Source organism: Notechis scutatus, chromosome 1 (genome assembly GCF_049901735.1).
Source record: "Notechis scutatus isolate UNSWTSFEM ecotype Mainland chromosome 1, rNotScu1.2, whole genome shotgun sequence".
Classification (NCBI taxonomy): domain Eukaryota; kingdom Metazoa; phylum Chordata; class Lepidosauria; order Squamata; family Elapidae; genus Notechis; species Notechis scutatus.
The window spans coordinates 283,416,279-283,704,636 of NC_142009.1; the positions used below are offsets into that span (position 1 = coordinate 283,416,279).

A 288,358-nucleotide genomic window follows, 5' to 3' on the forward strand; every position below is an offset into this window, starting at 1 on the left:
GGATGCAATGGGGATGGATGAGGGACAGATTGTTCCTGACAGAAGATTGATTTTGAACAAAAACTAAATTTAGTTCTATAGTTGTGTTACTCATGCCTGTCAAAAGGAGTGGAATGATATGTCATAAGGAGTGAAATCTCAATTCCTAACTGTCCCCAATCCATCCAAGGGATGTGTATGGATACACCAGAGAGATAAAATTGATGCCAGAGATGAAGAGTGATCCAAACGTTATTCAGATCACCAAGTCAAGTGGTCAGTCCTCCTTCAGGTAGATTGCAGCTAAAAAAGCAAAAAAAGAAGACCCTGGCCTGTTGTATCTCTTCAATTATCTTGGAAAGAGGTGTGGTGGTTCAGGGCTTAATGATGCTGGAGATGATCTCTGCTCTAGGGGTTCAAGCCCTGGTACTGTGTGGCAAGGTGTGCTCCTGTCATTTGCCTCAGCTTCTGCATTCCTAGCAGTTCAAAAGCATGATCTAAACAAGTAGATAAATAGGTACCACTTTGGTGGGTAGATGAGCTGTTCCTTTGTATAGGCAGTCAGATTTCTGCCAGCTCTGAATTGTCCTGGTTATGACCAGGGGTAGGATTCAAAATTTTTAACAACCGGTTCTGTGGGCATGGCTTAGGTGGTGGGCGTGGCTTGGTGGTCATGTTATTGGCTGGGTGTGGCCAACTTAATATCACTCACATCGAGGCACGCATCTCCTCACCTGGCCTCTCGTGACTGTGGGGATGCTGCAACAGTCGTAAGTGTGAAAAATGGTCATAAGTAACTTTTTTCAGTGCCATTGTAACATTGAACTCCACACAAGCAAAGTACCAGCAAAGGAAGGAAAAAAACTCCAGAGAAGTTCCTGAAACAGGAGGTCTAGTCCTGCCAAGAATTTTATTTTAAGTAATTTTATTTTAAGTATTTTATTTATTATTATTATATATATATATATATATATATATATATATATATATATATATATATATATATATATATATATATATATATATATATGTGTGTGTGTGTGTGTGTGTGTGTGTTTTCTTAAGTTTTCGCGGGTACTTACATGTATGGTGTTCGGCTTGGTTCGGGTATTCTCCCACGTCATTGTAGTTCTTTTAAAGTTGTAGCAACGTTTCAGCAGAATCTCATCTGCCATCATCAGGCTTCTGTATTATATATATATATATATATATGGATCTTTGGTTATTCAGGTTTTCTCCCGTGTAAGATTCAAAGTATCTAGGCAACGTTTCGGCGAGGTCCCACTCGCCATCTTCAGGCTGGTGCTTTCGGCTTAGTGCCAGTGCAAGCAGTGTGTGACCGGAGCTGCCATCTCTCTATATATACAAGTGGTGGGGGATGGTGTGCTGGGCTGGTTGGCTGTGCTGCAGCCTCTTGATTGGTTGATGGAGTTGATGTTGGTATAATGGGCTGTGTAATGGCCTTTTGTTGTAGAGATATCCTGGATCTTGTGCTGTCATCTCCTGGGTCGTTAGCCTCTTGTGTTTTAACGGCTTGGGTAATGGGTTGTGTGATGGGCTTGTGAGTTCTTTTGTTGTGGTATCCTGGGTCTTGCGTTGTAATCTCCTGGGTCGTTTGTGTTTTGATCTCTTTTCGATTAGCCTCCTGTGTAGTAACAGCTTGGGTAATGGGTTGTGTGATGACCTTGTGAGATTTATTGCTGTGGTATCCTTGGTCTTGTGCTGTGATATCCTGGGTCATTTGCTGTGTTGTGACTTCTTGAGTTCTTGAGGTGTAATTTCTTGAGTTTTCTGATGTGATGTCCTGAGCGGGTGGCTGTGATGTAGCATTTTGGGTTTTTTAATATGGCTTTGAGTTTGGGGTCTGGGTCTGTGTTCGTTTGGCTTCGAGTTCGTGGTCGTGCCACATCTTCATGGTGGGGGTCAGTTCGCTTCATGTATGGTTCAGAGGAGTTTGAAGTGGGTAGTGATGCAGCTGCAGTGCGGCTTCTGGTCTGTGGTCGTGTCTCATCTTCTGTGTGGGTGTGAGTCTGATTTTTACGTGGAAGTGTGGTGGTGGCATCTTGTGTGGCCCTCATGGGTGTGGGTCTGGTGTCATTTATCATGTTGGGTACTCGTCTGTTCATGAGGGCGGGTTTCCAAATGGCTGGTAAGCGGGAGGTGTCATCTCTTTTATTCATGCTGTGTGGGCGTTTTTCTATCTCTATGGCTTCTCTGATTATTCTGCTGCTGTGGTGTTCAGTTTTGGCGATAGTTCTGGTATTTTTAAAGTCAATCTCATGTCCTGTGGCTTTGAGGTGTTGGACCAGGGTCCAACACCTGGACCAGGGTCCAACACCTGGTCCAACACCTCAAAGCCACAGGACATGAGATTGACTTTACCAGCCATTTGGAAACCCGCCCTCATGAACAGACGAGTACCCAACATGATAAATGACACCAGACCCACACCCATGAGGGCCACACAAGATGCCACCACCACACTTCCACGTAAAAATCAGACTCACACCCACACAGAAGATGAGACACGACCACAGACCAGAAGCCGCATTGCAGCTGCATCACTACCCACTTCAAACTCCTCTGAACCATACATGAAGCGAACTGACGCCCACCATGAAGATGTGGCACGACCACAAACTCGAAGCCAAACGAACACAGACCCAGACCCCAAACTCAAAGCCATATTAAAAACCCAAAATGCTACATCACAGCCACCCGCTCAGGACATCACATCAGAAAACTCAAGAAATTACACCTCAAGAACTCAAGAAGTCACAACACAGCAAATGACCCAGGATATCACAGCACAAGACCAAGGATACCACAGCAATAAATCTCACAAGGCCATCACACAACCCATTACCCAAGCTGTTACTACACAGGAGGCTAATCGAAAAGAGATCAAAACACAAACGACCCAGGAGATTACAACGCAAGACCCAGGATACCACAACAAAAGAACTCACAAGCCCATCACACAACCCATTACCCAAGCCGTTAAAACACAAGAGGCTAACGACCCAGGAGATGACAGCACAAGATCCAGGATATCTCTACAACAAAAGGCCATTACACAGCCCATTATACCAACATCAACTCCATCAACCAATCAAGAGGCTGCAGCACAGCCAACCAGCCCAGCACACCATCCCCAACCACTTGTATATATAGAGAGATGGCAGCTCCGGTCACACACTGCTTGCACTGGCACTAAGCCGAAAGCACCAGCCTGAAGATGGCGAGTGGGACCTCGCCGAAACGTTGCCTAGATACTTTGAATATTACGTGGGAGAAAACCCGAATAACCAAAGATCCACATACAAATACCCGCGAGAACCTCAGAAAACATATATGGCATTCGGCTTTGTTTGGGTATTTTCCCACGTCATTGTAGTTGTTCTTTTAAAGTTGTAGCAACGTTTCAGCAGAATCTCATCTGCCATCATCAGGCTTCTGTATAGTGTTCGTCTGTGAGTCAGACTTTTACAGTGGTTTCAGATTTAAATTTGGGGCAGCCTATTGCTGTGCCAGAATGGTTTTTTCTTCATCCTGATTGGTTGGGAGTCTTGGTTTGTGTTTATTGGTCTTGGAGTTTGCTGTGTTCTGCTTGATTGGTGTTTCTAATATCTTCTGTCTGTTTTTTGGCTCTTTTTGTATCTTGATTGGCTGGCAGCATTGTGTTACTTTATTGGAGGCCTTTAGTGCAGCTTGGCTTCGGGTAAATGGACGGCTATCATTAGTTAGGAAGCTGGGTTTCATCTGGGTGCCTGGTTCGGGTGTGTTTGAGCTGGAGGTATCAGGGGGGATCTGTTTGTGCCCAGGTGTTTGCCTGGCTTGTGGTGTGGAGATTTTTTTGTTTGTGAGTGCAGGCTTCCAAATGATTGACAGCCTGGTGGAATCATCTCTTCTATTTATGCTTTCTGGTCTTTTTTCAATCTCTATGGCTTCTCTGATGATTCTGTGGCTAGGGTTTTCTATAGTGGCTAGGGTTTTGGTGCCATTGAAGTTGATGCTATGACCTGTGGCTTCCCTGTGTTGGACTAGTGAGGAAGTGTGTTCCAGCTTTTTGACTGCATTTTTGTGTTCATCCAGGTGGGTACTTATTGTTCTATTGGTCTGTCCAATGTATGTGGCTGGGCATGATGCACAGGGGACTTCGTATATGCCTTGGTTTTCCAGGTCAATTTTATCTTTGGGGTTGCTAAGGATGGCTGCTATTTTTCTGTCTGTTTTGAAGGCAGTCTTGATGTGATGTCTGTGTAGTACCTTACTAATTTTGTCTGTAGTACCTCTTATGTAGGGCAGGACAGCTGTTCCATAGGTCTGTTCATCTTCTGGGTCTCTATTATGTCTCAGTGTGTTTTTGTGGATCAAGCTGGTGATTTTGCTTTTGTGGAAGCCATTGGCTGTCAGTACTTTAGTCAGGGTGCATAGTTCAGTCTTAATGTGTGTCTTGTCTGCCAGGCATTTGGTTCTGGTAATTATATATATATATATATATATATATATATATATATATATATATATATATATATATATATATATATATATATACACACACACACACACACACACACACACACACACACACACACACACACACACACACACATATATATATATATATATATATATATATATATATATATATATATATATATATATATATATATATTCTCTTTAAGAACTTAGTGCGTATTTTAAGAATGTACCAAGCAGAATTCGACTGGAAGTTATGTGTTATATTGAATGTTATAATTGTAAAGGCATAAATTGAAGTTTAAATAAGAGTTGAATGGATAAAAAAAATAAAAGATACAAAGGTGTCATACTCTAATTAGTAACTACAGGGAAATTTTTGTTTAATGAGAAAAGAAAATATTAAATTGAAACAGGACAGACAAAAGTATAAATATAATGACTAGAAAGATATTGAAATTTAGAAAAAGATATATATATATAATTGAATTTAGAAAGGAATGAAATAATTAAAAGTAAGATTGAGAAAACTAAGGGAAGGGAAAAATTATTGAGAAAATGTTAAAATAGTAATAAGATATGGAATAGAACACAAAGATGAATATGAAATTGAGTTTGTATGGAGAAGTGATAACCCGGGACCATGCTATTCTCAAAAAAAGATATTTTATTTGTATTATGTTTTGTGAAAACCCAAATAAATTTTGTATTAAAAAAAAGAAGATAAATCATCAGGAAGAAACTACATTTCCTCTGAGTTACTTGAATTAATATTGATTGGAGGATTTAAAGCACTAACAGCCTTTTTACCGCCATCAACTTTTCTTTGGTGATTCCAAAGGAGCATACTCTATTAGTTTTTTCATTCATTCATTCATTCATTCATTCATTCATTCATTCATTCATTTATTCACTGATTCATTCATTCATTCACTCACTTACTCATTCATTCATTCACTCACTCACTTACTCATTCATTCATTCATTCATTCATTCAAGGCCAGACCCATTATATTCAAAAGATCTTGTCTATGCACTGAATGAATGAAACCAATAACATCTTGTAGATCAGAGGTGTCAAACTCACGTAATCATGGCATCATCACATGATATATCACAACTCTTTTCCCATTCACTAAACCAGCCATGGGTGTGGCAAGTGCATGATACATCCGGTCCATAGGCTGCGTGTTTGACACCCCTGTTGTAGATAAATAGTGAATCAGAGTTGCATATTGGGTCCTTTTTATTTAGCCATTATTTAAAATCTGTAATCAAGACATTTGAAAACCCAAATTTCTATCCTCTGCATCTAACTAACCAGTACTCAAATTACTTACTAGTCCTTCTTTCCTGCACTAGTCTCTCTCTCCATAGTAAATGGCTAGAGTTTATCATCTTCCAGTTTAAACTTTTCTAATAGAAGTCCAATTTATGTTTTAAGTCTTCCAGAGGAATACCAATAGCTTCTATATTAGATAAAAACCTGGGCTTATAACCTTGAATCTAAATTTATGAGGGTAAATTTTGTGATTCCTTGTTTTGTTCCAAATATGTACTAAAATCATCTTATTTGTCTAGAAGTTTGAACAAAGTATATGCATTTATTGGCTAAACTGTTATATTGCCTTGCAGGCTTACTTCCCCCTCCCCTGCCACCTGATCAACATCATTCCAGGTGCATAAACTCTCTGGAAACAAAATCAAAGGAATATGGCTTTTCATCATCCCCTTTGCAATTCATTGGAAGAATGTACTGAGTATTTGGGAGACCATTTTGAAACTATGTCAACAAAATGGCTTCATGTTTTGTTGTTGCTAATTTTATGAAAATCACTGCCAAAATATCTTGGTTTTTTTCAGTCACCTTTCCAAGGCACCATTATGTGTTTTTTTCCCAACCTTACTACATATTCTACTTTTCTGCAATTACCCCAAGCAGATTTTTCAAGTGTTCCATATTCAGAATGGCAAAGTACTTGTCTTTTCATATCTATGAAATCAATGGCACATGTTCCTTTTATTGGCAATGTTCCTTTTATTCCTGACATCTAATAATAGTATCTATTTTAAGAAATTGCCTATAAAGTTGAACATTTTAATGACATTTTTTCTGATACAAATACAGTCTCTACTTAATATAGTGTGCTTTTCTTTTTTTCTGGAACCATGATTATTACAAAGCAAACTGCACATTGGGAATATAAATGTTAAAGCATAAGTTTAAGGACAATTCTGCTGCAGTATTTTATAGTATAATGTACCATTTTTTAATTTTTTAAAATGTTGTTATATTGTTTTGTTTAAAATATTGCCTTTTTACATCCTTAGTCTTGGCCTGGAATAAAATATCTATCTGTTCAAGCCATGAGGTTTTCCAAGCTTATTAATATGCCTTCCCCCACTTGTTTACCTGTTAGAAGTATAAGCAGCAACGAAATAGAAACAGAAAAGTTGAATTGTTCCATATCTCTAAATGTGATGGTATAATCTGAATTTTCCAGGTGTCCTATAATTTATCATCTAACATTCAAAAAATGAATTTCCGAAATCAGTGTGTGATCAATTATGAATAAGGAAACAAAATTAAGTTAGTGGCTCTAAGCTATTAGGGTTATACATCAAAATGAAAGGAATGCATTGTTCTACTAAGCCTCCACCAGCAATAGAATATTGCTTTTCATAGATTGCATGTTGCAAAGATGTTACAGTTTATAAGTATATTCGAATTTCTGTACCATTATAACTATTTCACTTATACTTTTTTTATTTACAGAATGTTTTTGAGCATGCTTATTTGTTGTAATTTAATGTATAGAATTCTGTAGGTAGACTGCTGCTACTATTCTATGCTTAGCATCACCACTCTTTTCAATTGCTTTGCTGATTATTTTGTCCAGATCAGATTATGATGTTCAAAATTATGAAAATATTCATGAAAATAGAATAGTCCATGCTATGGCTACCATTCATTCATCCATATTTTTTTAATCCATATCTTCACCATATGTGTGATTGGTCTGTCATTGTATATAGCCTATTTCTGAAATACTGGTATTAGACTACTGCCAGGACCTATTGCAGTATCTCTTATTAATAGTCATCTTATTTAAAATTATAGCCTGATTTTTATATTCTGTGGTTTGAGGACTGACAATACATATGAAAACCTACTAAGAGTTGCCTGAACACCTGATGGGTGGCAAATAAATTTGAAAAATAAATAAATTTGATAATTAAATAAGGCTTGAAATAACAACACAGAACAACTGATAGTATAAGGCAAAGAGGTTTGGTGTTGGATTTTGGTCCTTTTGAAGATTTTTATGCCTGACCTCTGAGAGTCAGGCATGCCTTCTCACAGAAAACATAGAGTCTATTGTTGGTACATATTTAGCACATAGCTTCTTACTGTCATTTTAGTTTATAGCATATCCACATTGAGTCATTACTTTTAGAGCTGTAAAGGTTTCCTGGAAGTAACCCAAGCAATGACGAGAAGCATAGGTGATTTTGAAAATGACCTTCATGATCATTCTTGAGGGTGGTACCTTCCAACATCTCTTTTATTGCTCTTTATATAATTCATTTGGCATGGGAGTCTGCTTTTAACATGCCAATGCCAATAACTCATTTTCTAAACTATTTTTCTGGCCTTTAAATGTATAACTCACATGGTAGCTAACATATGCAGATCTTGAGCTTGTTTTATGGCTTCTATTGAAAATGTACATATTCAAAAGAAGTTATAGTTTGGCTTACTAATAAGGATTTGGGGTCTACCAAAACATGTATTATTTTTAAAATAGAAGCTGTTAATTAATTTCTAAATATTTAAGTTTTCATGCTCAAATTTGTGATGGAATAATTTTTAAAATTAAAACATGGGGCATAATCCAGACAAATTTAGTTTCTTTCTTGGTTTTGATGGGATTAAATATAACGTGCTTTTGTGTGGATCACTGCAGCTAGTCCTGATTCCCCAAGAGATGGCTCTCTAACCTTTGTTTAAAATCCAATTCTGTGGCTATTAATCACATGTGGGGGGGGGAAACTATTTATAGGTCTATGTTGTGGTTCGCCGGCAGCAAGTGTGGACAGCTGAGGTCTCGGAGAGTGAGGACTCAGATGAGGGGTCTGCATGTGATGTAGGGATAGGGCCAGGACCATCAAGGAGTGGAATGCTGCCTTCGGAGTTTGTGGAGGCTGGCAGCAGTGATGAAGAAGTGCCCGAGGAGCCTGTGCCCAGTGCGTGCACACGCAGGGCTGCTCAAAGGAAAGAGCAGTTGCAGCTGCAGCAGCACGGGTGACTCAGGAGTAAGGCTGCAAAGTAATGGCCACTCCCTTAAGAGATAAAAGCCAGCTGAGAAACCGGAGTTCTTTGCAGGAAGCAAATAAGTTTTTGCACTCAAGCTTGTGGACGTTCGGAATATCTTGGTTGGTGTTTGGAGACCCTTTATGTTTGAAATATTTCTTAGTAACTGCCAAGTAAATTTCATGGCAGCCTTACACAACTTTGGCAAGGCTCGTTCTTATCAGAGACAATTAGTTTGAAACAGCCTTTTAACCATGAAGGAATGGAATCAGTAAAAGGTTTTGCTGTTACCTCTGTTTTGTATTTGTTTCCTTGGAACAAGGTTGGGGTCAGAACAGTGTATTATGCAACTGGCACTCAATGGAAACAGAGGGGTAAATTGTAATTAAAAGAATATTATATTTGACTGCATAATAGTTCTATAGATTCATACTATATTTGCATTTGGATGGATCTACCATTCATTTATTTTCCATTATACTGAAGTGCTCTAGACTATACTATTTTACTGTACAATTTATAGCTAACTTTCTAACTTCTTTCCCTTCACTATTCTCCAATTATTCATTTAAAATGGGTTCCCCTGAAATGCTAAAGGAATTGAAATGCTCTGCCTGCATTTGTGCTAAATGAATTCATCATGATTATTGCTACTAAAACGAATATCAAAGAAATTAATCATCATTAAATAGATATTGAAAAGTGTTCATCCAATCCTCCAAACTTTGGCCTCAATCCAGCTAAATCTAAGCATATTTAAATCTCATCAACTTTCAGATAAAGTGAAGCACATGCTTAATTTATCCATTAAAAATCAATAATTTTAAATGTGTTTCAAGTATTTTTGACTTGTGTTTTCTCTATACACTGGGATGCACTAAAAAGCAGGTGATGGAGATAACAAAAAATAGATCTGCAAATGATATAAATAGCAATAAAAGTAAAGCTAAAAGTATAGTAAAGATAGTAAGATGATTAAATCAATAATAAAAAACAATAAATATTTTTGTCATGTGTATGCTATTATGAAAAACAAAATAAGTATACAACAAGAACAAAATGGTTAGATCATGTTTTGGATGAGTGGGGTTAAATATGGTTTGATGGATATGCGCATGGGATTTTTATTCCTGAGCAAGAAAAGGGTTAACCCTTTTGACTGAAATCAGCTGAGATTTCAAACAGTCAGTATAGTATAATTTGAAAAGAGACTCTATTGCAACTGGTGAAACAAAATGTACATTTAAGATGTTGGAAAAAGTGAGACATCATAGAAAGGAAAAAGTAGAGGGTAGCGGGGATAACTAATATTTGGAGGTTTAATAGGAAAAATTTGGAAAGGAAGCAAGTTAAGAACAATACTATTATATTAATTACTTAAAACATGAAACATAATTAATTACAATTATATGGGCAAATATCTTTGGACATATTATCCCGAATAATTGACACCTTTGTCTATTCAATAATGTTTAGCTTTCTCACTAAGCTTATCCCACTATTTCAAATTAGTTCACATCAGCTTCAGGATTGGCATAGAGTTGTTGTTTAGTTTGAAACTCCAGGAAAGCTATAGTTCAATGCATCTCTTGGCAGAGCCTATCATGATTTGTTCCTGCCCAGTCTGATGGCAAAGTTCCAATATTGGATAAGAATCAACCTAGTATGGGAGGCAAAGGGGTGTGGAGTTGAGACCAAATGCATAATTGTTAGGATGGAGTTCATTCTGCTCTTGGAGATTCAATGTAATCATTACCTTTGGGGTGCTCTCCCAGGATTCATTGAATTGTAGCTTAAGCATAGATGTATATACTTTAGTCGGTGAAGATAAGCCAACAATAATTTTTTTCTTCCGTTATTGAATTTCCAAGTGCAATTTTCAAGAAATCTTGTGTAACTAAGCTTTTGTTTGCTTCATTTTTGCTTTGTTTTGTTGGGAGTTTGTGTGCAAAAGAGAAACAATATGCTTTGGACTACCCACAGATACATTTATATGCATGTTAGATACTGGAGGAAAATTTCTTCTGTTAGATATTGGAAGAAAATGTTTGCTTTGCACAGAAACATGGATATATTTTGTTCTTTCCTGAGAAATTAATGATAGAACTCAGAAGGAACTTTCATGTCATTTATTCACATATATTTATAAAGTGTGTAACCAATCTCTATATGCCCTACATTCTCCTTTGGGGCCTCCTAACACTAATGACATGGAAATATTTCCTTGGAAACAAGTCTCACTATTACCTATTAATTTCACCTTCATATAATTAATGTCTCTGGAAAATGTGCAGGAACATTTCTCCGTTACTTGGATGGCATTATAAACAACATCAGCTCATGTTAGAAACAAACAAGCAGTCTTTGACTTGAGGCTAGTGCAACTCCACCAGTCACTGTAGGAGAAGAACAAGTTCCTGCTGCTCCGTCAGCACTGGAAGTGAAGTCTAAGTCTCTTCCACCAGGAACCATTTTGTGAGAATGGTCACTCTTTAGGGATTGAAAGTCAGCATGCTCTTAGTATTCAAGAATTTCACTGCTTACAAAGCAGAATTCCAGCACTTTTATCAGCAACTTCATAAAAAACACCCACGTTTAAAATACTCAGGGCTGTTGTAAATGTAGCCTCACAAACCCACAGTTGGATGCTGCAGTCCCTGATGATATAATGCTAATAAATGTTAACTTCGTTGAACTGAATACAAGAGTCAGGTTTGCAAGTATACTCCGTGTATACAATCTGACTGCATGAGACAGCTGTAAAGGCCTCAAGAGACATCTTACTGCAGTAAGAAGTGGAGGCAAATGTAAGTGAAAACTTGCATTGCCATAGCAACTCAATTGAGCAATCTATTTCACTACCAAAAAATATAGCATCATAATGTTTACATGAGTGAGGGGATAAGGAAGCAAAAAAATCTACCAGGGTTTAAATGGTTAGCAATCAGCCTTATTCAATCAGAGGCACAAATTAAATTACCAGTCCCCCCCCCCCATTGTCATCTATCAAGTGAATTAAAATTGTAATTCTTCTTCTTCATCATCGTCATCACCACCACCACCATCTCTCTTTCTCTCTCTCTCTCTCACACACACACAGAGCCATTTTTTAGTTCACCTTTCAGTGTTTCTTTTTCACAAATCTTTACGTCTAGCTGTTTCATCATTGCTGCTTTCTATAAACGGTCTGGTTTTGTAATAATAATACTCTGTTTCTCCAACAATATGGCCTCCCCCAATAGGAAGTCCCAGCATGTTTTATAGGCATGAAATGAAATTAAGCTCCTCCCCCCAAATTAAGGCCTATATTAAAACATGCGAAATGGGGGGAATGGTGGGGGGGGCTTGCTGTTAGGAAGTACTTTTGTTGCACACCCGGATATGGTGCTGCCTGCGTTGACCCCGATACGAAGTGCCCCACCAACGCCAAGGTCAACATCCAAGCCATCGCTGCCCGCCTGCCCGAAGATGCAAGGGGGGGGGGGAATTAAGTCATTCCCGAAAAGACGGCCTAGCCATTTTTTCGGGGCTAAAAAAAAAATAAGACCCGGCCTTATTATATGAGAAACATGGTAATGATAATGATAATTTATTAAAATGGCATGCAACCAAACTCTTCATTTCATCTGCTGTTGAACAATTTGATTGTTGTGGTGGACAAGTTCTCAACAATTTTCTCCAATATTGCAGTTTGAAAGCATCGATTTTTCTTCATTCAACTTTTCAGAAGGTTCAGCTTCTGAAGGTTCAGCTTTTCACAGACCTTTTCACAGAACTGTTACCATCTCTTCTATTGTATGTGCTTTTCCCCTCATGCGTGGGCACTATTTTCATAAGGGAAAATTTAATATTTTGCCTACATTTTTCATAGCAGCAGACGTCTCTTTATTTCATGGCTATAGTCACCATCCTTATGAAAAACTTCATAACAAAATACAAAAAACAAAACAAAACTAGAAACTATCTACATACCTTATATTTTAATCAAATGTCAAACAGATTTCTAAATCTACTTTAAGGGGAAAATATTATCTGACTCTATAAAATATAAAGTTTATGTCAGAGAAAAATGCATTCAGACATTATTTTTGTTTAAGAGTAGTATTGCCTTTTCAAAAAAATTTAAATTTAACCCTTAATAATATCAATCTACTAGGTTTCTAATTTCTCAAAATAATTTTCTTAGTAACACCTCAGGGACAATATAACCAGTACTCTTAAAAATAGTCAAATTCCAAAGTTTTGGGACATTATTTAACATAAAGATTTATACATCACTATAATCTCTCTCTATTTTAAAATATTATTCAAACCTGAAATTATATCTATCAACATATCTATGAGCCCTCAACTTTTAAATATCATTAACAGAAAAAATATGATGTCCAACCTTTCAAAAATAATTCTTTGGGGGATATTGAATGAACATGAAATGAATTGTTTTAATTATAAATCCTCTGAAGCAAATTTAACATTTTAAGAATTGCAACCATTGAAGTTTTTTATTAGGTGTTCAAATTATTTTAATCCATGAGCTGTAAATGTCATTAATGTTGATTTAAAAATAATAATTTTGTTTATTTTTCTATAATTCTTACAAAAAGAATGTGAGTTTAATTTCAGATATAATTCCACAAAATGCATTAACACCTCAGGTTTCTCAATTGCAGCCAAAGCATCTAGTCTATGTTGAGATGCTTTAATAGAAAAATAATACTGTTTCCACTTTGATACTGTTTTAACTTTGACTCTGCCTATTTGTACTGGGTTAGTTTTGCCTGTTGATATAATATTGAGATGGATGGATGGATAAATGGAGATAAATGAAGATAAATGGTAGCTAGATAGCTAGATAGCTAGATAGACAGACAGACAGACAGACAGACAGACAGACAGACAGACAGACAGACAGACAGACAAATAGGTTAGACAGCATCACCACCAGATGTATTCGTAACTGGCTGACCAATCGCACTCAATGGAACTGCATCTACATGGAAGGAAGTATTCAGAGGCTCTGTTTTAGGCCCAGTATTCTTCAACATCTTCATCAATGATTTGGATGAAGGGATAGATGGGGAACTCATCAAATTTGCAGACAGCACCAAGCTAGCAGGGGTAGCCTACATTCCAGATGATAGGCTTAAGATACAGAGGGATCTTGACTGACTTGAACATTGGATGTTTGCTAACAAAATGAAATTCAACAGTGAAAAAAGTAAGGTTCTACATTTAGGCAAGAAAAACAAAATGCACAGTTAGTATATGTGGTACCTTGCTCAATAGTAGTAACTGTGAGAGGGATCTTGGAGTCCTAGTGGACAATCATTTAAATATGAGCCAGCAGTGTGCAGCAGCTGCCAAAAAAGCCAACACAGTTCTAGGCTGCATAAACAGAGAGATAGACAAGATCACGTGAAGTGTTAATAGCACTTTATAATGCCTTGGACAGGCCACACTTGGAATACTGCATCCAGTTTTGGTCACCACGATGTAAAAAAGATGTAGAGATTCAAGAAAGATTGCAGAAAAGAGCAACAAAGATAATTAGGGGACTGGAGGCTAAAACATATGAAGAATGGTTGCAGGAACAGGGTATATCTAGTTTGATGAAAAGAAGGAATAGGGGTGACATGATAGCAGTGTTCCAATATCTCAGGGGCTGCCACACAGAAGAGGGACTCAAGCTTTTCTCCAAAGCACCTGAGGGTAGGACAAGAAGCAATGGGTGGAAACTAATCAAGGAGAGAAGCAACTTAGAACTAAGGAGAAATTTCCTGACAGTTAGAACAATTAATCAGTGGAACAACTTGTCTCCAGAAGTTGTGAATGCTTCAACACTGGAAGTTTTTAAGAAGAAGATTGGATAACCATTTGTCTGAAGTGATGTAGGGTTTCCTGCCTAAACAGGGGGTTGAACTAGAAGACCTCCAAGGTCCCTTCCAACTCTTCTCTTCTCTTCTCTTCTCTTCTCTTCTCTTCTCTTCTCTTCTCTTCTCTTCTCTTCTCTTCTCTTCTCTTCTCTTCTCTTCTAGTTAGACAGAGACACAGAACAGATTGTTTTTTCATCTTCAACAAGAGATTCTTTAGGAGAAAAGATCCAGTTTCTGTTTCCTCTAGTTGACTCTTTCTCATAATATACTTGGTATATAAATTAAATAATTACAAAAGGTGAGTGTGTATAACCTTGGTATATTCCTTTCCCAAATTTTATTCATTTGGTTGCTAACCATTTCTTCTTGACAAGCATAAAAACCCTTAAATTAAAGGGATGAGAAAGTCCAAAACACATATCTGTCTAAGGATTATTCAGAATTATTGCTTTCTACATAATCAAGGGCCTTTGTACAATACAATAAAGAAAGCAAAAATTGACCCTTTTAGAAAAAAACTCACTTGCTTTTCCACTATCTATTGTATGTCATCAAAATGCTCCTGAGTGTCCTATCTAGAACCTGTCTCTTTTTCTTTTTTTATAGTTTTGAGGCATAATCATGGGAGATCTCTAAAGGGGAAATATCCTGTAAAGGAATTTGTGCTACTGTATTTCAGACAGTGACTCAGTGAGATGGACCTATTGTCTCACTTTCACTTTCTTTAATCTTAGTTTAGAAAAAGAACACATCATTCCTTTCCAAAGTGTTTCTTGGCTGCACTCACTCTGTCACTAGGATTTCTCATACGCTTAGGTAGGATTGTAGAAAACCCGTTTTTTATCTACTGTTTTGCAGTCACCTTTGCTTTTGCTTCTGTGAAATGACAGGGACCAGTCCCCTGGGCCTCACTAATGCAGTTCAAGGAAGGGTTATTTGAGTCTGCTTCCAATGCTTTACCCTGGTGTCCTGCTAGAATGTGTAAATTTAAGGCATGTTCCAACTGCTTTAAAATGATCTGCATGTAATCCACTGCACATAACACTGCCATCATAAGAAATAGTTGAATGCTTGCTTTACTGAAAGGTTTATAGCACAGCAAGAGGTAATCACATTAGCTGCTTTTATCATTTAGATTGTACACTGCATTAACATAATGCAATTTTATAGCTTAAAGAAATATTAAACAGAAATGAAGCCAAGCAATGCCTTGCTAATAGATTTACAATATCTCTCATCCCTGCTCAGCTGCACTGCCTTATAATCAGCCCAAATATTTTTCCCAGTCTTGGGCGGGGAAAGTTTCTTGCAAATTTAGGGGAAAAAGAGACTTAGTTACCTTTCCATATGTTCTTTAAACTTCTGTTATGAGCCACTTTATAAATATTCCCACATTGTGACAACTGCATTTGCACACTTATTATGTACATACACAGACAAAGGTTATTGCCAACATAATTCTTGGTAATATCATAGTCACTTCTCTAAAAGAAGTCACAGAATTCATAATTGGTAGATGAATTAATTATCTAATTTTCCTTTAAAAATAGAATTTCAGAGAGCTTTACTTGTATGCATAGTGCTACACATTTTTCCATGCTCCATGTGTATAATACGTTTGTTTTTCTTTTCTATTCATGTATTGTACATGTACAGCCGCAGCTCTGAAATAAAAAAGAAAAATGTAACATTTTGTTCTGCAGAAGAGTTGACAGGTTTCTTTTTGCTTCCACTTTTTCTCATTTTCAAATATTACCAGTTTTGCCAGCAGTTATATTTATGATGCTTCTTGAACATAAATGCAGTTATTGGTTGAACATCACATAACCTCATTCCTTTCTTCTCTGTTCTTTAAAATTAAGGATTAAAAACGCCTGAACATAAGAAGAGTTTCTGTTTAATAATGGATATTGTCAATTCTTTCTTACAAGATGAACCCCTTCTTCTATTCCAGAGGGTTAGGAAGCGTCTGGAAGTGTCAGGTAGATGAATTGTTGATACTCAGAAGGGAAACCAGGGACCTCTCATTATAAGTAGTAATTATACACTGGGGTACTTGGATCCAAACCAATGTTTCATGATTATTGTTTCAGAATCCATATTGTTTCAATCCCAATGACCAAAGGCACATTTGGTCCCCATGTTGTTCTCTTTCCAGAGCCAAGCTAAAACATTTATTTTTTTCCTGGCATTTCTGAGTACATATTTGGAATTACCAGAATAAAATGTTTTTTTGTCTTGTATGTACTTTATTACTTTTCTCTTCCCTGATCCTCCAGGTGCTGTTTATCAATGAATCACATTTAAAGCAAGCAAGCAAACAAACAACATACAGTTTCATTGTTTTTTGGAAGAATATTTTTACATAAATAGGTTGCAATAAAATATGTACATGAATAAACATGCAAACAAATGAAATCCAGAATTAGAAACCTTAGAATTAAATGCTGGATCCTGAAGTTGTTCTTATAATGCTTTTTTGTGAGCTATGGATTGTCCACCTCAAATCTAGATATTGTAATTAATACCATTTTTCCATTCTCTTGACATCTTCAAAGCTGAGTCTTTGATTCCTGTTGAAGTCACATACATTTGCCTTTTCCTATGGCAGGAGACCATACTGTCCACCTAAGGCTCATTGTATATAAGTTTTAGTTATTATTTTAGTGGGATTATTTTTATTATGCCAGTCTGTTATCTGTTTAATTTTAATTATGAAAAGTTAAGAATTATTATTACTATTATTGATACTCTCACCAGTTCTTTGCTACTACTATTATTGAATCTTTCAAAGTAATACAATATATTTCAAAAGCTATTCAAAAGTATGTTTGCTAACGCCAATTACAGCAAATGAGGAAATATTTCTTTGCAAGTGATCAATTTTTTTATGCTGAAGAATGCTGATAGAATTCAAATAGACCTGGATTTGTTTGGTTTCTTCTGTGGGAAAAAAAAAGGTTATTTCTTCTTGTTAGTGAAACACTTTTAAGGTAACTGTGAAAATATTTGCATGAAGTATGGAGAGAAAAGCAGAAGGTCTTCAGGTAATTTGAATGATACCAAAATGGTAAAATGCATGTGGTGATGCAAGTTCTCCCAGGTCCTGCTGTACTGCCTTACTGTGGCAAAGATATGATTACTAGAAGTCAAAATAACTTGATGGCACATAATCAATCAAGGAATGATTCAAGCTCTGCCTATTCCTACTGGGGTTGCAGTATCCCACAGAAATACATAAGATGCATGTGTTGTGAGGTTGCAAAGCACATTTTGTCACTTGTTCCCTTTCGTAGATTTGTTCCCCGTGTGGATCTCCATGGATATACAAGTGCATAACTAGTGACTTTCTGGTTTATTGTAGATTATCAAATCTTAATATTTGAATTGCTTTGCTGTCCATAGTTCTAGAAATACGAAGCTCAGAATTAAGAGTCAAGGAAGAATTTTAACATTCTTGTCTGTTTGTCTCAGTCATCCAGGTCATGGTTGTCCCAAAGCTGCTTTTTTTTTCAAGAGGCAACTGGACTGAGAAGCTAAACGTCTTCAAAGAAAACCCAGAAAGTCCAGTTGTCTCTCGAAAAAAAAAAGCACCTTTGAGACATTCTTGCTTTCTACTAGGTAGAAATCTAAAGTGAGAGGTAGAGTTTATCAGAACTGTTATATTTGGTACTTTTCATTTAACAGGGAAATAATAATGGTTTACATTTAATTTATCTTTGGAATATGAATTTGATTTAGCTGATCAAAATGTTTATCTTGCTTTTGAAGCAGCAAGCTTTTTTTTTCTTTTTAGAATCTCAAGAGTCAATGAAATTAAAAGTGTTGATTATCAATTAAGTTTTCTTTATATATTATGTAAAAATCCCAGATGGACCCAATTAGAAAAAAAAAATCTTCTGTTTTTTTTTTAAATATTTGTAATTTTAAAAGAGGGTTTACTGCATGTATTTTGGTGTTGGCTATAATTTATTGAAAGAGCTATAAGTAACAATCCAGCAAAACAGAATATACACATGTAAAATTAAAGCCAACAGAGCAGAAACCAAACTTTAATAGAAAATGCTACACTCAATTTTTTTAAAAAATATATAAAACACCTTGCTTGATCAATGCTGTGTGTTTTCTATTAGACTAGAAATAAAATTATAAGGATACAAGTAAAAACTGTTCTGGTGCTATTGGCATTATGAACCAATGCCTGCTGTTTCACTGGCACAGCAGCCAAGACCACTGCCAGAGGCAACAACACTGGTGCAACAGAAGCAAAACAGTTTATGAGAGAACCTACTGTGACTGACAATCAGCCTGATAGGTGGGATTTGGCTGATCAGACACCCTAGGATATGACTTTTACTTCATTGGATAGTCTTTGTATTTTTCACTCTTGCCAATAGGAGCTTTTATAACTTAGCACAGTATTTTCCTTTGGAATCAGTTCCCAAAATATACAGGCACTACAACATTAATTGTGCACTATCAATAAATTCATTTGCCAATAAGCAAATGCTGTTGATGTGCTTTTTATCTATTAATGAAGAACATAATAAAATGCAATAGAGTACTTACTCTAACTAATGGAAATAATTGCATAATGTGGACAATATAACGAGGCTGGAGCGGTATCACAACTGCAGCACAAACACCATCCATGGTTTTGCTGGTGGAGAAGCCATTGGCCACACCCAAGCTCCCACAAAGCTTTGTGGCTAAGCAAGTTGGTACTCTTGGGTGTCATAGAGTCAAGGATAGAATTCTTCAGGCATGAATTATCCCACTAAAAGTCCTGCAGTGTTCTCTTTAGCCTACCATGAAGCAGGAACAGTGCAACCCTGCATGCTGACATTCTCTCCAAAGTGCAGGAGTAATGGAGTAGCATAACTACAGCCCCCAAAGAGATTTCAGCCTTGTGCTTGATCTGATGTATATTTGAGTTGTCTCCCCCCACCAAAAAAAAAAAAATAGTTCATTTGAACTGCCAAGGAATATGCGTGGTTTTGCTTGAGTTAGCAACAGAGAGGCCTCAAGGTAGAATAGAATAGAATGAGGTGTAAGGGAATTTGGAGGTCTTCTAGTCCTGCCCCCTGCTCAATCAGGAGAACCTATACCATTTCAGATAAGTGATTGTTCATTCTCTTCTTAAAAACCTCCAGTGACAGAGTGCCCACGATTTCTGAAGGCAAGCTGTTCCACTGGTTAATTGTCCTCACTGTTTGGAAGTTTCTCTTTAATTCCAGGTTGATTCCCTTTTTGATTAGTTTCCAACCATTGTTTCTTGTCCTGCCCTCTGGTGCTTTGGAGAATAATTTGCTTTCTGAGGTACTCTGAGGGTTGTACCCTATAATTTCCCCCAAAAGGGGAAACTTGTCCTGTATCAATCCAAATTGTCAAAACATAAAAGCTGATAAAAACAAAGGAAGAGTTGGAGGTTTGGAGATAGAGTAATATGGCTGTTTGGAAGTTCAACAGGATAACAGATAATCAGAGTTGGAAGGGACCTTGTAGGTCATCTAGTCCAACCCCCCACCCAAGCGGGAGACCCTACACCATTTCTGACAAATGGCAGTCCAATCTCTTCTTGAAAGTCTCAAGTGATGGCGCTCCCACAATTTCCGAGGGCAAGCTGTTCCATTGGTTGATTTTTCTCACTGTCAGAAAGTTTTTCCTTATTTGCAGGTTAAATCTCTCCTTGTTCAGTTTCCATCTATTATTCCTTGTCTGGCCTACAGATGCTTTAGAAAATAGCTTGATCCCTTCCTCTCTGTGGCAGCCCCTCAAATATTGGAATACTGCTATCATGTCTCCCCTAGTCCTTCTCAGGAGACAAAGGCCAACAGCACCCACCCAGCAGAATGCCAGTAGTAGTACTAACATCTGCCTTGAAAGATCCACAACAGATATTAAACATCTAGAATCCAACCCAGATTCTAGATGAACACTGAAAAAGGTAGAAATCAAATTGAATCCCTCAGCAGGCAGTTGATAATCCTCATTACTGAATATTCATATATCCTGGCAGGTGAGGTAATAGTTGAGAAAAGTGAGAAAAGTAGAAAAGATTAAGAAAGACCATCAATATTAAACAAAAAATGCCTGTGGTCTCCAAGAGGAATTTATCACTCGTGTAATGGACTGGAAATGGCTGGAAAAAGGTGCTACTGGAAGAAGGTCTGTATGTGTCTGCATAAATTTGCAGAGAGTTTAGCTGTAAATATTTTGTGAATTTGCACTGACATTGGTAGTTTATCTACAGTAGCCATATAACAAATATCACAGCTGAAACATAAGTTATCTTGTACTACTAGTTATGTACAAAAATATGAAATGGATTAATGGCCTGGAGATCTGGGTTGTTATTGATGTGATTACAGATAATTCGGAAAATAGGAAATTGCCATTTCAATGTCAATAGTCCACCAGAGTCATTATTCATTATTTGTGATAGCAATATACCATTGGTGATTACACTTTTGGGATACACCACAAGATAGAGCTTTGGTTGTACTGCAGGGATGCAGCTTATATTTATTAACAAGTGAGGGCAGACTAGTTGTTCTATCTACAAACTTAAATGTGTTATTAGCTCTATTCATTCCGATTTGGCTTGAGGATAGATAATTAAAATGTGTTAATTATTCTAGACGATACAGTAGCTACTTCCAAAGATTAGTAATTGGTATGGAATTGGAGCATACATAACTAGATGCTGAGTCAGAATATCTATCAAAGCCAATGTGAGTAAGGTAATATCTTCACTAATATTTGGGGTCCTGATTATCTACTTTCAGTGATTTACTTGACTTAGATTAGGTTGCATGAGCCCTGGTAGTACAGTGGTTAGAATTCACTACCGCAGGCTAACCGTGCCCACATCTTGGGGTTTGATCCTGATGGGGCTTGAGGTTAACTCAGGCTTCCATCCTTCCGAGGTCAGTAAAATGAGGACCCAGATTATTGGGGGCAATATGCTGACATTGTAAACCACTCAGAGAGAGCTGTAAAGCACTGTGAAACAGTATATAAGTGCTATTGCTAAGAACTATAACACAGTTGGTACAGCACTATGGAGTAATATGTAAGTCTTAGTGTTATTGCTATTGCATCCTAACATATTGTTATGAATTTCCTACAATATCTATCTATCATCTATCTATCTATCTATCTATCTATCTATCTATCTATCTATCTATCTATCTATCTATCTATCTATCATCTACCTATCTCAAAGCTATTTTCTGAAAGATTTTTGCTTTCTTGTGTGCAATTTTTAGGGTTTCTTAAATTTTTATTAATGTGCATTTGTGTGTGTGTGAGAGAGAGACTTGTTAAGGAACAGATTGGGGAAGAAAGGAAGGAAGGAGATTAATCAGTTTTAAATATCTAAGGAAGACCCATTAAAAGTCCCTAAGGTGTCTAGAGGGAGGAAATGTGCTCAAGAGCACAGGATTTCTCTGTGGCCCTCCTCATACTTGGCATTCTCTTCCCCAGATGATTCCAAAAGTGCCTACCTATAGTTATGTTAAAAAAAATAATTCATTTTTTATTTCACTGAGCCTTAAATCCTATTTGATGGTTAAGCAAAGCATATCTTGCTAGAATATCTGTTTACATTTTTACTTTAATATAACCTGACTGGAGTTTTTTTTTTTTTTTTAAATTGGGCAGGCTAGAATGTATACTAATGAACAAAGATGGAATAAGATTTATTTCTCTCCTTGATGTAACAGTTATGAATAAGTGCTTTAATGTTCTTACTAAACTTTAAACTGTAATAAATGAAAATATATCTGAATACTCATGTTTAACAGCCAAAGTAACCAGTTGCAATGTTTTATAATGATTTAATGGGCAAATATATTGCATAGAAAGAGGACAAGTACAGATCTACATAATACAGTATTACTTTTAGATTTACAGTGATTCTTCATGGCTTTATAGGGAACCTTCCTATACCTACTTGGAAACAGTAGAGAAAAATGAAAAGTTACAATGTGCTTTACTATTAAGACTTTTCAATATATATTCAAATTTATACTCAGACAACTTCAGCTCTAAATATATCTACTGTAGATCTCTGTTTGAATATTTAGAATGTAGCCAATTAGAAATGCATGACAGTTATAGATGTATAGATAAAACGATAATTTAAAGACTAGCAGTGTTCTGGTTTCAAAACAAGACTTATCTATGTCAGTTCAAATACTCCAAAGGATATTTGAGAACTCTTTAGAGGGATAGAGAGCTCTTTAAATATTCTTTAATGCTGCCAACATACTCTTCCAACTTATTTGCTTCTCATCAATACAAGCTGCTAAATTATTAATTCTTAGAAATCTACAAGTAAAGATGCATGTATTCATTTTAAAGTATGCATTAATATTTTATTACTCTTTTATGTAGTTTAGGATTTCCACCTAGATTCCATTAAATGTTTTAAGAACTGCTTTCAGATCTACATGCCATTATTGTGTACGTAGTTATATACATTTTCTTTCATGTTCCAAAAGTGAACTCTGCTGTTTGGATCAGTTATTATTCTCTTTGTTTTTCGCAAAAAAGTGATTTACAGTTCAGTTACACAGGGTGCTTAAAGTGCACAGTGTATAAAGTAATTGAAGAGATAATGAAGTATAATATTAAGAGGTGAAATCATCTCCTGAGAGGAAAGTGGTATTGCAGAAATCTCTTAGTTCAGCAAGTTGTCAAAAAGAGAAGGCAGTAGTGGCCTTTGGCAGGAGTTTACCTAAGCTAATGAATAGAAAGAAGAAAGAGCTTATACTTTATTAAGCTGACATGAAATCAATCACATTTGATCAAGAAATGTGTCAGATTCCAATTCAAGGATCAGATATTAATGTAGACCAAATAAAAAAGAGATGCTTTCCACTGCAGAAAGGGAGGGACGGAGGAGGGAGGGAAGGAAGGATAGAAGGAAGGGCCATAGACAATGTTTATTTTTGCCTTTAACAGATGTATTTTTATAAATATTATTGTTATTACTATTACTATACATGCCTTATTTAGGGTATGAAATTTAATAGGTTTGACAAGAGCTTCATAGGCTTCCATTTTTGAAAAACAAATACATTGGCTACCAAAAATCCCTTTCAGTTCCTAGTTATTTTAATGGTTGTTTGTTTCCTTTCAAAGACACTTCAAGGGCAACAACTCCTTGTGAATTATTATTTATTCCATTCAGATATTTGAGGGGTTGTGTGTGATGATACTTGCCATGCTAGAAACTTATGAATAATGAAAAAGTGGCAAATCAGGGATATAATTATAATTATTGCTTAGCTACCACAGCTAAGAGCCAGAAACGACTAGCACGTAAGTGCCAGGGGTACCTTTACCTTTATTGTTTAGCTACCACAACTGGGACTGGGAATTCCATCGGTAAGCACTGCGATCACTAAGTGGAAAGGCAAAAATCATATGATAGTTTATAACATCACTTTCAATTTGGTCATTAATAATGGCAAGTAACAATTTTACTTTGGCTTTCTTGCCTCAAGCCAGTTACAAAGCACACAAATAATGATACGTGATTGTGGGATGCTATGATGTCATATATGGACACAAAGCTGAATAATAATTTCAATGAGGCAATAGGTAAGTGAGGACTCCTTTTATTAAAGGAAATCAATTATTAAAGGAGATGTATCAGGCAGAATAAATAACATGAAGCCAAAAGTCAGACATATGTTATTTGTATTGAAAGCAAGTTGTGAATTAAGAACAAATATATATTCCTGATTGTTTAAATTTTATTAGACTTATCGTAGTTTAATTAGAATTACTATTGTGTAGCAATCTACGCGCCAAATGAAGAACAAGGGAAATTTTTTAAAGATCTTCATCAAAAAATAATAGGTTTCGAAAAAAGGAATATTTGCATGATAGGCGACTTCAACTCCATTGCTGATCATCAAAAAGACCATAGTAATGCGAATAAGAACAAGAAAGGGAAAAGAGAATTTTCTATGCCCTGTAAGGACATGTTGAAAGAGCTAAACTTAATAGATTTATGGAGAAAACTAAACCCAGAAAAGAAACAGTTTACATATTATTCTAATCCACACAAAATTTGGACCAGAATAGATATGGCCTGGATGGATGGGGAATTGGCTAATGAAAAGAATTACTATTGTGCATAGTTCTTTTGCACCTTTTCATTGTGCACATTGAACCATATGAAAGAGAAATTGTTAGTGATTTTATTTCTTTAATCAAAGAAAGGAAATAGATGAAATTTTCATGGGATCAGGACAGGGCCAGATAATTTTAAGTATAAAGGTAAATGATGGTAGTATGTGATTCTACTGTTCTGCTTTTATTGTCTAATCACCTCTCCATATTTCAAGTATACCCAAAAGAACACATTAGAAAGGAATTTCTCCCACTGTTTTATTTCCCCAGATTGTTAAACAGGTGCAATATTTTTGCTTCTGGGTGTTAGCAGAGTTTTTCTTAGATGCATATAGGTCTTAAGGTAAGGAGAATCTGACCTTAAGTCACAACTTGCTCACTGTGAGGTTCACAAAGCTTTCTCAGAAAATCTGAGGGATTTTACTAACTCAAGTCTTTCTTGGCTTTCTCTCCTACAAGTCATGGGAATAATTTCAGCCAGATCTCTTTTGTTATTCCAAAGGCTTACTTCCTATTGCTGGCAAAAATAAATCAGTAAAATAAAATGGAACCAAAAAGATCCAGCAAGACATAAATATCTTTCCATCATCCTTCTTTTTCACCAGTCTGCAGTCTGCTTCTTTTTCACCAGTCCTAGGAGACTTAATTGGTTGGACTGCTCTGTTATAACAGTGCTCAAACCACAGCAAAGAACTGCTTTTTCTTGAATACCACCTGTATCGTGGTTTTGCTTTAGTCAGGAATTCAGATGTAATCAATATGAATTTACTTTGGCACTTGATATATAGGAAGATTTATGAAGGTCACTTACCTTGAGCAGGCCAATCTGGGCTGATGCCTTACTGGCTTAACAACAAGGCCTTTTCACTAATTCTCTTCTCTTCCACTGGCAGAACTTTTGCAGCAGCTAATCTGCATCTTGTTCATTGCCTTACATACTGAAAATGGCCCCTTCCAACACTGCTCTTAAATAAAACAATCCACCCCAATTCCTAACTAAAGGGGAATTTGATTCTTGGGATTTATATTATTTTCATTTTAGGTTGTAATGGATGCCCCAGTGGAGGAACTGGGTTCATGTTTTGCAGATGAAGCTACATAATCCAGGATGCATAAAATACTTTAAATATTGCATCTTCACTGATGAAATAAAACGAACAATAAACTTTAAATTTACAAACAGCTCCTTTGGAAAAGTTGATTAAATATTTGCAAATACAGTATAATTATGTTAGTTAGATTTACCATTGCATTAAGCTATAATGTTATTTGCTTTGGGCTTTGTGAAATATGTGACTCAGCCATTATGATTTGTAAACTTGGAGGAGATGAAATAAGATGTGGTGATGTAGAACATTTCTATTATATCTCTTTTTGTGGGAAGATCACTTCTTTGGGACCTTGGGATTAGAAGACAGAGCCACTAATTTCTGCAGAGAAAATGAACCAATGGAGATGGCCCACCCCAGGTGCCTAATGCACTTAAGGTGGACTTACATATGATCCTTGGAGAATTTCCCAGAGCTTTGGAACAGTTGTATTTGGTCCATAGATGATCTTTATAATACAGATGTGACTAAGGCATTAGATGGGCTCACACCTAATTGGCCCCATTCAATGCCTGAGTTACCTCTGTTTCCTTATCTATATTCTGAGAAGCTCTAGAAAATGAAATGGACAAAGACATGCTATTAACAATACTAGCAGCAAATGAGGAGGTAACATGACCAAACACATTATCAGATGCTTATACAGAAGTTCAAGTTGACATCATTGCCAGAAGGATAACAAAGCTCAATTACTTCTTCTTGTTAAATCTGCAGAGTGCCAACCAGTTGAACTAACCTGGGGGTTATTTTAGGGAAAAATGGGCTGGAAGAATTGCCTAGTATGAATTGTAATAATTTGGCCAGTGGTTGTTTTATATATTTGCTCCAATTTGGAAGGCAGATAAATAGTATTCAGCAATAGTACTTTGCAGTGTTATTGGCATGTTTTTGATACCAGGTCCTCAAGAAAATGGACAATGTCAACTCTTCCTTATGCAACCTTGCTCCTCACTCCATCTAGCTTGTTAAGAAGGCTGGTGTTGGGACAAGGAGTTGGTTCTTGCTGTAATCAATGCCTCCTTAAAAGAATAAGATATGGTATCTGTTTTGAAATAGGTTCTGGTTCATTACTTCCTTAAGTCTCATATGGATTCAACATCTTGGATAAATTCTACCTCATAGCTTACCTCTTCATTTGGAGCAAGTTATAGATAAGAGGGTGAGTGGCTTTTTTAGAGGATTCAAGAAGCAGATTATCAGTATTCTTGACAGTCAGGTTTGCAGCCATTTCCAGACAGACATATTGAGAATAAGCACTCACATTCTTGTGACTCCTTGCTTGAATTATTGTAATTTGTTGTACATGGGACTGAACTTGAAGACAACCCAGAAATATCATTGTGAAATACAGAGCTATCCGTGTACCAATAGAAGAAAAATCTCTGTAGTTTAGGATTGAACTATGGAGTTCTTAATACTCTCTGTGCTTGGTTAATTGATTACAGATTTTTCATTACCTACCTAGGTAACATCACCAGAGTTAGTAATGTGAGGTTTGCTCCCTCTTTATATAGTAGCTTATCCTGCTAGTGTTGGTGGGTTTGTGGTTTTCTCCTCTGTAATTCCTTGATTAGCACATTTTCTGCTTGATTGTTTGTCTGATTGTCTCATCAGACAAGACAATTTGCAGCTAACAGGGAACAAACTCCATCCATACTAGCATTGATAATGTTACTGAGTTAGATAATAAAATGTCTACAACCAACAAAGCTCAGAAAGCATCTAGGACTCCACAGATATCCATGTACTTAAAACTTTGTTTCATTACAACACTGTCTTGTTTTTCTGTTATTACCAACACTGGCTATTGGTTGTTTCTAAGTGTAATTCAATGTGATTATGTAAGCAATAGGCTATAAAGTCTTATGTGGATTGTTTATTATGGGATTGCCTATTTACCATACAGAGCCCCTCTAAGATAGGGTTAAGAAGTTTAATAAATAAATAAATAAATAAATAAATAAATAAATAAAATTCATTCATTCATTCATTCATATATGTATGGGCTTTTCTTCTGTAAAATCACCTGGCCCCTGAAACAAGTTGGTTTTTCCAGGAGCCATTGGAGATTTTAGCCAAATTATATACTGTAGAGCTCCAGATGATTAGATCGAAGTTATTTTCTGTTTGTTTCTCTTCTTGTTATGTAGTTATTGTATTTATCATTTATTCATTGTGCACTGTTTAGAGCCTGATAGAATTAAGTATATCATGTACATTTGACACAACTATTCAGTTCAAGACTTTTCTAATACACAGTAACACAGTATCACTGGGAGTAACAGACATTTCCGAGGAATGAATTTGGTTGCTATGTGTATAAAATCAAAGGAAGTTGTCCATCAAGTTTTCCAGGGTAAGTACTGGTATGATATCAGTCCTCACCTGTCTACATGGATTGTAAATGCCTCCTTTTCTTCAGGATTGGTTGATTTCACCCATTCTATGTTTAGAAGAGACTGCATTATCAAGGGACACAGAAAATATTCACATACAGTTGTGTGACTATAGTAAATTTTTCACATAAAACAGAGGCAGCAAAAAGATATGATGTGGTTTAAGTTAAAAATAAGTATTTTAGTTCTAGAGTAACCATGTCCACTATATCTAGGATTAGATTCATTTGGTTCATTGCACAATGGTTGAGTTTCATAGCCATTGCAATGGATATGCTGAAACTTAAGAGTGCTCAAATTTCATGAAAAGTCTTCACATTTCATAAAAAAAAAGGAAAGTGCTTCAAGATCCTTATATTGACTTTCATTATCTATTCCAACTAGCTAATCTTTCATAATTTTTATGCTACTGACTCCAACATTTCCCAATATTGGGGACCAAAATTTTCCATAATTCCTTCCCTTCTCCATCCCCCACCATATTGAAAAATCTGAGAAGCTGATTTTGTGTGCAATGTATCCTTTACAGAGTGGATCTAATGGTGACAGAAGTGAGGTAGCATAGGATTTCCATATCTGTATTCATATCTATATCTTCATTAATAAGTATGCCATATGTTAATTATACTTCATTATTCACTGTTACCAGTCATCTATATATGCTGTCTAATTTTTATCTGATTACAAATACTCCTGATTTTGAAATGCATGGCTAACTGGATATTAGAAATAAATCAATTTTCTAATTTTTTTACTAATCCAAAGGACCACATTTATATTTATTTATAAACTTTTTTTGCCAATGTTAACATTGCAGCATTTTGAAGGCAATTTACAGGATTAATAAAAAAAGAAAACAAAAATAATTGAAACATGTTTATTAATTAAAACTTCCCATTGGATAACATTTCATTGATCTATGGGACTTGCCCAGGAAAACCATTTTAGAAATTCTCAGCCAAGACAGTAACAGATGATTCACAAAATGGATTGGCATACTTATATGGAAAAGGACAATTTGCTAATTAGGCATTAGCTTTCCAAAACATTTCACATTTCAACTAAATGTAAAATTTTTTGATCAAGTGTCAATGAAGTATAAAATATTTTGCATGTTTATCCTGAAAGGCTTAATATTTAAGTAAGCTAATACATCGCATCACAAATATCATTCCATCAACATTTCACATTGTTAAAATAGTGTGCAAAATAGGTTAAATAAATAAATTATTCCAAGCATGGATGTGGATAATACTTTAATATAGGTGTGATATGAATTCTTTTAACATGATTTAATACATATTCACTGATTTGATTTTGTCGCTTTCAGTGGCAACATGATAATCTAATTAGCCATGCCATGTTATACAAAACATTTCCCTAAGGATTTATCTATTTTGAAATGTCAGGAGAGTTTTGGTTGATGTTATAAGAACAAGTCTCACTGACCTGATTAACTTTTAAGAACATTTACTGTTGAATCAAAACTCATAAGTTTAAGCCAGTTATTGACAGTTCTTTTCTCTTCCAGTTGGAGGTGAAAGAAAATAAGACCTATTAAGAACTCTGAAAAAAAGAAATCATTCAAAAATGATCAAAATATGACTATATTGTATAAGTCTATACCATCTTACTGCATAAATACAGTCTGTTAAAACAAGCTCCTGTACACGTTGTAATAAAAGCAAAAAATGGGAAAACATCAATGTAGGATATTTTCAGGATAAACGGACTCCTGTCAAGGTATCAATTCATTCAGTAACAGTAAAGGAAGTAGAAAAAAAACCTAAATTTATTCAGTTTGGCTTGTATCTTGTCTGGTGCTTCAAGGTAGAAATTTGCTATACATATTGTAGCAATAACATTTCTCTTCTGATGTTATTAAAGATATGGACATCAGACATTTTGGCTATTCATTCTAATCTAAATCCTGATCTAGAAGATTAATGCCAAATTATTCAAATTGTACTTCCATGTGGGGATGGGGGAATGTGAATATGCTGAAGTATTATTAAGAGAGATTGTGTTTTAAATAGTTCTGAGCAATAGCACGTACTTGTCTACCGCTTCATGGTGCTTTCAGCCCTTTCTAAGTAGTTTACAGAGTCAGCATAAGGCCACCAACAATTTGGGGTCTTCATTTTACTGACCTCAGAGGGATGCAAGGCTGAGTGAACTTTGAACTGGTCAGAACTGAACTCTGGCAATGAGCAGTGAGTTAGTCTGCAATACTGCATTCTAACCACTGTACCACCATAATTCATTACAATGATGTGACTTTCCAGATTTTCAATGATACATTTTTCTCCCAATATTAATGCTTATCTATATACTTCTAAAACTCTCATTTGTGTAACCTTTAACTGGTCAAAGCAGTGCATCGTAAGGAAAAATATCTTCAACCAAGGTATCTCAAATGGGCCAACTTACAGAACATCAGGTTCCATGACTTCCAAGGGAATAACATTTGGGAGAATTTTGATTGTTTCAGGGTTGCCGTGCTGTAGCTGCTTCAGTGCCACCTCTTTACAGCCATAGTTAGCCAACTTAGCTCGTTTTGAATGTCCCCTGATAGTTTCCCACAAGTTCATGAGAATGCTACTCCCTTTACACTAGGAGCAGCAGTGAAGCATGCATGCATATGTGCAGGCATGATTTTCAATGCTCAATGCAGGCTTCCAACAAGAAAACGTAATGGACAAGCTGACAAGAAATCAGAAATCACTCCAGTTCCCACTGGTTTTATTTCTGCCCATGGTCATCTGTTTGGGTATGGAAATATATCTGAAATAATGACCCAATGGGCCATAGGTTGTCTAATTATATTTTATAAATGAATTATAAACTTGATAATCTGTTTGGTCATTCACAAATAATATAATTTGAATTTATGATACTTGTTTTTCATAAATGTCTTGCAATTTAAATTTTGCAACAGCTAAAGAATGCAGAGGAGATGCTTCCCAAATCAGAAGAGGGTATCTCAGAAAAGCACCCAGCTGCTTTATTTTCAGTTGGTTTTATGTGAGAAGTAATTTCACCACAGAAAGTGAATAAATATTGTAAAATATATAGTAAGTAAAACATAGGAGAAAATACCTATTACTTTTGATTAAATGGAAGCCCAATTGCTGAAAAACATCAAAAAAGGTCTCTCCAAACTAACCAAGAATGTATAAGAATTTTTTTTTTAATCTTTAGCTTGCAATATCATAAAGTAATACTAACAAGTAAGTTGATTCCACTTCTGAGTTCTTCATAACATTATGAATCAATGTGAATCAATGCCAGTTCAGTAACACTGATAACACTAAATAAAATTGATATGGATAGACTTTAAGTTGACCATTAATAAACAAATGGAGTAGACAAAAGAAAAATTTCAAAGGAGAAACAATGGCAGACTTTGAAGTTAGCTTTGCTTTTAGAAAAGCCATCAACTGGGGCAAAAAGTAGAGTCAGTCAGTGAATGAATTGACTTCCTGAACTCCTCTCTAGATTAAGGAGAATTGAGATTATCCAAAATGTTCTGTACAGATACTCCCCATGATAAAACTGTAGAACAGTAGTCTCCGGTATGTTTTAGAACCCTGGAAGCTGAGAGTTATCATTGTTGAATCTTTGGGCCTAGTTGCCATTCCTGATGCTCAATTTAAAAAAAATGTAACAAAAATTTTATTTACCCAGATCAAAGTTTTTATCCACATAGTCTGACAATTCAAAGTTTGAAAACTTTTTTATTAGGTTAACTTGCACTCACAACACCATTCCAGCTGAGTGAAAGCTGATGAAGAGATTTTTGGTTGAAAGTTTAGAGAACGTGTTAAGTTACTAAAAATGTTTGTACTTGAAGGGGGAAGCCATTTCTTTTCACATTTTTTTCTCCTGTTTCTTCACATATATATGAAGAAACAGAAGAGAAAAAAAAATCCTTTTATCATTTGTCTCTGCACTTTTCACTTTTTCTCTTTTACATGTTGGTTAGTTTATATTAATTTTTTATCTTTATATGTTTCTGATCAAATAGGAAAAAATCTGATTTGGTGGATACTTTTTTCCTCCACACTATTCAATCAATAAAGAAAGAAAACAGTATATATCAAAAATAAATTCTGAGAGGAGACACTTCTTTTCAAGCAGAATGGGACATTGGGGCATTTTATATGAATATGAGATTCTGTCCATTGAACTGAAGATTGAAAACCAAGTGCTATAGATACTAAAGAAATTTCCAGATGGTGATTTATATTATCAATCAGAATCATTCCACCATCAATATAGTGAAATATCACTAACAAAGACAGATTTTACTTTGTTGCTAGACAAATAATGCCCCATTGTGTCATCATTTCAGAGATATTTTCTTACATAAACAGAGAAACAGAATAATGAGTGGGCAAAAAAGCAGCGGAAACAGGAGCAAACTTCCAACTGTTTGCCAACTTCCCTATTGAGTTTTGTTCTGGGAAGCTGGCATGGAACATAGAAAACCTTACCAACCTCCCTGCCTTCTTCCTGCTAGCTTCTTCATTTATTTTGATTGTGAGAAGCTTGCAGGGAGAAAGTCATCAGGAAGTTGCAAATCCAAGGCCACCAGGCAAATAGGTGGTTGCTGCCAAGTGGAGTGAGTGAATGAGTGGGTGCAAAGGATTGCTAGTCAGGAAGGGTATGTGGACGTGCATGAGAGGTGCCACCTGAGTTGGGAACCAGACACCACATAGGTTGGGGAAGCTGTATAGGTTGATGATGTGAATCAAGAAGGGCCGCACATGAGTGGGCAATAAATGCTGTGCAGGTTGCATAGGGTATGGGGGAGGTGATGCAGAATAAGATGTGCAGGAGCAGCTGTGGTGGTCAGGGAGGGTTTGTGGGGCAACAAGAGTTGGAAAGAGTACCCGGAAGTGCTTACAAGTGTGCAAAAGATGCCATGCAGGTCAGGGATGGTGCATTGGAGATAGCATGGGTTAGGAGGGCTTCATGACTATTCACAAGAAATGCTGCATTGAGGAAAGCAGATGGGGGTTGGCATGAGTTGGGAGTGGTGCTTGGGGTTATGCAAAAGGTACCACATAGATCAGGGAAGGTGCAAACTCAGGTTGGGAAAGCTACATGTGGGGATAGCATGTGCTGGAAAAAGTGCATGGGGCTTCTTTCCTTCCTGTTCCTCCTTCTCTCCTTTCTCAGGAGGCAGTCAAGGGACTACTACTGGATTGGGGAGGGAGGGAGAGATTGTAAAACTCTGAAGAACTTTGAAAATGAGGATTATGCGGCTGCAGTAGCAGTCCAACCACAGCAGAATTTTGAAGCAGCCACAACTTCCCTAAATATTATAGCTTTGGGGCGGTCACGGCTTCCAGAATTTGAAGGCCTTTGAAGTATCTTGGTTCAAAAATGGTTGTTGTATGATTTACTATTTTGCTCAGTCAAAGGATATAGAATGAGAGTTTAGGGGCTAAGGAAATAATACTTGTTTAAACATTTAAATTCTAACATTTGTCCTTGCCTAGAAAATGCTATATGTTATTTATCTTATAAATATTCCAAAAGAAGTAAAATGTTGTAATTATGTTGAATTAAAATTATTATAACAAAGACAAAATACATTGTCACTGCAGATATATGCTCATATAATAAGATGGACATTAACATTTAAAAATTGTTATTAATATGATCAGTTATGCTCAATCAAATGTCAATGTAAAATAATAAAATATTTTAAGTTTTAATTTATAATATAATAATAAAATACTATAAAATAACATTATTATAAAAGCAACTGTGGTGATCCCACTGATGGCTTGCACATTGTGTGCCATACCATTCTGTGGATAGCACAGAAAATCTGTTCATTGACAAAATTTTCATATTAATTACAAAAGACCACATTGCTTGGATCCACACATACAGAAACAGTGTGAGATCCTAGTTTCTTGGGGAAAATGTGATGCAAATGAAGGCCAATGCCAGATAAAGAATTGGCAGCTGTGATTTCACACAGTTGTGCATATAATAATATTAAGAACAATTACACCAACATCTGACTGACTGTGCAACCAAACTTTAACAATAGCTTACATCCTGCAGCAATACATTTCATATTATTAAATAACATCTGTCTATCCCAGGTATTTGTGAAGGACTTGACAAGTGGACAAATCCAGTCTAAACATCTGGCTGACATATGCAACCAACCATAATAGTAGAATAATAACATAATTCTACAATGCTCTTAAGAAACCAGGATTCATATAGGCTGACTGAGACCAGGCATTCTCTGGCAAAATATCCTTTAAACTGATTAGTCACTAAGAATGCCCTTTCATATAACAGACTTCAAAATTCCTGGCCAAATGCATCTTCTTTATATTTCTGCAAAATTTGTCTAGAGACAAGAGTTCCCTGATGAACTCATCCATCTTCCTTCTGTCTACAGTACAATGTTATGACAGTGAAATTGCATTTATTCATTACAATGGCTGTTTTACAGGTTTTTTGAAAATATATTCAGATTTTTTCAAATTAGAAAACATTGAGTAAATTATTAAAATAGGTCAAACAGAATATATATCTGAAAGAGGAATAGAGAAGGCACAAGAACACCACATATCACAATAAATTATATATTTACTAATCCCAAAGTGAACATTCAGAATCTGCAAGACCAACATGTAGACATCTGTTGAATATTTTAAACTGAAATGTAAACTGTTAACTGCAGATGCTCCTTACAGAATTTAAACATCATCTCATGAATAACTCAGGTCACATTTGAATCAGTTTTGAAGACAGAATACATTCTTGTAGTTCATTAGATTGTCTGTGAATTCATATAAGCCCAATTGTATTCTTTCTTCATCATATCTCTTCTATATGGATAATTAATAGTTTATTTGTTGGAATAATATTTTAGCAGTATGAGATTGTGATGACCAGTGGCATTAAAACATGCCACTCAGTGTGCTTCTTTCCTTTTCTCCACTGCTTTTTCCAAGTGCTTGGACAGTACTTTGTGTCAAGTCATTCTGATTTTGTTTCAATTAGTATGGTTTATGTACCCATTTTTATTTTTGTCAAATTATTATGTGACCTCTAAATACACTTGTTAAAAAAGCCCATATAGCACAGACATAAATACAGTATCTCAGTGAATTTATGAGAGGAATCAAAGCCAAATGTAGTCATATTAACCAACAACACCCACTGATGTAAAAAAAATACCATTAATGCCATCATAACAACTCTGTTAGGGATGGAATACTTTTGCTTCTTCCAAAGATATACACTAAAGCAAAAAAGGCCAATTTTTTGATTATACTTGAAAGTGTGACATGGAAGAACAGATTAACTGAAGAAAAGAAATAATATAAGGACAATTCTTTAGGAAGCTGCTCTATGCGAATCCGATTAAAAGGAATGGGCCTCATGCAAAAGTACTACAATACTTTAATATTGTATTATTCATTTCAACTGTACTTATATAGAAAAAAATCTCAACTATATTGATCACATCCCATTCTGAAGGGGAAATTCTCAGTTAGTTTCAAACTAATATATATTAAGCAAAGTTCCGAGTTATTTTAATAGGATCTGCATGGATAGGAATGGAGAAAATAGATTCCATTCCTATCAATGTATTAATTCAAGTAGAAATTGGACAACTGGAACATTTCTTCCCATATCCTTGTACATTGACAGAAGCATCAAAATTACCTTTACTCCATCTGTGGTAACAATTTTAAAGTAGCTGTTTCTAAACAAAACTTATTATAACAATTATAAAGCAATGGATTATAAAAACTATTTTTGGTTGAAAAAGTATCTTTCCTTTCAACTTTGTAAAAGTTTTATTTTTTTCTGGAAAATAATCATCTGTCATTTAATAGTTACATTCAAGGAAACCCTAATATACATTAAAACCATTTGGTAAAATTATTTACAGATAAGAATGATTGAAATGCAACTAACATTTGTAAAAATAAGTATAATGAATTTCAATTTCAATGGGAAAAAGGAAAATAAAGGATTTGCATTTAACATGAATAATGGTTAAAGCTATAACTAAGTTATGGATGTAACCATCACTCATGTTGAAGTTTATTATAGCTATCTATTATTTATTTATTATAGTTTCTCAATTGGCAGTTCATTTCAGGAGCACTAAGGATCATATTTCAAATCTTTCAAAGTACTTTCCTGTCAATTCACTTGGTAGGACTGAACCAGTGATGTATAATCATCAGATCATGTGGGTTTTTGAAAAGGTGACATAATTGTGTGTTTACATTCAGCTCCTCAAAATTACCAGGCCTTGCTGGAATCACTGATTGTGCACTAATAGGTAATAAAATTATACATCCCAAGATTAAACAAATTGAATCATAAATATACTTAGGATTACTTTCTAGTTAGAATAGTAAAGATGTTGTGGAGAATTCTTGCAGAATTATGGGATGATTCAGCTTGATCCGGACTATCTTCAGGTGTCCAAACTTCTAGAGGATGAAAATCAGAACCACTAAACTTTCTTCTCATTTTAAATATAGTCTGAACTGATTCAATTGGACTGCATTATCGAATTTAATGATATTAATTATTCTTTTTTTGTTTAAAAAAAGAGAACAAAAACCAATTGTTTTGCTCCTGGGGAATCAACTGCCTTTTTTGAATCAATTTCTTATGCCAAATAACTGACTAAAGCTGTCTTTGTAAGCAATTTATTATTTTTATAAATTATAAAAAAGCACAATTTAAATTCACAAGCCTTATTAAAATTGTTCCATCTTAGGTCTCTCTCTCTCTCTGTATGTATATATCTACATACATACATACATACATACATACATACATACATACATACATACATACATACATGAATCTTTGGTTATTCGGGTTTTCTCCCGTGTAAAATTGGAAGTATCTAGGCGACGTTTCGATGAAGTCTCATTCATCATCTTCAGGCTTGTGTCTTCAGCTTTGTGCTTCTCAGAGTAATGTGAACTTGCAGCTGCTTCTTCCTTTTAACTGCTAGTGGGGGTGTGACTTGATTGGGTGGGGGCTTGGCTGTGTTCTGATTGGGTGGGGGTGTGTTCTCATTGGTTGGGGGTTTGGCTGTGTTCTGATTGGTTGGGGGGTTGGCTGTGTTTTGATTGGCTGGGGGTGTGTTCTGTTCAGGTGGGGGCTTGGTTGTGCTCAGGTTAGTCTTAGTTGCTGGGGGATTTGAGCTGGTGAGCTGTGATCCTGTTGTTTGGCTTCGTGTTCGTGCCACATTTTCATGGTGGGCGTCCGTTCGCTTCATGTATGGGTCAGAGGGGTTTGAAGCGGGTAGTGATGCAGCTGCGGTACGGCTTCTGGTCCGTGGTCGTGTCTCATCATCTGTGTGGGTGTGAGTCTGCTTTCTACGTGGAAGTATGGTGGTAGCATCTTGTGTGGCCCTCGTGGGTGTGGGTCTGGTGTCATTCTTCATGTTAGGTACTCGTTTGTTAATGAGGGCAGGTTTCCAAATGGCTGGTAGGAGGGAGGTATCATCTCATTTGTTCATGCTGTGTGGATGTTTTTCTATCTCTATGGCTTCTCTGATTATTCTGTTGTTGAAGTGTTCAGTTTTGGCGATAGTTCTGGTATTTTTAAAGTCAATCTCATGTCCTGTGGCTTTGAGGTGTTGGACCAGGGAAGAGGTCGGTTCTTTTTTGATTGAGTTCTTGTGTTTTTCAATGCGTGCACTTATTCTTCTATTGGTTTGACCGATGTATGTGGTGGGGCAGGCGGTGCAAGGGATTTCGTATACTCCTTGGTTTTCTAACTCGATTTTGTCTTTAGGGTTTCTTAGGATGGTGGATATTTTTCTGTTTGTGCAGAATGCTGTTTTAATGTTGTGTTTTTGGAGGATCTTGCTGATTTTGTCTGTGGTGCCTTTTATATATGGGAGGAGGGCTTTGCCATTCTCTTGTTCTCTATCTTGGATTTTGGTTGGGGTTTCTTTTTGGATTAGGTGGGTAATCTTCTTTCTTTGGAATCTATTGGCTGTTAGTACGTTAGTGAGAGTGTGTAGTTTGGTTTTTAGGTGTTGTTCGTCGGCTAAGCATTTTGTTCTGGAGATGAGTGTCTCGGCTATGGAATTGATCTGTGCTGGTGTGAGAGTGCGTGTAGATAGTGGTTTGTATGTGTTTTCTTCTGGTAGATGGTGTGTCCCAGGGAGCCATTGAATTTTTTGTATACTAAGACATCTAGGAAGGGAAGTTGATTGTTAGCTTCTGTTTCCATGGTGAATTGTATTTTGGGGTGTAGGCTGTTGAGGTGTGTGAGGAAGTTGTTCAGTTTTTCTTTCCCCTGTGGCCAGATTATGAAGGTGTCATCTACGTATCTGAGCCAGAGTTTGGGTTTGTGATCATTTTTCTAGAGCTTGTGTTTCAAAGTGTTCCATGTAGAGGTTTACGATGACAGGTGAGAGGGGTGATCCCATGGGTGCTCCTTCTATTTGTTTGTATTTTTGTCCATTGTAGGTGAAGTATGTATTGGATAGGCAGTGGTTGGTCAGATCTAGGATGTGCTTGGGGGGGTTGTATTTGTTTTGGATGGCTGTCAAGGCTTCTTTTATAGGCACTTGGGTGAAGAGGGATATGACATCGAAGCTCACTAATAGGTCGCTGGGCTGTGAGTTTTGTTTCTTTATGATCTCAATGAATTGGAATGAGTTTCTTACGTGTGAGTTGATGGATTCTGCATAGGGCTGTAGTTGTTTGGCGAGAAATTTGGCTAGGTTTTGTAGAGGTGAGCCTATGGAGCTGACTATTGGTCAAAGTGGGGTTCCTTTGTGTATCTTGGGGAGACCATAAAGCTAAGGGCATCTGGATGATTTCTCTCTGGGTATGATTCTTTGCTGGATTTCTTCACTGATGGGGGAGGCTTTTATTTTGGATCTGGTGGTTTTTTCTAGGTAGGTGGTGGGGTCTGTGTTTTGGGGTTTGTATGTGGGGTCTTGGAGTAGGTTGGTTAACTTGGTTTGGTAGACCAGAAGCTGTACCGCAGCTGCATCACTGCCCGCTTCAAACCCCTCCAAATGAAGCGAACAGACGCCCACCATGAAAATGTGGCACGACCACGAACGCTAGCCAAACAACAGGATCACAGCTCACCAGCTCAAATCCCCCAGCAACTAAGACTAACCTGAGCACAACCAAGCCCCCATCTGAACAGAACACACCCCAAGCCAATCAAAACACAGCCAACCCCCCAACCAATGAGAACACACCCCCACCCAATCAGAACACAGCCCACTCAATCAAGTCACACCCCCACTAGCAGTTAAAAGGAAGAAGCAGCTTCAAGCTCACATTACTCTGAGAAGCACAAAGCTGAAGACACAAGCCTGAAAATGATGAATGAGACTTCATCGAAACGTCGCCTAGATACTTCCAATTTTACATGGGAGAAAACCCGAATAACCACATACAAATACCTGCGAAAACCTCGGAAAACAAATACACACACACACACACACACACACACACACACATACATATACATATATATCACCATTTACTAATTACATTATTAAAACCAGCAAATAATGGTCTTTGATATTATTTCATTTCACTGACATTTACTAACATTTTTCTCATTCAGAAATATTAAAACAGTACATTCAACGACTTACACATATCCGCTAACAATATTCTTTATATAATTTTGCATTAGAATCGAGCAAATTCACTGGCCTGAGAACATCTGTTAGAATGGAATAACAAAGAAGAAGCATGGACCCTTAAAGTGAGCATGGCATATTGCAATTTGCAGATCTTTTTTATAAATAGCATTAACCTTTTCAGTTTTTTTTAATTGTACATATATGAGATCAAAATAAATCAACTTAAATTTTATAAATTTTAAAAAGAAGTTTCCAGCTAATAAGCAACAGATATATCATCCAGACATAAATCTAGTTTTAATTTTTTTGATTTCTGTGATAAAATGACTTTCTTCGCTGCTGGAAAAGTGCAATAAAAATAGTGAAAGAGACCTATTTTCTTCTCTTTCCATGATGATTACAATACTTGGCTTACATGTAAATAATAGAAGCTGGAAAACTGGCATAATGTTTGATAATTTGTCATTTATTTTAGGCCGTATTTTCGTAATAACTTTGCCTACATATCCCGTATTACCCAATTTAGTTAAGGGATTTTACTGAGTTAATTTCTATTTCTTATGTTTACTATACACTTTCCCTATTCACCATCTCTTAAATCAGGATAGAATTGGGGCAACTGGATGGAGCTGAGTGTTTAGTGGTTGGATGCCCTTCTTGACACAGAGTTCACAGCAGATATTTTGTTTCTTTGCACCCTAGGAGAAACATCTGCTGCTACCTAGGCTTGAATTCTCAACCTTCCAAGTGGGAGGCGAGCATCTTCACCACTAGATCACCATGCAGCTCCTATTCACCATTCTTATTATAAATTCTGCTAACACTCTTAAGAAAGCCAGTTAAGTGTAGAGGTTTAAAGAGGCAGGCTAGAAGTCGGAAGACCACATGCTGTACTCCTAGCTGGGTGAAGCTAGCTGGGTGACTTTGAGCTAGTCACTCTCTCATAGCCTTAGGAAGCAGACAATGGGAAGTCACTACTTGTCCAGCAAGTTGATAGGAATTAGGAATAATTTGACTGCATTAAAAACAGATATATATTTTTTTAAAAAAAAAACAACTTCTGAACATTTTCTTTCTTTCAGAAAAGTTCCTTTTGAAACAGGCCATTCAGAAACAAATACCTGAAGGATTGAAGCTTTTTAATGTAGAAATGAAAATCAAGAGAAATCAGTTTCTAGAATAAAACAGTCTGGCATGCATGAAATCTTACACCACTTGCCAACTCAACAGTGATTACAAGCACCCTTTTATTAAGATAAATTTAGAACGTACACTTTGTGATGACTAAATGACATAAGTCTTTGGCATCAGACTAGACATAATTTTCTTGAACCTGGCTTTTCCATTCCTTCTACCAGCAGCCCGAGAACCTTCCGCTAATGTGGGATAGGAAACTCTTCTGCATGGATTAGAACTGGGGATTAAGGAGACACTGCTCTTAAACAATGTTCCTCTTGCTATCTGTCTGAATTCAAGATGACTTTTCCTTTTTTCTCCTTTTATTCAACAACTGTTTATTATTATTATTAAAGTTATTTGCCACCTAATTTGTCATAGGGCTACCTCAGATTTATTTCAACACTTGTATTCAATGAAAAATTTTAGGCTGTGGGACTGCTAGGAGAAAGAAGATTGCACCCTATAGTTCTTCATTTTTTCATTTAAAAATAATTTTACTTGTTACAGTTACCTTTACATTACTATCCTTGAAGTTTTAGATCTCTTGATATTAAAGGGCACATAAGACATCTGGACTCCAGTCTGAAGGTCTTTGTACAGGGATTGTTTCAGTTATACATGTGATAATGTTGTATCCATGTTGAATATTTATTTCAGAACAGAAGATGTTCCTTACATGAAGCATAATGAATGTGAAGTAGCATTCATTCTGTTGAATAACAACAAATGATCTTTGAGTGAAAATCTCGCCCAATGATCTGCTTATTTAGATCTGCCAAAAGTTGTACAATTTAAAATGAGAAAACAGAAAATGATTCAAGAAAAATTCTTGTTTTCCAATTCTGTTTGGGCATTTGCATTTTCTAGTATGTCACATGTTTTCATTGCCTTAATTGCATGGCGGTGTTACTCTAAATATTGTTTACAATTAATTTTTAAAAAGAGCTAACAATTAGATAATGAACTATAAACATGTTCTTCTTTAAAGCGGATGAGAAACTCACTCATTGACATGTAAGATGCAGTATAGTCTTTGTCACTCATATAATTACACGCGTGATGTTACAGGATCTCAGGAAAGACTATTCCTTATAACTGCTGACTATGCAAAATCTCTTTGGGAGGTTATAAATATGATATATCTGTTCAGTTATATACTGAGCAGATTTCATGACATCTGTGTATCTTTGTAAGATTAGGCTGTTCATTTAGAATAGCAACCATTAGATTACTTAGAATGCTTTTTTCCTGTGCAAAAAAGGAAAAAAAGAAAAGAAAAAAAAGAGAACAGTTAATACAAGCAACATCAGTATGAAATATTTTAATATATGTAGTTTCATACAAATGATCACTGTTTAAAAGTGCCACAAGGTCCTGCTGCCATCATACACATTTAATTTTTTTTCTTCTCAAGCAAATGGCAAATATTAACCTTAGTTGCATTTTATAACATAAACATGGTTTAAAATTGCAACACTTCAACATTGCATGTTAAAGAAGAAATACAATGATTATTAGTATCATGATATAGAAAAATAGCAAGATTATTTATAGTAATATTTTACTACAAACAGGGATTATATTGCACAATGCCCTCTTGACACTGAGTGTAATTTTAATTTACAGTACTTGTTTTGTTTTCTATGGTTTATTACCTTCTGGTTAGATATCTCTGCAGACTTTGCATCATGTTACAAACCATGTGCAATTATAACCTATTACTGGAATATCCAAATAATTTACTCTAATTATTTTCAGCAATGGGAAAACATGTGATAGAAAATGTGAGCGTATTTTTGTTACCCTAGATTTCCAATGAAGTAGAATACTTCCTCATGCTGTATTCCAGAGCAACTCCGTTCAATTGAAATGTTGAAGAATAATACATATTTTGATTCCTTTAAGCAGATATGAACATATACCATATTTCAATATTCATTTTATGAGAGAGGTACTGTGATTCTTGGCTCATATAAATCCTAAAAAATATTGTAGGCACTTTCCTACATGACCTTCCCCTTTAATTACAGTAGCATATCTGTAAGCTATAAAATGTGCATCCAAGATTAATTTTCCTAATTTACAGAATGGGAAAGGAAGCCATTTTTAAAAAGGGTATTACATGCACATGTTGGAACACCAGCATCCAAGAGATAAAGAATTACAATGAATCACTAGTTTCTCCCATAAAACTGAAAAGTGAAAACAAGTATTATATACTCATATTACAAATTCTATATAATTTAAATAAAAAATAAACATGTATGTATTTATAAAACAATACAAATAGTCATTTCTCCAGAATTCTCTCAAAATAGATTGCTATGTTTCAGATTCATTTAAATTTATTAAAATGTCTAGACATTAACATTTAACATCATCTAGAGTTCCCCATTGTAACAGGAGGACACCTGTCTTTTTAATACTATGATATAAAGTTATTTATTTAAAAAATACACATGGCTGGATACTTCTCTATTTCTAAATACTGAAATTAATGAATATTTTTATACCAATAATTCTGGAACATGGTCTTTTTTTTTTTTTTTGCTTAACTATTTTGATCTGTGTTTTTAGTATGCAGTAATCTCATATTATGATACTGGATTTTTGTAGTATGTGGCCAGGCTTGGGAAATGTATGACTTTTGATGTTTAATACTTTAGGTACCATGAATTTTGAATGAGCTGAATGTTAGATGCTCTGCTGAGAATCTTTAAATGTTGATAATACTTACCAATTGTTTAAATGGATCTGACATACAACTGCAGCTAACTATGCATATTAATGCTATGAAGCAAACAAGTAGATTCAAGGAGGAAAACTTTTAGATAATTAAGGCTAAACTGACTTTCCTCCTTGTGAAGAATTAAACAAAACATGCAGTTTATCACAAATATGGAATTATATGCACCAAATGCATTCAGTTAAAACTGTTTTTGCCCATTTGAACCACCAGACACTGTAAGTGAACAATACTTTTTGTATTAACAAAGCTTTTCTTCAAGCATGTTTGTCTCAGATTTATTAGGTTCTTGATTTTGTAGATACTCTAAATTAGGCAAAACCTTAAGGGGAATGCTCATTACAAAGTGTGTAATAATTGTCAGAATATGTGCAATAATTTGTGTGACCCATCATGAAAATGCCCAATGAAACTGTGACATAGGGATTACATTCACTGTTAAATTACTAAAATCTACCAATTGTAATGCTTCAAGACTGTTTATTTTTTCCAATAGAAAAATAAATCTCATACATTTGAACTGGTACACAAAACTGGGATAAAATTTATCAGATTTCTTGATAGCACCATTTACACATTCTTTAAAGTAAACATTAATATGCACTTTCTTAGAAAGCGATATAAATATATAGATATATAAATACAGGACTTGCTAACCTCTGTTAACCATCTGAATGTGATGGAATAATCTATCTCTACTGTGCAGGTAGGCTTGTGCATGGTGGTGTGGCAATATTTTAAAAGTTTGTTACAGATGTGATGGGAAGCTGGAAGGAGTCGAATAAGCAGAAAAAAGAGCTTAGATCTACTGTAAGCAATGAGTCGGAATGAGCCGTTAAAGGTTAGAATTTATCTTTGTTTCTGATCATTCAATGAGAAAAATGACTTCCACGGAAATATATAGATTTAAACTGTTTGTAGAAAGGGGTGAAGTGGTGGTGGTGGGTGGAATAGGATTGAAAGTCCTACAGGTAATAGCAATAACTGGAAGTGCAGACGAAATAGGTCTTCAGTGCAAAGAGGAAGGCAGCCATTTAAAAAGTCTAAGTGCAATGTTGTGGTGCTGAAAGAAAAGCTCCAGGTGATAAAAGAAAAACAAAACAAAACAAAATTAAAAAAAACTGCAATGCAACTTCAAGCAGTAATTTGTGGTGCTGAAAGGACAGCTCCCAGCGTTGAGGAAAAGATCTTGGATCTAGAATGAGGTGTCCAATCTGTATGATAAACAGCACACTGTGTCTCAGAGCGCCTATTCAATCTCAGTAAGTAAATGAAATATTGATTGAAAGTGACCCTGAAACAGAATGCATTAAAAAGACATAGAAAGCTGCAGAACTGAGGTAATTCTTATTCAGTGTGTTCACCAGCCTCCCTATAGTAAAACAAATCTATAAATAGGTGCATTTTATAAGATGTTTGGCCCTTGTATCATTAGTTTTCTCCATTTTAAATCACTTTAGTGGAACAGCCTTTGCTGTACACATGATGAGCTTTGAAACCATATACTAATTGCTTTGCAATAAGTTAAATCTTTTTACAAATCAATACTATATGACCTATAAATTTCAAAATATATTTTTAAACAGCATGAAGCTGGCTTACAGATAATTCATGCAAACCCTTGTTATTACTATCACACTTAAAAGATTAATAATTTCAATTTAGCAATAGAGTTTAACCGACACATATATAATAAAATATATGCATTGGTGGTGGGCCACAAAAGCTCCAGATTGTCAATTATACTTTTAAAGTTCAACTATGTGCATTTTGTCAACATCAAAAGCTAAAAAAATACACAGTGTATTTTTCTTTAAAGGATGATCTCAATTTAACATTAATTCCAGATGAAATGTATGGTTTCCACAGTGGACTAATAGAATTTTGATATAACAAGTTGAAAGTCTTCTAAGACTAAATAAAACATTTTAAAGACCCAACATTTGAAATGCTTCTATTATACAACCTAATACATTTTATTTTTCATCCCCTTTACCAGTTTAAACTAGGATAGGGCCCCAATAATTGCCTTGCCAGCATCCATGCTGACTCTGAGACAGCATGGACAAATTTACATAGATATTATTCACTGTTAATGTATTATAAATGGTCTGAGACTTGTGACATGCAAGGAAAAAATGAGACGGGAGACAAGTGATGCTACATGATGAACTAAGCACATTTATAATGATAAAATGAGTAAATATAATAGCGGCAATGCTAACCACTGATTTCACGAGATACACTATTTGTCAAAACTTACACAGCTACAGAGTATCGACGATAAATAGTCATTACCAAGTAACACAGTTTACTACAGCTTTTCTCTTTCATTTTAAACAAGCATATCATTCCCTTTTTAATAATTCTCTAAATAAATATTTAGAGACCGAGAACTAAATGAAATAACAATCCTATGTTAAAAACTAAAATGAAAATAAAAATGACTCTACTCTTACAGTTTGACAGAAATGAGTTATTAATAGTGAAGGAGTGGGGGGAATGGGGAAGGGAAGGATCAGGGAATTATTTCAAGTTCTCAATGTCCAAAAGTAAATTGCACAGTAAATCAATATGAAATGAAGAGTCCATATAGTTCAATGAACAAAAGGGAAAGTTCATGAGGACAAAGATCACAGTTCAGAGAGAGGCTGGACGAAATTCAGACATGGAGCATCACACTCATTGTTCTTTAATTGGTTGCACAGAAAGGAGCAGCTGGGATGCCATTTAGCTTGCTAGGATGGACGTAATCAATGGGTTGAAGTTGAGATGGAAGTAATTCTCTTTTGAAATTCAGTTGCTCAGCCAGATGATCCAGAGGTAGCCAGCATTTTATTTTTGTCCATTGAATTTAAGACTGCATGCACAGCATGAGGACGTGCTTGGTTATGGATGCCCCTATGAGTGGCCTTGAGTGGGCAAACTCAGAGGTTAACAGATGGTGGGTCAATGGCCTGGGCAGTTGGCACTCAGGAGAGGTACAGAAGAGGGTGACAGTTGTAGGGTCTTGGAAACAAAGACTTAGTCTGAAATGATCTGTCAAAAAGCCTGACAATGGTAGGCCACACTACCTCTCAAGATAAACTGCCTCTTCTAAATAAGCATGCAGGAAATACTGTCTGATTGGTGACATAAAAATGTTCCACAAAACATGCAAATTACTGAGTATCAGAAACTGCATTGGCTGCTAGCGCCATGCTGCAAAGACTCCATCATGGGAGCAAAACAGCTAAATCACAGATAGCTTCACAGTAAAATCTACATTCACAATACTAATAGGTTTCTAGTGTTAACAAATTATACACAATTATAAGCTCTTAAAATGCAACATACTTCTCAAGCAGTTGCAGATAATGAAACATTATCAGCTATCAATAATTTGTTGGCACTTCCACTTTTTTGTTTATAAAATTTCCAATACACTGTACCACAGTTATGTGTCTAAACAGTGAGGATGTTAATGGAGTAATGACTGTTCTACTGGCCAGGCAATGGGATCAGTAGTGATTTCAGTGCTTAAAAACAAATGTACAAACCTCAGGTAGAGGTGGGACTCCATGTGAGAACTTTTGTTGAACTTACAAATGGTGAAGAATGGGCCATGGCCAGCATGCAGCATTATTTCCATTGTCTAGTTCAGATGGAGAACAGGTGCTTTTTATTGATCTGTAAACTTACCAATATAATTTTCCACAGTTTTAACCTTTTAAATATTTTACAGTGCTTTTATGCAACTATATTGCTTTTTGATAATTTTAAATTTTAAAACTTAGTTTCAAAATATTTTTTTCCTACTTCACTGTGCCCTAAGCAGGAAGTAAGACTGTCATGACAGTGCTTTGGCCTCACTCCATTTTAGGTCACTGACCCCACCATACCCACCCTAACAGTAGTTAATTTAGTGTTAACTAGAACTAATACTGAAAACTTTACGCATTTCCCTCTCTACATTCAATCATTAAACTACAATAATGCTGGTAAAATGGCAGGCTTAAATCTTACACTAGAAACACTTCTGACAAATATACACAAGCAAAGTATAGAGAACAAAACAGGTCAAGAAATTTTTTTTTCTATGAAACATCTGGTAAAACACATTATATTTACATATACACATTGTCAACATAGTCGCATTCATTTGCATAATTATATATTAATAACAGAAAAAAACTTCACTTCTGCAAAGTACAGTACATCCTTCTTGAAAATAAGGTAAGGAGGGGTTTAAAACAATCTCACGTTTAGCATGATCAACCCACTTTCTGTGGATTGGCAGCCCGAACTCCTTGCTCATACGTGATCCGTTGTGTTATTAAATACTGTGCGGCCTGGGTTGCAGCTGGTGTTCCAGTAATAGTTACCTTCCGATTCCTTGTGCCAGGAACGAATTCTCCTTTTTTGGAGATCTGTATCCTTGCACCAGTCAACTCTTGGTATTCTACTAATGTTTTCCCTCCTTTTCCAAGTATTGCACCAACTAAGTTTTCTGGCACTGCTATTTCAACTACATCCTTTGAGCCATCTGTGGATTTCTCTGTTCCTAGAATGGCGCTGGCAGCTAGAGGAGAAGCAGCTCCAAAATATCCATTGGTTGCAGCAGTAGCAGCAGCCAGGCTACCTAATGCAAATGTCCCCGCCGCACCACCAGCTGTACTGCCACTGGCTGAGGCTTCACTCGCATAGGTGGCCAACAAATTGGCTGCTGCTGCTGCTGGATTGGCACTGGCAGCTGCTGCAGCCAAAGCCCCAGTAGCTGCTGCCTGACTTAGGCCTAACCCTAAAGTATTGAGATTATATCCATAGCTGGCTAAGGTGTTAAGTGCAGAGGTGATGGCCACCAGGTCATTGCCTGTGAAGCCAGATAAAACTGCTGGAAAGGCTGCAACTCCAGCAAGGTTTGCATGTCCTAAGAGCCCTGCCGCAGCTGCAGCTGTTGGTAGTACTTCAGCAGTGTTTGCATAAGGAGATCCCGTTGGATTGGAATTGGCCACTGGACCTGTAACATTAGCATAACTGATATTGAGACAGCTGCCACTCTGTGGATCCTCTTGTATCTTCTGGATGATAAGTTCAACGGCTTTTCGGTTTTGTTCAGGTTCTCCGCTTACAGTAACAACCCTCTCTTGTAAGTTGATCCCATCAGGTTTCTGGGAAAGCTGTACCCAAGCCCCTGACTGCTCCATTATAGCCTTGACTGTAGCACCTCCCTTCCCTATTATCAGACCTGCTGTGCTGTTGGGAACTATTATCTTTACCTGTAATTAAAAAAAATATATATGAATAATACTTTTTTGCACATACAACATAATCAAAATCTGTATTGCCCCTAATAAATGGAAAAACTCAAAAGATTGTTATTTTCTTACAAATATAAGTTTGAATTAAGAATCAAGCTCATATTTGTAAGTATTTATATGAATACCATTACATAAAATGGTATATGTTTTGAAAAATCTAGTTATTGCAGGAAAAACAGAATTCTTAGAGCTCATTTAACAGTGAAATACTTAGACAAATAGAAATTATCTTGTAAAATAAACAAACTTATTTTATAATACTTTTGTTCATGTTAATCAAATACTCAATAACAGATCACCTTCTAATAAAACTATACATAACTCAACAGCATTTCTGTAAACAAATACTTCAGTGAATTAGCAAGCCTTTCAATGGAAGAAAAAGTAATTGGACATGTATCTATTCTAATTGATTTTAAGTTCATTGTTTTTATGGTCATTATTTATTTATAAAATGATTATTCTGGTATTTTCCAACAAAAAGTCCCTACTTGATAGTTATCCTTTATTCTCAATAAACTGCACAAATAATCTAGGATCAGAAAGAATAAGGAAATGTGGGGATTTGTGTCAAATTTCAGGGAAAATAGAAATAGGCAATTTCTCATTTTTTCTTAGCTAATGATTTAAACTAAAAACATTTAATTATTGATATTGAAATAGCTTCAAATGGCTAAAAAAATCCAGATTGTTGTACAATTACATTTCAGTAAGAAAAGTGTGATATCTGTATGGCACTTATATTTACCTACCAATATCCCACTATAATCAGAATAAAGTATGCGTGTATGTTTTTTTAATTCAACATGTTACTTGGGCTTGAGCCAAACAAACATTTCCCAATAGAAGAATGTTATTGAAGGCAATTCCTATAATGTAGAAAATTTCTCTGCCAAATCTAATCTATGATTGCATTTGTTCAATTCCTAATCAACTGCATAGAATTTAGTGTTAAAATTAACTGGGCTAGAATACTTACGCAGCATATTGTATATCAATACACAACCATTACCTAAGATGTAGCTCAATACAAGCTGAAATTGTATGCAAATCATAAAATGGATCGTAATCTCTTATGACTAAGTTTCCCTTGAAAACAATAACACTTGAATTAATCAAGAACAAATCATTCTTTTCATTTGTAAATGTGACTTAGCTCACTACATTGATCTAAACTAAGATTATATTACAGTGACTATCTTCCATTTTAATACATGTTTCCTATATCTTTTTAGCATGTTTTATGGATATCTCATCCTCAACAGAATAATAATTTATGAAGCTTGTATGCTACCCGACTTTCAATAACTCTTGACATCATGGAAATATTAAGATGTTATTTTTCATAGTTAAGCTTGGGATACATATTAATCTAGACAGAACAAATCACATTTATTAAATGATGTCTGCACATGTTTCCATTTTTAAAGTGTCACCGAAACTGGTCACAGTAGTCTCAAGATACTAGACTATGCTTCTAATAGCAACACAGTTGCATTGGAGACCGGTGTGGATGAATTTAATTGCTATTTCCCCACCATTTTACACCATGTAATGTGTAGTCTCCATATATAACATCTTAATATGAACTTGATTTCTCTATTCTTTCACCTGTTTTGACACCTGATAATCATCAGTTCATTTGAGCCAAAGTTGCACAATGGTGGGCAAAGACCTGCCAAAATTGCTAATAAACTTTAACATAACAGAATAAAATAATTAAATGCATGATTGACAAAAAGTTACACCAATTATATTTAATATTTGATATTAAGTGAAAATGTAAATGTAAACGTAAAATAAAACCAACGTAATGGTTGGACTTTTTTCCTGTTAATGTCAGAGTTCCCTATCTATTCAGATTACGTTCTGTAGTTAGCTCAAAAGAAGTTGCATAACAAAGGTGTATTCTTTCTCCTAAAAATGTTTGCTAGATAATATTAAAAAAGAAATTCAAATTAGTAAATATAATTGTAGCCTCTTCAGGAGCCAAATATAGACATATTTGATAGGAATACGAATCCCTTGAGGTAGCGAATTACATGTTTTGTATGCAAAACTTTCTATCCAATTTCTCACAGCATTAAGATGGATTTGACTAACAAGGTGGGGATACTGCAGAAGCTACAAAACCAGCAGGAGAAAGAAAGGAAGGGAGGGAGGTCTTTTTTTTTTGCAATTCATTAAGCAGCTTTTTACTTCCGAAATTTATGATAAACAGTGAAAAATGACAGAGCTTTCAAACTGTAGAAAGCTTTTTCCAACTGTGAAAAACAAATGTGCCTTTTACTGCCTACACATATGAAACAGTACTATCATTCAAATCCATGCAAAAAGTTAGATTTCATACATTTAAGTAGAAATAATAAAAACAATGAATCAAAACTGTATTCCATTGCCATCTCTGTATGCCATAAAAAGAGAGTGAAGGGGGCATCTCATTTAGAATAATTGGATATCTACTTGAAAAGAAATAAACCTTGAGCATGACTTGCACATTTTCATGTTTTTTTCTTGCACATTTTAGACTTTTGCTCCCAAAATACATATACAAACACTTTTTGTGTATAAGCATATTTTGACTAGTGAAAGCACACTATATTGATGCATAGTTTTAATATAATCTGTATCTTCCATTTGTTTTTATTCCATGGTCTAAAGGCACTTTGTACTTCACACATTAATGTTTCATAACTTTCAAATTACATTTGCAAAAGCAACTGATGAATTCTGAATTGCTTCATTTATGTGCTTCAATTCTTTATAATAATAAATGTGGCTGCCTGCACATTGAAATATACAATAAGGCTGTGCAATATTTTGGTTTTTATACCAAAAAAGCACTTCACAGATGAAAATGAAGAACTTGCCTACAACTTATTAAAGTAGCCACACAATTACTTGGGAATATATGGAAGCTGGCAGAAGCAGGTATAAAATTTTAAGGAAAGATGGGCTACTCTGAGGAACTCCAGAAAAGGATTACATCTGTACTCTCATGTGTGCTAACATTCACTTTTGAAATTGAATCTAAAGTACTGAAGCCCAATATGTAATATATAAAATTAATTCACATATTTGGTAATATAAAATGTGATCACATATGGGAAATTATTATATAATATACCCAAACATTACTTAAGTATAAACGCATTCAGTATAATTTAAGTATTTCAAAATCCTAGAATTAAAATATGATGTTAGCATAATTTTCTATCAAAATACCCATGTTATGAGAATATCTTTTTATTATTTCAAAATTAGTAGAAAGTTGTGGGGCAGTTGGCTATATCAGACATCAGTTCTTGGAAGTTTAAACTCTACTCTATGAGAGGTAAGATGTGGTTCTATTTATTTTATGTGACGGCAAGCTGTGTTACACTACTGACTGAAGCTGACACTTTTCCCTATAGGCTTAATGCCACTGACATAAGAGGACAGATTTCAAAGTGGGTAGAAACAAGCAGTTTACAACAAGCTCTCTCTCTTAGGACTTCCCCCTTACTTACTATCTCTGGGCTATAAGCTAGCAAAGGCCACAATGAGGGAACATTTGTTTGACATAGATGGTCAAACAGTTGCTGGTAATGCCACTCGTTTATCGATTGGCTAGTTTTTGTAAGAGAAACTTGCTTTTTTTTCCTTCCTAAACTGCATTATTAAGAAGGATACTTCTTAATAATTTTGGTTATGTATATTTTTGGTTTATTTTTTTCTTCTTTATGGATAACCAGGACAAGATTGGTACATTCAGTATAAGACTGGTGAAAATATTTAGGCCAAACTGGTAGCATATTTTAAGACACTGAATAGTTAAGAGCAGAATGTCTAAATGTCATTGTTTGCCATCTGAACAATACATGAAAGAGGGCGTTCTACATGAAGAGATGATGCAATTTTAGTTGCTAAAGTAATTTTTAGTATAAGTGGATGCTCAAAACCATATTTAATCCATTTTTTAAAAAGAACATCATTTTACTTTGAAATCAGCAATAATCTGTTGTCATTCTCCCAATGAATGCGTTAACAGCCTTTTCTCGGAACTACTGAATGTCTTAAAAATAATAAAGAAAAGTTTTTAGAAAATGATGCCTGTCATGATTTTAAAAAAAAACTTGATTCTCTAGCGAACTCAATCTATTAATTTTATTACTGCTTTGTGGCAGCGGTGGTGGCACAATCTATTTGTAAAAGTTATGCTCTATTTCAACCAAAAGTAAATTAGTTGAACAGCAATTTCATCATAGAATTATATGGCCTATATTCATTCCAGCAAATGATTTAAAATGGTTCTCTTTGACTATCAAAGTTTTTGATGAATAAAACATTAAAACCTGAAAAGTTGTTTATAGATACATTTTGTTTTTTTGTTTTTTAAAGAACTACATTGTGAAGTGTTTTTTCACTACTTAAAATTACTCTATTTGTGATCCAACTAGATCATATATAGCAGGGGCCTCCAAAGTTGGCAACTTTTAGACTTGTGGAATTCTGGAAATTTTAAGGCTTAGAGTTGTCAAATTTGGAGACCCCTGATCTAGCTTAGATTACCAAAAGCAGAACAGAAAATGGTCTTGAACCTTTTTTGAAAAATAGAAATTAAAAGACAGCATGAATAGTTATTTAGTTAAAGTGAAATGAGCATGCTTATTCATCTGTCCAGTAAGAGAACTACAGTTTTTATTAATTAAATGGTTCATAAATTTTATGTTATTATAAATGAATGCAAACATCTTAAAGGTTCTTCCCTGTGAGTTAAGGGAATACACATAAATTAAAGGAATATTTTATATGTCCTACTCCTTTAAGTCTAGTTTATTTCTGAGAAAATACACATCACTATTAGGGTTTCTAATATCAGGTTGCTTGGAAAAGTTTAGTTGTTTGGAGATTGAATGCTATTTGATCTTCCCTCCTTCCTTCCTTCCTTCCTTCCATCCCCTCCCCTCCCCTCCCCCCTTTGTCCATGGATCCTCCGGGAGAAGCCAAAATTGAGCATATCACATCACAACCATTCCCTTCCATCCTTGTCTTTACAATTTGCCCAATTGCTAATGTTTTTGCAAAGTATCTGCATTAGCAAATATGACCTTAATTTCTCTTGTTAGCTTCATGATGGCTTCAGAAATATCTACTCACAATTGTTAATGGACAGAAGCCATAGTTGCCACGTCTCCCCCCCAAAAAAAAAAAAAAAAAAACCAAATTGGAAAAGAGCTTGTTGGGTAGATAAGTGATTTATTAAGGAAAAGGTTGTCAATGAATACTCTAAAATATTTTCCACATTTTTAGAGAATGGAAAAGTCAATACCATTTTTCCATAGGAAAAAAATGAGACAAATTATTTATTAGTAATAGCTAAAGAAAATGCATATGCATCTTTCCTGTCTTAATTAACCAAGCAACATAAAAGTATGTTTTTGTAGGTTTTAGATTTAAGAATGAAAGATACATAACATTTATTGCTTAGGAAAGTATTGCTGTTTTCAGGAAACTTGAAAGGAAGTGAATTAACAATGATTTTACCACAGCATAAGAATTAAAGGAATTTAATTTGCTTTAATTTTAAAAGTATTTAAACTGCGTTTTCTCCTAAATTTATCTCCTCACAATACTCAATATCAAAGACAGAAAAAAAATACTGGACCTCAAAGGTAGGTGCCAATTTGAGCCAATAATTTATAGATCCAGTGCCCTCATGATATGTTTAGAAACCAGGCACACAAAAACAACTGTGACATTTTTTGGCCTTACTTGCATCCCTCTAGCAGATGTCTAGCAAGGCAATGGAGATGAACATTTTGGAGACTATAATATCAAAATAATCTTTTTAAAAAAGTAAGGTGTCCTGTGCCCATACACTATTTTTAAAATATGCATATTTGAAAATATATTTCCATTGTGATTCTAAGCTCTTCAATAAAGGCTTTTAAAATGAGTAATATATATTTAACTTTTGTTATTATTTATTGTTACTCTATGGTTAATCTGATAAATCAATTTCTTACTTTTATACACACACACACACACACAAACAAACAATCTGAATTTCTGAGTCACTAGTACAATCTTTTTAAATATGAAATAAATATATATTTTTTTATTCGACTTGTTTATATAAGATTTCTTTATTACATTGTTAGCATCAACAGTTCACTTCCTTTCCACTATTTTCATTTGGAGGGGGGAGGGTATTATTTCCCATCCCACTTCAGTAAATAACTGTAAGGTTGTTTAATAATAATTTCTCTAGATAAATAATCTAGAAAATGACAATTCAGGATTTTTTCTAAATTAATTTTATTTTAAAAATTACCATTTCACAAACAACATTTCAAAAATTCTAGTCTCTCTCTCTCTATACTGTGTTTTTCACAAAATAAAATAAAGGCAATACAGCAGTTTAGCAGAAAATGTGTCCCTTCAGGGATAAAGTGATACAAATAATATTCTACAGAATAATTGCTGGTTGCTACTCTGTCACTGACCCAATATAACAGTGAAGCCTATGGGAATGAAAGTCAAGAGAAGTGGATGAAAAAGAATAAGGAAGTTGTAAAAGGCTATTCTGAGTATTCCAATAGTAGGCAGATCTTAAAATAAGCTGATTCAGAGCTTATCAGAGGCTCATTCCCCTCTCTTCAGATTTTCATCAATTGAAAAGATTAATGAACTCTGTATTTTCTCTTTAAAATTTATTCTTACACTTTGATATACTATTGCTTATCTCTATTTGTTTTCTGTATCAGTAATTGAAAATATATAGTGATGAGTTTTCCCTCTCTCTTTTTCAGTAGTAAACAGCATCACTTTTATGTTAATAGTATAATATATTTACCCACAAAACAGTGTCTATGTGGTTTGTTGAATTTCAGCAGAATATAAGGATATAGTATTTTATGTAAATAAACAATATAGAAGAGCAAATGTGTGTGCCATGAGGATGGTTCTGTAATATAGTTGCAATATTGACAGTTTCTTCTTCAGCTGCAATTGAAAAGGGCCTTGGATGGGTTGGATGAAGCTTTCGATACGAAAGGCCCAAATGTTGCACTTTCTAACATAGTGCGCTTGCAGCTGTTTTAGACAAATGAGTAATAATTTATAATTAACTTCGACATAATGGCTATGATTGTTGATCAAAATGCTACCCTTTTTCAATGTGCATGTAATGCATATTAAAAAAAAAAGATAGGATTCTGATCTCTCAATCATCCACATATATTTTGAAGTGATTGACTTGAGGTACGAGATGACCAGGCTGAACCGAAGAGAGAGATCAATTGTGTCATCAATTTTGAGTCACTTTGTACCCAGAAGAGATCTAAGTCCATCCCACCTTGAATTCCCCATTGACTCTGATCTACCGCCTATTTGGTTAGAAGTTCAGATTCTCGTAGAGAGCATAAGCTTGCAATACAACTTTGTATTCTTTTGGGCTGCCTAGACTTCCTGATTTTCTTGTGTTTGACAGACTCCATAAGCATGTCACAATCTCCCTTTCTCCATATACCATCATTGGAAATTACACGGTATGAAATTTCCTGAAAGCAGCAGGAAGAAGGTAGACAAAAAGAATTTATGAATCTTTTCCAGCTACATTCCCCATATGCAGTCATTACCATCAACAGTTGGTAAGATATATATTTTATAGTTGCTACTATTTATTTAAGAAGTGATTTGTAAACTGCATTGCGAAGGTTTACATCCCAGAACGTGGTATATAAAAATTGTAATAGTAAATATAATGTATTGTCTAAAAAAATATTATATTACTGAGGAAGAGCGACCATTTACTGTAGAGAAATTGGACATCTTTGGTTTAGTTTTACATTAAACATAGGAATGAACAACTGAAAATCACTGATGTTTCACTTACAAATAAGTTTTTTTAAAAAATATGTCTCATTTTCTAATATAGTTTGACAACAATGTATTTATCAATGTTAAAAAAGAAACATCCTTATTTTAAATTTAATAGGATGTATTACATTTGGTTTCCTAATTCTATATTTAATAGTATGGGACTTGATATATCAAATACAAATAGCCTCCAAATCTTGATTAATATGAAATAATATTTAACATGATTAAATATTAACTACTTAATTATTCATTCTATATTACCTGGAACACAACATGCTGAAATTGCTGCTTTGATATGCCACCAAACGAAAACATTGTAACCATTAAATATAGTGCAGCGTTGCAAGGATAGTTATTTCTATGAAGAATAATTATTAATATTGTCAAGACATGATTAATCTCATTTCTTGGATTCATGTTTTTTAAGTTCAATTTTAATTTCAATTAATTGCAAATTTCATTGCAATTTTTGCTCAAGTGTTTCCCCTACTTGCTCAATATTCTTTCCAATAAAGGAGAATATTTGTAGCTCATGGTTGAAATGAGAGGTCCTTGGTGCTCTCTGAGCTTGGTTGTTTTCTTGCAGAAGTTTCATTACCCAAACTAGATAACATCATCAGTACTATTACTAGTGTGTATGATGTTACAGTACTAGCTAGTACTATCACTGACTAGAAAGCACCAAAGACCCCTCAGTATTCTTGCTTTTCCATTCTCTGTTAACATTATTATATATTTTGACCTCTAGATTAATTCTTTTTCTCATTGATTACACTCTTTTTTCATAACTTATCTTTTTTCCATCTTTTTTCTCACATACTTTTCACTACACTATACTTATCATCTCTTCATATAACACAATAAAACTTGCCATCATAATGCAAGTATGTGAAGAAACCTTAATCTAGTGCATTGCTATGTCTGGCTTCTATTAAAAGAAGAATAGGAATAGTTAACAAAAAGAAATTTAACAGCCAATTTCTAGATGAACTGGGTTCTTGGTAGCTCAGGATGTTTCCTGGGGTCTTGGTAGCTCAGGATGTTTTCTTTATGGGTTTTTCCTGTCCACAAAGGATAACAATTGTCAAGTGATCTGATATCTTAAGATATCACTTTTCTTTCTTTTATTTCCTCAATTCCCATTTCTTCTGCTATTCCTGGGGCATGAAGTTGGATGAGGTGAGAACATAAAGTTTAAGCTGCAATTATTTAAAGACAAAAATAATTAAATCTTAATTAATGTAAGCACTTAAGATAAAATAAGACAATTTATGGAGATTGAAATAGAGCAGAATTATTCTTGAAAGCAAAGTCAAAAGATCATAACATGAAGACATTTTAGCCTTATAAGTGAAGTAGGTATTATCTAGGTATTATTTATATAGAGGAACAAATAATCATTTCATTCTCTAAATTAATACCCATAAAACATTTTAGTTCTGTTGGCTTAGATTTTTACTGTGTTGTTACACTATACCAGATTTTAGGATTTATGTAATTCCAAAAACATTGATACAGAAGTTAAAAAAAACACTAAATGGCAGTCATAAAATCTTTCTCTCTCATGTAAAATATAGAAAAACTCTAAATGGTGTTCATAAGTGTATTTGTACTTCTCTTTTTTATAACCATGATTGGTAAAATTTGTGCTTAGTTAAAGCCTTTTGTTTATTTGTTTTCTTCATACTATATATAGAAGGACTTGGTAGATCTACTGAGAGAGCCAGATACGTAATGGCAGATAAGAGATATTCTAACAGTAAAGAATGTTTTGAAGAAGATATGGTTCTGATATCATTTGCACTTGTATGAAGTTATTATCTGCTCCAATAGTGTGCGCATTAGCCAACTGAGCCTTATTTCATTTATTCGTTGCACATCATTAATTATGAGCAATTTAAAGATTTCCTAACATCAGGGCTGCTAATATCTTTTTCTTGGCAGATTCTCAGACACAAGAAGCATGCAATTAGATGTGTTAAATCCCATGTTATTAATACTTATAAACGAACAGCTGAATAATTTATTAAAATGTAAGTCAGAACTTTCCAAGTTTCTTTCTATGCTGATTTATTTATTTTATTAATTATTGTATTAATATAAGAAAGCTGCAACTGTGAGGCTGCTAAGTTTATATGGCTGATTGGAGCAGTTGGAATTCTGAGAATCTTCTGCATACTTTGTCACAAAATTAGGATGTTAGGAGGTTTATATTCACAAGAGTTACAATGAAGAATACAACATTAATTGATCAAATTGATATGATTGTTTGTGGCCTTACAACCACTTTGCTGCTTTCCATTCAAAGTAGGCAGAGTGAAGGCACAGAATACAGATAGTCACAAACACATGAACACAGCTGGGGTTGGAATTTCTGTCACTAACGATTCAGTTGTAAAGTGAGATGCCATGTGACTGCATCACTTGACTAGTCGTGCTCAAGAATTGCAGCTCATCAATCAAGTACCCAAACCAATGCAAATCACTCTGGGTTTGGTGCCTCCTAAAACAGAACCTCACTAAGGTTAGAGATTGTCTCCAAGTCCCCCCATAGGACTATTTCCCCCCTCTCTGCCCTTTTGTCTGTCCTACATTCTTCAGGGGCAGCAGAATTAATAATTTGGCTCTGTGGCTGCTTGCCACGTTTTTGGAAGCTGCAGCAATCTCAGCCCCAGTCCCAGCCACAGTCATTCTTGCAATATAGGGATACTCCCTTGCAGTACCCTGGCACTCCAAGACCCCAGCTGACCTGTACTTCACTGTCCCAGTGGTCCTTTGCTATCTTATTAATTCTGCTGCTGATGAGGTGTGCCCAGCCTGGCTGCTGAGCCAAAATGGGATTGGACTTCACATTGTTGGGAAAAACAAGCAAAAAACCTTCCATTGTTGCAGCATTCAAGATAGTTAAATATAATTTAGATAGCATATCTGTTAGGTGCATCAATAGCTGATCTGAAATTCATATTCAAAGTGTGTTCATCATTAGCTCCTCAGTAAACTACAATGATATTAAGTGGGAATGATGAAAGCTTTGCCTTAGATTCAGCAATGACTTGCATTAAGAAGTGGGGAAAATGCAAACATGCAAATAACACACAAAGGGATGGGATAGCTAATATTCTAAAATAGAAAATAATCTTGATAGGTTATGGCAGAGGACTGAAAGTAATAGAATAAAAGCACAGATAAATATATGCTTCTACAGTTAGGAAAAACATTAAATGAACTGGGCTTGGTAATAGTATGTGTGAAAAGCTTTGAATTGTGATTAATTACAAGCTTAATATGAGTCAGCAGCATGATGGGCCTGCAAAAAAAAAAAAGCATTTCTAATTTATAATGCATCAATTGAAATATAATTTCAAAATGACAGGGAGAAATTGTTTCACTTTATTCCCCTTTAATCAGAGAAAGTCAACAAATTTGATAAGAGAAGTAAAAAGAAATCCATTGAAGACAGATTGGAAAAACTGGGTATGTTATTGATGCCATGGGTGGTGATAGTGGTGATGGTATTGGGCAATATATCAACATTGATAACAATATATGATTGTGTATTTTTTGTTCCAGAGGACAGGACACAGAACAATGGATTTAACTATAAGTAGGCAGATTGGGTTTTAGGAAAATTTCTTAATAATAACAGCAGTTTAATAGTAACTGCATATATTAAGGGAAGAGGTATCTTCGATTCACTAAAAATTATTAGGAAGATGGTGAACTATCTATGAAAAATGCTTTCATTTCCTGAACTGATCAAGGGTCTTTTGGTCCCTACAAACTCTATCCCAAAATGTTTTCAGCACACTGTTTTATTATGGAGTGATCTGGCATTAAATAACAATTTGTTGTTGTTAGTTGCGAAGTCGTGTCTAACCCATCGCGACCCCATGGACAATGTTCCCCAGGCCTTCCTGTCCTCTACCATCTTCTGGAGTCCATTTAAGCTTACACCTACTGCTTCAGTGACTCCATCCAGCCACCTTATTCTCTGTCGTCCTCTTCTTCTATTTCCCTCAATCTTTCCCAGCATTAAGCTCTTCTCCAATGAGTCCTTCTTTCTCATCAGATGGCCAAAGTATTTGAGCTTCATTAAATAACAATACCATCAGATTTGTTGATTCATTATAAGGGTTAATACTAGAGCTTTGAAGTTTATATGCATACATTCAGAAAAAAATACAAGAATACACTACCCATGCATTGAATCATTATTTGATAGAGTTTACTGATAGAAAAAAATGAGGCCGCTTATTCAGATGACATTTGAAATGAATTAAACAAAGTCATTAATAATAAATCCACCAAGGGCTAAGCTTTTATGATAACAGTATAGTGAGTTTTCAGATTCAAAGGCAGCAAGGCATATTAATATCGAAAATAGAAAAGATATATTATATTTAGATTATACTTATGAGCTTTCTTTATAAATTAGATGTGGCACTGTACAAAACAGTACTTAGTTTTTTTAAAAAATAAGAATTACTACATCTCTGCGGAATAACTTTTACTGTATGTTTTGTTTATTATTTTTAAAAATCTATTTTCATGTTAAGAATTCAAGCTTCATCCATAATCTGAAAATAAATTTTGCCAGTTAGCCTTGATAAAGGAAGAAAAGCAACAATTTAAACAAGAATTAGAAGAAAATGTCAGGCTTGTAACTATGTCACATAATAGATATAAATCACTTCTAAACAGGTTATTAGACAGTTAAACATGCCTCCCAAAACTTAAAAGCCTCAAGCACAAAGGCCAATCAAGATGACAATTCCTATCCTAATACAAAATATCTCAAGTGGGCAAGTTCAGATTTATCTACAGGTATTTATTTATATCTTGCCTTTATTGTTTGTATAAATAACTCAAGGCAGTGAACATAACTAATATTAATATGATACCTTCCTTTTATATTTTTATGATAATTTTTTAAAAGAATATAACAGGGAAGAAAGACCTCAAGGGTAAAAATACTATATTCAATTTAAAATTTTTCACCTATACTTAGAAGTAGCAGCAACCTACACCATTTCATCTTTGGGGAAAATATGTAGATCTAGCTCTGTATAAATATATTTTCTTTGTCTGTGAAAGAGCTTTGCAATTCTTAAAACAGATTTCTTAAAGTATAGTTTATTAATACCTATTATAACAACCTTGACAAAAAATGGTTGTAATTGGTGGTAAAGTAGTAAAGTGAACATATAGGCATGGCATTTAGTTGGAATAACATTTAGTTATTCCAACAAAACATTATAAATATCCTTTCCTAATATGAAATTGATATCCATCAAAGTAAAGCTTATGCATTGTCGCTTCCCACTATGTTAGTAGGATAGATATGAGAGGGGACTGCATTCTTCATTTGTATTCTTATCTAATTATCAGCAGTATTTGGCAAGAGGTCAAGTCTACTTTCATAGAAGTGATTATGTTACATTGTTTCAGTATAGTTGCTAATTTCCAACCCCCAGCCCCTAGAATGTGTCCCAAGCATAAACTAGTCATCACTGATGATTGAATAGTTTCCACTTGGAGAGATTCAGGTAGGTCTGTGAATAGTTATATCTGTTAGTATATTTACATAGTACTTAAATCAACATAAGAGGGTTTGCAAAAACTAACCAACTGGACATATTTTTATAACACAATGGAATGAAAGTGCTACATTTCTTGTCTGACTAAATCAAAAGATGAATATTTGTTTTTCTATTTCTATCAAATTGGTTATTTTCAAGTTAAATTTAGTTCCATTATTTGTTTAATCAATAATTATCTCGGAATGGACATTTATTATGTACAAAAATGTACTATGTATTTTTAATATTGTAACTCTACTAAACCTGATTTGTGAATCAGTGTAATAAAAAACAAATGTGTGTGTATGCATTTTCTGGAAGTACATATTTGTGCCATGTATGTATGTATGTATGTATGTATGTATGTATGTACACACACACACACACACACACACACTGTAGGAAATTGTAGCATTTATTTGTAATAGAATGGAATAGAATAGAATAGAATTATAGAATAGAATAGAATTATTTATTTGGCAAGTGTGATTGGACACACAAGGAATTTGTCTTGGTGCATATGCTTTCCATGTACATAAAAGATACATTGGTCATTTGAAATCAACTACTATTCCAAAACCTTTTTTGTAAATATCAAGTATCAAGCCAGGTAACTCCATCTATCTGGTTTTTGTTACATAAACATATTTGTATTTGTCTGTTTTAAGATATTTTTTATCATATCTCAAGATGATATTGAATTGTTAAATTCAATTCATAAAATTTCCCAACCTCAAGTTACCTGTTATTTAAATTTTTTTCCAGTCTACACATAAGTAAGGAAAGAAGATGAAACAAGAAAAAGAGGGAGTGACCAAGGAAGTTGTGTATTCTGAACACAGTATGTTCATATCATACAGTGACAAAAAATATCATGTGAAATTCTGACATATATTCATCAGCATTGTACCATCACGGGAAAACATAATCGGCATTTCAATATTTTACCTTTATTCAAGCAGTATATAAAGGTGCTGTACTTACACCAAAAAAACTTTATGAAAATTGACCTTGTAATCATTAATTCAATAGAAAATTTATTTAATTTAATTAATTCAATTTCCTTCTGTGGAAAAAGTAAGTACACCCTTGGCTTTAATACCTTGCATTGTCCCCTTGGCAGAAACAACTCATAATAGGTATTTCTTACAATTGTCTACCAGTCTCTTTGACATTTATTTGGAAAAAAATGTTCCCACTCATGCAGATTTTTTTCAGTTATACTATGTTTGAGGGGGTTCATTCATGCAATCCATTTCAAACCACTTCACAGCATCTCAATTGAATTTAGATCTGGGTTTTGATTTGGCTATTCCAGATCCTTACATTTCTTTTTTATTCATTCTTGATGGATTTACTGGAATATTTAGGGGTATTTTCATGTAACAAAGTCCATTTAATTAAGCTTTAATTTAATAATGGTCTAACATTATCCCCATCACTTTCTGTTACAATGAAGAATTCATAGTGGCTTCTATGATGGTGACTGTTCAGCAAAGCAGCTCCAAATCATAACATTCTCTTGATGAAATGCTGTATTTTTTTTAAGTATGTCTTCTGGTAATGTGGTGTAATAACTTTATCTTTGCCATGTACATCCAGAGAAGCTTGTTCCAGAAATCCCACTTTTTGCCTTGGTGTTCATGAGCAAACTTCACTTTTGCCCTACTGTTCTTTCTACACAGAGGTTTCCTTTTAGCACCTCCCACATAGACTTAGCTTGTGAAATTTCTTTCTAATGGTAGATTCCTGCACTTTCACAGTGGTGAGAGCTACCTTTAAGTCATATTATGATATTCTGGGCTCTTTCAATATCTTACACTCTGTTCATTGACTGAACTTGTTGTGTCGGCCTGACCAGGACCAGTTGGCAGTAATTTGAAAACTTTTCCACTTGTAGATGATCTTCTGGACAGTGGAATAATTAAATGTCTGAGATTTAAATAAGAAAGATTCTTTCCAGATCCTCTCTAAAGATGTTCTAATCATTTGCACCTTTTCTGATTCTAATTCTTACTTTAGATATTTCAGATAGTGATAAATGTAAGGGTATTGTTATTTTTTCCACATGCAAAATTTGCATTCATGTTTATTCAAAATGATACTTTTTATACTACCTTTATCAACATTGTTAAAATGAATGAACGTTGAAATAAGTTGAAAAAGTAAAAAAAAAGCTTTTATGGTTTATCGAATTTTCACGGACAATCTCTTTCTGCTAATCTATGTGGAAAAAAATACCCTGCAAAGAACTTCTAGATGGCTAGAAAATGATATACCCTCTCAATAGTGAAACATAGTTTGTGGAATTACATTTAGAAAGTCTTGTCTGCTACCCATAATGAACTTTTTAAAATGTCACTGATATAGTAGAATTTTGTAGCACATTTACTATGTTGTATTTTTAATGCTTTGAGGTAAATTTGTGATACAACTAGGTATTAGGTACAGTAAAAAATAAATATTTTAAATTTTAAAATGAGATACTACCCTTTCCATAAGTAAAAGGTTGCTATGACAAAGTTGAATCACATTTCAGTCTCTCATATGGATAGCTACCTATTTGCCGTTGCTATGACACAATTAAAGATATATGGAATTATTCCATTATTTAGTCATATTGCTAACGATGTATTTAAAATTGCACAATTTGATGAATGGAACAAAATAATTGAAGGATGCCATCTGCCTTTCCCATTCTACAATATGAAAACTATGAAGATTGGGATGGATCTTAGAGATGATATAGAAGCATCCTTGAGGGATGGGATAGTTCCCAAGTGATCTATAGAAGGCATGTATTACTGTGTTTCTCATATTTTTTTAAAAAAAACTTAGATGATTTTATGGAAAAGAAACGTGTGCTTGATACTATTACCTTCAAAAAGGAAGAGGGTGGCAAGCAGTAAGATAGATAGTCTCAATTACAGTGGCAATTGATACATTGTTGGAAGACTTGTTGGAATACTTTCCCCAGCACCTTATTAAAATTAATCACAATAGCATCTTCTTCATCATCCTGCAGAAGGAAGTAGTAGTAGTAGTAGTAGTAATGAACCCTGAGGGCTCTTTAATGCTCTCTGAGCTTGTTGTTTTCTTATAGACATTTCATTACCCAAACCAGGTAACATCATCAGTGCTACTGATCATCATCACTAGCACTGATGGTTTTATCTAGTTTGGGTAATGAAACGACTGCAAGAAAACAACCAAGAGAGAGTTCACCAGAGAGTACCAAAGACCTCTCACTTCAACCCTGAGCTACATTAAAATGAACCTTCCAGTTTCAGCTAAAATAATGTCCTTAGCATTTAGAAAATGTAATGGATGCTCTAAATATAGCCTGATTTCCTAAACCATTGTAAAAGCTTAACCAATTTCAAGAGAAAAAAACCTCATCCCTGCATCCCTTCTTTCTTCAAAGAAACAAACAATTATTACTGCAGACATTTTTTTAAAAAATAAAGAGTGTTCTGGGGAAGGAAAGGACTGGCAAGCTGAGTTTTCTCTGCCTCAGATATTAATCTAAATCAGAGAAGCATTTGGATAAATTTTTGCCTCTTTTGAGATGAAGTTATAATCTCAGAATTGTATTATGTCTAGATTTAAGTAAAATGTGTTTTATTCTAAATGTTCTTTCTCTGATATAGAATTAAGTTGCAGTATGTACTCAATCACCTCTAATGTCATGATTTTCCCACTGCTGGTGTTTTAAATATGTCTACTACATTCCTTATTGTGGAACTGAGACATATTTTAATGATCTAGAATATTAAATCAAGATTATCTGAGGCCTAGAAATGTTCAGCAGTGGCATCATGTTTCAGAACTTTTAATATACAACTAGAATACTCTACTGATTTCAGAAAAGCTATACCATGTAGAATTAGAAAAATTCAAAATCATTTGAAGTACATAACTAAACACATATTTTTTTCCACTTTATGGTATAGAAATACCACTTTTCCCTGTTTCTGATGAAATTAAAAAAAACCTAGATCTTTCACCCACCATATCTCTTTCTACTTATGCACTTGATATGTTTTAGTAATACTCCTTTGATTTTGTATTCTGGTCTCCTTAATTCCACTAAGACAATCCGTTTCTCAGGATATGGGCACAATATATCTTCTGATGTATTATAGTCAGACACATGCAATTCACCTCACTTACATAATGGATTAAAATATCAATATTAATTTTATCTGAGAAAATAAATGATAAAGAAGCAGGATTTTGGGGGATGGGGCAGGAAGGTTGCCTTCAATGCCAATATTGATTCCTGATGACTCCTGCTGGATTTTTGTGGTGTGGTATATCTAGATATGATTTGTCATTGCTTTCTACCTAGGACTAAGACAGAGTCACTGGTCCAAAGTCACTGTGCTAGACTAGACTAGAACTCACAGTTTCCAGCCTGATACCTTAATCTATATACCAAATTGGCTTTCAGTGAAGGAGGACCATTGTAATATAAGTTATTCACAATTCCTATCTTGCTATGTGGAGATAACAAAGGCATGATTATAAACAAGAAATCCACTACAAGTTTTGAAGTCTAACTTAATGTCCTCATAGTGAAAGAAGTATAAGATATAATCAATCTTTACTAAGGGTTTTAATAAAGGAACCTCAAAAACTCTTTTTATGTAATTTAAAATTAGTGATTTAAAATTCCTAGGTGATTATATCCTTTGTTATAACAAAGAAAAAGTATAATGTACAAATATAATAATTCGTCATTATAGTTGTGCTTTCAAAGCTACAACTTTAAAAGCACAACTATAATGATGTGGGAAAATACCCGAACAAATCTGAATACCATACATGTAAGTACGCGCGAAAACTTAAGAAAACATATATATTCCTGATGATAAGTTTTCGCGGGTATTTATATGTATGGTATTCAGCCTTGTTCGGGTATTTTCCCGCGTCATTATAGTTGTGCTTTTAAAGTTGTAGCAATGTTTCGGTAGAATCTCATCTGCCATCATCAGGCTTCTGTATTATGTTCGTCTGTGATTCAGACTTTCACAGCCGTTTCAGTTTTAAATTTGGGGCTAGCCTACTGCTGTGCCAGTATGGTTTTTTCTTCATCCTGATTGGTTGGGAGTCTTGGTCTGTGTTTATTGGTCTTGGAATTTGCTATGTTCTGCTTGATTGGTGTTTCTAATATCTTCTGTTTGTTTTGTGGCTTTTTTTGTCTTGATTGGGTTGCAACATTGTGTTCCTGTATTGGAGGCTTTTAGTGCAGCTTGGCACCGAGTAAATAGACGGCTATCATTTATTAGGAAGCTAGGTTTCATCTGGGTGCCTGGTTGGGGTGTGTTTGAGCTGGAGGTATCAGGGGGGATCTGTTTGTGCCCAGGTGTTTGCCTGGTTTGTGGTGTGGAAATTTTTTTGTTTGTGAGTGCAGGCTTCCAAATAATTAACACATGAAAGCAACAGGTCATAGCATCGACTTAGCACCAAAACTCTAGCCACTATAGAAAACCCCAGCTACAGAATTATCAGAGAAGCCATAGAGATTGAAAAAAGACATGAAAGCATGAATAGAAGAGATGATTCCACCAGACTGTCAATTATTTGGAAGCCTGCACTCACAAACAAGAGCTGGAGGTATCAGGGGGAGTCTGTTTGTGCCCAGGTATTTGGCTGGTTTGTGGTGTGGGGATTTTTTTGTTTCGGCAGAATCTCATCTGCCATCATCAGGCTTCTGTATAGTGTTCATCTGTGACTCAGGCTTTTACAGTGGTTTCAGATTTGAATTTGGGGCAGCCTATTGCTGTGCCAGAATGGTTTTTTCTTCATCCTGATTGGTTGAGAGTCTTGGTCTGTGTTTATTGGTCTTGGAGTTTGCTGTGTTTTGCTTGATTGGTGTTTCTAATACCTTCTGTCTGTTTTTTGGCTCTTTTTGTATCTTGATTGGCTGGCAACATTGTGTTACTTTATTAGAGGCCTTTAGTGCAGCTTGGCTCCGGGTAAATGGACGGCTATCATTAGTTAGGAAGCTAGGTTTCATCTGGGTGCCTGGTTGGGGTGTGTTTGAACAAAGCTGAATGCCATACATGTAAGTATAACATATATATATATATATATATATATATATATATATATATATATATATATATATATATATATATATATATATATATATTTTCTTAAGTTTTCAGGTACTTACATGTATGGTGTTCGGCTTGGTTCGGGTATTTTCCCACGTCATTGTAGTTCTTTTAAAGTTGTAGCAACGTTTCAGCAGAATCTCATCTGCCATCATCAGGCTTCTGTATAGTGTTCGTCTATGAGTCAAACGGCTGTGAAAATCTGACTTACAGACGAACACTATACAGAAGCCTGATGATGGCAGATGAGATTCTGCCAAAACGTTGCTACAACTTTAAAAGCACAACTATAATGACGTGGGAAAATACCCAAACAAAGCACAACTATAATGATGTGGGAAAATACCCGAACAAAGCTGAATACCATACATATAAATACCTGCGAAAACTTAAGAATATATATATATGTATGTATATATATATATATATACACACACACATATATACACACATACACATACATACATACACATATACATATATATATATACATATATATACATACAGTTTTCTATAACTATATATATATATAGTTTTCTTAAGTTTTCGCGGGTACTTACATGTATGGCATTCAGCTTTGTTCGGGTATTTTCCCACGTCATTGTAGTTGTGTTTTTAAAGTTGTAGCAACGTTTCGGCAGAATCTCATCTGCCATCATCAGGCTTCTGTATACATATACATATACATATACATATACATATTTGTTTTCTTAAGTTTTCGCGGGTACTTACAAGTATGGTATTCAGCTTTGTTTGGGTATTTTCCCACGTCATTATAGTTGTGCTTTTAAAGTTGTAGATTCTGCCGAAACATTGCTACAACTTTAAAAGCACAACTATAAGGACGTGGGAAAATACCCAAACAAAGCTGAATACCATACATACATACATACATACATACATACCCATATACACGTAAACATACACACACACACACACACACACACAAACATATATTTTAAGTATTTCTGAAAAGCTGTAACCTGTAATCTGAACACAGTTTTTATGCTTACGCTCTGCACATATTCTGCTAGAAAGAAGTTCCCTGAAGAAAGTTCCCTGGTGAACAACCCAGATTGGATCCTGTAACCTTATCCTGGGACACGTATATTTGCCTTCATTCTTAAATATTTTGTAAATTTTGCCAATTATTGATTTAATAAATTTTACTGTTATTTATTATACATACACAGTTGCTATGGCTTAATGTCATGACTCACAATTCTACAATAGATAAATTGATATAAATAATAATTTAAAAGTGCTAAGCATTACAAAATCAGTTGTTTAGATTGGCAGGCAGTTCCTTACCAAGGGTAATTGGGATCAAGAACTCCATCACTAAACAACACAGTTATAAAAGAGAACATCATGGGACTGCACTTACTGAAGACTGCAGTTCAAAGGCCTAGTTGCTGTTATGTGAATCCCATGTGGTTGTAGTGTCCTACAGTCATTTGATAATCCATTTGCAACCTCCTGCTGGCTTCCTCATTAACTTTTGCTTGTTGGACATCAGCAATAAAGGTGGAAATGGGGGATGCTTTAATGTCATTTCTGCAAACTAACTGCCAAAGAGTTTGAATTATGATTACATGACTGTGGGGACATTGTAAAGGCTGCAACTATGAGGACCAGTCCTAAGTACTCCTTAGCACTACTGTTAGTTCAAATGGTTGATGAATGAGTGGAAGTTAAATAAGGACTACCTATATATTCCATCTTTCAAATTAAAAACAAGACTCCTGGGGCACTAGTAGCAACAAAAGAAAAAAAAAAACCTAATTATTCTTTTGAAGTACAATTTAAAACATAACTAAAAGGACATAAATAGTACAATATTAATGAAAACATTTTAGTTAAAGAAGTGTGTTCTCAAAACCACTCTACGAGTAAGGAGAGGTAGACCAAACACATTTCTAAAGATGATATTCTACAGTTTAGGAGTGATAAGGGAAAGACTTTCTGTAAATCTGAAGAAGTATCTTCAGGAGTTCACCTCTAGAAAGTTTCATAAAAACAGACATAATCCTTCTTGCAGAGAGATCTTAAATCTATAATTATAAAAGCTAAAAGTACACTTTAATTTGTGCCCTGAAAAAAAGACTTTCAACCAGTACATATCTTTCCAATTAGTTATAATATTTTTCTAATATTCCATTTCTTAGCAACACAGAAATTCCTATTGTAGAAAAGAGTGCATAGCAGAAATCTAGTTCTGATGTAACAAGGCATGGATAACTGTTGCCAGCTCAGACTAGCTGAAGAATGAATCCAGCTGACACCTAAACATAATTTGTCACTGTTGGCATCTAGAAACCCAGACACAGGTTAGGATTAAGAATTCCCAGGACAGAGATATGTTATTTCAGGGAAACAGAATTCCTTTCAGAAAACAAACAAACAAACAAAAAAACCTTATACTAACAGTACTTCTATCTTGCTTGGATTTAATTTCAGTTAATTCACCCTCAACGAACCCTAGGGATTGTTTAACAGTATTAAATGTGGAGTTAGACACCAGGGAACCATAGAAATACATCACAAGTTGGATATAAAGGACAAGGAATAGAACAGTATCTATTCTATTGCCCACATTTATTTAAGTTCTCTCTTAAAAAGCAGTTTTATTGCACTTATCTTACTTTTCCATTTGCATAAGTAGAAAAGCAAATACAGATTTAATTTCACTTTCCTCATTTAAGCTTCTACTGTAAGAAACACAATAGACCTTCCAATCTTCCATATTATAAAAATCTGGAATCACAGATTCCAGAATAGACCTTATTTAGCAAAAGAAGCAAATATAATCTACTTTAAATAAAGATAAATATTAATTATAAGACCTACAATAAAAGATATCACAACTTCACAGTTGAAATTTTTACATCACCTTTTACTTTAATAGTAAATACAAAACACGTTTTTTGAGGGTGTCAAAAACCTTTTAAAATTTGAGACCTTAAATTTGCTTTTTTTAAAGTGAGGTTTTTTTTTCATCCTCCCAGCCTCATTGTATACATAGTTTTTACTACTACAAAAATAACTCTATATAAGGTATACTCTTTATTATTATCAAGTACCAAATCTCCTTGAAAAACACATAAAGCCCTAGAAGTTTCATGTTGCATTTTATTTATACTGCTTCAGAGATATTTAACATCTCTAATATGACCCAAAAAGTTGCTGCTCAGAAGAAATAAAATATGAATATATGCAATGAAATTGCAACCTCATAAGATTCACATGCCATGTTGATAAAATGAATTTGAGTTATTTATTAGGTTAAAATGATATTATTTGAGCAACAGCATTAAATATTCATGATTATGGGTGCAAATGAATAAATAAAACCTCAACCCACCGTATCTTTTTCTCCAGTTTGCAAGCCACTTGTGAAAAATATGGTGTAGATGGTAGAATGATACTATACCTGATTAGCTCTGGAGGTGGTCATGGGATCAGATGGAGAGGACTTGGTGGTAGTTGGGGATGATGGCAATGTCTGGGAACAAAGCAGTTCAGGAGCAAATCAACCTCAACAAGCCTTAGACCAAACAGTCAAAAAAAATAAATAAACAAATGTAATGTAATATAAAATTAAATAGAAAAAGCCTGAAAAACTAAATTTTATCTTCCTCATTGGAACTTAATGGAATTTAATGCCAATCAAGCAATAAGTAATGCATGTAAGTATGCATGCATACACATGTAAAACAAATTAATGGCTTAAAATTAAGATGGTAAACTCACAAAATAAAAAAATACACTGCTACTATGAATATTTCTCCAATAATAGTTTCTTAGGACTAAAGAGTAGTAAATAAAAATTCCAACAAGTTCAATGAGCAGATGTACCACCAATTCTGTTACCATATACTTGGAAAAGTAATGATTGCATTCTGATATATTATATTTTTGTCACAATACTACATCTTTTGTCTTACACAATTAAAATATAAATTTAGATATATTATATAATAAATGCATTATATAATATGTATACATTGAAATCAAATTTCAGTAACACTAGAATTAGTGCTTAAAATGAATTTATGTCAATTTTAATCTTAAACTATTTAAAATCATATAATGAACAAGAATTGATTTCACATAGTACTTTCTAATATGGGAAAGTCTCAGTTACCAATCTAACATAACTCTAATGAGAAAGCCAGAAATCAACTTTCAAGATAAGTTTTTTTAAATGTTGTTTTTAATGTAAGATATTTTCTGTATATTTTAAGCTTTTCAACATATTAGAAATAACAACAACAAAATAGATTTAACATCAAATAATATAGTAAATAATATTTATAAATTTATCAACATACCCAAACTGTAAGTATCTGTTTCTCTGGTTATTGTTATGTAAAAGTTTTTCTTGGTTTATGCAAATGTTATTCTGTAGCATATAGAGAAGCTCTTAGCTTGACCCATGTCACTTTAAAAAAATCCAGTTACAATAAAAAAAGTTGTAAACAGTTCAGTTTATGGTACAATAAAAAGGTATAAATTACTTTAGAGATAAAGATCACAATTAAAACAATCAACTGTCAGCGCTATAACATTTCTACTTCTTAAAATCAGTACAGAGACTGGGGAAGAGGAAACACTGACAGGAAATCTATTACTATGGACTAGAATAACAATTGGAAAGCTCTTTCTCTTTAAAAGAAAAGTTATACTATATACAGAAGTGCTAAAGAGATATTTATATTTTTTTGAAAATCTCTAGGGAATATGTTCCCAAAGACACTTTATGGTTTATTTCACTTAATAATTCAGGTATGAAGCACTCTGATAATGTTCAACATGGTAATTTTACAAAAATTAATAACTATTCCTATCTCAATGCTAAAGAAAATAACTAAACTTCGATAAATTTAGTTTGATAAATTTAAATAAATTTAAATTTGATAAATTTCAGCACTGTTAATTATGAAGAACAAAAACAAACAAAATAACTGTGTTTTTTAAATATATATAACAGGGTAAACATTACCAAAAACATATAAGACCTGATAAAATTTCCACAATAATCACAATTCCATAAATACATAAACAGTACAACTTTTGTAGTAAAATAACAAAGATTCTTCTAGTGGATATGCACTCTACTGTCCTGTTCTAGTGTCCTTTTCTGCACAGATGCTATAAGAGATTATAACCAGGAGAAACAGGTAAAAAGTGATGGTTCGAAAACTTGATGGAAATTTATTTCTCCACATAGCAAATAAAAATGGCAGATAATGAATTGAGAAAGCAAAGCTTTAGAGTGAAAAAAAGTCTGAGGAGATCTGTATATATGTTACGGTAAAGGAGAAAAGACATATTAATGCTACTGATAAAAATTTAGTGCTACTTCCATGTATTGTCATTATTGTCATCCCCTCCCCAATTTTGGCAACTGAATGTATACCACACCAATGGTCAATTTCCATCTTTCTCCTTTCATAACATTTGTTGGAAGAGCAACAAAATGGGGGGAAATGATAACAAATAAGAGATGTTAAGATATCTTACAGAACAGAGATGCCAGAAGGAAGAAGGAAGATAACAACATTTGGAGGAAATACAGTTATGAACAGAATATTCATTCACCAGCAAACAATAACATTGTATTGCAACTAAATTTCACATATTGATATTAACTATTTTTTTCAATATACTCCTAGTTTCATTTATTACTGTACTGTAGTACTTTCCACTGTACAAGTGCTTTTTTTAATTTTAAAATTATATTTCCTTACTTTAACTTAAAATGAGATCCAATATATTAAGAATGATATATTAAAGATGGAGCCAGAATTTGTTCAGCTACACTATCTATCATACCTAATTATTGGCTACCCTCAGTGAGGCTGATGGAGTTTGAGTCAAACAGCATTTGGAGGTCACAGGTTTCTTATATCCCAGTTAGCGTACAGTATGTCTTTAATAGGAACACCATCTATACTATAATACTCAAATTGCACCTGTTTTTCATAAAATGATAGTCTTATTAATACAACCTTAATTCACAGGACCATTTGTTCCATTCCATTAAGTTGATATATGTTTGAATAGGTAATAAGCTATATCTTTTCCTTCCTTTTATTAGCCTGTTTTCATGTAACATTGCAACAAAACAGGGAAATCAAGGACATAAGGAAAGAGAAAAGCACTGAACTAGAAGAATATTGAAGTCTATTTTCTCCAATAATTTCAGGTTTAAAATAAGGTAGGATTTGATGGCCATCTTTTTTTTTCTAAAACAGTGCTGCTTCTAATACATTTATGTATTTGATTCCACTATCTTCCATTAACTGTCTTGTCAGTTAATGTTTCTTAGTTTATCTGTAATCACACATTTACACCTCCTTATTTCTAACTTTATTACTAGATGAACACAAGGAAAGTAGACTGTCTGAAATGGAGTTATTACAATAACTCCAAATAAATATTTAAGGTAAGAGAATCAAGACAACCTCTTCTTCTGAAAACACTAATAAAGCAAAGTGACTACAGATGCACACTCATACAGAAATAGCCAAGGACAGCTTTCAAAGCAATACATGATCCCTGTAAAGGGACATGGCTGCTTTAATGATCTCAAGGAATATTCTTCAATCATAAAAATATGCTTTCCAAATAATGTATTTTGAATATTCTACACAATTCTAATATATAATGCCCACTGTTAATCAGCTCTTTCTTATGGCAAACTATTGCCTTAAATATGCTGGAATATGATAGTACAATAACTGAGCACAAAATGATTTCATGGGTGGATAAAGTTGTCTTAAAAACATAATATCAAAATATAGATGTTGCTTACTGAAAAGTAGCATGTCATAAATAAATAAATGTTGGTTTATCTCCTGTTGCTGAAAGAGGAAACAGCAAAAATGAATACTAAACATTTGGAATCATGTAAGATAAATATGATAATAATGCTTCACACCAAGCTACTAATATATCTTTCATTAAATAATAAGGAAGAGTGTCTAAATATCCACAAAACTGTAATTAAAAAAATGCAAAATATGCCATCCATTTTTCACCATTAAAACATATGGATAATCCTTGGTTATAAGAATAAATAAAAACTTTATCATGAGTTACAATGGAATTAGAATACAAATATCATTATTATTGGATGAAATTACCTTAACATTAGGATAACAATCTGACTTAAAAAATGCTCAGTTTTACATATTTTAATATCATGAAATTTATAGCCACAATATTTTTGAAGTAACATCATATTTTAGATATATCATATATCAAATTAAATAATTATATAAGAGAGAAAAAAAAGGATTTTAAAGAACTGGTCACCTACTTTTATGGAGTCTTATATTTCATTAAATGATTAATTGGGAATACTTTTAATTGATTAGAAATAATATATTACCTAATTAATCATTGAAACATATCAATTCTACTTAAAACCCAAGCTATTATAGTAGCAGAACAAATAAGATGTTAACATTTAGCTTAATTACTTTAATTCTACAAAAACATCAATGGTATGATTAGATTTTACTTGTATTTAGGTAGTGGCAATAAACCATAAATATGCTTACATTATTAAAAGATAATTCAGGTCAAAGGCCAAGGCATTATGCACTTTCCAGCTATAACCCTAAGTCAAAACCTATGCCATTCTTGATGCAGTGGCTGTAGGGATGGCCCAATAAAGAGCAGCAGAATTAAGATCAAATGAATTAAGATCATATATCCACTGCATAAAATATTCCACTGATAATCACATATTATTAAAAAAAATATTAAGATATAAAAATAGCTTACCTGAAAGCATTGTTCTTCAAGAGTGGTCCATTAATAAACCATATTTATGGTTTATTGCCACTACCTAAATACAAGTCTTTTCTAAAAGGTAAAAAAAACTGTTAGGGTTAAAAAAAAGAAACCCATGTTTTTTTCTTGTCAACAGATTGTGTTACTTATAGGAATATTCAACTGAAGTAACACTAGTTAAGACAGAACAAGAAGAGGACTAGTTTTTTTCTCCAAGAAACAATTTTTTTTATTAAGTCATAATTGTAGGTGACACCAGGATAATGCTCAATGAAGAATGTGAAAAATGCAATATTAGGCATCAAACAGCCATTTGAATGTGCAAGCCGATGGCAAATTTGCTTTTTTTGATTAAGAGTTTAACACATTTTAGTTCTGTAGTTATTCAATTAGATAACTCCATAAATGCTAACTATTTGGGTACTAATTCATTGACAATAAAAAATTTAAAATATATAAAGACCTGAATAATATACAATAAAACTAGTTGCAATAAGATGAAAAGAATATATGGAAGTTTTTTTCACTACTTTCAAACTAATTCACAACCAAGACTTTTCTGGATTCCTTCCTGAAACTAAGCTGCAGAGGGATTACCGTGTGTGTCTGTGTGTGTGTGCACGCGCACACGCACACACACATACACACACACACGTGTACATGCCCGCACATGTCCACATATGAATATATATACACACATATAAAAATGTCTGCCTGCCTACCTACTTTCACAAAAGGAGAGGGAAGTCTGAAGAACTGGATTACTAGAAAGTTACCTAAATAGATTATGGGAAATTTTCAAATGATATTGCAGCTCAACGTAGGCTTTGTCATTCTCACTATAGATATGCTTCAGAAGGGTTCAACTTTGGCAGTTTTGATGAGATGTAGTTTTATGGCAATAGTTACCATCTAAAAGTTTTACTCTCAGAACCTCTGTTGAATGACATATTTAGAACTGACAATTTTTGCTTCAGTTTTTAAAGAATAAATGTGAATACAATTGGGGAAAGGAATTTAATTCTGATATTTGGCCAATTAAGTGGTAAGTAATTGCTTAGAGGAAAAACATTTGAACAAAAATTACATCAGATTAAATCTTCCTCTTTTAATTAAGTAAATAGTTAACTAGAAATAAAGCAACTACTAAGGAAGAATTCAGCTCTTCCCTCTTCCTTTCTCTCTGTGTATGTGTACATGCATATATATGTTGTTTAATTAAGAGAACTTTGCTCAAACTTAACTCTTTTTTTCTGAAGAAGGAAACTGCAGAAGAAAAATAAAAGCAGCTGAGTTTATTCTCCATACTCATGTTAGTTAGTCCACAGTAAAAAGTATAACAATTTATTATATGATTTCTGTTGGGATTTGAAAATTAAGTTGGAATTGCTTTTATGTCTGTAATTTGTTTTTAGAACCGAGAGAATGACATGCAAAAAAAATATCTAAAATTTAATTTAAAACTTAATTTAACCATGCCACTAAATTATAGAGTTTGGTCTTAAAGCTTGAGGTCTTAAATATTAGACTATAACTCTTAACAACTTCATATAAGAAAGCTAGTAGTAGGGGATTATAGAAGTTGTAGTCCAATACATAGGGGACCGTGCTGGGGAGTTATTTATTTATAAGTTTTGATAATCTTTAAAACAAAAGCTTGATTAATGAACTGCAATTCTACCCATTAAATTACTAGAATAAATAGAATTAGAGAACTGATCTTTATCAAAATATTAGATTTTTTAAAATTAAATGTTTTAACAAGCATGTAATGATTTATTGTGGGAATGAGGAAGACATCTGCTTGCATGCTTCCTACATTGTGCATCATAATTTATCTTGTTTTAAATCTCTTTAAAAGAATCCCATTTTCTTCCTTCTGCTAATTTCTTAATTGGTTCTTGCCTACCTTAAAATAAATTTACCAAAACCTATTTAACTGACCAGTATAAGCAAGCAAATACATGCACATGTGTCCATGCATATAGGCAATGCCTTTTGGATATTTCAGAACAGTTTTTTTAAGTAACCTGTTATCATGGCTCCATGCCCTCTGTTTAGATACTTCAACTTATCCTCTTCTTCCCCCAACACCCAAAAGCTGTTAATACGAGAACCTTTATTTTATATTTGTACAGATGGTCAGTTACTGTAGACACAGAAACCCAGATCCACACATGCTGGCTCAGTGTTGTAACTCAGACCTCTTCCATCAGCCACTTTGCAGAATCTTGTCAGCTTCAGTCCTCACAACTATTTTATAGCTATTTGGTAAGGAGATATTTTAAATATATTCTCCCTCAGAAAAACAAAAATAAGAGGATGCATATTGTTTATATGGAAATTCCTTATTAATGCTAGACTTCCTTACAAATAATTTTAATCTATTCATTTGATATTTTTATTTCTCATAACTTCCTTCTTAATTGTGCCTGACCAAGCAAATTTCTCCTAGAGCTAGGTAATTTTTCCTTTTGAAATGCATAGATCCATTCCATCTAAAAATATCTAGCGTTAGTCAAGTGTTGGTTAAGAAACTAAGATATTAATCAATAGCAGTATTACTTAACAGAACCTTGAATCTAGATAATGGAAATCCCCTAAGGCCTGGTTTAGACTTCTGGGCTGAAACACAACGAATTATCAAAAGACAGTAAAATATAGAATGATGTATGTTAATAAAATATACCTCAAATGGAAACATGGAAGAATGTTGGCAGCAAGTCAAGGGTAGCTATGCTTATAAAAAAGGAACAGCAGAGTAAGTATGACAGAATAGTATCAAACAGTAACAAAACAAGCAAGAATAAGGAACAAGCAAGGAGGAAAGGAAGAAATATCTAATTGACTAAAAGAAAATGAAAACCATAAATTTAACTCATGAAAGGCAGCTGTTCTCAGGATGGGGCAAAGCACTCATCAGACAAAAGTACAAACTGTAAGTATCAATCATTTCTAGACTATAGATTTTTCACAGATAGGAACAAAAGAGTTATATGCTAAGATAGGTATCTGGATGGAAATGTTGGAAGAAAGCCTAACAGTATGGGCTCTAGCAAACCTATTCTCCAAAATGTATATTTCTTCCAACGAGTCACTATCCAGTTAAGTCTTCAATCACTGAATTTTGGTGTACTGAATATTGGCTCAGGATTTATATTGTCAGTAAGTATGTGTTGCCTTGAGTTCTATTGCCAGGTAGAAAAGTAGAGCACTGGCAGTAGAACATAAATTTACAGGTAGAGAGTGAGGGAAACCAGGGTAAAAGAACTGGGATTTTCGAAAGACACCTTTTCAGAGAGACCTCAAATCTAATGGTGCTCCTGCACAGGACAGCATTGTAATTCAGGTATTTTGTAAATAGAAAATGTAAAAAAAAAAAAAAAAGTCCTGTGAGTGGCTTAAGGAAGAAAATGAAACATTTCTTCTTCAACAATTTCAAAACAAGTAAGACCATTGAAAAGTGATTGTTGAAGTATTTTCTTGCCATTTACTAACTTGCTTGATGCTTCCCAATTTAGTACTATGCCAGTTGTTGTTTTAAAAATAATGGTTAAGAAAAAACAAAAACAACCCTAAAAAAACTAAATTAAAAAGTAAACAACAAAATCACACTATATTGCATATAAAGAAAATGTGGAGAAGGGGGAGGGTCAGTTTTTAAATAAATGATTAAATTTTGACCAGATGATTGATAGATAGATAGATAGATAGATAGATAGATAGATAGATAGATAGACAGACAGACAGATAGATAGATAGATAGATAAGATTGCAAAGCCAGGTGATTATAGAAAAAATAATTCATCACTGGCTTTACAGAAAATTAGACTAGCAGGAAAATAGCAAGAGAATTAAGTCAAGGGCAAACAAGTGGCAAGGGAGCAGTGGAGCAAATAGGCAATTGAGGTAGAGCAATCAATAGCTCTATCAGGAGCTGCTTATACCCTGAATCTGCCTATCCAAGAAAAGGCATAAAAATTCTGTCAGACTTTTGCTCCAACAAATGGTGCTTTTTCAGTTTGCAAGTTATGCTGACAAAAATGACAAAAAAGATACTGAATAATAAAGAGACTTCTTTGTGGTGTTTATTAGTAGTGCTTTATGCAAATTATCCTAAGTAAAAAGCTATCATTTCTATGTAGAATTGAATATAATAATATGCATATACTTTCACACACAAAAATTATGTTTAATAATAAATGCTTATTGCTTTTTATAAATACTTTGTACATTAGCCTAAAGAAAGCTAGAAATGATTTAAAAAACTACTTTATATAGAGGGGAAAAATTTGCATTTGGAAAATGCTTGTATTGCTAGACCTTTTAGCAATGGAATTGAAAAGTGACTATAAAATTAATTCACTTTTAAGGGTATCTGTTTTGGCAGTGGCATATTCATTGAATCCGTTTTAGCTACCTTTTAGCAAAGCTATGTTTTTATTCTCTATGTTTTAATTTTTGATAGATACTGAAAGAAAAAAAGTCTCTATATATTTATAACCAGGTTTCCCTCTATATACTTATGGAATGTAACAATACAATGAACATATAAATCGTTTTTGAATTATCAGCTCTGTACTTAATAAATATTTTTGAGACTTCCACATATTAAAGCCATTTGAACATTTAAGAAAAAAAACTTTTTAAAATTGTTATAAAATATTTTAATTATTAGAAAATTCACAATATTTATTATGACAAAGATATATTTTTTAATCTGAGATAAACTGTAACCAATCTATAGGTGTCTTCCTTCCTATTATTAAGTCTTCTTTGGAAAGGAAGGTAAACAGAAATAATTCACCAGTTATCTGAATCAAATAGATTTCATTATTTAAAATGGTAAAGTATGATGAAATTCTAATTTACCTTTCAGTATATGTATGGAATATGAGGCAAAAGGTTAATTTCTTAGTTAAGTAATGCCAATTTTTCTTATTTAAGAGCATTTGTAATCCAATAATATAAGGTACTATTATATAACCCTCTTATTTTTATTAAGTAGTTATGATTTAATAAAGACCTATTTTCTCTCTGTTCTTAAAAAGAAAACTGCAAGTATGTACTAGCTGAAATGTTTAAGATTATGACTTTATATATAATTAATATAAATGTCTGCCACGTTGAGCTCATCTCTTGGGTAATGGTTTACATTTTGGCAATAATAATATTTCTTTAGAAGCCAACAAATAACATATGGAATCTTCCTTCCTATGCTGATATTTCCCAGTAAATAGTATTAAGATGGGTACTGTATGGGATGTTGGACATAGCATACAGCTTTCATGTTTGGGAGCCATTTAACATCTATCTTTCATGAATTTATCAAGCTTTAAAAAAATAAATCTAAACTGACTCATTATTGTGACTTATAATAATAAGTCCTGCATATACCTTAACAATCAGATACATTAAAATTTATGTATTTATGATAACCGTATGCTTTCCCACAACTAGAATTATCATTATCATAAGATGACATCGTTCTACTACCAGTATTATGAAAAAAAAAACACTCCTTATTCAGTTTTCTCAACACCATGTATATATATTTTTTCCCAAGTACTCAAGTCTTTCTAATCTAAAATCCACTTTAATTGCAATAGATATAATTTTGTAGAACATGTAGGACAAGCCTATTTTTAAAATCATGTCATCATTCAGTTCTGTTTCCTGACAAGTAAAAGTTAAATATATAAAAGTGGCTGAAATTGCCAGGAGGCATGAGGAGAAAAAATATAATTTGACACAGCTTGCTCTTGCAATAATCCCCCAAAACATCTTTACAACAGTATAGAACTAAGGATAAAGAGAGGTTTTATTTTTCCTTATGCATCTGATTATCTCCAACAGTAGAAAATGATATGATATGGGTAATATATTCTATGACATGAGTTCAGTTGAATATAATAATTTTGGAAAAATCAGTTCATCAATTTCAAATGTAATGGATTATTAATGGAGATAAGAAAATAGTAGACTATATATATATGTATATAAAATGAAAGGCTTAAATTGTTGACTCCAGTAATGCAGATTTTAAACATACTACAGAATAGGATTCAAATTATTTCATAAAAAAAATCAGAAAGGAATAGTACTCATGAAAATTGTTGGACAAAGTATACAAGTTTTTAAAGTAGAATGATACTTTATCCCAGTGGTGGGATGCAACCGGTTTAATTACTGGTTTGGTGAGCACGCACAGCATTAAAAACCACCCATTTTAAGCTTAAAAACTTACCTTCTATGTCAGCGCTGGTGAGTAAAACAGCTGACGCGTGGCAATACGCTGGGCCGCGCGAATCAGCTGAGCTAAAAACAGGAACTCTAGGATAGGAAAGGGCAGGGGCGAGTGGGCGGGGCCAACTGCTACCCGGAACTACTGGTTCATTAGAACTGATGCGAACCGATAGAATCCCACCACTGCTTTATCCTTACTTATGCTTAAACAAAACAATAAAACAGTTTTACAGATAGCTAACTTATAAACTGATTTAAAAATAGCTACACCTGGAAAATGTTGAAAGAATAAAAAACATTTTTCTAGCTTTACATCTAGTATGTAATTGTTACAAATAGCAAAACACAAAAGGTAGCATATATATTTAAAATTATTACATCTAATCAAATTTTGAAAAATACCAGAAGCAAAAACAGTGCTTCAAAAATGTTTTACTTTAAGCTTACATTTAAATCTTTTTTGTAATGTTCAGTTGAGAAGATAAATTCAAATTTGAGTGACCTTAATTAATCTGTAAAGTTAATATTTCAAGTAATTCCATTTGTTACCTAGACTGCTGCAAGTGTTCTTTTGAACTGTAAGAAATATTACTGCTGATATCATAATGTTAATATAACCAATATAAACCACAGGTTAATCACTCGTTCTACAATAAGAGTGTCTTGCCTCCTTTTTAATTGCCTAATACCTTCTAAATCAGGGGGTGGGAATTTTATTTCTATGTTTGTGGTATCTGAAAGTTGGGATTAAGTAACATAATTGCCCCTTAAATATTCCAGAGTTGTAAAATAGCTAATTTACTCTTTTAACCCTTAACTTTAAACTTTTAAAAATATGAAAAAAGATCTACGTATGTGGGAATGTAGTTTGGAAAGGGTTATGAAAAACTACTTTGGGAATAATAAATAAGCTGCTTGGAGGGGAAGGTCTGTATATGTCTCTTGCCGTCCTAACAGTTCTCAGTTCTAATGATTTTCAAGCAAATAATTCATAATTATATTTCATAATAAGTAGCATCTTCCTTATATACACAAACTTGTTATAAAACTTACTTTAATTTGATTGCAATACTAGAATACAGTTGGGACAGATAAGCATTAACCACCTATATTTATGTGTATATGCATATGCTTGTATTTCTCTATGCGGCTTTCTAGACCTTTCTAAGCGTCAGTCATGGAGATTGTTGTCACTTATACAACACTTCACAGTGGGGAATGGTGGTAAGGTAAGTACTGAATTAAGTGATAAATCTGTCCTCATCCTTGTGATCATAGCATCATTAGTTATCTCACTAACAGCAACTTAAGGCAGTAGCCAGACCTTGCAGAGACAAATGCTTTTATAATTTGCTCCATCAAATCTGTGCTTGTCCTGAGATGCCTGGCAAAGTTTTAAGAACTGGCTTAGTTAATCAACAGGATTAAGAATTTTTTTATTTTTTTATTTTTTCAGAAAAGTCCAGTTTTGCTTCAACACCTAACAATCATCTCCACCATATTCAAGAAAGGGTATAGTTATTCCTTGCCACCTCCTTTCATGGAGCACAAAACTCAGCCTGTTTTATTTTATGTTTTACTCCATATAGCCATTATCACAGCAATTTTCTTCACATCCCTGAAACAAAAAAAGTTATATGCACTTAGAAAAATGAATTGAAAAACCTTTGCAATGGTTTCTGTGAAATTTGGTGAACTATGTAAGAGATAAGTTTCCCTATAATTTCACTCCATTTGGGCAAAAAAGAAAAAAAAAATAGAGCTGCTATCTTTTTCCTAGGCTAAATGGTGGAAATTCAACTTTGCCTTTCCAAATTTATGAGATTAACTGCAGCACAAATTCTAAAATTACTGATCTGTGCTCTTTCTCTCTCCCTCCCTCCCTCCCTTCTTCTCTCTCTCTCTCTCTCAGCATAAATATGAGTGCACTTATTCTTCTTACATGGTAGTAATTCTGTAGGATTTCCAGTTGATGTCGAAGTCAGGAGATGAATGTCAGAATGGAAAGAATGAAATAAGAGTTTCAAAATCAGAAATGCTGAAAAGTTGCAAAGTATATTTACTATGGTTGCTTTACTTGTAAATTGCTTAGGCTTTTTTGCGATATCCAACACCTGCTTATTCTTCTCTCTCTCTCAAAAAAAAACCCCAACTCACTTGTTTGATGCGGTCCGGATTGACGGTTGTCTGAGGCTGCAGAATACTAACTGGTTCTGTCTTGGCCACATTTTGAGGCATTTCTCGTATCTTTTCAGCAATGAAGCCATGCACAGCATTTAGTGCTTCCACTGTTCCCTGGATCAAACACACCCGCTCTGTCGTACCTTCAGAAACAAATAAAATACATTTTGTTGTCTTGCTTTTAAAATATTAGGTATGTGCAGGAACTAATCAAACCATAGCCTGTCAGTTTAACTAATTTGAACAAAATAAACAATTCATGAAAAGATCATACTGTGATGCACAATGGCTAGGATATGAGAACTTAATGCAAAAAGATGAAGAATGGGCATTTTTTTTCTTTTTGAATTTTCGTGGAGGGATGAGTGAATTAATGTGGATATAGTTAGATAAATATTACCCAATGCTGTGTTGTGTACCAGTTACACCTCTTCCTAGACAGGGAGGCCTATTTGGTCACTCGTGCCCTGGTCATCTCCCAATTGGACTATTGCAATGTGAGCCATACTAGGTGCCCAAAGAAGGGCACATGTAACACCTTTGTTCTGCAAAATGCTCTGGGTGCCACTTTGCTTCCAGGTCCAATTCAAGGAGTTAGTCAACATTTATAGGGCCAGGCTATCTAAAGAACTGGCTTTGCCCTACCACATCAGCCCATCCCATTCGTTCAGGTAGGGCAGGTATGCTGCAGATCCCACCGGCCAAAGAATTTTGACTGGTGACACCTAAGAGGATGGCCTTCTCTGCTAGTGCCCCTGCACTGTGGAGCACTTTGTCCTCAGAGGGGAGGAAACCCCCCAATCTCTTGGCCTTGCTCAAAGGGGTCAAAATCTGGCTATGCAGCCTTGCATGAGGAACAGAGAGGTCCACATAAATGTGGGGCTGTCTGGTCCTATAGGAACACTTCTTTGCTTGTAGTAACAACTGCTAACAACCCATTTTGGAATTTTTGAAATGTTATTTTTTTAATTTAAAAACTTTTTATCTTAAATTAATTCTGATGTTAATATTAATTTTATTGATGAAATTGTGCACCACTCAGAGCCCCTCTCTATGGGAGATGGATAGTTTATAGTTAATAGTTACATGTGTGTGTGTGTGTGTGTGTGTATGTGTGTGTGTACTATCTCTCTCTCTCTCTCTGAAATGAAATAAAGGTACCAAGAACTATTTAAGGTTACACTGAGTAGTTCGCTTTGTTCAGCAGGATGGCTTCTCTTCATGTACAATACATGCAGATTGGCCTGCCTTGACAAACTCTGTGAGAAACTTCTGATCTTCTATGTAGTGTGATATGCCTCCATGAAATGAATCAATCTGCAGAACCTTAAAATGTTTCTTGTGATATGCTAACTTATTTGTAATAAGCAGTGGTGGGATTCAATTTTTTTTACTACCAGTTCTGTGGGCGTGGCTTGGTGGATGTGGCATGGGAAGGATTCTATAAAATCTCCAGTCAGAGGTGGTATTTGCCAGTTTTCCTAACTACTCAAAATTTCAGCTACCGGTTCTCCAGAACTGGTCAGAACCTGCTGAATACCACCTCTGGTTATAAGCCCTGACTCTAAGGAATATAAAGGACTATTTTATATTAAAAACAATGTCAGTTAGGCTAAGAGACAGAAGAAACTTGTCCAAAAGCATCTAAACTACAATTTCAAATACTGAAACACAGTGATCTAAACTTTAAGTTCCAGTCTGGAATCTACAGTGTTATATATTTATTTCCTATTCTATGCTATTTTATATATACAGTATATATACACTAATCCATAGGATTCTATAAACCCATTATTTCCTGGTACAATATTTACTTTGTCATTTTTTGTGTGTGTTATTCCCTTTGAGCTTTTTAAGAATACAAAGGAAAATTTCCTTATAGGCTGGGACATTACTCAAGGCCCTATGAACTTTTTATAAGTGTGGTATGGTACATTGTTCACATCTTTCTAGAAAATATTGCATTTCATCCTAAAAATTATGCTGTTTATTTTTAAGATTCTTGATGCTTTTTTATGTATTTGATTTTAATCCCACCTTTATGACTTTATAAGTAATTCAGGATGGTGAACATATTTAATTCCTTCCTCCCTTTTTTTTTCCATCAATCCTGTAAGTTTAGTTGAAAAACAATGACTGTCCCCTAATCACTCAGATGGTTTTCATATCTAAGGCAGAACTAGAATTCAATCTCCTTGTTTCTAGGCCAGCCCCATAACGACTACATCATACTGAGACTCCTTTGAATATCCTTTAGAATTTTAAGATTCCACTGAATTTTTCCTATTTAAAAATAATATTTGTTTAACTATATTTGCCAAAAGTGTTAATGTTTGAAATAGATACATTTCACTGAATCCATAAACATTTCCCAAATTCTATTATCCCAGACTTAGAATTTTCATGTTTCTATACCAAGTAGTAATGAAAAGCTGGAATAAACATAGACGAAACTAACATAACCTAGCAGAGGGCTACAAATATTTACCTAGCTGCAAGAACAATCAACTTCAATGATACTTACTACAAAAGCATGTATAAGCTTCTTATTGAGGAAATCAGATTTCCAGTTTTTCTCTGTGTGGGAGCAAATGATTTTATAATGATTTAATTTTATTTTAATAAAGAGAAGTCTCTTTCATTTTTATTAAAGTGAAGTTCAACTTGACTCCTCTTGGCCAATTCTATGATTTCTAGGAAACAGTAAGGCTGATGTGAGTCCTCCAAGTAAACCAGACAGGAAATACAACTAGATAAACTAATACTATAAAATCTAGCACATCTGGAAGTACAAGTTCCTGCCACCAGTTTTAACCTCCTGAACACCTAGGGTAGGTTCTATGTTTCTTCCTCTGACTGTTAATCCATTGGGGCTCCTTCTTCTCTTGCCCAATTGTTTCCTAGGCAACATCTCTTCCCTTCATTTCCCAAGGTCATCCATACATTACATTACAATTGGTCACACTGAAAATTTATTTGAAGAAACAAAATAATTCCAGGATTGGTTTCAGTGAGATGGAAACATTAGCTACTAAGGTAAATTTTGGTTATTGAAATGAGGGTTTTTTGAGAGGGAGGAGCGGGTATATTATCTTATGTTTTGATGAATAATTTTAAATGCAGAGTCAGATTCCTGTTAGGTAAATGAATATATTCTTTGGTTACAGTGTGTTCTTTGGTTGAGGGTGTATTCAGGAGAAAAAAAAATCTTAGAAATGAAAATTTAACACCTACCTTTTTAGCAATCCCCAACAAAATTAATTTAAAATTCATGGAATGATATTGAAAAGAGTACATCTTGTATTTTATCATGAAAAAAAATTTCATAGCATACTTTTAAAATAAGTTTCTCTCCTAATTTGAAGTACAGTATTTACAAAACCATTACAATATTAAGATTAACATATTCTCAATGATGAAAAGTACTATGGACATTGTACTTTGGAAGGTTTTAATCATTCGAAAATCACTGTAAATAGTGAATATCAATTGTTAGTGGTTGCTCTATGAGAAGAAAAATAATATGAAAAGAAATAGAAAAATAAAACACCCTAATTCTGAAGGATAGGACTATTGCATGCAGATTTATGAAGAATTTATAAATAAAATTCCTGCCTCTAGAAACAAATATATATATATATATATATATGAACATTATATTATTATTATTATTTTATTTATAGCATTTAAAATATTTTAATGTTCTTTCAGTGAAAATGTCTCAGAGAAGGAGTTATAATTATGACCCCAAACAAAAGATCAAGAATGAAAAGAGAAAATTTTCTATTTAAATTTCATATAAACAAATCTGCTAGCATCATTCTAGGATTAGATCCATTAACAATAATCTGGAAGCTCTCAATCTAATGAAATAATTGTTTTCATTTACATAGACATCTCCAATTTAAACTGTAAAGAAGATGGGAAGAGGGATATTATTCCAATTATATAATTTATATACTTTTTATAATTTATAAAAAAGAACAACTTTCTTATAAAATGGCAATCTATTATATCAATAAAATAAATTGATATAAGATACAGTCAACATACAAGAATACATAAATGTTTCAGTGAATATTCCTAGATTGATGCTAGTTGTGTTTATTCCACAATTTATTTGATAAACCACACTGATAAAACAAATGTTCTTCTTTATCATATTAAATTACTTTCATTTTGTAAAATTATATATCATAATATATGATTTAATAACTGAAAATACACCACTAATTATGGATATATAGGTAAATATATTATTTTCTGTACTATAAAATGTTACCTATAGGAAGAGAGACTTGAATTATAAAATCTGTGTTGACTGAAATAGAACAATATGTAATTTTAAATAGAATTATTTCTTGAAAGATGTGGTTTCAACAATCTCTACTAAACCATGAGATATATGTTTGTGTGTATGTGTGTGTATACACATGTGTGTGTGTAATTGTTATCTATTTAAAAAAAATGCACCATTATTCTAGAAGATATTTTGCAGAAAACACTATTTTGATATATAAATTAACTTGATCTAAGGATGCAATCTTCTTGTGGTTTATTTTTCTTTCTCTCTTTCTTGTTATCTTTGCTCTCTGAAAGTACTCTTTTGGTGTAGAACTCCTGTGGTTCCTGCATTAAGTGCTCTATTTCAGAACAAGTGCACTAGGGAGTATTTACATGAAGTATTAATTTCCTACTATATGATAAGTAGCATTGTGGATTGATCAATGTAGCTAATGCAAGTTCTCTTTCTTGATCAGCAGACAAAACATTCATATAAAACAGATATCAGTTTACATAGACGATATTGGAAACAAACATAAACAGCACTTAAACTGATGAACACTATCAACAGTATCAAAACAACAGAAATGAAACAGCCCAAGAAGAAATTTCACTAAGCTTGCATTCAAACCAAACTTTTCTGCACTGCAAAGTTTCAGATTAGAATTCTGAATTCTAGGTTTTATTTAATAACAAAAATACAACATAAAATATACTCACATTATAATGCAATATGGTAAATGTGAACCTAAAGGTATTTCTCCCCATCTGCAGAATGCAGTATAATGTGGACTCTTCATACCTCAGGCCCACAACTTACATCCATGAGGTACCACTATTCCTGGTATACCAAAGGTGCCTGCCAGATTAGTTGATCATCCTATTTTTTTCCACAATTCTTTTGATATATTTTTTTAGCGTTTGGCATGTGTTAGCCAGGGATCACTGGAGTGGTTGGCTGCCTCTGTGAAAGGAATTTTTTGGGGTGGTGTTATCTTTATCCGCTGGATGCCTGACGCTGGCTCCTTTCTTGTCCCTATACTGGCTCCTTTCTGTCCCTATGTCCCTATATTGTTCGCTCACGGGAATTGATTAGAATTAGAATAACTTTATTGTCATTGTACAAGTACAACGAAACTGTGGATGCACCCCAGCAACTGTTCGCAATACAATAAAACCAAAGCACTTAAAAATGAAGAGGTACACAGCCTAGCATCTTACTACATCAGCCACTGCGGCCCCCAAATGTGGTATTAATTGACAATGAAGGATTAATTGAAATAAGAGAACTAATTTGGGTGCAAAGCAAAGAATCAGCGACAAGCATAATTCCTATTTCCAACAATGGCCTTGGCTTTTACAAACTCCACAGGCATTCTATTACTGAAGCCTAGTGCTTTGTTTAGATTCAGGTGGTAGAAAGAATACTGGGAAAACAAACAAAAGAGGCAAATTAAAACAGCTTCAGTTTATATCCTAATAAATGAGACACTTGTGACTATCCTAACTGATTACAAATCACAAACTTCATGACCATCATGGCAACTGCTTTGTCTAGCAATAATATTCTCTTAATGTACATAATCCAAACTGATTGGTGATCCTTCCCAAACATGGGTATTTTATTTTATTTACTCTAAAGAAGGGCAAGTACAGGTAATTCTCGATTTACAACATTTAAAGTTACAGTGGCACTGAAAAAAGTAACTTATGTTCAGTCCTCGTTGGTCAAATTTATATATCTTTTCTACCAGTGCTTTGTAATAGACTTTATTAAATGCTTTACTGAGATCAAAATACACTACATCCACAGCATTCCCTTAATCTAAGAAACAACTCTGTCATAAAAGATACATTTCTGGTTTGACATTAATTATGGACAAACTATACTATCTATGGATAAAACTAATTTTAATTTATATGCTGCTCAGCAAAAGTTCTGCCAGTTTATGGAATAGCAGATAATACTAAATCAATGATTTCTTAGGTCCCATTCTTTTTCTCCCTAATAGTAAAAACGTCTTCTTCATCAATCTTCCAGCATTCCATGAACTAGACTAGATATCTTCACTGATAGGAAAGAGTGACATTTGCTCTCTAATTATATACAGTAGCTTGCCTGACAGTGTTGGTGGGAGTTTTTACAGTGGTAATTCTTGATCAGGCTTTTGTTTACTCCTTGATCGTTTGTGTGGGGTTAGCCTGGTCTTAATAGCTGCTATTTGGGTGCTGATTACTAGTGAGGTGATGTTCATATCATTTTGATTCTTTTTTAGTTTTTTATTGTTTCCTTTCAATGATGTGGAAATATTATTATCTATATTGTTGATGGCTGATAATTGTACATAAACATAAAGGAAAGCCTGCTCCCCTCTAGCAATGAAGTTATTACTTAGTCTGACAATGAAATATTTAGTAACAAAAGGTCTGCAAGTAAGACATTCCAAGATCACCAAGAATTCTATGGTTCAGCACTGAATTATCTGTATTCCCTTCTGGTCATTTAGTATTTAGCATTGTATTGTAATTTAGCATTATGGTAGCACCAACCATTAAGAACAAAATGGAATATATGACACATGGAGAGATGTGTAACTGAAAACATATGAAAGCAAAATTCAGAAGCTGAAAAACAGTGGTTTCGATTCTGCAATATATAGTATATGTGAATGTTTTGTAGTTTTAGTTTTACTGGAGATGCCTTTGGTGATATTTTTGAAACCCGACCCCCTTTCTTACTTTCCTAAATGTATACAAATGAATGCTTTTTTACATGTACGGCAGGGGTCCCCAACCGCCGGTCCGCGGACCGGTACCGGGCCGCGGAACAAGCCTTACCGGGCCGCTGGTTGCTGGGCGCCGCCATCTTTTTGGTAAAAAAGCAATTTTTCGTCAAAAAGATGGCGGCGCTAGCGTTGGTGAGCTTTTCCGGTAGAAAGCCATTTCTACCGAAAAGCTCACCAGAAGCGCGGCGCCGCATTTTGACGAAAATCACTCCGTGACGTCACCGGAAGTGATTTTTCGTCAAAAAGATGGCGGCGCCCAGCTGACGCGGAACCGGGCATGGCGCCCAGCTGACGCCGGAACCGGGCCGCGGCGTCGAAAAGGTTGGGGATCCCTGATGTACGGTATATGTGTAAAAAATATTCAGACTTATCATTATAGCAGCAAGGATAATCTTTGCCCAAAACTGGAAATCAACAATGATACCCACAGACCTGGCAATAACTAATAAAATCCACCAATGTGCAGAAATGGTTAGATTAACCATGTTACTAAAAAATAAGGAAGAGGGGGAGTTTTTTACAATTTGGAATATAAGGTACAAATGGTTGTATAAAAAGGAAGTAAAGATAAATGTATATATAACTATGTATATATGTCAAGTAATATAATTAAATAAATATTGTATTATAATTGTATTATGATGATAACATAAAAAGTAAGGATTTAAGAAATAAGTTATAGATTTACTTGTAACAAGTGACTTTAATTGACACTAATAGAAATGTACACTACTATGAAAACGTTGCAAAAATGTGAGAACATGTTTCTCTTTCTTTAAATATTTTTTTTTTGAAACTTTCAATAAACATTATTAAAAAAGGGGGGGGGAGGCTTTTTTTTAAAGGTAAAATTAGTCTGAAACTTTTTTTGCTTATTTGTTTTACTGCTTTACATATCTTGCATTCTCAAATGTCATATTATTTCTAATTTAACATTTGTATGTACAATTAATACTATAGACTAACTTGTAGATGAAGCTTCTCATAGAATATAATTTTCAGCAACATGTGTAACTAAAATATATAATTCAAAGTTGGCAATTTCTTGTCAATTTAAAAGCTTTTGGCCTTCTATTAATGTCCCAATGTAACTGCTAAGGCATTTACAGTTTTGAGCTGTTAAAACCCTCACCATAAAAATAGGAATGACTAATTTTCTCAAATATTTTAAAATGTATTTAAAAATTAAATATAGTACTTATTTTAAAATAAATATATATATATATATATATATATATATATATATATATATATATATATATATATATATATATATATATATATATATATATATATATATATATAATATATAATATATAATATATAATATATAATATATATATAATATATATATGTTTTCTGAGGTTTTTGCGGGTATTTGTATGTGGATCTTTGGTTATTTGGGTTTTCTCTCACGTAAAATTTGAAGTATCTAGGCGATGTTCCGATGAAGTCTCATTCATCATCTTCAGGCTTGTGTCTTCGGCTTTGTGCTTCTCGGAGTAAGATACTTCCAATTTTATGCGGGAGAAAACCCGAATAACCAAAGATCCACACACCCACACACGCACACACACACACACACACACACATATATGGTATTCAGCTTTGTTCGGGTATTTTCCCACGTCATTATAGTTGTGCTTTTAAAGTTGTAGCAATGTTTCAGCAGAATCTCATCTGCCATCATCATGCTTCTGTATTGTGTTCGTCTGTGAGTCACACTTTTACAGTTGTTTCAATTTTAAATTTGGGGCTAGCCTTCTGCTGTGCCAGAATGGTTTTTTCTTCATCCTGATTGGTTGGGAGTCTTGGTCTGTGTTTATTGGTCTTGGAGTTTGCTGTGTTCTGCTTGATTGGTGTGTCTAATATCTTCTGTCTGTTTTGTAGCTTTTTCTGTCTTGATTGGCTGGCAACATTGTGTTTCCTGTATTGAAGGCTTTTAGTGCGGCTTGGCTCCGAGTAAACGGATGGCTATCATTTATTAGGAAGCTAGGTTTCATCTGGGTGCCTGGTTGGGGTGTGTTTGAGCTGGAGGTATCAGGGGGAGTCTGTTTGTGCCCAGGTGTTTGCCTGGCTTGTGGTGTAGAGATTTTTTTGTTTGAGAGTGCAGGCTTCCAGATAATTGACAGTCTGGTGGAGTCATCTCTTCTATTCATGCTTTCAGGTCTTTTTTCAATCTCTATGGCTTCTCTGATAATTCTGTAGCTGGGGTTTTCTATAGTGGCTACGGTTTTGGTGCCATTGAAGTCAATGCTATGACCTGTGGCTTTCATGCGTTGGACTAGTGAGGAAGTGTGTTCCAGCTTTTTTACTGCATTTTTGTGTTCATCCAGGCGGGTACTTATATGGCAGGGCATGATGCACAGGGGACTTCATATATGCCTTGGTTTTCCAGGTCAATTTTATCTTTGGGGTTTCTTAGGATGGCTGCTATTTTTCCGTCTGTTTTGAAGGCAGTCTTGATGTGATGCCTGTGTAGTATCTTGCTGATTTTGTCTGTAGTACCTCTTATGTAGGGCAGGACAGCTGTTCCATAGGTCTGTTCATCTTCTAGGTCTCCATTATGTCTCAGTGTGTTTTTGTGGATCAAGCTGGTGATTTTGCTTTTGTGGAAGCCGTTGGCTGTCAGTACTTTAGTCAGGGTGCAAAAAAAAACAGATGGCACACTAGGACACACCATATACCACAAGAAAACACACTCCAACCGCTACCTCAATGCCCAATCCCACCACCACCCAGCACAGATAAACTCCGTGGCCAAAACACTAATCGCCACAACCAAACGCCTGGCAGACAAGACACACATAAAGAATGAACTATGCATCCTCACTAAAGTACTGACAGCCAATCACTGGCTTGATCCCCCAAAACACACTGAGACATAATGGAGGCTAACACAATACAGAAGCCTGATGATGGCAGATGAGATTCTGCCGAAACGTTGCTACAACTTTAAAAGCACAACTATAATGACGTGGGAAAATACCCGAACAAAGCTGAATACCATATATAGATAGACAGACAGACAGATAGACAGACAGATAGATATAGATATATGTATATATGTATATATATAAATATAAAAATATGTACTACATTTAATTTTAAATACATTTTAAAACCTTTGAGAAAGTTAATATACACACATACCTACATACACACACACACACACACACACACACACACACAAAACGCATAAAAGTTTTAGCCTTGAGGAAATTCCATGTTGGGCAATCAAATCATATGTACATTTATCAGAACATTAATCCAATTAATTTTAGGTGTTGTTTGACTACAATTCTCAAAACTGGCTATGCTTATTTGACTTAAAAACTTGAATCCAATAAGGTTGTTATGGTTAAAACTATTCCCATTTTAGAACTTAAAAAGCTTTGAATACCTTTTCAAGAGCTAAGGAATAGAGCCAGAGTTTTCAATAAAGAAAAATAATTTAAAAGTTCCAAATTTCTCTCCTTTTATCAGGTTATAGCTGATAAATAACACTACCATTTTATCAAAATTGTTCATAACCAAAAAATAGACATACAATGTTTTTTATGGGTAGGTGATACTTCAAGAGAACCTTTTAAAATAATAGTAAGCCCTGTACCTAACGTACAGGTAAGAATCTTCCTGGAGAGTTCAAAATCTTTAAAGGACAGAGAATGGAAAATCTTCATTGCTATCTTAGTGCCTTTGTGAATGTGAGAGAGGAAAAATAATTTGTTAGACTAGTTAAAGGGTAAACATATAAATACGTTTTTAAAATATGAGGATGAAATCGTTATGAAAAGTCATCAAAGGTCTGTCTTCATTGTTCAGCTGTTATTACAAACTGAAACCTCAAATGCCTCCTACAACAAAAGAAAAATTAGGAATTGATAAATAAGAACTTAGGAGTACAGAGAATTTGGGAAGAAACAACATGTTATTAAGTTGAGAAATAAGCACATAAGGCTTAATATATGAACTGTTCCATAAGCTAGAACTACTGTCATAAATATTTATACTGATATGATAAAACAAATAAACATTATGTTTTGTTAAGTTGTAAAGCAGAGTAAATATGTACAATTATAGTAACACAAATGCTTATTTGCTGGTGTATCAAGGCTAAGAATCAGGCCACAGAATATATATGTTAATAATCTAAAGAGTAAAAAGTGAATGAAGAATGAAATAATGAAACACTAGTGAAATTCTTCTTTAATGCAAAGTAAATTAAAATTGGTTAAGTAGTTTGCTGAATATTTTTCTTAACAGAAATTCTTTGTGTGAAAAAAGTAAAATAAAATCCACACACACACTTCAATTAGCATAAGGTTTTATGCAAACTGTTAAATAACTTGAGCATAAACTCTCAACATATATTCCTGAGAGAAATTCCTTTTAAATGAAGTCTTTCTGCAAATTCAAAAACCAATGGATTTTTTTTCATTATTGTAACTCTGAATCTCTTCCTATAAGTAAGTTTCTTAAGTAAGAGAAAGATATAAAGAAAAGATACAAACTATAAAAATAGGTTTAAACTATAGTACAGGATTCATTGTTTGTTTTTGCTTCATCCATTTCGGATTCTAAAAACTGAACCTAAAAAAAATCTGCATCAACAGCTATGACAAGAAAACAAAATAATTATTACACTACTTAACTAAATGGACCTATAAATAATAAAAGCAAAATATAACATTAATTTTTCCTGCAAAAAAGTTAAGAATTAACAGCCAAAATATAATATACTGTATTAAGTAATATAAATTTACCAATAATGCCTCTTATACATATAATTATAAGAAAACGTATATCTATAATTAAATAGATGGTTACTGTTTTCCTTAAGAATGCTTAAGGACATGCTTAAATGGTTTCAAATGTTGAAGGATGAGGCACTTATCATTTATCTTACTATTCAAATTCACAAATGCACCTTCAGATTATAACAGCAAAATAGTGCAGTATTCCCCGATTTTCAGTCTGAAATCAATCCATGAGATATTCAAAATATGAAGAGCCCCCTGCATATATTCATTTTAAGGAATGCAACCCAAAGCCATGCAGAGATTTAAAACTCATCTTAAGTTGTTAAGTGAGCCAGCTGTAACATTCTATTTGTACCGATACACTTAAACATACATATCTGTTCTCTGTACATACATACTGAACAGTGGTGGTTTCAAACTTTTTTACCACCTGTTCTCTGGGCGTGGCTTGGTGGGCGCATTTTACGTGCCAAACGCACGCTTCCCGTGCATGCAGAGGGTTTGCTACTAACCTTCTCCTACAATCCTGCACTCTCTGTGTCTTCAACAGCTGACACATGGTAATCTGCTGTGCTGCACGAAGCAACTGAGCTTCAAAACCATGAAATAAAGGTCAGAATAGAGCCAGGGCGGATGGGAGGGCCAAGCAGCTGATCGTTGGAGCGAACTGGTTCACTCACAGATGATTCTCAGAGCTACCAGTTTGGCTGAACTGGGCCGAACTGGTAAAATACCACCACTGATACTGAAAGTAATTTAAGAAAACAAGCATACTGTTCTACACAAAGACCTAGGAGATGAAAGAACAACATATTAATTTGTCAGAAATGTATTGTCAGCTTTGGAAGCCATATTAGCACCAGATGCTTCCACGCTGCCATATTCTTGAGCCTGAGAAAATGGGAGTGGGGAATTTCTTGAGTGTATTTGGTTAGACATAATAACATTCTTCTTCTAAGTCAAGGTCATGTTATTCTGCACCTGGTTGAGAAGACATCTCAAGTTGGGATGGATGGTGATTGGGGCATGTGATACAATGATGGATGCAGAGGGTGGATTTATATATTTTTTTTTACTTATTGCAAGGAAACCTGGAACTTTCAGATTTGGGATTTCCCACATGTGCCAGTTCACTACCCAAATAAAAAAAGACCTTTTGAGAGAATGTCTGCCTCTGAGTTATTTGTTGGAGTGGAGGTTTTCTGGAATGCTGACATATATTTAATTTAATTTGCCATTTAGATGCCATCAAGATAAAAAAAAATCTATGTGTATTAAACCAGTGGATGATGAAACTATTGCATGATAAATTTGAAGTAATTTTCAAAACTATAGTTATAGTTAAAAATAAGAAAGTTGTTATCCATTTCCATCCATTCCCTGTAATTTTGGGTCTCCACATCCATCATTTTTGGGGAGGAGGGGGTTCACTTTGTTTCCTTCTCTTTTGAGTTCTGAGGGCAAGATATCTAATAGCTTGAATGAAAACTGTATTTTAATAATCAAAATTATTTAGTAAGAAAACACATTAATGTTTCACATATTCCAAATGCTATCTTGAAATTGTAATTTATCACAACCTGCACATGAATCGGTTGGGTGCTAGAAAGGAAAAAAGCAATTAAGTTACATCAGGATTTCTTGATCATGGATGTAAATGGTTGAATTCTATGTTCTGTATTGGTTAGATTTCATCTCAAGTATTGAATCCATTTCCAGGCATAACATCTTAAAATTTAGAGAAACTGAAATGCTTTGCATAAAGGCAGTGTCAATAACTACATCTCAGTAACTAATCAAAGAAAGATTGAGGAAATTGAGTATACTTCACCTTGAGAAAGAACAACTTATCGGGTAGATAAGATATGATAGTACTTTTCAAGTCTCTAAAAAGCCGTCATGTAGAACATAGAATCACAGAACTGAAAGAGACCTTGGAGGTCTTCTAGTACAATCCTCTACCCAAGGCAGGAGCCTCATATCATTCCAGTCAAATAATTGTCACATCCATTTTTGAAAATCTCCACTGATGGAGTGCCCACAACTCCTGGAGGCAAGCTGTTCCACTGATTACTTTTACTGTCAGAAAATTTCTCTTTACTTCTAGGTCGGATCTCTCTTCAACTTTCCACCCATTACATTTTGTCCTGCCCTCTGGTGCTTTGGAGAATAAGTCAATGTCCGCTTCTCTATGATAGCCCCTCAATTACTGGAAGACAGTTATCACATTCCCCTAACCCTTCTCTTCAATAGGGTAGACATACCTAGCTCCCTCAACCATTCATTGTATGATTTAGTCTCCAGAACCTTTATCATCCTTGTTGCTTTTCTCTGCACACTTTCTAGGGTCTCAGCATGTTTTTTGTATTGTGGTCACCAGAACTGTATGAACCCAGAAGATAGTCAGAAACTATTTTCTTGCGCAGAGTAAATAAGCCAGAAAAATGTTCTTAAATCACACAAAAGAAATTTCTAACAAAATATTAGCAAAAAAAAATATTATAGTGGTAAAACCAATTTTGCAGTAGAACTGCTTAATCCTTAATCCTGGATGTATTCAGATGCTGTTGGAGATGTTTTATATTGCATTATTGTATAAGTAGGGGAGAGCAATTTTGGAGATGAGGTCAAGGCACTAGACTAGAAACTATGAGACCATGTGTTCTAGTTCTAACTAACACAGAAAACCAGCTGGGTGGCCTTGGACTACTCACTCTCTCAATCATAGGAAGAAGTCAGTGGCAAAACACTTCTAAAAAAAACTAGTCGAGGAAAGCTAATCGATGATTTAAAAGTGTCTTCCTAACCCTGTCAATCTAATTCATGATTGTTAACTTATAAAGGTTTTAAGCAGATATCAAATCTAACAATTCAAAAGTATGCAAATGTAAGTAGATAAATAGGTACCACTTTGGTGGGAAAATGTTCCATGTGACTCAGCATATAGTCATGCCAGCCACATGAACATGGAATTGTCTCTGGATAACGCTGGTTCCCTCAGCTAGGAAACAGAAATGAGCACTGCCTCCAAGAGTCGGACATGACTTGACAGGGGAAATCTTTACTTTTTTATCTGTTTTATTATTTTTAAATAATTTATTCAAGGTTTAAACTGTTTTGCCAAGAATAAATAGTTATAGATATTAATCAGTTATATAAAATATAAAAAGCAGCTTAACCTATAAATATGCATTATATTTATATTTCACATAAAATTCAGAATTCAGTAGAAATGCCATAATTCAGATGTCCATACTTCAAATTCAAATTTCAGCTCAACTCCACTTTCTCTTCTGAAGTGTAATATTATTCTACTTAAGCTTCACTAAATGTATTCTTCTGACAATTATATATTTAAATCTGATTAAACTGGAAGATCTAGTCACCATACATGTACACATTCAGACTTAAACATAGTTCTCACTTTTCAGGAGTTGCGATTTGCAATTATATAATACCTAGCTGCTGCAGTATATTTCTTTTTAATCTAATTAAAATATCTTGTTTTTGGATTAAGCATATAGCAATAACATACAATTAAATTTCATGTAGTTAAGAAGCTGGTATAGTGGCATTATATATTCCAATAGCTAAATGAAGTGCAGAATATAAATAAGTATTTGCAGTGACTGAACTATTAGCTGACTCCCCCTTCTCTATCATTTCTGTCATCCGTGAACAGTAACATCTGCTCTTGAGGATTGAGGGGAAGAAAAAATGAGACAACCTGATGGTCTTCTTTTTCCTTCCTGATTTATTTATAATATTCATTTATTTATAAATAAAACAGATTTTCTACTCTCTGAAGAACTGTTCACTACATTGGGCTTGCATTCCTGAGACCTAATTGGTATAGTAAGAAACAGTAGTTTCACTACACTCAAAGCTCCATGACGGAAATGCATTTTAAATTGTTACAATGCCGTCTATCTCCTGGAATTTTCCCAAATTCATGTTCATTGTGACAATGACACTATCTAACCATCTCATCCTCTGCTGTCCCCTTCTCTTTTTGGCCTTCAATCTTTCCCAACAACAGGGTCTTTCCCAATGAGTCCCATCTTCTCATTAGATAGGCTTCTTTTTTTCTTTTTTCTTTCCCAGCTTTATGAATTAATCCTGGGAAAGGTAATTCCCAGGGAAATAAGATTTTTGTATAGTGCATCTAAAATGTAAATTGAGCTTTGCTACTTGTATCTTGAGTGAGCACTTTAGATTTATTTGCTCTGCGATTCATATATTTATTTTCTTGACTATTCATAATTTCAAATGAATCCTACTCAATATCAACGTTCAAAAGTGTCAATACCTTTTCTATCCTGCTTGTTCAAAGCAGAACTTTCACTTCCATAGATTATCATAAGGAAAAAGATCTGCATGAGTCTGATCTTTCTGGTAGGGACATAGTATTTGTTTTTATTTATATCCCATATTTATTATTTTTTACAAACTATTCAAGATGGCAAACATATCCAACACATCTTCCACTTCCCATTTTCCTCACAACAACCTTGCAAGGTGAGTTAGAAAGGGCATGACTTGCCCAAGGTCACCTAGCTGGCTTTCATGGCTAAGGCGGCACTTGAACTCACAGCCTCCCACCTTCTACTAGTGATGCCTTAATCACTAGATCAAACTGGCTCAAACTTGGAAATTCTTTTCCAAGGCTTTCATTGGCAATCTACCAAATGGTAGTTCTAGGCATATTTCCTGATTGTTAGTTTCCTTACGGTTGACAGTTAACTGTTGAAAAAGCTGAATTAATACAGTTCAGCTTAACTTTGACAGTTAACTGTTGAAAAAGCTGAATTAATCTAACACTTGTCTATTTTCATGCTGAATTCTAAGCTGGTTGTTGTCATTAATTTAGTTTTCTTTATTTTTAATCATAATGCGTGGCAGAGCAACCCCTCAGGTCAGATCTAAGGCCAGGTGGAGGAAACAACACTGTCCATGGCCTGGGTTCACTGCTTGATTGTTGTCATGCCCCTGTCGGAATCTGATTCCAAGCGGGAGGCTGAGAAGCTTGTGTTGACCTGGGGCGTGGCACAAAAGCAACAAAGCCACAAAAGTAGGTAAAGTCCCTTTAGTACCTCCAACTTGGCCCCAATGTCCAGTTATCATTGGCTGGAGAAAAAACTGTCCCAAGAACAGTTTTTAAAGGGAAGAAATTCAGTCCAAACCCAAAGTACATATAAATTATAAATAAAAACCAACACAAACCATGCTGCAGCAATTAATGAGACAGGGCAGGATAAAGAATTGCAGATTTCAAAAGATAATGAAACACACACAGTTGGGAGGATGCCAGTACCCAGATAAGACTTGACAGACCAAAATAATTCACACTTTGCTTCCAGCAAGGTGCTGTGCGCAAATGCCCTTTTAAAATCCTGTTTTCACACCTGCAGCTAATGAAGGAAATCAGGGCCCTTTTCTCCTCCGTAACCCATGTAACTCACGTTGCTCCCTTTTCCGTTTCACCCTGCGTGCCCTAGGATGAAGAGGGGGTGGCCCTGGGTCTTCCTCTGAATGCCCAGCTGGACTGTGGCCTTCCCCAGTTTTTTCCACAGCCACCGGAGCCACACTCCCACTCCCTGTCAGCTGCTCCACCACCTCCTCGGAATCAGATTCCACTAGGGGCATTACATAGCTGACAGGGAGTGGGACTATGGCTCCTTTGGCTGTGGAAGAAACTGGGGAAGGGCAAAGTCCGGCTGGGCAGAGCAGGGGATAGGTAGAGCAAGGCAGAAGGAATTCATAGGAAGACTCAGGGTCACCCCCTTTTCATCCTAGGGCACACAGGGAGGAATGGAGAAGGGAGCAATGTGAGTTATGTGACTTACAGGGGAGGAAAGAGCCCTGATTCCCTTCATTAGCTGCAGCTGGGAACACAGTATTTAAAAAAGGAAGCTACACACAGCAAAGTTGTTGGAAGCAAATCGTGAGTTATCTGTTATTGTCGAGGCTTATCTGGGTTCCTGGCATCTTCCCAACTGTGTGTGTTTTGCAGGCCTTTCAAGTCTACAATTCCTTATCCAGCCCTGTCAAGTTAATTTCTGCAGCACGGTTTGTGTGGATTTTTTTTTTACCAATTTTTTTTTATTTCAATCTACATACGCACAACAATACATTAACAGTGTGGCATCAATATATCATACATTTTAGTATAGGAAAAATTAATAATATCAATAATATCTCTCAATGCATATATTTAATATTAATTCATAATCCTTCAATGCTTATTTTCAACCTTTCAAAACTCTCTCCAAATGCCTACCACCATATCAGTTGAACATACCTAGTAATTCCATTATTCAATTTTCTCCCTGCTTTTATTTTATTTTTTTAAATAAAAAAAATTATCATTTGGCAAGCAGTGTGGTTCCAGGTTTCACATCTCAATACAAACATGACCATAGTTACCTGTTCATTATATTTGTTTAGTTTCATATTGCATCATCCTTATTTGTTAAATATTAAGCTTATCTTATCCAATTCCAATTCATGTTATATTAATATATTCTCATATCTTATTTTACAATGTTATCTAAAATTCTAATCTAATTTCTGTTGTCATTTCTCATATTACTTTTTTCTGTCACATTTGTCATTTTATCAATCCTTATCTGTAAATACAATTGTCCCCTCTGGTTAATAATTTGAGCTAACCACCTTCATTCTACCTTAATATCCATCTCCACATCTAGTATATAACACAAATATACATATTTTTCTCAGATTCCACATTATATTTTCTCAAACACCTTATGAATCATCTATACATTACAAAATACTATTTTCAATATATTCTTATACATCACAACATATTACCTTGCGGAATCTCCTTCCTTATCCTTTTTTTTCCCACCCATTCTCTCTCACTCTTTGGACAATGTACTTTTATTCATCCTTGTTTGTTTCCTATTCCTCTTTGTTTTCTGGTCCTTTCTCTTAATTCCCTTATTTCCATTCTTATTCCCCTCCATTTCTCATTCCAGTTATTAAACTTTTCTCTCTCCTTCTTTTGATTTTTCTTTTGCCCATTCCTTTTTCTGCTTTTTCCCTCTCCCTTTATCCATTTTCCAAACCATTCTCCCTTTTATCATCCCACCAGACCACAAATTTTTAATTCTAATTCCTTCTCCCCCCCCCCCCGCTTAAATAATTGTTGTTCATTTTGTCCTTCAATGTTGATTTCTTCTTTATAGAACTCCTCCCCCTCGGGTTTATTTTGTTCTTGTGTATGCTGAGTCTGTATGCTGAGTTCTAATTTCTGTAGTACATAATTGCACATTTCAAGTTTAATTTTTATCATGTAAAAATTTAACATGTATGTGTGGATTTTTATTTACAGTTTGTATGTACTATGTTTTCAGACCGAATTTCCTCCACATAAAGACTGTTCTTGGGAGAATTTTTTCTCCAGTCGAAGATAACCTGGACATTGGGGGCAAAGTTGGAGGTATTAAAGGGACTCTTCTTGCTTATTTGACTGTGCTGTCTTGTGCCATGCCCTGGGTCATCATACTCATGGGCACAGGCCTTATTGTTTGAGAGCAGGAACAAAGCCTTCAACCAAACAGGTCAAACACAAGGCTGAGATCTGGCCTGCAAGGCTACCCTAGAGACAGTGTTATGCCCCAGAGACAGTCCATCCCCAAGACGCAGCTGGGAGTCCACAACCCATGCAATACAGGTGGTTCAAGCCCTGGGACCGCTGGGCTGACTCTCCAAGCAGCAGAGGCACCCAATCAGGCCTGCCAGATATCCGGGCAGCCACCTGCTCCATCCCAGCCATGGCAGCCATGGGCAAAGACAAATTGTGGAGTTGCGGAGAGGCAGCCTAGTTAGTCACTGCCAGGCTGCAGCCCCTGTGTGCTTAGCCCATTCTCTCAAACCTCATCCTCCAGAGAGCCCACCACCTGCCATTCCCACCCCCAAGGGCCCCAGCAATGGGAAGGGAGCAGGCTCGCTGGAGGATGAGGCAGTGTGTGCAGGGGGGCAAAGCATGGCAATGATGGCGACCTCTGTCTGTCTTTGTTCATCCAATGGATCAGCCACAGCACCTCCCGTGGTCTCGCCTTCTGCCTTTCCTTTCTATCCACCTCAGCCTTGCCTGATCCCCCACAGCCCCCACCCCATGAGTGATGTCAAACTGGCCATGCCCATCCTGGCCATGCCTATCCATTGGGCCGGGACCAGCCAGCTACACTCACCTGCCCCCCCAAGGGCAGCCACAATGCTGATGTGGTTCTCAATGAAATTGTGTTTCACATCCGAGTTAGAGTGAAATATTTTAGAAAAATATAGTTAAAAATTGATAGTTAAAATAAAATCTCAAAAACAAGTATTTTGTTATAAAAACTGTTGAAATGATATTGTAAAAATGAAATGAGCAGGAATTTCAATTCAAAACCAAGAACAAATAATAATTAACTTGTAAACCAGAGTCCACATTTTATCATTAAGTCTTACTTTCCCCCATAGGAGCTCCACTTTAGGTGGGGCTGAAACAAGAAATTAAAAATTCAAGTCTTAAAATTAATCAAGTATTTTCTTTCTCATAGTGGTTAATCTTTAGCCATTTTTCTTCTATAGACATGTTGCTCAAACTGAAGTTAATACTGAGTTTGCCAGTATTAATAGTCCTTGATGAAACTGCCTGAATTTATCAAATTGTCTTTTAAAAGTAGTAGGCATCACCACCCTATGTAGTAATAAATCCATAGGTTAATTATGTGTTTATTAGGGTAAGAATCCATAGGTTAATTATGTGTTCATTAGGGTCAGAAGTAAAATTAAGTATGGGATACTATTCCTCTCTCTCCCATTTTCCTCTTTCTCTTATCTCTACTCCAAGCACCAGCTGCAAGAAAAAGACAGATAACTCTTAGCAGAGGTCTCAGCTTGAATAGGACTTCTATGATGGTTATATAATTAGCCTAAAGGATTCATTAATGAAACCTTCTTTCCTCCCATACTTGTTTCTTTTATCTGAAAATTGGCTTGTGGTAAACCAAAATATTTTTAAACTCCCAATTAGTAAATAATTCATGTTATTCAAAATCAATTCATATCCTGGATGAGGGGCCACAGTTTATGCTGCTCTCTCTTTCTACACAATCAGATCCAGATCTCTTTCTCGTCTTTTGTAATCTCCAATTCCCATTCTTTTCCAGATGAGTAAACTTACAGCTGCTGCTTCATTCAGAGAGGGAGTAAAATTCTCTGTTGCTCTTACTAATCTTTGTGTATGGCTATGAACCAGGCTCCAAAGGAAATAAACTGGTCAGTATCAGCACCAACTCTGGAGAAGCAAGGAAAAAAGAAAACCATAGCAAAAACAAAGTTATAAGATGGGTAAGTGGGAGAAAAATAAATTCAGTTCTTCACCAACTTGGATTAAAATGTGAGCTATAAAAGAAGTCAATTACTTTTCACTAAATGAATTTTTTGAAGAACCGGCTATAACTCTATAAATTGGCAATTGGATTAGCAATATTTGGCCTAGAGAATCATATTTTTCATTGTTCAGAGGGAATTAAAATTATTAAATGGCTTCCAAAAGTAATAGAATTGAATTAATAACCAACATTTCAGTGGAATGCCATCAAAAATAAGAATTTATAGATCCATCTGATTTGACACAAAATATTACATTCTAATTATATGCCTGCAGCAAGTGATGCTATGTTATTCTCTATAATTTATGGAAGGAGGTATTTGTGGAACTGGATATTACTTCATTAAAAATTGTCATTACTTGAAGTGACGCATATAAATAAAAGAGAGGTAGAAGCTAAAACACAGAGACAGTTAATTAAGTTATGGGTTGATTCAATTTTTCAGAAAGAGAAGATACTACTTTTATGAAGAAAGTAACATGTACATTAGCTATAAAAGTAGGTAGTTGTCAGGTCTTCTCTTTTCCAAATACTATCTCATCTCCAAAGTCTTATGCCCACTTACAAGATTCCTTTAGTTTAACAGTCTATGGAGATTTTCAGTCATCCAGGTCATGGTTGTCTCAAAAGTGCTTTTTCTTTGAAAGAATATTAATCCTTCCATTCCCTACCATCCAGTCAGAGCTGAAGAAGCTTCTTGGATGAGAAACAAAACATCTTTAAAGAAAAGCAAGCCCAGTTGCCTCTTGAAAAAGCACCTTTGGGACTTCAGTTTAACTGAAGATTGTGTCAGTCCACAATCTACTTTAATGGCAGTTCCTTTCCAGGATCCAGGGCAGAAGACTTTCCTTAAATTGTTATTTGATGTTTTAAATTAGAAATGCAGGGACCAGGCACTTCTTCATACATAGCAAATTTCCCAACTGAATTATGCTTCCTTATAAAAATAGAAAATAGGGATATAATTTAATTAATCTGCACAAAATAAAATTAAAAGTTACAGAAGATATACATTTCTACTTTGTAACTTTCTGCTTATAGATGTTGAATCAAAATTACAATATAAGTTGAGGTGGCAGATAGGTAAAGATATTACTTTAAAAAAGACACAATGTAATGGTCATTAAAATTTTATGTTGTAATTTGAATATGATGTAACATATTTGCATTTTCCCCTTAAAATGTACTATATTTCTTATATTTCTTTTTAAATGTTTATAATACAATGCATGAAAATAGAGTATCTGATAATTAAACATGGCATTCATATTAAATTTTCTTCCTCTAAATCTATTATAACACTACCCAATTCTTGAAGAGGTATTAAGTTCTCTGTTTTTCAACAAACCTCCATTTGCTCTTTTATCAAACTCAAGACAATAGTTTATCATCTTCCTTAAATGGCAAATCTGACTTGGGAAACTAAGGGGGAAATTATTTTTTAAAAACACAAATGGTAAGATGAACTTGAGCCATCAAAATGGTTTTGCAGAAAAAATATACTACACCAGGAGAGCCTTGGAAATTAGACATAGGTACTTTAAGATCAATAACATTTATTCAAAAATGAAAGAATCTGACAATGGGAGTCTAACACAGGATTAGAATGATTTTTTTAAAAAAATTATCAGTACTTCCACAGAAACTCAAAGTCTGGAATAAACTACTTAATTGGCTTGTTTATCAGAGTAACAGAGCCAGTGTGGTCTAGTGGTTAAAGTGTCAGGCTAGATACAAGAGACCATAACTTCCAGTCCTGTCTTGGGCACAAAGACAGCTGGATGACTTTGGGCCAGACACTTTATCTCAGCTTAGGAAGGAAATAATGGTAAACCACATGAAAAAAAAAAATTGCGAAAACAACTGCAGAGACCTGTTAAGGAAGTCACTGGGAATTAGATATGACTAAACAGGAAAAAAATAAAATCTATAGAAATGACTATTTGTATATGTGTGGGGATATGAGAATTGAACACGTCCTCCTTTGCTGTGATCTCATGGTATGCAAACTTTATTTCCAACTGTTTTTCTGTTATTGAATTATATCAAGAAGTTGTACTTTATCTAAACAGCTACATGAAAAGTAGTTTTGATACTATGAAAAGTAAAAGCGTCAAAAGTTCAGTCATCATCCTTAATTATCTATAGTTTTGACAATTGCCACTTCTGGTTAGGTTCTACAAGTGGACTTTACCCAGCTGCATGAGAAAGGTAATGAGAGGATTGTTTTATTCATATCAGAAATGCTGATACTGAAAGAAATCATTTAACCATTGAAGTGGCAACAATCCTTCCCTACATCTGGGTACATCTACATACATGTAGATTTACACTTCAAATGTGCTGTTGTTGCCTTTGGGTGACGTTACTATTATGAGGTAAGGAAAAAAATCATATTTCTAAGTAGCTTTAGACTGATAGTCATAAATTGGATTACAAGTCAAAATATTAACTGTGACAGCCCTTGCTTTTACAAGATATTTCAGTGGTATACAATGTGAAAAACCTAACTTAAAAAAAAATATTAATTCCAAAACATATAGCTGGTACTCATGTATTCCTAACAGGCTATAAAATGGTACAATTAGAAGTCATTATATTTATATTTGATCACATATGCAAAATAATACAAACACCATAACTATGATTTATGCAGCACTATCTTCTGCTAAACTGTTAATTATCACACTTAGTGGAAATCACAATCAGGGTTAAAGATAACCCTTTAAAGCCTTAGATGGGACTTCCATATATTTACAAATTCTTTCATATGTAATTGTTAATGTACCAAGAGAGAGACACTTTTAAATAACTAAAGAGTAATCAACTTAACTACAACTTTAATATATTTTAAATTTTAATAAAATAAATTCATCAATTTGTTTTTCCAATATGGTCTGCACTTTACCACTCAAGGTCAAGAGCAGTAAAAGAAATTTTACTGCTTTTACTCAGCAAAAAATAAGTTTTACACTCTTACTGAACACTGTTTCAGATGGTTTTCAGAGGGATGGGTTTTTCACTTCCTGTCACTAGGGACAATATAGAAGTAAATCCCAGCAAAGAACAAAATTCAGCTATTTCACACTTCATGCCTAATTTGTTCCTTATATCACTGACTCTTTCAATTTCTACATTTTGGCAGGATTAGTTTGGCCACCATTGTTTGTATTTAAATGTTCATAGAAGAATTGTTCATATAGATTACCAATACATTCGTGAATATATCATGACACTGATCATCATCATAATCTCAATAGCTTCAAGTTACCTTAGTCAGTTATTGACTAATAGGCATGCTTAACTCCAGACACAAACAGAAAACCCAGCCCCAACTGTAAATTTGCTTATCACTCTTCAATAGGAAGGTCATAGGGATTCTTGACTAAATAAATAATGGTTACATGCTTTCCCAAAAAATTATCTTAGATTTCATTTTTATTTTAATCTTGCTAGTGCAATATTCACCAAAATATTGCAGAAAACTATTTTTGAACAACATATTGCTTTATCAATTATAGTTTACACAGCCAGATTATTTTGTTTATGTAAGTATGTGTATATCTGATTGTAGAGCCCACTTTTGTCTATTCTGATTTGAGCATGTTGTTCTTTTGATCAGTTTAGTTATCATTCTTTTTTATTTAAAGGTTCATAGCAGAATTGTTCATATTAATTAATTAAGTAAATACTTAAGAATAGGCATATATATTTGAAATATAGAAATGTACTGTAAAATAAAGAAGTTATTTGTTGGGTGTCAGCTTTTTAAGTAAAAAAAATAAAAATTCAAGCTGAAATCATTTTTTCCAATTTCCACTTTTATTTTCTTCTTTTTGAAATAAGTTTTCCTTCCAATTTTTAGCTGGATGACATTTTAAACAATTTGCCTAGTAATCAATTCCATTATGGATATACATAGTCTGTTTTGCCATTGCTGCATATTCACAGAAATTAAGGGATAGCTGAATTACAGTCAGAATTCATGTCTGAAAGGAGTGTAACCTCTTTTCAGACTTACTCCTTAAATAATCTCTTCTAATGTTCGAGATTTATAACGAGCTTAAAAAACTATATGTGAATAGTAAGTCTAATGAAGTACATCTGAAAGTATAAGTTCAGGGAAGTGCAACCTTTTGTTTTGGTGAACTAAAACAATATTCACAGTCCAAGAATAAACAAAGGGGACTGATGGATTAAAGTACTATGTAGTTATGCAGTTGTATAATCAAGAACTACCCCATAATGGCTAGATTCCTCTTTTTTTTTCTAAACTGTAATAGAATTTCCCAATAACTTTGTTGAAAACCAGCCTGTCAATGTCCTTATTTACAGTTATAAAGTAATACACAAATTAGATTTCTGTACACAGTGTGCATAGTGTATAAAACCTCCATTTTATAGCTTACTATTTTGTCTGTTATTTTTCATTTACTACTGCTGCTATCTTTTCACACTGGGAAATCAATTGGTAATAAAAAAAAACTGCAAGAGAACTCTTGATAACTATCTCATTACTAATTTGGATTGGTTGAAAAATTGTACTGTTCAGCAAGGTACACCTCTAGTTGTACTGGGACTGAAAAGTCAGGGAAAATTTATTCAAGCTTTAATTCAATAATCCTACTCAATTCTTATACTATGTACCTTTTATAGTGCTTGTATCCATGAAGGCTAAGGTCCTGAAAGAGGAAAATATATCTTTTTTCCCTTGCCAAGATTCCTAAGTTTCTCTCCATTTCATAGAATAGCTGTAAAATATCCTTCATATAATAAAGATAATTATTACTGTAACTACTACTTCTAATGCATATTTCAATTGTTTACAAATGCTCAAAAACTATTTGCTATTATTTTTAAAGAGGGAAACAGTGTATGTATTTATAAGAACACTGATAAAGTAGTCAAATATTCTATTTTTAAAAAATTCCAAAAAATCTGAAAGAAAAATTAATTCTGAGATACGTTATCTGTATGATTTCATCCACTACTCTGAGAGTTTCATAAATTATGGTCATGCTTAAAGACAAAGTGTGAATAAAAACAAAAATAAATTCTGAGATATGTTATCTATATGATTTCATTCATTAATCTGAGGGTTTCATAAATTATGGTCATGTTTAAGACAAAGTGTGGATTATTATTTTACTGCAGAAATTATTTACAATTACTCCTAACAATCATCTTGTACCCAATATAAGAATACTGCTTTCCTCGTATATACGTTAAAAGATTTTAAAGTCTATGTTTTTTGTCCCACATGGTAGCCATGCTTTTTTTTTTTTTTTTTACTTTGCTTATTGGCAAATAGATTACTCTTCTCTCACTTTACAAATTCAGTGTGAGTGAATCACAGTTAAATGGATATAGAAGTACCTTATAATTTTAGTACTATTTAGAGCAGTTAAGCAGCAATCTAATATTGCTATTATTCTCTTTAAATGCTTATTAATTAAAAATGTAATGTATCTATAAATATTTACCTTTGAATAGTTTATCTGACTAATCTGAAATTTATATTTGCTGCAGGTCAAGGAATCTTCACAAGAATGGAAATTGGAAAACCCATTAATTATCCATTATTTCTCCTACCCTATGTTGATCTTCTGCAGAGCAGTAAGAATTAAACGTGGTAGAAAATTTGGTAAATACACTATTGAAGTCCTAAAAGACACTAAGACTGCAGATAGTTTCAATTTAGTCTACATACTTTCATAGAGGTTCTATTTAATGCAAGGACTCAAAGTCTCCTGATTTCATTCACTAATTTTGGATGTCACTATTAAAATAATTACACACAGATGAAATATTTCAGTTAACAATAAATCCAAACTTTTTATCATTATCATTTTCCCTCACCATTAAAAAATAGCAAATTCTGTAAACCCATAACAGAAATCTTTGTTCAATTAAAATTCTTTTAAAAATATTCCGTGTAGTTTATATATATATATAGATACGCTAAAGTTTAATAATTCACAGTAATGTTTTACCACATTTTCTATATTCTGACTGACATTTTTAATAGGATTGTTTGTATTAACTTTGTCTATTGTAGACAAGTTTTATGTATTATACAACACTATATTTGAACATATAATAGACTCAATATACTATCCAACTGTCTAAAAAAATATTTCCAGGATTTTGCATACATACTCCAAATCAGAATGCAGCATTACAGAAAATGCCCACCCACCAACACATACATAAAAAAAGTTAAATTGATTATACTTTGAAACCAAACAGGATTTGTGGTTTTACCCAGTTGTGTATATTGCAATTTTTAAACAACTATATTATGTATGGGGAAATTAGATACATACTGTGCTGCTAAAATATTTATCTCGTGAACAAAGTCTAGTCAGATTCTTTACAAAATTATAAAACAATTTTTACTTTATGAATCATAGTGGAGCCAAAACTTTACCCTTATCTTAAAGCATTTAAAAATTCCATGCAGTTTTGAAAAGGTTGCAAAATTGTTGCTTTATCAATTTTTTTGCACATACTTTCCAAATAAGGTTCCATGTGCCCCTCCAACCTTTTCTACAAAATGCTGTTATTCTACCTTACAAAGGCATATTTGCAATATTATTCACAAAACAGTCTCTAACTTTCCCTTTAAATCATTGGCATAACTTTGTTCAGAAAAGAGATTAACTGCCCGGTAACTATATTTACAGTGTAAGAAAACAAATTATACTCTAATACATTCAACATAACTTTCTCTGATATTAAATAGTTGACCTTGAAATATGATCACTAAATACAGTATAGGTAGTCCTCACCTAGTGACCTTTCGAAGTTACAACCCCCCCCTCAAAAAAACACCCTACTTATGACCCAGGCAACCCAACAAGACAGACACAGATTTCAGAGAATAATTAGGACTGCAGAAAAAACAATTACTACAAACCTGTCTTCAATTGAGGACCTGTATACTGCACGACTCAAAAAGAAGGCTGTAAAAATATTTACAGACCCCTCACATCTTAAGACATAAACTGCTTTAACTCCTACCCTCAAAATGCTATAGAGCACTGCACACCAGAACAACTAGACACAAGAACACTTTTTTCCTGAATGCCATCACTCTGCTAAACAAATAATTCCCTCAACACTGTCAACTATTAAGTCTGCATTACTATTACTATTAATCCTCCCATCCTTCCTTTCACCCATCTCCTCCCATTTATGACTGTATGACTAACCTTGTTGCTTGTATCCTAATGATTTTTATTGAATGTTTCCTAGTATGATTTGATTGCTTATTGTACCCTATGACTATTATTGTGTTGTACCTTATGATTCTTGACTCTTGACAATGCATCTTTCTTTTATGTACACTGAGAGCATTTGCACCAAGACAAATTCCTTGTGTGTCCAATTGCACTTGGCCAATAAAGTATAAAGTAAAGTAAGTAAGTAAAATGTTAACATACTTGCAAAATGGCAAATAGATGTAGTCTGTTGCATTTAAAGTCAACTTAAGTTGCTCTCCATTAAGTTTCTTTGATTTAACCAAGTTTTTTTTTTGTCAGTTGAGTATGAGAAGGCTTGTGTTTTTACTGATTCCCTTGACATCTTCCCTACATTGTTGAGAGGTATTCTCTTAAAATAGTAGGGCAGATGGTTGTATGGAAAGAGATGACCAAAAACAATCTTTCTCTATTCCACTGATTAAAAAAAAAACAACCTCTGCTAAATTAAAGGACACAGTCTGCTACAGATTAAGTATTCTGTCTCCAGAAAACTCTTCGAAACTTAATAATGAAAGAAAAAAATTAGACATTTAAAATTTCCATTAATTTTAGTGAGAGTAAGTAAATTGCACATTTAAGCACTTCACTTTAGTTAGCCCTAAAGTCAACTATGAGTAACGCATACATATACAATGCACCATTTAAAAATAATAAATTCTAGTTTTAAGAGCTTGAGTTTTCATTCAACCATAAACACTTGTTTGACAGCTATGAACATCTATAACCACTAACAAACAGGAAAATTGAGCAATATACTCTCTAATGCTATTAATTTAAACCAGTGGTAGAATTCAAATTTTTTTACTACCGGTTCTGTGGGCGTGGCTTGGTGGGCATGGCAGCGGAACGGTACTGTAAAATCTCCAGTCAGAGGTAGTATTTACTGGTTCTCTAAACAACTCAAAATTTCTGCTACTGGTTCTCCAGAACTGGTCAGAACCTGCTGAATACCACCTCTGATTTAAACCTAATAAAAACTGTTTGTTAGACAGAAAAGATAGAACTAAATAAAATGACATCCAAGTTTGGTTGGGCAAGCGGCCATGTATTAAAATGAAACTATTACAAGAGAACAGGAGTAGAGGCGGTCTTGGATTACCAGAATGGGAGCTCTATTATCAGGCAGCAGAGTTGAGTTGGATCAAGGATTGGGTTAAATTAAGAGACAAGAGAATCTTAACATTAGAAGGACATGACCTCCTGATAGGTTGGCATGCATTTTTGTGGGAAAACAAAAGTAATGTGCATACCTATTTTAAGCAACATTTAATAAGAGACTCATTGATCACAACCTGGAAAAAAATCAAAGGCAAGCACTATATGGAAATCCCACAATGGCTGTCAACCATGGAAGCCATAATCCATCTAAATAGATTAGACCTAAGGAAAATGGTAAGCTATGAAGAACTATTAGATAGTCAAGGGAAATTAAAATCAAATCAAGAACTAAAGGAAAATGGAATCATAACTGATTGGTGGCCATATTTGCAAATTCAAAATAAATATATATATATATAAAGATTTTGGCTTTGACAAAGGGCAGAACCAATTAGATAAAATATTAATGGGACTGGAACAAAAACATAACTAAAATATACAAATATTTATTAGATTTCAAAATGGAAGAGGAAACAGTCAAAGGCACAATGACTGTATGGGCACAGAATTTTGGGATACACTATAGAATTAAGAGGAATGGGAGAAAATATGGAATGTAAATTATAAGTTAACGGTATCCGCAGCATACAAATAAAATATGTACAAAATGTTTTATAGATGGTATTTAGCTCCAACGAGATTGGCAAAAATTTATCCCAACATGAGTCCCAAATGTTGGAAATGTAAAAAAGTTGACGGTACATTTTATCACATGTGGTGGTTATGCCCCGAGACCAGGACATACTGGATCCAAATCAAAAATTGGTTACAAGAGATCACTGGGTATCAGATTGAGCTCAGACCGGAAACCTTCCTCTTAGGAATCATCAAAGATAGATTACTGAAAGAAGTAAAATACTTATTGTTACACATTACAACAGCTGCCAGAATAGCCTTTGCGCAGGTATGAAAAACCCCAAATACTCCTAATGAAGAACTAATAATACATAAAGTAACAGAAAGTGCTGAGATGAACATGTTAACAATGAAACTGAAAGAAAAAGATGGCTCTGAATTATTTTTATCTGGAACAATTGGTATAAATGGTTAACAAACAGAACTAAGAAGTGAGACAAAAAGCCTAACTGAAATAATCCTTAAGAAAGTAAAACAAAAGTTTGTAAATATAAAGATATAAGAATAGTAATCATAGTATATTAGACAAATGTAATATAATGTATTATGATATTTAAACCAAAAACCTGTACAGATGCCAAGAACGCTGTTGATACCATTATGTTTTACAATGTAATAAAAGAAACTCAATAAAAATATATTTAAAAAAAATAAATTGTGTGTTAGAGTTAACAATTGCTTTCCAGCAAAACAGATCTTATAACTGTTGGCTTTTCTAACTCATGCAAATAGAGGACATGTTTTACTAATGTTTGTAATTTGAATTTAGCCCAACTATCTACTGTTAAATTTCAGCTGTGTTCCAATGAAAGATAATTTAAAAATTGGGCAATTTACCTAGTCAATAATACTATTGTAAAAATGGAAAAGTTGGTTGTTTGAAAGCTTTTCTCCTCTTTCTGAGGATCCTAGCTTGAGAAATGCTTCTAGCCCAAACGAAGGCTGAGCTAAAAACTGGGGACACTAAGGAGGAGTCTCAAGTAGGAGTGTCCACAGAAATCAGCTCAGCCTATCGGATGACAGATGGAGCACTTCCCATGCCTGGATGCTCGGAACAGCTCTCAGGAGAACATGTAATACAATCAATGTGTTTAGGAAGAAACAGTGAAACCCTGTTTTAAATGTCACATACTTCTATGTCTACTTGGCAACTAAAAAGGAAAAACCATGTACTTTAGGATGAACAAAGTAAAATGCATTTAAACTGCATTTAGCCAGAGTTTCTGGGGAAAGAATTTATAAGAAGTTGCACTCAACTATTAACTGTAAAGATTCCTCAATACAAGTTGAACTATAGTGATTACATAGAATTACCTATGGGGTTTGCTAGGCAATAATATGGAAATGATTTGCCCAGAAGTGTGTTTATTTTAAGATTAGTGGAGAGAACTATAAGATTACTCTCAACTTATTGAAGTTATTCAGGTATGTCATCAGAAAGATTGTCACTACACTCGTGAGTTATTTCTTAGGGACATAGATGTTGAAATGCAAGCATAGCATCTTGGTTTAATCATTGCAAAATTGTGAATAATAATAAAATATAGTTTTTATTTAAAATCTAAATTTAAATTTCTAAATTTTTTTTGAAAAAAACAAGCCAAATCAGTAAATAGATATAACAATTGTATGTCTCTGTGTATAATTAAACTATTTTTTAAATTCAAGTTATACAAATATATTGGTCGACAGGTATACTAAAGGAGGTGTTATACCTAAATGTTTGATTAGAAAATTAACTGGATGTGTTAAGATTTAAATAAATTGGGTGTACTAAAATATAATATCCCCTATGCCATACATCTTGCAGAAATGTTGTTGGTGAGTTTGCAATACTTAAAGCAGGTATCCTTAAAGCCATGCATTTTGTGAAAATGTTAGTGCTTAGTTTTCCTTCATATATTCAGCATAATTCTTTATTTTCTTTTTGTTAATAGATGTCACTAAAAGTTGGAAACAATCTTCTCATGAGTGGTCATCAATGACTTTCATCATCCATTAGATCCACTATTCTAATGCCTGCAAGATGATTTCAATATTCCATATGCTTATGGCTTCCACCTGCAAAATGCAGTTGGTTGACAAGTGTGAAATATTTTCCCTACCCTTTCTATTTCTGCCACCTTAACAAAAATAAAACGGCTGCCATTAAGTTGATAGCTGTAAATTTATCATTCTAAATAGGAACTCAAAATGATCCATAGGATATCCCTGTTATCTGAACCAAAAAAGTATTTTAAATAGAGTTCAATGAAAGTATGCAAGAACTGAAAGTAAGCTTATTTTCAATTACTATTAAATTGAAGTGAAATACCATGAAAGAAAAACTATTCGTCCATGAGTTCATTTATAAAATAGCCAAATAGCAGAACACAATTTTATTATTATGATTATACTATTTTCAAATTGAAAATTAATGCTCATATCTTATTAAATAAGAATTATACTGTTATACCTTTATTTGCATATTAGTGCCTTAAATATTTCAAACAAAAAATATAAATTTTAATTATATACAATAATGTAATGACTCTGAACAAAATCCAAAGTGTAAGTATAAAGAAAAAGAAAGTGATAAAAATGTTTCTATCCTAATAGCAAGTATAATCTCCATGAGGCTTAAATAAGCTCATAAAACTTGCCCAAAAAGAGCTTACAATCTATTTACATAGACAGATATGACAAAATAAAGCATACTAACACTTTAATCTTACATAGAGATTATTTAATAAGCATGCCAATGCATACATTTAATATTTTATAAACCATCCCTCACTTAATCTGCCTGAATTAAGCAGATATATAGAACTTTTTTTTCTTCAGATTTAAGATTACAAAATTAGGCTACAATTCTATAGTCACTTTCCTAAAAGGAAATGCTACTGAATTCCATGCAACTTATTTTTGAAAAAGATTGCACTGTTAAAAATATTTAAGACAACCTTTCTATTATCCTTCTGAATATAATTATATTTTTTCAATTTATCTGTTTAATTGTCATTAATTAAAAGGCGACTATAGGTAACCTAATCTTGAGTATAGATGTAACATCAATCATAATTAATTGCAATGTTTTACCCAACATTTCTCAGTCAAACAAAAATTGTCTAGAGTATTTGATTTTGCTTAACACAGGCAGAAATGACCCAAAGCGCAAGTGGCTAAGATCTAATTAATTAAAGTAGTAGAATCCAGCTCTTACAGAAGGCAGAAACAGAATATCCAGAAACTTTTAGAATCCAATATTAATTTCAGAAACTATTTAAAGCAGAAATTGTATTTATTTCCAATTGTTTACTTTTTAATGTCTATAGGGTTTGGGCATAACAATAAATAGCAATCTTGTTATATATATAAAAAAGAATCATTCAACTCAGAGAGAAATTATCACTAGTCAATATTTTTGGAGTCTACTTGAAAAACACACTACCCAACAGTTATTTTTTATGAAACAGTCTGTAGTTACCAAGAAAAAGAAAACAGTACATCATTTTGAAGGCAGCAATGTGTAAGTTATTCTTATTCTGTTTTTTTAAGACTATAAAAATATATCCTCAGGTCTATATCAGTTTTCAAATTAAATAGTTTTAAGCAGGTTAACAAAATTGGAAATATTGTTACAACTATATATGTGGATTCAAAATACACATAGTACATACAGTTATTTTTGTTTCAATTTATCCTGAAATATAAACCTCTTTTAAGATATTTGGTGCTTATAAATAACAATGATCATACAATTACTATTATCAAGATCATATCGCTACGTCCAGGTTAATTGTAATGTAAAGCAACTACAAAGAAATGTCATTTGTTCTTGTATTTGCAGACTATTTTGACTAATAATTAAAAATAAAAACTTTTTTTTTAATGTAGGGTTGACAGTTCTTTCAACGTCCCAGAAAACGTAGTAGTTGGCAGGATCGCGTCAGCTCCAATGTGCTCCTGAAAAATATAAAATACCAGTGTCCACTGGATCAGTGGGTCCTTGGCACTTTGGAACTATTCATGAAAAGATTTTGATTATGTTTAAGCTTAGAATGAAAAGTCTTGTTAAAGGCTGAGAATTTCCCCAGATGTAGCATCTGATATGTTGCAAACATTTAATATTATGAATTAAGTAATTATTCAAAATGGTTATATTCATGTTAATGTCAAATATATGAATGCAAGTTATTCTAAAGAGGAGTTTACACACACAAGTACAAAATAAATTAATATATACATACACACTGAAAGTTTTAATAATGGATATTAACATTTCAGTCTAGTGAAAATAGCACTGGCATATTTGGCTAAGTTCAGAAATGTTCTAGGAAACATGAAAAATAAAAAGTTATGAGAGCTATTTTAAAATAAATGGTGAAATAGTTCTGGTTCTAGTGCATTCAGAATTAATGTTATATATAATGTTGTCTGCAACTCCCTGTGACAAAAATGAACACTATTAAAATAAGTAATTAATGAAGAACAATTACAAAAATCAAATAGGTAGTTTGATATTTATACCTATTTATAATCTTATATTTGGTCTAATGTAATCACCGTTTGTGACATACCCAGCTGACTTCCAACAAGTAGTCAATGGGAAAAGTGGACTCACTTAACAATTCACTTAACTACAGTGATTCACTTAACAAGCGTGGCAAAAGGTATGGCTCACTTAACAACCACCTTACTTGGGCTGTGATTGTGCAGTGGTTAGAATGCAATACTGCAGGCTACTTCTGCTGACTGCCGATTGCAATCAGTTCAGCAGTTCAAATCTCACCAGGTTCAAGGTTGATTCAGCCTTCCATCCTTCCGAGGTCAGTAAAATGAGGACCCAGATTGTTGGGGGCACAATATGCTGACTCTGTAAACTGCTTAGAGAAGGCTGTAAAAGCACTGTGAAGCAGTATATAAGTCTAAGTGTAATTGCAATTACTTATTGATGAGAAATCTGGTTCCCACTGTAATCATAAGTCAAGGACTATCTACGAATTACTGTCAGAATTGGGTCATACACAATTTACCACAAATTTGAATTCTTCTAATAATCATCTATACATAGAGATTATTTGAAAACAGGAGGGACAAGAAAGTAATCTTGGTGTGCCAGTATATACAGCATATTAAGATTCTCTTAGTGTGATTTATTGATGAGGTATAATTACACCAATGAAGTTTATTACCATAAACAGATTTACTTCAACATTTATTCTTTTTATGAGGTAGTCTACTGATCTATTATATGTTCCAAGAAAAAAAGACCAAATAAAATCCTAATATAGATATAGGTAAAATTTAACCAACATCCTGCACTGTTTCATAAATATGTGCATGCATATTTGATAATGGTGATAAAAATATGAATAAGGAATATCATTCATCTAATTGCTCTCATACAATCTAAATCTTTTTTTAAGGAACAATGAAAAGCAATAGCTTTAATTCACAGAGAAATATTATTTTATCTAAAATTATGAATCCACATATAAAACTGAGAATAGTTTTAAAATATTGATTTTTAAAAATTACTTGATTGTGCTACTGGGCCAGATCTAAATGTACTATCTTATGTGTAGAGAATCTTCTAGGAGCATAATGACATATTTTAATCTAGCTCATGTTACATATTCAGTTAAATTTAATATTTTTATATCTTTCCTGTAAAATATAGAATTGTAATAAGGACACACATGATTACAGTGATCAAGATTGCTGTGAGTAACACCCATTCGACATATGTAACATGCTTCAATTAAACCACAAAAGGTACAAGTATCTTACATTTGAGGAATAAAAAGAAATCTAAAGGTATTAGATGAATATTAAGACTGTGACACAATTAGTCATATATAGTACAGTTACTATAGGCATATAACAAAAATATGACTGGATCCTGGGTTCTTTTCTCCAAAATGAAGATACATTGGCCATCCAGAGATGGGTCTTCAGTCCAAGTTTAAAGCTAGAAGGAAAGAAATAGCCAATTTTCACTTATGTCCTCTCTGTCTGCAGTCTAATTATTTTCCAATTCTTTACAGCAAAATTGAAGTGTTCAAGAGAAAAGACCCTGAGTTAATTAGTCACTTTTTTTCTAATTTGTAGTATTAAAGGATAAATAAATTCTGATATAAAGAATCTAATTCTGTCCTATGTTGTTTTCCTGTTCTTTGCTTTTTTTCTACCATCTAGCAAATATTCTCTTTGCCAGTTTCCACAATATGATTATTTATTTCCTGCAGCACTCCAAAATATCTTCTAGATTTAGAAATCTTTCCAAACATTCTTGGATAGGGTAAGACATCAGATGTACCAGAAGAAAAATATTATTTACAGTATAAAATTTGAAATCTGCAAAATCAGCTTGATTTTGAAAAAGTAATTCCTTATCATAGTGATAGTGATCCTGAGACAAACCAAAAAACTTCAGGTATAAGCAAAGAGCAAAAACCACAAGGCTCACCCAAGATAAGAAGGTCATCTCAGCTGCCTAGCTAAGGCAAATATATTAGACAACAGTGATATAGTAAGATTACAGAGGCAGATAATAATTTCAAAAGAAATCCTGTCAGTTTTCACAATATAATCTTGAACATATAATTACTATTTTCAAGGTGAACATCAGGAATCACTTCAAAGTCCTAAACCTCACTGATACAATCAGAGGAATTATGGAACAATAAGTAATTAAGAATGAATGTGAAAAGAAACTGGAAAAATGGAATAAAGCATACTGGATGTCAGAACAAACCATGGGAAATGCCAAGAAGAGATGAGAAGTCAAGGGAGGGGGAGACAACCACCTCAGGAAAGAATTTAGAGACAGTACTACTGCAATATCTATAAAAATATTTAAGATGGAAATACACATGGAAAAACAAGAAAAGCATTTTAAAAGATCACTGAACTCAGAAAGAGATTCCATTCTTAACGTTGTGGCCTGCCAGCGGCCAGTGGAGCTGGCGGCAGACTTGGACAGTGAGGAGGTTTGGGAGGAACATGGGGCAGTCCTGGAGTCTGGGGAAGGCTCTGACGAGTGCTCTATGTTGAAGGCATGGGGACAGGGCCATCTGACAGTTATCAGCTGCCTTCGAGTTGGAGATCAGTGGGGCAGAAGAACAGCTGGAGTATGTTTCCAGTGTACACATGTGCAGAGTTTCCAGGATAAGGAACAGTTAAGGAACAAGGATCGACTCAGGAGTAAAGGCTCAGGTGGACGGTGAATGGCCCCTCCCATAGGGAATAAAGAGGAGTAAAATGGGAGTGGTGTTTGCAGGAGACAATTAGTTTAATTCATTAGAGTGAAGATATGATCCTGACTTCCTGCCAAGTAATTGCTGCTACAGTGTGGCATTTGAAATATATTGACCTGGCAACCCTCCAAGCCTGATGAAGGTCTGTAGTTGTGAAATCTCATAAAAGACTGTTTGCCGGTACTTTGCTGAAGAGAAAATCACTTTAACCTAAATAAAAGGGGTTTTATTAGGACGAGGAGTCTGCTACATGATCTTGGGAAGCCTAGGTCAGAACACTTAAATTGGCTTTAAGAGATAGTAACTGATTCAAAGAAGCTCAAAGAAAAGTTGAAAGAGTATACTGAAACAACTGTGCCAGCCCTGGTATTGTTGTGGTTTGCCAGCAGCCTGCAAAGCTGGCAGCAGAGTTGGACAGCGGGGAGGAACATGGGCCAATCCTGGGGCCTGGGGAGGGCTCGGAGGAGGGATCTGCATCCGACATCGAGATGGGGCCAGAGCCATCTGAGAGTTATGTGCTGACTCCGAAGCCTCCAGAATCTGACATTAGCAAGGCAGAGGAACAGGGGGAGCCTGTTCTCAGGGCGTGCTTGCGCAGAGCTGCCAGAAGGTAATAACAGTTAAGACAAAAGGGGCAACTCAGGAGTAAAGCTTGGAGATAATTGGCCCCTCCTATAAGACATAAAGGAGGAGCAAAGAGACATGAGCTTTTGCAGGAAGCAACTTTGTTCGTTCTGGTTGGTTTAAAATCTGAAGTTTCGTGTTCACTTTATGCTCCATTTGGCCTTGTACAGCTAATTGGCAATTTAGTCATTAGCAGCATTTCAAGGGAGATAAAGGTGGGTGCTTATCAGCCTTATCCCAAAAGACTGTAGCAGACTTCTGTTGGACTATTCATAAACTGTTTGGGACTCATTACAGGCTGTGAATGCATATAATTCATAGCCGTTGAAATAAAAACAAGGTTTTTGGGAACAGCATGTGATTGTTATTGTCTCAGGAAGCCTTGGTCAGAAAAGGTATTCCCTATGAAACTGTATGGATGTGAACAATTTAGTGAAGAGGTAAAATAGAAAGAATATTAATACCTTTGAACGTTAATGTTGGAGAAGACTACAATATTGTGAACAGTCTAGATAATAAACCAATGGACTACTGAACAAATTAACCCAGAGTTCTCACCTGAGACATAAATTACCAGGCTCATATTATCCTATTTTAAGCTCATTTTAAACCCTGGAAAAGGCTGCAATTCTGGGAAAGATGGAAGGAAAGAGAAGAAGAAACAAGTAAGAATAGACTCAATTAGAATGACAACAGGTGCAATGTTCTATGTTGAAAGACTAAGTTAGGGACACATCACTATGGAGAAATTTATCAATGCAGTCACCAGTAATTGAAATAATTTGATGATACGGAATCAATCAATCAATCAATCAATCAATCAAAATCTTAAGAATTTCAGGGAGTAGACTATGTTGGGTTTATTTTTAAGTTGTAATTTTATAACTTAAAAATATTTTTTTTTCAATATATTTATGCATCTTGTGTATGAATTTGCACATGATTGTCATAAAAGAACATATTTCTTTAATATAATTTTCTCTTTGATACACCTACATGTTCTGTTAACATAATCTCATAGTATCTACCATTGTACTTCTGCACTATGCTGATTAATTTATCTGAACATTCTCTAGCATATTAAATTGAAGTGTTTGATATTTTTCTGTCAATCATGTTTCGTATCTTTTTTGCTCATAAGGTAATATAATACTTAAATTGTTATTATTGATCTTGTTTGGTTTCATCAGTTCATTATTACTAGCTATTTTTAGGTTCATTTTAGGAACACAATATATTTTAATTAGATAAAATATCAAAAGTACTATCATTTTTTCTTAGTAGGATTTGTACAAGTTTTATTCACCAAGCAATACACAATATTTAGACATTAACCAGCTAATGTGAACTACACTCATTTCAATATTAAAGTTATGTTTATATATATTTTCTCCAACAATTTATCAAGTATGACTCCTCTAGAATACAAAATTTGTGTTTCCCAGTTACAAAATTCACAACATACAAAATTCACACTGTGTTAAATTTCTGACTACCAAACTATTTTTAGATTTTGAAATATATTTAAAAAACATAAATATGATTAGACAACAGTTTACATCCTTCATAATTTCCTTCCTATGTTCATCACCACTCATTAGTGTTGCTTTGTTAGTCTTTAGTCTTTACTTATCATGCTTTGTACAAAAGCTAAAACATGAATCACTCCCTGAATTTATGAATTAGGTATCAGTGAAATTAAGCAATGTTGCTGGATTTCAAACAAATATCATTAATTAAATAATTCTTTTTAAAAAAAAATATTCTAGAAAAAAACATTTATTTGACATACGTTTAAAACAGACAAATCAATATATATATATATATATATATATATATATATATATATATATATATATATATATATATATATATATATATATATATATATATATATATATATTCTTAAGTTTTCATGGATACTTACATGTATGGTATTCAGCTTTGTTTGGGTATTTTCCCACGTCATTATAGTTGTGCTTTTAAAGTTGTAGCAACGTTTCGGCAGAATCTCATCTGCCATCATCAGGCTTCTGTATTGTGTTCGTGTGTATGTATGTATGTATGTATACACATACATACATACATACATACATACATATACATATACACATTTTACAGCGTATATTGAGCAATGGTTAATTTTTTTTTCTTTATCTTTATCATTGACGTGATCTGCCTTGTTACAATAACTCCTTCGTTCTTTTAATGTTTTAATTTCTCTATATAGTTTATAATTAAATGCACATCTTCTTTCATTTCCATAATTTATCCAAATATCAAATATTACCTTTTCTTTAACTAATCATACCAAATGTTCCATATTTCATAATAGTCACTATCTTGTTTATTTTTTAACAATTTGGTTAGGCTATCCATCTCAGCACATTCATGTATTTTTTTAATTACCATATCCTCTGAAGGAATGAAAGACAGTTTCCAGTTTTGTGAGTAGGTTATTCTGGCCGCAGTTATAATGTGCAAAATTAAATATTGATATTTGTTCTCCATGTTTAAATCTATTATACTTAGCAGAAAGGTTTCGGGTTCAAGTTTTAAATTTTGTTTTGTTATATTTAAAATCCAATTTCTAATATTCCTCCAAAACTTCTGAGCACATAGGCAAGTCCACCACATGTGAAAATATGTTCCTTGTACGTAGTTACATTTCCAACAGTTGGGTGGTAGGTTGGGAAACATCTTAGCCAGTCTCGCAGGAGGTAGGTGCCAGCGATGAACCATTTTGTATAAGTTTTCTTTATACGAGACCGACATGGTTAATTTGTAATTTGTTTGCCAGATGTGTTCCCACGTATCTAATTCAATACTATGACCCACGTTTTTAGCCCAAATTATCATAGATTCTGTGACTATTTCTTCTTTTAATTTGTAATCCAAAAGATATTTATATGTTTTACTAATTGTTTTCTTTTCCTCTCCTAGCCATATTTTATCTAATTCTTGTGGGATCATATGAAAGCCAAATTGTTCTCTGTCTTTTTTATAATGGGTTTGTATTTGTGCAAAGGGCCACCATGCTATCTCCTTTCCTTGAATTTGTATTTGGTTCCTATTTTTAAGCTCTCCAGTATCATATAGTAAATCTTTATAATCCAATAGATTTGGATATGTGACTGCTTCCAATGTAGATAGCCACAATGGAACCTTTGGGTAGTGTTTTTTTTTTTAAAATCTTTCCCCAGATATTGAACAACACATTTCTTACATGGTGCCTTTGGAAATATGAATGTTGTTTAGATTTTCCATCCCACATGAAGGCGTGCCAGCCAAGTTGGAGATCAAAACCTTCTAATACTAATAACCTTCTATTTTCTAATTTAACCCAATCCTTAAGCCAGTTTACTATAGCAGCATCATAATATAATTCAAAATCTGGAAGGTCAAATAAATAATATAGTTCTAAAGACACACAAAATGTGCTAGAAATAAAATGTTAGTCCTAGAGGTTTAATAAAAACTATAATCATAATCCCAAGCTTGTCATCATTGAACTTGCATGTTTGGATACTATGAGCTTATTAAACAATTTTACTACAGAAGAGAAAACTCTCCCAAATTCATACTGAATTACTTTTCAAATTATTTTGTTTTGTGGATATTTTTATATATTTGCTTTAATTAAAACCTTGCATGCATGGAATGCATGGAATGTATTCTTCTTCCAAACTGTTAGGAAGATAAACAAGGATTAGTAAGAGTTCTCTGCCTGCTATACACAACTGTCTCTGTGCTTTTCAGAGGTTGGTGATAAAAAATTTATGGATTTAAGGAATGAGAACTCTCAAATAATCATTTTCTGGTTCACAGAAATCACAGGAAAAATAGCTTGCTTTTTAAATTCAAGTTTTTGATTATTTTGGAATGTTAGACATTCCATAAGACCTCCTCAATCGTCCCAACACACTGAGAAAATATCAGACCAGAGTGCAAGAAAATAAATCCTGTTATACAAACACAAAATTTAATATATATTTTGTGGCACTTCAAATTAACTATGTATTTTAATTATATGCTCACTGATTTAAACAGAATATATTGTTAATTTTAAAAGCAATGCAAAACTTTTAATCTTTCTCATCCATCAGAGAAGGAAGACTTCATTATTTTTAAGAGCACAATTCAGGGGAGGGGGATAAGGAGATGGGAAAACAATATTAAAAATACTATAAAGGTGTTTCCATGATGGTAAACATGTCTTCCCTTCTATATCCTGAATTTATGATGCAGACATAGATTATAGGAATAAAAGTTACTTCCCATATTATATCAAAATAAAATCAAGCCGGTACTTATCACTCCCTTTTCAAAAAAAAAAAAAAAAGGGAGGGGGGTGATAGGGTATTGTTTTAGAAGTAAAACTGTCTTAAAGGTGTTTTTTTCAAAAGGTAACTGGACTTCCTTTATTTTTCTTTGAAGACATTTTGCTTCTCATCCAAGAAGCTTCCTCAGCTCTGAAACTGAAATGAAACTTTTTTTAACGAATCAGTTCAACATAATCATTATCTTCTACAAGCCTTATACATCTTTGCAAATAATTGGAAGCCAAGCATGCATACTGTGTATTCATGGGAATAAATAAATCTAGCTCTGAAATATCTGAACTTGCCTTTAATACATAGAAGCAGTATTTCTACCTATGTATTATGAATCAACCTAGCAGTCCGAAAGCATGTAAAAATGCAAGCTGTAAAACAGGGACCACTTTGGTGGGAAGGTAACAGCATTCCATGTGCCTTCGGCGTTTAGTCATGCTGGTCACATGACCATGGAGATGTCTTCGGACAGCCGGAAACGACTAGCACGTACGTGCGAGGGGAACTTTTACATTTAAATATATTTTGAGACAAAGTCTATATACAATTAATTGCAAATTATATCTTAATGCAGTTCAGTAAATTGTCAAATTATTATAAAATTTATAAAAAGATTATACAATTGCATTCAACAAAACATGTACTCCTTACATGTTTTGATTACTGACTTGAAACTTTAACTTGGCAACAATGACTCTCTTTTGCTATTTGAACCATTAAAGATTTCATACAAATAAATCCTTTTCCCCTTATCTTTATACATATGTCAACTCAGCAAAAAATATGTATGCTAAGTAGAGAGAAGTTCAGGGATACAATAATAATATTCTTTATGGAGTGAAAAAGATTCTTATTAGAACCACAGATATGGAAGAGGCTTATAGCCATTGAATGAAATCCACTGTTCTGTAAAATATTATACATTAAATATTAGTTTAACTATATTTAGTCCCAGACAAACCATCAACAAAATGCATCACCCAAAGGAAAATATAGAATAAAAAATCAAATTAAAAAATTAACAGAGTTAAAGAACAAAACACCTTCACAATTATCTTTGAAAACTAATTAATCTTATACATAGTGTAAAGGGAAATCTGCACACGTGCATGATTAATAATTTGTCTCCAATGTAAAAGATGCTGTACAAAACCTAGTCACACTGCCAGGTATTTTTGCAGATGCATAAGCAAAAAGAGTTTGTCCACATTGGTATACATTGATGTAACTGGGGTCAGGGTGAGGGATAAAGTTGAACACCAAACTATATAAAACAGGCAGCATAATAAGACTTTGAGGCATCCACTTAATGCCCTAGCTCTCTAACTACTATATCTGAAGAGTTTCTCTGCTCATTGTATTTGTCCAATTCATAACACATATTAGATTACTGGATACAAAAAGTCAATGAAAAATTGGCTCATTGGGAGAAAAGGGGAGATAAGGTTGCCAGAATATTTCATCATGCTAAAGCTATAGTTATAAATCATACTTTCAAGAACGAAAACTACTAAACACAATACAGGTAGTCCTCAATTTACAACCGGTTGTTTGATCCCAAATCTGTTGCTGTAGTCCACTGAAGCACTTTTTTCCCATGCATGGAAGGAAGCTGAACTTGGTAGGTAGCTCTTTCATTCTATCCACTTAACCTAGGAGATTACTTAACAATTGCAACCAGGTATGCCAGAATTATAGTGGTTGAGTAAAGCACTGACTTGGACATCTCACTTAACAATGCTTTACTTAATCACTATGATTCTGGTCCCAATTGGGACCATAAGTCAAGGGCTACCATTATGATTAGAGACAAGGGATTTAATGAGAGTTTTTGTTAATTCACTTATGGAGGCATCTAATCATCGTGTTATTTTACCTGATCTTGTCAGGGCCAGCCCAAGAATGACACAGAACAATCCAATCAAAGTTCAGTTTTTTATTTGCTCACATTAATAGACAAAACTCTTGCCAGATTAAATCTTCACTTTTCTTACCCTAACAGATATATCCTGGGAGATTCTAGAGAGTAGCTATCCTATCCCTATCCTATCCAGCTCCAGCTTGTTTTGTTCCTTGTCTTGGTCCCCTGATTGGATTGTACTTGCTTTTTCCAGGGAAACTGTTGCTCTACTGTAGTCCATTACCCCATCTATCTGTCCATAGATATATGATGCATTACAAATTTTGGGAGGGAAGTTATTTGTACACATAGAGCCAAAAGAACAGCACCTATGAACATAAGGGATGTATTGGATGACTTGAAGAACCTTACCGTTTACAAAAGGTCAAAAATTCTAGAGTTAATATTGTGACTAAAGTGGAATGCAAATTGATAAATTATTTTTAGAGAACAATTTAGTTGACGAAAACCCTAAGCAATCATTTGAAAAATTGAATGTGTTCATTAGGCATAGAATATGGGGAAGGCAAGAATTTGAATATCAAGCAGATGTGATAATGGAACTGATAGATTGATAAAAGAGCAAAGAAAAAGCATAAAGAAACAAACTCTCATTGTTACAGGACAGTTATTCAGTTATTTTATAGATCACAAAGAGAAGCTAATTTTAAATGTCCTCAAGGATAGAAAAGTAAATTGCTCAGAAAAATCAATGAAGGTATTTGATATTTTGAATATACTGAATTTGAATGCTAATGAATACCCCATTCTACAAGCATAAAACAAAACAGCAACAATTTAACTTAACATTCTAACTTATACTAAAAATAATCCTAATGCAAGATGAAATATGAAATCAGATATCGTATGTCAAGTCAGAATACATGGTCCAGCAAGGGTAAACATAAATATGGAAGAGCTTCAAAATGTATATAGTCTAATTTCATGCTAATACATGAAGACCACCGCTTTTCAGGTCAGCCCGTAAGTACCTGTAACATTAAAATTATCTTAGAATGTTGTACAAATAGGATTAGGTTCATACTGCAACTTGGACTGAAATAATGTGACACAATCTATTTAGATTCCTAGAATATGGAAGAAGAAAATTGAAGAAAAATATTTTCCCATTTTCTTTTTCTCTTTTCCACTCCAAAAAATGGGGAGGAAAATGTAATACAACAAATTAACAGGGGAAGGGCATTGGTGCTTACCTGACACACCCATTCTCTGGGAGCTGTCACGAGCATCCAGGTCAGGGAAGTGCTTCCATCTGTCATCCAATAGGCTGAGCCATTATCTCCTGGAAGAAACTCAGGTGCAGGCACCACTCTGATTGGTCAACAGTGGCCCTGCTCAACCAATCTGCTTGAATGTTGCTCTGTCCTGAGATATGCTCTACCTTGATGGACTGGAGATTTCTCTCTGCCCAACAGCAAAGTCTTTCCACCTCCCTCATGAGGGACTTTGAGTTCATACCCCCATCAATTTATGTGTGCCTTGATGGCCATGTTGTCTGTGAGAAGGATGTGTTGTCCTCGAATGTCTTGTTGGAACTTGCAAAGGGCCAGTTGGGCTGCCCTAAGTTCCAGCCAAATGATGCTGCACCTTATGTCTGCTGGAGTCCAATGGCCCTGAGCTACAAGAGACTGACAATGAGCTCCCCAGCCATAGAGACTAGCGTCAGTTGTAATTGTCACTCCGTGTGACTCTCTGAAGAGGCAGCCCTTGGCGATGTTCGTGGAGGTCCAGCAAACTGAACGAAGGACTTTTGGTGGGACTAGGACCTTGGTCATGTAATTGCTCCGGCCGGATCTCTGGAATGGGAGAAAGAACCACTGCAAGGTGCTGGTGTGGAGATGGGCCCAAGGAACTATGGCAATACAGGAAATCATCTTTCCCAAAAGTTGAGATATTTGGGCCAGGGGCATTTGTTTAAGTGTCCGAATGTGCCTGGATAATTCCCTAATCCTGTTCTGTCAATTGTCAGTCTCTGCCAAGAACTGAATCTTTTAATCAATAAACCAGGCTAATCACACAAGTAGTAGTGTTGCAATTGTAGAATGTATTGCTGTATTCCCAATTGTGGCTAAGAGCTTCAACAACGGATAACCGTGAAAAGTCAGCATTGAAAACAGTTAACTCCCAACATTGTTTTATCCACCCCTGCCCAATTACCTAGAATCTGCCGCATCCTAATCTGCCCATTACCTAATTATCCATGCCACCACCCTGTGCCAAATTATCCTGTGGTAACACCTGAACCATTAGTGGTCCATCCCAAAATTCTCAAAGAAAAGAAAGGAGTAAAATTAAGTCTACCTGGAGGAATAGGAGTAGGACATAAAGATGTTGAGAGAAACAAACCACAAACACCAGAGTGGAAGGTGAAAAGATGGCAAGGTGTAAAGTATAGTAGATGGACTGTTCCTGGGAGCGAAATCCTGGATATGTTATGTTTACAATTTGACAAAATGACTGTTAGGGATCCACCAATGAGGAAGTCGCAACCTCCAAGGTATAGTTCTGCTTCAGCCCGGGACCCATCATATAGTTCCAGCCCTATGGGTTTAAATGACATAGATACAAATAGGGGTCTGGAACATTCAGGGTTAGGATCAGAAGTATCCATAATACATCCTAGCAGAAGAGTAGTAGACCCAAGGACATTAAGTCTTCAGATACAACAGGGTGGTGTCCGGAACATGAACCTGGAATTAGATGAAGTATGGAAGGGAAACAGAGAGAAGGGATTAACATGATCCCATGGGGTGGACCATTACAGGGGAGGTGGGGACCCCCTCCCCTGAATGTGGTGCTTGATGGGAATGCCAATAAGGTGGCCGTTATTTTAGGGTAAGTCATAAATAATTTTGATTTATATGGACATTGTTACCCCTCCCATTGGGCAATGGTCATAGCAGTTACAGGCGTGTTGCAGGGGAAAGCAAATGACTGGGCAGTGGATCTGCACCACCAGAGATCAGTATCATTATGCGATATTGGAGTTTTTTTGGTGGCTCTGAGATCTAGATTCGAAGATACATCCACAGAACAGCAAACAGAAGATGAGCTATTGGGCATAAAACAAAAAGGTCGACCTGCTAGTGAATACATGCAGGAATTCCAAAGACTAGACTACTCACACCAGGTTACTCACACTTGTAGTAGTGTTGCAATTGTAGAGTTTATTTCTGCATTCCCAATCATGGCTAAGAGCTTCAACAACGGATAACCGTGAAAAGTCAGCATTGAAAACAGTTAACTCCCAACATTGTTTTATCCACCCTGCCGAATTACCTCACATCCGCCCCACCCTAATCTGCCCATTACCTAATTATCCACACCACTGTCCCGTGCCTAATTACACCACGCCTAAGCTAATATTATGTTCCTCCCTCCACCCTGCTTCCCATTAGTATCTCAAATAACAATTACCAATTCGCCTCAAATCCAGCACTGTGTTAAAGCCAAACAGTTCCACAGGTCAAAGAGGCATCCATCTGTATTATCTGAACTCCAAGGCTGCAAGAGACTGCACTCCCAAACTCCGAAACTGACATCTGAGATACACAGCTCCAAGGCTGTGAAATGTCACCCGCAGCCCTCCCTCCTTTCTCTGCTGGTCTGGATCGGCTGCCAAGCTGCAATGCCGAGCTCGAAGTGAAGATCAGGGATTCACAGCTCCAAGGCACAGCTGTAATGTCGGGCTCCAGGATGTTGGTAAGATGTAGAGCCCAACATCGATTCTGCGAGAGAAAAACCTTGCTTCTCTTTGGGTCGATTGTGGCACCCAGATGTGGCAGTCGAGTGGTCGGTGTGAGATGGCTTTTTTCCATGTTGACAAAAAAGCCATGGTCCCGAAGGACCCAGAGCGTGGTCCGGAGATCTATCTCCACCTGCAGGCGGGACAGAGACTGTACTAAAATGTTGTCCAAATAACACTGCAGACAAACCGGCATGCTCCTGAGATGTGCCACTAGGTCTGGCAGCACCTTTGTGAAAGTCCAGGGGGCCAAAGCCAGGCCAAATGGTAGGGCGTGGTATTCGTAATGGCGGTTGTTGTAACAAAACCACAGGAATCGTCTGTGTGACGGCCTTATGGGGATGTGTAGATGCATCTCTGTCAGGTCCACTTAGGTCAAGAAATCTCCCTGTCTGAGATTTAGAAGGATATATTGCAGGGAACTCATTTTGAACCTCCTATATACTCAAAAACTGTTGAGCAGTTTTAGGTCTAGCATAGCTATCCACCTTCACCCCTGAACTGTTTGGAACCACAAAGAGGAGGGATTAGAACCCCTGCCCCGTTGATGTGATAGGACCAGGAGAATATCATGTATCTCCAGCAAATATTGGATCACGGTCTCCATGACGTCTCTCTTTATAGAATCCCTTGACATAGGGCATGCCATAAAAGAATTCGGGGATGCGGAAAGGAACTCCAGGGAAATACCTGATCTTACTGTCTCTCAGAACCAGGCATCTGAAGTAATGTTGTCCCATCTATCAGCAAAGAAGACCAGCCCAATGGCAGGATTTGTTAGGTGTTCATTTGGGGTGATGGAATGGTCTATTGCCAGTTCTGAGAAATGTTCTCTTGGATTGGGTTCCATGTCTGTTCCTATCTCTGAACCCTGATCTAACAGTCTGTTGTCCTTGTCTGAAGCAAAAGGACCTTTGGGTTCTTTGGAAGTAGCTTTCTTAATAAGGGGATCAAATGGAAGTCCTCCGAAAGGACTGAACATGGCAGTAATCTGATCTCTGTGGGACAGTGAAAGTAATATCTTGTGTTTGTCCTGTGTCTCTACCAGGACAGGGTCCAAGGCAGACCCAAACAGTTTAGTCCCATCAAAGGAGGCGGCTGCTAACTTCCACTGATGTTTGGTATCCGCCTGCCAATGGCGGAGCCATAGTAGATGGTGGGCTGTCATTTTGGAGGCTATTGCTCAGGACAAGAACTTAACAGCATTAAGGGTAGCATCAGTGGAGAATTCCATGGCTGCCACAATCTTCACTATGTCCTGGTGGGCTCTGATGTTATCGGCTGGAATTGATTCCTGCAGGTGGCATAGCCACCTTAGAGAAGTGCAGTTGAAAAAGGATGCAACTGTGGTTGCCTTAATGGCCCAGGCACCCACCTGGTGCGTCCTACGGAGTGCCAACTCTGCCCTCTTATCCTCGGGCTTTAAAGCGTCATCCGCCTGGCTGGGCATGGTGGAAGAAGCTGCTAGGGCCACCACTGGCTCATCATTAATGGGGTCTGGAGTGATCCCTACAAATCTTTAGCCAGGTTATAAAATTTCCTATCGTAACCTGTGGGGTTAGGATAGGAGCCTGTGGAAACCCACTGTCATTTGACATGTCTATAAACATCTTCAGGACCAGTATGACTTCTGTTTCTGTTACTGGTTCTGAAAAAATCAGATCCTCCGCCTCTGCCACATTTAAGGCGGGCTCAGAAGGCATGTTAGGGTTGTCAAGGTGTGTTGTGTTCTTGGCCTTGAACAACAAGGACTTGAAGAGTTGAGGGTGGAACAATCCAGTGAATACAGACTGTTCTAGGGCTAACCCTTTTGTCCTCTGACATGTCCTTGCCTAGTTGTCCCTCTTCCTCCGATGAGGAGTCAGATGTGACTGAGGAGACAGGGGAGTAAATGCCCTGAGTCTCTGCAGCCTCCCCAATGTGGTGCAAGGGATGAGATAGTGGTTGAAATTCAAACAACTTCCTCATCGGTTGGGATGGTAGTACCTGGAAATCAGGGATGTTTGCCCTGATCTGTCTGGGTTGAGGGTGCCCTTGTTGGAGGATAGGTCCTGGCATCTGAGAACTCATCTGGCAGGTCTGTTGCACACCCTCGGCAATTCCCTGTCTGATCGCTTCCGACTAACAGAACCGCATGGAGTGAGGGATCTCCTGGGGGAGACCTTCTTCTGCTCTGAGCCCTGCAGCAGTTGGGGTAAAGGTAGCCTCGGGTGCTATTCTGGGTCTCTTGGTATGTTGAGAGTGTATCTCTGCTGACAAATCAACCAAGAACATTGAATCACTCACAGTTCTGATGTCTGGTCGCAGGGCCTGAGTAACAAGGACTTCAGGTGCTCCTCTTGGTGACCAGGGTAGGCCTCTTAAGTTGTCATTGCCACTGTTGTTGGCCAAAAGGTCCAAATGGGAAGCTAAAATTGGCCCCGGAGAAGATGCTGCCACTGCCGCGTTGTTGTCAGTGTTTTCCAGCCTCCCTAAGGCTCTTCTCCAGATGTTTTTCCAGAGCCTTCTGGGGGAATTTTTCATATTTTTCCACTGCCTTTGAGGTTTTCTTGGAACGAGAGGCCTTGGTCTTATTTCTAGTCTTAATTCTGACAGATAGTCTGGATCCTGACCCGCTGGAGGAAACAGAGCCTTCTCCTTCCATTGCGCACCTGGAAACAGATGTGCTCAATGGTAAGATGTGATTAATTTATTGGCTCCTGTTTCACTTGAGAGTCTGCTCCGATGTGTGGAAGCAACTACTGTCAAATGAGTCAGATCCTTGTATAAAAAATTAAATTTCAATTGTCATAAATTCTCTGAATTTTTTTTTTAATTTTAAAAATCAAAAACAATCTCTAAAAAAATAAAAAAAACAAAACTTAAACAAATTTGAAACTTATCTGAATTGACTGAGGCTTCCAAAAGCCAAATTAGACTTCAGCCTATAGCTCCCTCTGTTAGTGAAGACAGCTTTAAAGTACAGGCTGGCAATGGCCTGGGCAAAAACTGTCAACCATCCAGCTGGTCTCAGCCAAGAAGCAAAAGGCACAGAAATAGACAAGAAGAAAAAATTCTAAAAAAATTTCCTTTAATGCCTAATGCACAAGTCCATTGCAAGGGCTCTATACTGAAGCCTTGAATCTGTGCCTTACCTCACAAGGGGGAGGACAGCTGATCTGACTCAGAAGACTCCAGACTGTAACGAATTTAGCCTTGGCCTCTCAACTAAATAGGGTTCCAATGCCCCTCCAAATAGTTTGTCACCTTCTAAAGGGGCTGAAGCCACCTTCCACTTCCTGTGGGCATCTGTCTGCCAGTTACGGAGCCTCCACGCAAACACAAAGGTAGCCATGTCCTTGGAGGCAAACTTAGCCAAATCAAGAGTAACATCAGCGGTGAATTACGTGGTTGCTATAATTTTGCTCAGATCCTGATGCGTCCTGATGTCAGATGCTGGCACTCACTCCTGCAATTGTTTTAACCAGCGGAGCCTGCTTGAAAAAAGATGCCGCTGTAGAGGCATGGACTGCCAAAGCCTGGTGGGACCTTTGCAGGATATTTTCTGAGTGTTTGTCCTCCCCCTTCAACGCATCTTCTGGTTCCATGGGAGTCCCTGAGGAAGATGCAGAACTAACCACTGGTGAATCCACTGAGGGAAGCTGCAAAGCCTTGGCCAAATCCGGACCCACATTGTAGAATTTTTTCTCTGAGGAGATAGATTAAGGCCAGTGCCAGGAGAAGCTTTAGCACTACATCCAGGAATAATCTGGGTGATGGTAAGACCTCTGCCTGGACAGTGGGCTGGAAGAATAAAGAATCCCTTTGGGGCTGTCCTTGAGGGCTTTGCTCTACTGAGGTCTCATCTGGGGCTAACTATTCTTGGCCTTGTGTAACAAGGATTTGAATAAGGAGTGGTTAAATAAACCTGAAAATATAGGTGTATCGAATGAAACATCCTCATTTTCTGAGAAGCTAGGGCCCCTCACCTCCCTTCCTCTACCCCTGAGGCAGGGGAGTGACTGCATTCCGAACTTTCCCTAGACTCAGCCTCCTGATGTCCTACCCATTCACTATGGGTTAGGGTGGGGGCCTGTCTGGCCATGCCGGAAATTTTGGGCCTAGTACTGGTGGAAGGAGCACCAGGTGGAATCTGGCTGGTCCCTCCACAACCCAGGGGCAATCCCAGAAGGGCCTAGCAGATGGTGGATCCCTTCTGCAATACCCTGCCTGATGGCTGAAGACACCACCTCTCTCATCGGATCTGACATGTCAGTCCCTGAAAGGGCTCCTGGGTGAAGACCTGCAGCTGAGGGAGTAAAAGTGGATTGAGCCATAGGTAAAGTCCAGCTAAGAGGTTGACTAAAAGGCTGGCTAAAAGGCTAACTAAACTGAGGGAGGGCAGGAGCAGCCCAAGCAACAGGCCTATTGCAGGGGCCTTTTCTGCTTAAATCTTGAGGAAGAGCAGGATTGAACTCAGCAGCTCCCTCTGGTGGCCAAGACTGCGGGATCTGAATATTAACAGTTTCCAAATCTGCCCTAGCAACAGTTGAATGGGGTGACAATTGGCCCTTTCTTTGCTCCCGGCCCTTAGCAAACTGCCGTTGAAGGGCCTCATGTCTTCTTTTTTCCATACATTCCTCAGCTTTGGATTTTTTCTTTGTGGCCACAGCTTTGGCTTTAATCCTAGCTGCTGCTCCTTGTGCTGAGGAATGCTTTCTGGATCTTTTGCTGTGCCTGAAAGAGGCCTGTGCCACTGCATGGGATAAGGGCTCTTCTCTGCCTGCTTCCCCTTCCATTCCTTCGATTAGGAGTTACTGTTAAACAGTCACTTGTGCCCAGCCCTGAGGCCTTTCAAGCAGGGGATAGATCTCTCCCACCCCGCAATATAATCAGTCAGCTGTACAGCAGGAGCTTCGAGCAGTCAGAAGAGGGGAATTAGCCGATTAGTGCAATGTAACCCCTATTGCTGGTCCACTTGCTCCTGCAATGACTTACAGGTTGATCCACAAGTGTCCTCAGCACCAGGAAACGATCTCTGGCCCTGGAAACACCTTGTGGGGGGAGAGGGTCCCTTCCAGCCCCCATGCATAGTCTTCTCAGCAGTCCCAAGTCCCCAGGAGTCGCTAGAATCTTCGCACCTATCAGCTGTTTGCTCCGAGCTGATCACGCTTCTTTTTACTTTAATTTAGAGTTTTTTCCCAAATTTTTTAGCTTTCTCTCTGAGAGAACCTACTCAGAACATGACTGTCTCGTGAGCAGACTGAGCAGAAAGCTGGGGTATCCATAACAACGGTGGCAAGGTCAATGATTTGGCAGGCTCAGTCACGTGATAAGGAGACATGAGGAACACCCACACTAGACTCTTGCAGCAGTCTAACAGAGAACTTAGACATTATGAAAATAAAAAATGGTACAAAAATAGACATTTCATTTGGTCGAACTTTTTTATCTTTATTAAGAATCCATATATTCTTAACACATTCATTACAACAAAGTAACTCTGCCGATATTCTTTTTATGTGAATAAAATCCATAATATTAAAACTCCTTAAAATTGTTTATTTTAGACATAATGGTCCTGTTATGAGTGACTATTATAAACAGGCATTGAACACTGATATTCTTCCTTCCTTTCCTTCTTCTGTACTGCAAATTTTTTTCTTTACTCAGATTTCAGAAAATTATGCTTTGTTTTGTTTTAACATTTGAACATTTATTAAATACAGTGACAATTCATACAAAGTAAAGTTTATTTACAAGCTATCTGGAAAACTTAATCAGACTGTGGTTTCTAAGTACTATACAGTTTTGAAAAAAAAAACCTGCTTCATGGAGCTCTTGGTTCAGAGGTAGTATTCAGCAGGTTCTGGCCAGTTCTGGAGAACCGGTAGCAGAAATTTTGAGTAGTTCAGAGAATTGGCAAATACCACCTCTGACTGGAGATTTTACACTATCCTTCCCCTGCCATGCCCACCAAGCCATGCCCACAGAACCGGTAGTAAAAAAATTTGAATCCCACCACTGCCTTGGTGATATACCATTACCCAATTTGGTAACCTCATTAATGCAGATGATGTTACCTAGTTGGGTAATGAAACATCTCTCTCTGTATTGTGGGCCCATGTGGTGAAAGAAAGCTCAGGACCATATTGGTTGCAAACATGAGGAAGAGGCCATCCTCCTGCAGTGGATAGACAATGGCTAAAATGATGATACACACACCCAACACACACACACACGGGGGGGGGAGGGAGAGAATGGGGAGGTAGAGGAAGAGAGAGACTGACTGACTTCTGATGTATCTAAGCAGAGGTAAAAAGAAAAAAAAAACAAATATGATATTGATTCAGAATATCTAGGGAAGAGTTTTACTGTTATAACTTATCCAGCTATTTATTCACTTATCTCAAAGCAAGATTGGTATTATTAAAAGTAAAATAATTGTTCAAGACTCCTACTGATTGTCTGATATATTACCTTCATTATGCAAGTTTTTCCTTATCAACTGATCTGTCTAGCCAATCCACTTCAACCCTCAAATTTTATTCTTAAGATTTAGAATCTTGTTCAGTTCAGGAAGATATAAAAATTAAATGAAAATGCATGTGGAATATATAAAGCAAAATATATGATGTAATCCAATTATTTAAAAATACTTCCCATTTAGTTCTACTGTACATTTAACTTTTTATACTCTAATAACCACATGAAAAGACTGTCTTTTTTACATCGAGTTATTTGTGATGAATGATAGCTACATAATAAATAAATAAATAAATAAATAAATAAATAAATAAAGCCATTTATATTTCCCTCTTTGATTTTTTTTAGATTAGAAAAAGAAAGTGAGAAAGTATGGAAAAAGCATCAATTGAGTGTCACTTAAAATTCTGTAAATAAGATTACAAAACATCGCCATTTGGAAGCTACCACAAAAACAGAGACTACAAATACCTGAAATTTATGCTTCTTTTCTTTAGAATACTTAATAGAAGAGAATACAATTTATAATGTTCAAAAACCTTCCCATATCAATTCAATCTTAGAATCCCTAGCATTTGACAGATAATTTTGGAACTCATCCTAGAGGAATTTCTAGTACTGATACTTGCAAAACAGAAGTCAGCGTTCAAGTTAAAATGTATCCAGTATGCATTTCTATCCATCATTATACTGTATGTTACTAAGAAGTGAAAAAGAATCATGGGCGAACATTACTCTGTTTTGTTCTCACAGGTACTCACATTAAGATACTTACGACTGATTGAAATCTCATGGCCCCATATCTGAGTAAATGTCAAACATTATATTCCTTACATACGTAATGCTTACATTTTATAAGTGAAGCTCTCAATAACTTTAGGCAATTTCCATCTGCTCACGTAACTAGAGGAATTAAATTTTATAAATTGTTAAGCAATACTAAGACCCTTGAAGAGTTAAGATTCACAGTTTCAGAAATGTTGCCTTATAGAAATGTTTTTGGCTTAAAGGCAGGCAGTTTTGTATATAATGATAAAATATAGTAATAGATTATTTGTTTTATAAAAATTAAAATTGGCTATTATTAAAGCATGGCTGTAATAATAATATGGTAAATGTTAATTTTTTTAAAAAAAATGTTATAACTTTAATTATACTAATTAATGAATCCAATCTCTGATTTGTCGCTTTTTTAAAATAACATTCCAGTCATAATATCAATGTACATCTGATACAATTTCAGTATTATTAGTATATTTAGAATATACAAGTTTAACTTTCTATCCTTACTTGAGAGCACAACATTTTCTTCTTTTAGCCCCTTTTGTTTTCTGTTTGCTTTACAAAAGAATTATATGATTGGTTACATAATATTCTTGATATATTTGCTGGAAAACCACACTAGCAATTGCAAAACTTTTTGTGACTGTGGTTTTGGCATCAAAGTAGCCCATGCTAAATGGAATTTTGGTTAAAATTCCATAGGCAAATATTCTCTAAATTACTCTATTACCAGTGTTATATCTAGATGCCAGGAACCAGAAGAAAGTCAGATAAAATCTGTGTGAATTAGTATCAACAAAAGAAAATGGAGGAACAGGAGGAGGAGGAGGAGGAGGAGGAGGAGGAGGAGGAGGAGGAGGAGGAGGAGGAGGAGGAGGAGGAGGAGGAGGAGGAGGAGGAGAAGGAGAAGGAGAAGAAGAAGAAGAAGAAGAAGAAGAAGAAGAAGAAGAAGAAGAAGAAGAAGAAGAAGAAGAAGAAGAAGAAGAAGAAGAAGAAGAAGAAGAAGAAGAAGAAGAAGAAGAAGAAACAATTCTAAGTATTAAACTTATTCCAGTTTGATGTAGTGATCAGAACATTGAAAGCTTTGTAACTATGAGTTTTCAGCCTGCCTTAGGAAAAAAAAAACAGTTTAGTAACTTTGTGCCAAATATTGCCTCTCCACTCTAGAAAGAAGACAATGATAAACTTCTGAAAATGTTGTCAAGAACTGCTTGGACTTGTTTCATGTTAGCATCAGGAGTCAAGACTCACCTGAAAACACAGTAAAGTATTAATTTTATTTCAATAAAAAGATTATTTTTATAGGACTGAGCAACTTCGTACCCTCCAGATGTTTTGAATATAAACTCTCACAAATTGTCTGCTGGACAAAGACAGTTAAACTACAAAACATTGCTTTATCCTTGATATACTGGTATGATTGTTTTTACATGGAGTCTATTATTATGAACTCTAGCATTAATAATTTTATAGATTTTATTATTCTATTCTTTAAAAAATGAAACTTTGTTTTACAATACCACAATACCATAAATTGTTTTACTTTAATGGCATTGTTCACATAATGCTCTGTTAATATACTATCAGTCATGTTTAAATCACGATCATCAACATCAATATTTAATATCTTATTAATAAATTATTTAAAATATATATATATAACTGAAATAGGAATAACATTTACAAAAGTCTGTCATAGGGATATATTAGTGCACATATAATTATTAACTTGATATTTAAATTCAGGGCATTTTATCTACTCGTATATTTGTAAAGCATTCCCATTATTTTAAAACTGGTACACCTTTAGCACCTTTAAGAAAGACTGTCAATCATGAAAACAAATATGTTTGCACAGTTCAGTTATATTTGTTAAACAAACTTTTTAAAATCACGTTAAACCACAATTCCCAAGAGACATATTGTGGCTAGTGGTTTGGTTACTATTTGAAAATGAGTGGGAAACAAAAATGAATATTATTCCATAAACTCTGTAATCTCAGAAAACCACAGCCACCACAACTGCTTTCTGTTGGAATACTTTTGGAATATTTTTTAAATTATAACAAAATGATTTATGACAAAAATTTTCAACATCAAAATCAAAAGAGCCAAATTAAAAAGTTTAACTACAAACAAAAAAGGCCATAACACAAAGAAATTCTATGCAAACTCAAAAATTTGAGTATTATTAAAGGTATCTTAAATGCAATGAAAACTATCCCTTGTTTTCCCTGTTATTTCAGAATACCAAACATATGTGTTGATAGGATCAAAATCAGACCTAAGCCCTGGGTCTTTTATTGTTTTTTATAGCATATTATTGTTCTGCAGTCAACTAACCACATAATACTCAATATTATTTTAATATATTATTAATATTTAATAATATTAATAACTATTACATCATTAAATATATTAAAATGTTAATTCCAATGTTTTCTCTTGCATGCCAATTTCTTATGCAAAATATTCTAATGTGAATGAAATATTCAAGCATGTATCTCTATCTCCATTAGCTAAAACAAAGCAATTGATTTTACAGTTAACGTTTTTAGTAGGGGAAAAAACTTTGAAATGCATTTGATGATGATTTTGATAACTTTAATAAATAGAGCACTCAAATACAAATTCATAGTGCGACCTAATAATTTACATTCAGGTACACCTGGACTTACAGTGGGTCACTTGGCAGCCATTCAAGTGACCGGTTGTAAGACTTGGTCAGACCCAAAAAAAGAGAACTAATGACCTGGATTTTAAATTTGGACAGTCAGGCCCTCTTCCTGACAATGTGTCCAAACTTCAGGCATTCAGTAACACAGCCGTGTTTGTTTATAGTCCTTTGCCATGTCATGCAATCACATGACAACATTTTATGATGGTTTTGCTGAAAACAAGCACAAGCAAACTACTAATTTGCTTTAATGACCACTACAATCACTTTACAACTGCCACGTAAAATTAACAACCACCTCAAAAAAAATTATAAAAATCAGGTCGGTCACATTTTACAACATACCATTATAACAGGCAAGCTCCGTTATGGTCTATGACTACCTGCATTCTATAGAAAACAAATGTGTATATGAAAATACAATTTTACTTAACAATTTTGTCTTTTTTTCATAATTTCTAAATAATATATAGCCTATTATTAACAAACACTCTAATGAAATAATATCTACGTAGAGCATTGATATTTTTAATCAAAATTGAGAGACACAGAAGTTATAGCCCTAATTTAAGAAACCATAAACTTCCATATGCCCACATTTACCCCGTTAAATCTGGTATTCCATTATACTAAAATAAGGAAACTGTGTCTATCCCCAAAGCCATAATATTAAATTATAATTGTGGCTGGACTATTGTTTGTTTCATGGATTCCATTTTTACTATAGCCATAAAGCAAATATGTGGTTGTTAATTGAATCATATTCTGTGAAAGGGTGTTGGTACTTACCTGACATGCCCGTTCTCTTTGAGCTGTGAAGAGCATCCAGTAGTGGGAGGTGCTTCAGTCTCTGCATGTCTAGGCTGGGCTTAATTTGTGGAACGCTCCTCCTCCTCCACGGGACTCCTCCCCAGTGTTCCCCAGTTTTGGCGAAGATGACAGAAATAAACGCCCTCATCCTCAATGCCCTAATAATTCGTTGGCCGAAACAGGACCCCACCAGACGGAAAAAGGGTGGGGCTGGATGCTCTTCACAGCTCAAAGAGAACGGGCGTGTCAGGTAAGTACCAATGCCCTTTCTCCCATGAGCTGTTCAGAGCATCCAGTAGTGGGACATACCAAAGCTTGGCCTGTCCTACGGGAGGTACTCCGTCTGGCCTGGAATCCCCTCCTGGTCCCTGTGAACCCGTTGCAGAACTCTTCTGCCAAAGGAGGCCTCAGCAGATGCAAACACATCTATTTATAATGCCTAATGAAGGGCAATGGAGAGGCCCAGGTTGTGGCTCGACAAATTTCAGTTATTGGTGCCTGTGTGGCCCACGCTGCTGATGTTGCAGCGCTCCTTGTTGAATGAGCTGTTATGCCCCTGGGCACCTGCAGTAATTGAGACTGATACATTTTCGGTATAGCGGCCCATAGCCAACGGCCTATTGTAGAAGGCGAGACCTTGCATCCCTGAGTGTTGGGCTGAAACGACACAAATAAGGCTTCCGTTTTTCTGAAAGCCGCTGTGCGGTTAATATATATTCACAATGCTTGCCTCACGTCAAGCCTATGCCATTGTAGTTCCAACCCTTGGGATGGTCTGGGACAAAAATTAGGAAGTATAAGCTCTTGTGCCCTATGAAAAACCGAGTTAATTTTGAGTATAAACGTAGGATCAGGATGAAGGACCACCCGGTCAGAATGGAAAACACAAAGATCTTGTCTGATAGACAAAGCTGCAATCTCCGAAATACGACGAGCAGAAGTGATCACTACAAGGAAAACTACTTTATACGTCAGAAATTGGAGACTTGACTATTTCAAGGGTTCGAAAGGGCCCTTAGTGAGTGTGACGAGGACCTTGTTAAGGTCCCAGGTGGGATAACGGTGTACCGCTGGAGGGTGTAAATTTGTGGTTCCTCGAAGGAAACTCCATATGCGTGGATGATGGGAAAGAGATAGTAGGCCTTCACAAGTGAGAACTGACGCCAAGGCCACCACCTGTCTTTTCAACGTATTAGGTGATAATCCTTTGTCAAGTCCCTCTTGCAAGAACTCTAGGATTCGAGCCACAGATGGAGAGATGGGATCAATTCGAGACTTGGTACACCATTTGCAGAAACTGGACCATGTGGCATTGTAAATGCGAGTTGTTGAGGGGCGTCTGGCGGCTTGGATAGTGGCAATAACTTTGTTGGAAAACTTTTCGCTCTTCAGACGAGTCCGCTCAACCTCCAGATGGTCAGGTGCAACCATTGAGGGTCCGGTTGTTGAAGGGGTCCCTGGGTTAGCGAGACCCTGGCTGGCGGAATTCTCCATGGTGTTGATACGGATAGACTGCGGAGGTCTGCAAACCACGGCCATCTGGGCCAGTAAGGAGCTACTAAAAGCAGCTCCGCCCTCTCATCTAGCAGTTTCTAGATGACCTTGGGAAGCAGTGGAAGTGGCGGGAATGCATACAGAAGTCCCAGGGGCCAACGATAGTGGAGCAAATTGAAGTTCTCCGCTCCTTGTGAGGGGTACTTGGAAAAAAATATCGGGAGCTGAGCGTTGAGGGGGGAAGCGAACAGGTCCACCACCGGCTGTCCAAATGTTCTGACCGCCTCTTGAAACAGGGTCGGATGGAGGTGCCACTCCGATTGATCGATCGTGGCCCTGCTCAGCCTGTCTGCCTATGTATTTGACAGGCCCAAAATGTGCTCTGCTTTGATGGAAAGTAGGTTGCTCTCCGCCCAACAACATAAGCATTCCGCTTCCCGCATGAGATGTTTCGACTGTGTGCCCCCGTTTGTTTATGTGAGCTTTGCCTGTTACGTTGTCAGTCAATATTAGTACGTGCTGATTGCATACCTGTGGAAGGAAGCTGCGGAGAGCCAGGTGTACTGCTCGAACCTCCAGCCAGTTTATGCTGCACGACTGTTCTATGACGGACCAAGGGCCTTGGGTCGTGAGCGATTGGACGTGCGCTCCCCATCCAAACAGGCTGGCATCAGTAGTGATGGTAAGTCTGTGTGGCTCTTTGAAGAGGCAGCCTCTGTTGATGACTGGTCTGGTCCACTAGAGCAGAGATATGAGGACCTTTGATGGTACCTTGACCTTGTATTTGGAGTTGCTTTAGCCGGAGCGCTGGTACGGGAGCAGGAACCACTTGAGGGATCTAGTGTGGAGCCGGGCCCAAGGGATGATAGAGATACATGAGATCATCTTGCCTAACAATTTTGATAGTTCTGCTAGGGACACCCTCTTAAGACCCCTGATCCCCTTAACTAATTGCTGAATGCTATTTAGTCGATCTGGTGACAGGTAAACTTTGCCTTCCACCGTGTCTATGACTGCCCCCAGATGGGTTAACCGAGTCAATGGTATTAAATGACTCTTTTTCCAATTTATTGAGAACCCGTGCTGTTGTAGGGATTGTACTGTGTTCTGAGTATCTCTGACTGCTTGATGAGCGGAAGATGACAAAATAAAGATCTCATCAAGATAACACTGGAGTCGTACGGGGATATCACAGAGATGAGCAGCTGGCACTGCGAGGACCTTCATGAAGGTCCTGGGGGCAGAAGCTAGTCCGAAAGGAAGGGCCACATATTCGAAATGGTGGTTATTGTAACAGAATCTCAGAAATTTATAGTGGGAAGGCCGAATAGCAATATGTAGGTACGCCTCCATCAGGTCTATGGACGTGAGGACGTCACCCTTTCTGATGCAAAGTAAGATAGATTGCAGGGTGTGCATTTTAAACTTGCGATATACTAAGAAATGGTTGAGACATTTCAGATCCAATATTGCTCTCCACCACCACCACCCCGAACTTTTGGAAACAACAAAAAGATGTGAATAGAAACTTCGCCCTCGTTGGTTGGTGGCTACTGGTTGGATGGCTCGTATGTCCATTAGGTGTTGGATAGCTGTTTCCATGAGATTACGTTTAACCAAATCTCTGGAGGGCATGACATGAAAAAATCTGGGGGAGTGGATTGAAACTGCAGCGCAAGGCCAAATCTGATAGTGTCTCTGACCCAGGAATCAGAGGTTGAGGAGTCCCATTGGTCCGCGAATAATTTAAGGTGTCCGCCAATGGGGGTCGGGTCCAGGGAGTTATCTTGGACGCCGAAAGGACCTGTTTCCTGCTCCCTGAAAGGATCTCTTGGATTGACCACCCCGTCTGCTCCTATCCCCGAACTCAGACCTTTCTGGCTGCTGCCCTGGTCTGAATGATGGGGGTCTCTGGTATCTGGGTGAAAAGGGTCCCTGGTAAAAGGGCCGAAAGGATCCCCTCCGAAAGGACTGAGGGTTTCTAGAATCTGACTTCCGAAAAAGGGAAGGAAGAATTTTCTTTTTGTTTCGGGTTTCAATTAGTAGCGGATCAAGGGAAGGGCCAAACAGTCTGTCTCCCACAATAGGAGATGAAGCCAGCTTGCATTTGTGCTTAAAGTCCGCTTGCCAATGTTTTAACCATAGTAAGTGTCGTGCTGTGACATGTGAAGTAATGGCCCTGGCTGAAAACTTGACTGCATGATAAGTTGCGTCAGCTGAGAATTCAGTGGCTGCTATAAGTTTAGCAATATCTTGGTGCGCTCTAAGGTTGGAATTAGGGACATGTTTCCGTAAGAGGCGGAGCCATCTGAGAGAAGAACAGGTAAAGAAGGAGGCGGCCGTGGCTGCTCTGATGGCCCACGCGTCAGACTGATGGGCTCTGCGTAGGGCTAGCTCGGCTCGTTTTTCCTCCGGCTTTAATACCTCCAGCGCTTCACTGGGAATGGAGGAGGACGCTAATCCCACTATAGGTTCATCTACCTCGGGAGTATTCAACAGTTTTGAGAAATCAGGGGCCAAATTGAAATATTTCCTGTCATATCCAGTGGGGGCTGGGTACACCGCTGCAGAGGCCCACTGTTTCTGTACCAGGTCCGAAAACATGGGAGGAACTGGGATCACCTCTGCCTCGACTACTGGTTGGCTGGAAATTAGATCTTCTGGTCCCTCTTCTGAAGGAGCTGGAGTGGTAGAAGGGGTCGACTTGTTTAGACGTGCAATGTTTTTTGCCTTAAACAAGAGAGATCTGAAAAGTTGTGGGAGAAATAACCCTGTAAAAACAGGTTGATCAGGAACAAGGCCCTCATCCTCAGACATTCCCCTTTCTAAAGGGTCTGCTTCTGACAGGGGCTCGCTGTCATGTATTGATCCTGATTCAATCTCTTCCATTTGATCAATTTGATCCACTTCTTCCTCCTCCTCCTCCTCAGTCGGCCCTTGGAGGGGGACCTGCCCTTGTAAATGTATCTGGGTATAGTGCTGCTCTGACCTGGTCAATGACCTCAGCGATTGGGAATCATAATCAGCGATCACAGGATGTTCCCTAGTCAGAACTGTGTGTTGAAGACCTGCTGTGATTCCCTGGCGGATTGCCAGCTCCATCCAGGCCTTCATCCTCTCTGGAACTTCCTCTGGAAGAATATCGTCCTGACGAAGACCAGCAGCCATCGGAGTGAATGTAGCTTCGGGAACCCTTCACGTGGGTGGTGGTCCCAGGTACTTGGGCCTGTTGGCTTTGGGGAGCCAAGCTGCGCCTGGATGAGAGGGAGAGATCTAGGGGAGGAGGAGGATGGGAAGAGGTAGATGGACCTGGACTGGAGGAGGGAAAGTCCTGTGAGATCTTGTGCGCCTCCTGTGTGCACTTATCTATCTGTCTTTGTAAAGCTTTATGGTGCCTGATGGCATCCCTTTCTGAAGTTTTAAAATTCCCTTTAGCCTGCTTAGGTTTGTGCTGAGATTTGGCTTTGACCTTCAAGGATGAGGTCTGAGAGCTGCTACCGTCTGCCATTTCGATTGAAGTTGATTAACTTTCAAACCTGCTAGCAAGGAAAGAATTTTTCCTGTTTCGGCCAAGGAAGAATTACAAGCACTGCCTATCTCTCACGAGGTTGAGCCAAAACTGGGGAACTCTGGGGAGGAGTCCCGTGGAGGAGGAGGAGCGTTCCACAAATTAAGCCCAGCCTAGACATGCAGAGACTGAAGCACCTCCCACTACTGGATGCTCTGAACAGCTCATGGGAGAATAACATGGTTATTAAGTTAATCCATTCTTCCTAATGAACATTTTTTTGCCAAAAACCAGCAAAAATACCAAAAGCTGACAAATACGTCACAAATTATGGTCATGTAACTGTATGACCCTGCAGCCAGTTGTAAATGTGAGCTAGTTGATAAGCACTCAAACATGATCACATAACTGCACAGGAATGACAGCAGAGTAATGTTTTAAATAGTAACTTTTAAAAGTCTATTATAATTTTGAACAATTATTAAATGACCAGTCATAAATTGAGGACTACCTGTACAAAGGTGTTTCATGACTCTTTTTACACAGGATATGATATAGGACATATGATTTGGTGAAAAGCCACTAAACTTGTTTATATCTGTGATAAAGATGGAAATAATTTCTTTATTTCTTTTTTCTTTATTCTAATAAACACTCACACACACACACAAATATAGTGGGTATCTCGGGACTCAACTGTCTTGAAAATTGAATTTGGTACTCAACATATTTTCATCATCTTCTTTTAACGACCCCATAATCCCTTGCGGCGTGGAGTCTGGGCAACTGAATGGTACTAGCAGAGTGTTTTAATGGCTGGATGCCCTTCCTTTTGCCACTGCGGAGTTTTGTTTAGCAGATATATTCTCAGGGAAATATCTGCTTCTACTTAGGATTGAACTCAGACTCCTGATTGTGAAACGAGAACACCATCTCTAGGCTACCACACCATTCCTGTACTCAACATATTTTGACATGAAAATTTTGTCCCAGTACTTGTCATTCATTTGGTACTTGATATATAAGCTGGAACCTTTCGGTATGGGCTGCCTCATGACTTCCTAACCCTTTCCAGCCAAAACAATAAACATTAATCAGTTTATTTGGTACTCGTTTGGTACTCATTGTCACAGTTTAGTTTGCATTAGTTTTGCTATTTTTAATTTTTTTATTAATTAATAATAATTTAATTAAATAATTTAATTATATAATTAATATAATTTAATTTATTTTTTTAATTATAAAAATACGATTATTATTATTTAAATAGAAAAGCAATATAGCATATATATCGCATTGAATCACAATGTTTTACTTTTGGTTCATGATGAATTAAATATGTGATAGACCACCCAGGAAATCATCATTTATAGAATAGCATATCACATTAAAAAAAGTCATTACATACTATAATATATCAATTTAAATGATGTTAAGCTTGAAACCTGCCTTCCATTACAGTGGTTAATTTCTAACAGATTTAACAAAAACAGACTGGTATAGTAATCAAATAATAGTCAATTAAATCTGATACAACAAGCAATAAACAGTTACATAAGCAAGGAACAAGGCATATTCAGAATAAGAGTTTATGAAAGTTGAATGGAAATCCTAGATATTACTGATGGGAATTTTATGTCATCATGTTTTACAACTCCCAGACATAAATTAATAGTCTTCTTAGCTAACAGATAAGGGGCTATGTTCTTTGGCAAAGCTTGCCAGTTTACCAGAAGTACAACTTAAATTAACTGTGAAAGATGTTTTCATATGAATAACATAAAGAGTTTTAATTTCATATTATGATACATTAAGTTAATTCTTAGTATCCATATTTTAGTAGTTTAAAGGACATTAACAGTGGTCTAATGAATTTATTTATATATTTCTTGAAAGCATTCCATATTTGTAGTTTCTTGTTCTATTTTTATCTGCTTACAGACCTGATTGCTTAGTCCTTTGAGACACTTTGTGCAAACTGGGCCAATTATTTCATCAGTTCTGAACAGCACTGTTTAAATAAGGTCATGTTTAATCTCAGCATAATAGTGTCAGGTCTCAGAAAAAATACTGAATATATATGAAACTAATATATTACGTTTCACAACAGAATTCACAATTTATAAGCCTCATATTTCACATCTACATTAAGAATTAATAATCATTCTTGTAATAGATTAAAGAGCTGAGAATCCTAGAACAGGGGTCGCCAACCTTTTGGACCTCAGGGACTACCAAACTCATAATTTTAAATCCCGCAGACCAGAGACCCTGGGAAAATCCCCCAAAAAAGTCTACAGGAAAATCCCCCACTTTTTTCGTACAGATCGATCATTCTTTATTTGGGATCACAGGATACCATCTCCAGCTCCGTTCTCAGGGGAGGGAGGGAGGGAGGGAGGGAGGGAGAGAGAGAAAGAGAAAGAGAGAGAGAGAGAGAGAGACTGACTTTTGACTTCATGCAAGGAAAGCAGCAGAAGCAGCAGAAGTCTTTCTTTCTTTCCCCCAAACTCCGCCAGAAATGAGTCTTTGTGAAACTAGTCATGCCAGTGCAGTCTCTTGGAGCAGGATGCCTTGCAGGGTCCCAAAGATTCATTTCTGGCAGAGTTTAGGAGAGAGAAAGAAAGACTTTTGCTGCTTTCCTTGCGTGCAGCCAAAAGCAGAAGCGGACAGAAGCAGCCCGGTGGCCAGGCAAGGTGCGTGGGGCGAGTGGGGCAAGTTCCCCCGCTCCGCTCATTCCCACCCCTCACTACATGTTGTTCGCAATGCGACACAAGCCTTGTGTTCCCACGGGCCATGTGGGTGGCGCAGCCTTGTGTTCCCAAGCAGCCTGGATTAATTGCTTTGGGGGTGACATTTCTCTGCGGACCACCAAAATTTTCTCACGGACCACCAGTGGTCCCCGGCCCACTGGTTGGCTGCCACTGTCTTAGAAGACTAATACTATAACAAAAGAACTATCAATTATATACAAATTCAGTATTTTCTGATTGTTTCAAGATTGTTTTTAAATCTTGATTTAAAAAAGTAAAAAACTATACCTGCTTTAAACATCAACATCATTCCATAAATCCAATTATAATTTGGCTATCATAGAAGAGATTTCAAGTGCTTATACTGGAAGGTAAAAAAAGTTTAGGAAACTGAGCTATTTAAATTACTGAAAGTTATTTTAAAAATAAATAAATAAATTACTGAAAGTTTTGTATTTGAATGTCCCTTTTCATTATAAAAAAGGTGATTATTTGTAAATGTAAAAATGAACACATTTCCCAACCATGTTATACATGGTAGGAAAGGGAAACAATATTCCTCCATATTCCCTGAATTACAGCTCCACGAATTCCTGACCTTTGGCCATGCTAAAGATGTAGACCAGAGGCCCCCAATATTTCTGGTTCTGCAGACTGGCTGGCAGCAGTGGCAAGAGAGACAATGGTCCCATGCCAGTGGTGGGCACATGCACGTGCATGCAATTTCATTTGTGCAAATGAAGGATATGTGCACCCACTGCTTGCACAAAAGAAGCTTTACGTATGCACGCATGCACCCGCTGCTTGCACAAATGAAGTTTTGCCCACTCACCTGCTGCTCGTGCAAGTTGTCATTGTCATTGTAAGGTTTGGTCTTGGGCAGCCACAATTTGTCATTCTGTCTCTTTCTTCAGTTTTCCTGCACTTAGCCATTGCCAACCCTTGCTATTTATTTTGCCTTCTAGGTTTTTCATGTACTAGCCATGTGATACTTTACCTTTCCATATCTATTTTCTATTCTTCATTTGGTCTTTCTTATAAGAGCAATCTTGTCTCTGATATTCAGTAAATCTTCATGATATATTAGCTTCAGTGTGTATTCTTCTCTGACCTTCAGGTATTCTTCCATTGCCTCTTTTTCTTCTTCAACTGACAGGTGTACTTGCAATATTCCATGTCCACCCATTTTCCTTAGTAAGAAGAGTCTGTCAATATCTGCATCAATGAAGGATATGATTCATCGTCATTACTCTTCTCTCTTCCTATCCAGGGCTTTCACTTCTGCTCAAATGCAGCTATGTATAATGGAAGCTCAGGTGACGAGTAATCTGTTCCAAGAATTCGATCATCACCCAATTTTGACATCCCTGGAAGCTTATGCGTGAACAAAAAATGGTGCAGTGTAGAAGGGGAAATTGGCGTGGAACAGCAAATTGCCACGTCTGTGTTTGGTTGCCACCAGAGCGCGACCAGAGGTAAAAACGTTTGGTCATCATCCGAATTGGTCACGAACAAAAGCATTCATGACAAGAGGTTCCACCTGTATTTATGATCTGATTTGGCCAGGTGTTAATTATGTTGACATATTTCGCCAGTGAATTTGGACTTTAAGATCTTCTTCCCTCACATGACGGGAGCAAGTTGATGCTATGTCCAATGGGGGGGGGGGAGTTATCTCGTTAGTTGTGACTTACTTTAGGAGGTGGTATTCATCTCCATTTTTTAAGCCATAAAGATATTTCCAGTCATGTGGCCAGCATGACATCAATTATTTCCATATGGCATCTTGCTCCCTTCAGTTTTCATTCTTTTCAATGTTTGATTGTAGGCATGGCACATTGCCCAGTCTAAACTCAGGGGTGGGACTCAACCGGTATTACTACCGGTTCAGTGACTATGTTTTGCGCACGCAGAACCGGTAGCATCCCACCCGTCTAAATTCCATTACAATATGTTGGCTGTATATATGAACAGTGCTGAGTAGTGATTTTCAATGTTTTTCCATTCAGCTTCAGATCGTCCATATAATCATGGCCTGACATATTCATACTGTTGACAGAGGAAATACTGTTGACAGAAGAATCAATGCAATGACAATCAGTAGTAGTGACAGAATCATTCTCCTTGAAAAAATCATCTCTTGATATTAGTCACTCCCACTCTATCACCATTGGCCAACGACTGTTTTTCTTTGTGCCATTGATCTTTGCACAAAGTTTCTAATCTTTTTATGATACTTGGTATTTCTAAGCACTTGATTATCCAATCATGTGTCAGGGAGTCTAATGCCTTTTTATAATCATTTCAAGCTACATTCAAGCTGATTTTCCTTCTCTTGCAACTTTCCAAAATCATATTTTATTCCTCCGATGTTTGAGAGGTTTCCTTTCTGCTCAAGTGGAAAGAACTTGTTTTCAATTAGATCAGGGCTGTCAAACTCCTGGGCAGCGATCTGGATGCATCATGCATTGGCCACGCCCGTGCCCAATTTAGCGAAGGGGGGGAAAATCCCAATACATCATGAGATGGTGCTGTGACGTGAGTTTGACACCCCTGAATTAGATGCTAATAGACTGCATCAACCACCACATCAGTTAGCAAACTGAAAGCTGGTAAGCAGGTAATTTGCTTGTAGTTTCCTGATGCTTCCCCTTTTGTCAGATCTTTCATTATCAACTAAGTTTAACCCAATATTCAATTTTACCACCTTGCAGCATGATGTTAAACTGCTTGTAATGAGTAGGTGCAAATCAGTCAGATATTTTATCAAAACCTATGCAGTTCTTCAATTTGCACTGATCAAATTTTGATCATCCCTGCCCTTTTCTCTACTATTTCTGCTTCTATTTAAAAAAAAATTGAAAAAATTAGTTTCTTTTTTAATTCTTATCCACTTTCTTTATTCAAGCTGCATTTTTCTTGTGTTTCTTTAGGTTGTTGCTTAGCTGCACTCAAAACTGCACTGTTTCTTCTTTGTCAGGCATTGACTGGTTCACAGCAGTCCCTCCATTGATGGATTGGTAGAAACATTTCTGATTCATGGAAGTTGAAGGTTCTGCCTATAGTATGCAACTCAAGCTTCATATCTGCTGATCTTCTTGGCTTTATTTGCTGTTTTATTAATTCCAATACTTCTTTAATCTTCCTTGTTTGTGATATTTCTTAATCATGTATTCTTTGTTCTTGTTCTTCAATTTATTTTCTTTCATTTGTTCTAGCTTGCTTGCCTGTGATCTCAGCTTGCTGATCTTGTTTTCAAGACTGATCTTCTATGTTGAAGGTGCATTGTTTGCCTTTTCTTTTCTTCTTTGTTTATTTTTGCCTTCCAGATATTCAGTTATAACTGCAACCATGCTGTGCATTACTTGGTTTGTTTCTTCCAATGAACTGGTGCTCATATTTAATCCTATAGTTATTGTAATCTTTTAATATTTGTGCTAGCTCTTTCTTTAGAACAAGTTTCAATGCAAATAACCTTATTGTTTTTCTAGATGCTCATTATTCTTTGTTTCAGTTTTTTTTTTTAGTTTCAATGCTTTCTTCTTTCTGAGAATTAAACAGAGGAGAAAATGCCTGGATTGTGAATGAAAAGGATTCAATACCTATGCTGCCTTCCTCTACTGACTTCCCCTGGTTTGCCTCTATAGTCTAAACCAGTGGTTCCCAAAGTGGGCAGTACCGCCCCCTGGGGGGCGGTGGGATACCTTAGGGGGCGGTAAGAGGCAAGGGGGCTGGCAGGGGGACGCTAAGAGGTGGCAGGGGGGCGTTGGAGGTGGGTCCCTCGCAGGGCACAATTCAGGGTTGAGATTTTACCAGTTCACAAGAACTGTTGTTACCGTTCCAGTAGGTTGAAGAACCGGCAAAAAGGGCCCCTGGCTGGCCCTGCCCCCTCCTCCATTTTCTGCTGTCAATCCTTATTGCGCATGCATGACATTGCATGCATGCGCAACAATCACTGACAGCATTTCCCGCCCGCCCCGCCCAGTCACTCCTTATGTAGTGCATGTGCATTTGTTTCCCATTTTCCCACCTGCCATCGCTACCACCACCAGCCAGCCAGCCAGCCAGCCCGCCTGCCCTGCCTTCCTACCACCATCTGATCTAGGTGAGTTACATTCTGCAAGCCCACTCCAGCTTTCCTCCACTTTCCTGACGTGCCTGCCTCGAACGCAGTGGGAGTGGAAGAAAGCCAGAGTGGGTTTGCTCCCCTTTTCAAATGTCCCGCTGCTGCTGCGATCAAGGCAAGGCCCCGCAGGTCACCCCATTGAGCCCCTTGCATTGGAGTGTGCAAGTCAATTGGGTGAACCTGTGGGGCCTCTCCTCGAATGCAAGGGTGGCAGGATGTTTGAAAAGGGGAGCAAAGCCACTTTCGTTTTCCTCTACTTTTCCGACGTACCTTCTGGATTTTCAAACGTCCCACCGCAGCTGCATTCGAGGCGAGGCCCCACAGGCTCACCCCATTAAGCCCCTTGCACCAGAACGTGCAGCAGTCAATGGGGTGAACCTGAGAGGGAAAGAGAAAGAAAGAAAAGAAAGAGAAAAGGGACAGAAAGAAAATGGGACAGACAAAGAAAGAGGGGGAGATGGAAGGAAAGGACAGAAAGAAAAAGAAATAAAGGAGGGAGGGAAGGAAGGAGAAGAAAGATAATGAGATATCTATTCTAGTTCAATCACCTGCTCCAGCAGGGTTAGAAGGGAGTGTGTGTGTTTGTGTGTGTTCTTGTCATTTACCAGTACATTTTGTTTTTGCCTTCTTCAGAATTGGCACTGTAATACTTTGGGGAAAAGTATTTTTTTTAGGGTGGAGGTCTGGTCCAATGGATCCTGTTTAAGCCCCAACAAAATGTGAGAGCTTCCTGATAGTCTTGGCCATGTTTCGTCCACAAAACCTTTAATTACTGTAATAGAAGCCAAAGATGTTTCAATGTGCTGGCAAAGATGCTGGCAAAGATGTTTCAATGTGGGAAAGGGCCTCTAAACTAGACCTCATTTCAATCTGATGCATCAGCTCTCTGTCTCTCTCTGTCTCTCTGTGTGTCTCTCTCTCTCTCTCTCCCCCCTCCCTCCTCCACTCTTTCTTTGTCCCTTTTCTTTCTTTCCCTTTTCCTCCTTCTTTCTTTTCTTTCTCTCTCTCTACCTCTCTCTTTCTTTTCTCTCTCTCTCTTTCCTTCTCTCAGGCTCACCCCATTGATTTGGTGCACCACTCCGCTCAGACATAAAACAAATGAACAAGAATCAGTAAAGCATCTCTGATTAGATTCTATTCACTACTAGAATCTAATCAGAGATGCTTTGCCGATTCTAGTCCAATGATCTGCTCCAGCAGGGTTAGAAGGGAGTGTGTGTGCATGGCTGTCAAAACTCCAAAACAGGTCAAGTAGCTCTGGGGAGGCCAGTCATAAATTAGAACACTTGCTAAGCAACCTGCCATTAAGTGAGGACCACTTGTATTGGTTTGCCAGTCACCAAACCATGCCCACCCAGTCACGTGAACAGCAAGCCACACCCACCCAGTCACATGACAAGCCGCACCCACCCAGTCATGTGACCAGCAGACCATGCCCACCCCAGTCATGTGACCAGCAGGCCACGCCAACCCAGTCATGTGACCAGCAGGCCATGCCCTCAAATTAGGCCACGCCCACAGAAATTTGAATCCCGCTCCTGGGTGGGGGGCACTGAGGATGAGTTTGTAGCACCAAGGGGGCGGTGGACTGAAAAAGTTTGGGAACCACTGGTCTAAACTAATTATGGCAAATCTTAGATGCCTTTGCTATGGGTAGACTTTTGCAATTTTGTTTCTGTTAATACTTTATAAACAAACATTGATCAGCTAGTCTTTGTTCTATCATTTTTGATTCTGGATCTTGTTCTTTCCAGAACTAGCACATCGTTTCACATATTCTCTATTCATTGGACCTGATTTATAATAACAGAATATTACTTGTTTTCAATTTTTGTATATTTGCTGCTGTTGGCCCTGGTTGCTCAGCCAAAAGTCCTGAATCCTTTACCCATTTGTCACCAGACATCCAGGAACTCCAATACCTCCTTGTTGACCTGAACAACATTCGATCTGATATGGATTTCTATAAATTACATCTCACCATATTATTTATAGGAGACTCATTCTTCATCTGGCTCATCTGTCCAGTATGTTTGATCCTCTGGCATAGCTCTCATATTCCTCAGAGCACACAGGAAACACAAGCCTCATGTTAAAAGTAGTGCCTCACGGAGGGTTTATTACTATAATGGTTTGTTGAACTGTCAGCCCAATGGAATTCTCCCTCATGGCCCAGCAAGAAAGTCCTATTTTCCTTCCCTTCGCCCACCTCCTGAGTTCTGCAGATCTTCAGAAGCTGAGTGAGGGATTGTGGGGGTGGAAGTGGCTGTGGAGACCTCAAGGGTGGGAAGCGAGCATGGGATGTTTCAGGGAGAGGAGGGAAGCCATGGGATGCCCAAGGCAGGTATCCCTGAGACATCCCATGTGCACTTAACAGCCTCTGCATTTGTTTAACATATGCATTGGGGAAATCCAAGATGGGGGCTCTTTGACTTAACGAGTTTCATTTAACTGGATTACCATCTTAATAGGCAGGCTCCATTACTATCATAAGTTGAGGTCTACCTGTATTATTATTTTAATGCATTTAATGGAAGCCTGGAATCTTGTTGTGGAATATGTTGTAAAGATAAATGTCATATCTTGTAGAATGAATATTGAGATACCACACATCAAAGGTGTCAAACTCACGTCATCACGGCAATATCACGTGATGTATTGGGGCTTTTTTTTCCCTTCACTAAACTGGGTGTGGGCATGGCCAGCATGTAATACATCCGGCCCATGGGCCAGGAGTTTGACAGCCCTGCCATTAACATTTGAATAATGTGATGCTGTGGTCTTCCATTTATAATTAACCTTTATAAATATAATCAATTTTTATAAGTTTTACTATGCAAGATTAAATACAAGGAATTGTGAAGGATCTTATTTAACCGCTTTGAAAAAATATTAGTTAACTAAGTATTGTTCTGTTGCTTTGTCCTTAATGCTCACAAGCATGCAATTTATTTTTAATATATATTAAATATCCATAAATTTATATTAAATATTTCTGTAAGTATGAAGATATCAAATGAAAGTGAAATTTACAAATCCTGTTAAGATTTACAAACATTTCATAACACCCTAAAAGTGAACCAAAGATGACATTAGGATGACAGTTTAAATTTCATTTAAATTTTCACATACTCATTTCTTAGTCACAACAATCACCTCAGAAAGGTAGATATTAACTCCATATAGATAACTTCACAGTATTAAAAGTGATTATCTGCAATTATTTTCACATTTACTCTTAACTTAATTTTCATAGTTGCAAATAGCACTATACTGATAAAAAGAAAGGAATTATGAGATGCTTCTCTCAGTGATATTTGCTAGGAAACTTCCCACAAAAATATTTTGACAAAATTATAGAATCAGCAACCAAAATGAGAATTTTTTCCTAATGTGAATTTTAAGAGAGCTTTTTTTTCTTTTTTTTTTTCTGGAATATCTGTAAATACTAATATAAAAGTATTATATACTTAAAATATTTTTTTTCAAGAATTAGATTTTTTTAAAGAATATCTGATTAGATAACTTCCAAACAAAACTTTTAGTGTGCCAAGTATCAAATACAAATTACAATAGTCTACTTCATTAGATCTTTTTCATTAGGCATTAGGATTTTTCATTAGATTATTTTCTAATCAAATACTTTGACTGAACACTATCAGGAAAATGTTTAAATACTCATAAAATACACATTGCTAAATATAAGTCAAGCACTAAAGTAAATATCTATTTTAGGCAAATAGATAATTTTCTTTAAAAAAAAGACCAAACAAATGGCAAAAAAGTATAGCTTTCTATAAGCTTACCAATGCTCACACTGCAAACATATTTAAGTAATGAGATTTTGTGTGTGTGTGCTTCACAATAAATGAAAGAGGATACAGAACAATTTCTCTGTTCTGAGAATACTGTTTTGCTATCCAACTGTCCCTTATATACAAATGCATAGTTAAAATATTAAAGTATGTAAAACAAATTTAACAGATAATTTATGTCCCCTACTGCATTTTGATTTTATCCAGGCATTCCTGGCTATTAAAAATAAGGTATCTATTCTAACCAGACATTTAGGGCTTGCTTTCAATTTCTAAGACATTTCACATTATTGCACACAATATAACTCTAGTATGTATGTATGTATGTATGTACTATATGTATACACACACATTTTACTTTCAAATGCAAAGTAGATATTTAGGGAACACGGTATATTTGAACTATGATATGACACACTTATCATTGATAGGTTTTGCTTTCCAAGATGGTTGTGTCAGTTCTTAATGTTTTCAAACAATTGTTGAGCAACTTGGGAAAAAAATCTACTGTACAACAGCTGAAGGAAAATCAACAACCATTGTCCTCATAACTGTTTTTATATCTTGTATTATTCCTTAAATAGTAGTAGGAGCATGGTAAAGAGATCAACATCTTTCATATCTGAAACGGTTAAAACTTTGTTTTCTTTTTTAAGGCTACTGCTGGACTCTCCCAAATTGAAAAAGAATCAGTTTTAGATACCTGAGAGGTAAGAGCAAATTACACAAATTGCATGTCCGAGCTTAGAGAAATATTCTGGATGGAGACGAAAAGATTTTGGCTCAATCCTGACAAGATTTAATTACTACAGATGTTTTAGTCCCCTAGTCAGGGACATTTATACTTTTGGTCTTGGATAGGAATGTACTTTCCCATTCAAGGCTACTATGCAATTTGTAGGCTCAAAGCTCCTGCTCAAAAAGCAAGTGACAGCTATAGCCAGGAAGACCTTTAAAGTTCCCTTTGACCAGGAAATACTTACTCATGTTCTAATCATCTCATAATTGTATCATTGTACATAAGGCTGCCCTTGAAAACTATGTAGAAATTAAAGCTGGCTCAAAATGCAATGGTATGGCAATAATGGAAGTTCTTCATTATTACCAAGTGCTTCACAAGCTGCATTGGCTACTACTAGTTGACCTCTGGATACAATTCAATCATCACCTATAAAGTTTTTTATGGCATAGAACTTGGTTATTTGAGGAATTACCCATTTGCAATTGTTTCTGCCGTTTCAAAACACGTAGTAAGACCTCCTCAATTAAATATTGTCATACTGTGATATTAAGACAGTGTATTGTCTCTGTTACAACCCCTACCATATGGAAAAGCATCCTCTAGACATACATAAAGCCCCAAGCCCCAAGTCTTGGCTAGGTCCCCAGGCCAGGATTTTTTTTGGGGGTAGGACTCATTACATAGAATCATAGTCTGGAAGAGACCTTGGAGGTCTTCTAGTCCAACCCCCTGTCCAAGGAAGGAATCCTTTTACCATCCCAAACAAATGGTCATCCAATCTTTTCTTTAAAACTTCCAGAAATGGAGTACCCTCAATCTGTGAGACAAGCTGTTCTTACTCTCTAGGAGATAATTGTTCTTACCATCAGGAAATTTCTCATTTCCAGATTGAATCACCCTCTGATGAGCTTCTATCCACTGCTTCTTGTCTCAGGTCTGCATAAATTGACACCCTCGTCCCTGTGACTTCAAGCACTGGAAAACTGATTTAATGTCTTCCCAAACTTTCTCTTTATTAAGCTAAACACAACTAGTTCACTAAGCCGTTCTTCATAAGATTTAACCTCCAGACCCCTTATAATCTTTGTTGCAGTTCATATGTTTTATCTGGGCAGACATTTTTTATAAAAAATAAAGTAAAAAGTAAAGCTTTCCCCTGTCCAGTCCTGTCCAACTTTAGGTGGTAATGCTCATCTCAATTTCTTAGCCGAGGGTACAAGTGTCCTCTGAAGAAATTTCCATGTCCATGTGGCCAGAATGACTATACACTGAGGCACAAGGAATGCCTTTACCTTCCCACCGAAGTGGTTATATATATCTACTTGTATCTGCATACTTTTAAACTGCTACATGGGCAGGAGTTGGGACAAGTAATAGGAGCTCACCCTGTTGCACAGTGCTTAGGTCTTGAACCTGGGCCATCAGCTTTCCAGCTGACAAGCTTAGTGTCTTTAACGTATCAGCCATCACACCCTCATTTTTAAAATACTGTATACTGAAATACACAATACTACACATATTGTTCAGCTACCCAGAGACCTTTCAGTCAGGTGGTTCAAACTACCACCCAACAATCAATCAATAAGATGCACAGGTTTGAAATATACAATTTACATCTACTCTCTAGTATTGTTACATATTTAATTTATAATCTATTAAAAAGATTCCTGAGTAATCATAAATAGTATTGCACTTAAATGTCCTATATATGTATACATGTATACATACATACATACATACATACATACATACATACATTTCTTTTTCATGCATTATAACATTCCCAACAGCCATGAGTACTAGAACCTTTTTTCTTGGAAGGTGATTCTGACGCTTTAGCGTTTTACTTTTCTTTTTCTGCAACTTTTCTAAGTCTACAGAATCCTTCAGGAACCAAAATTAGAAAAGTATATGATATTCCTAATGCAGCCACATCAAAGATGTCACAACAGGAGCACCACAATAGTAGTAATTTAATTTCTCTCTCCTTCTTTAACACAGAATTTTCCCTATCATCTAATTCATCTGTACTGCTTGGGCATAGGATTACACATTTAAATTGAAAGCTTCATATAGTTTTTATTCAATATACTAGAATATATAGCTTTCTCCTGGCATAATATATAATTTTAAATCCATTGCATATTGCTTAGATAATTCCATGGGAAAACAATTCCACAACTTCGGTATTGCCTGCCTATAGAAATCATTCCCTCTCTTCATGAATTTTAATAATAATGAATATAAATAAATCATATTCTTGGGCATAATTCAAATCTTATTGATTATTCAAAATTATCATGGCACTTTACAATATACTTTTTTTAAAAAAAAGTCAATACAGATTAATTCATGGATAAGCAGAACTTAATCATGCAATATCAGTTTCATTTTTCTCCTAGAATCTTCCATCATCCAATTAGAGTAAAAGTATTAATTTCCACAGAATGGAATTTACAATTCCATGCAATAATCTATTCCAGTTATCTCAGCTTTTCTTCATTTTAGCAGTGTTAGAATTGTTTGTGGTGGAAGCAGAAGCAAGAAAGAGATATGTTATTACTGTCATTGTTGAACAGAAAGTCAGAAAATCTTGGTAATCTATGGAACTCAACAAGAGATGTAACCTTATATTGCAGTTGTTAACTACCTTCTTCCCACCATGAGCTAATAAGTATAAGGAAAGAGCAGAGCTTAAAGATAATGGAATTTTTCACTTCAGCAAACAGGAATAACTAAAATGTAATATTTCCCACGAATAAAACCTTTAAAATAGCCTTGCTGAAAAATCACAGGAGATAAGGAAAAAAATAAACCCTTTGTATATTGATCATATTCCACAAATCTTTTCAGAACCAATTTGGGCCAGTCACTCTGTCTTAACACTAAGAAGAAGGCAATGGCAAACTACTTCCAAAAACATTGTCAGGAAAACAGCTTAGATTTTTCCAGGCAGTCACCAGGATTCAGGATTAACTAACTAAAAGGCACACATAAACAAAAATCCTTAAAAGGTACAGCAGGATGATGAAAATGATAATAATGATGACATAGATTACTACAAATATAATTGCTAAGAGTTGACAATCACCTGATTGCATATAATTAGTCTAAACCAGGGGTGTCAAACTCGCTTTGTCACAGTGTAGTCACATGATGTATCGGGACTTTTTTCCTCTTCACTAAACTGGGCATGGCCATGGCGCATCTGGTCCATGGATCGTGAATTTGACAGCCCTGATATAAGGACTCTAAGCTATATAGAAAATGACATCAAATGATGTTGAGGAATCACCTTGCTCCCATTGTTTGTGTCATTCAGTAAGACCTTTGAGGCGCTGAGCAGATCCCACCCTTAAAACAGTGTCATATGAAGTGACACAGACAGTGTATCTTCTCTGTCATGGCACCTTCCCTCTGAAATAGTTTTCTCCTGACATTGCCCCAATGCCCTGGCCCTCCTGCCATTTAAAAAAACCTTGAAGATTTGGCTCTTTCATCAGGCACATGTTTGTCTTGGTGGAAAATTTTATTGATGAATTAAAGTTTTCATCTTCTTTCAGTTTTTACCATACTATATATTGCTTGACCTGTCTGTGACCCAGAGATAGACAACTTACTACAATCAGCTTCACACAAATTCTATTTAAAAATAAGTACCTCACATAAATACTTAAAAAATACTAGAAAAGATCATAAAGCTATTGGTTTTCAAGCACTTAGAAAGGAACTAGGTGATTATCAGAAGCCAGAATACTTCATTAAACATTGATCAGACAAGACAAATCTTACTACTTTATTTTTGACAAGGTAATTAGATTATCAATGACAAGTGATGGATTTGGTGTATTTAGCCTTCAATAAGGCACCTGATAAATGGTCCCTCTATCAGATTGATTCACACTTTGTTGAACAATCATACTCAATACAGAATCCTTAATAAATCTATTGTATACGTAAACAGAGAAAAGTACATGGTAGTCTATCTCAGGGTTCATCCTGGGCGTAGCACTTTTTAACATTAATTACTTAGAAAAGATGATAAAAAGATGCTTATTAAATTTACAGACAACTCAGAGCTTTCAAGAAAATTACTAACAGTTCACAATACAGGTTCAAAATGATCCATTTTCAGTTTGGACACTGGGCATTTTCTCAAAACAATGAAGTGAATGGCAAGAAATGTAGGGCTCTACACTTACATACAAAAAATCATATAGGCTGTACCTGGCTCAGCAGTAGTATTTGTGAAAAGAATCTAGGTAGCAATAGCAACAGAACTTATATACCGATTCATAGTATTTTACAGCCCGCTCTGAGCGATTTACAAAGTCAGCATAAAGCCCGCAACAACCTTGGTCCTCATTTTATCAACCTCGAAAGGATGGAAGGCTGAGTCAACCTTGAACCTGGCGAGAATTGAACTGCGGAATTGCAGTGAGCCGGCAGTCAGCAGAAGTAGCCTGCAGTACTGCATTCTAATCACTGCACTGGCATGACTCATCTTGATCTTGATAGATCATAGATTAAGCATGAGCAAAGTGAGATACTCTATCTGCCAAAAGTCTTTATGCAATATTGGGCTCTATCAACAGAGTTACAATGTTGAGGTCATAGTAAGTAATAGTTCTGCTCTATGCTGCACTGGTCAAATTACATCTAAAACACAATCTATCTACACCAAAAATACTGGTTGTCTTAATACAAGGAAGATGCTAAGGAACTAGAAAGAATGCAAAGAGTAACAAAGGTGGTAAAAGACTAGATTAAATATATGAAGAATGGTAAATAGAACTAAGTATTAAACATACAAAGTTCTAAAGAAAAGACAACTAAGGAGCCTTCTGATAATCATTTTAAAATTCAATTTGAAACAAAGAACAATTTCTTGACCATGAGATTCATAGGTGCCTCATCACTCGAGGTTTTCAAAGAAAGGATGTAGAGCCATTTGCCCGAAGTGGTCTGAAGATACCTCCTCTAATGAGTTATAAGATTTCCAATGTCTTCCAATCTATGTTTCAATAAAACAATATTGCAAATCATAAATACAGTAATACAACATTATAGCAATATTGCCGCAATTGCTTGACCAAATTTAATGCCTCTTATTTCCCTACAACCTACAACTCAGTTTTCAACTATTCATCTATCTTTTCCAAGAAAGTGATAAAACAATCTTTAAAGATCTTCTAAACAGTCTTCAGAAGGTCATAAAACTAAGAGCCATCCTTGCTCATATGCTGTTTCAAAAGAAAGAAGTACTTATAGAGAATGCCTGCCTTCATGCTTCTTTCACGTCACCTTATGCAGTTAAGGCTCACAACAGATATGTTGTGTTTGTATAGACTGGGCAGCTAAAATATCTGGGACAGGCCACTTCAGAGCTTCCCAGTCCTACAAAGGACTTTATAGGTGATAACCAGCACCTTAAACTATATATAAACAGCCAATGCTACTCCTCTATTAACATAGCTACATGACAGTAATTATTTATTTTATTATTTATTTGATTTGTCTGCCACCCATCTCACTGCTTAATTAATTATATATAGTAATAATCATAATTTTATGAAGCTTCAGTCTGAATAATTTTTTTAACATTTCAACCCATCGATATAAATGGTTTTAAAATTTTCAAGTTTTGATTAGGGAAAGCGAAAGATATTAAAGTTTTGACACTGTTTCAAACTAATTTCTAAGCATAGAGCTTTGGAGGCCAACTGAACACAGAACAAAGGACCACAAAAATAAGGAAATAAGGAAAAGCATTTCCCAACAGAAAGAGGGAAAAAGGGGAAAATGTGTAAACTATCTTCCTACTAAATTCTGCTAAAATATAAAAAGAGTGTATATATAAATATATAATAAGAAAACAAATATATAATAATATAATAATATAATAAAATATAATATAATATAATATAATATAATATAATATAATATAATATAATATAATATAATATATATATTATATATATATATATATATATATATATATATATATATATGCAAGCAGTGTGTGACCGAGCTGCCATCTCTTATATATAAGTGTGGGGATGGTGTGCTGGGCTGGTTGGCTATAGATCTTGAAGGAGCAATAACAAATCCACATTACCGAACTCAAAACATATATATATATATATATATATATTATATATTATATATATATTATATATATATATATATATATATATATATTTATATATATATATATATATATTTATATATATAAATATATATAAATATATATATATAAAATCAAGTGCAAGAATAGCAGCAATAGTAGCTGGCTTGAATCATGACACTCATTAACAGAATAAATATGTTATGTTGAAAATTATATCCTTCCAGCTATAAAAACATCAACATGATATGATAACTAAGCATAAAGATTAATATAGGTATAGAACATTATGAGGTAGGACTATGGAACTAGATCCTACATAAAAGTTATTCCCAGTAAATTAACTTTATTACAATGATGTTTGAACAATTGCTAATTTACTCAGTAATGTTCTTATATGCAGCTAATACCTTTCTGTGGTTTTCATCTACAAGCAAAGCTTTAACTCAGAAAAGGAGGCCTTCATCTTGCAGCTACTCTAATTGTGATTAATTATGAATATTCTCTGACTTTACTTATTTTTATTTATCTCTTTAAGTCAGTCTTGATTCCTGACGATTTCCTGAGCATGTCTCTGTACATGTCTTGACAAGATTTTCAGAAATAGTTTGCCACTACCTTCTTCCTAGGATTGGGAGACAGTGACTGGGCCAGACTACTCAATTGCCTTTGTACCTTTAAAATTGGAGTAGAATTTATGGTTTCCCAGTCTCTAGCCTGGTGCCTTAAACCTCTATACCAAATTTTCTCTTTTTCCCTAATTAGATTCTTTAAAAGTTATTCCTGATTTAAGCTTTGAAAAATGCAGTTACACCAGGAAAGCACTATTACACTAAAATAAAATAAAATCTCATGGAAATTAAAGCTGAAATTGCCAAAACTTATAAACAAACTAACTGGAAGTTGCACATCACTAGTCCTACTGTCCTGATCAATAAAAATGCCCTCAAACTGACTGAGACTTTGTGTCTTCAGTTTCCTAGCCTCGTTCTAAGAAGCAATTTCGTATTGCCTTTTTCTAATATGTCTTCAAGTAACCAATCCGGTCTACCGTCCTGGTATTCCCTGGTAGTCTCCCATCGGAGAAGGACTAATTTGTCCCAACCCTTTCAATCTCAGACAAGGACAGCTAAGTGCTACAATCACAGAGTCCTGGATCCGCTGTACATTTTCAAGATAAATGTTAAAATGTTAAATTTAGTGTTAATTTTTTGTCTGCCCATATTTAGCACATTGTTATGACTACATATAATTGTTTATTTTGACAACCTCTTATTTTCAGAACAAACCAGCTCCATTTATAACACAACAAAACTGTCTTAAATGAAACCATCACAACAAAACCAACAATGCTTATGAACAATAAAATACAAATTAAAATAAACCATTAAAGCAAAATAATAAACAATCAGAAGCACAGTCTGCTGAAGTTCACACAGGACAGAATTCCATACCTGGGGCACTGTGTGGAGGAGACCCTACTCCCGGCCATTATACAATAAACTAAACCCATCAGCTTATTTGATCTGAAATATAGATAGAAACACGGACTTACGCACAAACTAATTCTTGAATTGTTTAGTGTTTAAAATTTAATGTTATCCCTCAGTTCACAGAAGGCTTTTTGATTTGGCAGAGGCTTCTATAAGTAGAAGAGACTCAAGGCTTTGTCTACCTTTCCTTTCTGAGTTCAACCCTTTCTCTTCTCCAAATGCATTTCAGTGGCTTAGGAGACCTTTTGAACAGTTTTAAAAATGGTAAGAAAAGCACATAGGGCAAAAGCTAGCTCTTTACCTCTTATGCTCCCAGAAATACACAATGAAGCAAAGCATGCTAATGTAATAATGAGTAAAACATAATAAACCCATACAACAGGATTACCGTATTCCTTATAAAAATAGATAAGATAAATGATAATTAAATATTTCAATATTTTATAATAATAAAATATTTTATTTAAAATATTTATTTAATTTAAAAGATTAAAATACTTAATCATGTCCTTTTTTCATTTATATATAGTCATACTTGCCCCCAAGCTGTTATTTGTCCATCTCAACATTTTCGCTAGCAGACCTGTAGATTAGGGGTAAGGGATGGAAGAGAAAAATCAAAATGACAGCATGGGAGAGGGCCAATGCAGCATTTTCACTCTGAATTCTATTGGGAAATACCTGTTTTAAATAAAAATAGAAGTATTTCCTATACTATAGATTTCTTGGATATAAAGTACTATGTAAGTAATAATACCTCTGAAAACAAGTACAAAATGTAATGCTATATTTCATAGGATGAGTTTCTACTTAGTCATCGAATTATTGCAAGTGAAAATTTTATTAGCTTTATTGCCATTAAAAAAAGATGATTATTTATTTATACTACAGTATCTGAATATCTGAGATCCTACAATAATGAATCATTATCTTTCACATAAAGATAATGTTAACTTGCCCATGTACCAGTCTTAACCTTGACTACATTGTAGTTGTTTATGCAAGATCACCATCCAAAACAAGAACTTTAGTTTCTTGCTCATATTTAAGGCAACTGATATTATGTGATATCATTTCAGGCAACCATACTTCTACACCAACGGCTGCTATTAAAGCATATTTTGCTTCACCAAAAGTTATAGGAGAGAGGATGAAGAAGAGAATATAAAGTCGCAGCTTTCAGAAATAATTGAAACCTTCAATTTTGAAACTTAAGACAAACATTTATTGAATTGCATAAAACAGCAAATATAAAGTCCTTTCATACTACATTTAGTGTACCAATTCATATCACTTTTACATTCAATATAACAGTGAAAGTTGCATTTATTTATTTTTAGTTGGAATTACATGCTAAAACTGCTACTACTCAACACGTACAGGCATAAACATGAATATCCAAAATATTGTTTTTTTCTTTTTGCATTAATTGTAAAAAGAATGCATATGCTTCTATTAAAGATAAGTTGAACTCCAGACCTTGTAAACTCTAATAAGCTCTACTGTTTTCTAATTTGTTTCTTAATAACAAACTTGAAAAAGTTAGTAATATCAATATTTGGAACTACTGCCTCAAAATATATTATCTAGACGTATGTTGATAAATATATTTATGTATTATGGGATATTTTATCTTGATTGTATTTTTTCATTTGCTTTGTTTCGGGAGGTTAATTTGACCAGTCAGAGTCACTTTTACTGAGTTGTGTGGCTATATAAATTCTTTAAATAAAAAATAAGGTTAAATTAACAAAATAATACCTATTTAGTGGTTACAGGTTATCATGTTTCAGGAAACATAAACCACAAGCCAATGAAAACAAATAAAAAATGTGCATATGTCCATATCTTAAAATATTATATACTAATTATGATAAACTGATGTATCCATGTTGACCAAAGAGGCAATAGGTAACGCAGCACAAAATAAATATCAGGGACCATATAAAATTGAGCAACAAAAAAAAAAGATGACATAATTACTGAAAGTTTTAAACTATAGAAGTTTATATATGTGTGTGCTTTCAAGTCAGTCTTGTTTCTAAAGAGTTACATGGAAAGTGGCTTGCCATTGCTCATGGCTGAGAGAGAGTGATTGGCACCAAATCACCCAGTAGTTTTCATGCCTAAAGCAAGACTGGAACTCACAACCTACCATTTTCTAGCTAGTCCAGTTAATGGACCAAAGTGGCTCTCATGTAAGATTTTAGCAATACTAAATAAATCTAGCATTCTTAACAATACTAGATTTAGTACTAGAATACTAAAACAAATTAGATTCATAGCAATATTGTTCAGTAAGTGTGATTTATACAGTAAGATGCGATTTGAAATTGGCAACATACAAAGTACCTTAAGGAATGTTGCACTTGCCAGATAGCATATTTGGCCCAAACACAATAAAATATGAGGCTGAGTCATAACTGTCCTAAAATGCAAAGGTTTAAAAATCTCTGAAGTTTGGCAATTATTTAAATAGTTAGTAGTTCTGAAAAAAAAAGTATGACAAAGTCAGAATCATGCAGTTTTAAATTTCAACTACCTGAATTGTTAAACTTAACCAGAATGCTTATAACTATGCTATTAAAAACTGTTAAATTGTAGAACAGTTTTGGTCAAATTCAGGTAACAAAATATTTTAGGACAAAGAAATATGAATGTAGTACTTAATGTACCAAATTAAATCCCATGCAATAAGTAAGGAATGAATATATATATATATATATATATATATATATATATATATATATCACTACTTGTGAAGTCAAAATTATATAAATCTACATAAAGTATACATTTCTATGTAAAGAAATGTATTCTACACTGCATTAAATATTCATTCTAATCTGGCTTTTGCCACACATGCCTCTTCTAAATAGTTCTTACTGATTTCAACACAACTTCTTTCAACAAAAGAATGCTCAAAATACTTATCCAAATGTACAAACATATCTTGCAAATTACAACTATATATGTCCAAAAAGAATTTTTGTAAACATTTGTCCTTTTCACAGTCAAAGGTGAAAATAAATGATCAGCCATTTTAAAACTGTTTTTAAAACAAGTGCATGACAACAGCACTTCAAATCTGTAGTATGTATTGCCTTTTATGCTATGACACTGCAGCCTCTAAGGGTCAGATTAATTAAGATCAACAGCAGCTGCAGTGCAACGTGAGAAGTGCACTGCCATAATTCCCACCAGTCTAGCCCAATTACCTGCAGCATTCCAAAACAAGACAACTGACAACCTTCAAGTCTACCAAGTCATTCATTCCCACCACACATAAAAGCAAACTGAACTCTTTCTCAGAATGGTTACAACTCCAACTACACCTGCTGCAAAGTACAAACATTATCAAGTTTCTACAGATGTTGTTTAAATTGGAGCTATGGCTAAAGGTGATTATTACAGAAAGCCCCCATTTAAATCTTAACTTCACAACCGTGCTTTCCAACTCTGCTGTCTGACATACAAAAACAATTCAATAATAAATGCTTTTCTTTCCAACCATGTTAAGAATTCGACCTTATTGGTAGAAAAAAATATATTGAATAGAGTGGTTTTTTTTAAAAAAAAAATTTTTAATTGTTCAAAACTTATGGTATTTGGAAAATCAGAGAAAAGGTTAAAAGACTTTTTGAAGACTAATTTCAAAATATATTTTTTTTGGTAAAACTCATAGCATTACAATGAAAATTTTGAATGACAACATTATATGGTTTTTATTTTAATGAACATTTAACATTTAAGTAAGTAAAACTATTTACTTCAAGATGTATTTCTACATTGGACATAACTACTTTTTAAAAAAGAAATAGGATATCACTTTTAAGTATTGATTGAAATAACTTATTATGAAAACATGCTAGTACACTGAGCTTTTACATTCATTTCATCACTAGCATAAAACATAAATAAAAAAGAAAGATTGAACAGAATAAAGATTTATCCTAAATTGGATATCGCCCTTTCTAATAAAAACAAAAACCGATACATGTTTTTCAACAAGAGAATACATATATTAATCATATAATTATGTATCGCTACATCTTACAACTGTGGTAAAATAGAAATTTAATAAATTTATAAATATTAACATTTCAAAACCTAGCTGAAGTATGTGTCTTCTTTCAGTTTTGTCTTTCTCAAATTTCAGTAATTCAATTCACTGATATGTAACATCTGCAAAACAGAGAGGCAACTTTGAGAAATTTCTCAACTATGCTCATTGATAATCTAATCCCAAAACACATTCCATTAAAAATCACTTCCAAATGTTTAGTTGCATATAAATACACTAAGCTTCCTTGACATAACTTGGCAGAATACATCATACTCAGAATATAACAACATTTTCATTTAAGAATCTTGCTTCAGGAATTCATAGAGATTGATAGCTTAATTGACTTGAAAAGAGAGCAAGAATTAACAGTTCACAAGGTGATACTTTAATCTTTGTAGCACTGTTTATATATAAGGCTACAATCCTCTGCACATTTTACTAGAAGACAGTTTTAAATTATACTCATAAACAGTCATCAGACTCTTCTGTGGTCAGGATTCACACTAAATATAAATAATAGACTTTTTTTTAAAGAATGTATGTTTTTACAAGTGCACAATTCAACTTAGAACTGAAAGAATCTAGCTCTTCCCTAACAATAGTAAATGCAATCAGCAAGTCCAAAACCCTAATTCTGTTAAGGGTTAAGCCTCAACAATTATAAAATATATGGTAAATGGTAAAATTCCATTGGGTAAAAAAAAGCCAACAAACAGAAATATTCAATACGCACAAAAAGTGAATCAAGCTACCTCCACAACATATATAATCAACATTAATATAAAACATAGAACTATTATTAGAAACAAACCTTTCATTTTTCTTAAAACAGAAAGTAAAAAAAATGTACAGCTGAGAATTATACCTTTGAATAGCTTGTATTCGATGACTGGACACATAGATGTAAAAGGAAAATAACTGAATTTTGCAGATCACAAGGCCCATAGTAATCCAATTTGAATATTCAGCAGAACTATTTCTTTATGAATCAGTTCTCAAGTAGGTTGGCAGCATCAATACAATTGTAATAATGTTCTTTTATTTAAGCAACATCTTGAGATAAAGAGAGGAAAGGCAGGGCAAATGCTAAAACTTAAAAGACATATAATTTCACTGTTCAATTATGCAAAATGACATCTTCATTGGAACACATCTTCAAGCATCAGACTGCCAAGTTATACAATCTCTTCATGCATTAGTTTTAATTTCAACTTCAATCTTAATTATGCACTTAATAAACACTTTAAAAATAAAATCATGAAAAATGATTTGATACCATTTTAGATTTAACCTCTTTTATTTTCTAAATTCATTAACATCTTCCATTTTTGTGTTGCAAACATTTTTTATAGTTGGCCATATATGTGAGCATGCATTTGCCTATATTTAAGATGAAACACGAAACAGGATTACATCCACACTTCAATTTATCGTTCAACATTATTTACTAAATTTTCTTAAAACCCTCTAATACCACACTAGATTTAGATGAGACACTAAAATCAAGCAATTTAAAGTATAACATATAAACCCTCCCTCTCCCATAACTAGTATTTTAACTAGAACAGGAAGGGGTCATACATATTGTTGTCATATGAACAAGTACTATATAACAGTTTTCAGAAGAAATACTTATTGCACTTTACAAAAATGAATTTCAATAAATAAGGCAATTGATTTATCACACGGAATGCACGAAAATATCAAACCTATTTACAGTTTATCAAGAAAAATGACCAATATTCAATCATGTCATTTCTTGAAAATCTTCATTTGGAAACAATTTGCAGAGTAGGAAACATTCATTAACAATTTATTTAGTTATATCCCTGAATAATGGTGATCATTCTGAATATCTGGCCAGTTGCATTTAAACTCTGAATGAAATTTTATGATGAGAAAATGCAGTAAGTTTTAAATACTTTTGTTAAGTTTTTAACGTAATTTTTAAATTGTTTTTTTTTAGTTTTCAGTATTAATTACAAGCATTATTTAAAGACTTATTTTTATTAATGTGATCAGTCACTATTTATCACATATAATACATAATAGTATATAGTACACATATAGTACATAATACAAACATATATAATGGGTTACATAATTTTATTGCTCAATATGCTCCCAATGTGCACATACAAATGCTTAAATATTTCAGCATCCACTATGAAACTAAGTATCAACCATTTCTAGCACTAATAATCATACTAAAAGTAATTCACAGTATGAAATTACTAACGCATTAACTGAAATTTTATAATTAGAAATATGAATATCCATTTTAATTTAAGAGTAGCATAATATTAGCATAGTTCAATTTAAAATTTAATTTGAAATAAAGCCAAATGTTGGCAACTTAAAAATGTTAAAGTTGATTAAGATTTTTCAGGCTTATGGCTAAAAGGGAAACAATTTCTAGCTCAATTAATAACTGAGTGCATCATGTATATCCATCTCTTCAGGTAAGAATCTAATTCATGTATACCAAATTTATGAAACCAATCCTATAGTATAACTTCAGTTATACAGTAACATCTACACCTGTTACAGATTACACAAGCTAACTCATGCTATCATTTCCTTCAAAGGGAATGTGTTTACGTCACACAGGAACACAATGTGGTAAACCTCTCACCATCCCTTTTGTATTTTTTTAAACATAGGCAAAGCTTCTATTTTCAGCTGAAGCTTCAGTAAAGTGTCTGCATAAGCATCCAGGAGTCAATTCAATTAAACATTTAATGATTATTTAAATTAGGGGGAAAAATCTTGTAAAGTAGAAGACAGAAGTCTAAGCTTGCTTCGCAGTACATACTTAAGTTGAATATAATTTCAAATTTGCATTGTCAATCATAGCATTTGTTCCATCATTCCATCATCTTTAATCTTCTTTATGGATCAAAGAAATATGTGATTTATATTTAAATTAGTGTGTCCAAATTCAATTTAGCAGCTCCGTTATTATCTCAAAACTGTTATTTTCAGTATTATTATCTATACATTATGTCAACCATATATTGTCTTTCATGCTTACCAAAAATTATATAAGCTGTACCATCAAATTTTAAAACATTTCACATGGAATTTCACCTACACATATGTTTATAAAATCAAAAATACTTAAGCACAATATCTGTATCCAAACATAAACTTCAAAATGCAAGACAGCAAAAAATGAAACATTCCTGATGCTTCTTTCAATTACCTTCACAATTGCCTTTTAAACTCATTTTAAAACCCAGACATATCTCTGAAAACAATCAGCAAATGCAAAGCAGCTTTCCTTTCACTACAAGAAAAAAGGCCATCTCAATGGAACGCTACCGTTAGAATTACAAAATCAATGTACTATCGGGACTACAGCTGTTACTGCTATAAACATTAAGAACTTGTTTTAATTTATATTAGGTAATCAGTATCTACCATATGCAGGAATTCGGAAATCTTTAAAAAAATATTACATATATGGTATCACTGTACATTATTCAGCATGTAGTGAATAATATGCAATGTTAATGTTTATGCCCACAGTATAAGTACATCTATCTCCTTTTCTAATTAGTGTTGATTATTTCACAATAGATTTCTATTAACTATCACAATTGAAATAACCAAATACCAAGGAAATATCTGAAGAGCACCACTTTCTTTCTTTTATTTTGACTAGTATAAGTGAACAAAGAAATGAAATAGAACCAAAGTGTATTGCAAATTTAAGATAAATGGCCTATTCTACAAAGAAGCACACAGGTTTGATTTGGACTTATGGCTTTGATTATAATATTTGACATTTTCTTGAACAAAATACCAAAGGTGAAATCTAATTTTAAAAATATTTATTGGAACAACATAGTTGGTACTAAATAATAAGCTGATTTTTTGAAAAAACAATAACCAAAATCAGTATTTGTTCAGAATTACATTTGATAATTCACTTTACTACTAATGGTAGTGGTATGATTCTTTTTTTGATCATTCAAGAAAAGAAATGTGGTTACACCTACCTGGGTAAAAGTCTTTGGATTTAGAAAGCTTGATGGTAGCCCCAGTCTCTTTCTGCAGCTGAACAATTGTCTGTCCTCCCTTACCAATTATAGATCCAGCCGCATAACTAGGTATGAGGACCTTTAGAAAATATTGGCCGTCCTCTGGAAAAAAGAGACAAAAGGTTAATTTATGTTCCAAAACATTTTCTCTCAGATCTATAAAATATGCCTTTATCTTACAAATATAAATACACCGTTCTTTTGTACAGACTGTAATTGTTTAGCCAATATTAAATTAATATCTGTTCTTAACTTTATCGTGCTATGGGATGCAATGACCTAATTCAAGTTATAATTCTAGACATAAAACTGTTCCTGTATGGCTCTATTTAACTTGATACAATAACATGAGCCAAAGTGGATTTCACAAACACACATACACACGTGCACGTACACACACACACACACACACACACACACACACACACAGGCAAAAAAAAAATGATCAGGAAAGATCGAAGTTCTTAAAATGGTACAATCAAATTAAAGAAAGAAAATTGTTAGAACTAAAGGCTATGTATTGTTGCCTTATAGTCTTCAAAGAATACACTGCTTTTTGTCAACCCGGAATCTGAGGCTTTACTCAAAGTTATCCTGAAGAAAACTCAAAATAATGTGGTTATGATAATTTGCCTAAGTAATCCTGATGTATTTCTTCAACATTTCTTGGTAGCAATGATCTCTTAAGCTCATTAAAGGACATTACGAATAATTTTTCTCAGTTAAAAGGAAGCTAAAACCCTGCATGCATTTAAAAAGTGACTGGTAATGTAAATACTTTCAAAGTAGGAGTTAAAAAGTCTCAAAATAGGTAAGAATAATCAGTACCATAAATAAAACAACTTTTCCTTTATAACTGAACAATTGTATTGCTTCTTTCACAGGTCTTGCACCATCAATTCTCTGGACTAGGAAAAAAAACCTGCTCTGACAGGATTGCATGTAAAAACCAATACATATTTTAAGACCCTTCTTTATTGAACAGTCCAACTTTGCTTCTTGTTTTATATATATATACATATATATATATACATACATACATATATATTAAATGCATCTTAGAAGTTTGCTTTCATCAAGGAACTACCTAAGAGCAAGCTCACTTTCTCTCAGAGTCAATGTCCCAGTTGATACAGGTGCATCCCCCCCAACATTATACAAACGTTTAAATACATCAGCTATCTACTTCTGTTTCTTAACGCTGGATGAATAAATTCACCTCTGCCTCGGTGCATTGTTATGAAGACTCCAGTGCAAATGAATAGAGGAGATGCTGGTCCCGTTATAACTCATCTCATCCAGGAAGAGCAGGATGTTAACTAACAAGTCACCGCACCAAGACAGACAACTCCCGCCCTCCCTCCTCAAACCTCTCTCTGACACACACACGCGCGTTTACACACACCCCATCACAGTGACCCAGCCCCAGGAAGCACAAATCTGTGCAACATTTTCCACCGAAAAGGAAAGTGGTGCCAGGAAATAAGACAAGTTTTGCTGCTGCCGCCGCCGTTTAATCTACCTGGCGACTCACAAAAGGGGGAAGAGGCAACCAGGGGCGAAAGTGCCTTTTTTCCAGCCGCCATTTATTCGTTTAGTTCTTCCAACTGTTAACCACGCGTGCAAGAGGGTCGGTGGAAGAAGACTTCTGAGCTTCTTCGCCCAGAGGGTCAAGGCTGAAAAGCGCCCCCCCCCACTCCGCCCCGCCACTACGAATATGTGAAATTAAAATAAAACAGGGCTGCTAGATGCTTGAAAGGCGACGCCATTTTGATGAATGATAACATTTGAGAAATAAGGAATGTTTGGGGAAGGAAAAGAGGGAGAGGCGAGGCGAGGAGGCAGGTAGGAAAGGGGAAGGTGGGTGGGGAATTGGGTAGTGGCAGGAGGAGGAGGAGGAGGGGAAAATACCCACCGCCCGTGTTGGTCCTTTTGGTGCTGCCGGCTTCAGGGGGAGCTTCAAGTGGTCTTTTCCGAGAGTCCGGCGGGTCCAAGTCTATGGGTACCCCAGGATGGGTCCCGTTCTGCTGGATGGGAGCTGCCGCCATCATGTTTGCTGCCGCCGCCGCTGCTAGAAGGATAACTGGCTTCTCCCTTCGGGGTGGGGGGAGCAGGGAGGGGAGGAGGAGGAGGAGGAAGGGGCTCGTCCCGCTTCTTTCGCTTTTCTTCCGTCCTCTGAAATTTCAGGCTAATCTGCGAGATCGGTCCACTCCCCCAAAAAGATGCTTTCTTGGAGTGGGGGCAGGCGCTTATTTGTCTGGCACCGGTGAAACGGGATGCGGGGGAGGAAAAAATGAGAGGAGGTGGGGGAAAAAAGCACGCTGGACGGCTGGCTGAAGGAGCAGCTGCAGTGCAGTGCCAGCAAAAGCTGAGGTTAAAAAAAAATAAAAAGGGGGAAGTGGGGTGGGAGGGGGAAGCAGAGACAAAATAAGGGGAGAAAGAGAGGTAAGGGAGGAGGGGGAGAAAGTGAGGCGGAGGAAAGGAGAGAGGGGAAGCGAGAGGAAGAAAGAAAGGAGGGGAGAGCGAGGAGGGGAGGAGAGGAGGGGGAGAGCGAGGCGTTTGTGGGGGAGACACAGAAAGAAACTGGATTCAGGGAATGTGCCTCTGTGGCCCCTCCAGAATCCCCCCGCCTTTTCTCTCCCGGCGCTAGTCGGACGCTTGCAGCTGGCAAGGAGAAGAGCCTGCCGGAGCCGAGAAAGGACAGTTACTGCTTTCGCGTTCTCACGCTCTCCCAGTTGAAGAGTCTCAGGCGCGCTGTCGGGCTAGACTCTGTCAGGAGTTGCTCGCTGAGTCTCTCTCTCTCTCTTTCTCCCCCCCTTTTTTTTTTTTCCCGGCCACTCGCTTGCTCTCTCTCTCTCTCTCTCTCTCTTTCTCACTCTCTCCTTCCAGCACACACTCGCGCAAAAAAAAAAACCAACAACAACCTCGGGCTCCCGCGACTCGGGCTGTAAGGGAAGGGGGCTCGCCTTAGCTTTCTCTTGCGGACACACTTTCCGAACCCAAACACTCCAACGGGGAAGGGAGGGCAGTGAGGTATGTATTTATTTATGTATTTAACGTGTGTGTGTGTGAGTGAGTGAGAGAGAGAGAGAGAGAGATGGGGGGGGGGGTGTACGTACAATAAACGCGTGCAGGCCTTTCACAGAACCAGAGAGCTAAACCAATCGAGGGGAAGAACTTGAGGCTCGGGGTTGGAAGGTTAAGCCAAAAAAGACAACGAAAGGGTGCCTGATGGTACAATTGAATCCCGCCCCTGCTAACATGGGACCATTCAGGAATAAATAAAAACAGCCGATTTCGATTTTTATAGGGAGCCCATAACTAGACATTCTCCAGTTCTGGCTGCCCCACCTTAAGGAACAGAAGGCGCTTGAACTATGTCGGGCCAAAATAGTTGATCGTGTACTTTCTGTGATGGAGTAACATGGTAGGAAGGAAGCACCAGATTTTCGTTGTTCCATTTCCTTTTCGCCATATGAACAGGACCTAGGCTAGATGAGCCTTGTCCTTTCCCCAGTATTGTACAAAAAGCAGGAAAACAAACAGCAGAATAGAGTTACTTTTTAAAGCAGTAGGCGTCTTATTTCCTACACACTTCCTCTGGAGCCCGACTTTCCAGCAAGCATCTTACAAAGAGAGGTGTGTCAACAGGTAGAAGATTTGCACATGCCCAAATGACTGAAGATTGCTCCTTCTTTGGTATTCAATTCTGAGAGGAATAAAGGGCAGTGGAATAGGAATGGCTTCTTTTGATCTCCCCTGCACACCAAAATGCCAGCATTTTCAAGTGATGATTACAAAGAGCAATTGCTACACTTTAGATTGTTTATATGCATTTTCATTCCGATATCTACTTGGTTCCTTGTTTTCTGGTACTCAATATGAGCTGGTTAAATCACACTTAGAGCTACAAAGTATTTCCCAAAGCTCAAAAAAACAAAACAATTACAAAAAAAAAATAGCTTCTTTGCTGTCACTGCTGCTATCCAGTGGTTATATGGTTTTTTGAAGCCCAGATATATTACTGATTCAATCTATATTGGATGCTTATTGAAAACCTTCCAGATGGCTGTTCATGCTAAGAGTTACTTTGTGGACATCAGGTTAGAAAAAGTCAGTGTATTACTTTTGGTTATTCTTTCCATGAGATCCCTACCATGTTTCCTTGTTGATAATTTTCTCTGTCTTTCCTTTTTCTCTAGGACTTTACAATAAAAAAAATACACTTGCTCAATTCAATCCCTGCTGGCAGAGTCTCCATGACTAGTGTGTTTTGTATAAATTGCTACCCTAACTTTCTTATTATATCTTTACTTATCCTTGTACCATTGAGAGAAATTGATCAAGTTTGGACCAGTCCCTCTGCTGTTCATAGAAAGAAGATGACATGACAGAAATGATTGCTTGTGCTCTTTGGAGTGAAAGTTTCACAGGGCCAGGATGAGATATAAAAAGACAGTATTGTCTTGTGTACATGTTCTCTCTGGGAAGTTTGTTTTCATCACTTTTCAGGCTTTTGCTCCTTTGCACTATATAAAAAGAAAGCAACTAAATTAAAAAAAAAATAGTTCTTTTTCTGAATCACTCTTTAAAAGATTGTCTTGAAGAAAGAAAGAATGGGTAAGCAACTGCAGACAGACTGTTATTTCTCAACTTTTGATTTCACAAGTGAGCTATAGCTACCCTGTGGTATCATATAAGGAAGGGATAAGCATTACAGAATATGGTTCATACAAGGGAACAGTTCAGGCAGCATGGCTGTAAATAAACATGGATTCTAATACTACAGAAATACTATTATCTAACACTGGCTGTACTACTTTTTGTATATCAATATTGAAATATTAATCCTAAAAAAGGAGTAATTAAAAATAACTTAAATAAAAAGGAAAAGTAGCTAGAAACATTATCTGTATTTTCCAGCGGTGACACTGAAAAATATTAACTACATACATACAACTACTACATATATAATATTTTCTACTTATTTGAAGCATTTTATTACCCACACCTTAAAATGTAAATTCCAGAATGGTACATAAAGCATAATTTGTCTGATGTGCATAACCTATAGGTCCCAGGGCATTAAAAACAAATTGCAGATAGATGTCTGTCTGCTGAATAAAAAGTTCTGTTGGGCCCCAAGATTAGTCTCAATATGCAAAGATGCCCAAGTTATTTCTCTCTGTCTCTTTATCTCTCTCTCTCTCTCTCTCTCATCCTGTTGCAGTCATGCAATTGTCTTTGTCCAGGTCACCTTCTCAGAATTATAGATTCTCTAGTTATTATTTGAAAGTAAATTCTAAGTTACATATTGGCTATCAGTTAAACAGTTAAAATCCTGTTCGCTCATAACTATATTTAAAGTATAGAATTACATTTTACTGTGCCACAATTTAAATATGGACAGAGACAAATTAGTTCATTCTACAATATTCTCATATTTTTCAGATGGTTTGCTCTAAACCACAATACAGGAAAAGTAAGATTTCATCTATATAGCAAGACTTACTAGTTTTCAGTAGTGAAAACTAACAGCTCGAGAACTATATTCCCACTATCAATTGTGATGTTTCTGTTTTTGATTTTGTTTGCAACTCATGCTGTTGTTTTCCACACAAAATTTAGGTACTGCAAATCCATGTTCTGGATTACACGTGTCCAAAACTGTCACTAAAAACGTGCATCTTTAAAGATATTTGGAAAGTACAAACTTCATAATTTTACGTATGACAAAGAAGTGATCCAGAGCTCATCTTTCTCAACAGTTCTAAAAAACACTATCATATCAGCCCAAATATTCAAATGCACAATGTGTATTTATGATAGTATAAATGTTGTAAACTTGAAACCAAAAATAAAGTGCAACTGAATATTAAATATCTACTGTCATATTTTACCATTATGAAGATGTCATTCAGATTTTCCTCAAGCAGCAAACAGTGTCAGACAGGTTTATAATGGTCATTGGAATACGTTCCAGTTTTCTCATTCTTATAAGAAATGTGGGCTGTGCTTTTAAATCAAATGTTATTGTAAGAATGGTGCATTCAATTCCAATTATTTGTGTAGCGCTTAAACTATTGGTTTATATGGCATTGTATATGTGTATTTAAACATACTTTTGCATAATGACAAATCACATAAATTCAGTATATTGTATTGCATTTGATTTAATATCAACTTTTTCCCCAAGATTGTGCTGAGATGTCATCTTAAAAAGCACTTTGGAATAGTTTGGAGAAGAGGTTTTTTGTTTTGAAAGCAATTTAAACAATGTTTATTTATCTTATAACTTTATACACCACCTTTGCTTTACAAATATATATATATAAGATCATGAACAGTAGAAAAATAACCAAAACAAAAAATCAATTTACAAAAAGCTATAATCTGTAAACGTGTAGCCCCAGAGATAGAACAAACAGCCACATTTCATCCAAATAATAAGCTGACATAATTCATGCATTATCCTATGCTGACAAGATGACATAATTCTTACATTATACTCTGTTTTATTTAATCTCTCAGAATTAGCTTGATTCACTTAAAATGCTAAGGCATAAATCAGAATATATAAGCCTCATTGGTGGAGTTCACACAATACAATACGCCTAAATCATTCATTCTATGAAATAGGCACAGAATAGTGGCAGCCTTCATCACGAAATCATTCCACAGTGATATCACAACTGAGCCTGTGGCCTGTGATATAAGATTAATTGCCTAAAAATTGAAGCTAGAAATATGGTACAGTGTACAGTAAGTGTTAAAATAGATCACTTAGATAAGTGTCATTTTGAACCCTATCCATTGAATATTTTTAACTCAGGCCTCTATGATTAAATAAAGGTAAGTTGGTTTTGCAAAACTAAAGCATGAGCCTTTTAACCACCATTAACTAGTAAGGTCTTCTCATGGATTTAAATATTGTTTATCTTGTTTTTTCATAAATGATTTATCTGAAGTCATTGTCACTTTAGACAAAAAGATGATCTATAAATATTTTAATTAATGAGCATACCTCACTGTAAACCTGCTCCATTGAACACTTGATTAAATATTTACTCCATAGTTCACTTGATGTTTACTAATAATTAAGTGAACTATGGACTAAATGTTTAGTCAAGTTTTTAAAACAACTACATTAAATTAAATCTTCCCCAAATTATTCCACACGTAAATGATTACTATTTATTACATCTGTTACATAATTTTTTTAGAGTTGTACTTTGGGTTCTCACCTCTATATATTTTCATTCAAATGTACCAAACTCGCCATCATAGTTTGTATAAACTATTATTAATAGCTATATGTGAATTAGAGATAGCCGCATAAAATATTGTTGCCTCATAACGAAAATGAAAATGGTATGGTTGGATGGAAATCATAGGATTTATGTTGTCAAGTCTAATGTTTGCAACACATTGTATGTTCTATGTTATTGTATAAATACTTAGATATATGACTGAATCCTGCTGTCCTGCAAGAGACAGCTGTAGATCTAGGTCTTTCTTCAGGAAAGCTAGGACAGGGTGGACATCACTCTCAAGGATGGTTATATTTGATCTTGAATTTTTCTTCCCTTGCCATGTTCATCATTTATTAGAGATTTTTATATATTGTTGTTTTTTAATCCTTGTATTATTCTCCAAATCACTGAGAAGTGACAGCCCTAGAAATAAACTTTATGAATAAGTTAAAAATAAATTATGATTGCAAGGCCTCTTTTGCAAATTCAGTTCTTGCAGGCCCCAGACCTTTTAATTTTAAATAAGCATTGTAAATTCTGGTTTATTCATCAAATTATGATTAATAAATTTAAATGAATGTATGAATCCAGCATTATTATAACAGTACAGGACATGAGTATAGTGATTCCATTTTGATTCCTATCTTCCATAATTGTTATTAATGTACCTAAAATTATAATATTTGGTAATAATAAATTCCATAAAACTGAACCGTGTGAATTAATAGTAATTTAAAAAACAGCTAATTTCACTAAAAAAAAACCCGTGTCTAATATTTTTAAAATGAATGTTTTTTCTCTTTTCTACCTTCACTGCAATAGGAGGTAGAATTTTTTTTATCTTCATTTACTTTTGCTTATTTGTTTTATAGAAAATTTCATCAACTATCTTAGCATTTCCCTACACATCTTTGCATTTTCTATCAAACTCCAATATCTTTAGAGGAATTATTTGCATAGATCCATATAATGTCTTTATAATTTCTTATTCTTTATTCTCTGACTCTTTAATTCCTAACACCAAATTTAATTTTTTACTACTGCAGCAAAATGAATTGATATTTTATTGTGCTTTTAAGTGGTATTTCAATATCCTTTTTTTCTGATTATAGCTAATTTAGAACCCAAGAATCAGAATATGTTTATTTCTTTAGCTATGGGCAATATAAATAAAATAAACTGTCAAATGTAAAAAGAACTGATGAAATAAATCAATTATTTATTGATAAAAACAAGTATGCAATGTATTTTGTATGAATAAAATTCTAATTACTGAATGAAATATGAAATACATTTACTAACATTGGCTGATAACATTTACAAATTCTGTTGATTTTAATACTTCCAATAATTAGATACAGTGGGATACAGAAAAGAAAACCTTTTTTTAATTGATGGGATACTCAGACATTTTTTCCTTTCACAGGGATATTCCCATAGATTCAGAAACAATAGATTGTACAGAAAATGAAGACCCCCCCCCCCCACCTTATGAAAGGAAATTACTTCATTCTTAATAACAGCAAAAACTCTTGTCAAAGAAGTTTAAGTATCTGTCAAGCAATTCTCTAGTGCCTGCTTAAACATAAACATCCTGTAATATTTTTATTCCTACCAGTAGAGATAGATATTTCAGGATAGCATGTCGCTTCTCCTTTTAAACTGCCTATTTCTCCCAGTGATTCAAATTGAGTAAAGTGTTCTTGAATTAATCTTTTGAAATCCTAGCAGGTAAACTAGAACAACTATACACACATGAAGACACACAAACAGAGAGGTTTCTAGAAATATATTTTTTAGGAAATCGGCCAACTATTTGTATGTGTTTATTCTAATAATACATTTTATTTGATTACAATTTGAGATTTCATTTTATTTGAGATTTTACCATATTATTTCATCTTCACATTTAGGCTATTTTTCTCTTTGAATTAGTATCATTCACTTGTATTCATTTGAAACCTAAGACTAGAACCAAAAGCTGAAAAGATTTTCAATTCAAGTATTCTCAGGATTTTTCCTAATAATCCTGAATAAAATGCTACGCGATAATATTATTTTAACAAGGACTTTTTTAAAAAAAAAATGATGCCTCTGTTGGTGGCCCCCTTTTTTTCCACTAATTCCCATAATGGTAAGACATGTTTGTTTATTATTTGTGGGAATAACTTTTTGGAGGGAAAAAATTGTCAGTGAACTACAGTTATAACACAATTTTTATCAGCTTCCCACAACTGATTTTTTGGGGGCGTCTTTAAGGAGCAAATAGGGCTGAAATAAGACATATTAGCCAGCTCTAAAATTCTGTTACTTCTCTTTTTAACATGTTAATATTTCCCACATTTTCTTCTGAGTCTACACACACACACAGGCACAGAGAAAAACATATATACACAATAGTGCTTTTGTTTATATGTTTGTAATTATGTCTGATCAATTCTAAACTTATAGTAAAACAAGATTGATTTTATGGTTGCTTACTGATTTATGTAGTTAACTGTCAACTTAATTAAACTTTTCATCTGCATAATGTTAGGCAAATATCTTAGTTTTTGTTTTCTTCCTCTTTCAATTTGTCTATCTCTTTGAGTTCCCTATCTCACTTGATAGATAATTCTCATGTCCATTATAGTGTATATAGCAATAGCACTTAGCCTTTACAGCCTTCTCTAAGTGGTTTCCAGAGTCAGTATATTTTCCCCAACAATCTGGATCCCTCATTTTACTGACTTTGGAAGGATGGAAGGCTGAGTGAGCAGTGAGTTAACCCTGCAGTACTATATTCTAACCACTGCGCCACCATGGCTTTCTCTATATAGCACAAACTCTAGCCTGAACAGTGGCAGTGAGTCGGAGCATCTTAAAAAACAAAAACTCTTAAAACTGGAATTTGACAGGAAGAGTAGGTATTGTATAACCAGAGGCTTCCATATCTATCACTTCGTAATTTTATATTGTGTTTGTGTGTGTTGTATTCATCCATCCATCCATTCATTCCTGGATGGTTGTAATGAATAGTGGAAGAGAAAAATCTGTAAAATATCAACCAATACAATGTGTGACTCATTCATTCAGAATGAGGGAAGAAAAGTATGAAGTCTCCACTTAAGTCTCCATCTTCATTGTAACAAAATAATATCTTTCTGTGGCCTTTAAGCTGTTTATCTTTTTCATTCTTGCCAGTGATTCAGTAGATTGTTCCAAAAATGGGAATCCAGTATATCTGCTCAAAATGGTTTCCCGTTTTTTTCCAATAACAACTTTTATGAAATAACATCAACATGTTCTGCAAAATTGAATGGGGTACACAGAAAATGATTTCAGGATGCTAGTTCAGTGTGATAGAAGTGACATTGGGTAAAAAGATTTCATCATCACTTATCAGAATAAATATGGTATTTGGAATTATTGTATATGTGTTTAGAAAATTATAAATTGGCCTAGTTTGAAAATCAATTCAATATAAAACAAAACCATGACAGAATGGAACAACAACTTCTCCAGATGAGCTGTTCAGAGCATCCATTGTTTGGGTGGGATGATGCTTCTGTCGCTCGTTTGATAGGCTGGGCTTTAATTGAGAGGACGCTCCTCCTCCACGGGACTCCTCCCTAGCGTCCCCAGTTTTTGCTCAGCCTTCGTGGATATAGGCAGCTTAATTTCCTTTCCCTTGGCCGGAATAGCAAAGGCTTCAAAAGGAGTCAACAAAAAGGTTTGCTTTTAAACTCTAAACATCTCCTTTAAGGCTTTTAGTTTCAATGAGTCAAGCAGCTCCCTACAATATATAACTCGAGCCGAAGGAGCTCACTGTAGCTTCAGATAATTATCTCTCATCCCCAGGACGATCGGAGGTGATAACACCTCAGCCGCATGGCTAACAACTCACATTACGATCTTTTCAAGCCAAGCCGCTACGATCGCCGCCACCCACGCCCGACGGGAGAGGCTCCATTTTAAAAAGGTCCAAGGCTTTTTTCTCTCCCCTGGGAACACCGTCTGGGGTTGGGGCATAAGCGCCCATCTGCCCCACCACGCCTTTTTATTCAAGGGGAAACTCTGCAGTATCAACTCCCCACAAGGTGTGGAAGTGCTACTGAGCCGATTTAACTCATTACGCACCTAAAGAGATAACGGCTGGCGCCATTGCAGACTCACTAACCATGCGGTAGTGATCTGCATTTTATTTCTGGAACTGTGAGAGGCTTTTCTTTCCCCAAGCAGGGGTCTCCTTCCTGGAACCCGAGGGAAATCACCCTAATACATATGTGTGTGTATGTAGATAGATGATAGATAGATAGATAGATAGATAGATAGATAGATAGATAGATAGATAGATAGATAGATGATAGATAGATATTCAGATATAATTATTCTATTTTGGACCCTTATTCATTAAGAAGGAAACTGTTGGCTTATGCCCTCACAGAATTAAACAGCAGCACCACAGCGAGCACCAAGGCCCGTGTCTGCCTGTGCAGGAAGCTGTCGCAGGCCTACATCTTATTTCAACAATTCCTCCTTTCTAGGCCTATGAGGTGTTCCTAATTTGGCTAATTCAGAAATAATAATATTAATAACAAAATAATAATAATGATAATAATAATAGGAACAAGAATAAGAATTCAGTATTCTTACATAAGATTATACAAAACTGGGGAGCATTGTTTTAGGGTTCCCTGGCCATTGCTGGTTCAGGCCCCTGGGCATGCTAACCACCCAACATTTCAGCCTCTAACAGTAAATTTAATAAGCGGTCACAATGGCAAACGGCAGTAGCTCAAGAGCCATGTCAAATTCTCAAAACAAATTGAAACATTCTAAGTGTACCTCCTAAGCAGCAGAAAAAGACGCTAATAAGCGCCATAAGGTACTAGAAAAACACATGAAGAAGTTCATGTGGGAGGATGAAGAAAATTCTCAAACCTCATCTCCTCCAGGCCTACTTCGGCTCCAATCCCCCTCTGCAACCACCCCTGAATCTGCCTGTGTAATCCAGATGCAGCACAGCTGCACAAGATCAGGTAGCCCATCTACATCAGTACAAGTGACTCGAAGTGACTCTGTGGCCACATTGCTCCAACAGCGGCCAGATTCTGTCAAGATGATGACTTACTGGAAAAGATCCCCACAAAGATGTGACTGTGGATGGATCTCCGTGAGGATCCAGGGGACATTTATGCCGATTATGGATCTCTTTCTGAGGTTGACTATTGGGCTTCCTTTTTCAGTTGGCAGCCCTCACAGAATTCTAGCAGCACAGTAACAGCGAGCACCAAGGCCTGTGTCCGCCTGGGCAGGAAGCTGTTGAGGGCCAGTGACTGCAGGATCACCCAATTGCAATACTGGTCCTGAAAGGTGTTCTCTATTTGGCCTCACAATTTGATTCCATATTCAGTCATCTAATTATGAGTTTGGTAACAGCACAACAATTTATGTTAGTAGCTGTGCACAGATATAACAAAAATATTATCAATAATAACAATATTAATGATATCAATATTATTATGAATAATAACATAATAACAAATTGAATTTACCAAAAAAGGGGGGAGAGCAAATATCAAGAGGATTCCATACCTCTGTTTATATCAGTCCTCTGAAACAGTCAACAGTCTATTAATATCCCATACACATTTAGATATATAGATATAGATATCTCACCTTGTGGGCTTTCGGTCAGAATCTTCAAGGGCAACCAAAAATACCCCCAGAGGACAATAAACCAACTCAAAGTAGGTAAAAATGTCCTAGAGAGACCTCTAAGGCAACAAAGGATGCCAAGAGACACCAAAATGCGTTAGATGCACATATCTTAAATTTAAAAAAAAATGCATGAGGGAGGTTGAACAGAAGTCTCAGTCCTCTTCCCCAGCCAGGCTGGTCCCAGTTCCAGAGTGCTCGCTTCAGCAGCACACATACTAAAATTGGAATGATACAGAGAAGATTAGCATTGCTCCTGCGCAAGGATGACACGCAAATTTGTGAAGTGTTCCATATTTCACCTTACCTCCATCCCTGAATCTCTCAACGCCATCCAGGAGAGCCTCAGAGGGACCGGTTCAACCCAGGCCTTCAGCAGCGCTACTTGCCTGACAGACAGTTGTGGAACCACACCAGAATTCCTCCTCCCAGAGGATATCCCTGACAAATTGAAGGCCTGGAGGGACATGGCAACTTGAAGAGGCATCGCAGCCAGGGCACAGTAGAAGTTGATGGCTAGGCAGCCTCCACAATCTGACCTCGATTCTCACTCGATTTAGTTACTATGCAGAATAGATCTTCATTACCAGCAGGTACCTCCTTCAGGGGAGTATTATATAATCCAGTTACACATTCACATGATGCACAGAATGAGGAAGAACTAGAGACCAGATGGAACAGGTTGAGGAAGGGTCTACTCACAACAGTAATCAAAATCTGTCAGAGGCGGATTCCCTAAAAAGGGGGGGCATGTCAAACATTGAAGGCATTAAGCCAGACCACCGACCTTCAGGTCTGTTTCGTCCTCAGACTTTTTTCAAGTCTCTGTTGTTTAAAAAAACCAAAACTACTGCCTGCCTTGATATTCCATTCCCCTCGGCCCAACAATCATTACTGTAAGGGGGGGTCAGACGATTTAATCTTCTCCTAACCAATAATATAAGAGGAAGTCATAACTGTCCCACAGAGGTTCTTGGACCTCGTCCAGAAACAAGGGGTCTCTTCAGTGGCGTATACCCCTCTTACAGGGTATGATAGCAAATTTTTAATTTGGTTTTCTCATTCTGCTAAATTTCTCATCACCACGATAGTAGATAAAACAATAATGGCAATTATCATCCTCCTCTGCAATTCCAACGGAAGCAGAAGAGGCTCTCAAGTCAAAGGATATACAAGGTCGAGTTGTCCCCATGTAGGGCATGTTGATCTGATGTGAGGGCCATAAGAGCGGAATCAGCCGTATCCCCCTTTTTTTTTACTAGATTGTCTCTCAGGTTGCTCCGCCATCTGAGGGAGATTATCTCAAATTCCAATATCAGGGCACACAAGGACACCGCAAAACTCTATTAAATTATCTTCTCAAGCCAGGGCATCTCAGGTTACTCCTCGCCTACTGCTATGGCTCAAACATTGGCAAGCAGATATCACACAACTAATGGAAGCTTGCTTCCTCCCCAATATACGGAGATAATTTGGTTGGTGGTGCCCCTGACCTATCTCTGATAGAGACTAGAAGCAGAAAATAAGTTCCTCTCTTTTCATAGACCACAAAATAGTCCTTCCCAGCTTTTTGGAGGGTTCCTTCATTCCCTCTACCAGGGACTTTTTCTCTCCAGACTCCAGGGACCGTCTGGACGCATGAATCACCAAGAGTCAGATAGTTTCCAATCTGGAGATAGATACTGAAGGGGAGGGCAGAGCAAAAGAATATCTTGAGGAACATGAAATACAGGTCTCCGAGACACAACATAGGCCTCACGACTGTGCCCCTATTGGTGGAAGGCTCAAGCCTTTCATGGACAGATGGGATGCCTCAAGCTCTGTTTCCTGGGTTAGAGGTATCAGAAGATTAGGCCTGGCTATAGAATTTCCATCCTCTCCCCGGAACCTTTGCATTACTTGCCTTCTCTCTGGGGATCCTGTTAAAGGGAGCATGATGGAGACAGCTATTGTTCATTTATTGGAGATCCAGGCAACCAACCTGTGGCACCAGATCAGCAGGGGCAATTTTAGTTTTAAAATGACTTAATTGATCCATAGTTCATAGGGGGCTTAAGATGAGTATACTGAACTCCATACTTCTGAGCTTCAGAACGGGTGATTTTCTACCCTCCATTGACTTAATGGAGGCCCATCCCCACATTCCAATTAGATCCTCATATAGCAAAACTCTTAGTTTTTGTTATAATACTCAATGTTTTGAATACATTGCACTGTCCTTTGGGTTGTCATCTGCCCAAAGTTCTTACGAAGGTTCTGATGGCTCTGGCTTCATCTCAGGGGAACACCTGTTAGACGGCAGTGTTATTTATATGACATTTCATTATTATCTTGTTCATATAAACAGGCAAAGGGGAGGCCTTAGCATTGGTCATCACTAGGAGAGACTTGCAGTCCATCTCTCATCACCCACGCATATGCCATTTTCTTGCACGGGGCTACAATCTTACAGCCTCCTGTAGTCCATTGATATCACACGTGGGACCTCAACAAGGTCCTTACCGCACTCAAGAAAACTCCCTTTGAGCCCATGTAGACCATGTGTCTCCATTCCTAACGTACAAGGTGGTTCTCTTGGTTGCCACTACATTGGCCAGTTACATCTTGGATCTAGTATTCTTGTCAGTTAGACAGGAGCTCTGTATTTTTCACACAGACAAAGTGGTCCTTAGTCCAGATACATCTTTCACCCATAGATAATTTTGGGTTTACACAGACCATAGGAACTGATACTCCCATACATTTGTCTGAAACCGACATAAAATCTGGCATGACAATGCCACAATCTAGATGTAAGGCAAGCTTTTTGCATATATTTCAACTACACAATGTGTGTTAGGAAACAAAGGTTCTCTTCATTTCTTTTCAACCACCCACCATTGGGTGCAAGACCCCTTCCTCAATGACCAGTAAGTGGCTGAGAGCACAATTCCCAAGTCCTATGAGACACAATCTCTTCCTGTACCCAGGGGCATCACTGCTCATTCGACCTGGAGCGCTGCGATTTTGACAACATGGGCCACAAGTGCCAATAGTGAAAATTTACAAGGCGACAACATGGGCCTCACCGTCGCCTTTTATTTAGAAACTATTAGAATGATGTCTTTGCCTCTACGGAGGCTGCCTTTGACAGGAAAGTGTTACAAAGGGTCCATAGGGACCAAGAAAAGGGGAATCCGAACCAGACGGAAGCTCTCTCATAGGACATGCCAAGCTTTGGTATGTCCCAAACAATGGATGCTCTGAACAGCTCATCTGGAGAAGGGGCGTTGGTACTTACCTGACACGCCCTTTCTCTGTGAGCTGTGAAGAACATCCATCCCCACCCTTATTCGTCTGGTGGGATACTATTCCGGCCAAGTATTAGAAAGGGTGAAGGAGAAGAAATATTTCATCACTTCGACTTCGCCAAAACTGGGGATGCTAGGGAGGAGTCCCGTGGTGGAGGAGGAGCATCCTCTCAATTAAAGCCCAGCCTATCAAACGAGCGACAGAAGCATCATCCCCCCCCAAACAATGGATGTTCTTCACAGCTCACAGAGAAAGGGCGTGTCCGGTAAGTACCAACGCCCCTTTCAAATGAAATTATTCCACTTTTTACAACCAGTGTATGTATATTTAGCAATGAAAGAGGCAGCAAAGACCTGTTTTGTATTGCAAAAGATTTAAATCCCAATCTGCAGCATAAATCAATTAATTGTATTTATTGTATTTAATGACAACATCTGAATTCAGAATTTTATGCTAAGAAATGCAACAAAGTGTACTGTGAAAAAACCTCAAAACATGGAGTAATATGACTATGTAGCTTTATTTATAATACAGCAAGACTAATAAACATTTAGATTCTAGTATTTTGTTAGTTGAGATCAAATCTCAAAATTTAATTGGCCTCATTAATTTTGTGTGCTTTGAAAAGAACATGGGAAGAAGTCCTTTAGCATAACACCTCTCTTGTATTCATTAATGCATCCTAATTTTTCAGACTGCCTCTTTTCTGTTTTTTTAAGGAATCCCATGGTTAAGCTAACAGCATCCCTTTTGTTTCTGATTTACCAGAAAAACTGGGATGCACAACTGAAAAGGAACAAACATGGAACATTATCTGTCCATTATTTTAAAAGTTCTCATACGATCAGGAATGTTCTCTGAATCTCAAAAGTACAGTTTAAAATTATATTTATACTTGGATTATACAACAGCAACATCTCACAATGTACACAAAGTGTACACAAAGAGTCAAACCAACCTTATTTCTGATTTCAATACATACATTTATATTAATAAATACAAGTGATCTTAGACCAGTGTTTGTCAACCTTGACAATTTTAAGAAGTGTGCACTTCAACTGCACACAGCTTAAAAGCTACCAAGGTTGAGAAACGTTCTGAGACATTCACTCATACAGTATATAGATATCACTAATTGTGATACCAGTATCATTAGTTGACTAAATTAGTTGACTAACATATCATTGATTGGCTAAAAAAGGCAATTAATCATATTGAGCCAATTATATTGCACATTGGGCCCAAAACCATGAGGCAGATAAAAAGATGCACCCAGAGCCAGTCAGCACAGAACAGAAAATACACCTCAGCAAGCAATTAACTGTTATAGGGGAAAAAAGTGAGAATATTGGAAAAACAAGGTGCAAGAGTAATTGCAGTATGGGAATTGATCTTCAAAAAGAACAATACTCTTTTTTACTCCTAAGAAAATTATTTGAGAGGTTGCCACAAAGAGGAGGGGATCAATTTATTTTACAAAGCACCAGAGGGCAGGACAAGAAACAATGAATGTAAATTAATCAAGGAGAGAAACAACCTGGAATTAAGAAAAAAAATCCCTAACAGTAAAGACAATTAACCAATGGAATAGCTTTCCATCAGAAGTTTTGGGTATTTCATCACTGGAGGCTTTTAAGAAGAAACTGGTCAGCCACCTGTCTGAAATGGTATAGGGTCTCTGCCTTGAGCAGGGGGCTGGACTAGAAGACCTCTGAAGTCCTTTCTAGTTCTACTCTGATTGGTTGAGTATGGTGGGAAAAATGTTTTTCTCAGATATTACATCTGGGTAATGAATGGAAAAAAGGCAAATATGTCTGTGCAGATGAATTGTAGAGGTGATGATACTGTTATCTTTACTTCCCACTTTGAATAAATTAGGATTGTTAGGTATAACATTGATACCAAATATGGTTTGGGTGAATAAATATAAAACTTAGATATCATGGTTTAAGTGCTTATCACTTTAAGCACAATGCTGCAGGCAATTAGCCGATTAAGGGTGCGGTTAGAAGTTACAATATAAGGAAGCATTAGAAGCTGGAAAGCTTACTGCGACTAACTGTGTCTTACTGTGACTAATTGTGAGTGCCTGTGACTGAACTGTTCTTGTTTGCTACTGTTTGCTGATTTACTGCGTAATTCTACTGTTCTACTGTTTGAACTTCTTGCTGAATATCCAGCGTTTGTTCCTCTGGAGAGAGGCACCGAGGAGGAGAAGATATCTTTATCGGCTGATAAAGATATTGCAAGGACTCTTAACTTGGACTGTAATAGTGAGTCTTACTGGATGGAAATACTGTGAATGACTTAACGGACTGAATGACAATGCTTTAAACTCTAAATGGATTAAAAACTATTTAAACTACAAACAGTGTTTGTGTTCAGTGTGTGTATACTCTGGGGCCCTTCCGCTCTCGTTTTGGCTGCCTGGCTTGACTACTGCTGCAATACTCTGCTAGGGGTTAATCCCCAAACACTAACATTGGTTATGGGCCCAGCAGCATAGTCTAACTAACCAGGATATAGCAGAGAGAGTTGGTGTGAGTTGCACATTACTGTAAAAACAAACTGTTTTAATTAGTTTAAAATAGTCAAAATATCTGAAGAGTAATGGCACAAGTAAATTTGTCACAACTGTCCATGATATCCAGGCTGGATGGAACAAACTATGTTTCATGGTCAATGAAATGTAGTTTACTTCTACGTAAAGAAGGTTTGTGGGACATTATAGCAAACCCACCAGATGTGAGTAGCTGGGATCCTGCTGATGATGATGATAACGAAAAGTTACAAGACTTTAAACTGAAGAATGAGCAGGCTTTATGCATCATAGGACTGAATCTCTGTGATCAGCAGCTTGTCCATATTCGTGGAGAAGAAAATGCTGCAAACTGCTGGGAGAACCTCAGGAAGATTTATGTTCGGGACAGTGTAGGAGCACATATAAATCTTACACGGAAGCTTTTTCGAACGCATCTTCAGAGGAATGGAGATATGTTAGTTCATTTAAACTGTATGAAGAGCATTTTTCAAGAATTGCAAGAAAAAGAGCTTATATTTAATGAACTGCAACAAGTCTACATAATATTATCTTCATTAGATCAAAGCTATGATGACTATGTGACTTCGTTAGAGGTATTGCCAAAAGATAGCCTCTCATTAACCGAGATTACAGGCAGGCTACTAGAAGAAGCCAGAAGAAGGCGTGAGCGTGACGAGCTGAGAGAAGATAAGAAAGAAGAAAAATTATCTTCAAAGCTTGAAAGAAACCAGCAAAGCAAATTACAGCACCGAAGAAGAGAATTTATCTTCAACGGCATACACAATTAAAAGTGTTTTAATTGTGGAGGCAGAGGACATTTGGCAAGATTCTGCAAAAAGAGAAAAAGCCAGAATATAAAAAAGCCAAAGAAAGCATTTGAACTAGCCACGTTTAGCAACTCTGATGTGAAGAATGATCTATGGATGGTTGACAGTGGCACATCCCACTGCATCACAAGAGATAAGACAAAATTTATAAAAATGTCTACAAGTTCTCAACATATATCACTTGCCAATGGCTGGAACCTGAAAGCAAAGGTGAAGGTTTTGCACATTGTCCATGCATAAACCAGGATATAAAAATGTTGTATGTACCTAACTAAAGTTTAATTTGCTTTCAGTAAGGGTATTAGATAAATTAGGTTATGTAATTACTTTTAAAGATAATAATTGCATAATTGAAAAAGATAACAAAGGGTAACTGCAGCTTTAAATGGAACATTATATGTCTTAGATAATAGTAAGAAAGGGAGGCTCAAACTGTATTTAATAATATAAAACCTCATAATGAATGTATCCATTTATTGCATAGGCGTTTGGGGCATGTAAATTTTAAAATGCTAAAACGTACAGTTGAGTTATCTGAAGGAATAAGGTTAAAACCTTGTGATAAATATTTGCGTTGTAATGTTTGCTGTGAAGATAAGAGCAAAGTATTGCCTGCAAATAGGCTAAATGGTTTCAAAACAAAAGAACCTTTAGAAGTAGTATTTGCAGATATCATAGGTCCAAAGAAACCCAGTATGGGGGTGCTAGATATATACTGAGCATTATGGACCATTATTCTAGATATGGGTTTTGCTATTTAATGAAAAGCAAAACTGAAACATATCAACATTTTTTCAATTGGCTTAGGTTTGCTGAAAGAAAGTCTAAACGCAACTGATAACCCTGGTGACAGATAATGGTACGGAATTTATTAATAACAAATTCCAGAACAGACTTAAGGTAGCTGGAATAGAGCATAAGAAGTCTGCTCCATACAGGCCAGAACATAACGCTTTTATTGAAAGAAGAGGCCAAACACTACAGGCAATGGTTAGAACAATGTTAAATGATTCTGGGTTACCTGATTCTTTGTGGGGGAGGCTACAATGTGTGCTAATAACATATTGAACAACGTTGTTAACACAACGACAGGTGAAATACCATTTACCAGGTGGCATGGCAGGAAACCTGACCTAAGTTACCTGCACACATTTGGTGCACCAGCATGGGTGCATATTCCTGCACAACTCAGAAAAAAAGGGCAACATAGAGCTAAAAGATTTTTCTTCGTTGGTTATCAGGCAAACCATAGGGCATATAGATTTTGGGAGAAAGGCACATCTAAAGTGTTATGTAGTGCTAGTGCCCAATTTCTAGAACATGAAGGATGGGAGAAATTAGAACAGGATGCCAATAAAGTGGTAATTATTGAATCCTATAGAAATCCCATTAGTTATCCCTGTAACTTTAAAAATAAAGTAAAGAAACAAATACAGGATGAAATAGTGCCCATAAAGGAAGAAACAGATTCAATAGCTGAAGAGGATGAGGAAGATGAACAGGTAGTAGTTCAACAAAGTCCTCCTGTAAGCCCTGTAATTCCCAGAAGAACTACATGTGTATCTAGACCGCCTGATAGGTACCAGGCTAACACAGTGTGCCAGATTAATCAAGTTCCTAATTCTGTAGAAGAAATAAAAAAGTATCCTACTAAGGAAAAAGAAAGATGGTATGCAGCAATGAATAAGGAACTGAATTCATTAAGAGATATGAAAGTGTATGAAAATGCCAAATTACCTGTAGGTAAGAAATCCATTGGCTGCAAATGGATTTTTAAGGTAAAAACAGATAAAAATGGTAATTTAATCCATAAGGCAAGGTTAGTAGCCCAAGGTTTTAAGCAGAATGCCAATGACTACGATGAGGTGTTTGCACCTAGTCTTAAGGCAGCAACCTTGAGGGCAGCTTTAGTGTGGGCAGCTAGTAATAACTATATAGTTAACCATCTAGATGTGGAAACTGCTTACTTGCACGCCCCATTAAAACATACTATTTATATGAAAAAACCTGTTGGTATTAAAAGTGAAAATAAGGATAATAATGATTGTTGGTTGTTAAAGAAAAGCCTATATGGTCTTAAACAATCAGGCTATGAATGGAACCAGTATATTGTAAAGGAACTAAACAATATAGGATTTAAAGCTGGTTTAGCCGATCCATGTTTGTTTAAGAGGGAGACAAATGGGAAAGTATCATTATTATTACTATTCACAGATGACATTGCATTGATTACTGAAACTAATGATGAAGCAAATAAAATAATAGCATCATTAGGAAAGAGAATAAAGATCAAGCAATTAGGGGAGATAAAGAAGTATCTTGGTTTGAATATAAAGAAAACACAGAAAGGTTTTAAGATATCTCAGGAAGATAAGATAAGCAAATTACTAAAAGATTACAAGATGGAGCTTTGTAAGCCAGCTAAGACTCCAATGAGTCAGGAGTTTAGCAACACTGATGAACAAAGCCCGGAGTTTGATAAGGTGATTTATCAATCTTTAATTGGTAGTTTGAGTTATATTAGTAATTGGTCTAGACCAGATATTTCGTACTGCGTGAATCAGTTGGCTAGATTTAATTCTGCACCGTGTGAAAGACACTGGAATGCAGCTAAGAGGATATTAAGATATCTTAAAAGACAATGAATTATTCATTGTATTTAGAACCAAAGGGTGATTTAATTCTGAGTGCTTATGCAGATGCTAGCTTTGCATCAGAAAGAGACACTAGAAAGTCGACTTCAGGAACAGCCATAATGCTGGGTAAGACATTAATAGGCTGGAAGTCAATAAGACAACAGCATATAAGTTTGTCTACTATGGAGGCAGAATTCTCCTGTTTATCACTGTTATGTACAGAATTAATAATGTATAAACAAATGTTAATTGATATAGGTATAACTGTAGATTATCCTATAATTATACATGAAGATAATCAGGCAGCAATTCAAATGGCCACAAATATTGCAGTAAAAACAAGGAGCAAGCATACAGATCTAAGATACCTAAACGTGAGACAATCTGTAAGAAGTAAGATGATTCAGCTAGAGTACTGTATGTCGGAGGACAATTTAGCTGATAATTTTACTAAAGCCCAAGGTGCCAGTAAGCACCAGGAGAGTTGTGAAAAATATGGGGTTAGATTGTAAAGGTATTATATATTTATTTCACCCAAAAGGGAGTATGTTAGGTATAACATTGATACCAAATATGGTTTGGGTGAATAAATATATAAAACTTAGATATCATGGTTTAAGTGCTTATCACTTTAAGCACAATGCTGCAGGCAATTAGCCGATTAAGGGTGCGGTTAGAAGTTACAATATAAGGAAGCATTAGAAGCTGGAAAGCTTACTGCGACTAACTGTGTCTTACTGCGACTAATTGTGAGTGCCTGTGACTGAACTGTTCTTGTTTGCTACTGTTTGCTGATTTACTGCGTAATTCTACTGTTCTACTGTTTGAACTTCTTGCTGAATATCCAGCGTTTGTTCCTCTGGAGAGAGGCACCGGAGGAGGAGAAGATATCTTTATCGGCTGATAAAGATATTGCAAGGACTCTTAACTTGGACTGTAATAGTGAGTCTTACTGGATGGAAATACTGTGAATGACTTAACGGACTGAACGACAATGCTTTAAACTCTAAATGGATTAAAAACTATTTAAACTACAAACAGTGTTTGTGTTCAGTGTGTGTATACTCTGGGGCCCTTCCGCTCTCGTTTTGGCTGCCTGGCTTGACTACTGCTGCAATACTCTGCTAGGGGTTAATCCCCAAACACTAACAAGGATGATGTCCAACTTTCTGCTATAGGTCATAGTTTTGTGCAAAGGAATAAATGAGGACTAAAGAAAATGTTAAATAAAATATTATCCAAGAAATACTAAGCCAATTATTAAAATTGTTTAAAACATATAAACCAGAGGCCATGACTAGTGAAACAATATCATCATGGAGGTCAAGGTGAAAACAAATGCTTTCAAGATGTTGATATACTTAGAATTAAAGGCATTAACAATCAAATATAATTACAAAGTAAAAGGCAAACTAGAAATAAAATCAAAAGTGGTATGTTAAACAAAGCAACTTCCATAGTAGCACATCAAATATTGAACATAGTTCTTATTAAAACCCCTCAGTTTGTTTTTTCTTGATATCTGAAAATGTTCAATGCATATTTAGCTGCCATTAAAAGCTGTCCATCATAAGAGTGAAATCCAAAAATACAAAGTAGAAATGATCATAGAATTAAAACTCAGCAGGAATGTACAACATGATGCAATACTTTATAAAATATAATTAATATAACAAATATTATATTGAACATAATCCATAATCTCCACTCTCTTGTCATTGTCATCCTCCTGAGCTGGCAGTTATGCCAGCTTGGATTGACTCTTCATCTCACCCAGGCTCAATACTTCAGGAAAGGCTTTAGGCAATACTCCTGATCAACTGCTCAAGTAGATGCAATCCTGTATGCATATAACCCAACATAACTGTACTTAAGGATTTATTTGAGTGGCAACAGAAGATGCTACACAGAATGTTGAGTAAGCAATGTTGAAAATAAAAGTTGTCCCAATGTCAGTTTTATAAAAGGATTCATCAGCCATTCAAATTAGCTTAAAAGGCAACACAGTAGGTGCTTTATCTCTGGCAACAACAGGTCTTAGGGTAGATTAGCAGTCACTATTTTGAGAACTGAAAGGTTTGGAGTTCTTATGAATTATTCTGTTCTTAACAGATAGGCAGTACCTAAACAGTTTTCCCAAGCCTAAGAACAAAGGAGACTGTGAAGACTTGGATATGTAAGAACAACTTATAGTATGAAATAGATCCAGTTAAACTAAAACATAGACACAGTCCATGTATGGACTCGTACAATGTTCAGTTAGTCCTCAATTTACAAGCATAATTGAGGTTGGAATTGTGGTCATAAGTCACTGCAATCATAAGTCATGTCACGTGACTGGACCTAATTTTTTACACTTTTTGAGGTAGTTATTAAGTGAATACAGTTTTTAAGCCAACACCACAGTTAACAACAATTCGCAGTTAAGTGAATCAATTTTTCCCAATGGGAATTTTTTGCCAGAAATCAGAAGTAAATGTCAGAAACCATCAAAATAAATCTTATATTGTGGTCACATAACCGTGAGATCTGCAAATAACTATAAACGTGAGTTTTTTGCCAACTGCTCAAAATGTTATTAAATAGAACAGAACAGAACAGAACAGAATAGAATTCTTTATTGGCCAAGTGTGATTGGACACACAAGGAATTTGTCTTGGTGCAAATGCTCTCAGTGTACATAAAAGAAAAGATACATTCGTCAAGAGTCAAGAATCATAAAGTACAACACTTAATAATAGTCATAGGGTACAATAAGCAATCAAATCATACTAGGAAACAGTCAATATAAATCATAAGGATACTAGCGACAAAGTTACAGTCATACAATCACAAGTGGGAGGAGATGGGTGACAAGGAGTGATGAGAAGATTAATAGTAATAGTAGTGCAGACTTTGAAAATAGTTGGACATTGTTGAGATAATTATTTGTTTAGCAGAGTGATGGTGTTCGGGGGGGAAACTGTCCTTGTGTCTAGTTGTTCTGGTGTGCAGTGCTTTATAGCGTCATTTTGAGGGTAGGAGTTGAAACAGTTTATGTCCGGGATGTGAGGGGGTCTGTAAATATTTTCACAGCCTTCTTTTTGACTCGTGCAGTATACAGGTCCTTGATTGAAGGCAGGTTGGTAGTAATTGTTTTTTCTGCAGTCCTAATTACACTTTGAAGTCTGTGACTGTCTTGTTGGGTTGCAGAACCAAACCAGACAGTTATAGAGGTGCAGATGACAGACTCAATAATTCCTCAGTAGAACTGTATCAGCAGCTTTCTGAGTTGGCACTGAAAGAACATTCTTTGCTGTGCTTTTTTGATGACATTTTTGATGTTAGGTGTCCATTTTAGATCTTTTGATATGATAGAACCTAGAAATTTGAAGGTCTCTACTGTTCATACTGTGTTGTCTAGTATTGTAAGAGGTGGTAGTATGGGAGGGTTTCTTCTAAAGTCTACCACCATTTCTACAGTTTTGAGTATGTTCAGTTCCAGATTGTTCCAGTTACATCACATATGACCACATGGAAAGATGTAGTCATTGTAATTTTGAAAATGGATTGTAGATAGCTTTTGGAGGGGTCTGTTATAACTTCAAATGCTCATTAAGTGACCAATTGTAAGCCAAATACTACCTATATATTATGAATAGTTGTGTGATTCAGACAAATCAAGGATAATACAGTAAGGGGTATAGGCACTGTATGTTTGTATGTGTAAAGTTTCAAAAAAGCTAGATCCCTTGGAAGAGGGTTGTTCTCCTTCCCATTCTCTTAGACTGCATGTTCCAGAGACTAAAAAAGCTTCAGAAGGGGCCATGATGTGAGTAGCTTAGGAACTAAAACCCTCTGAGCCCCTCAACACACACCCCATTTTATGTTATTTAGACCAATCAGTTCCATGTAGAATGTTAAAAATATAAGGAAGGTCCTATTTATTATCACTGTTTCCAGGAGAGCAAATGAGGCATGCATTATTGGAGCACAATAATGCAACCATAGGTTCTGTAAAACAAAATTTAAGCTTTTTTAAAAAAAAACAACTGTAGCAATAGTTCTCTTGAGGGACTTGAAAGTTAGAGAAGAATTATACACATATAATCTAAAGTGTATTTCACAATGTTATTGCTTTAAGTAGAGGGACATTTGTTTATATCAAATGCTATTAAATAGTCATCTAGAAAAGTTTAAATGTAATTTGAAGTATAGCATCACACGCTCATATAAACATTGGAATTAAAATTTCTTTATGAATCAGCTGTTTGAAGTGAAGCCCTATAACGATGGAAAAATGAAAGTCAGGAAGAAATTCATGCTGTGTATTAAGCATCACACTGCTTATAGATTCATCATTGCTCATGACAAAGATATTCTAAGTGGACCTCCTGCCTCTCTGCCATGCTGACATTGTTTTGTATGGGCTGCTGTTAGATCCCTGTAATCCTGAGCCTTGGGATCTTGTTCAACATGTTTGCCCCACTTGGTAGACATGTTTGTAAGCATTTAAAATGGAAATGAACTCTAATCATTCTGTGTGCTTGTAACAAGGAATTTAAATCCCTTTACACAATTTAATATTTAATGTAATTGGTATTTTCAAGCAAAGTTTGCTTATACAGAAAATTGTAATAATCCTAGATAAATTGCATCTTGACCATAAACAATGTAAATGGCAGTTTTATTTTAATCAGTAGGTCTCATTCACAGGTCAATAAATTTGCCATTAAGATGCTGCAATATTCTTTGTCACTAAGCTGCTGAGCCACTACATACCCCATTTCTAAACTGTAGAAGAATATAAGGAAGATACAAATTTATTGATAGTTTTTCCTCATTAATGTAAAGCCACAATCAGAATGTTTATGGCAAACTATGAAATATAATTGATTTGTGGCATAAAAACAGATGCTAATCTCAAAGTAGAAGAATGAAGATGAAATATTAGTATTCCAAATCATGTATTCAGTTAAAATTAAGAGAACAACAAGTTGGCACAGTCTTTATTTTTATTTGTAACTGAAGTTCCTCAGAATAAACAGAGATCTTACTTTCCAACCAAAACTTGAATAATTCATTTAACACTAACCTGGGGACAAAATTTTGCAGAAGCTGCAAAGGAAAGCTGAGTCTCTCTCCCATTTTTTCTTTAATCCAGAAATATTCTCTCTATGTATTTGTTTCTCCATTTAATGTTATATCTTCATAAGGCACTCCCTTATTACAAATAGTGTGAATCCTATGACTTATAAATCTTCCTCTCTCTCTCTATTTTTCTTTTGCTGTGAAAGGAAACATCCAAAATTCTAAGTGTCTTCACTGCAGCAATAATTTTTATGTTTTTCTTTCTTCCCTTCCTATAGCTGAACACTATACAAAGTGATCCACTTTTTTATTCTTCCCTTAATTGCCATATTATTCTCTGGAACTCCCTGCATCTATTTGTCTTTGAATTCAGTGTATCACTCCTAACTCTTATATCTTTCTCCTATTTTTGTAATTTATTATATTTCTGAACAAATAAGGTACTTTCTGCACTCTTTGCCTTTTTTCATTGAATTGAACAATAAACTTCTCATACATTATTGCTTTCTTATTTGAAAACAATAATTTGCGTTGTGTGCTAGCTTTAAATATTATTTGTGCTGTATTTCCCTGAACTGTCAACTCTTTATAATTTGATTACCTTAATTAGCCTCAACTACTTGTTTGATTATTAATTATAACTTCATTTTTTGAACACATAAACCTGTCTAATAACCTCTGTTATAAAGGTCAAAACAGAATTGATGTTGGGACAGGACCCAGTTTGCAATAATCTCTTTTACTGAAATTGAGGTGATGGTATCATTACAAAAAATTCTAGGAAGAGAGTGGAATTTTCCATTTCCATTCATATGTTGCCAGTGTCACAAGTAAGTCACAGTCTTTAATGGAAGAACACTTTGAGACAGAGCTTTGATTTCCTTTATCAGAATATTTTTAGGTAGGTATTTTTCTACACATTAACTAGACTGCTAATTCCCTGAAGAATATAAAGATGATGCCCCCCCCAAATTCCCCACTCCAAGTTTAATTAACTAATCAGCTAAATGTTCGAGCTACAAAACATGTACTTTATTGAACTGCATCCATAAGAGAATAATTTTTTTATGGATTTTGACCTGTAAGCAATCATGAGCTTCAAGGATGGTGACCTAGGTATAGATTCAATATTTGCACCTTCAAGTTTATTGAAAAAGATAAATGAAAGGCACAAACCTAAGTGTGAGAGACATGCAGTTGTAAGTCTCCAGAACTGAAAAAGTCCATGCATTATTTCACTAGCAGTTCCTTTGCCACAAAGATCCAGGTCTTACTACATTTCTCTTAGGGCCAACTTCTTCATTAATCAAAGGTTAAATTCACATGTATTTTATATATTAAAACCTACATTTAGTCTCTCAAGAAAATCTGTGATAGCTGTGACAAAGATGATCAGCATGATAGATACAGAGACATCCTGTTTCATTTTTCATTTTTTTAAATAATAAAATTTAGCTTGCTTACCCTATTCAGTGCCATTTTGGAGAACAATCATGAGCACTGAGAATACAGAAACATTTAAGACAGAACCAACTTTTATTAGTCCTAAGTGTCAAATGAGGTTTTTTTTTTTTTGTTTTTTGTTTTGTTTGTTATAGGACCTTAAAGGACTTTATAGTGCAACTCCCTGAACAAAGCAGGACCATCCCAGAAAAAAAAAAAAAAGATTACTAACAAGCATAACTGCTGTACAGTTCTTGCACTTTTCTTTGGTTAAAGAACATGTACATCTATTGCTTGGGGCTTTCTTCCTGGCAAGGATGACAAAAACAAACAAACAAACAAACAAAAATCAGAACAGGAATGAAAAGATGAACACACAATTCAAAGGGGGCTTCATTCCCATCTTCCAAAAGCCTGAAGAAAGAGACCCAGAACTTTAAACCCTTGTGAAACACCAGCTGAGGGGGAGGTTCATAAAAATCTTAGGGCAACCTCATTCCAGAGGGCAATTTAGTTTTGCCAAGTTTCTTAGTATTAATATCAGATTCTTTCTTCTTTGTTTTTTATATTTTTTAAATGGAACAACATTTGTTCTTTTTCAATCATCTACCTCTACCTCTATCCATGATTTATTATTTCTCAAAGATCACAGAAAGGCTTTAGGATGACATCTGCAAGCTTCTTCAAGTCTCATAAGTAATCACTAGAGTGCTGGATACATCAACATATTTGCACTAACTACATATTTCCTAACCACACCGTATCTTGTGTACCATTTTGTCAATTGTTCTGTTTAGTTCCATTTGTATATAGTTTCTCTTTAGTGAGAAATGCAAAACAAATTTAGTCTTCAAATTTTACAAAGAAAGATCCCATCCCTTTCTTTTTATTTCTTTCACTAACAATTGATCCAGACAAAAGTCATTTTTGTTGATTTTAACTTCCCTTTCATGCTTAGGTTCCTTTTATGCTTTGGCCTTGATTAAATGAAGAGGCTTTGGATGAGGAAAAAAATGGAAAAATGAAGATGAGAGGAAGATGTTGCATAATGTATACACAGAGGGGAAAAAATAGTTTCAAAGAGCGTAGCCAACGGGAACAAGCAATAGTTAAGATTAAATATGAGAGAGAAAATTCAGAGTGAGTTTGATGGAAAAATATTCCTTAGTAGATTGTTTATTAAGATGAGGAAATTAATAGGAAAAATTAATACATGCATATGCTGATAGAATGTGGATGAATGCTGTATGTGGTGTATTAGAATGAAAACTTGTCAGAAGGAAGGAAAGTGGCTGTGAATATACTTCTGTCTATTTCTTTATATAGCATGTGAGTGTTGAGCATGTGAAAAAAAATGAAAATAATTGGAATAGGGTTCGTAAGAAATGTTTATGGCAAAACAAGAGGAGAAAGGGGGGGAAAGTGAATAGCTACTACATGTGTGTGGACTCAATAGCACAAAATACACCAAGATGGTTTGGTCAAATATAGAGAATCAATATGGATAAAATTGCAAAAACAACATATGGAAGAACAATGAAAGGGTTGAGAGGAAAAGGATATATTGTATTTTCTGTGTACTGAAAACTAGCTTGGTACTGAGAAAGATAGTAAGTCAGAAGTTCAAACTAAGGTTGATAGCTACTGATCAGGCTTCTTAAATAGCCACTATGCATTCTCCTCAGGATATTTCACCCAATTTCCTTTCCATCTGCTTTCCTCACTAATTTTCCAATAATTGGCCAGCATTCCTCAACACACTAATTCCTTATTTTGAAATTGCCCCTTTAGCAGTTTCATTTCCCCAAAAGATACTTATCTATATTTATGTGGTTTTTTAAAAAAAATAAACAGTATGGGCATCCTTTAATGAATACACATTTCTTGTTTTTGAACTCGTCTGGAATTCTATGTATTGTATCTACATTTGAGCTGAGAACTTAGTTCTGTATTAGCAGACAGCATCTGACTACAGTGAGATCTGACTACAGTTGTAGCATGGAAACATTATCTTAAAATTATATGCAGATATTTATCAGAACTGTGAGTAACATTGCTGTTGGTGTTTGGATTTTCTGTTTTGTATAAGTTGGTTTAGTGGATTCTAGTCAAAGTTAGAATTCCTGAATTATTGTACTCAAAGGTCTCTTCTTCTAAAACTTGGTAATTTGCTTTAGCTTCAAATTTCCTGACTTTCATGTTCTTTTTCTTCCCTTCCTAATTCTCCTCCCTTCCCCAACATTGTTCCCACTACATATCTCAGAGGATTTATTGTGTTCTTTTATTTGATATTTTCATCTCACATTTTAATTGTCCTTTTCACCTTTAAAGTTGCTTTATCTGAAGGTGAATTAACTTTCCAATTGATGGGCAAGCTGCCACATTTTTTTTGCCCAGATAGTTTTTTGTCAATTAGGAGTTATCCTGAGACATTTCATTTCAGCTCTTATTTGCTTCATAGCTTCCCTAGAGCTTCCCATGCTTTCACAGAAAAAAGAATAAAGTCTTACCAAAAGGGATTAGATGAGAATGGAAAGTGAATTTACCCATTGGAAACGGCAATGACCTCTAGCTGATTCACATATTTTAATAGCATAAGCAGAATGTTGCCCTTCAGTCACTGGTTGAGAATTATGGGAGTAGTATTATGGCACATTCGTGGAGTATGCATCTGGGGAAACAACCATCAGTCTTTCTAATATATGTCAGTTTCTTATGGATTTATTCATAATTCCTTCCTGTTGTATTTTCATTTGCAAATAAAAATCTGACTGTCTGTCTATCCATCTCTATCTAGCTATCTAGCTAGCTATTTAACTATCTAGCTAACTAGCTATCTAGCTATCCTTCACAAAATATAGCTTTTTTGTACTTATGCTAGGCTAAAATCTTAGAATCATAGGACTGGAAGAGACTTGGAGGTCCTCTAGTCTAGCCCCCTGCTCCAGGCAGGAGTCGTTATACTATCCTGGACAAATGGTTGTCCAATATTGTCTTGAAAACTTCCAGTGAAGGAGCACCCACAACTCTGGGAGGCAAGCTGTTTCACTGAATAATTGCTCTTACTTCAGGAAATTTCTCCTTATTTCCAGGTTGAATCTCCCTCTGCTGAACTTCCACCCATTGCTTCTTGTCCTAATCCCAGGTCTATGGAGAATAAATTGACACCCTCTTCCCTGTGACAGCCTTTCAAGCATTGGAAGACTACTATCATGTCCCCTCTGAGTTTTCTCTTCATTAGGCTAAACATACCTAGTTCCTTTAGCCATTCATGGTATGATTTGTCATCTTTCCTTCTCTTTTCTAAACTCTGTCTGGGGCATTACCATATATGTATAAATTTTAATCATAGTGACCAGAACTGGATGCAGTGTTCCAAGCATGGTATCACTAGTGCAGTATATTTTTATTTATTTGTTTGTTTGTCAAGCATGTATGAGAAAACAAGTATAAGTATGAACATAATCTATAAACATATAAGTATAAACAGGTATAAGTATATACATAATAAATGAGTACAAATAAATGGATAAATGGGAACAGTAGGACAGAGACAGTAGGCACGCTGGTGCATTTATGCATGCCCCCTTACAGATCTCTTAGGAATGAAGTGAGGTCCATGGTAGACAGCTTAAAGTTAAAGTTTTGGGGGTTTGAGGATGTAACAACAGAGTCATGTAGTGAGTTCCAGGCATCCCTAGTAGTCAGGATCGCTGCAGTTCATCACATCAGCGAGAAGAGCTGGAAGCCCCTCAAAGGTTACATTCAAACTTCTCCTCCACACAAAGCAAAGCATCAGTCTCAGGAGAAGAGGATCAGAGGGAAACAGACCTCTCAGAGGATGAAGGGAGGAATCCCGAACCCCCAGCCTTAAGCAAAACTATCACTCCCTGCAATCTTGATGCTATCTTTCTGTTGATGCAGCATAGAACTTTTTTGGCAGCTGCAGCACACTGCTGACTCATACTTAAGTGGTAATCTTAGTTCCTATTTTCCCCTCAAATGTACCGTGTTTGGTACGGGCATATTTAAATGTCTCTCATTCGCATGTATTTTGTATAAAAACTATATCTTGAGATTTACAGAAGTGCAAAGCCCAAAAGATAATTGCATTTTGATCAATGCATTGGTGCAGATTTACTTTAAAATACTGACTGAATTTAATAAGACATCCTATTACAACTGGCACAGTGAACATGGCTGAATCTGATGCAAGTCATAACATTTAACTCTTCCTTAAATAAAGCTTGCATATATTGATAGGTGGTTACTTCTATTGTTTCTTTGTTCACCTTTGCCAATGGTTTGAAGATTCATGAAATCAAGAAATGTTTATCTCTAGCAGCATCCATTTGTATAACAAATAAACATCTAAAATATTCTGTTTCAGATCTACTGCTTTAAGAAGGTATCTTAAAGATGTGAAAGTGTATGGGCTCAGAATAGAGCAATGTTGGACTAGGGCTGAGAAAACTAGTCCAAATTCAATCATAGAAACAGTGAATCAATTTGGTTTGATCATTATTTCTCAGTTTAGCTTATCTCATATGATTATTATTACAATAAAATTGGAGGAAGAGATATTATCACTTCTAGAAGAAAATGTAGGATATATATCTAAGAAATAAATATATTCCAGAATTTTTATCTACAAAATACAATGCAAATTAATCACTATGGGCTTTCAGAGATTCCACCTGCTGATGCATTATACCTGTACCAAGTAGGCTCACACTTATAATTTTTCAGCATCATTTGAAATACAAATTTGTCTGCAGAATATAGATTTTTCAGTACTATTTACTGAAAAAAGGCAGCACCATGCCTTTTCAGCAGGAAATTAGACAAAAACATCAACCGTTAGACATCTATGGGCTTTTTTATATAATTGAGATTATATTCCAATTCTTAAGGAAGAATTAATGTTATGACATGCATCAGATTCAGCTATGTTCACTCTCTGTTTGCAAGTGTTGAAGAGAACATTAGGGGCTCCCAATTCCAAATTCAAGAAACATTAAATGGCTTTTAAGGCAAAGTATATTGCCTTTCCTTGAAAGTGCACATGTCATTATTGATGCACTAAGAGAGAAGAACAATGTTTCAGCAATGTTAGATTCAAACCTTTGCTCATCTATCCAGAAACATCATATGAAAAAATGGTATGTTTTAAAACTTTTCCTCTGATACATTTTAGAATGAAGGGCTAATGACTCATAAAAATAAATGTTATTACTTGGGTATAGTAGCTGTATTTGCTATAAGGGTTTCTTTTAAGCATAAAAGAGTAATACACTATTTATTCTCCTGATCACCAGTGAAACATTTCATTAAACTAGCTGAAGTTCTTAGAACTAATTTTAAATGAGTATTTTTATCTTAGTAAAGTTCATTAAATCTCTTAATGTATCAATAGCAAGTATGGTAAATCAGTCCCAAAATTAATGCAAAAAGCTTTAAATTGTTCATCTTAAAAATGGTTTAAAATGTGCTAATGCACAATAATGGTATCTGCAATGTATTCTTATTCAGATAAGTGATTTATAAAATTCCAGTACAGAGACCTTTCATTTATTAGAGAAGCATTTGTATTTCACTGATGTTTGCCATTTTGCTTTTTTTGGCTTTTCTGACTTAAAACAAGAAATATTCTATATGTAAATTGTACATATTTCAACACATTTAAGGAGACCATATCTCAGAAATGACACTGTTTAAGTTCTTAAAGAATTAAAATTAGGAAATTAACAGATCCTTTCTTTCTGGAAAATTATGCTTACAGAAAGTTTCCAGTGAGGTCAGAATTTTGGATATTATTTTAATATAATCTGATGAATATTATAAAAATACCTTGCTAGATGAAGCCAAAGATCTATCTGTTCTGTAGTGGCTAGACTAGGATGGAACTTTTATTTATTGTAAGATTTGATTATTTTAATACTACCAACAAAGGAAAGGTAGATTTCCTAAAGTCTTTAACACATAATCCATAGTATGTTCATTAATGTTCTATGACCTTGAAAGGCACCTTGAGACATAAGTATCAATTCATATGATTTTTCCTCTGACATATAAAGCAAGTTGTGGGTGATGATCATTTGAATTGCTTCTTTAGTCTGATTGTCTTTGATTTCTTCTTCTTAAGTTTAAGAGAATGGTTAAAGCCCTGAATAAACTAAATGGGCAGGTAAAAATAATTTATTGAATTGTGAAGTCCTTGAGGCTCTCTGAGCTTGGTTGTTTACTGGAAGCTGTTTTGTTACTAAAGATTATATGCAGAAACTTAACCTGTTAGTGTTGGAGGGCTATCATGTTTCACCCTCTTTCCTGAGGGTGAACATTCAGCTGGGCTATTGGATGTTTGTATCCGACATTGGTGGGCAGGGCATGCTATTGTAGGCAATCATGCAGAAAGAATGGCTGCTACATGGTGGAGATTTGTCTACATACAAATTTCTCTCATTTGCATGCTTTCTGAAGCATTTGAGCCCCTATTGAATTATTACTGCATGTCTGATTCAATGTATCCAAAGTTTAAACAGCAACAAGCTGGTTCTTCCTATTAATGCAAACAGAATAATAAGAACTGAATACCCATTAAAAATTAAATGATGAAAACTACATATTTCTCATGGTTTCATTTTACAAGGAAAGAGATAAAGCTTCCCTGATGTTGAACTTATGTCCTCCATGGACACTACTACTTTTTCTTGGAAGTGATTGATGATTGCCTTCTTCTAAGATGTTCTTTTACCTCCTTGAGACTTCATGGTGGTCTTTCATCCAATCACTACCAACCAAGTCTCATCCTGTTTAGCTTTTTCAGTATCAAGATAGCACTTGTCATTTTCTTCTAAAAACTTCTAATAAGCTTTTCCTTTACATTTCTCATGTTCTAGTGATAGAATTGCTTTTATAAATATATGTATTGCCATTTGCTCCTTTCATGTCTTTGCAGGGATCAAAATTTAAAATAAAAAATTCTGAAACTAAAAATGACCTTCTCAACATTTAACACAATCTTTTTAGCCAGATCATATAAACATTCAGGCTGTTTCTTCCCTCACCAAGCCATTGAAAAATCTCAGACAATGAACTCTCTTTGAGCTTTGCTTCACAGAAATAAGGGGATGGACCCATATAAATAAATACAGTGAATAATATAGGAACAGGGTCTGCTTCTCACCCCTATTTTAAAGCTTCATGCTTCAGTGGTTTTGCAGTTTAGGATGCCACCAATCTGATGCAACTCTGAATGATAAATCAAGTTTCCAAAGGCAACAACATGTAATGAATATCATTGCTAAGTTGACTCTTCTTCTAAAATTCTGTATATTAACTAAATCCTTACAAGAAATTTGTCAAGATAGTTTTGAATTAAGATTCTTTTTTCTTTAATCTGCAGGTGTGTACGTATTTCATAAATAATGAATAGATAATAAATGCCTCAGCACTCACAATATTTTAGTGTTCAGCTCTGTAATCTTTGCCAACGAAGTCACAATGAAAGCCTGCTTCCACTGCTTTTTTTTAATATCACCCAAAGTAAAATAAACTTCAAGATGGTGAGTCTTAAAATATTTAATGTTTCAATGGAATGGTCTTCAGATTATAAAATATCACTCACTAAAAATGTCTTTTCACCAAAGTACTTTTCTGAAACAAGAAAAAATATTTTTGCCTTTATATTCCCAAGACACAGTCCTTTAGAACAACAAAAATATTTCATTTTTTTTCTTTCATTGTTTTTGTCTTGCCTACCCTTCCTCTTAATTAATTGTATTCTAATATTACCTTGACCAAATCTTGAGATGGAGAGAAAAAATTCTCCATCTTTGTGTTCATCCCTAAGGAACAGTAATATTGAATATCTCTGGCTACTTGTCCAATATGTTGAACAGGTAAAAGAAATTAATAGTACCATATAATTTCAACAGTGGGGGGATAGATATAGCAGATATGAGCTCCTTCAAAAAAGTGTGTGCAGATATACTGCAATTACAATAAAAATATTTTAGGGCATTATCTCTTCACTGTTTCACACTAAGATTTTTAAAGGCTGCTTTATAAGGTTCCTTTCTGTTGTGATAGCAACATTTCCATAGTTCTACAATGAAATTAAAATCAAAAATGTATTTGAAAAAAAAGAGCAAAATTTAATCTACCAAGTAGAACCTCCGTTTAGTCTATGTGGTAATATTAGAAAGGGGCACATCCACAAAGTTCATCCATCAGCTCCTATCTCCTTACTGTTGCTCTTTCCTGTGGAAATTAGGATTACATTATAAACTGCATATTCAAATAAAACTATGATCTCCAAGCAAGCTTAGTTGAAAGCAATCACTATCAAAAAGCCACAAGACTTCTTTTGACATCATTTATTTGGAATGAAAGCTTGATATGAAATGTTATTTTGAATGTGTTTGCCATGCTTGCTTTAGTCTCTAGACTGTATCAGAGGTGGTATTCAACCGATTCACACCTACTCAGGTGAACCAGTAGTGGTTATTTGGCGTGGGTCGCTGAACCGGTGGCGACCCCTGGCTGGCCACGCCCCCAACCCGATCGTCCAGTCGCTCACTTGCGATTGCTCTCCTAGCTTTCCATTCCCCACATCCTCTTTCTCCCCAGGGGAAAGGAAGGCATGGACGCTGCAAGTATTGCTTTCCCCATGTGAGTAAAGTGTCTGGAGTGAGAAAGAGTGCTGTCTGACAGGGGGGGTGGGGGAATCCACTCCAGCCTTGGAGAAATTTAAAGAAGCTGTTTCCAAAATGCTTGTCTGTTAAGTGCTGTGTGTGTGTGTGTGTGTGTGTATGAGAGAGAGAGAGAGAAAGAAGGAAGGAAGGAAGGAAGGAAGGAAGGAAGGAAGGAAGGAAGGAAGGAAGGATGGAAGGAAGGAAGGAAGGAAGGAAGGAAGGAAGGAAGGAAGGAAGGAAGGAAGAAAGAAAGAAAGAAAGAAAGAAAGAAAGAAAGAAAGAAAGAAAGAAAGAAAGAAAGAAAGAAAGAAAGAAAGAGGAAGGGAGAGAAATAAAGAAAAAAAATTAGGAAGAGATAGATAGATAGAACTGTGCTATTATTTTTAATTGTTCCATTATTTATCATGTGTTAATATTTTACACTGTCCCTACACCTAGAGTGATTTTTCTGCCTTTCTTTTGCCCAGGGCTACCACATATTTATCAGGGTTTACATGCATTCAATGTCAATAGTCCAGAGCATAAAATACACATGTGTTTAACAAGAGTTGAAAGGGACCTTGGAGGTCTTCTAGTCCAACCCCCAGCTCAGGCAAGAAAACCGAGGATGCCAAACTCTGAGTAGAGATCCTGGGAAAGGTGTCAGAATAATACTTAGAAGGGACCTTGGGATGGACCCTATACCATTTCAGAGAAATGGCTGTCCAGTCTTGTCTTAAAAACTTCCAGTGATTGAGCACCCAGAACTTCTTGAGACAGGCAGTTCCAGTGGTTAATTGTTCTCACTGTCAGGAAGTTTCTTCTTAGTTTTAGGTTGCTTCTCTCTGTTCAGTTTCCATCCATTGCTTCTTGTTTGCATTCTGCTTCTTTGGAAAATACATTGTCCCCCTTTCTTTCTGACAGCCCCTTAAAAGCCTGTTGCCTATCACACTCTTGGGTAAAGCGTGTGAGCCATTTCCTCCTTTCAGTGGTCCATGAAAGTACATCTATAGTATGCAGATAATAAAGTCAAAAAAGGTGAACAACATTTTTACAGAACTATAGATAAGTTGAGACTGGGTGACAAGGAATGGCTGGGAGGGGAGGGGCCAGGTGAGGCATCCCTTGATGTGAGTGACATTGAGTTGGCCACTCCCACCCAGTCACATGACCACCAAGCATACCCACACAGTCACATGACCACCAAGCACGCCCACACAGTCACATGACCACCAAGCCACACCCACCAAATAATGCACACCCACAGAACCAGTAATAAAAATATTTGAATTCCACCACTGGACTGTATAATATATTCTGCAGCAGTTCTTTCAAACTATTTAGCATGGTCCTCTCTACTTTCCCTTCCTTTCTCTAAATGAAATGAAACTTCCAGTTATCCAATGAAATTACCACCTTTTTTTTTTTGCAACAACAGTACATTTATATACAAAATACTAAACCTGACTCATCTTCTTATTCATAATGATCACACCACTCTCACAACATGGATTTCACTGTCAACATGTTAAATCAGGAGCAGCAACCTTTCAATGATTGGAGACTATGCTTTACCATTTCAATTATTTATTTATTTATTGCCTGAAATTTACAATTGGCAATGGGAGCATTTATTTGCTGGCAATAAATGTAACATTGGAATATATGAGAATTAGATTTCCGAAGGATTAGTTTAGTGACTAGAATGAATTATTTTCCATAAAGTGCTGTGTTTAATAGAAATAAAATGTTACAAAGCATATTTTTCCTTTTTTTTTCCTGGCAAAAACACCAAAGAACTGTGGGCTGGGGGACAAGATTGTCCGTGACCATTCCAGATTTTGACTTTTATTCCATCATGAACTTTTCAGATTGTAACCTAAATCCTCAATTTTGTTCATAAGTCAAATGTTTTCTAGATGCATGATATGTTTCAAATTAATTTTTAAAAAACTATATATGCAACATTACCATACTGAAACTAGAACACTGCCTCATGGAATATGAGAATTAATGCTGAGAGAAACTACATTGTTCCACATGCAGTTTAGCAAAACTGTGTTCCAGGTACTTCCCCCAGATAATCTCCATTGCATTTCTTCAACCAGTAACTTTCCTGGAGGCAATAGGTGGCCCATTTTTTATTTTTATTTTTATTTTTTTGCTTCACAGTTTTACTTTCAGTTTCTTCTTCAGTGCTATGTAATATTTACAAAGTTATGCCTCAAGAGACTTAATTGTGAAATGACATTCTATGCTTAACATACAGACTGTAGCAAAGTATCTGAAAATGGCTGTTTTCCAGGGTTCAGGATCTCTGATAGTGTTCTCCCAACAATTCTTACTATAATCCCATCACAGGATACTCTGATACCTGGTGACTATTATTAACATAAAAGTGCATGATGATAATATCACATCAAGAACAAATTTCTTAGGAAGGCAATATTCTACTCAAAATTAATGTTTTATTGGTTATATCAGAACTTTCAGTAATGAACTATGTTCTGAACTACTCCATACCACATCCCAGCCTTATTCTGGTGTCAAAATTTCTAGCATGATCTGTGAAGACAATATGAAAAAATTGGACCAGGGTAAATTTTCTGTATTGCCGTTGGTTTTCTCTAGTTCTCAAGTATTATGGTTCTTTAGATGCAGTCTAACGAGTGATTGGATCATGTCTTCAGGACAATTCTTGAGTAGTTGAGTGTTTCAAAGGCACAAGATCAGATTGCAAAGCTGATTTAATAAGAGCCAGCACAAGAACAGATAAAAGACTAGCCAGTCAGCAGTTTAAATCTCACATTTATCATCAACTGACTAAATAATTTTAAGAAAAACATTTGCCTTTTAAATCTTCCATTGGCCTAAGTAATAATAATGGTAGGGACCTACTTTACAGTGTTTTGTTAAGATGTACTGTAAAGATATGTCTTCAGAGAAGTAGCATTTTACAAATATTACTTGAAAGGAAGGCTGTGATACAAGATCTCTCTTCCTTTCAGCGTACACTGGCAGGGAAACACTAAGGGGAAGGGAATTCAGCCCTGGTCAGCTGCTCCCACACCAACCCCAAGAGATCTTTAGATCGGTTCTGACATCTTACGATTGCTACATCTTAAAATGTGCAGAAGTAATACATATTACCAAATATCTTATTTTCTCAAAAGTAGAGAAACAAACCTCATTTCAAGTAATTTGAAGGTCCTCTCCTGCCAATTTTATTTCTCCTAAGTCTGCCGATATTATCTTTATATCTGTCTTATTTATCTTTTGCTCCAGCCAGGCATCTTAAGCATCCATCTTTGCCAGTCAGAGAGAACTGATCATTTGTAATGAGTCCATGGGAATAAAGATTTCAGATACTGATGGTGAATGCCACAAGCATCTACTGAAAGCTGGAAGCACTTGTTTGATTTTCTAGTCTGTGCTTTGATGAATAAAGAAAGAAAATGTGTAAAATATTGAAATACTTACAAGGCAATACCATTTGAAATACTTTCCTCTACCATGAAAAAAATTGTTATAGCATGTGATTGAGAGTTAGCATAAAAATCATCAAAATGTGGTGTGAGCACATGTGTGGATTTATATGTGACAAAATAGTAATTGAGATATTTAACAGAAAGGGTTTTTAACATATTCAGAGGTTTCACTGATCACCTCAATCAAGGAATTCTGCAACTACTGTGTGCTTCCTAAATTAAAACAGCTCATAGCTTATGAAAACAGAAGGAATACATTAAAACTGTTAGAATAATTTCCAACAATGTAGATAGAAATAAAGATCTTGACAGCTTTTCTTTATAAAATAGTAAATTGACTTTTGCAGGTATTTTTAACAAAATATTGATGACAATGGCTGACCAAATTAAAAAGGAATGAATGGCTTTGAAGAGTGATTGAATTCTACTCTAAAGTAAAAACAACAACTAAAATACAATCAAACTTAAAGATGGAGAACAGCCCCAATGCAAATTCACTCTTTCACATTTGTAAGGATTGGCCTATGCTTATTCCTTCTCCAAGAAAAAAAAATCCCATGTGTTTGTGCATGGTTAGCTGACCTAGAAACATCAACAACATGCCCTGCTGTGTGGTCAGATTATTTATTTTGGAAACAAAACAAGCAATGGTTGGCATCATTCTAGACTAATAACATAGAGAAGGCTCTTTAAAGATCCAATCCCATTACAGATATTAAGGATGGTCAAATAATGGTAATGTTTAATTATTTACTTATTTAGTCATTCAGTTTTTTTAAAAGCCATGCATCTCATATGAGTGACAGGCAATAACAGATACAATAAAAACAATCATATTTGAATGCAATAAATAAATATAAAAATTAAAATACCCAGTAGGTGAATTACCCTGTGGTAAGATAGGCACCCAATACATTTTACAAGTAAATAAATAAAGCAGCACAGACAACAATACTAAAACAGTCATGGGACATGTTCTTTCCCACGCTTGGGGCTTGGACAGTGATGGGATTCAATTATTTTTACTTTCGGTTCTGTGGGCGTGGCTTGGTGGGCATGGCTTGGCTTGGTAGGCGTGGCTTGGTGGGCATGGCAGTGGAAGGATACTGTAAAATCTCCATTCCCTCCCCTCTCCTGGGGGAACATTACTGCAAAATCCCAGTCCCTCCCCACCCCACTAACCTGCTTTCCAGCTCCATTCTCCTATGCAGGGCAACAAAAAAGACCCAGCCAATCAGCTGGGATTCGGGAGGCAGAGAATAGATGGGGCAGGGCCCAGTCAGAGTTGGTATTTGGCGGTTCTCTGAACTACTCAAAATTTCCGCTACCAGTTCTCCAGAACCTGTCAGAACCTGCTGAATACCACCTCTGGGCTTAGAATCAAGTCAGTCATTCTTCTAACCCAAATTTTAAAAGAAAGTATGTTATTCTTGAAGAATATTTTCTGGAGGAAAAGTATGTTATTTTGGAGGAAAAGGAAAAAAAATTGGAGCTGAAATAACCCAACTATTAAGTACAAGGAAGATATACATTTCTTAAACCTATTTTTTTTTATCAGATTCTTACATAAGGACATATCTACGGTACACATTAAGTACACAAAATAGCTTTAACTCAAAAGAAGTGAATGATTTATGTTGTTCAGATAGGCAATTGATGCAGATCTGGGGTCTCCAAAATGCTAGCTTAGCTAAAAATATTCCAGCACATACCTATCTTATCATCAGTCTCTGAGTCCTATTTGACTTTTGACATTAAAAAGAAAGTTTTACTTGAAAAGCACATGAAACTCAGATGTCACAATGCAAAAGCATTGTGCAAGCATTGCCTATCTTTCCATAAAGCCTGTAATGATGAATGACTGCAATTCTGTGATTTATTTGGAAGCAAGTCCATATGCTCAGGAAAAAAAAGAGAGAAGAGGAAAATAGGGGGCATCCTACAGAAAGAGGTATTAGATTAAGTGGCAGGTAATATTTTACAAAATTGCCTTTTTGTAACTACTACCTAACTGCCTCCTCTCAAAAAGATGAGCATAATTAATACTTGGATACAAGGCTACCAGGGAATATGGCAGATACAGACTTGATAAGAGGGAAAGCCACTAATGAAAAGCCACTTCCATTTTTGTACTCTTGTTTCTACTTGCTATATATATTAGTATTAGATTTGAGGAAAAAAAATCTGTCTATCTGTCTGTCTGACTTTCTATCTGTCTGTCTATCTAATTTATATAGCTCTGCATCTCATCAGAATTGACCCTGGTGATGTTCAACAGATTAAAAACCACAATATAAAAACATGCTAATAACATATTAACAGTGCTATAATAAACAGAATATGGAATACATTGAAATAACATTGGATTAAGATTATTATATTGTTGTCTTTCATTTGCCGTTAATTTACACATTAAGTAACAAGAAATGAAACACAATAATATAACAATCCAACAATATAATGTTTTTTCCTTTCATTCAATTGTGTTCAATTTTTGGAGACTGCTTGGAAAAGTCCCTGCAGTTTTTTTGGCAAGGATTTTCAGAAGTGGTTTGCCATTGTCTTCTTAGGGCTGAAAGAAATTGACTAACTCAAGTTCACTTATCTAGCTTTGTGGATAAGGAATCACCTGAGGGTCTTCCAGTTTCTGCCAGTTAAGCCTGATGCCTTAACTACTACACCAAATTGGCTCTCAAGAATATGTTATAATAGCCAAAAAGTAAAGGAAAAGTATGCAGTGGTCAATCCAGCTTTTCTGAGTTGTACCCACTAGAGGTGGTTTTTTCCCATTATTATTATTTCCCATATGGTTGGGTCTTCCATCCATTTAATAAAATCCCTTCTGTTAAAAGTATGAGTATCCTGAGGATCTTCATTCCTCCAAATGCTGAAAGCAGTGTTGTGCCATCCTGTTACAAGCTCCTTCCCTTTAGTACAATACTCCATGTGGGCATTACTGAATAATAATAACAAAAAACCTTACAAGCCAAATTTCAAGCTAAAGGAATATGTTTCTTACCCATACACACTCAACATATATGCTGAACAGAATATCTTGTTGGGCCAGGGTTTAGGCCTGCAAGCTTTCTTCCAGAAGCTTCTGAAGTCACCTTGTTGTCAATTGGTAGATAAGCACTTTTAATTCATTTTAATATTCCTTAGCTTATCTAGTGTAGGAATCAGAAATTTCCTGTTAATCCACATCAAACATTCACATACTGTTTTTTCTTTCAGAAGCTTAAAGAATCAGTGAAACTTTCCATCATTTGGCATAAATTATTTTCATAACTACCATTTATGATTAAAGTTTGACAGTATATTCCTTGCGTAAGCCAACAAGAATATCGACTTCAATATTATTTTTACCTTAGTTATTTTTATAGAAGTATGATTTTCCCCCCGTGGATTAGTTACAGCTGAATGAGAATTCTACTCCCAAATTCCCAGGAAGAAGAGTGAAAATTACAGCCTTAGCACTATTTTTTTTATAAGACTTTATTAAGTTTCAGCAGAAGATAAAATACAAAAACATAGAAAGAAAAAAAAATAAGGAAAAAAAAAAGGGTCAGGGAAAAAACAAAATTTGTTACCAAACTTGCAGTGAACTCTCTGTAATTGTGACAGCAACTGACCAGGGAGCCTCAAAAGTCTGTCTGGACTCAAATCTCATTCTTGAACAACAGCTGGGGTGCATGGTCACAGGGCTTTGCTCAGCTTTGGTTCATACATTAATCCTAGATAGCCCTGTGTAGACCTTGTTGGCACTAATTTCCATTCCTTATTACATGTTATTAGAAAATGCAACCTTCATTGTTTATTTATTTTATTTTATTTTATTTATTTGATTTGCCAATTGTTTACAAGATAATAAGTATAAATGTATACATAGTTGTGAATACATGAAATGGTTACATATAAGAAAAATAAAAGGATAGGAGAAACAATAGGACAGGGACGGTAGGCACGTTGGTGCGCTTTATGCACGCCCCCTACAGACCTCTTAGGAAAGGGGTGAGGTCAATAGTAGACAGTCTAAGGTTAAAGTTTTTGGGGTTTGGGGAAGAAACTACAGAGTCGGGTAGAGTATTCCAGACATTGACCACTCTATTTGCTGAAGTCGTATTTCCTGCAATCAAGTTTGGTGCGGTTTACTTTGAGTTTGTATCTATTGTGTGCTCTTGTGTTGTTATGGTTGAAGCTGAAGTATTCATTGACAGGTAGGACATTGCAATGTATGATTTTGTATACCATGCTTAAGTCAGACCGAAGACGGCGTAATTCAAGGTTTTCTAGTTCTAGAATTTCAAGTCTGGTGGCATAAGGTATTCTACAGCGAGTAGAGGAGTGGAGAACTCTTCTTGTGAAATATTTCTGGACTTTCTCAATTGTGCTAATATCAGATACGTAGTGTGGATTCCAGACTGATGAACTGTATTCGAGTATTGGTCTAGCAATGTTTTGTATGCTCTGGTTAGTAGTGTGATATTACCAGAGAAAAAGCTACGTAGGATTAGGTTAACAACTCTTAATGCCTTTTTGGCTATGTAGTTGCAGTGTGCTCTAGTACTTAGATCATTAGAGGTGAGTATTCCAAGGTCCTTTACAGAGCTTGGGTCATCAACAAGATCTTGACTATTCAGCTTGTATTTTATTTTCTGATTTTTTTTTTTTCTGATTTTTTGTGCTGGGAAGTTACAAGCTGTACAGAATGTAGTAGCCAGACTGCGAGTAGGAGAAACCCACTACTTTAAACTAATACCTCTTACACAGTTAATGCACTAATGTTGTCATTAGCTGGCAGCAGGTGCAGATGGCTGAGGAGAGTGAGGACTCAGATGAGGGGCCAGGACGATTAGGGAGTGGACTGCTGCCTTCAGAGATTGTGGGGGCTGGCAGTGTGATGAGGAGGTTCCAGAGGAGCTTGTGCCAAGTGCTCGTGTGCGCAGGATTGCTCGTAGGAAAGAGCAGCTACAACAGCACGGGTGACTTGGGAGTAAGGCTGCAAGGTAATGGCCCCTCCTTCAAGAAGATAAAAGCCAGCTGTGAAACAAACGTACTTTGCAAAAGGCAAAGACGTTTTGAAACTCCAGCCTCGTGGACATTCCAGTATCCTGAATTTGTATTTGAAGATTCTTGTATTGCAAATTATTTCTTGTCTTTTATCTTTTGGCAAGTCTCGCACAATTTGGCAAGGCTTGTGCTTATCACAGCTAATTATTTTGCAGAAGCATTAAAAGGTTTCTGTTCCCTTTGGATTGGATTTTGATTTGTTGGAAAAGGGCGTGGGTCAGAACAACTAGTTACCAGTAGGCTTCTAGGCCCAAAGCCTTATTCTGCATGGCACCAAGTTAATTTAGGGACCACTTTATTCAATATCCTGTGAGGACACATAGGGATGATTGTGGAAATCTCACTTTCACAAGAGGTGAGGGACATGGATTAGAACAAAGATATTCTCTGGGGTTGCTCCTATACTGTAGAACATGCTGCCCCCTGAAATGTACTTTCTCCCTTACTCTTTTCAGGTACTGAAAACCTTTCTTTATGAATTTAGGCATTCAGCATCTTTTGGGCAAGGTTTGGGCAAGTTTATTTTGATTTCTGGTGATTACATGTCATGCCCCTGAAGTTTTCTTGGCAATATTTTTGGAAATGAGATGTGACTAGCCCAAGGACACCAACTAGATTCCATGCAGGTTTCCCTACACCTATTTCAGTGCAGAAGGCAATAATTTGGCAACCATTTCAATCATGTTTTCAATGAGTGGAATTCTTTTTAAAATACATTTAATAAATGTATTTGTAAAATGGTAGCCCTTTTGCATAACATCATTATTATATTAAAGATGTTTCAGTGAAGACAGCTGTTCTAACCTTGATTGACCTTAGAAAATAAGCAAGTTTGGATTGGTTGAATCAAGTCATTGAATTTATGGGGAGCAATGGCTATTATATTCCCAAGAACAGTATAATTGCCTCTGTAGGCCATCTGCTGGGACATTGTGCAGTTGATTGAGAACCATGAGAACCATGAGAACAGACTTCTGGATTAGATGGACCAGGGATCTAATCCAGCTGGGTACTGCTCATGTTCTTAAAATTGGCACTTGAGGGGGACTGCTAGGTAATCCCAGGCTAGACTGGAAAGTCCCACATTCCAGACAACAGCAAGGTTAATCCTTCTCTTCAATGCTTTCAGGAAAACTGTCTGAATGCAAACACCATAGATCTTGCTGGAGACGAGGGTGTCTTTCCTTTTAAAATGTATTCACCTATTAGAACAATTTACACAACTTCCCAATTGATGTGAAACTCAGGATTAAAAACATGAAAAAATATTATAATAAAATACATTAAAAACTTCAAGCAAATGCAAATACTCAATAGGAGCTACATTTGGTCTAACACCCAGTGTTTGGGGTAAAGCCATGGCTTTCCAAAAGCCAGGCAAGGCCAAGACTGTGAGAATTTCAGGGATAGCTTTTTAACAAGGCAGGAGTGACATCAGAAAAGGCAGGTGTCCTGGGTTCCATTGGCTGATACTGCTTAAGTAAGAAGACCTGAAGTATGATCACCTTGTCAGATCTTATTGGATGTATAGAAGTCATAGAAAACAGACAATCCTCAGGCCCTGTGGTATTTAATATTTGAGAATATCAAAGAAATTATACTGATACCTAAAGATCTTCAACAGTCTTTAACAGAGATACTTGTCAGACCTGCATGTCTCAGACCATCCACACACGATTGGAAGCAGGAAGAAACATTTTCATGTGGGAGCTGCTTTTCATCAGATATTCCATAAATATCTGGAATATATTTATGGACTACCAGGCTGTGCTGGATTTGCAGAAAGTGTAACAATCAGCTAGAGAAAACCCAGCTTTATTCATTTGACATTAATTACATAAACTTCTCATTTTCTGTAAGTTTAGTCAAATGTTGGGTTTGAGCTATATTTTATTTTAATGGCTCTATTTTGTAGCACTCAGCTGGTTTTAGATTGCCAATAAATTGTTGTTTGTGTTACTTCTGGAAGCTTCTCCTGATTTTTTTTAATCAACACAATAATTCTCTCTGTGCTGTGACACCATAATGTAAGGTATGGCAAACTAAGGGAATGAATTGTGTTCCACAGTGCTTTTCTTATCAAGCATTTAAAGCAATATGTCTTTTCCTCAGTGTCTTTACTAGTTCATTATCCTTCTCTCCTGATTATATCCTCTCAAGGACATACTGATTGCTTTTGGGATTTTTTTTTAAAGTGGCATATTTACCTTTTGGTCTCTCTAGTATGGCTCCATTCCTCACCTGTCTTTTCTTTTTTACTTTTTACTTCATTTAATTCATGTCAGACCTCTCTGCCATTAATTTGACCAAGAAAAAACTTTAAGATTGACTGTTAGTTACAAAGGAGACAAAATAATGTTTGTTTGTTGTGTCCTTTGTTTAAATGAAACTATGTAGAAAGCAAAATCCAAGGAAACAAATGCCAGACTATTTTTACAGATGGACAAACCTGTCAGTTTCATTTTCTTCTCAATAAGTCTTTCAAAAAATGAAAAGAGAGAAAATATTTCGTTCTATATTATTTGTAAAGATACGTGCAAATTTTGGGACATTACCTTGCAAATCAACTAAACAAAATCTTCACTTATTTTCACTGGTCAAATTCATTAGGTACAACTGTATCATTTGAAAAAAAAAAAGGCTACTGATGTATCTGCCTGCCATTTAACTGTGAAATCTAATTTAATATAAACTAATAAAGGTAAAGACAGGAATTCAAGCCAAAATTCCAAGAACTAATCTAAGGGATTTCCTGTTCTTAGATATGAACACATATAGAATTTTGTTAATATAGTTTAGTGCTCTCACAAAATGGCTTCCAGGAATCAAATAACTGCAAAGTACCAATTATGCAAAATGTCACCTATCATTCTCTGTCAGTCCCTTCACCCATAAGCACTCTTACCCCTGCTTACCTTTGTAATTTTTTTTTTCAGGAAAGTTAAGCACATTTCCAAACAAAGCTTTCATGCATTTCTTGTCATTTCTATTTCCTAAATAAAAAAATTGTAACATGCATAGGAATAAAGAATGGGCTAAGATTGGCACGTAGCTTTATGCCATGCCACTTTCTTAGCTCACAGAGAGAAAGAGAGTGAGGCCAGATTAAAAAAAAATATATGAAAAAGAATAAATGATATAATGGAAACAACTCTAATTCATAAAAGTAAAAGATTTGAACTAGATTAGTGTTTCTCAACTTTAGCAACTTTAAGATGTGTGGAATTTAACTCCCAGAATTCCAGGTCGGTTAAGGAATTCTGAGAGTTGAAGTCCATGCATCCTGAAGTTGCTGAGGTTGAGAAACACTGAACTAGATTTATAAACTACATTTAACCAGACTTTATTTTCTTAACATTTTTCCAGTGCACTATTTCTTACTCCCTTTCTGCACTTTGCATAACAGTATTTAAAATCTATTCTTACCAGTACCTGCCTGATTAGATCAGACAAAAAGAAACTATTATGGATCACTCATTTTCCAGAGGTCCAGAGGGCTGAAGTAAGATGGTTCTGCTTTCCGTGGTAGCACTGCAGTCTCTTGGTGGACTGTTCCCTGTTAATTTTTTAGAAGTCTTTAAAGTCAGAATTGTTTCAGAGAGCCTTCTTCTGATTTTATCATGCCACCTTTACTTCTCTTTTTTTGTTCACAGTGTTACATGCAATGGTGTTAATATTGTTTACCTCAAAAAGCAATGGTGAGATTGGTGTGAATGTCTATGACTATGTATATCTCAGAAAGGACAAGTATAATAGTTGATGTCAAAGAAATGTAAACCTTGCAAGGTAGTGCAGAAGGAAGCATAGCCAGAAGTCTATTTTATTATAAGCTCTATTTTATTATAAGATCAGAATCTTGTAGATTTGATCTGTCTCTCCTTGCCTTTACAATGCCCTTTCCATACCCTTCTGTGGGTTTAACACCTCTTATCTGCTCTTCCACATTTCTCCAATGTCATTCTTATATATTGTTACAGGAAGCTATTTGTAGGCATATGCATATCCTTGGGCACCTTTCAGAACCAAAGGTAAGCACAATAAAGTTGTCTGCCTGAATGGAACAATTTGTCCAGTTCACCTTCCTCCCCTCTTCCCAATTATTAATAATTGCATTACACTATTTCTGTGTGATCTAAGTAAGAAAAGTCCTGAGCAAAACATTAAACAAAACACTAGTCTATTTTTAATAGCAATAGAAATAGCACTTAGACTTATATACCACTTTATTGTGCTTTACAGCCCTCTCTAAGTGGTTTTATAGTCAGCATATTGCCCCCAACAATTTGGGTCCTCATTTTACCCACTTTGTAAGGATGAAAGGCTGAGTCAACCTTGAGCCTGGTGGGATCTGCCAAATTGCAGACAGCCTGTAGTCAGCAGAAGTGGCCTACAATACTGCACTCTAACCACTGTGCCTCAGTGGCGCAGTGGTTAGAGTGATTAAGCTAAATTTATTTATATTCTTGTAATAAAAGGGAAGGGGCAAACTAATTATGTTTCACAAGAATGACCATATACCTCAAATTAGTTAATAAAAGTATAATAGTTTGCAATCCTATGCATTTTATTGCTTATGCTTAGATAGTAGAGTCGGATATATCCCTGACGAAGTATGCATAAATTGCATCATAAATGGCTAATTGTGTTTATAATGTAAATTCATTCCTCTACTTTCTTTTCTGATTACTATTGTTAGCAAGGGTCTGCAGGATCTTAGTCATAATTTACCAATTTTAGCTCCCATAAATTGATTGTGATTACACTTGTACCATTGCAGTACCGCATAATAATTCAACATTTGGAACAAAGAAGAAAATGAACATCAGAAACACACCATTTTATCAAGCAAAATTTTAGGATTCAAAAATGCTTTTTAACAAGCTAGACTAATGCTCCAAAGCACAGGACAACATCTATGCATGCCAGGTGAATATCAGACAAAAGTTATTTTTATGTAGCTTCAGACTGTTGGTTGAATGTCTGAAGGTTCATACAAATTGATTTGCTGCCTCATTTCTAGCCAGTTTACATTTTTTTAAGTTTTTGAAAACAGAATTAATGGACACTTGGAAACAGTAGGGAAAATAAGAATTGTCCATGTGCTCTTCCTATGTTAGATTCATGTGTTCTGAGGTCATCTTATGCTGTTTCTGGCCAGTGAAAAATGAACAAAATTTGGAATCAATTACAATCTTATCTACTATGAATAACTGAATAACAGTAAGTGAAGTGAGGTAATTCTAGAAGGTTGTGTAGAGCAAATAGTGAATTGATCCGTCAATAATTCATAACTGGGTGGAATCCAAAATCAACATGGAAGGTGCCACCTTGTAATGATTTCTGCAATGGTTTCTAGAATAAGTAGGATTGTATATGTATATGTATGTGTATGTGTGTTAGGGCTTATTAATCAAATTTCAAATCTTTGGACAGACAATGCCTTTTTGTAGACTTTTTTTTTTTTTTTGAGATTTCTAGATCTATCAAGCAAGTGGTGATAAGAGATGTTAGTTTTCCACTGACTGACTTGCTACTTATGAGTGGATATAGATAAAGATATAGATATACATTTTTGTTGTGACTGAAAGGATCGATCCTGCTGTGAGTTTTGATTCTGATGACTCTGAGGATGAAAGGCTGGAGCCTGCTGAGAATTTGGAGTCTGAATTGTTAGAAGACACAGATGTGAGCCAGGGGGATGAGAGGTTATCACACAGACATTCTTCGCCTGAACCCTCGACCTCATTCATGCCAACAATTGATCCACAAAATGAGTCAGAAGAGTCGAGCGAGGAAGCTGAAAGATCGTGGCTTGATGCCAGAACCAGAAGGAGGCTGAAACGTCAAGCTGTGAGGAGGCATCAAGCCAGACGTTGATTTAGGGAGATTGACACGCCCATCTAGGTGGTTTACGGAGGCAAACTCAGTTAGAAGGAGGAGGGCGAGTCAGTAATTAGCATGTTGCCTCAAGGAGCATAAAAGGACACAGCTGTGTGGGGGAAGATTGTCAGGAACAAAGTGACTGATTTTGTGAAGAGGTTTGCAGCAGAGGCTCGGAGCTTTGAGAATTTGTGCCAGGACTGTTTTGATAAACAGGGCGTGTGGAATATAATTTTGTAAGACTCCTTTCTGTTGGATTTAAGTTTTGGAACGGCTGCTTTTGGTTTTGTGTTGTTTAAACTCTGAAGGGGGAGCCATAACATTTTTGTTCCTGACCCCAAACAAACCATCTTTGAAGCAAGATGGATTCAAATCAACTGCAGCGTTTGGTAGAGCAACAACAAGAACAAATAACTCAGCTTTTGCACAGTAACGTGACACTTCAAAATCAGGTAACACAATTGCTGAATTATGTTTCCAGCTTACCAGGCACTGCTGCTGCTTCCCCTGCCCCTCCTGTGAGGAAAAGCCCGGTATCCATGCCAGAGAAATTTTCTGGGCAAATGGACAGGTTCCCGGCATTTATGGGTCAATGCCAATTGTTTATCTCTCTGAGACCTGAAGACTTTCCAACCGACCGGGCTAAAGTAGGCTTTATGATTAGTTTATTAACTGGGCAGGCTGCCAATTGGGCTACTCCCTTGTTAGTTCAAGATAGCCCGTTATTGAACAATTTCCAGGGTTTCCTCCAACAAATAAGGGTGATGTTTGAGGATCCAATTAAGGTACAAACTGTGGACAGATGGCTAATGGATATTAAGCAGGGGAAACGTTTACTACAGGAATACATGGCAGAATTTCGTTTGTTGTGTATGGACTCTAACTGGAATGAACCGGCTCATATGGCTGCATTCCAGGAAGGCTTGTCTGATGCCATCAAGGATGAGCTAGTCCATGCAGAGCGAGCTTTAACTTTGGATGCATTGATAGTTCAGTGCTTACGTATTGAAGCTCGTTTACAGCAACGTGGGAGCAAACGGCCCGTTGTGGAACCACCTGTGTTTTCTCGCGCACGCATCCCGCCATCGAGAGTTTTCCAACCCACGGTTCAGGCTGAGGAGCCGATGGAGATAGGCGCACTCCGCCCTCGCTTAACGGCGCGAGAACGTTCGAGAAGGTTCCAGGAAGGATTGTGCCTTTACTGCAGGGGTCCCGGACATTTTGCAAATTCCTGCACTCAGAGAGGGACTCGCAGACCTGTGCCCGAAACCACTCCTGGCCCATCGGGAAACGGGGTAGGCCCGAACTCGGGGAAAACCTAGGTCGGGCACGTTCTACACCCCCACCCCAAATTGCCGAAGTAAATCCTGGCCCTCCTCGGCATTTACTTTTGGACACTCGTATATTTCTGTAGTCCCAGAAGGAGGGAATTCCCGCCATTGCGCTGATGGATTCAGGGGCTACAACCAGCTTTATGGACTGTGCTTTTGTTGAACATTTTGGAATTCCTTTGATTCCTGTGAATCCCCCCATTAAGGTGGAAACTGTAGATGGGTGAGAACTCAAATCGGGACCCATTCGCTTAGCAACTCAGCCAGTGCATATGGTCATTGGGGATCATGAGGAGGCGATCAGTTTTTATGTCACCTCGAACCTCCATCTCCCTTTGGTGCTCGGAGTATCCTGGCTGCGTTTGCACGATCCGTTGGTGGCTTGGGCGCAGAACGCCATTTCGTTTCCAAGCCTACAATGTGTGGACCACCTGAGGCATGTCTGCGCCGGCCAAGATATCGCCGCTCCTGCTGTCTCCATTCCTTCGGAGCTGTCGGATTTTTCCGATGTTTTCAGCGAACAGGAGGCAGACCGATTACCGCCACATCATACCTATGATTGTCCTGTGGACCTGATACCGGGTGCTCCATTGCCCAAGGGGAGGTTATATTCTATGTCGGAGCCCAAGTTGGTTGCACTCCGACAGTTTTTAGATAAAAACTTAGCTCGGGGATTTATTCGACCCTCCTCGTCCCCTCTTTCGGCGCCCGTTCTTTTTGTTAAGAAGAAGTCGGGAGAACTTCGTCTCTGTTGTGATTATCGACGCCTGAACTCTATCACCATGAGGAATAGCTATCCCTTGCCGCTCATTCCGGAATTGATGGAGCGGTTGCGGGAGGCTACTATCTTCACTAAACTAGATCTGCGTGGGGCCTACAACCTGGTTCGGATGCGCAAAGGGGATGAGTGGAAGACGGCGTTTGGCACTCGTTTTGGTCATTTCGAGTACACCGTCATGCCATTTGGTCTGACCAACGCTCCTGCTGTATTCCAGCACCTAATGAACGATATTTTCTGGGACATGCTGGATAGGTTTGTCGTGGTGTATTTGGATGACATTTTAATTTACTACCGGTCCAGAGATCACCACCTTCAGCAGGTTCATCAAGTGCTTCAGCATCTTCGGGAGCATAAACTGTACGCGAAACTGGAGAAGTGTTTCTTTTTTCAGTCGTCGATAGAGTTTTTAGGGCACATCATTTCTCCTGAGGGCATTGCTATGCACCCTAAAAAGGTTGAAGCAATGTGTAGTTGGGAAGCCCCTTGTCAAGTCAAGGACGTACAACGTCTGTTGGGATTCGCCAACTACTATCGGACTTTTATCCCGGACTTTGCTAAAGTAATGGACCCCATAACTCAGCTCCTCCGTAAGAAGGTCCCGTTTGTGTGGGGGCCCCCGCAACAACAGGCTTTTGACATTTTAAAGAAAGTGTTTGTAGCTGAGCCGATATTGAGGCATCCTGATCCGATTCGTCCATTTGTGGTCGAGACCGATGCCTCTAATGTCGCTATCGGAGCGGTATTGTTACAAGCGTCGAAAGATGGCGTGCCCCTTTTCCCATGCGCATACTATTCTAGGAAGCTCACAGCTTCAGAGCGCAACTACACCATCTGGGAAAAGGAGTTGTTGGCCATTAAGGCTGCCTTTGAGACCTGGAGACATCATTTAGAGGGGGCTCGGCACAAGGTAGAGGTTCGGACGGATCATCGAAACTTGGAACATTTGACCACAGCTAAGAAATTGAACCAACGCCAGATTCAGTGGTCGTTGTTTTTTGCCAGGTTCAATTTCTCCGTTACTTATGTTCCAAGTGGACAGAATTGGAGTGCCTACAGGTTGTCTCGGAAGCCCAAGTATATCGGTCCTGAGGATCCTCTTCCTCTACGAACTGTGTTACCAACAGAATCCTTGGCCATACTGCAAGATCCTGTAGACTTGCGGGCTCGCATACGAGAGGCGCAACGATTAGACCCGTGGACGCAGCAGAGAAGGGAAGAAGTTGGACCTGATTCCCCATGGTCCTTTGAAGAGGGCTTGTTACGACATCGAGACTTGTTGTATGTACCCAACAGGACGCTTAGAGCCCTCATCATGACACAATGTCATGACAATCCAGCTGCTGGTCATTTTGGTTTTCACAAAACCCTGCACTTGGTCACCCGGACTTTTTGGTGGCCTCGGGCTCGACACGATGTGTCTTCTTATGTCACTTCTTGTATACAGTGTCGACAAGCGAAAGCGGCATCGGGTGCGCCTCCTGGACTTCTTCAACCACTGCCGACTCCAAGCAGACCATGGGGAGCGATCTCCATGGACTTTCTAACGCACTTACCCCTTTCGTCGGAATGTACGACAGTGCTAGTGGTGGTTGATATGCTCACTAAGATGGCCCATTTCATCCCGTGTAGAAGATTACCCTCGGCTCATGTTACTGCCCGGCTTTTCATACAACACATATTCCGTTTACATGGCTTACCGGATAGAGTTGTTTCAGATCGCAGTGTTCAGTTCACCGCTCAATTCTGGAAAAGCCTAATGAACGCTCTACGAGTACAAGTATGTTTAGCGTGGGCACATCATCCGGAAACCGATGGCGCGAGTGAGAAGGTCATTGGCATCCTAGCCCAATACCTCAGATGTTTTGTCAATCAACGACAAAATGACTGGGTGACCTATCTTCCATTGGCAGAGTTTGCCTTTAATAATTCTTGGCACACCTCCACCCACATGACACCTTTTTATGCCAATGTGGGTTATCATCCGAGGTTTTTCCCCCTATCCATTGCGGATTCTCCAGTTCCGGAGGCACGAGATTTTTTGTCGGAGTTATATGCGGTGCATCAATTAATATCTAGACAATTAGAACGAGTGAAAGCTGATTATAAGCGTTTCGCCGATCGTTCGCATCGGGCGACGCCTCCATTGGCTGTGGGAGACAAGGTGTGGTTGTCAACGAAACATCTTCGGGTCGATCGTCCGATTAGGAAATTGGATCATCGTTTTATTGGTCCCTTCCCTATCGAGGCAGTTATTAATCCGGTGGCTTATCGACTTACTTTACTGCGCTCCATGCGCATTCACCCTGTGTTTCATCGCTCCCTGTTAATACCTGACACTCTATCGTGTAATCTTCGTTCTCCAGAAGATACCGGTTCTCCATCCAGGCTCAGCACTGAACCTATTACGGATACTACAGTGATCGGAATTTATGATTCCAGATGGTTAAAGGGACGATTCCAGTACTTTGTGGGGAAACTGGACAATGAAACAGAAATTCGCTCTTGGCAGGATGTATCCAAGGTGCATGCCCCAGATCTTATTCGCACATATCACGCACAATTTCCGTCAAAACCACATCCTGATCGTCAGACTCGGGGGAAGGGCCCTGCGGTGAGGGATAGTGTTGTGACTGAAAGGATCGATCCTGCTGTGAGTTTTGATTCTGATGACTCTGAGGATGAAAGGCTGGAGCCTGCTGAGAATTTGGAGTCTGAATTGTTAGAAGACACAGATGTGAGCCAGGGGGATGAGAGGTTATCATACAGACATTCTTCGCCTGAACCCTCGACCTCATTCATGCCAGCAAGTGATCCACAAAATGAGTCAGAAGAGTCGAGCGAGGAAGCTGAAAGATCGTGGCTTGATGCCAGAACCAGAAGGAGGCTGAAACGTCAAGCTGTGAGGAGGCATCAAGCCAGACGTTGATTTAGGGAGATTGACACGCCCATCTAGGTGGTTTACGGAGGCAAACTCAGTTAGAAGGAGGAGGGCGAGTCAGTAATTAGCACGTTGCCTCAAGGAGCATAAAAGGACACAGCTGTGTGGGGGAAGATTGTCAGGAACAAAGTGACTGATTTCGTGAAGAGGTTTGCAGCAGAGGCTCGGAGCTTTGAGAATTTGTGCCAGGACTGTTTTGATAAACAGGGCGTGTGGAATATAATTTTGTAAGACTCCTTTCTGTTGGATTTAAGTTTTGGAACGGCTGCTTTTGGTTTTGTGTTGTTTGAACTCTGAAGGGGGAGCCATAACACACACACACACACACACACACACATATGTATGTATGTATGTATGTATGTATGTATGTATGTATGTATGTCTAGGTGTGTTCAGGTCTTTTCCCATGTAAGATTGAGAGTATCTTGGTGACATTTCGGTGAGGTCCCACTTGCCATCCTCAGGCTGGTGCTTTCGGCTTTGTGCCAGTGGAAGCAGTGTGTGATCGGAGCTGCCATCTCTCTATATATACTGGTGGGGAGGTTTGGTGTGCTGGGCTGGTTGGCTGCGCTGCTGCCTCTTGATTGGTTGATGGAGTTGATGTTGGTATAATGGGCTGTGTGATGGCCTTGTGAGTTTTGTTGTGGAGATATCCTGGATCTTGTGCTGTAATCTCCTAGGTCGTTTGTTTTGTAGTGATCTTTTTTCCATTAGCCTCTCATGTTTTAATGGCTTGGGTAATGGATTGTGTGATGGACTTGCGAGTTCTTTCGTTGTGGTATCCTGGGTCCTGCACTGTAATCTCCTGGGTCATTTGTGTTTTGATCTCTTTTCCATTAGCCGCCTGTGTAGTAATGGCTTGGGTAATGGGTTGTGTGATGACGTTATGAGACTTATTGCTGTGGTATCCTTGGTCTTGTGCTGTGATATCCTGGGTCATTTGCTGTGTTGCAACTTCTTGAGTTCTTGTGGTGTAATTTCCTGAGTTTTCTGATGTGATATCCTGAGCGGGTGGCTGTGATGTAGCATTCTGGGTTTTAGTCTGGCTTCGAGTTTGGGGTCTGGGTCTGTGTTCTTGGCATGTGTCAGCTTGTTTGGTTTTGGGGTCGGGAGGTGCAACAGCTGACGAAGCAGCCATGGTCTGTTTTCTGGATGGTGGTTGTCCTTTGTTTATAGGATGGGCTTGGGCCTGGGTCTGATGAGGGGGATTGGCAGTGGTGTCGCATGTTGTTTCGGATCTGGTGTTGGTTTTCGTGGCTGGGACTCGTTTGTTGGTGAGGGCTAGCTTCCAGATGTCTGGTAGGTGGGAGGTATCGTCCCGTCTATTCATGTTATGGGGGTGTTTCTCTATCTCAATGGCTTCCCTGATTATTCTCTTGCTGGAGTGTTCGATGTTGGATATTAATTTGGTTCCTTCAAAATTAATTTCATGTCCTGTGGCTTTAAGGTGCTGGAAGAGGGAGGAAGTATTTTCTTCTCTTCTGACTGCGTTTTTGTGTTCTGCGATGCGTGCATTTATTCTCCTGTTGGTTTGTCCAATGTATGTGGCTGGGCAATTGTTGCATGGTATTTCATAAACTCCTTGGTTTTCTAGCTGGATCTTGTCTTTGGGGTTTCTTAGGATGTTGGCTATTTTTTGTCAGTGCTGGAGCCTGTCCTGATATTGTCTTTGTGGATAATTTTGCTGATTTTGTCTGTGGTGCCTTTGATGTAGGGGAGGAGTGTGATACTGTTGTCTTGTTCTGTGTCTTGGTTTTTTGGGGGTATCTCTTTTCGGATTAGATTGGTGATAGTGTTTCTTTGGAATCCATTGGAAATTAATACATTAGTGAGGGTGTGCAGTTCTGTTCTCAGGTGGTCTTTGTCAGCTAGGCATTTGGTTCTGGAGATGAGGGTCTTGGCTACAGAGTTGATCTGTGCAGGGTGGTGATGGGATTGTGCATTTAGATAGTGGTTGGTGTGTGATTCTCTGGTAAATATGACAACTCTTATCGGATACAAATGACACACATATTCAATTTGGAATGAAAGATGAAAGATTTCTTTGTGGAAGTATTGTAGAAAAGTTGTGGCATAATGGGTATATAAATATGTAAAAAGTCAATTGTAAGAAGTAAGCTGGTGGAAATAACAAAAGTTGTGCAAAAGAAACCTGCATTGAGCATTGTTATAGGAACAACTTGGTATCAAGGAAATTTCTGACATAGATATTGCTTCTTGTTAGATTGACAAAACTACGGAGTGATGTCCTAGTTATGCCAGCATGATTCAGAGCCAAGAACATTAACAAAAATACAATTAGGTGGTACAAGTGAAACTTTTTAATTTCATCTACCACATCATAAACATAAATGTTAATCCTATCTCTAGTACAATTCAAATATTGTTAATTTATATTAAAAGATTTCAGAATGTTTGAGCTGAACTACATTGCATTTATGCCCTGCATCTCATTTAAATTTCATTATCTTTTTGATGATGTTTTTGTCATTGTATTGTATGATGATATTTAGTTTGGACTCTAATATGCAGAAATGCATATTATTGCCCACTTACTTGGTTTACAATTATGAAATCTCTCCCCCCCCTCCCACAAACACACACACACCTTGCAACTCAGCTCTCATTTTCCAACACCTTCCATTCAAAAGACTACCAAGTTTCATATGACAAAGTCTAATACTGCATTAATCTAATACTGTTACTTCAGGCTGAAAAGAGCCAGGCAAGATAACATGAAACCAGGCTATTGTTTATTTTTATTTTTTTTTTGTAAAGAATTCTGTTACATTTTATTCTATTTTTTGTTAAACAACCTAGGTACGACAATACAACGCAAAAGTTAAAAAAAAGAGGATAATAGAAAAGGAAAATGTGATAAATTTATTCCAAAATAACTTTTGGAATCTTTATAATGTTATTGAATTATATGAATTCAATATTAATTCAAAGATTCACACATGACACTTTCATTGGTCAACATTATATGTTCATCCATATGTTTACCCAACATTATATCACAGTTCTTTTCTACCCCAAAATGCAGAGTTCATGTGGTCTTGATGAATTCCAAATATTGAAGATAACACAGAGAAGGACACATGTATCCTTGAAAAGTAGCAATCATTCTGAAGTCATGTTAAAACTCTTCTGAATTTCAGCCCTGAATAGAGCAATAAAAGAACAAGTCATCACCCTATGAGCTTTATAACTAAGTACAAATTAAAATCTAGGACATATCAAACTGAGTCTAACATTAAATTGCTGTATAACATTAATGCAAGATATGATAATGAAGTTCTTTCAAGTATAGCCAGGTCAGGTTAAGTAGTTGACCAGCTTCTTCTGTCATGGAAGAAGATGGCACCTTTGAACTTCTATTTTTTTATATATATTACTAAGGATACTTGCCATTTTTCCTTGTGTATAGCACTTAGCCTTTTTAGTTTCTCAACTGATTCAAATGTTACATATACAAAAGGCATAATTCATGGTGTAACAGCTTTGCTTCTCAACAATGTTCTGAAAGAGACATGGTATCAAATGAAACCAGCAAATAAACAGGATATTTGATCAGCATACTTTAAGTAAATAGAGATGAATTTATTCTTTGGCAAAATTTAGTAAAAACAATAGTATCCTTACAAAACACGATCCTATTAATAAAGCATTGCATGTGACTGATAGGACTGAAGTTATGGTAAGGAAAATTTAATGGTATTATATCCGTGACTTTACTTTCTAGAAGGAGGATTTCTAAGATTTGCAACTATATAAAGCTGTATTTTTGGTAATGAAAAACATACTTTCCTTTGCCTCCTTTAATTGCCAAATCCTAACAGAAGTTTCACCAATAAAATTAGTGCTCCATCTCAGTTTTGATTTACATAGACAAATAGCACTTCAAACTGGGGGGGGGAGGGGGGGGGAGGGGTGATTTATCCTGCATCATTTTTTGCAAGTTTTTTAGTGAATGGAATTAATAAACAAAATGACAGTGTTCCAGGTAACAACCTCCAAATTAAAAGCCTTGGAGACTATCATCTTCTCAAAGATCCATTTTATTAGAGAGGTCGTATTGGCACATCTGAGGAAAACCCAAATCTGAGATTTCCAGGTTTTTCCTAGCCCAAAGAAAATACAACCTCCAAATTAAAAGATTCCAAGACTATAGCAATAAATATGTAAGCTATTCAGGGTGGCAATAATAAACAGATGTTCTTTCAACAATGTTTACCTGCTCTGAATTCCTGGTTTGTACTATTTTTGTTTTCAACATTTCAATCTTTACTTTTTTAGTGTGAAAATTCAAGAAGAAGGAGGAGGAGGAGAAGGAGAAAGAAGAATTGATTTTGTTGTTTCACACATTCACCACAGTTAATAGTATCAGTCTCCTGAGATTTTTCTCAGTCAAAACAAGGGGATGTAGTTGAACTTCACTGTTTTTCAGATTCTAGTATTGTGTTACATTTACAAAATCAAGATCAGTACTCTGGCTGAAGTGGTTCTTTTCCAGAGAGAGAAAAAAGCAGAAACATTGAAGATACTTTAGAGCAAACTTAGCTGACAGAATTATCTGTATATTGTTTCTTCTTAATGATTTAATCTCTTGAATGTTTAGGCAGCAATGCCACATGCTAAATTAGTTGAAGGGGGTGGGGGTGTATAATTAATATTAGAGAAAAGTAAAAGTTTGGAGGAAGGACTTCTGTTACTGGAAATTCTAACACAATTGCCAACATTATTCAATAGCAAGTAAGATGGATAGGCCTTATGAGGGGGGATAATAAATAGTGATTAAATGAAAACAAATACATGTTAATATTAGATTATGTTTATATTATGGTGATGATAGAGACTAACTAAAGTCCCACTATGTTGCCTCACTATGATGGAGGATTGTTCCTGGGAGGATGAGTGAAGAACTCTAGGATTAAATGCCAATTGAATATGAATAATCTAAGGCATGAAATATACCCTACAGCCCTGCTGAAGCAAGCAGACACCTATTTCTGTCAATAGTGATATAGAAACTTATTGGAGGTAAATGATCACTTTAGTGACTACAGCAGAGGTGCAAAAGTGTCATTTAAACTACTCAGAAAAGGCAAAGGTAACCCTCCTGTATTTTATACCAAGAAAACCAGAATGATAGACAATATGAACTGATATGCTTTAGTGCCACATAACGGGCTTCTCAGGATAATATCAACTAGGACTTGGTAAAAAAATTCTTCAATATGGCAGTTATTTAAGTTTATTTTCCAACCAATGATTCCAAAGAAAAATAAATTAATGAGCTTTATGTTCAAATACTATCTGAAATGAGTAGAACATGTAAACAAGATGTGCTACTTGTGAATGGAGACTAGAATGCCACAACTGGAAATAGTAAGGAGTGACCTAGGAAACAAAAATGAAGCAGGAGTATGGCTTATCACTTTTTTCTGTTCCAAAGATATATTCACTACTAGCACATTTTTTTCAAAGCCACACCTTGAAAAATGGGAGTCAGCAGATGGAGTACTATCAAATTAAGTATATTATTAGTACAAAGAGGTGAAAGAGTTGAATTTGTAGTAGCAAAAACGTGGTCAAATCTGACTATATATCTGAACTGTTCAGATATTCAGACCATGAACTGTTCAGACCATGAACTGTTCATAGACTAATCTAAAAGTCAATCTAAAATGAAGGAACAAATCCAATCAATTTCTATGACATGATCTAGACCATGAATTCACCCTTTTCAAGGATTGGAATGTCAGGAATCATTTTGAAGCCCTAAACTTCATTCATAGAAAAGAACTATGGAATGAAGTCAAAGATGTTATAAATTTATAACATAGACCAAGAAACAGAAGAAAATACAAAGGGGTGGAACAAAAAGTTAAAATTGCCAGGAAGAGAAGAGAAGCTAAATCCAGCAAAGAGAAAGATATCAGAAAAGGGGAAAAAAGGACAGCTGTTAGAATAGACAAGGAATAGTATTAAATGATCTCTGTAAATCATTGAAGTAAATAGATATAGAAAATAAAGTCTCTCAAAAGTTCTCTAAACTCAGAAGGAACTTCAACCTCAAGCTAGTATGCTAAAGGATGCCAATGGAAAAATAGTAACCAATTCAAAGGAGTTAAAACAAAGATGGACCGAGCAAACTGAAAATCTGTATAGTGGAGATGTCAATATCCATGATACCATATAAAAATTATCTACTTACAAGAATCTCTAATCTTAAATTTTGAATTTAGATGAAAACTCTGATCCTTAAAAAGTTGGAATCCTACAAGAATTGATGGAATATCTACAGACACATGGCAAGCAGCAAAAGTATCAATAAAGGTTCTAACAAATCTATGCCAGCTAACAGATTGTAAGAAATTAATCTACATGCCAATACTAAAGAAAGGAGACTTAACAGACATGCGTGGTGTAATACAATATCCTTGATTTCACATACTAGCAAAATAGTGCTTTGGATAATAAAATCCAGATTAGAGCCCTTTATGGAAAGAGGGATGACAGATGTTCAAGATAACTTTAGAAAAGAGCAAGCAACAAGAAACATTATTGCTGATGGACACTGTATAATTGAGTTAAACAATACAAAAAGGAAAGCAATACGTGCTAAATTGACTGTAGAAAAGATCAATTATGTTGACCTTGTCAGACTATGGAATGACTTTAGGAAAATATAAAGCCCAGATATCTTCATTGTCCTAATGCTAAATCTATACACAGGATAGGAAGCCAGACCAAAAATAGAGAAAGAGACTGGTTTCAGGTGAGGTAAGAAGTGAGAGAAACACTTTATATTTTCTCATTATTTATTCAATCCATATGCTGAATATATATTGAAGGGGGCTGAGATGGGAGAAGATAAGCATGTTTTTTAAAACTGGAAGAAGAAGCATCAATAATTGTGTTGTGCTGATGACAGTACTCTGACAGCAGAAAAATGCATATCTGCAAACTATAGTAATAAAAGTCAGGGAGTACAGTGATAATTTGGTACTACAATTCAATATAAAGAAGAGCAAGCAGATACAGCAACTATGATAATGAAGTAGCTTGTAGCTTCTGTCTTTTAGGACTGACTACCAACAGTAAAGGAACCAGCAGCAAATAAATACATAACAGACTAGAATATGATATAACAGCAATGAAGGTCATGGAAAAGATAATGAGATGCTCTGATGTGCATAGGCCTACAAAGATCAGATTCATGCAGAGAATGGCTATTCCCTGTGATAGTCTATGGATATGAAAGCTGGGCTTTGAAGAAGCAGGGTAGAAAGAATGTTGGCTCTTTTGAACTTTGGTATGGAGAAGACTCTGGAGTATTCCATGGGCAGGCAAAAAAAAAAAAAAAACCCAAACAAATGGAAAGGTGAATTGATGAAATAGGAAAACTGAGCATGAGGTAAATAAATTATTCATCTAACATATTCATGCTTACCCTATAGAAATACTTCAGTGGAGATAGAAATATCTCATATGGAAAAAATATCAGAATGGGAAGAAGTTATAGATTTGATATTTAGAGATGAAAAAGTATTCAAACTACAGTAGATTATTTCGGCATAAAATTACCCTCAGGGAATACTAACTAGTTCCACTTTCCTGCCAAGGAAACTATATAATTATGAAGTCACTGGGTATTCACCACAAATTAAGCTCAGTCTAAAGACATCAACATTGTTTTTATTTACATTAATTCTTTGTTAAACTCTTTTCACAGGAAACTAGGCATTTTTTTGTTTATAAAATTTGTTTATAAAGAATAAATCCATATAGAAGAAAGAAACTGCTATTTAAAAAAAATGGAATAAGTGGTTCCCAAAACTGTTTGCTGAATTTTTGGCATAATGCTGTGGCAAATTATATTTTCAATTTTTTCAAAAGTTTTTTTTTCATCCAGAAAATAAAATTCTGCATTCTACCTCAGTACTAGATTGCCACATTTTATCCAACCTTATCATTTCTTAACCTGAAATAGTCCCATGAGAAGAATTCCGTGTGAGGTATTGTACCTTTAGGATTTAATTTAAATATTGGAGGAAAGAAATCTATGGATTGTGAAATGAAGTGTGCAATACTTATATAATCCTATCTTGTGGCTAAAATAATCAAAACATTGATGTTCATCCATGAGAATATAATGGGGGAGGGGGGGAATCCACAATTTCTTTTGAAATTGAACCAGTTGAATTTTTTTTTAACAAAGAAAAATAATAGTTACATTTTAGAAACAGAAGTATAAAAAACTTCCAACAATGCAACTAGTGTCAATTCTTGCTAAAATCTGTCTCTAATATTTCAGCATTCTTCTCTAAAATCAGAATAGACTCTTTGGAAAAAAAATCTATCTATATTGGCTACTTGTGACAAGCAAGGATTTGTTTTTCCAGAGAAGCCTTAGCGATTTTTAAAATTTGGAGGGAAGAAAGCAGACCTTTCAGATTTTATTTCCAGGTTTTGGCAGCTGTTCTGAAATTGTTTTGCAAGAGTTCTTTGCTGATAGTTTAACATACAAACTTATGAAATTCTTCACACATTCTCACTGCCATTTACTTAAAGGAATGACTCTTTGAAATAAAATAGTGAGATGTATACTTTATATGCCAGGAATATTCCAAGCAGATTATTTTGCTAAACAAGTGATATTTTTAACAAATATATTTGTTCTATCTTTTGGAGACTGATTTTTCTACCTGTCTGATCTTGATGAAAACAAATCACTGGGGCCTGATGGATTACATCCCAGAGTTTTAAAGGAGCTGGCAGAGGTCATCTCAGAACCACTGCACCATATCTTTCAAAAATCCTGGAGCACCGGGGAACTACCAGAGGACTGGAAAAGACCTGATGTGGTTCCTATCTTCAAAAAAGGGAAAAAAAACAGACCCAGGAAACTATAGACCAATCAGCCTAACATCAATACCCAGGAAGATACTGGAAAAGATAATAAAAAAAAAAACATCTGCCAACATCGAGAAAAAAGTAAAGTAATAACTAGCAGTCAGCATGGGTCTGTTAAAAACAGATCATGCCAAACCAATCTTATTTCATTCATCAACACAGTGATTAAATTAGTAGACCAGCAAAATACTGTGGACATAATATATTTAGATTTCAGCAAGGCATTTGACAAAGTAGACCACAACCTACTTCTTAGTAAGCTAGAAAAAAGTGGAATAGATAGCACCACCACTAGATGGACTCACAACTGCCTGGCAAACCGTACTCAACGAATAGTCCTTAATGTGTCTAAGTCTACATGGAGGGAAGCAAGCAGTGGGGTGCCACAAGGTTCCGTCTTAGGCCTAGTACTCTTCAATATCTTCATTAACAACTTAGATGCGGGAATAGAAGGGGAACTTACCAAATTTGCAGATGATACTAAGCTGGCAGGAATAGCTAACACCCAAGAAGATAGGCTCAAGATCCAGACAAAATGAAATTCAATGTAGAAAAAAGTAAAGTCCTACACTTAGACAAAAAAAAAACAAAAAACCAAAAGTACACATACAGACTGGATGAAACCAGGCTCAATAGCAGTAACTGTGAGAGGGATCTTGGAGTCTTAGTGGACAACCAGCTAAATGAGCCAGCAGTGTGCAGCAGCAGCAAAAAAAGCTAATGCAATCCTAAGTTGTATTAACAGAGGGATACAGTCAAGATCAAGGAAAGTGCTAATATCACTCTATAAAGCCTTAGTAAGACCACATCTAGAGTACTGCATCCAGTTTGGTTCACCACATTATCAAAAAGATGTTGAGACTCTAGAAAAAGTACAGAGAAGAACAACCAGGATGATTCGGGGACTGGAAGCTACAACATACAAGGAACGGTTGCAGGAACTGGGCTTGGCTAGTCTAGTAAAGAGAAGGACCAGGGGAGACATAATAGCAGTATTCCAATTTTTGAGGGGCTGCCACAAGGAGGAAGGGGTCAAGCTATTTTCTAAAGCGCCTGTAGGCCAGACAAGGAATAATGGATGGAAAATGAACAAGGAGAGATTTAAATAAGGAGAAACTTTCTGACAGTGAGAACAATCAACCAATGGAACAGCTTGCCCTTGGAAGTTGTGGGAGCGCCATCACTTGAGACTTTCAAGAAGAGATTGGACTGCCATTTGTCAGAAATGGTGTAGGGTCTCCCGCTTGGGTGAGCGGTTGAACTAGATGACCTACAAGGTCCATTTCAACTCTGATTATCTGTTAAATCTGTTACCAATATATTATTTCCAGATATAACTGCCTATTGTTGGCTTTCCCAGCCATTCTTGAATTATTATTTTTTAAAGTAAGCTGAACTGTGCTACCAGTGTGATGATTCTCCCTGTTCTTTGAGTCCATCGATACCAGCAATTCTAACATTTGTCCTGCTGACACAATGACTTTAAAGTTTAATAAGCATCCCTTAGTGCATTATTAGACCAACCAAACTCATGGGATTGTAGGAAGGACGCCCACAGAGCATATCAAAGAGGAGAATTTTACTCTCTATATTCACAAGGGAAATGTATTCTTTCCTTCTCTTTGAATGGCTGTAGATGGATTTGTTCGCAGACAGACTATAATATCAAGTTAAAATCTCATAAAGTCTTAATGTGCCATTATCATCATATTAAATCATATTATCAAACTTAGCAATTTTCTTGACCTAAAATAGTCATTTTATAATATAGACATCAATTTATTTCCTTTTTTCACAGGGTGTCTCTTAAACATCAATTTAAAGCTACAGAGAAGTTAATAACCTCAAAGAAACTATTATGTAGCAGGGCAGCATGGTAGTTATATTGTTTGTCATCTCTATTTTTATCCTCAAGGAGATGCTACATCCAGTAGATCAGTATCAGAACACTAATTTAAACCTTCCTACAAACCCTCTGATGAATGAGTGAATCAGTATACAACACATGCATAAATTTACATGCTCGTAACTGTCACTAGTGGCTTATCATTAACAATAAAATACTGTTTCTTGAAATATTTCTGAAGAGCATAACACCATGAAGACATGTTTCTAGTCCCACTTCAACAATTTAGCTCAGGCTATTTCAAAGGAGCCTCATACCAAAATTATAATCTTGCTTCAAAAATTCCAAAGCATTGTATCTCCTTATTAATCAACGGGATCAATCAAGACTGCAACAAATTATTTTAAAAATTATGTTATTCTTTGAGATAATCAAAGGCTATTGACAAGAACAGAAGCCAGCTCTGAATAAATGAAGCTGACCAGATATCAGGGGATGGAGTGTGTGTGTGTGTGTTAGACACATTTTAAAAGAGGAGGAGTAGCAATTTTGTTCAGATTCATTTTTGAAAGATTATTAAGAACCAGTGAAATATAGGAAAGGATTTGCACATGCCCTTGGCCCTTCTGAAAAGTTAAGTGTGCCAAATGTCCAGTCAGTGGATATAGAAGCTTCTATATAAAAGGCTCTCTGGAAGGGCCTTAAAACCTGACTCTATTGGTTGACATGGAGCCCCAATGGGGCTGTGCTCTGCTAGAGGTGGTTGGCTGAGTTAAAGACAAAGTTCACTCCTGTATCATCCATGCTTTTGATTATAACATTTTATTTAATGTGTTGTCAATATTAATTTTAATGCCTTTATGCTTTTATGCTATTGTAAGTGACCTAAAGTCACTTGGGACAGTGAGATGGACAACATACAAACTTAATAAATAAATAAAATATAAAAGCAATTTGGGAACATAGTATATATGAAAGTGGCAGAAAAAAGAAGTGGCCTACCCTGTTTTGCTGTTACTTTCTTCCATTTTAAAACCGCCTTGCATCTAATCAATTGTCCTCAGAAGCTTGCCTCTTTCCTACTGCTGACAGGCCTTACCCTTGTGACTAATTCAGAAGGGGTTGATCATCAGTTCCTGTTGAAACCATCACATCTAAAAGGTTACATAGCATATGCATGTATTGAATGGTGCTATTTTGGTGTTACTGTACTGATAAAATAATAGAATAAATATTTATTGGATGATCAGTTCTATATCTGCTCTACTGTCTCCCGTAGGTTACCCGGATCTGTTCTGGATCCTTGGGAAAGGAACCTCTGGATCGTCTGGACCAGTTTTGGAGAGTGCCCAGAAAACTGTAATGACCACATAAGGAAGAGAAACCCCTATGGCAAAGCATAAATCTGTTCACAAAATAATGGATAGTGTCCATTCTATTCATCCCTTGATCCATAATTTGCTGCATGACTAATCCAGGAAAAAGAAATGATAAGCACTAGAAAAAAAATAAAAAGAGAGTGCCAAATTGTAGCAGATAGAAATAATGGGAACTCCTGACAATAAGAATTAGAAAATATACCATTGTGTATGTATATCGAGATACATCTCTTTGTGGCAGCTGCATTTGAAATGTGTCAAAGATCCAGGATTAAACTTCTTCACTGCCATGTACTAGAATGCATCATGACAATTTTGAGTGAATGGTTGCAATGAGAGGTGACAATATTTTTCTGATATAATGCAAGATACAGAATTCAAAGTGTTGATATGGTCTTGCTTTAGCTCACAGCAGCTCTGATAGAATGAATCTCCACAACATTTCTATGGCCTTTTGCAGCTTTTGCTTTTTTTAGAATAGAATATAATTCTTTATTTACCAAGTGTGATTGGACACACAAGGAATTTGTCTTTGGTGCATAAGCTCTCAGTGTACATAAAAATACATTCATCAAGAATCAGAAGATACAACACAGTGATAGTCATAGAATACTAAATAAGCAATCAAATCATACTAGGAAACTAAATAAAATTGTAAAGATACAAGCAACAAGATTATAGTCATAAGTAGGAAGAGATAGGTAATAGGAAGGATGAGAAGAATAATAGTAATATAGGCTTAGTAAATAGTTTGATAATGTTGTGGGAATTAGTTGTTTAGCAGAGTGATGGCATTCAGGAAAAAAAAGTCCTTGTATCTAGTTGTTCTGATGTGCAATGCTCTATAGCTTCATTTTGAGGGTAGAAGTTGAAACAATTTATGTCCAGGATGTAAGGGATCTATAGATATTTTCACAGCCCTCTTTTTGACTCGTGCAGTATACAGGTCCTCAATGGAAGAATGGTCTCATTCGAGACAATGACTAATCTGCATACAGACGGGAGGTTGAACAACTAGTCAAGAACAAGCTTGAACTAAACACATTCAAAACTGTAGAAATGGTGGTAGATTTTACGAGAAACGCTTCTATACTACCACCTTTTTACAATACTACACAACATGTATCAACAGTGGAGACCTTCAAGTTTCTCAGTTATATCTTTTCTCAAAACTTAAAATGAACACCTAACATCAAAAATATCATAAAAAAAACCCACAATAAACAATGTTTTGCCCAAGGAGCTGCTGATTCAGTTCTACAGAGGAATAATTGAGTCTGTCATCTGCACCTCTATAACTGTCTGGTTTGGCTTTGCAACCAAACAAGACAGACACAAACTTCAACGGATAATTAGAACTGCAGAAAAAACAATTGCTACCGACCTGCCTTCCATTGAAGATCTATACACTGCATGAGTCAAAAAGAGGGCTATGCTACACTTTGAAAAACAGCTACAAGTATTGAAAGATTTGTTCAAAATACTGAAAAACAAAAAGGGCAGAATATCTTTTTTTTTTTTTGATTTACTCAATTTACTCATTACTGGAAAAGCAGATTCAATTAAACAATTTTTATATGCAAGGTGTTTGACAATCAGGTTTTTGCTTCTCAAGGTCAAAAGTACAGAAGTTTATATCTCTATGTTTGATACACTTGAGGTAATACTTACATAGTAATAATTTGTTTTCCTGGTTTTTTTTAGGCAGCATAAAGGCTGGATGTGTTTTTTCTATCTCAGTGTGAGTATTTCAAATGCAGAAAAAAAATCATAATCTCTTCATCTATATGAAAAGTGAAGCACTGCAGAAGCACCAAAATTGTATTTCATTCTACTCTCACTGGAGGAAAATCTTCATAGGATAGGATTGGACAGGATAGGATAGTATAGGATGGGATGGGATAGGGTGGGGTGGGGTGGGGTGGAGTAGATTGGAATGGAATATTATAGCATAGCATAACATAGGATAGGATAGGATAGGATAGAATACTTTATTTGGCCAAGTGTGACTAGACACACAAGGAATTTGTCTTGGGTCCAGAAGCTCTCAATTTACATGCAAAGCAACAGAGTAATAACAATTGTAATAATGATACCAATAAGAGGTAGTAGTGGAAAACATGAGAAGGATAATAATAACACTACAGCCATACAACATGGGTAAATATACTTAGACATAAGGCAGTACTGTGGGAATTAGGTGTGCAGCAGAATGATGGCATGAGGGGAAAAATTGTACCTGTGTATAGTTGTTTTGATATGCAATGCTCTATAGCAGTGTAGCAGCATTCTGAGGGGGGGAGTTGAAACAGTTTGTGTCCAGGATGTGAGAGGGTTTGTAGATATTTTCTCAGCTCTTCTTTTGACCCACACAATATTCAGGTCTTCAATGAAAAGCAGGCTGGTTGCGATAGTTTTTCTGCAGTCCAAACTATCTGTTGGTTTATACCTGTTCTATTTGGTTGCTGTACCAAACCAGACAATCATTATCAGCATTAACATCATGATCTCAGTATCAGCTTATTGTCAAGTATTTAGGATTCTCATTTATTGTGGGAAAAAGCAAACTGACTTGGCCTAAATAAAACTGTCTCATGCTCATTTCCTTAAGTTGGCTTATGATAATTATGTGAACTTTGGAGCAGAAGATAGACGAGACATAAACAGATGGCTTTCTTTAATGTTGTAATGATGTCTCTAACACCAAATTCACAAACAGCTTATCTCCCATCAAAGTGGGTATTTAGAAACTAACAACAGCAACAAAATGAAAAATATCCAACAACTGTGTTTTCTGCTTAGGTTCCTCAATCTTTGGAGAAATCCATTCTGAGGCTTTTTCCCATGCTTCTGTTTCACAAAGTATGAAATTGGTTGTTCTTATGCAATTGTTTCCCAATGTTATCTACGTAATCATCTACAGTATATATCCATGTTAGCTACTCAATGTAATGCCAAAAAAGTCTTGCAAAGTTTCAGAGAAAACATCACTAAAGTTATGATCATAATAAAGATATTTAATGGAAAAATAAGTTGATATAATAAAAATATACACTAACTGATCCAATGATTAAACTTTATTAAAATTAACATCTTGATTAAATAATGGTCTTTACCATTATATTTCAGGATAAACAAAGCTGTGCATATTACTCCATAAGCTACTTCTGTAGACAAAGATTGGAGGAAAAAGATGCCAATATAGTAGATTTTCTGTATAACCTAGAGTTGGGATAAATGTCACCAAGATCCTTCCAATTATGACTTTCTAGAATAAACATACATTGACAGTATTGATGTAATCACAACATTCTTTTCTTTCTATCTTTTCCTGATAAATTAATTTCTTATTGATACAAAAGAGATACTGGTTTGTTTTTCATCTGCAATTTAAATAACTGAGGGAAGGAACATAATGGATAAGAAATTAGGTCCATCAGAATTTCTAGACAAAATTTTGGATTTGCTGAACTAAAAGAGCATCATTTTTAGGCACATGTCTACAAAATTGAAATATGCACTGATACTTTAGGACAGAATCCACCACTATATTCTAGTCTGTTGCTGCATTGCCCTTACCATTAAAAAAATTCAGATGGCTGTGATCTGTTGGCTCTTATAATGGCCTTTGGGTCAGGAATTTAAGCCAGTCCTCTTGGCTGGTTGCTTTAGTTACTGAAGTTATACTGATCCATAGTAGTATGAATTTTCAATTCTGATCACATGTTATATCACTACTCGTTGGATGTTGATTTTTATAAATTGTATTATTGCAGGTTGTTAGGTATAACATTGATACCAAATATGGTTTGGGTGAATAAATATATAAAACTTAGATATCATGGTTTAAGTGCTTATCACTTTAAGCACAATGCAGCAGGCAATTAGCCGATTAAGGGTGCGGTTAGAAGTTACAATATAAGGAAGCATTAGAAGCTGGAAAGCTGTCCGGCTGTAACTGTGTGCTGCTGCGACTAACTGTGATTACTGACTGTGAGTGCCTGTGACTGAACTGTTATTGTTTGCTACTGTTTGCTGATTTACTGCGTAATTCTACTGAATATCCAGCGTTTGTTTCTCTGGAGAGTGAAACCGGAGGAGGAGAAGATATCTTTATCGGCTGATAAAGATATTGCAAGGACTCTTAACTTGGACTATACTAGTGAGTCTTACTGGATGGAAATACTGTGAATGACTTAATGGACTTAATGACAATGCTTAAACTCTAACTGGATTAAAAACTATTTAAACTACAAACAGTGTTTGTGTTCAGAAATTCTTCACACATTCTGCCATTTACTTAAAGGAATGACTCTTTGAAATAAAATAGTGAGATGTATACTTTATATGCCAGGAATATTCCAAGCAGATTATTTTGCTAAACAAGTGATATTTTTAACAAATATATTTGTTCTATCTTTTGGAGACTGATTTTTCTACCTGTCTGATCTTGATGAAAACAAATCACTGGGGCCTGATGGATTACATCCCAGAGTTTTAAAGGAGCTGGCAGAGGTCATCTCAGAACCACTGCACCATATCTTTCAAAAATCCTGGAGCACCGGGGAACTACCAGAGGACTGGAAAAGACCTGATGTGGTTCCTATCTTCAAAAAAGGGAAAAAAAACAGACCCAGGAAACTATAGACCAATCAGCCTAACATCAATACCCAGGAAGATACTGGAAAAGATAATAATTAAAAAAAACATCTGCCAACATCGAGAAAAAAGTAAAGTAATAACTAGCAGTCAGCATGGGTTTGTTAAAAACAGATCATGCCAAACCAATCTTATTTCATTCATCAACACAGTGATTAAATTAGTAGACCAGCAAAATACTGTGGACATAATATATTTAGATTTCAGCAAGGCATTTGACAAAGTAGACCACAACCTACTTCTTAGTAAGCTAGAAAAAAGTGGAATAGATAGCACCACCACTAGATGGACTCACAACTGCCTGGCAAACCGTACTCAACGAATAGTCCTTAATGTGTCTAAGTCTACATGGAGGGAAGCAAGCAGTGGGGTGCCACAAGGTTCCGTCTTAGGCCTAGTAGTCTTCAATATCTTCATTAACAACTTAGATGAGGGAATAAAAGGGGAACTTACCAAATTTGCAGATGATACTAAGCTGGCAGGAATAGCTAACACCCAAGAAGATAGGTTCAAGATCCAGACAAAATGAAATTCAATGTAGAAAAAAGTAAAGTCCTACACTTAGACAAAAAAACAAAAAAACAAAAGTACACATACAGACTGGATGAAACCAGGCTCAATAGCAGTAACTGTGAGAGGGATCTTGGAGTCTTAGTGGACAACCAGCTAAATGAGCCAGCAGTGTGCAGCAGCAGCAAAAAAAGCTAATGCAATCCTAAGTTGTATTAACAGAGGGATACAGTCAAGATCAAGGAAAGTGCTAATATCACTCTATAAAGCCTTAATAAGACCACATCTAGAGTACTGCATCCAGTTTGGTTCACCACATTATCAAAAAGATGTTGAGACTCTAGAAAAAGTACAGAGAAGAACAACCAGGATGATTCGGGACTGGAAGCTACAACATACAAGGAACGGTTGCAGGAACTGGGCTTGGCTAGTCTAGTAAAGAGAAGGACCAGGGAGACATAATAGCAGTATTCCAATTTTTGAGGGGCTGCCACAAGGAGGAAGGGGTCAAGCTATTTTCTAAAGCGCCTGTAGGCCAGACAAGGAATAATGGATGGAAAATGAACAAGGAGAGATTTAAATAAGGAGAAACTTTCTGACAGTGAGAACAATCAACCAATGGAACAGCTTGCCCTTGGAAGTTGTGGGAGCGCCATCACTTGAGACTTTCAAGAAGAGATTGGACTGCCATTTGTCAGAAATGATGTAGGGTCTCCCGCTTGGGTGAGCGGTTGAACTAGATGACCTACAAGGTCCCTTTCAACTCTGATTATCTGTTAAATCTGTTACCAATATATTATTTCCAGATATAACTGCCTATTGTTGGCTTTCCCAGCCATTCTTGAATTATTATTTTTTAAAGTAAGCTGAACTGTGCTACCAGTGTGATGATTCTCCCTGTTCTTTGAGTCCATCGATACCAGCAATTCTAACATTTGTCCTGCTGACACAATGACTTTAAAGTTTAATAAGCATCCCTTAGTGCATTATTAGACCAACCAAACTCATGGGATTGTAGGAAGGACGCCCACAGAGCATATCAAAGAGGAGAATTTTACTCTCTATATTCACAAGGGAAATGTATTCTTTCCTTCTCTTTGAATGGCTGTAGATGGATTTGTTCGCAGACAGACTATAATATCAAGTTAAAATCTCATAAAGTCTTAATGTGCCATTATCATCATATTAAATCATATTATCAAACTTAGCAATTTTCTTGACCTAAAATAGTCATTTTATAATATAGACATTAATTTATTTCCTTTTTTCACAGGGTGTCTCTTAAACATCAATTTAAAGCTACAGAGAAGTTAATAACCTCAAAGAAACTATTATGTAGCAGGGCAGCATGGTAGTTATATTGTTTGTCATCTCTATTTTTATCCTCAAGGAGATGCTACATCCAGTAGATCAGTATCAGAACACTAATTTAAACCTTCCTACAAACCTCTGATGAATGAGTGAATCAGTATACAACACATGCATAAATTTACATGCTCGTAACTGTCACTAGTGGCTTATCATTAACAATAAAATACTGTTTCTTGAAATATTTCTGAAGAGCATAACACCATGAAGACATGTTTCTAGTCCCACTTCAACAATTTAGCTCAGGCTATTTCAAAGGAGCCTCATACCAAAATTATAATCTTGCTTCAAAAATTCCAAAGCATTGTATCTCCTTATTAATCAACGGGATCAATCAAGACTGCAACAAATTATTTTAAAAATTATGTTATTCTTTGAGATAATCAAAGGCTATTGACAAGAACAGAAGCCAGCTCTGAATAAATGAAGCTGACCAGATATCAGGGGATGGAGTGTGTGTGTGTGTGTTAGACACATTTTAAAAGAGGAGGAGTAGCAATTTTGTTCAGATTCATTTTTGAAAGATTATTAAGAACCAGTGAAATATAGGAAAGGATTTGCACATGCCCTTGGTGTTGTGAATCAATAAAAGTGAATAACCTAAATGCAAATTAGGGGTTGAAAACCTGCACACTTGATTGGTCCTTATACAACATCTTGGGATTGGGCCAGAACCAGTCCCTGATTGGTTACTTTTGGGACTGTCCTTATTGGTCAGTAGTTGGAACCTGTTGCGCAGTTTCATTGGTTAATAAGGCAGCAGCTAACCCTATAAAAGGGTTACTGCTGCCCATAGCATTGCTCTGTTCCATTCTGTTTCCTGTTATTATTAAAGAGTTGAAGTCACTGGTCAGATGTCTGGTCTCCTTATTCTCCAAACATAACACTGGCGACGAGGGTGGGATACGGAGACCGAAGAGCTGACTAAACCTACAGAGCAACCTACAGAGCACGTGGTCAACACGCACCATCAACGGCAACATGGCCAGCGGTGCCGTACCACCCGCTCCATTCAATCCAGAGACCGAAGACTGGGAGGCCTACATGGATCGGTTCCAGATGTTTCTAGAAACTAACAATTTGAAAGATGCAACAACCGGCAAAAAAGGGCTATCTTTCTAACGCATTGTGGGCCAACCGTGTTTAAAATGGCAAAGTCGCTTGCCAAGCCAGCAGAGGTAAAAGAAATGGACTGGGACGTCCTCGAGCCGTTACTACGGGCTCACTACGCGCCCTCCGTACCAACCCTAGTAAGAAGACACAAATATTACCAGAGGGATCAACGGAAGGGCGAAAGCCTTGCCAATTACATCGCGGACCTCCGGAACCTAGGAGGCCTCTGCGGGTTCGCCGACCTGGAAGAAGCCCTCCGGGACCGTTTGGTTCTGGGCCTAGAAGACGGCGCTATCCAGAGCAAAATTATGGCTAAGGGGACATCAGCCTCACCGATGCCCTTAAAGAAGCCTCAGCAGCAGAGGCGACAAAGAAGTCAGCAGCCCAAATGCGCCGCACCAACGCACCGCTACGTAATTCGCCACTGATACCTCGCCTCGCTCAGAGAGACACCGGTATCAACTCACCACGAAGACCTAGAGTCCCCGTCCGACAGCGATGAGGAAGAGGTCAACCGACTTCGAACGGAGAGAGAGCAGTCCTCACAACACTCATTTCGACCGTGTGCCGGCTGTGGAGCGAATCACCCACGATCCGGCTGCAAATTCCTTGACGCACTTTGCCGCCATTGCGGGAGACGCGGTCACATCGCAAAGGTTTGCAGAAGCAAACAGAACTCCAAACCCCCGACAGGCCGAATTCCAGTCTTCCGGATTCTTCGGCACACACCGAGAAAAAGTGAACCACTCCTACAGAAACAAGCGTCCACCACTTCCACCAGGCGTGAGGAAACCAGGCGGGAAGAGACCCACCAATCACCATAGGCCACGCTACATCCCTTGATGCCGGGAAAATCCGGTAAAGGTCGCCATCGAAAACAAACCTTGCGTGATGGAGGTAGACTCGGGATCTTCCCTCTCGATGGTGTCGTGGAAAACGCTCCAACAGCTCCTTCCAACGATTCGCCGCCAAGACCTTAACCCTCAAAGGGTTATACTCAAAGACTATCAGGGCAACCGAATCCCCGTCGCCGGGTCCCGCAGATTCCAGGTCTCATTCAAGGACCGCACCGCCGCACTACCACTGACTGTCATGGATCGCGACAGGCCTAGTCTTCTAGGCCTCAATGGTTCAGGCCGCTCGGAATCACTGTAGCCGGAGTCCACAAGGCCGAAAGCATCGATTGGGAGGAAGACCTCGTGCAAGAATTCAAAGACGTTTTCGCGAACGGACTAGGCAAGTATAAGGGGACCCCAATCTCGTTTAACTTGAACCCTGAAATAGCACCCATCCGCCTTAAGCCGCGTCGGGTGCCGTTCGCTATAAAGCCTAAAATCGACGAACAACTCGATAAGCTGATAGCGCAGGGCGTACTGGAACCCACCGACCACGCCCGTTGGGAAACCCCATAGTGACGCCAATCAAGCCTGATGGGTCCCTAGAATTTGCGGAGACTACCGGGCCACATTAAACCACGCACTGCAGCAAAGTGCTTATCCAGTACCGGTAGTGCAACACTTACTCCATTCTCTGGGCGGCGGAAAGTTTTCGCCAAACTAGATTTAGCCCAGGTGTATCAACAATTGCCTGTAGACCCAACCACAGCCGAGGCGCAAACGATCGTAACACATAGGGCGCCTTTAAATGCAACCGGCTCCAATTCGGAGTAAGCGTCGCCCCTGGAATCTTCCAGAGTTTAATGGAAAGGTTGTTACAAGGGATAAAAGGCGTTGTCCCATATTTCGACGATGTACTCATCGCCGCACCTAACAAAGACACCCTAGAAAAACGACTCAGAGAGGTTTTACTGAAGATTCCAAAATGCAGGCCTCAGAGTAAAAAAAGATAAATGCCACTTATGTACCGAAAAAGTAGAATTTTGGGATACCTCCTGGACAGCCAAGGAATTCATCCCACCGAAGACAAATTACGAGCAATTAAAAAGGCACCCACTCCGAGGAACAAGGCAGACCTACAGGCGTTCCTTGGACTTATCAATTTCTATAATGTGTTTTTACCCCACAAAGCAACAGTAGCTGAACCATTGCATAGACTATTAGACAAAAAAGCAACGTGGGTTTGGGGACAACGGGAACAACATGCTTTCCAACAAGTAAAGAAATTGCTAACTTCTGATTCAGTACTTATGCAGTACAACGAGACTCTGCCGCTCACTATCACGTGTGATGCATCGCCTTTTGGGGTTGGGGCAATTCTGGCCCACGTGTTACCAAACGGAGCGGAAGCCCCCATCGCGTTTTTTCATGAACCTTAGCTAAAGCTGAACGCAATTATAGTCAGCTGGACAAAGAAGCTTTAGCTATTGTTGCTGCAGTTAAAAGATTTCACGAATATGTTTATGGCGTGCCTTTACAATAATCACTGATCATAAACCGTTACTGGGGATCATTGCGGGTAATAAACCAACCCGTATATATTGTCCCCCAGAATGACCCGTTGGTCTGAATTCCTGGCGCCTACAACTACACTTTGCAGCACCGCCGGGAAATCGATTCTCCACGCCCGATGCATTGAGCAGAACACCGCTCCCAGACGCTGTTGTGGATCCAGCCCCAACCCTCTCAACACTACAGATTGAATCTCTACAGGCACCACCCTTGACGGCTAGAGACATTGCTTTTGAAATGAAACGTGACCCAGTTCTGCAACACATACTACGCTGGGTTGAACGGGGGTGGCCGACGGACAAATTGCACCTGAATGGGCGCCCTTCAAAGCCCGCCAAACCGAGCTGTTTTCCCAAAAGGCTGTATCTTGTGGGGCGATCGAGTAGTAATCCCTGCCAAATTGCAACAGACTGCTGGCGGTATTGCATGAGGACATCCGGGTATTGTGCGGATGAAATCACTCGCACGCAGCTACGCTTGGTGGCTAGGAATCGACAAAAGAATCGAGGCCTGGGTCGCTACGTGCCAACGCTGCCAGGACGCCAGCAACGCCCCACCCAGCAAGCCCAACCGAATGGGAACGCCGAGGGGACCGTGGTCCCGTATTCATATTGACTTTGCGGGGCCTACCAAAGGTCACACTTTCCTGATTACTGTCGACGCCTATTCCAACTGGCTCGAGATTCATCGAATGCACACAACTACAACCGACTCAGTTATTAATAAATTAAACAGACTCTTTGCCACGCTGCGGGTTTCCAGGCGTGTTGGTCTCAGACAACGGCCCGCAGTTCACTGCATTGCCCTTTGAACAATATCTGGCTGATCGGGCATCCGCCATGCGCTGACCTCGCCCGCGCACCCTGCGGCGAATGGACGTGCAGAACGCATGGTACAATTTGTGAAAAAGACCCTGCATAAAATGGAATTTGGCAACATCGACGAGAAAATCAATTGAATCCTCTTATTGCAGCACATCACGCCTCACAGCGTGACCAACAAAACATCCGCTGAACTTCTTATGGGGCGGAAAATACGATAGCACCTGGACCGACTCCACCCGCTTTCGCACCAGAAAAACCTGTCGGCTCCAGCAGCAAATGCCGGGAATTTAAGGTAGGCGATTTAATCTTTGCCAAAAACTTTTCCGGCGACCGTTATGGATACCCGCAACCGTTACCCACCTCACCGGGCCTAGATCTTACTGCTTGCTAACAGACGATGGGAGAGTGTGGAAACGCAACATAGACCAACTCCGATCGAGATTATCACCCAGCGGCCATGACTTTCCCAGTTCAACAACTCAAGGGGAGGGAGTATCGAGGGAATTGACTTTGATACAACTAATAGCGGGTCAACGGGAGCCCTACAGCCCAGCGAAGCACCGGGCGTGAAGCGGGAGGGAGTTGATGTCGCCAGGGAACTTTAATACAGGGGAAAGCGAACTGCAAAACCCTGAAGAAACACGCAGCAGCAGACATCCACAGTGAATGCAGCACGGAATCACCGCGCAGCGAAATAGAAATTAACAATGGTCATCCAAACGCTCCACGGAACCGGACGTTGGACAAAACCCGGTGGAGCCTCGGAAATCTTCCAGGCAGACCAAACGGCCTGCCTATCTTGAGGATTTTATCACAGCTCCCCTCAAACGGAACCCAAGGGGGAGGGGTGTTGTGAATCAATAAAAGTGAATAACCTAAATGCAAATTAGGGGTTGAAAACCTGCACACTTGATTGGTCCTTATACAACATCTTGGGATTGGGCCAGAACCAGTCCCTGATTGGTTACTTTTGGGACTGTCCTTATTGGTCAGTAGTTGGAACCTGTTGCGCAGTTTCATTGGTTAATAAGGCAGCAGCTAACCCTATAAAAGGGTTACTGCTGCCCATAGCATTGCTCTGTTCCATTCTGTTTCCTGTTATTATTAAAGAGTTGAAGTCACTGGTCAGATGTCTGGTCTCCTTATTCTCCAAACATAACACTTGGCCCTTCTGAAAAGTTAAGTGTGCCAAATGTCCAGTCAGTGGATATAGAAGCTTCTATATAAAAGGCTCTCTGGAAGGGCCTTAAAACCTGACTCTATTGGTTGACATGGAGCCCCAATGGGGCTGTGCTCTGCTGGAGGTGGTTGGCTGAGTTAAAGACAAAGTTCACCCCTGTATCATCCATGCTTTTGATTTTAACATTTTATTTAATGTGTTGTCAATATTAATTTTAATGCCTTTATGCTTTTATGCTATTGTAAGTGACCTAAAGTCACTTGGGACAGTGAGATGGACAACATACAAACTTAATAAATAAATACAATATAAAAGCAATTTGGGAACATAGTATATACGAAAGTGGCAGAAAAAAGAAGTGGCCTACCCTGTTTTGCTGTTACTTTCTTCCATTTTAAAACCGCCTTGCATCTAATCAATTGTCCTCAGAAGCTTGCCTCTTTCCTACTGCTGACAGGCCTTACCCTTGTGACTAATTCAGAAAGGGTTGATCATCGGTTCCTGTTGAAACCATCACATCTAAAAGGTTACACAGCATATGCATGTATTGAATGGTGCTATTTTGGTGTTACTGTACTGATAAAATAGTAGAATAAATATTTATTGGATGATCAGTTCTATATCTGCTCTGCTGTCTCCCGTAGGTTACCCGGATCTGTTCTGGATCCTTGGGAAAGGAACCTCTGGATCTTCTGGACCAGTTTTGGAGAGTGCCCAGAAAACTGTAATGACCACATAAGGAAGAGAAACCCCTATGGCAAAGCATAAATCTGTTCACAAAATAATGGATAGTGTCCATTCTATTCATCCCTTGATCCATAATTTGCTGCATGACTAATCCAGGAAAAAGAAATGATAAGCACTAGAAAAAAAATAAAAAGAGAGTGCCAAATTGTAGCAGATAGAAATAATGGGAACTCCTGACAATAAGAATTAGAAAATATACCATTGTGTATGTATATCGAGATACATCTCTTTGTGGCAGCTGCATTTGAAATGTGTCAAAGATCCAGGATTAAACTTCTTCACTGCCATGTACTAGAATGCATCATGACAATTTTGAGTGAATGGTTGCAATGAGAGGTGACAATATTTTTCTGATATAATGCAAGATACAGAATTCAAAGTGTTGATATGGTCTTGCTTTAGCTCACAGCAGCTCTGATAGAATGAATCTCCACAACATTTCTATGGCCTTTTGCAGCTTTTGCTTTTTTTTAGAATAGAATATAATTCTTTATTTACCAAGTGTGATTGGACACACAAGGAATTTGTCTTTGGTGCATAAGCTCTCAGTGTACATAAAAATACATTCATCAAGAATCAGAAGATACAACACAGTGATAGTCATAGAATACTAAATAAGCAATCAAATCATACTAGGAAACTAAATAAAATTGTAAAGATACAAGCAACAAGATTATAGTCATAAGTAGGAAGAGATAGGTAATAGGAAGGATGAGAAGAATAATAGTAATATAGGCTTAGTAAATAGTTTGATAATGTTGTGGGAATTAGTTGTTTAGCAGAGTGATGGCATTCAGGAAAAAAAAGTCCTTGTATCTAGTTGTTCTGATGTGCAATGCTCTATAGCTTCATTTTGAGGGTAGAAGTTGAAACAATTTATGTCCAGGATGTAAGGGATCTATAGATATTTTCACAGCCCTCTTTTTGACTCGTGCAGTATACAGGTCCTCAATGGAAGAATGGTCTCATTCGAGACAATGACTAATCTGCATACAGACGGGAGGTTGAACAACTAGTCAAGAACAAGCTTGAACTAAACACATTCAAAACTGTAGAAATGGTGGTAGATTTTACGAGAAACGCTTCTATACTACCACCTTTTTACAATACTACACAACATGTATCAACAGTGGAGACCTTCAAGTTTCTCAGTTATATCTTTTCTCAAAACTTAAAATGAACACCTAACATCAAAAATATCATTAAAAAAAACCCACAATAAACAATGTTCTGCCCAAGGAGCTGCTGATTCAGTTCTACAGAGGAATAATTGAGTCTGTCATCTGCACCTCTATAACTGTCTGGTTTGGCTTTGCAACCAAACAAGACAGACACAAACTTCAACGGATAATTAGAACTGCAGAAAAAAACAATTGCTACCGACCTGCCTTCCATTGAAGATCTATACACTGCATGAGTCAAAAAGAGGGCTATGCTACACTTTGAAAAACAGCTACAAGTATTGAAAGATTTGTTCAAAATACTGAAAAACAAAAAGGGCAGAATATCTTTTTTTTTTTTTTGATTTACTCAATTTACTCATTACTGGAAAAGCAGATTCAATTAAACAATTTTTATATGCAAGGTGTTTGACAATCAGGTTTTTGCTTCTCAAGGTCAAAAGTACAGAAGTTTATATCTCTATGTTTGATACACTTGAGTAATACTTACATAGTAATAATTTGTTTTCCTGTTTTTTTTTAGGCAGCATAAAGGCTGGATGTGTTTTTTCTATCTCAGTGTGAGTATTTCAAATGCAGAAAAAAAATCATAATCTCTTCATCTATATGAAAAGTGAAGCACTGCAGAAGCACCAAAATTGTATTTCATTCTACTCTCACTGGAGGAAAATCTTCATAGGATAGGATTGGACAGGATAGGATAGTATAGGATGGGATGGGATAGGGTGGGGTGGGGTGGGGTGGAGTAGATTGGAATGGAATATTATAGCATAGCATAACATAGGATAGGATAGGATAGAATAGGATAGAATACTTTATTTGGCCAAGTGTGACTAGACACACAAGGAATTTGTCTTGGGTCCAGAAGCTCTCAATTTACATGCAAAGCAACAGAGTAATAACAATTGTAATAATGATACCAATAAGAGGTAGTAGTGGAAAACATGAGAAGGATAATAATAACACTACAGCCATACAACATGGGTAAATATACTTAGACATAAGGCAGTACTGTGGGAATTAGGTGTGCAGCAGAATGATGGCATGAGGGGAAAAATTGTACCTGTGTATAGTTGTTTTGATATGCAATGCCCTATAGCAGTGTAGCAGCATTCTGAGGGGGGGAGTTGAAACAGTTTGTGTCCAGGATGTGAGAGGGTTTGTAGATATTTTCTCAGCTCTTCTTTTGACCCACACAATATTCAGGTCTTCAATGAAAAGCAGGCTGGTTGCGATAGTTTTTTCTGCAGTCCAAACTATCTGTTGGTTTATACCTGTTCTATTTGGTTGCTGTACCAAACCAGACAATCATTATCAGCATTAACATCATGATCTCAGTATCAGCTTATTGTCAAGTATTTAGGGATTCTCATTTATTGTGGGGAAAAAGCAAACTGACTTGGCCTAAATAAAATTGTCTCATGCTCATTTCCTTAAGTTGGCTTATGATAATTATGTGAACTTTGGAGCAGAAGATAGACGAGACATAAACAGATGGCTTTCTTTAATGTTGTAATGATGTCTCTAACACCAAATTCACAAACAGCTTATCTCCCATCAAAGTGGGTATTTAGAAACTAACAACAGCAACAAAATGAAAAATATCCAACAACTGTGTTTTCTGCTTAGGTTCCTCAATCTTTGGAGAAATCCATTCTGAGGCTTTTTCCCATGCTTCTGTTTCACAAAGTATTCAATTGGTTGTTCTTATGCAATTGTTTCCCAATGTTATCTACGTAATCATCTACAGTATATATCCATGTTAGCTACTCAATGTAATGCCAAAAAAGTCTTGCAAAGTTTCAGAGAAAACATCACTAAAGTTATGATCATAATAAAGATATTTAATGGAAAAAAATAAGTTGATATAATAAAAATATACACTAACTGATCCAATGATTAAACTTTATTAAAATTAACATCTTGATTAAATAATGGTCTTTACCATTATATTTCAGGATAAACAAAGCTGTGCATATTACTCCATAAGCTACTTCTGTAGACAAAGATTGGAGGAAAAAGATGCCAATATAGTAGATTTTCTGTATAATCTAGAGTTGGGATAAATGTCACCAAGATCCTTCCAATTATGACTTTCTAGAATAAACATACATTGACAGTATTGATGTAATCACAACATTCTTTTCTTTCTATCTTTTCCTGATAAATTAATTTCTTATTGATACAAAAGAGATACTGGTTTGTTTTTCATCTGCAATTTAAATAACTGAGGGAAGGAACATAATGGATAAGAAATTAGGTCCATCAGAATTTCTAGACAAAATTTTGGATTTGCTGAACTAAAAGAGCATCATTTTTAGGCACATGTCTACAAAATTGAAATATGCACTGATACTTTAGGACAGAATCCACCACTATATTCTAGTCTGTTGCTGCATTGCCCTTACCATTAAAAAAATTCAGATGGCTGTGATCTGTTGGCTCTTATAATGGCCTTTGGGTCAGGAATTTAAGCCAGTCCTCTTGGCTGGTTGCTTTAGTTACTGAAGTTATACTGATCCATAGTAGTATGAATTTTCAATTCTGATCACATGTTATATCACTACTCGTTGGATGTTGATTTTTATAAATTGTATTATTGCAGGTTTTGTTTGTTTTAACATTTTGTGTGTGTCTGGACTCATTGTGGTGAAATAGAAAGCTATATAAATTGTCCAATTAAATAAATAATACTCAGAAACACACATTTACATTAGGAAAATTAATACAAGCATAGTATATTAGAAGAAAGTTTTACTCCAAAAGGCCTTTTCCTGTACAAAAATTCTTGCAAAAGATATGCACACTAAGAAATGTGTATGCAAGGTATTCCAAATTGTACCCTACTGAGTGAAATCCAACAGTTTAATTCTGTAAACAGAAGCAATTCCTGAAATTGGAATGAGATAAATTATTTTTTCTCACTACGTTCCTCACTTTAAGCAATTTCAAAATCTATGGTACAAGATCACCAAGAACTATAAAACAGATTTGGAGATCTATTTGTTTTTTCAATAGGAGGAGATATAGAGAAAAATCTCATTACATGAATTGCTTACATTTGTCTAACATTGAATTCCACACACTTATTTTATTTATGCATTTATTGAATCAGTTCATAAGCCCCCTCAGTTGCTGAAGCAACCATACAGTAATTGACAATACACTATCTTATACACTTTCTTCCCCAATCTCTCCCTGAAGGCATTAAGAAGATTTCCAATATCACTTTTGAGTTAAAATAGTAATAGAAAGAGAGGATAATGATAATGAGAGTTTATTTGGTGTTAAGTCACCAGTCTAGATACCGAGAAACTATGAGTTCTAGCCCCACCGTAGCATGAAAATGAATGGGATGACTTTGGGACAGTCACTCTCTCTGTCTGCTCACCTCATAAGATTGTTGTTGTGCTGAAAATGGAAAGAAGGAATATTAGCTATGTATGGAATAGAAATCAAATAAATAAATCATAACATGAAAGATTTGTTTTCTCATATTTTGTGCATTTCAAATTTTCACGGGAGGCCTGTGTTATATTTTTTCATGTTCTGTAATTTTATATATGTGTAGATAATGCTACCGTTGGAGCTATTACCACCATATTCTCCCCAGGCAGGGGCAAAATACATGGGAACCAGCAAGCTTTCAAATATTCAAATATTAAAACAGCACAGCTACTTTTTACTGATTACTGAGTCAGAGACTGAGCTTGGGTTTTCTACATGTAAAGTTGAAGTTCTACTCCAGTGAGCAATGGATTGCAGGTTACAGCATAACTGCATTATGAAAAGGAGGCTAGGGAAGGCCACAGAAATTGGCCCAGGTTTATAGATCTACAGTATGAGTCTGGCCTTGAAATGATCAGATGAACTGATATTTTCACTCCAAGCAAGAAATATAATATAGAAAAATATATATAATCACAGGAGTTATAAAACTGCCCAGGTCGATTTGCATTCATTCCACCAAATAATAAAAAAAGAAATGGAAGAAAAAAAAATCTAAGGGGAAGTAGACATGGAAAGAAGGAATAGTTCACATATATCTCCAGCCATGGACCTCCTTCTTAAAAGGGATTGAAATGAAAGCCTCCCACTAACTTTCACATCATGTTAAGTCTCTGCCTCATAAAAGTACATTTTAATTTACCTTAATTGGATGCATGGGATCATTCCACTAGTTTGTCACTAACTCGTTTGTTTTAAGTCGTCAGATTACAAAAAAATTTTAGGATGACATTTTCACATGGGGTTTTACGGACTGTATCTACTATGGTTCTGATCAGATAACATGTTCACCCAAGCTAGACTCCATTCTTATCACCTTTGAAAAGTTAAATTGCTGGTTTTTATTTCAATTGTAATAATGTTGCTTTATACTCCCTTTTTTCCTATTGTAAGATATCTTAAATTTTCAAACAAACAAAACAATTCCAAACATTTTGGTTATTAATTCAACAATAAAATCCTACTAACTAATAATTTGATGCCACTTCTTTGTAACCCTTTTCCTTTTTATAACCTTTTTCTAAATAACCAATATGGCTTATTGTAAATTGTTTAATCTGTCTTTTGTGTATCTATAGTCTATATCATCATCATATTTCCTTCAAAGAAAAACTTTCAAAACTGTATTAAAAAAACCAAAAATAGGTTATAGTAACTTAGAACTTAGTAACTTAGTACTTTATCTCAAAAAGAAAAGAAATAACACGCATCACTTGTTTTTTAAAATGTTAACTTAATTGAATGAAGAAGATAAAACTTATTTTATTTAACACCAATTTTCCTCTTTAACTTCCCTTTTCCTTTTCTTAGTCTACTTGACCTTATATTTCTTTTCTGATTGTGCACCAGAAATATCTGCCATGGGATATGGAAGATTCTAAAGCAAACTTTTGCATTATTTCTGCTAAGCTCCTTAACAAAATCCTCCTTTCTCTTATAATTTGCCTTATCTTACAGATTTTTCCTGAGTAACTTCTGTTGTTAGCTTTAAAAATAAATTGTGAATCACAGAGACTGTACAATGTTGAAGTAGTAATAATTCCTTTGAGTATTCACTAAATCTTAAATTACTATAGAAATTCATTTGGCAAATTATGTTACAATATATTAAAAATAACCTTTTGTCTATTAATAAGTAGGATACATACATTAAAAGAAACTGCTAGATTGCCTACCTGATAGATTCCTTTAATTGAGGTTTCTTCAAAAGATTTCCTTTTTTGTTCACTTGAAAAGATAATTCAAAACATGACAAAATATCGTAACTATATAGTCCTGGTGGCGATAATAGTAGTGTCAGCAAGCTAAGAACACCTGTTTAACTGCTGCTTATACTACCATTTTACTGCATTGCATAAGATTCCTTATCCACATAGTGTGATAAAAGTGAACTAACTTGAACTAACTGCCACTGGGTTTTCAGAATCCCACATTTATTTATTTACATATTTATTTATTTGATTGGTTAATATAGCCACTTAGTCATACAATAATGTCTCTGGGTAGCTTAAAATGTTTAAAAACAATACAATAATGCAACATAAAACAAAATAACAGTGAATGATTCATCTAAAGCAGGGGTCACCAACCTTTTGGACCTCAGGGGCCACCAAACTCATAATTTTAAATCCTGCGGACCACTAATATGAATTTTGACTGATGATGGCTTGCTGACATTGGAAATCTCCACCGTAGGGGATGGCACATGTAACGTGCAAATTTGCAGGTGGTGCAATATGCAAAAAGCAGCACAGCCCTTGCCAGCCAGGATGAGGTGATGGTACTGTTGTGGCAAGGGAAGGGTGGCACAGGCAAGCCGAAGCAGCGATGGAGATGGCTGGAAGCTTTGGTAGCGCCGTGCTACTTACATTTGCACAGCATCAACATTCTGCCTTTGCTTGAGGAGCCTGGCCAAAGTTTCCTACACCACTTGCACTTCAGCGCTTTGACTCCTGAGGACAGGAGTTCGGCCAAGCTACCTGCAAAACCATCTCTCTCTCTTGAGGAGCATTTGCAGAGAGAAGCAGCCAGAGTCACTCTCATCTCGCAAGAGCCTGGCCAAAGTTTCTGCGAGCACTCAGAGAGAGAGAGAAAGAGAAAGAGAGAGAGAGAGGATTTTGCAGGTAGCTTGGCCAAACTCCTGTCCCTAGGAGTCAAAGCACTGAAGTACAAGAGGCGCAGGAAACTTTGGCCAGGTTCCTTGGGTGAAGGCAGAATGATGATGCCATGCAAATGGAAGTAGCATGGCACTCCCTCACCTTCCATCCATCTCCATCACTGCTTTGGTCCGCTTGTGTCCCCTCTTGCCACAACAGCACCATTACCTCATTCTGGCCATTACCTCAAGGCTGTGCTGTTTTTTTCACATTACATCATCTGCAAATTTGGACATTACATGTGCCACCCCCTACGGTGGAGATTTCCAATGTCAGCAAGCCATCATCAGTCAAAATTAATATTAGTGGTCCGCAGGATTTAAAATTATGAGTTTACAGCTTGGTTGTCTGTAATCCGCACTATATATCAGACATTAATAAAATTGAGCGGGTCCAGAAGTATTTTAGAAGAAGACTACTACACTGCTCTGTTCATAACAGAATACTCTACTCCAGGGGTCCCCAACCACCGGTCCGCGGACCGGTACCGGTCCGTGGAGCACTCTGTACCGGCCGCAAAGAAATTTTTTTAAAAAAATGGCAGCTCTCTTTGCCTTCGGTGAATGCTGCTGGGATCAGGGATCAAGGACACAAATAAAAGAAGGGGAGGGAGGAAGCAACCAAAGCCTGTCCTGCTCTCCGGCTCAGCGGCTTCGGTTTCTTCCCGCCTCGTTCCTCTCTCTCAGTCGCTCTCGCTCCTCCACCAGCCCAGGAAGAAACTGCTTCAAAGGAGCCGGCAGGGTGGCTTTTCCTGTCGGTGCAGCTCCCCGAGCGCCCGTTCACCCCCACCCGCCGCCAATCAATCCAGGTTCAATCCAGTGCTCCATTCTGCCTGCCTGCCTGCCTTCGTTTGTTTCGAGCAGCTTCGGCTGAGAATAATAACTATTCGCCTCTTTTTATCAGCGAAGCTGCTCCGAAACAACCAGAAACGCAGGCAGGCAGGCAGGCAGGCAGGCAGAATGGAGCACTGGATTGAACCGCGTGCGGGCGGGCAGGGTGGGGGTGGGGGTGAACGGGCGCTTCAGAGGAGCTGCGGCGACAGGAAAAGCCACCACCCCCAGCTTCTTTGAAGCAATTTCTTCCTGGGCTGGATGTTAGAGGTCCATCGTAGCTCTGAATGATCCCTAAACAAGGACTACAGGAGCTTCCTAGGAAAACACACTGACTAAATGCTCCTCATTCAATTCCTGTTTTCACCAAACAGAGATAAGAGAAACATCTGCATGAAATTTTGTAGCTACACAGCTGGGCAAGACCTAGAACTAGAGAGACTGCAGTCAGGTGTCTTTAATGCTAGTTGTAGGGTAAACATAAAGTTTTGGGAATGGAAAATAGAATCTCCCCCCGCCGGTCCTTGAAAAAGTGTTTCTGCTTGAAACTGGTCCCTGGTACAAAAAAGGTTGGGGACCACTGCTCTATACCACCAGGATTGAGATTTTGATCTTGGACAACCTAGAACTATACCACCTATGGTTTGACTTAACCATAGTATACAAAATTATCTGCCATAATGTACTACCAGTTAATGATTTTTTTCTGCTTCAGCCGCAACAATACAAGAGCACACAACAGATATAAAATAAACCACTCCAAACTTGATTGCAGAAAGTATGACTTCAGCAACAGAGTGCCTGGAACATACTACCTTATTACATCCCCAAACCCACACTCCTTTTCCCTCAAACTAACCTCTATTGACCTCACCCCATTCCTAAAAGGTATGTAAGGGGTGTGCATAAGTGCACAATCGTGCCTACTGTCCCTGTCCTATTGTACCAAATTATTCGTACCTATTTCCTGTATTTATACTTATGTTTACTCTTATCTCTATTATCTTGTAAGCGACTGACAAATAAAATAAAATAAATAAAAATAAATGTTGAGGGGAGGAATGGTTTTCCAAAGAAGAGATGCAACCACAGAAAAGGCATAATTGCTGGGTCCTCCAAGATGACATTTGTTGACCAATGAGACTGCAATGTAGCTCTTCTGTGAATTTAATCGAATGGGTAGAAATAACTGGGGATAGGGAGTCCTACAAATAATTAGGTCTTATGACATGAAGAGATTTGCAAGTGATAAACAGAACTTTGGTTTGCACTCAGTACACCTGAATTAAGGCTCCAAAAATCCCACATGTGGTTGTTTTGAGTTGGATGATGTGAGATTTCTGGATACTAGGGCCTTTATCCAAGGTTTTCAGTGCAAACTAAAGTGTTTGTTATTACTTGTAAAGCTCTTCATATCTCAGGTTAATACTATATATTATTATAATAGTAAAATCCAATACAAACTCAGCTAAAGAGTACAGAAAGCAATAAAGGGTGCAAGAAAAAATGAAAAAAGAAAGAAGAGAGAGAAACGAAATATATAAAAAGTGACTTCCAACCTTCATCACAACAAGCATAAACAGATTTAGTGACACTTCAACTCATTTATTTCTGACATGTCCCATCTCTTATCTATAAACAAATCCTTACAACACCCTTTTTTCAGTCCTACAGTCAGCAGGAAGTCTGTAAAGGCTTGCCAAATTTAACAACATATATTTTAGCTGTCATCAAATAAGTAAACTTTATATTCCTTCCCTTTATTATTAAGAGTTCTGGTCTTGAGGATCTTATTTTTCTTCACTGTTTTTTTGTATCTAATTGCACAGAATTCTTCAGAGCTTTAATAAACCTCTTTTGTAAATCCAGTAAGAAAACATTATCCAGGTTACTTTCTTGGTTTCTCATTTGTATTTCCCTTTCAAATTTTAAAGACTGAATTTCTTTTGCCCATCCTGTAAAACATACTTTTCTAAGTCACTCTCTTGGTCTGCTATTTGTAAATCCAGTTTATATATCTTCTCAATATTGTCAGCTAAAATTTCTTCTACATCAGTTTCTTCAATAATACTTTTTGGGGCATAGTCTATCCATAGAAATAGGCAGCCTTGCTGACATTGTTGATATTGTGGCTACTATTTTCTGATTCCATTTTTCAAAAGTCTTCTTCAGTATTTTTATTATTAGAATATTTTGCAATATTTCGCATATTGTAAATCTTTCCTCTACTCCCTTAAAAACTTCAGTCCCCTCTAGCGTCCAGTTCTTGATTTCATGTAATTGCTTATATTTGTTTTGTTTTGTAAAAACAAACCCAAAATTAAAACTGCTTCCATGAAAACCTAATTGTTCTTTATAAATAATTCCATAATCTTACTGTAATAGTTTCAATATCCCATTTTTTTTTCTGGACCCTTAGTCCATTTATAATTTTTGAAGATCAAAATCTTATTTAGCTTGTTTATTTCAGATTCTTTAAATTCTTAACCTTATAATTAAAATTTTATTTCAGTGAGGCTTGAAGGCAGACTCCCCAGTGTTTTCAGACTTGTCAATCTGAAGGTGTCTAATAGCTTAGAAATAATTAATAAGCAATTTCCAAAATTGATTAGAAAGTGAAGTTTGTGTCTAAGAGTCTCTGCCACAGTTGTGAATAAAATGGCTAATCCTGTCCTCTCTTAGTGCTTAAACCTGCAAAAAATTGATCATCAGGCCTTCTCCAGAAGTCCTAGGCACAAAGTAAATTTCAATGACACTTCACATTTGTTAATGATTTTTAAGGTGTTGGAAGAAATATCCTTCTGAGTTCAGTTCCAAGTGGGGAAAAAGACACTGGATTCATGGAAGTTGCTTGGATGCCTTGGAGCTTCTGGGTAAAAAGGAAGAGATGCTGAGAATCCCCTGGTTTCATACCCTTTGTTGGGCCCCACCTTAGTGTTTCTTGTTCCTGTGTAAGAAATGTATCCCATTGGCTGTCAGACTCCCAGGGGCAGGGGTCTTGGCTAACTTTGTAGACTTTGTCTGGACCACATGGCTTCATTTGAGTGCTGTCTGATGCAATCTTTCCAGGTGCCATGTGGTGAGATGGGTAATCCTATCGTTTCCTGAGGGCCATGTCTTAATCCCATCACCCTGGAACTGAAGGGGAGGCAGAGAGCTGAAGGAAGCTGCTTTGTCTTTAAAGCATGTTTCTCCTGTTCTTCATCCAGGGAAATATAATTTTCTGCCTTTTTAATATTTCCTAGAATATTTCATTCTTCTAGGAGACGAGTGGGTGCTATCTTTCTACAAAGGGATCTTAGGATGTGAATGTAAACATAACCTATATGAGAACTTTATTTCAGAAAAATGACAGAGAAAAACAGCCACTTAGAATCAATTTTCATTTTTCCTTCAAAATTATGAAAATGTATTACTTTTTTTTTCACAGACAGACCTTAATTTTGGTGTCTTCTGAAGGGGCTTAAAAACACCTATCATTACAGACTCAAGTATAATTTCTACTTGATTCAAGACATCTAGCTACCTGAGATTCCATGCTCAGAATCTGACCAGATAGGCAGAAGAATCATGACCAATTAGGTCACCAAACTGACTTTGTAGGCACAGAGCAGAACTGAAGTGTACTCGTATTAGACCACTTTTAACTAAATTTACTCCACAAAATTACTGTTTAATCATCAGGATAATGCAAATCATGGGTTTTAGAGTTATCAATGTGATAAGCAAATTTTCTTCAGAATTCTGTCCAGAAAAGTAAGGTACTGTACTGACAGAGAGGGGAGAAAATGCAATATCATGTTGTTTATGATCTATTATTGTCAGAGTACAACATGTGTACAATGAGATTGGCTGAGCCTCCTTTCATGCACCCTCTCCCACACACAACTCACAGTGAGAAGTCCCTAACCCAGGCCCAATCTTATTACTCTATGTGACCTTGTTGCACAATGTGCCGGTCCCGCAAGTCTGTCATACTATTATTACTTTTATGATATTTTTATGACTTCTCAGATATCATAAACATAGATCTTCACACTTATTTTTTCCATTACTTTTTATCTAGCAACGTTAATCATGATTCTCATTTAGAAATAGCAGAATCATTATTAAAAAATTAGTCAATTTCAACCTTTAAATTCAATGATAAATTGAATCTACTTCATAGTTTTGTAGCCAACATGCTACCCCGACCTTCCTTTCCTATTCTATTTCCCATTCACAATTATCTTCTTTTCTAAACACCACAAATGTTGCAAATGAGGTAGGATTATGCAATCCAGATTATATGGCTGTCAGGCACTTGCACGACATAGAATATCTGCTTAAAATATCAGTTACTTAAAAGATACTACAAATGGATCAAGATAGAACAAACTAACATACTTGCTTAATTAATTGTTCCTTTGAGATTTCCAAGAGTAATGGCTGATAAATAAAACTGATTATAAGGCATGCTCCACTGAAGCAGTCTCAGCTCTTAATCAATTTTAAAAATAAAACTTTTACATTTTTTATGATACATTCACCATGTTGGAATATGGAGTGACGTTGCAGGGCAAACTAGATGAAAGAAATTCAGACTAACAAACTAAATAGAGAGTTACTATTATAAAACCAATGTTGCACCAGATGCATCAAGCACTAAATATTTGAAAGTTTAGGAATATTAATACTGGAACAAGTTGGTGGTAACAGAGAAAGAAAGCAGAAGTATAGTTCAAGTATTGTTGCCAGAAGTCAGATAACTCATTTAGATGCTCAAAGTTCTAGAAAATCAATATACAATTGATCTAGTAAGTTTGTATTATTAATTTAATTTTCCCTAATATAGCACACTATAGAGGTTTTGGATAATAGGCATCATCACTCTACTTAAAAAAACTTATAACTATGCTGTCTTGAATATTAATTTGGAAATTGTTGTCTAAAGCATCTAGAAGGAAACAGCCTGAGGAAAGTTGCATTAAGTTATGGAGTAGATAAATGGATCAAATTACATACCAATGATAGACACCTAGAAACTCCCACTATCAAAAAATTCCAATCCCATTATTTTTTAGGCTAGTTGAGTAACTAAAAAGAGAACCAAGAAGCTCATAATAGTTTTGTTCAATTGTAAAGGAAAATGTGATTTGAAAACTTCTCAGAGAGAAAATTCTTAATACAGTTAGTTGTCATCCTTTGTCCGTAGACACGTTTAATTGATCATTGTATGTGAACTTGTATGATAGATATTGATATATGCAATGTATATGCATTTTTTTGACAGTGAAGAATATTGGAAAAGAAGGACAAATCCAATAAAATGTACTGTTATTTTAGGCACCTAACCCAAGTACAACCTTTCCTAAATAAAGACTGTAGGCCCAAAATACACACACACACACACACACACACACACACACACACATCTGTGCAAATTCTTACCAATTGCCATTTTTCAAGCTGTATCTAATTACGCTAGCTGCCACATTTTTAAATACTCTTCCTAACTTCTTTGCCCTATAGCCTTTTCCTTTGCTCTTGAATATGATGCAATGAGAATCTAAGCACAAGCATAATTTGATTAATAGCAATGTATGTTTGCCTACATTGCTTTAGCCTAGTTACAATAAGTATTGCTTAGCAACATAGTGCTTTCTGTTTCTTTGTGCCTAATTGGAATGTTGTGGACTCAGTTTCTATCATTTCACTGTTTCTGAATAATGATGTACAGCATATATGTCTAAGACCATTCAGAGGTCCTACATACAGAATATTTACTACTCTGGGGACTATTGTCTTCACAATTGTTCAACATTGATGCAGGTGTGTGCAAAATATTTGGTTATTTGTTGATTATTTATTTGCTGTTGCATGGTTACCTTGAGAAAGACTTGGTTGCATAGTACAGTAAAACAGAACTATATCAGCCAAAGTCTTTACATGTCCTCAGTTGAACAGAGAAGCAACTGCAGATATGGTATCAGTTACCCATATAAGAGACATATGAAATAGGACTCAGCATTAGTGAACTCCTTTGACCCATTCTAGATGAAAGACAGACATGACATACCATACTAACATACCTGGGAACATGTTTTATTGTAGCATATTCTCAATTCAATTGAGGAGAAAAATGCAATTAAAGTAAATCTGAATATCTGAAATTTGAATGGGGCTTATGTAATTATATTTCATGTGTTGGAATCAGTTTGTTCCTGGGTAAAATACCATAATGGATTATGAATTTTCATAAAAACATACAGAATACAAATAGATTTTGTCCATTGTAACCAAATTCTACAAAACCAAGGTCTGTTAAATCAAGGGTTTCTACAGGATACCTTGCATTCTGCATATGCAAATACCTCACATAATGTCCCATAGAACACAATGGAACTTCATTTCTATTAATTTTTATTTTATGCTAGTTATATTTTCTATGCATATAAATTGTATAGCTATAAAGTAGAATAGACTGTTAAAAGGTTGGTATAGGAAAAGCAGTAGTCACAATTTAATTTTTTTTTAAAGGATGCAAGTTGACAAATAGAACACAGGGAGACACAGGGAGGTATGGAGGGAGGGGGGGGGTCAAATCAGCTAAGCTAGCAGTGATGATACTGCAACTGAAGGCCTGCCCTTTTTCTATGTGCAATGACGTCACATTCACATACAAAGGCATTTGGTCCTGTGACTAGACAAGAAGAAACCAGCATGGCTGCATAAAGATCTCACTGGCAAATTGAAAGAAAAAAAGGACAAGTACAAAAAATGGAAAGAAGGACATACAACTAAGGCAGAATATCGGCAGATAGCCAGAATCTGCAAAGACGAAGTCAGAATAGCAAAGGCTCAGAACGAACAAAGACTTGCAACAAAAGTCAAAGATAATAAAAAAAGTTTCTTCCAACCTATAAATAACAAGAAAAAAAACAAGGAAACAGTCAGTCCACCTAAGAGAGAAGACGGCAAGGAAGAAACAGGCAACAGAGAGAAAGCAGAACTGCTTTACTCATTCTTTGCATCCGTCTTCATGCAAAAAGAAACTATAGCTCATCCCACCAAAAACATAACTATAAAAGACAGACCAGAAATAAAAGTTAAAATATGCAAAAAAAATAGTAAGAGAACACCTGTCTGATCTTGATGAAAACAAATCATCGGGGCCTGATGGATTACATCCCAGAGTTTTAAAGGAGTTGGCAGAGGTCATCTCAGAAACATCATATCTTTCAAAAATCCTGGAGCACCGGGGGACTACCAGAAGATTGGAAAAGAGCTGATGTGGATCCCATTTTCAAAAAAGGGAAAAAAAAAACAGACCCAGGAAACTATAGATCAATCAGCCTAACATCAATAACTGGGAAGATACTGGAAAAGATAATAAAAAAAAACCATCTGCCAACATCTAGAAACAAGTAAAGTAATAACTAGCAGTCAGCACGGGTTTGTTAAAAACAGATCATGCCAAACCAATCTTATTTCATTCATCAACACAGTGACTAAATTAGTAGACCAGGAAAATACTGTTGACATAATATATTTAGATTTCAGCAAGGCATTTGACAAAGTTGACCACAACCTACTTCTTATTAAGCTAGAAAAAAGTAGAATAGATTGCACCACCACTAGATGGATTTGCAACTGGCTGGCAAACCGTATTCAACAAGTAGTCCTTAATGGGTCTAAGTCTACATGGAGGGAAGTAAGCAGTGGGGTGCCACAAGGTTCAGTCTTAGGCCCAGTACTCTTCAATATCTTCATTAACAACTTAGATGAGGGAATAGAAGGGGAACTTACCAAATTTGCAGATGATACTAAGCTGGCAGGAATAGCTAACACCCAAGAAGATAGGTTCAAGATCCAGATGGATCTTGACAGACTAGAACACTGGGTCGTATCTAACAAAATGAAATTCAATATAGAGAAAAGTGAAGTCCTACACCTAGGCAAGAAAAACCAAAAGTACACATATAGACTGGGTGAAACCAGGCTCAATAGCAATTACTGTGAGAGGGATCTTGGAGTCTTATTGAACAACCAGCTAAATATGAGCCAGCAGTGTGCAGCAGCAGCCAAAAAACCTAATGCAATCCTAAGTTGTATTAACAGAGGGATACAATCAAGATCAAGGGAAGTACTAATACCACTCTATAAAGCCTTAGTAAGACCACACCTAGAGTACTGCATCCAGTTTTGTTCACCACATTATAAAAAAGATGTTGAGACTCTAGAAAAAGTACAGAGAAGAGCAACCAGGATGATTCGGGGACTGGAAGCTAAAACATACAACAAATGGTTGCAGGAACTGGGCTTGGCCTAGTCTAGTAAAGAGAAGGACCAGGGGAGACATGATAGCGGTCTTCCAATATTTGAGGGGCTGCCACAAGGAGGAAGGGGTCAAGCTATTTTCTAAAGCACCTGTAGGCCAGACAAGGAATAATGGATGGAAAATGAAGAAGGAGAGATTTAACCTGGAAATAAGGAGAAACTTTCTGACAGTGAGAACAATCAACCAATGGAACAGCTTGCCCTTGGAAATTGTGGGAGCGCCATCACTTGAGACTTTCAAGAAGAGATTGGACTGCCATTTGTCAGAAATGGTGTAGGGTCTCCCGCTTGGGTGGGAAGTTGGACTAGATGACCTACAAGGTCCTTTCCAACTCTGATTATCTGTTATCTGTTATCTGACTGTCATCTTGCCTTTTCTTAGTTGGATACTATCCTCCTCACTCCCAGGTCCTGCTGAGACCAAGCTGGAACTGTTCAATTCTCCTGTGAATTTTTTTCTTTTATCTGTGTATAATTTTGTTTTATTTTATTTTGTATGAAAATGATCATCTCTATTGTCACAAGTGCAGTCCTGATTTTTTGTCAAATTCTACAATATAATTCATCTGCTAGTTGAAACCGCAACTAATTTTTGAGTGATTGAAACTATTGCCTTTTATTCAGGGAGAGTGCTTCATATTATTATTGCATAGCATTTGCATTACATGCTATTGTAGACTGAAGGTTGAAGGTCATCAAATGATTTCTATTTTCTATGTGCAATGATCTTCTTCAGAACACCGTGTTGATTATAACAGGATTACTAACATGGACTGTTCTATGCAATGCAGAGGAATGTACTAATTGTGCTGCGTTACTTTGGTATGCATACTTGAGATGCTGTGTAGGTCATTCATCACTGAAAAAAAAATCTGACCAATTTTGAACTACTGGAAGTGATGATTGCTCAAATCTTTCAGGCTGGCTTTCATTCCAGCTCATTGGCATTGGTTGTAACGCTGCCCTACAAATAAAGGATTTGATTTTCAACTTTAAATACTTCAGATATTACTTCTCGCATATGGCTGCTTAAAGCTACTGAAGCCAGTAGGTCTTAGGTAGCCTTATTGAGGAGAATTGTAACTTTATTCACCAACAGAGTGGTTCATAAACATCTTTTTGTCATAAAATTATTTTATAGCCAATGGGCAATATCTCCCCCCTTTAAGCCTTGAAAGCTATTTATGGTTTGCAATGCATGTCAGTTAGTTAAAATAAAAAATAAATATTCTAATTTAATTTAGTTCAGCAATCTATGTTAAAATCTTTGATCAATTTCAATCCCTCAAATGTATTTTTAGAGGACTGGCATTCACATTACGGTGAATGTTTTCTTTTTGTTTTCATCCATTTTGAATGAGAAAAATCTCAGTGTAATCAGTTAATGCCTTGAGGCTATAATCCTATGTATTACAGTCTGGGAAAAATTCTATTGAAAATGATGAACTTATTTATGAAGAGATACACATAACATTGAAGTACCAATAGAAATAATAGTACTAACTGAAGGATGTCCATATTTATGTGTGTACATGTGTACACATGCCCTCCCCCACACATATGCACATGCAGATTTTAGTAAATTAAATGACCATTTTCTTCCAAGTTGCCCATGTTGCAAGAAATTTTGCTAGCTAAGATTTAATATTTTTTCCTTGTGTCAAAGGAAAATGAGTGCGCTCACATTTGTGATAGGTATGCAATGAAGAACAAAGCCCAGAGGGTCATACAGGACTAATTTATCTGGCTTACCAATCAGATTTTTATGTAATGCACACTGCAAATTAATTATAAACTAATCTAATAGCTGCAAGTGTCTTAATATTTTTATTATACTTTTAATTCCAGTAGGTCAATGTATAAAATCAGAATAATTACATTGGAAAACACCTACTGGGAAACACTGTGTTCATTAAATATGGTACAAATTAAATTTTATTAAGATTACATTTTCTATTTATTTTCCAAGAGTATAATCCTAAAACAGGTTATATTAGTGCAGTATTGTAAGTCCTATTGATTTTAGCTGATGGGCTTGATGAACATAGTAAAAGGCTTAAAGACTACAGAATGTCTTTCTTGTAGAAGTGTTTTTGATATATGTTCCATTGTTTGGAAAACAAGGTTTACTCAGCCTTCCATCCTTCCAAGGTGGGTAAAACGAGGACCCAGATTGTTGGGGGCAATATGCTGACTCTGTAAAATTGCTTTAGAGAGGGCTGTAAAGCACTATAAAGCAATATATAAGTCTAAGTGCTATTGCTATTCTTTGTGGAATATACTGCAAATTCACCTGGTTATTTCAAGTACAGCTAATCAGTAACTTCAATATAGAATTTTAATAGCAATAGCTTTTAGACTTGTATAACACTTCATAGTGCTTACAGCACTCTCTAAGTGGTTTATAGGGTCAGCATATTGCCCCCAACAATCCGGATCCTCTTTTTACCAACCTCAAAAGAATGGAAGGCTGAGTCAACTTGAGCTGGTCAGGATCGAACTCCTGGCAGTGAAGAGTCAATCTACAATACTGCAATGAATGCAATATTGCATTCTAACCACTGCACCACCACAGCTCCCTTATTTTAATCTGATACAACAGCATGGCATGTAGCCGCCATCAATTATTATTCCAACTGATTATGCATGGATCTACTTTTGAGGATGACTGAGAAATTTCTATTAGTTCAAATTATAGCTGCCCCAACCTGACCAACATGGACACCAGGGTCTGTCATCCATTAGTTATCAGTATATTTCTGGGATCAATTCAAAGTATTGATACTGATCTATAGAACCTCAGCAACTTGAAAGCAAAGTTTTTCAAAGAGTATCTTCTATGTTTCAGTCATTATCCTTGAAAGCCATCTTGAATTCCTCAATCAAATGAAATTGAGCAGATGGTTACAAGGGCAAAAATCTTCTCAACTGGAGGGCTCCATTGGGGAATACTATCTTCAGAGAGTCACATCTGGTTCCTTTTTTCCTACTCATCTTTATAACTAGCTTCAATTTTAACTGATCAATATAATTATAAGATAATTTTCCAAAATATTTTTTATTTTCTTATCTGGTTAGTGGATGGATTAAAGCAGGTGGTATTCAGCAGGTTCTGACCAGTTCTGGAGAACCGGTAGCAGAAATTTTGAATAGTTCAGAGAACCGGCAAATACTGGAGATTTTACAGTATCCTTCCTCTGCCATGCCCATCAAGTCACGCCCACAGAACTGGTAGTAAAAAAATTTGAATCCCACCACTGGATTAAAGGTATAATACATAAAATATAGGATAAAATCATGTAGCCTTATATGATATGTCCTGTCATCAGAAGCAGGAGTTTTCTATGTTGAGGTGTATAATTTGTGGCCACACTTGGCCAACCCTGTCTGGTCTCTGCAGGTTTGAACCTGGTTAGTACTGGGCCTGAGAACTATTATAAACAACATGGCTCTAGGCTAAGCTGAGAAGTTAAACTATATCTCAAGAGAAGACAACTTCCAAGCATTCCCGTAGTGTTGTCAAATGCAGCCAGTAGGAATTGAATTCATCCTGAAAGTGTCTTTATCTATACTTTTTAGCGTAGGATATCTAGATAGAGAATATATATCTTTATTTGAGTGGCTCCCAGTTTTCTCTTAAAAACACAAGACAGACTGAAAACAACTGTAAAAAAGATGCTCAAAACACAATCTCAAATATAATGTCAATGAGACCACATTTATTTCTTTTGATATCCATCATGTTTTCTGTACCTTCATCCAGTATTATTTTGATCTTTATGGGTTCTATGCTTTGAGTAGCATTTGCAGCAAATGAGAAAGCAAGGGGGTATAGAAATAGATATTTTATTATTGGCCTTATCCACCATGATAGCACTTTATGAGTTAGAAGAATCCAACCTCCCAAAACAACTTTCTTTTTGTGAGAGCAGCTGCATATTTGAAAACAACAGCAGCAGCAGCGGCGGGAACCATGGAAGCGTTTCAGCCACTTCTCGGGTGGGGGAGCCGCCTCCGTAACTTCCACGGTTCCCACCACTGCTGCCGCTGTTATTGGAGATGGCGCTGGTGAGAGAGGGACAGCTGCAGCTCAGCCTGGGCATGCTTGGAATGCAGGAATGGGCTACGCACTGGGACTTTTGCAAACTTGCAGAGCCCAAGGCTGGACCACCAAGGGTAGCAGCAGCAGAGATGCTCACTCGGCTCTTTTCACATCCACCCAGCTGCTCGGGATTAAACCAAAATGCAGTGCGCAGCACTCCCAGGTACCTCAAAATGTTTTTTTTTCCTGTTGTTACAGGGACGGGGAAAAAGCGGGAGCGACTCAGACGCTGTTGTTGGAGACAGCGCTGGCGAGAGAGACGCCAGCACCAGTGGGAACTGTGGAAGCTACGGAGGCCTGAGAAGCGGCTGAAATGCTGTCGGCAGACATCCCTGCCTGCCTGCTGACCCGGGTCTTCAGTGCTTGGTGGGGGTAAGGGAACCCTCCACGCTCCACCATGATTGGCCGTTAGGAGTGGCTGGTGGCGAGGCATAGCTGCCGGCGGGGCACCCTAGGCGAGGGTACATGGGGGGGGGGGAGGGGAGAAAGAAATTAATTCACCCTCGAAAAGACGTCCTCGCCATTTTTTCGGGGCTCAAAAAAAATAAGACCGGGGGTGGCATGCTTTTCAATGGTACTAAAGGAACTAAATCACAGGGGTATTTTAGAAGACATTGTATACGGGAGTCTCTGTGGTTAAACAGGGAGAAGACTAAAAGACAATGCTATTTGAAAATTCCAGTCTGGCTATCAACTATTGAAACATTTTCTTATCCTATAATATATAAAAAGGAACAAACAGTTAGATATGGTGAAATATTGAATGAAAAGGGTAAACTTAAGTCTCTACAAAAATTAGAGGAACAAGGTGTAAAGATGAATTGGTTTTCATATGCGCTAATACAGTCAAGGTATAATAAAGACTCTAAAACAGAAGGTTTCTATGATAAACTGATTTAAATAAGATGTTGACAGGTACTGATGAAAAGGTGATTAAAAATTGTATGGATATTTATTAGAAATTAAACTAGAAGAAGAACTAGTTAAAGAAACAATGATTGCTTGGGGGAAGAATTTTGGATATGGGATTGATTTAGAGAAATGGCAAAAATTGTGGTTTCAAAATTATAAAATGACAATGTCAACAGCATATGAAGAAAATTTGTATAAGATATTTTACAGGTGGCATTTCCCCCTGACAAGAATAGCAAGAATGTTCAAGAATAAATCCGAAAAATGTTGGAAATGTCATCAGACACCTGGCTCATATTACCATATGTGGTGGACTTGTGCGGATGCTAAAAAATATTGGACTAAAATCTACACGTGGTTGGAAAAAATGACAAAAAAGCATATAGATTTGAAACCAGAGATATTTTTATTGGGAATTTTACCTGAAATATATAGTAAAGAATTGAAATACCTGATTGTAAATGTATTAACAGCGGCTAGGATTGTATTTGCTAAAAATTGGAAAAATGAGAAAATACCATTACAGGAGGAAATCATTAAGAAAATATTGGAATGTGCTAAAATGAGTAGATTGACATTTGAAATCAGAGAACAAGATGATAAACAATTTTAGAAAATCTGGGATCTATTCTATCAATGGTTAGAAAATAAAACATGGTAATGAAATATGTAGATTCTTAGAAAATAATAAATATATAAAGATGTATTCTTTTCTTATTACATCTACAAAATGATTGTAGGATAGATTTGAGATGATAATATGAACTGTCACAAAACAATTTAAGTAAAATATGATTATTTCGTAAAACATGAATGAATAAAAATATAGTCAAATGATTGATTAACAATGATATTAATGTATTTAATACTTGATTGAAAATATGAGAATATATACGATGTAATTGTAATTGAAGAGTACAAAATGGAAGCACAAAACAATTTGTAAACCATCCGGCACACTGTATGCATATATATGGAAGGTGGCTTGATGTTTTTATGTTTTGTTTGTCTAAGTTCGTCTTAAAAACCAATAAAAATTAAAAAAAAAAAAAAAAGACCCGGCCTTATTATATGAGAAACACAGTATGTATCTATGGAGATTCTGAGTCATCCAGGCCATGATTATCCCCAAAGTGCTTTTTTTTTTTTCCAAGAGGCAATTGGACTTTCTTGTTTTTATTTGAAGACATTTCACTTCTTGGATGAGGAGTGAAATGTCTTCAAAACGAACAAAAAATTCCAGTTGCCTCTTGAAAAAAAAGCAAGAGATATGCAAGTGGGTGGTTCCCTCTGTTCATATATCAGTATTTTATATCCAAATACATAAGTTGTAGATCAGGGGTGTCAAACTTTTGGTCCGCTAGCCAGATATGTCATGTGCTGGCCATGCCCATGCCGGTTTAGCAAATGGAAAAAAGTCACTATACATCACATGACTCTACCATGACACTGTGAGTTTGACACCCCTGCTGTAGATGCTATGCCATGTGTTTCTGGATTGCAACTCATACAAATTCATAGATGAATTATATGTTAATATATGTATATAGTATATGTAACACTAAAAATGATCTTAGAATAAATCTTATAAAAAATAATAAATTGTTATACTTCTCAAACTTATGATAAGCTGTTAGAAAGAAGGAGCACTTCTAAAAACCATCATCAGTGCCCATGATACCTTCTGTAGTAAACTACATAAAAGCAAACAGATGTATGGACATTGTGATAAATATCAAGGAAATGTCCTGTTTAAGTGCCTCAGCCCTCAGAGAAAACTTCTATTACATTTTTTAAAAAAATATCAAAAATAACTTTCTGAAATGTAGAATTTTACAGATCAAAGGACAGAAACATAATTGAATTATATTGATCTATGCTTCTATGGAATTATTTATAGGTATTATTAATAAAATAAAACATTTTCTCGATTAAAGCTGAACTCTTCTGAAAGATTAACATTTAACAAGGGAAGTTACATTTCAGCATTACTTAATTAGAGATAACAGAACTTAGTATTTCCCCCTCCCCCATTTCAATCATGTCTAGTGACTGCCTGGAAAATCCTTGTGATTTTCTTAGCAAGGTTTTTCTGAAATGGTCTGCCATTCCCTCCATCCCAGGGCTGAGAGAAATTGACTGGCCCAAGGTTACCCAGCTGGCTTTGTGCTCAAAGGCTTGACTACAACTCATGGTTTCATCTGCCTGATGCTTAACCATCACACCAAACTGAATCTCCAACCTAATTAGAGAAAAACAGAATTTTGGATTTTCTACTGAAACATTAAACAGAATTTGACTGAAAGAGCAATTCATAACTTGAAGACTCTATTCAATCCCCCCAATTTATGAGATCTTCAATAATCCCCCTCTTGAAATCCAGCAGTATATTTGGATAAGCCTCTGAATCCCCCAATTTGGGGTGGGGATTCAGAGTCTTATCCAAATATGCTGCTGAATTTCAAGAGGGGATTGTTGAAAATCAATATTTTCCTGTCTTCTGAGTGACAAGGTCATGAAAGCTGCAAAGTCAGTAAAATGGACTTAATACACCTAGAAACAGATAAGCTAAGGGGGGAAAATAATATTGGGAAGAAAATTCCTAACTCTTGTGGTAGGATGTTACTCTGTCTCCTTCGTATTACCATCTCACCATCTAAGTCCCCCACCATCACCGAACTGCAGAACACGACCATCTAGATGTGTTCCAGGCTCTGCAGGGATTAAAGAAGCCACCTGCTGATTTTTGGAGCTGACTTTCTTATAGTTCACAATAATAAGTCAGCCATTTTTAGCCATTGTTTTAGGAATAAGAGTTTGTAGACTCCGGGAGAATGGAATGATGAATATTTAGGAAGTTCTGCTTGAAATGAGAAAGCTGCTGGTAATTCTGAAGCTTTTGTGTAGGTCAGGAACATTTACTGTAAGTAGCAGTATTTATTCAACTCTTCCTCCATGTTCTTGTCAATAGTAGAGTTTGTATTAAGAGCAAACAATAAAACAAAACAAAACCCATCAAAACTGAGCCAAAATTTTGTTCTCAGGATCTACATCTGGTGCATGGACAAGGACATGACACTTGCTTTCCAAGATTTTAACAGTAGGAACCTGAATTATGTGAGTATTAAGCCATCATTTGCCCATTTGGCATGTTTAATGACAATGTATTATTATCTCCCTCTTCCTTTTTAATTTATTTATGTTCCTTTTCTACTTTTTTATAATTATAGTCAAGCAACAAATTGGGTAATTTAAACATTTAGAGTTCCACAGTTAAGCTTTTGCATCAAGAATTTTGATATGTTGAACAAGGAATCCACAGAAAACTGATGTTACTACTTTTACCTTTCTTTCTCTTTCTCCTTAATTATCCATTTATATTACCTTTGTTTTTGAATATATTTAAATTTAATGTTAACTGTCTTTTTTACCCTCCAAAGTAAAAAAGCAAAGGATAAATCAAATATATAAAGTCAAATGGAAATATAAATGGTATGTTTTGATATGGTATTTTTAAAAATCCTGTCTTTATTATTTTTATAAATAAGTCGTGGATTTGGCCAAAATATCAATTCACAAAGATAAACTCTAAGAATGTTAATTTAGCCACATCTATCTTCTAGCATTCACATTAGTCTCTATCACAATAAGTCACTTGTTTTCATATTAAGTTACACATATTTCCTAACAAGCTTTTAGTTACTTTTTAAAAATTTACTATACTAAATTCTCTTGTTTGGAGTTGAAAGGTATATAAATTTAATAAATCAATCAATGAAAATGCTCAAAGTAGCATAACTAGAGGAGGAGAAGAGGAGAAAAGACCTGGAAATTATACTGAACAAATGAACCCCAAAGCTATAGCCCTATTCCTTAACAATGTTTTAATATCTAAGAATGCATACCAAGGTCATGGAAATATATGTCATGCTTGAGGCTGTCATTCTGGTTTGCAGCAAACCAATTTCCTACTTTTGAAGATTAAAATAAGCTAAAAAATCAAGACAAGCTTTAAGCCCCAAGAAAGTTTTTGCAGGGCTTTTCCAAAGCCCTGCCAAAGTTTCCCAGTCTAACATTTCATAGGCTGGAATGAATGAGAGTTGTTAACCAGGAAGGAGGTAAGGAAAATTGTAAGTGTCAGTAATAAACTACACTGAAAAGAATGGGAAAATAATAACATAAGAGAGAACACAACTTAAATATATCAATGCATACTTTGCACATTTAAGATCCCAGGGTCAATCCCTGTACATTTAAACTTGAAAAAGATTTTGATAGCAGTCAGAGTGGGAAATACAAGGCTAGATGCAGGAATCTGACTAGGCAAAACACAACTTGCTATTTTATATGTAAAGGTGGACATAAATGAAACAAAGACATAATTAATGCATGGGGAAGGAAGTTATTTGGCAAGACAAACCCACCAGATTTTTAAAGATAACCATATATGAATTATAGCCCAACTCTAAATTTATAGCTGATCTTCTCATATTCTAATTAGATCACCTTTCCTCATCACTAATAATTCAATCAGTGCAGCAGTATAGTGGTATTTATGTACATTGGAAAATCTTCCATCATGTAGGGTGTCTAAATCTAGAGATTTTATGATTATATCTAGATGAAAATAATCTGAAATTGTCATTAATCTAATCAGGCCACTTTTCTTAAGCAGATCCTGCAACAGAAATAGCAACATAGGCATCTATTTCAAGCTCTAGTGACTCAAATTATGGTGTGACTGATGCAAATTGCATAATCTGCATCGTTTGAGTGATGATGCCATGACAATTATGATGTCATAGAGACCTTTCCCCACCCTTCTAATGTCCATATATAGCAGCATTTGAAATGTTCCATCATGGCATGAGAATGTATGTGAAATATGAATGTAGTTGCAGTACATTGGGAGGTTACATTAATTAAAGGCACAACCTTGCCTTGTTAGCAGGAGTCACATGGAAGTGGCTGTCATGTTGCAGGTCATGCATGTGAAGAAATGCACAGTTTTGTATGTTTTAATTGGATAGGGATATCATAACTCAGGAATCATTTTGGCTGTCTATTAATGTTTCTATAACTCTCACGTAGTGGAGAAAAGAAATAAGGAAAAATGTATGGACTTTAACTTCAAATGTGAAATTCTTCAACACAGAAAGGCAATATTGTTTGATTACCTAGTTATGTATGTCTTATTAGTCTGCTGTATTATATTTGAGTTGTGGGTGCTATATTAAATTCTATTTTGTGTATTATTATGATTTTGCTTGTGAAAGTTTTCTACAGGGTTATTAGAAAAGGCAAAGTCTCATTTTAGTTAAATTTGACTAAATGGGCACATCTATATAGTTTTCTTAAAAGCAATACGGAAGCAGTTTTTCCATTGATTTCTTTCAGTGTGCTCTTTAGACTTCCCAGTGTAAAATGGCTTTGATTTTTCTAGGTGTCTCCCATCCAAGTTTGGTCAGTACAAGAAATTATTCATAAGTGATTTATAATAATCTATAACAATATGTCTTAAGGAGCATAGGTAAAAATTCATTACTAAAGTTTGTTTTATTTATATTTATTTATATATCATGTATAAAAATAATTATTAACTCAAGGCAAAATAATATTCCTTCCTTCTCCTATTTTCCCCAAACCCTGTGAGGTGGGTTGAACTGAGAAAGAGTGATTGGTCCAACATCACCCAGCTAGTTTTTATGTCTAAGGCAGGTCTAGAACTCATAGCCGCCTGGTTTCTAGCCTGATGTCTTAACTACTAGTCCAAACTGGCTCTCTGATTGAAATATTGCTGACTGACTAAGCAACCTTATTAAGACTCCGTGAAGTCCATAGTGGTCTCTGAGCTTGGTTGTTTGCTTGCAGACATTTCATTATGTGTGAGTAGGGGGTTTACTTCCTGTTTATGTACAATAGCTTACAGGATGTGATGGGGGTTGGATTTCTCCTTGATGCTTGATTAGCGTATTGCTTTCTGATTGATTGTTTGCTTGGTATTGATCCCTGTGCTACATATGTATATTCTCTTATCTTGTGATTAAGTCTCATAAGTAAAGTGAAAGAAAATCTAGGCTGCAAATGTGATGTCTAACATTTCCTAAAATATGATAGTATCTAAAATTACATAAAAATGCACCTATAATACAGCAGGAGCTTACATGCTACAGTGCAAAACCAAGCAGTTTGCCCTGTAATAAATGGTGGTTCATCTGTAAGTAACATCTGGACATAAGCTGAATTGGAGAGATCAGGATAACTGCTGATCAAAGGAAGGATCAATTTGATTCAAACGCCTCCATTAAAGGAGCGATGAAAAAAATACATGTTCCATGACTTCCACCTATCCAGAATCACAGGGACAGAGCCTTTCATCCAGTTACTTTTTAATATTTGTTTTGTAAAAACACAGAGGGAAAAACATGAAAATAGGCAAGTGGGGAAAAAAAGCTTTTTTATGGCTCGATGTAATTATGTGACTAAATGTCTGTGGTGATTGTCAATCATCCAGGTCATGGTTCTCCCAATAGTGCTTTTCCAAAAGACAATTGTATTTACTTATTTTTCTCCCCAGTTGAACTGTCAATTAGAACTGAAGAATCTTCTTGGATGAGAAGTGAAACATTTTCAAAGAAAAACCAAGAAAGTCCAGTTGCCTTTTGGAAAACCACCTCTGGGAGAGTGAGCTAGAGTAACTATGTATCCACTATTTGCTGATGACAGAAAGGCCTTCCTTAAATTTGTCTGACCCTTGGGTTCTTTTTTTCTTCTCTCTTCAAAATTTGTTTACCTGATCATATTCTATTTGAAGAACTGAAGAGGAGAAAAAGCCTAAATTTAGGAATTTAGAACTAACTTGGGGGGATAGAATCATTCATATATCTTACTATGTCATTGATGTAAAAATAAAAAGGTATAACAGCCATACTCCATCTCTGGTGGTCCACTTTTGAGTTTTAATCAAATTTGTAAGAAACCTTTGCATATTGCATATGTCTAAGATTTAGGGAAGCTGAAATGAAGGCTTTCAACACAATGCTTTATTGAACTATGCTTCAGAAGAAACTTGATTTTCACTTGGTCCAAAATAAAGAATTACAAGCTAAGAAAGGGTTCAACTTCTGTGTTTTAATTTTGCAAAAAGCCAAAGGAACATATGGACAGTTGGTCAATCCAAAGTCCAATCAACAATTCTGTAAACAATTCTGTAGTCCATATGGCTTGGCATCTTGTTCATTCTTGTGCTACTGAAAAAAAAAATTAAAGGGGTAAGTGGGTCATCAAGAATAAAGTGGGAGTTGATCACTATACAGGAGAAGGAGCATTTTGAAACTCTCCATAAGAAGAAAAAATAATCCCAGTAATTAACATGTAATCAGTATAAGTTGTTTTGGTCCATAACATAAATGTAAGCACATCTGGATAGTCTTCTGCCATTTAGTATATAGAGACTTGACCTAGATACCATTTTTAAAGGCAAAATTCAACATAATCTGATCTTTTTTAGACTAGGGGTGTCAAACTCATGTCATCATGGTGGTGTCACATGACATGTTTTTCCTCTTCGCTAAACTGGGCATGGGTGTGGCCAGCATGTGATGCATCTGGCCCACAGGTGGGGTTTGACACCCCTGTTTTAGATGATTACTTAAGTTCTGATAAAGTACAAGCCAGCTTGCTTTTTTAAAAAAGCACTAAGGGTACACTATTCAAAATCTCATTAGCTAAATTCCTTCCTAATGCAAGGAAAGTGCCATCTCTTAATCTTCTACATTGTCCCAACAACTCTGTTGATGGTCCTTCAAAAAAAGTCCTTAAATGCTACTGTTGCTGGGCTTTTTTTTTTTTTTTAAAGAAATGACTTTAGATCTTATTTTTAATTGTATTTTTATTGTTTTAATTCTACTTTGTTTTATATTGTCTATATAGCTGACAGAATATATTTTATAAAGTGCATATAATAAATGAATAATTATTTAAATAAATATTCATCAATAAACCTTTTTGGGTTTTTTTTAAATTTACTTTCTGTAAACCGTTTACAGCAGTAGTGTATTAGAGCAAATTATTTAAGTAAATTAAATTAATAAATCTCAAAATGAATAGCTATTTGGAGATGATTTCCCAAGGGCAAAAAGCTTAAATTTCAGTTTTTTGGTTATCCCTTAGAAAAATAAAACCTTTCTACGCAGGCCATATTTCAAAAATGATTCTTTGCTTTCCTTAACTGGCTGTTGTTTCTGGCAACCAGCTTTTTATTTTTATCTGTTGTATTGTCACTGTTGACAGTAAAATCATCACTGAGAAAGTTGTTTTTTCCTTCCATTTTCTCCAGCACTGTTCGTCCCTCCAGTGATTTTTCCCCCTGCTGATATATTATATAACACTCTATAGGCAATGGTGATTATCACCTATGCATGCACGTAATTCAAACCTTCTCTCTCTATCTCTTAAAAATGGGATACCATTTATACCAGCTTCTAATCGTATGTACCACTCTCTCCCCTTTCAGAACCAAATTGGCAATTCTCATCTTGAATAGCTTTAAAATTGCTCATAGCAATCAATGACAACTGAGGCATCACTAAACAATTTCTTTTCTCTCCCAAGCTCCAATTTAGATCAGTCATTAAGCTTGAGTAAGCTTGAGCTGTCAGAACATTTTCCCTCTTCACATGCTCCAAGCACAAAAAGTCAACTTCAAAATCAAATTTGTTTTCTTTCGTACTATACTTTGTAATGGTTTAGTTTGAACAATAAACTTAACTGAAATAGTACTGTCAATCTTTGGTAACACAGGGACCAGCTCTGGCTTTTTATCTAGGCAAGGCTGCCAAACCTCAAACAAACTGCACTTTCATTGTTTTACATCAACTTTCTCAAATATATACACCATTCTATCTTGTTAGCAGTATATATGCTGAT

The 288,358-nt window shown here is 36.1% G+C and overlaps 1 protein-coding gene, 1 long non-coding RNA gene and 1 other non-coding gene across 6 annotated transcripts; 2 read left to right on the top strand and 1 right to left on the bottom strand.

Moving 5' to 3' along the window:
• Window positions 1–46,032: 46,032 nt before the first annotated feature.
• Window positions 46,033–178,853, bottom strand: NOVA1 (NOVA alternative splicing regulator 1). Of its 4 annotated transcripts, none has more exons than XM_026664532.2 (5): window positions 177,957–178,851; window positions 176,000–176,143; window positions 84,949–85,115; window positions 72,173–72,244; window positions 46,033–49,130 (listed from the first exon to the last, which is right to left on the bottom strand). In XM_026664532.2, the coding sequence occupies exons 1-5, from the start codon at window positions 178,090–178,092 to the stop codon at window positions 48,126–48,128; spliced, it is 1,524 nt and encodes a 507-aa protein (XP_026520317.1). In that variant the 5' UTR covers window positions 178,093–178,851; the 3' UTR covers window positions 46,033–48,125. The 4 variants fall into 4 exon arrangements, with proteins under 4 accessions (XP_026520317.1, XP_087807888.1, XP_087807887.1 ...); XM_087951762.1 differs by lacking the exon at window positions 177,957–178,851 and adding an exon at window positions 177,576–177,724; XM_087951761.1 differs by lacking the exon at window positions 177,957–178,851 and adding an exon at window positions 177,261–177,419.
• A 98-nt stretch (window positions 178,854–178,951) lies between these two features.
• On the top strand, window positions 178,952–181,921 carry LOC148133415 (uncharacterized). Its single transcript, XR_015746765.1, has 2 exons — window positions 178,952–180,144; window positions 180,244–181,921. It is a non-coding gene; the product is annotated as an uncharacterized LOC148133415 (long non-coding RNA).
• Window positions 181,922–189,188: 7,267 nt separating this feature from the next.
• LOC113410164 (U6 spliceosomal RNA) lies at window positions 189,189–189,295 on the top strand. The gene has a single exon (XR_003370631.1). It is a non-coding gene; the product is annotated as a U6 spliceosomal RNA (small nuclear RNA).
• The last annotated feature ends 99,063 nt before the right edge of the window (window positions 189,296–288,358 follow it).

Coding starts and splice junctions, on each gene's coding strand:
- NOVA1 (XM_026664532.2), bottom strand. CDS start 178,092: ATGATGGCGGCAGCTCCCATCCAGCAGAACGGGACCCATCCTGGGGTA. Junction 85,116..175,999: donor ATCCAAAGACTTTTACCCAG/GTAGGTGTAACC, acceptor TTGTTTCTGAAG/GTACGACAGAGCGGGTGTGT. Junction 72,245..84,948: donor ATCCGGACCGCATCAAACAA/GTGAGTTGGGGT, acceptor CTTTGTTCCCAG/ACATTGCCATCATCCCCAAC.